Source organism: Camelus dromedarius, chromosome 8 (genome assembly GCF_036321535.1).
Source record: "Camelus dromedarius isolate mCamDro1 chromosome 8, mCamDro1.pat, whole genome shotgun sequence".
In the NCBI taxonomy this organism is placed as follows: domain Eukaryota; kingdom Metazoa; phylum Chordata; class Mammalia; order Artiodactyla; family Camelidae; genus Camelus; species Camelus dromedarius.
In genome coordinates this window covers 21,173,173-21,461,530 of record NC_087443.1, presented here as the reverse complement: position 1 = coordinate 21,461,530, position 288,358 = coordinate 21,173,173, and the positions used below count along the sequence as shown (strand labels likewise).

Sequence of the window (288,358 nt, the reverse complement as noted above, 5' to 3'; positions counted from 1 at the left end):
GAGACAACACCATGACTAAACAATTATACTTCCGACTTTTAGAAACACAGTGTTTTATTAATGATGTCTTCTTAATGCCCTTAAATTCAGACACATTCCTCTGGTCCACTGCTACAGTATGATCTCGCACATTAGAAATCAACTTAATTTTCTTAGCTCTGTGGGGGGTTTCAGATGGAGTTTTAGAATGGCCTGATTTATCTTCAGAGGTCCAACTTCTTCTAATAGAACTTTTGTCAAAGGTATTTAGTTGGGAACACAGGATTCCTGAGCCACACGACTCAATACATATCTCATTTGGTGGCGGTTTATCTTCGTAACTGAAAAGCTCTTCAGAATCTGTATTTTCTTCAAGACCTTTATCAGAGTCTATGTGAACATGGCTACTTCTTGTTTCAGGACAAACAGGGCTAAAAAGTTCAAGGGAACTGGCTTGGTCTTGTCCACTTTCATATCCTTCTGCAGAATCATCATTAGGCTGATTCAAACTATCTTCAGTTACTCTTATTTCCCCAGGTCTTGCCTCTGGTTTGATCGCCATGTTTACAGTCCCTTTAGTTACAGAATTCTGCCCTTTACGCTCCGTTTGAGCTAAAAAAGCAACCTGGCTGGAGGTCATTATACTGAGGAATTCAGTCTCAGTCGATATTTTAAGGCCTGAGACCTTCCTAACCGCTCCCTCGGGCCTCGGCTTGTCTACTGAGTCAGAGGAAGAGAGCTCCAGGCGCAGGTTTTGCAGTTCATGATGTTCTGCTGGTGCACACTTTGCTTCCGGAGCTCCTGGCTCCATGTTAGTCTGTTCAGTCCTACCGACTGCATCCAACACAGCTGCACATTTATGATCTAATTGCAGGGAATTTGGGGGAAAGTTCTGACCACATACATTTGACTGATCTTTACACTGTTCATCTGTGATTTTCTTATGTTCACTGAAGAGCATTTGATACTTTCCTTCTTCAGCTAAATGCTGAACTCTGCCCTTAAATCCACATGTTTGCTCATAAGAGTTGGTTCCATCAATCATTCCTGAGGGGTGACTCTTCTGGGATTTTATAGTTCGTGTTTCAGAAATGCACTGTATAAAGTTGTCTTTCATATGAACAGATCTGCTCATAGAGCCTGTTGGAAAATTACAAGGAGGATCTGGAGGGCCCAGAGTCTCCAGGGCCTGACGGTCTTCAAGACTTTCGTGCCTGCATTTTCCATCCTTCAGATGTAAAGGATGTTGATTATAGAAAAGCTGAATTTCTTTCCAGGGGTCAACAGTAGACATTAAGGAAGTTGGCTCCTGTGATACTGTCATTTTCAAAGGACCAGCTGGAGCACCCCAAAAAATGTGGACTTGAGATCCTCCACTCATGGTCTCTGGAAAAAAAAAAAAAAGAAGAATCTAAAATGAGCATTTGTCAGTAGATTTGTATATACTGATATTAACTTATAATATCCCCAAAGCAAATGTAACATAAACTATGGATCAAAAACATAATTAATAGAGGTGATTTATATTGGTACTCCATTTAGTTACAAAAGTGATAAATATACAAGAAATCATAAGGAGAAATCAAAATATCTGCAAAACAAAATCCTCACAAAGAGACTCTCCTTAAGGAAAATTAAACTAAGCATACTAACACAAATAAGAAAATTCTTAACATGTTCATTTCTTATAAAAACTTGCACCATTCAAATATCAAGTTAGTAAAGAAGGGGGGAAACAGGATTTGTTTAATTGTACCTTTACATCTCCTGTTTTCTTTACTCCATAGATTATGCCAGTAAGTCTAGGGTCTCATTCCTTCAACTGTGAACTCAATTCCCAAGACCGAAATAGGCTCCAACCAGAAGGAAGAGAAAATAAAAAACCAAGGTTCTTTTCAAAATGTACATGTGACTTTATTATCTAGCTTCACTCCAATCTGTTAGCACAATCAGTAATTGCTTCTGTATTTTTAATCTCTGAAATACAAATAGAAAGATTAGGAATAGTCATTTTGTAATACACAGATAAAAGAAACTCACTATAATTTAAACTTTTTCTCATTAACTGTGGCTTGATATAAGTAAATCTAAGTAAGCATCATATTTAGTGAGATAAAAATAAAGACTCATACCACTATTTACTTGATAATAATAGACTTTCAAAAAGTATTTATTAAATAGATCTGTTCCTAGAGTTTGCTGGTAACTTTTCTATAGTGTTACAGGGACAAAAAGACAGGTAAGGTTCTTGGCCTAAGGGAACCGTTAGCCTGGTTTTGAGAAAGAAAAAAGGAGAGAAAAATAGTGAACGTAAACTAATAGTTTCAAAATAATGTCATAAGTGCTATGAACTATAAACAGGAAACAGTAGTCTACTGGGGAAGAATGCTACTGTGGAAGGCAAGCACTGTGTCTGAGAGCATCTAAACAGAAGAAAGAGTACCTGTAAAAGGCAGTTATGAAGACCATGGCATGCCTAGAGTACAAGGTCCTTTGCCAACAGGTAAAAAGGTTTCAGATCATGAAAAGTCCAGGTGGAAGTACAGGAGGTATGGCCGTACATAGAAATGACAGCTATAATCCCCAATCACTCTTATCATTCCTTGAAGATTTGCTCATGGTCACCTCTTTCAAATCTAATAACCTACTCGATTATAATTCCTGTGATTTCAACATCAACATGGATGTCCCTTCCAATATCCTGGCCTCTGCATTTCTGACCTCTTCTCCTCCACTGATCTTATTTTCCTCTTTATCTTAGTTATCCATTCTCATAATTATATACCCTACCGTTGTCAATAACAGCACACTTTTCCTTAATCTCAGCTTCAAGCTTTCAGCTCTCTGACTACTTTGTTCAGTCTTAGACTTACTCCCTCTAAACGCACAACTCCAACAACTCTATGACCATGTGGGATCTATGTTGAACACACTGATCATACCACATTTTTACAGTCTCATTCTTCACTTTTCTCCTCAAACAGCAGAATTCCATGGTACATTTTTTCCCCTTTATGTCAAGTGTATTTTTGTTTTATGGCAAAGCCAAAAAGAACTTTAAAATATTCACAATTTTGATCATCTATAGTTCTCTCTTCCATCCCCAAAATTATGCACATAATTGAAGGTGGAATGGACTCCAACTCTATCCTCTTTCCTCCTTTTGCTGTTACTCCTCAGTTTTTCTGCTTCTGTTTCTTTTTTACTTTATTTTACTGTTTTACTGAAGCATAGTCAGTCAGTTTACAATTCATGGTCCATTATCATAATCATTCCCTATCATACATCTCTAATTCTGCTGCTCTCCTCTCCACGGTATTTGCCCAGCTAAACGCAAACCCTGGTTGAAGCATCACCCACTCTACACTTGTAGCCAATGAAAACTAGTCTCATTTTAAGTTCATTACCACTAACCTCAAGGTGGTACCCAGTAACCTTATATTTCTATGTCCATTCATTCTCTAAGATAGCTCTTCTCTACTTTTTCACTCTTTAAATCCCCAGCATCTCCTCCCCAATCCTCAAGTGCCACTGGTGACCGTGCTGTTTCCATTTACAAGTTCTCAGCAACTTATCTACCCACCTCTATTGTACCCAAATACTTTTGCCCACCTTCCTATTACTATGGATGAACTTCAAAGCAAGTCCGGGCTTGTAAGCAAGGCCATCTCTTCCTCACTTAGACGTCAGATCTTATACCCTCATCCTCAGCTCGGCTACAACAATTCTTCCCTTTCCTTCTACGTCGTTGATTTTTCTCTCTGAACTGGAGCATCTCCATCAACATACAAACGTGCAGTTATTTCCCTCATGCTGTTATTCCTCAGCTCCTACACTCCTCCCCTTATCGCACCATTTTTTCTGCTCCCTTCTGCAGCAAAATTCTTTGAAAGAACTGTCTATACTCCCTCTGCTCCCATCCTCTCCTAAACCCACTCCAGTCAAGCACTGGTCCAAACCAGTCCACTGAAACAGTATTACAGGGTCCCCAGTAACCTCTGCATTGGCACCAGTCAACTCCCCATTTTCAACTTACTCAGACTGTCAGCAGGATCGGACACCACCAATCACTTCCCTCTTCTTTTCATCTGGCTTTAGGGATACCACATCCTCCTGATCCTCATTCCACCTCACACGACCTCCCCGGGAGCTCCTTCTCAGTCTTCTTTGCAGCTCCTCATCTCCTGAACTTCTTGCTCAAGGGCCTGGTACTTGGATAGCTCTCTGTACTCACCCCCCAGGTGATTTTCATTCAGTCTCAGGATCTAAATACCTTCTCTACACTAATGACGACCAGGTGTATATCTCCATCACACCCTCTCCTCTGAACTCCTGACCCCTTATCCAACTTTCTACTTACTCCTCATCTCCACAAAATGTCTAATAAGCACCGGTGCAGAAAAGAGTTAACGTAGCAGGCCTGAGACTATTGTCCTTAAAAGGCCAGCCTGTAAGGTGGGCCCTTGGCTGGCATTTGTGAATTCAGATTTCAGGAGGGTTCCCACTATTCCTCAATAAAAATGGTTTGCTGTGCCTAGACTGTCTATGTAAACAACATTATGATGAACATTTCCTTTCCTTATGAGAGACTGGAATTTTTGTTATGTGTTAAGCAGAGGATAGCTATGAGACCAGGACTCCTTAGAGAAATGGCTGATGCGAGGTTTCGGGCAGGAAATGTACAAAATGAAACTGAAACAGCTCATCATACCAGAAAACAAAATTATCAAAGACTAGTAGGACTGCATCAAAAGAACTTAGGAGCCAACTTACAGAGCCTCCCACTGGTCAGAGCTGGGCAATCTGAGCATCAATAGGGGCAATTACTGTAATGGTTTGGAACACACCAAACATGTTTAAGTCCATAAGTTCATAAAGACAACTAAAATAAATTCAGTGATCACCTCAGGAGGATACTGGGTGACTAAAACAACTATCTTAAAAGTCGGTGAATAAAAGGAAGGAAAATGCATCCTGTCTTTCTTTACTAACTGGATCTCAAGATGGCCAACTGTTAAATGAGAACAAATCTTTCTTTATAGAGGTATTCTGCTAATAAATAACAAGAACCACAAGAATGCTAGAATAGCACCATTTTGCAAGTCCTAATGAATTAGTAGATTTTCTAGGCAATGATCATTAATGGCTACCAACAGCACAAGGTAGATGTTTTAAGGGAGAGCAGAGAGAATCTGTATTTTTTTAATTCTTTTTTTGGGGGGGGCAGGCAATTAAGTATGTGTTGTGTGTGTGTATGTGTGTGTGTGTGTGTGTGTATATATATATATATATATATATATATATATAATCTATACATTGAGACCAATTACAATGTATGGACCATATTTAGATCTTGATTTGAAGACACAAATGTAAAAATACTGTAAGACAACTAGAAAAATTGCAACTTTGACTGATATTTTAGAGTATTAAGGGATTACCAGGTTTTTTTTTTTTTTAGTGGGAACATGTTAATGAGGCTATGTATGAAAGAGTTATGTGCTGGTGATGCAAAATGAGTGCTTGCATATAAAATGGCGTGACACCTCAGGTTTCTTTAGAACACTAGGAGGGGAGAGGGAGTGAGGTTACAGACGAAGCAAGATGGGCAGTACGTTGATGGTGGCCCAGGCAGGTTGATGGAACACATAGGTTTACTTCTCTAATCACTCTGCTTTTGTACATGTTTAAAATATCCCATAGCACAAGTCTTTTCTGTTGTGTTTAAGAAATTTTGTTTCATACTCACAGGACAGGGGAAAGATTGAAGCAGTCTAATAATACCCAAGATTGGGGAACTCACACACAGCTCTGAGGAACAATTTGGTAAAGGTGAGAATGCACATCCCACACAACCCAATAATTCCACTTCCAAGTTTCTGCCCTAGAGAACTCTTGTACATATCTACACAAGAAAACATGAACAAGAATGATCATGGGAGACTTCATAAACAAAAAAAAAGGAGAACCTAAAAGTCAATGAAAAGGAGATAAATCATGGTGGGGGAGGGTATAGCTCAGTGGTAGAGTGCATGCCTAGCATGCATGAGGTCCTAGGTTCAATCCCCAGTACCTCCATTAAAAATAAACAAATAAACCTAATTAACCCCCCCCAAAAAAACCCAAACCAAACAAAAACAAAACCAAAGGAGATAAAAATGAAATATTCAGAGAAAGACTGCTACATGGCAGGAAAATAAATGACCAAGAGTCACATGTCAACATGGCTATATCTTACAAACATAATTTTAAATAAAAGAAGTAAATTGATGAGTATGTAACTTATGATATCAATATACTGAGCTTTAAAATATGCCTGAGAATAAACCACCAAATTCAGGATTGTGGTCACCTTCGGGAGGGAGGAGTGGGGGTGTGATAGGTAAAGTGCACGTGAAGGGCTTCAACTCTACCAAACGTGTTTTACTGTTTTAACAAGATGTGGTTACAGAGGTGTTCCTTGTACTGTTCAGAAATATTTTATAACATACAAAAAATCCTAAAAAGAAAAACATTAAGAAGATTAAGGATAATTTTTTAAGATTTCTATATTTGAAGAGTTGCATTGTGATGAATAATGAATGTCTATTATTTTCATAATAATCAAATCTTTTTTTTGGGTTATTCATAGTTTTCTTTCACAGTCTTCAAACTGAATATGATGTTCCAATCGAGATTGAACAGTAGACCTAAATCTAACACTGCAGAATAAGAGCTGAGAACAATGATGGTGGCTGTAACATATTAGCAGCTAAAACAAAGATACACTGCTATTTTCAAACAGTCCGTAACAGTGAACTATTACTGAGGAAACAAAATTATAGCAAGTTTAGGTGTCAAGTCTTGACCCATAACAAAACAAAGGGATCTAAGCATCACTAAGTACTATAATCACTTATTCCATCCTAATCCAATTCTCATAGAAAGGATAATCTGCATAGGGAATAACTGGTATATTAGATCTAACTGGTTTACTATTTTATGTTATTATTAAATTGGCCACTAGGAGACACCAAATAGCACAGCAAAATGTTCAAGTTCAAAACCAAGTGGAAAAGGCAGAAATTATATTATCCCCACAGGTAGCTAGGAACACTCAGATATACTCAAATCAAATGCATAAAATTACTATGCTAAAAAACTCTCTCTCAGATCTTTGAGTTTCTCTACATCGGTTTCTTCACTTTAGCCTCAAATCTATAAAAACAAAACAGAACAAAACAAAACACTTCCATGCAGTTTTTGTTCTCACTTCCCATTTATTCTTCAACCCATTTAAATATGGCTCTTGAGCCAATCATTTTGCTATAATGCTTTTTACTATGGAAACCAATGACCTCTCATAGCCAAATCCAAAGGTCAGTTTTCAACCCTTATCTTACGGCCATTTGAAACTGTTTACCAATTCCTCTTTCCTGAAACATTCTACTTTTTTGATTCTGTGAGACCATCAAACTAGAATTCTTTTGTGCTTAAAAAACCCCAGAAAGCTATTGATTTATTCATTTAATCAGTCACGTAACAAATAACTCAACAGTACGTGCCAGGTGTTACGCTGAGTCCTGGGAATTCACCAACAATAACAAAGAGCTGTAAGGAGCTTACAGTCTAATGGGAAAGCTACGAAGGCAGCTGTGAAACAGTGATATTGAGCTACCACAGGAATAAATGCAGTGTCCCTAGAAGGGAGAAGCCTGGGGCAACTCAACCTAAGTAGGACTGCCCATTACCTGCATATTTCATAGGCTCTTTGGACTACGGTTTGTGACAAAATTTTGAATTGGAATATAAATAATATTCAGGGGAAAAAAGGAGTACAATATAGCCCCCAAGACATCCCCCCTCAACACAGGAGCCAGTAAAGCGGCTTTAGCTGCCTTACCCAAGGGGCAGAGCTGCTATATAGGTAAACTCCCAAATGTTTAAAGAGAGTGTAAGACACTCACTGCTTCTGTGTCCTCACTTAACATCTTCTCCTAATGTCCTGCAATCTGACTTCTATTTCCTATCTCTATTAAGACAACAGTGAAGTCCAAATTGTCAAGTAAGTACCCACAGTAATTCACCACTTCAATTGTGAAACTCGTTCCTTAGCTTCTATGACACTACTCTTTCCTAACTAGTTCTACCCTCTCCGATTCTTCTCTTTTTCCTTGGGCCATCTCCTCTTTTCATTCCATAAAATGCTGCAGAATTCTATCTAATCATATTCATTTAACTACCAAATATCCAATGATGCTTTACCGATCTATATCGAACCAACTATTCTCCCTAACATAGGACTTACATTTCTAAAATCACTACATTTGACACAGACAAAGTAGGTTAAAAAAAGCAAAGTTCTTATGGAGGTTTCTCAAAAATCTAAAAATTGAACTATGATATGACCCAGCAATCCCACTTCTACATAGATGTACATTCAAAAAAATTAAAACACTAATTCGAAAAGATATGTGCACTCCAATGTTCATAGCAGCATTATTTACAATAGCCAAGATATGGACGCAATCTATGTGTCCATCAGCAGATGAATGGATAAAGAAGATGTGGTGTACACACACACACACACACACAATGGAATACAGCCATAAAAAAGAATGAAATTTTGCCATATGCAACAACATAGATGAACTTGGGTATTATACGAAGTGAAATAAATCAGACAGAGAAAGACAAATATCATGTGATACCACTTATATATGGAACCTAAAAGATACAACAAATTAGTGAATGTAACAAAAAAGAAACAGACTCAGAGATATAGAGAACAAACTAGTGGTTACCAGAGGAAAGAGAGAAGGGGGAAGGGCAAGATAAGGGTAGGGAATTAAGAGATGTAAAATACTTTATATAAAATAAATAAGCTACAAGGATACAACATAGGGAATACAGCCAATATTTTATAATAACTATAAATGGAATATAACCTTTGAAATCACTACGTTGGACAATTGAAATGTATATAATATTATACATCAACTATACCTCAGTAAAAAAAAGCAATGTTCTATTCAGCCTGTTCTTTTTTTTTTTTATTGATGTATAGTCAGTTATAATGTGTCGCTCTCTGACGCACAGCAAATGTCCCAGTCACACATATATATATTGGCTTTCACATCCTTCCCCACTAAAAGGCTACCACAAGATACAGAATGCAGCTCCCTATTGCTCTTGAAGTGAAAATCTGACTTAACGACCCTATATCCAGACTATATCACATAGTCCTTGGATTCGAGTTTGGTATGAGTTAAGGTTATGAGGCCACCAAATCTCAGAGCCCCAAGATTCAGAGCCCTACTTTCCCACCAGGCAGGGGAAGTCGCTGAAGCACAGAGGTGACGCAAAGCAGTCTTTAGAGTTCTGAGAAGATCTCCCAGGATGAGAGACATCTGAAACAAATCAAAGTTCTATAAAACACAAGGTAATTTGTATATAACAATTAATTCAGTATGCCTTCACTTATTTGTCTAAATGTAGACCCCTGTAAGTGTGGGACTCCCATTCCACCCCCAAAACACTGACTAGAAAGTATGGTCCTGTTAATTCAAAAAAAGAATAATTTTTAAAAAAATGTCTTTATATCTAAGGCTGCTGCTACTAAATCCTCTGATTTATAGGAGTTGTGAGTCTGTGAGTAGGGGGATGGGATGTGCTGAGGGCAGAGGGTCAAAATATTTATCGTAGTAAAAATACACAGACTGAAGAGTTAAGTCGTGAGCACTGATAAATTCCAACGATTCTGGGATGTGTTTGGGGTGTACTCAGAGGGTTAAAGCTCATTAAGATACCAGATGAAACCTGCAAGTACATATCCATTACTGTAGTTAATAATTACACAATTTCTCAATCTGCAGAAGGCCACTTCAGTCAGAAAGCCCAATGTAACCACAGTCCTTTATCTTTAGAGTGGTCAGAGTCTGATGAATGGGTCAAAGATTTATTAAAAAACAGGATGACCTGTATCAGCAGGTTTTGTCTTTGCAGAACACGGCAACCAAAAGTGCTTGTTACAAAACACACGTGGTTAAAAGAGAGTGCTTTCTCCATCTTATTACAAACCTAAGAACTCAGTGCTATAATGCCTTCCCATGTCTATTTTATCAAAAATATGAGCATCATAAAGTTATTCAACATCAGATGACAAAATGAAGAGAGAGCATAGGATTGTAATTAAATGCATGGGTTTTGGAGTAAGATAGATATGGGTTAAAACCCTACTCTGCAACTTACTAAAAATGTCAACTTGAAACTGTTGACGCTAGGTGATAGTTACATGGGGTTCATTTTACTATTCTTTGTATTTCTGTATATATCTAAAAACACCCATAAGAAAAAATAAATTTCTTTATATGTCCAATGAGAATTGTTTCCTTATCTGTTAATGAGAACCGCATCAGTCTCGATCTTAACAGTGTTGCTGTGAGATAAAGCCTCCGACACTCTACACATACATACTTAGTGACACAAATGAAAACCAGCCCATTGTATTCCAAGGTTCTGTTTTTAATGGGTATATTTACACAGCTGTAACCATAAAACTGAAATAATTTTGTATTCTGCTTCAATCCATATATGGCCACTCTTTTATGTTCATCTGTAACTTCCTAATCATCTTTAACGCTAGCTTAATATTTTCATGATCAATCTGATTCAGTTCATCATTACTCTCTAATTCATTAATTTGTTTCTAATTTGTCACTATTATAGCCATTGCTGCAATAAATAATTAGAGAAATTTAACATTACTTTTCGATTCTTTTCTTGGGTTAAATTCCCAAGTATGGCATTATTGGGTCAAAGATATGTACATATTATGGCTCTTAATATTTATTATCATGGTGTTTGCAAAAGAACTGGATAGTTTATAATCGGTGAGAGTTCCAGTCTTACCATAATTTTGTTAGCATCTTAAAAAGTAATTTTATTTAGTGAGGGTACAGAGCTAATTCACTGATGTCTTATTTGTATGTCCCTAGTTATTTCCAAATTCAAAAAATAGTGAATCTTAAATTACATTTGGATTAAAATCCATAATATCTGAGGAGTATGCAAGCATGTAAGTGCACACACCGACATACAAAGTGATAGAAAAATGGGTTAAGAAGAGAACCAGGTTTTATCACAGAAAAAAAAACACACGGTTAAAAAAACAAAGAAAACATTCATCCTCCTAATAAAATGAAAGAAAAATTTATAAGTTAATGAGAAAACATTTCCACCTATCAAACCAGCAAAGATGCATTAAAAAGGTACAAGGGTGCAGGGAAATAACTTACATTCATAAGAGTTTAAACAAGTAAAATCTTTCTGGAGGGCAATATGGCAAAGTACGTCCAAAGTCTTAAAATTCTGTATCCCTTTGGCCCCATAATTATACTTCTAGTTTTAACCTAAAGGGGAAAACATTGTACACACACTCACAGACTTAGCTACAAGGATCTTCACAGCAGTATCATGTAAAATGTTAGAAAAGTGAGGAAACGTGCACTGACTGAGGTCTGTTAAATAAATTATGGCACATCCTTACAAAGGCAAGCTATTTGGCCATTTAAAGTCATGAAGATATGTACTATTACAAGACATTTTTCCTTAATATACTGATATGGAAAACAAGGAGGCAATCGAAAATTATATATGGAAGGGTTTTATATTTTAAAAAACCCAGTATTCCATTTACTTTTTATGTTGAAGTTAGAGACCATTTTCTACAGTTTCTATGCATTCTCCTTAGCAACTGATACAAATGGTGCTAAAAAAGAAATAAATGGTTCTTCTATTCTTTAACTTCATTTAATCAATCCAATTTATATTAGTTCGCTGTGCTAGGAAATAACACTGAGTACTAATAACCCACTTCCTATGTATATTTATGCTGAACTCTTTCCTGTGAAGAATAACCAATAGTGACTAAATGCTAGTGTCTGAATTTCCTACTTAAAATGACAGAACTTGTCACACTTTATGTGGCTTATGAAAGGATATAAGATATATTATTTGTCCCTTAAAAACAAAAATATATATGAAGTTTAAAGCTACTACTCATTCTTGTACCTAAAACAATAGCTATGCGAGGGTATAGCTCTGTGGTAGAGTGCCTGCCTAGCATGCACAAGGTCCTGGCTTCAATCTCCAGTATCTCCACTTAGACAATAAGTAAATAAATAAACCTAATTACTCCCTCCCCTAAAAAATAAGATAAAATAATAGCTGCTAAAACAAACCTGTAAGCAGACAACTGGTTTCTTAAATTTCCTTCTATAAGCTCCGATTTCCTTTGCAATAGTTTCTCATAGTTTCAAGTGAGAGATTTGTAATCATGTTCTCATCACCACCTGAGGTGCCCTAAGATTAGTCCTGCCTGCGCTACAGTAGGGGTTTCTCCCTCCCACCCCCTATTCCAGGCACTTGTGTTCTCTCAGTAAAGTATTTCAACAGGAAGTGAATCTTAATCTAGCAGCTCTTCTGCCTTTATAAGAACAGGGTGACCAGACGTTCTTACCTGCCCAGTCCAGTCCTAGTTTAAGCATGTGATCTTGGCATTCTGTTTTGTCAGTTTCCTTTTTTAGTCTTAAAAATGTCTTTGTTTAGAGACAAATTACATAGTGATCAAGTTAAGAACCAAATAAATACATGAATAAATGTCCTATTAGCGAAGTGTGCCTCTTAATGCATTGTCAGAAACATTATAAAAATAGGGACAACTTAAGAAGTAAAGGGAAACATTCTGTTCAGTTTTCCTGCAAAAAAATTTTAAATAACAAAAAACTAATAGAAATAAGGTTAAATAGTACCTAAAAATTATAATATGCATTTAAGAATCTCATGCATTTAAGAATTAAATGAGCGAGAAAAAGAGAATTAACCTGTTTGTCAACCAACGGGAAAAAAGAATCTGGCTTCAGGTTCTAGGTCCAGTATTCCTAGAAAATGTCTCAGACAGTAAGATGTCAACTTGTCCAAGACTCACCCTTTCTAAAGAAAGTTGAAGGAGAAATCCTAAAATATCACACTTCACTCCCTCCTCCCCCAGACCATGTACTATCAAAAGGACTGAACTTTATCACGAGTAATCATGATCTCACAAGCATAGCATGGGTCCCAGGGGTCTGCCTGCCAACCCCTGTGCTTGCTCTCATCTCTGCCCACCCTCCAAAAAAAAGATGAAAAACAAAATGAAGGAAAAAAAAAAAAAGCTTTGCAACTTAAGCCCTGACATTCCTTTGTAAAAAGTCATACTCATCTCAGCAAACGGCAGCTCCCTTCTCCCAGTTCCTCAAGCCAAAATCCATGGTGTCCTCACTGCTCTTTTCTTCATACTTCCAATATGTCATCAAATCCTTTGAGCCCTACCTTTAAAATTCATTCAGAATTTCACCACTTTTCTCCACCTTCAACTGCTACTGCCCTAGATGACAGCACCATCATCTTGATTATTTGCAATAACCTGATTTCCCTTTTTATCCTCTTGCCCGTCAGAAAACAGGTTTACAGGAGCTGAAGGGACTTGCCCCAGGTCACACAGCCTGCAGGCAGTGGAGCCAAGACTGGAATGCAGGAAAGCAAACTGCAGAGTCTAAGATCTTAACCAATATAACCTTACTGCCTCTCTGGGTTTTGGTCTGTGCACAACTGTGAGCTAGAATTCAGGTAGGAACCCTGCAATTGAGTCATATGAAATATTACTCACAAAGCACTGGCTTATCTAGAGAGCTAAGAAAATAGAACTTCAAATGAGCTTCATTATCAAAGAATTCCACTTTAAGTGGAATTTAAGTTCACTGTAAACTTAATAATGAAGTGAATAATAAATGGCTTTCAAGAAGACATCTTTCTTTTAATCCTTTTCTTCATATCTGACAAATTCTCTCTCTCTAATCATCTGGCAATGGAATGATAAGCTTCCAAGAAATTAAATATTCAAATGTAAAAAGCTGTTGCTTAGCAAGTTAAAATAGAGAGTAAATGTAACAAATCACAGATGAGGGAGCTACCGACCTGACCTAAACCACTTTCTTCCTTCCACCTTTAATATCCCAAAGTCATACCTCAGCACCCAGGTCACTAGCTGTTCCCTCGGCATTCATCATTCTTCCCTAGATTCTTGTTTACTACTTTTAAAATCTGAAGTATAATTAAACATTCAACAATAGGCATAGATTTTGAGAGTTCTGTTTGATGACTATTGACAATGGTTTACACCCACATAACCATCACCCAAAACAAAACACAGAACATCTGTGTGAACCTCAGGAAGTTCTTTCATGTCCTTCCCTAAATTGCTTTCTTCCCTCTCCAGCCAACAATTACTTTCTGAGTTCTATCACTACAGAACAGCGTGTCTTCTGTTGGGCTTCATGTAAATCATACAGGATACGCTCATTGGTGTCTGGTTTCTTTCACTTCACACAATGGTCCTGCGATTCCCGGTGCTGGTGGGTGTATCAGTTGTTGGGTACTGTGAATGCACCGCAATTTGTTTATCCATTTTCCTGTATATGGGCATTTCAGTTGTTTCCAGTTTGGGGCTATGATGAATAAGACTGCTATGAACATTCTTGAATTCACGATTTTGTGGACATGTTTTCATTTCCCTTCACTACACATGTAGGAGTAGCACTGCCCTATCATAGGGTGGATAGGTGTTTAACGTAATCAGAAAATGCCAAACAGTTCTCCAAAGTAGCGGTACCATTTTGCACACCCACCGGCAATGGATGAGTTCCAACTGCATCAGGTCATGCCCAGTTTTTAGTATCTTCAGCCTTTCTCTTGTCAGCCATTGTAGAGGGTGTGAAATGGTATCTCAGTGTGAGCTGACTCTGCATTATTTCCCTGTTGACTAAGGGATGTTGAGTTCCTCTGCAAGTGCTTACGGGCCATCAGTATCCTCTTTGGGGAAGTCTGTTCTTTTCCTCATTTTGCTGCTAGGTTATTCTTCTTTTCCTCATTTTGCCATTGGGTTACTGCAGCTCTTTACATACCCTACATATAAGTCTTCTGACAGATAAATAGGCTGGAAGTATTTTTTCCCTACTCTAGATTTACCTATTCTTTTTCTTAGCGGTATCTTTTAAAGGACAGCAGTGTTAATTTAAAAGAGTTCCAATGCATCCATTTTTTTCTTTTATGTATCTTTTTTCTTTTTGGATTTTATTCAAAAATATTTGAATACTCCAAGGTCAAAAAGATAGTGTCCTTTTTTCCTTCTCTAGAAACTAAAACATTTTTAAAATATGTTCACAAATTCACTGACACTCCTCCTTCAAGAGATGAGGCTTGATTTCTCTACTCTTAAATGTGGGCTGGAGTAATGAGCAGAATATGGTGGAAGTGATGGTATGAGACTCCCAAAACTTTGTCATAAAAGGCAATGCCACTTCCTCCTTGTCCTAACTCTTTGATCACTCACTCTGGGGGAAGCCAGCTGCCATATGATGAGGGCATTCAAACAGTCCTATGGACAGGCTCATGTGGTGAAGAACTGAGCCTCTTGCCAACAGCCATGGGAAACAAGTCATCTTAGAAGAGGATTCTCCAGCCCCAGTCTAGCCTTCAGATTACTGCACTCTTGCTAACATCTTGACTACAACCTCATGAGAGGCTCTGTGTGAGAATTACCTAGCTAAATTCCTGCTGAGTTCCTGACACAGAGTAACCCTAATGTAATAAATACTTGTTGCTGTAAGCCATAAAATATTGGGGAATTTGTTATGAAGTGAGAGACAATACAGAAGTTACACAGTTTTTGCTTTTGCGTTTTAGATATGTGCTCCATTGCAAATCAGTTTCTGTGTACGGAGTGAGTTTCCATCTAGATATCAAGTTGGAGCAGTATTTGTCTTTCTCCCATTGGACTGACTTGGCACTTTGGTGGGAAAATATATGAGTCTACTTCTGAGATCTCTATTATGTATCATTGATATATACGCCTATCCTTATGCCAACACCACACTGTCTTGATTACTCGAGCCTTGTGGAAAATCCTGACATCAGGAAACAAAAGGCCTCCAACTCTGTCTTCTTCAAAATTATTTTGGCTATTCTTAGTCCTTTACATTTTGATAAGTTTATAGAATCTGCTTATCTATTTCTTCAAATAAAGCCTACTAGGAAGTTAATGAAGACTGAATTGAATCTACAGGAGAATTTCATCTTAACTATGTTGAGTCTTCCAATCCATGAATATGGGATGCCACCACTTAAAAGTTTTTAATTTTTTTAACTTACATTAGCAATGTTTTGTACCTTTCAGTGTTGAGAACCTGTGCTTAGTGAGATTTATTCATAGGCATCTGTTTTTTTCATTCTATGAGAAATAATAGGTTTTATTTCAGTTTTCAAATTGTTCATTGCTAACATAGAGAACTACAAATGATTTTTATATACTGACTTTGTTAAATCCACTTATTAAAATTATTTTCTGTAGATTCCACTGAGTTTTCCATGTACACAATCATGTCATATGTAAATAATAGTTTTGATTCTTTTTTAATTTTTATGCTTAATTATTTTCTTTTTCTTGGCTTATCATACTTTCTAGGGCCACTATTTCAATGCTGAATAAAAATAGTGAAAGAGAAATACAGACCCATATTACTATTTTAAAATTTTTAGGATCCATAGCTGAGGTTGGCAAATGTTTTCTATAACAGGTCAGAAAGTAAATATTTTAGGTTTTGCAGGCCATACAGTCTGTCATAAATACTGCAGATATAGCAGGAATGCAGCCACAGACAATATATAAACAAATGAGCATAGCTATGTTCCAGTAAAACTTTATGGTCACCGAAATTTGAATTTCCTATTATTTTCACATGTCACAAAATATGAGTCTACTTTTGAGTCTTTTTCAGTCATTTTATTACATAAAAACCATTCTCAGGTCACAAGCCACACAGGAACAAGTGATGGTCTGGATTTGGCCTATAAGCTGAAGTTTGCTGATGTCTGGTTTAGACCATTGATTTAAGACCTTCCTTCCGTCAAATATAAGAATTTAATCCAATGTTTCCCTCCAAACACTGCTTCGACTGCATTACTATTTGTATCGTTTTGACTTTGCACTATTTTTTAGCCATTGCTGTAAGATTTTCAATTTACATCCTTAACATTACACAGTCTTCAAATCTGTGGGTTTCATACCTGCAGATTCAACCAACTGTGGATCAAAAATATTCAGAAAAAAAATTCCAGAAAGTTCCAGAAAGCAAAACTTGAATTTGTCATGTAGTAGCAACAATTTACATAGCATTTACATTGTCGTAGGTATATAAGTAATCTAGAGATGATTTAAAATATACAGGAGGTTACATACAAATACTATGCTGTAGGTTACATACAAATACTATGCTGTTTTACATAAGGGATTTGGGCATCTGAGTACTTTAATGTCTATGGAAAGTCTTGGAACCACTCCCTATGGACACCAAGGGATGACTGTACCACTTATCCTAGTCTAAAAACCTTACAACAGCATTCTTCCATTTTCCTCCCCCATTCTTTGTCCTATTTTTTCATACATGTTTACTTATACTGTTGACCCTTGAACAACTCAAGGGTTAGGGGCCCCATTCTCCATGAAGTCAAAAATCCAAATATAACTTTATAGTTGAATCTCTGCATCCACAAATTCAACCAATCTTGGATTGTGTAGTATTGGAGGACATATTTATTGAACAGGAATCTGTTTATAAGTAGACCCACACAGTTCAAACCTGTGTTGTTCAAGGGTCAACTTTATAAGTCCCAAAATATGGCTGCAACTATTTTTTATTTATACAATTAGTTATCCTTTAAAGAGATTAAAAATAGGGAAAATATTTTTACTATATACTCACATAGTTGCTATTTCTGGAACTCTATGTAACATTCAACTTTCCTTCTGGCATTATTTTCCTTTTGCCTGAAGAATTTCCTTCAACATTTTTTATAGCTCAGATCTGCTGACAGTAAACTCTTTCATCTTTGTTAGTCTGAAAGAATGCTTTATTTTTTAAAGGAATTGTTACCGAGTATAGAACTCTAGGTTGGCAGCTTTTATTTTTCTTACAGTGCTTTGAAGTGACTGCTCCATTGTTTTCTGGCTTGCATAGCCTTTAATCTTAGATTTGTTTCTCTTGAAGTAATGTGATTTTTCCCTCTGGCTGCTTTTAAGAATTTCTTTTTATCATGGAGTTTCAGCAATTTAATTACTAAGTACCAGGTATGATTTTATTTATGGTTATTGTACAAAGGGCTCACTGAGATTCTTGGCTCTGAGGGCTTGTGGTTTTCATCGGATTTGGAAACTTTTTAGCTATAATTTCTCCAAATAATTTTCTGCCTATCTTGTCCCTCTTTCCTGGTACTCCAATTATATATATATTAGACAATTTGGTATTGTTCCACAGATTACTGATGTTCTGTTAATTTTGTTCCAGTCTTCTCTTCTCTTTGCATTTAATTTTAAATAGGTTTTACTGATACATCTTTAAGTTCAATTATCTTTTCTCCTGCAATGTCTAATCTGCTAATAATCCCATTCAGAGGAATCTGTTTTTCATTTTGAATATAGCAGTTTTCCCCTCTAGATGTTTAATTTGAGTCTTTTTTTCCTAGTGCTGATTTCTATCCTTATCATATTGATGTTTTCTTATGCATTCTTCAATATATAGAGAACATTTATAATAGCTGTTTTAACATCCTTGTCTGATAATTCTGTCATCAGAAATATTTGATTTAGGTCTCTTTCAATTGACTGGGTTTTCTCCTGGTTGTGTTTCATTTTCCTGTTTTATTTGTATACCTAATAACCCTATTTGATGGGGGACATTTTAATTGCTGGGTGTTGGTTTTTACTGTATTCCCTTAGAGAGTGTTTGACTTAGTTTTGGCACACAGATTAGTTACTTGCAATCAATCCAATACTTCCAGAATGTGCTTAATTTTCAGCTTTGTTGGGGTGGATTTAGAGAGGTCTTTAGTTATGGCTAGTTTAACCCCACTCCAAGGTCTCTAGCCAAAGCCCCACGTATGAAACACTCTTTCCACTACGCCTAGTAGGAACACAATCTACTTCTAGCACTCTGTGAGCTCCTGAAATTGTTTAACTTAATGATTTGCAGTGTGACTTTCCCAGCACTGTGGAGGTTTATAATTTGCATGTGCAGATGGGTATTCCACAAAAAATTCTAGAGGACCCTTCTATAGATCTCCAGAGATATCTTAATTCTACAGATTTCTGTGTAGCACCCTCTGCTCCGGTTTTCTACCCTACAAATTCTAGTTGCCTTAGCTTCTCTAATTGTTCCCGAGCTCTATTTGGGTTTCTCTACCCCATGCTACAATCTTAACTGCCTAAATGCAGTGTGCTAGAGCACCCGTAGGGCTCATGTCATTTATTTCCCCTCTGTCAAGGATCACCATCCTGTGTTGTCCAATGTCTCAAAATAGTTGTTTCATGTATTTTTATCCTGTCTTCTAGCTGTTTACAGTAGGAGGGCAATTTTCATACTCATTAATCCTGCATGAGTAGATGTGCTCTTTGTATTGCATTCCTCTTTATGGTGTTTTTTTTACAGGCTGCTCTGGAGATTAAAATATGAATCTTGATGTTATTACAGTCTACTTTCAAACAAAAGTATACTAATTCACTGTATACGAAACTTAAGACAATCTAACTCCATTTCCCTCTTTTTGCAGTCTCATGGTTTTATACCCTACTTCTATATACGCTGTAAGGCCCACAAATATTAGTATTTTTGCTTTAAATAATCAATAGTCTGTGTGAATATATTATAGGTGAAGGTACCAAATTTTTTTTCTCTATATGTATGCAGTTATTTACCTTTCTGGTGGTTTTTTTTCTTTTCTGCAGACCCAAGGTTTCATCTGGTCTCTTTTGTCTTTAGCTCATGGAACATTTTTTAGTAACTATTCACAGTCCATATCTACTAGAGATAGATTCTTTCACTTTTTAATCTGTCTTCTAAAAACATCTTTGTTTTGTCTTATTTTCATAGGCTGATTTCTGCTGGATACAGAGTTCTAGGCTGACAAGATTCTGTTCCCTTTCAGCACCTTATGGATGCCATTCCACTGCCTTCAAGCCTTCAGTTTTACTGGTGAGCATTTTAGGCATGATTCATATTGTTATTCCCCCGTGTCTTTTATTCTTCTGTTGTAAGATCTGCTCTTTAGTTTTCATCAGTTTGATTACAATGTGCTTAGGTCTGGGATTTATTTGTAGGTTTTTCTCTTGTTTTGTATTTAACCTACTGGGGGTTTGTTGAACCTCTTGAATTTGTGAGTTGACGTTTTCCCATCAATTTTAGAAGTTCTTGACCACTGTCTCTTCAAATATGTTTTCTGCCACACCTTCTCTCTTTCTGAAACCCCAGCTACATGTACGTTAGACTCATATTATCCCTCAGATCTGGGAGCTCTTTTCTACCTCTCCCTTACTCTTTATTCTCTGTTTACCAATTTGGATATGTTCCATCAACATGTATTCACACTCACTGATCCTTTCTTCTTACACGCTGGGATGCCGTAAAGCCCATGTGATGCATTCTTCAATTCTAATATTGTATTTTTCATTTCTAGAATTTCAGCTTGGTTCTTTGGTATAGTTTCCATGGTTCTACTCAAAATCCCCATATTTTCATGCATGTTGTCCAACTTTACCATTAGATCCTCTAGCATTTTTTTTTCATAGCTAACTTTAAATCCCTGTCTGATAGTTCCACCATCTGGATTTTATCTAGGTCTCCCTCTACCGATTGTTTCCTCTTTTGAAATTTGGTCACATTTTCTTGCTTTTTCTTGTGTTTTTTTATATCGTTTATTATAAGACACATATTTGGTAGAAAAATGCATTAGTAAATGAAATAAGTAATATTTTACTTCTAGAAAGAGATATAACCATGCTGTCGGGCCAGTAGAATGGGGTCTGAGTCAATCTCATCTGAAATGTAGCTGGGTCGGGGCTTTGATGCAGCTCTAGTTTGATTCAGTTCATTACTAGCTTAAAATATTTAGAGAGTGGGAATCAGGACTTTCACTTCAGCAGAGTCTGGGATCTGAACCCAAGGAGGATTCCAGAGATCTGCCTTTGCTTCACAGCTAAGCCACCACAGTTTCAAAACTGTGGGAGTACTTTACACGTGTACTGGAACTGAACAATTAAATAAACAGATGGCACATAGCATGAGCCAGGTTTCCCACTACAGGAGTAAGAGTTTACAGATAAACAGGGGGCAAGGTTAGGATGATCTATGAGGTAACGGATTCAAGTTTTAATACACCAGTATGGTCTCATGTTTAGCTTAATATAGATATAGATGGGTACATATAGATATATTTATAGACTGTATATATATACAGATTAGTATATGCATATATTTCCTAGCTCTGCCAGTTTAGAGGGTCTACAAGCAACAATACCCCAGAGGCAACAAGTACATCTAGCACCTATACCTTGGTTTTTCCATTCTGCAAGAAAAAGAACTAGGGCTCCTTGGAGAAATGGCTGATTCTAGGGCTGCAGCAGGAAATATACAAAATGAACCTGAAGCACCATGCAGAGTCAAAAAGTAAGAAAGTATTCATATACACACACACACACACACACGTGCACGCGCATTGATGGCGGTATGTCATAGAGACACAGGAGTCAATTTGAAAGAGCTCCCAATGGCCAAAACTGGAACAATTTACCAATAAAATAAAGTAGTAACTGAATTATAATGTCAAGTATAAAGTAAATATCCATGAATTCATACCAATAAAAAAGGACTGAATAAATAAGAGGGAGAAGAGACAAACCTGCACAGAATTCCAAATAATTTACATAGATATTCCATCCTTGAGGAGAGAGAGTATAATTACCCACTCCTTAAGTGTGGACTGCAAATAAAAGACTTCCTTCCAAAGAGTATAGAATGGAAAGGAAAAAAAAAAAAGAATAACTTACAGTGGAGAAACCTGACAAACATTACCTTGACCAGATGACCAAGGTCAACAGCAACATTGATAAGTCATGATGACAGTATGTACCCTTAATACGATGTGATGAGTGGTACTTAACCTCTGTGGTCTTCCTCCCCAAACCCAAAATCTGGTCTAATCATGAGAAATAAATGAGACAAATACCAATCAAGGTACATTCTACAAAATACCTAAACAATACTCCTCAAAACTGTCAAAGTCCTCCAAAATAGGTGAATTCTGAGAAATTCAGTCAAGAGGAGCCTGAAGAGACATGACAACTAAAGGTAATGTGGTGCCTGGATGGGATCCTGGAACCAAAAAAAAGGAATATTCTGTAAAGACAAAAGATACAGAATAAAGTATGGAATTCAGTTAAAAAATAATGTCTCAACCTTAAAGAAATGAAGGAGCAAGCCATGTGCCCTGGGTAGAGGACACCAGGCAGAGGAAAGGGCAAATGTAAAGACCCTGGGGCAAGAACAAGTTCAAGGTTTCAGGAAGTTGAAGGAGGCTACTGAGGCTGAAGCTGACTGATCTTGGCAGAGGGGAAGGGAGGAGGTGAGGCCAGAGAGGATAATGTAATCTGGTCATAAAGGGCCTGGTAGCCCCTGAAAAACTGACTGTTACTCTGAGATATGCAGTCACTGAGGGGTTTTGAAGGAGAGGAATGACATTATCTGACAAAAAAAAAAGGGGGGTCTCAGTATTAGCTCATTAGTTGTAACAAATATATGATACTACTGTATGTGTTAATAACAGGGGAAACTGGGTGAGGGGTGTATGGGAACTCTCTATACTATCTTCACAAGTTTTCTATAAATCTAAAACTATTTCAAAAAATAAAGTTTATCTTTGAAAAAAAAACCAAAACCAAAACCAAAACCTGGGAGCTGTCTTTCTGCTTTAAGCATGACTGCCAGGTTCTTCATTTGCTAGAAAATCGTCTTTGCTTTCCAGCCCCACACCTTGCTTTCCACAGCTCAGCTGATCTGTCAGCCCTGTTCCTTCTCCCCAGCCATCCTTTTGGAGGGCAGCTTCCCTCTGTTCCATGAAGGCCTGAAATGAATCTGAGGAGTTTCCCTTACCTCTCCTGCTGTGTCCTGTCCTTGGTGATTGAAAGCAGAGAGTGTGTATGGGGTGGGCGTCATCTCCAGCTCTCCCTGAGTCCCATAACTGAAAGCCCAGAGCAGCTCTGGTGGGTTTCCCTCGCGCTCCTGCTCTGCTCCTTCACTCTCCCTCGACCCCCTGCCTTCTAAGGGTGGTTGTGGTGCACATGGGGACGATTCACATGCCTCATGTAGGATCTGTCAGCTCTACATCCCTGGCCCAAGCATGGGGCTTGCTACCCCTGAGCACTGAGTGAAGGAAGACCTGAGGGTAAGAGCTGGAGGTGGGAGAAGACGTGCCCTTTGGTGCCAGAGGAACTTGGGCTCCTCAGGCTCCCAGCCCATCACACCAGCCCACGTGTGGCCACTAACAGTCTGTTGAAAGTCTGGCTGCTTTCTCCTTTCCCCTATTTACGAAAGATTCCTCTTCTCTGGGCTGTCCTACCCCCAGAGCAGCCATGGGTTTATTCTCTGCTATGAAGGTTTCACTACTTTCTAGAGTTTGGTTCATTTAAGATTCCTTGTGTCCGCAGCTCTCTGATGCATTTTCAAAAACTATGATTCTTATTTGGCTGCTGTTGGTTTTCAGAGTGAGAATGACAATATCCGATGACTTTGTACATCCGAAGAAGCAGAATTATTTCCTCAGATTTTGATGGCTCACTCCAACGGTAAAACTAAGGTCTCTCTTCAAATATTACCTCTTCAAAAAGGCATTCCCTGATCACCTCACCTAAAAAGTCTCACCAGACCCCAGTCTCCCGTCGTGCCTATCCTGCTTTTTTTTCTTTTTCTTTTTTTGTTTTTGTTTTCTGGGGATGGGGGGAATTAGGTTTGTTTATTTGTTTGTTTATTTAATGGAGGCACTGGGAATTGAACCCAGGACCTCATGCATGCTGGGCATGTGCTCTACCACTGAGCTATACCCTCCCCCTGCTTTATTTTTCTTGCACTGCCCACATCTGCCTGAAATGTGTTCATCTTGTTTTTCAGCTTTTTCTCTACACTGTAAGTTAGGTTTCACTAGGACAAAAACATTATTCTTCTTATTTGTCACTGTATCCTCAGTTCTAGAACAATGGTAGAAAGCAAATACGATTGCTTACAAATTATAAATTATTTTAAAATCAATTATCTAATATAAAATAATTGTTTCATTTTATAAAAGAAGAAAGTACTTTTACGGGAGAAAAGGAATCTTGAAGCTTAAAAAAAGAAGCATCCAATTGGTGCCACTCTGTCTTTAGGCAACATAATATGCTTTATTAGAATTCTTTTTTTCCCAGCTAAATCATTCTGTGTACATTTACTGCTTCCTCAGATCTTGCCATCAACCCAGGCTCTGAGCAAGAATTATGTATTCTTCATGAAAGGATAAGAGAATTAGCAATTGTTCTCAATGAAAAGAACATTATTCATTGCTTGCCAAATATCACTTATCTTTCTTCTTCTTTTTTTTTTTAATGATCAAAAAATGGTATCTGGACACCGGAAGCATAACACTAAAAATTAGATGGCAAAGAAAAATAAAACCAGTGTTTTGATGCTTAGCAATAATAGAAAGGACTGTAGAAGGGAGACATGAAGTAAGTAAAATTTAGGATGAATTCAGATACTGAGGAAGTGATATGATACACCTTGGGATTTCAAAGACATATTTTTAAAACATCTTCCTCAGATTGAACAAGGGGCATAAAGAACACATCCCATGAAGAAACTAGCCTTTAAAAGAAGCAACAAACTAAGATACTAGAGTTAGATTCTTCTCTTGCTAGGAACTTTCTGTCTAGAGATCAGTAGCAGAACTCCACAGAAAGCAGTACAGTTAAGAAACACAACTCTGCAATCAGAACTCAGCGCTAATCTGGGTTTCAGCCTTTACCAACTGTGTGACCCTGGGCAAGTGAACCTCTCCAAAACCAGCTTGTACTTCAAAGGGTTTGGGAAAGATTAACCATTCAACAAATATGTGAGTACTCATTTTTTAGGATACAGCAATGAACAAGAGTAATGAAGATAATTTATGAAAAAGACTTTAGAATACTGTCTGGTACCTATCAAGAGTACAATACAACAATTATTACCTGAAATATTAGAGGACAAGATTATATGCATATATTTAATGCAGAAATATAATTTTAAATCACAACTATAATACATTATCATGGTCAAAAATAGCTTTTTGATTACAGTTACTAATGCAACTAAGTTCATTTTGCTAGGACCACATTTATATAGTTGGTCTACCTCACCTTCTGTCATTAATCATTTCCTATCATTTCTTTCACAAAACCTTCTGTCATAATGCCATTTGGGGAGGGGGTGAGCAGAGGGAAAAGACCCAAAATACCATCCTTCTAAATAACCAGAGAAGTAAACACAAATGACACTATTTCTGTCAATACGTCACAACCATAGAATACATAGGCATTCAATGAAAAATAAAAACAGGTTTAGAGATGGAAAAAATTATTTGCAAATCATATATTGGAATAGGGTCTAATATCCAGAATATATAAAGAACTCTTACAGCTCAACAACAAAAAGACAAACAACCCAATTTTATAATGGGCAAAGGAGTTCAATAGATATTTCTCCTAAGAAGATATTCAAATGGCCAACACGCACATGAAAACATGCTTAACGTTGAGGGGTGGGTGTAGCTCAGTGGTAGAGCACATGCTTAGCATGCATGAGGTCCTGGGTTCAACCCCCAGTACCTCCGTTAAAATTTTTTAAAAAAAAAGAAAAGAAAATATGCTCAACGTCATTAGTTACTAGGGAGCTACCACTCCAAACTGCAATGAGACACTACTTCACACTCCCTAGAATGGCTATAAAAATTTTTTTAAGGAAAATGACAAGTGGTGGCAAGGCTGTGGGGAAACTGGAACTCTCGTACATTGTTGGTAGGAATATAAAATGGTGTAACTGCTGTGGAGAACAGTTTGGAAGTTCCTTAGTAAATTAAACGTAGAAGTGAAAAGTGGAAATAATCAAAAATCCATATTCGTCAACTGGTGATGGGATAAACAAAATGTAGTACATCCATACAATGGAAATTACTCAGCCACAAAAAAGAATGAAGCACTGGTCTGTGCTATACTACAGAGGAACCTCAAAAACAGGTTGAGTGAAAACATATGACTCAAAGACCACATATTGTATGATTTCATTTATATGAATACCCACAGTAGGCAAATCCACAGACACAGAAAGCAGGTTAGTGGTTGCCAGGGGCTGGGGGAGAGGAGGAAAAGGCAATGACTGCTTAATGGGTATAGGGTTTCTTTCTGGCGTGATGAAAAAGTTCTGGAATCAGATAGTGCTGATGGTGGTACAACACTGTGCGTGTACTTAATGCTACTCAACTGTACACTTTAAAATGGTTAATAATTTTATGTGTATTTTACCACAATAAGAAAAACAGATAAATAAAAGCTTAAACAAACTAAAAACATCTGGAACAAGGCTCTGGGTAAAGATGGAAGATTGAATGCACATTTAATTTCATTCCTTCTCAAAACTGTGCTAAATTGCTAATAAAGCATTTTTTAAGGCATGAACAAAAATTTAAAGGCTGGAAAGCAGCAGATGGACCAGTGATAACTATCAGCAGACCCAAGAAAGATGAACCCTAAACCAGCAATGTGGAAAGCAAAAAACCAATACGACTGAGCCCACAGAATTCTCAAAAGGCTCAGGAATTAGTAACAGATGTTACCTCTGGAAATAGGGGTAAAGGGAGCACTAAATAAGGAAGTTTAATTACAAGCCCTCAAAGAAATGGCTTCATTTCTCAATGTCTTCCTAAATTTCATGTGGTTGTGTTACTATGCCTCTTTCACCAAGGCAAAATTTTAGAGGATTATTCTCTGAAGAGGATTTCCAAATAGAGGGACACAAAGCACAGTGTAGGGAGAAACATGCAGTGCAACCAGGGGCCTCACGTAAATACATACATACACTGAATGCTGAAATCCTCTCCTTCCCTCATGCAGCCCCTAGAGAACCCACAAATAAGCTTTCACCCACCAGGCAGGAGATTTAGACATAACAACGTAAGTTATGTCCTAAACTGAAAACATCACTTCAACTATGTCACTTGAAAAGTAACAAGCAAATACCAGACGGCTAGGAGTTGAAAAAGTTGAGAGTAACTACCTCTGAGAAGGGGACAGAAAGGCAGGGACTGAAAACAAAAACAGAAAGAAACAGAGCGAGGGACTGAGAAGTACTGTTTGTCTGGACAATCCCAGACAAACCGCTTAACTCAATAAACTGTATAACTTTGAAAAACAAATGAAGTTTTAAAAAAAATATAGAAGACAAGGAAATAAAATAATTAAGGATTTCCCAAGGACATAAACCCACCTTGGCAACTAAATGTGACCTCTGGAAACTAGTAAGTCTAACCTAATTGTCCTGCAAAGTGAAACATAACAAAAAAGAATGCATTTGATGGGGGAGGGGGGGAGGAAGAGCAACAAAGAAGCAACATTGTTCTCATGCTGTCATAACCCTTGCCAAATGCATGACATCAACAGCGGAAACCCCTAGGTCTCCGTGTTCAGTTCCCCAGTCTATAAAGTGGGGATAACAGTATCCCTCTCATAGGATTGTTGTGAGGCTTCGATACAATAATGAACATTAAAGAGCAGACAGCAATGTTGGAAATAAATATTATTAACACAGTTAATACTTTACTCTTTTTTTAAACAACTGAAATTATTTTTTATTTCAAATCATTCAATTGTCACAGTGATACAGAAAGTTTACTTGAATGCTTACCTTGTATACTCAAACATCCAGGCCTCTAACTCTTTCACATATATCTCCTAAAAGGGGGGGAAGGAGATAAAGTGATTATCCAAGAGAAACAGAAAAAACAGTTAATGAAGATTGTTATAAAGATGCTAATCATACTGAAGAACCAACTGCACTTGAAAAAATACTCAGGCCACCAGGCTTTATCTTACAATTTTTAGTTGGATTATGATCAATCATTCACTCATGAAGCAAGTCAGCAATGAGAAAAGTTTGTACTAACTATACATTAACTCAGTAATGCTGAGACAAGCTTTTTCCATTTCTAAATAGGTAAAGTCTCCAAATTATGCACAGATGGTGCTCTCCAAGTTCAGTTCTACTTTGTTATAAAACCTGTGGAACACTTTTCCAAAGAAACAAAATTATGAAATAAAGTTGAGACCTTGGGCAATGAATAAGGCCAATTTAATCCATAACAACGGAAGAATCATGGAAAAAAGAAAAGAATAAATATAACCATGTTAGATGCTTTCCAGCACTTCTTTTGTGCTCTCATAGCTAGCAAAAAAATAGCTCTACTTGGGATTAAGAACTGTGTCACACTTTGTTTTATTCACTCTTATATCCTTGTAAACATAAACAGTATATAACAGAGTACCTCCCTTCTATCTATTAAATAAATAAAATATTTATTTAACAAAAGGATAATGAGAATTAAGAGTATTATTATATTGTATATATGTACACTACATTTTCCTTATCCATTCATCCATCAATGGACACCTCGGTTTTCCATGTCTTGGCTATTGCAAATAATGCTGCAATGAACATGGGGTTGCAGATATCTCTGCAAGATAGTGATTTCATTTCTTTAGAATATATTCCCAAAAGCTGAATTGCTGGATCATACAGTAAGTCCATTTTGAATTTTTTGAGGTAGGTTTTTTTATTTGCAGTTTTTCTACTATTTCTAGTTAGTACAGAAGGCTATCAACTGAAAAATCAATACAATGGCCCAAAACATGCAATAAAAAAACTTATTAGAAGACTCAATATTCAGACAAAAATCCTAATTAAAACCCAACATTTTTCTAGTTCAAATGCAACTACCTATACTTAGAGATTTCAGAAATGAAGTAGATAAAATTACCCAATGGAATAATATAAATTATTTTAGGAACAAAAATAATTACAAAAACAACTGAAAATTATTTAAAATTACAGACTTTAGCAAACAATGTATTTGATGTCCACATTGCAAAGCTGAATTTCACAGTTTAAATCCTGAGACAATTTACCTAAAAAAGAAATCCTTTAATTTTTCATTACTCAAATAAAACAACTCAATTCCTATGACACGTCCTTAAAGGAATAAAGATTAATTTATCCTAGAGAGATAGAGCTCACTTCAAGCTTTACGGAATATTTGATAATCACATTTCTTCTTCCCGACACAAAATTCAGGTGGATTGTCACCTTAAATGGAGTAAAGCATGAAAAGCACTTAAGCTCCAATCTAGTATTAGAAATAATCCACAAATATTATTTCTCTTGAATGCCCTTTCTGCTTTGAAAGTCTATTTCCCCAGTGAAAAACCAATTTACTTTACTTTTTATAATGATTTCATTTCATGTAAATTTATGAAGGCTGTATAAATATCTGTTAGAATGAATGTAGGAGTTTGAATAGTTGATAATGACTATTGAGCAAAAGAAGAGACAAGGGTTGTGTCATCAGCAAAGGGGACAAAAGCACCTCTAAATCACCTGCCGTATTAACACAACATCTTTTACACCAAAATTTTAAGTGAGGTTTTTTGTTTGTTTGTTTCATCTACACTCCCCATTACAGTCTCTTTCCCTGGAGAATTTTTTTTTTTAATTGAAGTATAGTTGATTTACAATGTTGTGTTAGTTTCAGGTATATAGCAAAGTGATTTAGTTATAGATGTGTAACTTCTTCAGAATCTTTTCCATTATAGGTTATCATATAAGTGAGGTCTTATTTTTTTTTTTTTTGTTTTATAAGTGAGGTCTTTATGTGATATTTTTGAATAATATGTTTATATCCAAAAGAATTTAATCATAATTAATTAAATCTATTTTGAATTTTGATTCAAGAATGTTTTCTGTAGCAAGAGCAATGTTCAACTTCTCTGCTTTAGTAAACTATATGATAAAATGTGGAACTTGCTAAGGGAAAGCAAAGCAGGAAACTTACTATGTCACTTTTAGACACCTGCCCTTATAGTAAATATCATCAATTCCAAGCATATTCCAAACTTTCAGGAGGTGTGGGTGAAGGAACAAAAGAGCATAAAAACTGACACACTTCCATGGTGTAGGTTTATATCTTAGTGTTTTCATTCTGAAAAGCAAACGAGGCAAATTGAGACTTCCAGCTGGCTGCCAGAAGGGCTGTCACGAGTACCAACATTCTTAGGTTAACATTTTCATAAACTCTTTTCACATTTCTTCCAAGTATCTTAAATAACATTAAACACTACATAACATGATGCAGCTGCTTTGGAATAACAGTTTGGCAGTTCCTCAAAAAGTTAAACATAGAGATACCATATAACTCAGTAATTCCATCCTAGGTAAGTAACAAGGAAAACTGAAAATATGTCCACATAAAAACTTGTACACAAATGTCCAAGTAACATCATTCCTAATAGTCAAAAAAATGAAAACAACCCAAATATCCAACTACTGATGAAAGGATGAACCAAATGTGGTATATCCTAACAACGGAATATTATTCAGCCCTGAAGAGCAATGAAGTACTGATATGTCACACCACAGACAAACTTTGAAAACATGCTAAGTGAAAGGATGCAGACACGTAAGGCAATATATCCTATGATCCTATTTATATGAACTACTCTCTTTTTAAAAATTGGAATATAATCAGTTACAATGGGTCAATTTCTGGTGTACAGTACCATGTCCCTATATGAACTACTGTTAATAGGCAAATCTATAGAGATATAAGCAGATTAGTGGCTGCCAGGGGCTGGGTGAAGTGGAAAAATTTAAGAGGGGTTTCCTTTGAGGGTGATGAAAAAGTTCTGGAACTAGATAATGGTGATGGTTGCATAACACTGAATATATTTAACATCGCTGAAACGTGTGTTATGTCAATTATATTTTAATTAATGAAAGAAACCCTACAAAACAAAAAACAAATGCTAACATCTTATCAACTTCCAAAACAAACGATGCTTATTTCAGTACACCTTTAAAAATCTTATTGTTAATTTCATAAGGATATTAGAAACATTTTCAAAATTAAACGTTTTTCTACAATGCCCAATGCCATCCTTAACTTTCTATTTGCCGGGAATTTTCATAAAACTCTTTACCACCAGCTTTGCAATGCTTAATCTGCCGGGGTCGGGACCAATTTTATATAATACCTACAAAATTCAAGTGAATTTTTAAATGGGCAGAATGTTCGATTAAATTTGGCTTACCAATATCACATGTTGAATTTTAGTACAAGAGAGGAACATATTTATTTCTGATGAATAAGATCAGCAAAAGATCAGAAACTTTTTAGATAGCAAAATTTACCTGGTTTGCTTTAGCCCTCACAAACCTATCTCTGACATTCATTTTTTAAAACGTTGACATTCAATACAAAAAGGCAACATCCAAAAAAAGGCCATGCCAAATGCAATAATAGCTCATTAATCTATTTATCTCAAATACAATAGAAAATACCATTTCTGCTGAATGTGATTCTAGGCAAGGCCAAATTCACCTACATAATAATTTGCCCAATGTTCATTCACAATCTTCCTGCTCTTTCTTAACAAGATTTGAGTTGAATAGGCTCTCAACATATATGAATTAATTACATAAATTATCAGATTAAATAACAATCTCAACTTGAAATAATTACATCTAATTGGGACCTATGCAAACCAGGCAATGGAAGTAAAGGCGTTATATATTTTACTCATTTCAGCCTCACAGTCCTTACAGAGACATTAAGTAACTGACCTAAGGTCACAAAACTAGTATATTGCAAAGCCAGGATTCAAACCAAGATCTGTCAAACACACAATCAGTCTTGCTAAAACATTCCAAGTGCAGGCTTTACAGGAATATATTTTCAGTTTAAGGCAAATACTCATTTTCTCTTGACTATGGCTTCTAAATGCTTTGGGAATAAGGAAGAAAAAGAGTGATTGAAAAGAACGTTGCTGAATAATCAAGTGAGGTGTCTAGGGAAAATGCAATGCACTGTGTGCCTACTATGTGCCACGTGCTGTGCTGGCCATTTTAAATGCATGATCGCTTAACTGTGACAACAGCCCTGGGAGGTAAATATTGGTACTACCTCCTTTTTTATGTAAGATGGAACTGAAGTTTAGAAGGTGCAAGAAGGGCCAAGGTTACAGAAGTTGCAAGGCATATAGTTGGAACTGGAAACCAAACTCAGTTCCTCAATAAATATTTACTGAGTGTTTACTACGTACCAGGGCTATATGGGGCACTTAGAATGGAATATTAGAGTTCCCCCACATACAGCTCAAACCAAACCCATCCTCTTTTTGCTTAGGGAGTAAATCATTGTAAAATTGAAAAATCCCCACAGATTTTTTTCTTTGAATAGCTTTGTTTTAAATGATTACTCATGCTTTGGTCATACACGTTAAGTACTACTCCGAAACCCAAAAAGTGGATTGTCAGAAAAACTGAACAAGCCTCCAGTAGTAAATGAGAAAACTGAAGCAATTCTGTCCTACAGGCATGATTTTGAACATATTGCTAGGTAAAGAAGACCACACTTTGGAAAATACACTTCCTTGTGTTCTGAAGGATGATTTAAACCATTAAGCATTTTGCGAAGCTTTCGAAGGTCTAGCAGATTTTAAATGACAGGAGTGAAATTTCAAAAAGAATAGGAGAAGTCAGCACCAAGGCTAGTTTAACATTAATAATAAGTGATCTAATAAATAGGTCTGTGTTTGCCCAGTCAGGTTTTGCTTATTATGTCAGTTGGAAAGCCAGAAGGAGACTGGTTTCAACTCCCTTACAACCTGTATCATGACAACATCACTTTATCAGAAATGTAGCGCTAATGTCAGCATAACACTGAGACAGTTCAAATTTAAAACTGATGTTTCTTTTCCAACCATTTTCCTTATTCATTTATGGTAGAGAACTGAGATGACTTAACTTAGGGGGGAAAAAGGTAATTAACATGTACTAAGAGCCTTCTATGTGCCAGATACCACATGCATTTTCTTATTTAATTCTCATAGCCACCTGCAAGACATTAACTTTGTCTTTTAGAGGAAGAAATAGAAGTTTTGAGAAATGAAGTACCTTTTCCCAGGTCACATAGCTAATAAAGAGGGAGAGCGCCAAGGTTCAAACTGTGATGTCAACTATTACAATGTTCCAAAGCACTAAATACCTATGTCTTCATTGATAAAGAAACTTCTGTTTAAAAAAAAATTATGGTAATATAATATTGGAGCAGAGAAAGCAGAGTAAAATAATAATTTGGATTGTAAACTGTTTTTGTGCCTCAGAAGTATTAGAGAATGATGCTGATCTTTTTAAAAAATTCCTAGGATGGTCATTGTGAAAGAGAATATAAAATGCCTTTAAGTCAAAATACTAGGCTTTCGAGTAGAAAAAATTAACAAATAAATATAATCGTTTAATATCATCAAAAGAGAACTAAGTTTAAAAAAAAAAAACTAGTTTTATTCTAAAGCAATGGTTTTTAAAAGACTGTAGGTCACTAGCATAGCCTGGCTCAAAGCAGCATTTTTCAGAGTTAACTCCACGGAAGACTAATCTCTACAAAAATATTGAAAGATAATGAGTTTCCACAGTCAAACAAGTTTACGAAATGCTGGACTTCACATTAAACCAGTTTCTTTGCTGGTTACAAATAATATAACACAGTGCCTGGAGTCCTCTGGAGCCAGACTATCTAGGTTTGAACCCCGGCTCTTCCACCTACTAGCTTGGACTAGCCATGGGACTCTGGGCATGGTATTTCACCACTCTGGGCCTCAGTTTTCTAATCTGTTCAAAAAAAAAAAAAAAAAGAGATAACTGCAGAAGACAGACTTGTGAAGATTAGAAAGATTAATAAATGTGAGGTTGAGAGAACAGAGCCTTAAAATAAGTGCTCGATAAACGTTAAATTACTAGTAGTAATATCATTTCCCTGAGTCTTTATGAAGCTGATGAAAGCTGATGTTCATTGTGAATTGCCAAGGGGCAAAGAGTTAACCTAATATGCAGTTTCCCAAACTTATATCATAGAACCCACTTTTCCACAGACCATCCATCAGGAAGACTGGCTAATGTCTTTTCAAAATAAAAAAAACAAAAAGTCTGAGAAACAATACAGAATTCCATCATTAAAATTAAATCTGTTTTAAAAAACACAAGGTAAGCACTTCACAGTTGGTGAACACACTGAGGTGCAGGGAGGGTGGCGTGTCCACAGAGGGCATGGAAGGTCCACGCCCCTTCCCCCATACCTTGCCCCCCCGCATCGCTTCCATCTGGCTCTTCCTGAGTTGTATCCTGTGAAGTAAACCAGTAATCTCTCCTTACAGATTCTTGCACATGGATTCAGTGCCTGAAACCTGCACATGGAGTGGAATGGAACATTGTTTTATTTTTCATTCTCATAGCCCCCAGGGGCTTCAAGAAATCATCTGCCTCATCAGAGTTGCCACTCAATTATCCAAGATACTGTATGGTACCATCCAGCCAGGGATCATTTGAATAAGGACCTGAATGGTTTCCATTATCAAGATATAGTCATCTATCTAAGTCTTATAGCCATCGTATAGACCTGAAGTCAATATCCAAATGATGGTGTTTTTTTTCCATTTGGTGTTTATTGTGCCCATGCGGCAAATTTACAGTCATTACCAGAAATGCCAATTATGCTACCTTTCCACTTAAAACTTTTTCTAAGCGGTATGTGTCAGGATCTTCAGAAATGCTTACACCCTTCGATCAAAGAATTAATTTCCAAGAATCAATATTATGGGAATAAATAAGAATACAAGATAAAACTTCATGTAAATACACATATTGCAACACTGTTTAATATTCTGGAACACTAGAAATACCAAAAAAAAGTAATTTTAGGGGAAGGATTAAACAGAGTGGTACATTAGTTGTATTACACTGTCATTACAAATTATATTTCAGAGATTATGAATAATGCTATGTGAAAAAGCAAGTTATACATTTTTAACAGTATAGGCATAATTTTCTAAAACAAGCCGATAAAACCCTAAGTAATCAAAATCTAAGACAAAAGCTAAATCTAGAAATACACCTAAATGTCAACCATGGTTGATTTGAGCCATAGGTGACCCTCTTTCTAAGTCTCTACATTTTCCAAGTTTCCTTTATTGAGAATGTCTTACTATTAAAATATTTTTTCTAAATCTAAAAAAAAAAGTTGAATTTTTGCCCCTAAATTTTTTTTGTACCCCCACCCCAAATCTCGCTTAATTCTTACTTGCTACCACTTGCCTCTGAGCTAAAGTTCTAATAGATGACAAAAGAAACAGTGTGAAGCAAACTGGCCTAGTGGTTAAAAAGATGGGGAAACTGTGAAATGTGATTTCTTTCAAATGTTACTTATTAGTTTGTGAGAGGCGGAGATGGTTAAACACAACAATGAAATCATATTTCCTGCTAGCTAAATTGTTCTTAGTTTATGTAAGTGTAATCATACACATCAATATTTCTCAGTGTTCTGCAAAAACACCATGCATCATGGTTCTATGACCTGAGGAATTCTGAAAGCATATTTTATGCCAAAGATTAATGTAGTGTAACCTTTGGTTTTAAGGCATTTGGGGACAAGTAAAACTCTTGGAGTATTATCTCACAATTTTATGATTTGATACATTTTCTAATTCCAAAAAATAAACACTCTGAATGTAGCATTTCAGGTTATACTTTAGAACTTAAATGTGACTTAATCATTGCTGCAGTATTACTAAATTTACATGCCTTGAAAGAGATCATGAACTATTCATAATGCTTTTCCCTCCTTTCATGACTCAGAAATTTTCAAGCTGCCCCCCAACCTGGTGTCAGCTGTGCAAAGGCCTGATGACCTAATGAATTCTCACCTCAATTTAGACTCAGGGTTATCTCTACCCACCTACCTATCCCTTAAGAGACAAGCTTGTCAAGGCCAAAAGATCAAGTGAGCACCAACAGCCTCTACCCCTGCCTTCCTCCTCCCCCAGGGCTAAGCCTTGCTGCAAAAGAAAACAGCCCCATGCTAAGGTTCTTCATGACACGCTGAGCAAAGGCCACAGGCTGCTAAACATTGCCAAATAGACCTGGAAACAGGAAGTCACCTAGCTTTGTGCATAACTCTGTACCTCAGTCTGTCAGCATAAACGCAATTTGCTGCAAAATTAATAAGAACATCTTTGAGCTCAGCTAAGACCACCATGTTCATCATCACCACGATCCTCCAAAATGTAAGACCCTCGCATCGATTCTTCTTTCCTGCTGATCTCGCTTCTGCTCTGTACTCTTTCCCCTCTTCGGCCATCACACATCCTCCAACAGCTATATCCCTGGTAACCCTTTTACTGTTCCACTGTAAACAAGGATCCTAGACCCCAACCAAATTATACAACATGCCAGCGGTCTTCTTCTTCTTCTCTATGCTAACCTCGCAGTGAACTCTCCCACTCAGCAAGTATGAAGCATGGACGCCATTCCCTGTTCACCATCACAGTTCTTTAGCCTCAAATAAAGGTACCTCTTTTGAGGTTTAGGTCTTCTGTTGCTACCTTCTCTCTCTTTGTCACCCACTGGCCTCCTGGCCACACTCACTTCAGGCTTTGGAACCTGGTTCAGAATCTTTCCATCCCTTGCTCTGCCTCCATTCTGAGCAACTCACTTGCTGTGTAGCTGACTTCTGACTCGAGCTTTACAGTTCCCTTGTGTCCTCAGCACCAGGAAACTTCTCTTTCTCTCCACTGCAGAAACCCTTTCTATAGCCCGATCTTGGACCAAGTCATAACCAGCAACTGCCCCTCCTATTTAATGCTAAATTCCAGCATCCAGTCTCAAACACTTCATATCCCAGCAGCTACTTTCTGGCTTCATTTGTTCCCCATTCGGCCTGGACTCAATGGCCCATCACTCCAAGTGCTCCCACTACTAGAATTTCCTGCCTCCTTACCCTTTCTGCCACACTGGCCAGTAAAACTCGGACCAAGATCAGTCCGATTGTTCAACTTGTCTGCTCTGATACTCAGGCTGGTGAGGCCTGGGGGGCAGGGGAGGTAGGAGTCATCACACAACCATATACACCAGAGCCTTGAATAATGCATTATTACAATTCTTCTAAGTAATCCCATTCAGTTAGCCCTCTCATTTCTCTCAATGGTCCTCTCAAAATTCTCCCTTTCTCATCAAACTCTCCTCTCCAATCACCATCACCTTCCCCTATAATCTCAGCTGATGAGGATATCCCCCTAGGTCATTAAAAAAATTCATCAAGTGTGTTGATGCCCCAGATTTCTCACCTACCAGCCAAACACTTTTCTCCATCTGCACCATCCCTTCTTCCTTTATTCCTGCTTCAGTGGAAACAAGACTCTTACTCCCACTCACACCAGCGTCTTCACTGACCCCTCTACTCCTAAAGACAATGTTCAATCAGTCTCACACACCTCCTTTTCCCAGTGGCTTCAACTTCTCCCTTCCTCCTGACTTCTTCCGTTTAGCATATAAGCATGCTTAACTTTCCCTCATCATGATGGAACATGCCGTCTACATACTATCCTGTATCTCCACAAGCTTTTTGGAAAGAACATCTGCATTTACTGCTTCCCACCTCTCACAACATTCACTCGTCAGTCCTCAGCAACCTGGCATTTATCTTTACCATGGAAACGCACTGACACTGTTCTACAGAAGATGGTCAGTCAGCCACTTGTTGATTTGTCCTTCTATTAGTTGACCCATTTGATACATCTGACACTGCTGGCCACTCTTTTCTTAAAAATTCTCAGTCTTCATTTAACAACATTTACTGAAAACCTACTTTATGATAAGGGGATAAGATGATGAACATGACAGTCTTAGACCTCAAGAAACTTAAAATCAAGTTGAGGAAGCTTCTATGATAATTCATACCCTTCTTTCCACCTCTCAGATCACCCCTTCTTTTCTCTACTAAGCCCTTAGGTGCTGATCATCCCCCAGGCCTCCCATCTTTGCTCTTCTCACATCCATCCCAGGATTACTGTATTGACATTACCTACTCACTGATGATTACAAAATTTATATCTCTTGCTGAGAAATCTACCCCAAGTTCTGGATCCATTTACTCCCTCTGAAAAGGTACTGGTACTTGGATATCTCACTATCTTGATAGTGCCCTTTGATACACAAAAGTTTTCAATGTTGATAAAGTCCAATTTAACTATTTTTTTCTTTGGCTATTTGTGCTTTGGGAGTCCTGTCTGAGAAACTGCTGCCTAATTTAAGATCATGAATATTTACACCTACACATTTTCTAAGAGTTTTATAGTTTCAGCTCTTATATTTAGGTCTTTAATCCACTGAAACCGTAATTCTCGAGAGCTAAGAATTTCAATGGCAATGTCTAAAGAGTAAAAAAAAACTTTTTAACTTCTAAAGCCATGGCTTTAAATATCACACCCCAAGGCAAGAGAACTTTCCTGGCAGAGTTTATACTGTAAACTACAGCATAGAGGAAGTGGCAGGTGGTGACGTAAATGCAATTCTCCCACCCAACTGAGAGGCCATAAAAACCTAGGGGAGGAGCACAGAGAGAAAGAGGAATTAGAAGATAGTTTAGATATTAGTTCAAAATCCCTACCTCCTGGCCTATCTGGGACTGAGTCTTGGGGTGAGGAAGGGTGAGAAAAATCTCTAGTATGTTTAGGGAAGGACTCAGAATAGAAAATAATTATGTTTCTCCTTCCCAGTTTATGGTCCAGAGAACTGCAAGCCTTTTAGCAAAACCTTGCAACCAACACTGTATGGATGTGGTAAGGGAGCAATTGCCAATGACATGCCCAGACCACATTCCTGAAAAGTTACCTCAATCCCAATCATCCCAGCATGATGTAGAAACCATTAAGGAGTTTGCTTTGGGCCCACGGGTGCAAAAGAGCCTGGGATTAAGGAGGACCCAGCAGACAAAGATCCATGGTAGCAGCAGGAACCTCAGCCTCAGATGCAATAGAGCAGACAGTGCCATTCAAGACTAAGTCAGAACAAGTTCAGTGCAGCCATTATGGAAAACAGCATGGAAATTCCTCAAAAGACTAAAATTGGACTTACCATATGATCCAGCAATCACACCCCTGAGCATATACCCAGAGAGAACCTTAACTCAAAAAGATACATGCACACCAATGTTCATAGCAGCACTATTTACAATAGCCAAGACACGGAAACAACCTAAATGTCCATCGACAGATGACTACATAAAGAAGCTGTGGTGTATTTATACAATGGAATACTACTCAACCATAAAAAAGAATAAAGTAATGCCATTTGCAGCAATATGGATGGACCTGGAGATTGTCATTCTAAGTGAAGTAAGCCAGAAAGAGAAAGAAAAATACCACATGATATCACTTATATGTGGAATCTAAAAAAAAAAAAAAAAAAAAGACAAACGAACTTATTTACAAAACAGAAACAGACTCACAGACATAGAAAACAAACTTATGGTTATGGGGGGTGGGGGGAGGGATAAATTGGGAGTTTGAGATTTGCAGATACTAACTACCATATATAAAATAGATAAATAACAAGTTTATACTGTATAGCACAGGGAACTATATTCAATACCTTGTAGTAACTTATGATGAAAAAGAATATGAAAATGAATCTATGTATGTTCATGTATGACTGAAGCATTGCGCTGTACACCAGAAATTGACACAACGTTGTAATGTACTAAAGAAAAAAAAAAGACTAAGCCAGAACAAGGTACAACTCAGGAGTGGCACAAAGATGAGACGCCCTCTCTTCAATACCAGGAAATATTACAGGGCTTCTCTACTAATACCTTCCAGACCAGAGGGAAAAAAAAGAAAGTTATGTGGAAAAACTGAGTATTTATCCATAGAACTAACTACTTACCCAAAGGTCTGATTTCATCTGGAATTAACTAGGTTAAACCAGAAGCTACTGACTTTATCTTAAATTGCAAAGGTTGTTTTCTACTACCCACTAGAGATAAGAAGCTCCAGAGACAAGGAAATTTTAGTTATAGAAAAACAATGAAAGTTACATGTTTACACATTCAAGTTTGTAGTTTACGAAATCTATGCCTGCTATACTTCCAATTAGGTGTCTCACTGCACAAAAAGTAAAATGTCAAATCCTTGCCTGCGTGATCTACCACTGCAAAATCACAACATGCTGCTCTTTACTTGGAAACCGAAATTACATTGGTTTCTGTCCATTCCTAAAATATGCCAAGGTCTTTCCTCTCTCATGGCTTTGCCACTCGCTATTTCCTTTACTCATTCCCATAGCTCTTTATATAGGTTGCTCCAACTCAACCTTTAGTTTCAATGTAAATGTTTCTTCCTTGAAGAGGCCTCTCTGACCACTTTGTAAAAAGCAGTACAGCACCCCATTACCTCCTATCCTGCACCCCTTGCAATCTAAACTCCCAAGCTCTATCCTCGTCTGTCTTGTTCTCCCCAGGGTCTGGTCAACGATAGGCACTCAATAAATAGTTCTACGTGAATGAAAGAATCAAAGTTAAATGGGAGAGACAAAATAAACTTTAAAATCTTCTAATAAATCTAAGTATTAAAGAGTTAAAAAAATTAAAAGTGGACAACCATCACATCTTAATTTGAATATCAAAGTCAAATAAAAGACCATAAGTCAGTTTCTCTTTCTGTTTTAAGAACAATGCAACTAAAGAGTTTCAGAAAGGTGGTATGTAAAACCATAGGGCGCTTTCTCCAGGCTAAAGCCATTTAAAACAGAGACAAACATCCAGCAAAGAATCAGGGCAAGTTTTTTTTTAATTAAAATAAATAAATAAAGCCCACAAGAATAAAATTTAGCATATAAAAACACCAAAGACCCAAAGAGACTGTTTGAATATAATGGAAGGTGCTTCATAGTCTTTTATGGTTAAACAGTAATGTAAGACAGCAATTCTCCCCACATGACTCTATAAATCTAATGCAACTTCGCGTAAAACACAAAAGGATCGTGTTTATGTTTCAGTTAATCATGATCAATATTAGACATACTTAAATATATAAACAGAAACATAAGTTCCAGCTCTCCAAAATGATGAGCTAGATTCAAGCCAACTCGTCCTATGAAAACTGCTAAAAGCACTAGATGAAATATAAAAAACAAATTATTAAAAGTCACTAAGAGATAACAAGATAGTAAGGAATTACCCAGTTAAAACTGTAAGAGAAAATCAGGAGTCTAGAGCAAGTTAGCATTGGAGCTGCTTTTGACCTGAGGGAAAATATAAATTTTTGTCTGACAGTATCACAGGGTATGGGAAACATAATTCAAAGCACAGAACCTACATAAAATGATGAGTTTAGTAAGATGGTAACCTGTAACCCTGAAGGGCAACACTCTCAGGGTAACAGTCATCTGAAAGTAAGCCAGGCCCTGGAGTCCTGTAACCAAGGTTTGCATTGTCTCATGGTCCTGGGAATTGCAAACCTTGGATTAAGGTGGCACTTTGCCTGACCTCAGGCAACTATAGAACAAAGCTTAAAAAAATTAAAAGTCAGAAAACACAAAAAGAATAAGTAAGATACACAGAAGATAAAGTGAGAGAGGACAGAATTGAGTAGAGACAGTATTTGAAGAGGTAACAGTTGAAAATGTTCTCAAACCTATGAAAGATGCCCATCTCTAGATTCAAAAATCACAAAGAACAAACAAACAACAGAGGATATCAGTAAGGCCAGTCATACACTGGTCTTATGAAGAGATACACCATCTGGTGAGCTGCCCCACCTGATCTCGTGCCATTTCTTCTCCTGCCTCTCCTTCCTTCCCCTTCCCCCCACCCTCTGCCATACACACACACACACGTATACACACACTCCAGCCACAGTGAATTATGATGCAGCTACCTAATGCACACCATTTTGATCAGGCTTTTTTGGTTTAAAAAAGAAAACTCAGACCACATTTAAAAGAGGGGACAGGGATATTATATACATAGATGAGAAACAAAATTAAAATTGGAAAACCTCTTTCTGATCATGTCATATCACAGGCTTCTCGCCAGCATTTAGACTGGATGTGGCTGCCCAAAAGGCATCTGCTGCCCAAAGGGACCTTCCCAAAAGGCAATCGGTCATCTGTAGCCTGAGAAACAGTAGATTAAAGACACATGACCACCTTAAAGGACTGAGGACATAGCAGTGATGGTGATTAAGATCAACAGTATATGTACAGGTAATGTGGCAAAAAGCATGTTGGTCAATATGACAGATTGGCTGCAATGACAATCAAAAATAAATATACATACATACATACATACATACATACATACATACATAACATACACCTGTACTAAAACTAATTTCTTAGTTTGATAAAAATGTATCACATAAGATGTTAATATCAGGAAAAGATGGGTGAGGGAAACTCTTTGCAGTATCTTTGTATGTCTTCTGTAAATCTAAAGTTATTTCTAAAGGAAAATTATTACAAGAAAAATTATTATCAGTAAAATTATTCAAAATAAAAAATGGAAAAACTAAAAATACCTAGTCATTTTTTCCTTTGGTAGTTTCCCCCACTACCAAAATGCAGACCATTCCAAAGGAACTTTTCATAAGCTGAAACAGCGTAAAGCGAAGAAGCAAGTTACCTTAGGAGAACTCTAGCTAATAGATGCACAAAACAGACTGAGACAAAGCACAGATATGCACAGGAACGATTCAAAGCCATGGCCACCTGATGCTGAGATGCTGACTGTGGTTCCTGAGAAGGAACTTGGTGGGGCCACTTTCGCTGCTCATGGTTGGCTCCCTTCAAAACAAACGCTGAATGCTATTTTTGCTTTTTGCCATTTTTCATTAAAGCGAAAATCCTCTTCAGATTTCTTTCAGTTATTGAAAACAGGTACTAACGTGGGTCTTTCATAAAAGTGAAGTGGCATAAAGCAAATTTTCCAAAAGTGGAGAATTACCTGTATTCATACCTTAATTATATCACAGGGTGCTTTCATGCACCTAGATAATTTTTTAAGCATTACTCTCTCATATTTCAAAAATTTCAGGTTTTATCCTGCTTTTAAAAATTCTAATTCATTTTTACTAGTTATTACTGCTTTAACTGATAATTATAGAGAAAAACGAGAACAACTTAAATATTTCATACTGAGAAACAATATGAAAAAAATTGTGATTTAGATAAGAAATAATATGAATTGATAGAAATAGGCTGGTGGCAGAGGGTATAGCTCAAGTGGCAGAGCGCATGCGTAGCATATACAAGGTCCTGGGTTCAATCCCCAGTACCTCCTCCAAAAATAAATAAGTAAATAAACATAATTACATCCCCCCTAAAAAATAAAATAACAAAAGTAAAATTTAAAAAAAAAGAAAGAAGGAGCTTAGGAGTAAAACCTAAGCTTTCTACTCCATTTAGCCTGTTTCTGAGTTCAGGCAGCCAAGAGCTGGGTCAGTGAGGAACACCTATAGTTAAAAATGCACAGGTGTCATGGACTTAGGGGAAGAATTTCTGTTATTCTCATTTGTACACTTTTTAATTTTTCTCTAAGGAAGTGTTAAAATGAATGAAAACCGTAAGAGACAAGGAACTAGAATTTCTCAAGGCATGGTTTTTTGAGTTTTTCCACTCAAACATTTTCTAATTAATTTAAAGCCAATTGTGGTTGCCTCTCTAACGTGGTTTGGTTCACTTTTTTGGTGTTTGTATTGTATTTTTTAAAAAGGCAGAAAAAAATGAAATTACAGAAGATAGTCGAAGTTTAAAATTCACCTGAATAGACTTACCAGATAATTTATTCAAAATAATTCCATTCTATATCTGATCTAGGAAAAAAACACATGAAGGTAAGGATAAACACTTGCTTTAATTTGAATCTTTCATCAAAAACTTCTCTCATTCTCGAAGTCCTGATATTTCTTCTTTCTGTATTAGTACCTTTTCACTGACACTTCATTCTTTTTTTCTTTTTTAAATAACTGAGTGGAATTTTCATTGTGGATAGCTGGCAGATATCAGTTTCTAGAATCTAAGATGTAATCCCTTTGTGCTTCATTGGTTTTAGATGGCCTGCAAGGATGCAACCATAAAGACTCTCCAGTTGACGAGGACACTGTGGAGGACAAAACTAAGTAAAGGGCACCTTTACGTATCTACCCAGGTATCTTCAAAACAGTCTTATCCCAAGCTGCGCTTCTGATAGTTACTATAACACAGAGACAACAATGAGGCTGTCATTTCCACCCTTAGGACAAAGATAAGAAAAACTTCTAATTTCAACATAAAGGCTAGATTAGTCATTTTGTTAATTTAAGCCACTTGCCTATGTGTTAACACCGATGACAGTAAGTTGCTGATGGCAGTTTCATGTGAAAATCTGTTGAAGTCATTTGAGCACCTGATATTTCATTACAATTCCCAGATTTCCCCCTGAAGTTGAGGATGGGTTTCTGCTCTGTCCTCTTGTCTGGCAATGGAGTAAACACCACAGCATGGAGTTACTGCTTACAAGCTGTCCATGGTGGAAAAAAAAAAAACAACTGTTCAAAAAAAGGAGGTATGATCTTAAAACTATCACTTTTATATAAGATCTCAAAGGGAACTAGACTCTGCAGATTTGAAACCATACGTATCCCAATTCCCAGTGTCATATTTAAGAATCTTTCACCTCCCTTATACTGTATTTTTTAAAATTCTTTTTAATGGAGGTACTGGGGATTGAACCCAGGACCTCACGCATGCTAAGCATGTGCTCTACCACCGAGCTATTCTCACCCCCCAAACTGTACTTGTATTCTAAGAAAATATATTATCATGATAAGAGAACACAGAGCAGGTCAGTTATTTTCAAGGACAAATATGGCAAACACTGTTGGCTGTCAATTGAGCAATTATTTCTTCCATCATTTTCTTCCTTGCTGGCAGAGCCTGCCTATATTTCAAAAGCTAAAAGTGCCAGAAAGTCCTCCTTCTAGCCTCCCTTACAGCAATCACATGGGCCTAGGAGAGCTAAAGCTGGCAGGCAGGCCTTTGGAAAAGGTTTTCTTTGCCAATAAAGAGATACGTACGGGAGGAAACTGCTTTTCTTTTTTACACAATACTTGGTGGTGCCTGCATGTGATCCCTGGAACTGCTGTAGCAATCTTACAACCCTGAGGAAAGAGACACCAATTTGCTGAAAATAACACTGAGAAAAGCCCCGCGTCCCTGAAGCACTGGATCACTAAGCCCCGTACCAGTAACAAATAGCCTTGCCTCCAGACTTCTTGTTGGATAATAGTTCTTTGTTTATGGCTTTAGTTTAAGCCATCTTTATCTGGGTATTGTTACTCGAGGGCCAAAGCATCCTAACTAATAGAGCTAGCAAATACCTGTTCACTCAACGCTATCCAGATCAGGAAGTTAGACTACTTAGCTGACTCTAGGCATTACCAGTGTCTCTGCTTTGTTCCCTACTGTTTCGTTCATGCTTTTCACTAAGGAGCAAACTCAATGTAATTTTCACCTCACATCTATGCTTCACAATAAAGTTTGTTTCTTCTGCAACTCAACATGACGGTCAAGGGGAAGGTACTTTTTGCTTCTCAAGTATGTTTTTCGGTTATGTCTGCTTTTAACAGCATCACAGATGTGTTACAATCTTTAGCTTGCACTTTTTTTACTATTCAAACCCTAATCCCATATTGAAGTCACAACTGATCTAAAATTTCCAGAGAGAAAAATGCTAAAGATAAAATAAGAATTTGCCTCTGGAGCGGGTCACCCACATACATCAGTAAGTGGAGGTGAGTGGTGAGCATCTTGAATGATGAATAACTGAATATACTAGCCTTCCCATCTATAAGGAACACAAAAAACTTAATTTCAACTTACAAAAAAGGAAAAAGAGACATAATGAATTATATACAGATGAGTTCAAAATCCTAGCTTATTATAGTTTATTTTTAAGAGACCTCACTTGTTTCTTACATGCTATGCTTAAAGAGACAAAGATCCTACTAAGATATTTCATGTAAACTCACAATAGGGGAAGAACCCTTAAGCAAGAGTTGATAAAACCTTTGTTGAATATTATACAGCAATGCAGCAAAATGAAAACTTAGCCAAACTAGTCAAGCAGGTAAAACTGACATGTGATTTATTAGGAGAAAACAGTTTTTTAAGAGGAAAAAGCCCACAAACCCTGAAAACTTCAGATCCTTCTCTTTGATGTAGTTTCCTTTATTGTTTTTCTGCTTATTACAAAAATATGCCCACTAAAAGGGAAAAAATCAAAATTACAAATGTTGCTGAAAATCAATTAGAAACACAAAAGCAAATACTAGAAAAAATTTTTGTGAAAATATAGCACAAAGACTCAAAAAAAAAAAATTCATGATGCACTAAAATTACCAATACTTGGGAAACAAAAAAACAGAACTGGGGATACTCATTTTCAACCAAATGGCTATTTAAGCCAAACTGCTATGATGATCAAATTGCTTTCAACCAAAGTATATGCTACCCTATATTTTCAAACCATGGTCTCACTTATCTTTAGACCTTTGCATACAGTGTTCCCTTTGTACAGGGCACTCTTCTCTCCCCAACTCATCTGGCTGATTAATGAGGTACTGATAAGTACCTGAGAACTAAAACCTATTAAAATGAGTAATATGGGAACCTGATTTAAAAAAAAAAAAAATCAAGATTTGTAGTTCCCTGTTTTAAAAGTCCTTGTTTAAACAAGTTAAATATTTGACTTGTTGTATCATTTGGTTTTATTACATCATTTTTAATATTTAGATAGGATAACAATTTATGTCAAATATGAATTAAACAGCTTTATAAGAAAATAAAATTCTGGTGACTATTAATTCTGTCTACATTCAAACTCACTACTCATAATTAAGAAGGTAAAGCAGTCCTAAAATGAAAGAGTTTTAAAACTGATATTCTATATAATAAGTTATTCACTACAGCACTGCTATAACTTCAAGATATTGGAAACAACTTACATGTCCATCAATGAGAGATGAGTAAAAATAATTATAGTACATACATACAGCAAAGTACTATGCAACAGTAAAAAAAACAAGGAACAATTAGGCAATAAAATAAAACATCCAGATTGGAAAGGAAGAAGTAAAACTATCTTTATTTGCAGATGATATGATCTTGTACATAGAAAATGCTAAGGGACACACTAATATAATTATCAAAACTAATAAATGAGTTCACTAATGTTGAAGCATAAAAGATCAATATATAATAATCAACAGTATTGCTGTACACTTGCAATGAATAATCTGAAAATGAAGTTAAGAAAATAATTCCAGTTATAACAGCATCAAAATGAATAAAATACTTGTAATAAGTGTAACAAAAGTATAAAACTTATGTTCTGAAAAGATAAAACATGGCTGAAATTTTAAAAGACCCAACAAATGAAAAGACATCTCACATTCATGAATCAGAATGTGTAATATTGTTAATATGGCCCTACTCCCCAGGTTGATCTATTAAGTCAACATAAAATCAATCAAAATTCCAGCTGGTTTCTTTGCAGAAATTGACCGCCTGATCCTAAAATTCATATGAAAATTCAAGAGACTCACAATAACCAAACAATCTTGAAAAAGAACAAAACTGGAGGACTCACACTTCTCGATTTCAAAACTTGCTACAAAGCTACAGTAACCAAGACTGTGTGGTACTAGCACGTGAACAGACATGACATATGGGTGAGTGGAAAAGAATTAAAGAGTGCAGCAATAAACGCTCACATTTAGGTCATCTGATTTCAGTAGGATGCCAAGACAATTCAATGAGGAATAAACAGTTGTCTCAAACAGTGCCGGGACAACTTGTTATCCAAAGAAGGAAATTGGACTCCTTTCTCACTCCACATACAAAAATTAACTCAAAAGGTAAACACTAAAACTATAAAACTCTTAGAAGAAAACACAGGTGTAAATCTTCATGACCTTCAACTAGACAATGGTACATGACACCAAAGCACAAGCCACAAAATAAAACATTTATAAAATGGACTTCATCAAAATTAAAAACTTACGTGCTTCAAGGAAAATCATCAAAAAAGTGAAAAGACAATCCACAGAATGGAATTAAACACTTGCAAATATTTGTATCTAAAATATATAAAGAAATCTTAACAATATAAAGACAATTCAATTTAAAAATAGGAAATATGCAAAAATACATTTATTTTTAAATATATAAACAAATGGTTAGTAAGTACATAAAAAGATGCTCAACATCATTAGCCGTCAAGGAAATCCAAATCAAAACCAAAATGAGTTACCACTTTATATAAGATAATAACAACTGTTGATGAGGATGCAAAGAAATTGGAACTCTCTCCTGGTAGGACTTAAAACGGTCCAGCTGCTATGCGAAACAGCTGGCCACCTCCTCAAAGTGTTAAACACAGTTACCATATGACCCAGAAATTCCACTCCTCGGTGTGTACCTTAGAGAACTGAAAATATCTATCCAAACAAAAACTTGCACAAGAATGTTTATAATAGCATTACTCACAATAGCCAACAAATGGAAATAACCAAATGCCCATCAAAGATGAATAGATTTTAAAAAGAGGGATGTAGCCATACAATGAATACTATTCAGACAGTAAAAGAAATGGAATATTAATACATGCTACAACATGGATGAATCTTTAAAACATATGTTAAGTGAAAGAAGCCATTCACAAAGGATCACATATTGATTACATGATTCCATGTAAATGAAAAGTACAAAATAGACAAATCTAAGGAGACATAAAGTAGAATATATCTATTACCTTATCAAATTAAATTGTTTTTTAAAACAACTATGTTGTTCCTATGTTTATATGTGCTATGTCTTCCTAAATCCTAAACTAATTCTTCTAAAATATTTTTTAAAGCACTTGAAAGCACAAAAGCATGCTATGAATCAAAGATGAAAGGTATGAATCAAAGAGGAAAGACTTGGAATTTTTTCCTTCTTTTCTTTTTTTTGGGGGTGGGGTGGGGGGTGGCAATTAGGTTTATTTATTTAGTTTTAGAGGAGGTATAGGAGATTGAACCCAGGACCTCCTCAGCACACACTCTACCATTTGAGCTACACCCTCCCCTATGACCTGGAATTTTGAAACAGCTAAGGAAAACTCATAAACCTTAAAGGCAGAAAACCAATTTGTCTTTCAAATGACCAAAATTCCCTTCAAGGTAAATTCCAGCCTCCTTTTGAAATGAAAATTATGGTCAAGAATTTAACTTTAATTCACAAAATATCTGTATATTTTATAAAGGCAATCATCAATGTAAAGCTTAAACGTGCTGGATTTTATATTACAGTAAATAATTTTAAACTAAATGCAACAAATACTTAAAATATTTCTTGGAATAACAGAAATAGCATAACTTGGAGTCAGACACAAGGTTTGAATCTTAGTCTGCTATTTACCATCTAGGTGATCATGAACAATTTACTTGGTCCCTGTGAGCCTCAGTTCCCCTTCCAGTTAAATCAGGAATTATAATACCTACTTTAGTATGAAAAGAAAGGTTTTAACTATTTACGTAGTGGGAAGATAGGGGGAATAGTGCTTGGATGATTTCACTAAATCTATCTAAACTGCTTGAATTATTTTTTTACAATCTGTAAATAATTTTAAAACACATTGAAGATTTAAAAATTTAAAAATCTACATTATGGGGTTCTTTTGGAGAAATTTTTGTAAGACATCTACACATGAGAGACTCTCAGTTAAAAATAAATTTTCTCACTCCTTCCAAAGCCTTTTCATCTTCTTGAATTCAGGTGAACAAACCGTGGAAGAAGCAAAGTTAAACATTTATTTTTCTGAAGGCTATAGTTATCAAGAAAGAGATACCCAAGGGCAATAAAACTAATTTTTAAACCACTTTCCTCAAAACATACCAAAGAATTTAATCAAAAAAGAAAAAATTTCCACGTTTACTGATTCTAATCACTTTATTCTAACACTTTCAAGTTTTTGCTGTTGTTGTTCTTACAATACAAAATAATACTAAGAAGTGAAAAGGAATTTTAGTACCTTTAATCATTTGACCAACAAGACAAATTCAGGATTCAGTCCAGAGAAATAGTTTTCACTGAAAAACACAATACAAATACAAATAATGACTATCATTCATCTAGCAAAAAAAAGGTAAGCTCCATCTTGTTTGCTTTGACAGTGCACTGAACAGACGAATGCAATTTAGTTGACGTAGTTTAATATGACTTCACAGAATATTGTTGAGAATTAAAACATTCTCTTCCATATTCTAATAGGTGAATAAAGTGAATGTGAGGAAGAAAGTCGCTTTGCAAGTGAAAAGGGTGCCATGTTAAAATCACCAAAATACACCAGGACCCCTAAAGCTAGTAATGTGGCCTTTGATAGCCTGCCTTAAAAACTGAGTCTTTAGACTTTTACAAGCATTTAACTTACAGGAGTGTATATAACTTTAGCATTTCTCATCAAGTGTCTCTAAGCACATAATTAAACTCTCATGTCCCTTAAAGTTTACAAATCCTATTCTGGACCATTAATACATATATTACTGAAAAAGAATTTCCTTCAGTTTATACTATTTCAAGAACATGTTTCTTAAATGGGGAAGCACAGTCAGGAAATTCTATAAAGATACAATGATTTACGGAACTATTTCATCTCACCCTCACTGATTGGTTGGATGGGACAAAATTAAAAACTTAAAAGTGGTAAAAGCCAATAGGTAAGGGGTTCCCCAGCTCCCAGGCTTTTCCCTTTCCAGTCTCTGCAAGCCATCTCAAAACTCCAACTCCGGACGACATGAGTTCTTAGCAGTCCCCGCGGATACAGCCCTTGGCCTAGCCTCCAACCACTGCTTCTCCTGGTGGCCCGAAGACAGCCAGGCGCAGGGGTGGCAGGACGGCCGCCCCGCCCGAGGGCGCGCGGGCGCAAAGGAGAGACACCCGTGACTCACTCGCTCCGGGCCCGCCGCCAGACCGCACCACCTTCACCCGCGTGTGGTCCCGGGACCGAGCTCTCAGCGCCCCCAAGAGGTGGCAAGCCCCCTCCCAAGGCAGGCCCCCTCCCCCGGCAAACCCCCTCCCCCAGCGAGGCGGAGGCCGCTCGCAGACCTGAAGTATCCTCGGCACACGGAAGATCCCAGCAGCATGCGAGGCCATCGCCCCGCCCCCTGCCCCGCGAGCATGCGCACCAGGCCCGCCCGCGCCTGCGCGCCCCCGAGCGACCCCGCCGGCACGCGCCGCCGCCGGGGAGGCCGGGCGAGGCCGCGGCGGAGGCGGAGGCCCGGCTCCCTGGGCGGCGCGCGCCCCCCGCCCTGCCATTCACAGGCGACGTTGGCCCGCGGCCCCCAAAGTCCGCCCTCCCCGTTAGGCAGCGAGCGCCCGAGGGGAGGGGACGGCAGAAAGGCAGGAAGCCGCGGCTTAAAAGGGCAGCCCGCGCCGGGCCCTTCCTCCCTCCGTCTGTCCCCGAGCCTGCGAGAGCGCCTCTCCTCCACGGCCTCCGCCCCGCCGCCATGTACCGCTGCCTGGGTGAAGCACTGCTGCTGTCCCGAGTCGGGCCCGCCGCCCTGGGCTCTGCGGCGGCCGACTCGGCCGCGCTGCTCGGCCGGGCCCGCGGGCAGCCCGCCACCGCCGCCGCTGCCGCTCCGCAGCCGGGGCTCGCGCCGCCCACCCGGCGACACTACAGCGACGCGGCGGCGGACCGCGAGGACGACCCCAACTTCTTCAAGATGGTGGAGGGCTTCTTCGATCGCGGCGCCAGCATCGTGGAGGACAAGCTGGTGGAGGATCTCAGGACCCGGGAGAGCGAGGAGCAGAAGCGGAACCGGGTGCGTGGCATCCTGCGGATCATCAAGCCCTGCAACCATGTGCTGAGCCTGTCCTTCCCCATCCGGCGCGACGACGGCTCCTGGGAGGTCATCGAGGGCTACCGGGCCCAGCACAGCCAGCACCGCACGCCCTGCAAGGGAGGTGAGCGCCCGCCCGAGCCCCCGCGGCCCTGCCCCGCCCAGGCCGGCCTCCTGCCTCCCGGGGCCACGGCTCAGCCCAGCAGGGCTGGCACTGTCTCCCGCCCACGCTTTCCACCCCTGGCCTCAGTCTCAGATGTGTCAGGCGCGGGTGAATCGTGATTTTTCCACCCATGTCACCACCATGTAGTTGGTCGCATCTCCTTCCCCCATGAGCCATCTCCCCGGCTTTTGCATGTTGATGCTGTATGCAGAAGAGGCACTGCACCGCTCTTTTGATCCTAGCGTATGTCACAAACAGGGTGGGTCCTGACGAAGAGCCTTTGTAGAAAAGGAAATGACCGGCTCATCTGATTGTGCCTCTGCAAGATTTTGTGGGCTTGTGTGACTCAGGAGAATGCAAACCATGAAATTTTTGTCACTCTTTCTACAGCAGTGGCAGATGATACAGGAACATACAAAGTGAACTGCCTTCTAGGTTTGAAATTTAGACAGTGTTACTAACCAAATGAATTTGTTCATTTATACGTTGATATTTAAATTATTTTTCTACCCTGACAGTTTCAGTTTTGCACACACGTGAAAAAGGTTAATACGTGAACAATGTAACCTCACAAACACCGGGCGTCGTGACATTAAATCTAAAGGGTGTAGACAGCAGGACCGCCCGCCAGCCAATGGAATGAAATAGCTCTGGGGGTGTGTACTGGTCCTGGCTAGGACCAGATTTGAGCTTGAGGAAAAGTGTTTGAAGAAAGGAGTTAAGTAGGTTAAAATTCGATAGTCACCAAGTTATCCTGTAGTTTAAATTTTTGAATGTCTGTAGATTTGGCTTCTTCTGCAGTCATATGGCTTTCTTTGAGCAAATAAAAGCTTTTTTTCCTTTTTTTTTTTAACCCAGTAAACCGCACAATACATCTTTAAAGGTGTTTAAAAGTGACATAGAAAAGCTACTTTTTTCCTATTAAAATTATGTCGAATAAAGGACAAGGGAAGGTAAAAGTCTTGCTGGAGGTTGCTTGGCTAATGAGCACTGAGAATATTGGGCTAGACCCTTTGTCTCAATAAATTTGGTCCAGTGTTCTATTATATTAGCTGATTTCTAAGAATGATTTTTAGAAATCTCTCTACCAGAAAAATTTGAGCTCTGCTGGTATTCCTAATCCAGGAACAAAGGTTGTTTCAAACTGCTTAATAATTTACTTCTACTACTTGCTAAATTTGCATTGACCCCACCCACCACTAGGATTAACCTTCAAAGCTTTATTACCCTTTAGCTCTCAGTTTCCTCTTTTAACACCGACTTTTGAACCACTTTGAGCTCTACTTTCCCTTTCCAGCTGCAATATTACATAAAACATCACCTTCCCTCTTCCTACCCACTCCCTTGTTCTCTAAACCAAGAATACAAGTTCAGGCTCCCAAGAAAAGCAAACAAAGATGTTAGGAGAAGTGGCAAAGTTAGCAAATACTAAATTGCAATGTTTCTTTGAAATGGACATCAAGTTGGCAGTATTTTCCAGTTGCTTAAAATATATGCAACTAAACCAGTATATTTGTTTTTCTGCAGGGTCTGATTTCCTTGAAGTCCTTTATATTCTGTTTATATGCCAAGCCCTCTCCTATCTTTATGAGTCACAACTCCACAGACGCACAAAAGTTTGCCATAGTTTGTGAGTCCTCTTCCTCTTCCTCTTGTTGGCACAGCAGTTTTATACCAAAATATTAATAAACCTAGCAACAAATTGCATCAGCCAAAGCACTGTTATTGTAGCACTTGCTCTTACTAGAACGTAAGATACAATTCTCTGTTCTATTCATCCCATTTACAAGAAGGCATGCTGTTGAAAGCATTATTAATTCCCAGCATATAAACAGAAACTGAATTGCAACTAATAGTAGCAAGCATTGCAAGATAATTTAACATGAAAGAAAATCAGCCTCTGTAAAGTGGTAAATTTATTATCTTAAGGAATTTGAAAGACTATAGAGAGAACAGGATTGGGAAGGATTATATAGCTATGAAAGCTTTCCAGGATATTTGAGTGCTTAAGGTAATAAACAGGATACTGATAGATGATGAACAAAGTTGGGGTACTCTAGACATCCATGCTTTGATTTCATGACACTCTGGGATCTTCCTACCCATTTATCAACCCCTTGTCTGATTGCAGAATGTATACTCCATGAAGGACTTGTTTTCAGTGGGTTTTTCTTCTAATTAAACAGTATAAGAAAGTTGTTCTTGGTTTCACTCTGGTTTTAGTAATACTGCGTATATTAGGTGATTGAGATTTTTTAAATGCTTTGGATAATCCTCACTAACATGAGTCCTTCCCTCCTGTGCATACTTTAGCACCCTTCCCTCCCTGTCCTGACCTGACTCAACTGCCTTCTCTACAAGCTGTTCCCTGGGGAAAAAAACAAAACACCTTATCTGCTCCCCTTCATCCTTTCCCCAACCCTCAGCTTTCTGGTCTTTCCTCAGGAGCGACCTTATACCTGAGTTTTCCAAAATAAAGTTCGCAGGTTGAAGTAAAACAGCAGTCTAACTTAAAATCTCTGTAAGGGGAACAGGTGGTTTTAAGACCTGAGGGTGGCCGATGTGTACTTTGTACCAAGTAAATATTTAATAATAAACAGTTTATCTGCTTCTCTTTTCCAACATACCATATTTAACTGAAGCCGTAGGCTTCCATCTATTAAGGATTTGCAAAAGAGTGTGCTCCAGCCTCTGAAGGGAAGTTTTAAGAGAGGCTTTAAAATTATTTTCAGCAAAGATGAACTTTGTGGAAATTTGTGCTTTGAGAAGATTTTTTCAGACATTGTAAGTAATTGTTCCTGTTAACTTTCCCAGAATAAAATCTCTGTGTTTTATTGGCCAGGGTTCTACCTGTGATTAATCTTTTTAGAAGGAAATTTATTATTTAAAAGTCAATTTGGGGGAAAAGTAGAGAGATTGATGGTTCCAATTCATTGATGTGGGAGTCAATTTACTTTCCCTTCCAGCCTGTCCTCCCTTCCCCCACCCCCACCTCCAGTCTTCAGGTTAAAACTTACTGAGTCCAAACTCAGTGACAGATTCTTCCTCTTATCTTAGAACTTTCTCAGATTATCATTTAAATAAAGTTGATGGAATCCTCAGATGCATTGACCTAAAGCTTTTATTTAACTACAGATATCAGGACCATTGTTAACCCATTGACTTGTTTTTTAAGAGCCAAAATGCAAAAAAGAAACCGTAGGAGGTAGATGGTCTTTGTTGTCATCTTTGGGTGGCAGGATGCCTGGGTGGGGGCAGGGGAGGCAGCTAAGGATTGGAGTCAGTGCAATACTGAAATCCTCCTGGGCCTCTGGGATCTGATTCTGTGGTAGATGGTAGTGCCTTGGGGAAAACTGTAGAAAGTACTGATACAGTTGGGGCATCCTTTACTTTCACTGGAAAAAAAATACTTCTGACGTATTTGCCGAATTTGACAACCATCAAAACATAGGTGACTTTGAATAAATTCACACTTTCTATTTTTAAAGTGTGAGTTGTATCTGCATCTGCTACCACAAGGTAAATGTAGCCTTTGTATTTAAATTTAAGATTCGACTCCATCTGAAAGTTCAGTTAAAAGACAGATAATTTCTTCTACTCTAGCCTTTAGCCCTGAGGTGGTGGTGGTGGTGGTGGTTTCGCACTTTTTAGTTTAATGTGAATTGTGTTGCCATTATAAAGGCCTTTTTGTTTTTAAGAAGCCAAATGCCTCTACCCCCTTCCCTTCTCCAAATATACTAGGGAATGAAGAGCTAGGATAATGATGGAGACCTAGACGTCAGATTATTGTTCAGTCTTCCCATCACTTTGTGTGAATCCATCTAGATAGTTTGCTTTGGCAGTAAAAACCCATACGCAGGAAGACTAAACACTTGCTGCTCACTCATTATGCAGAGTACACTTTGCAGGAATTGGGGCGTCAAAAATTGGAGGACAAGCACCAGTGTGTATCAAACTCCAGTAAAACTGACAGTGTTTAATAAGAAATGAACGTTTCTTATTAAAACTTTTTGACTTACAGTGGGAAGAAATTGTATTTAGCACTGTTGGCAATAACTTAGATTGCTTGGGAAAATTGTTTCTTTTTGTTTCAATTATGTTAAAGATACTCAGGGTTCTGCCAGGAACCAATAAAGACTGAAATATTAACTTTGGGATGTTGAAAAATTACTGGGCTCTGGACATGACACTCCTTTGTTTTCTATTTTGCATAATAATTAGGTTTTTATAATACAAATAATAAAGGAAAAGTCCTCTAATATCACTTTAATGAAGCACATTGATTCATAAATGGCCTATAACTGCTCTACCCAGCAATCCCTTGTTAAAATATATACGTATGACTCGGGTATTCAAATAATAATGAAAGTTGTAAGTATGACTCGAATACTCAAATAATAATGAAAGTTGTAGAGTGAAAAATGAAGCAGCTCTACCCCAAGTCCTTCCCTACAAGGTAACCATGAACAGTGTTAGGTCCAAAGCTGTTACCGAAAACTAACCCAGCTATCCAGATGAATCAGTGTTCCCCTTTTCCAGAGGCAGAAATTAATGCAGATTGTTCTCTATCCAGACTGAAGTGTTAATGTATGAATTACGACTGGTAAAGGCAGGAAGGGTTTTATGAAGGGCAAGAAGACAACCTGGGAGAGGGCTGCTCATGGCACCTTTAGGTACCTTTCACAATGGCAGCTGTACCTAGGAGAGTATGCCTTCGCAAAGGTCAACTGGCAAAGCAGGGGAGAGCAGTAATAGATAACATTTATTGAGCTCTATGTGTACACCAAACATTTCCAAGAGCTTTTCCTGCATCACTCCTTTGATTTCCTTAGAACAACCTCATGAAATGCACTGTTGATCCAGATTTTCAAATGCAGATCCTAAGGCTGAAGAGTAAGCCCCCCCTCCCCCCGGCAGGATTACACAACAGTGTGTAGCAGGGTTGGGTTCAGGCTCCAGCCATCTGATCCAGCTCCCCATTTCTTAGTCATTATTGTCTGGATTCATTTGTGTAAAAAGTTACAAGTTGTATCTTGGGGTAAGTACTGATTGAGAACCATGTTATGCCCTCAACACAATGATTCCTAAAACTTTGGATCATTTGAGATTTGTTAAAAGCTATGAAAAGACCTACCTCCTTCCTAGAAAAGAAATGCATTCATCAGTGATGTCTTTACCAGTCCATTTGTTATAATTATTTAGGCAGCAAAAGAACATTTTAAAAGGGAGTTTTCCATTGAAAGAGGTTTGAAGAGCTTTGGTGTTTAAGCAGTTTAGTGTGTCAGCCAGAACAACTCATTTCTCTGCCAGAGTGTTATTACATATATCTTTGAGGGTCTTCAGTGCAACAGTTTTTAACTGGCTTTCTTCTAGGTGCCTTTTCATAAGAACTAAAAAGTCTTTGTCATGAATTGCTATTATTTCTCTTGATTGTTCTTGGAGAATTTCTGTCAGACCTTCAAGTTTTTCTGAATTGCTCCTTGGCTAGAGGGAAACTGAAAGATAGCACAAATGAAAATTTAAAAGATTGATTTTCCTTTCCTGGAACCAGTCAATAAGTGACACAGTTGAAAGCACACTGGACAATGTGTTGCTGCAATAGGAGTTCAAAGAAGATGCCAGGGAAAGGCAGTGTTGATCTGAAAGTAGGGAAGCCTGGAGAAGGGTTAGAAAGGGGAAAGGTCATTTCAGATAAAGAGAAGTAGGGAGGGTGGCTTCAGCCCAGGCAGGAGGCAGGACTCTGTGGTAGGGTCATGGGGACAGCCTGTGTGTTTGTAAATAGTGGAAAGTAAGGCTTTATGGCATAATAAATATTTATTTGGTCTCTGTCCGCAGTTCCTAGTACAGAGCTCCTAAAATCTGTATAATTTCCTGAGTGATAGGGGTGCTGGGAGCAACCGTTGTTCTGCTATTAGGCCTTTGAACCCAGTTGCTGACACAGAGCTCCTGAAACTCTTGTCATTTACTGAGTTATGGGGGATGGTAGGAGCGTCCTACACAGAGTTCCTAAATCCCTTGGAATTTCCTGGGTGGTAAGATCACCTTTTGTTTTAATGAGGCATCTCTTGATGGGCTCCTGGATGGCTTCACGATCCTTCAACAGGTAGGATGTGTGGAATGAGGATGAGTCAAAGATAACTCAGATTTTGAGCCTGAGACACTGGTAGAAAAACTGATGGTATAAGGGACAGAAAAGTGTTATTAGGAAAGACGATTAGAAAGGTAATCTGGGGTAAAATGATCCTTAGGAAAAATGAAAATACAGGCATATATTTTTCTCAGTCTTACCCTTGGAAAGTAGCCTGTCCCTACCATGTCTGTCCCTACCATGTCTCCAATAGCCTGTCCCTACCATGTCTCCAATAGCCCTATAATTTTCCTCTCAAGATCCTTCTCACATGCCACCTAGACTTGTAAGTAATTTCTATGAAACTGGGTATCTAAAATTTTGCGTCTTTACCCCTTTGAAACATTTATTGTTGTCTTTTACTGAATGTTATCAACTTTATATTCACCAGTTTTACTAGCATTATTTCCAAGACCTGTTAGGTTGAAGATCTAAGTTTACTGTTAGTCATTGTTAGAATAAGGAATCTATAAAAAAAATTAACAGAATCCCCCTTTTAATGCATATTCTTTCTTCTCTCCATTGGGCAGTAGGCTATATACTTAAACACAAAACAAAGCTATACGTTCTGTAGGTGTGTATGTACATAAATGAAGGGAAATGACTTGAAAGGCTATATATATATAAAAGTTGCTAAGGATGGTCACCCCTAAGGACTGGGGTCACAAGTGGTAATCAGAAGACTTCGGTTTTTCCTATATTTGAATTTTGATGAAAACATATGCATGGGAGTTAACATAATTTTGAAATTTTAGTGGAAAGAAGAAATACCTTCGATTTCATTTTTTTTCCCAACATTAGCTAAACGTTTGCTTTCCAGAAAGCTTAAGGTTGTCTTCTCAAAACCCTTAAAATAAATATTTTGATAATGGGTGAAAACTATTTGCTCCTTGCCTTCTTACACAGAACAGTACATGGATACTATCAAAAGCTATTAAAGTGTATGATTTTCCTGAGCTCCTGTACTAAATGCTTCTTCCCTGTGCTGAAGGCATTTTTAGAGTTCTGGGTCCATTTTGCCTTTCTGGAGATTCTATTTTTGTGGTAGGACTCTTGGTTATTAAGTAATAGTTTCTGGAAAGAGATAATACAGTTGGAAATTGAATTTCTAGTGAATAAGTCAAATCTTAGTAAAAGATCCACGTTCAGGTAAGTTTTAAAACCATTTGAATTTTCACAGATGTGTTTAGTTAATGATTCATCATAAAAAACAATGGTGACTTAGTCACTAAGGAGCTTTTTTGTATGTTTTTGGTTTTGAGTCAGCTAGCAAAAGGAAGAAAAATTCAGGCTACTCAGTTGTGGTTTTCACTGCATCTTTTCAAAGTAATTAGCTGGTGTGTTTTCTTCATCACCATAGTAACTTAGCCAGTTTTTCTTTTTAATTTTTTTCTCCTAGAAAAACTTTAGTGTACACCAATGTTAGGCTCTGAGGATAGCAAGGAAAGTTTTGGAGAATTAAGAGGGAATGCTTTCTGCTGTGTGTAGTTTGCAGATATCTGCATTTTATTAATGTTCTTTTGAAACATCTGGATACCAGTTAACTCAATGACTATAAAGCTAATTCCTCTTGAGAATCAAAGGTATGATGTCAAAGTTCTATCACAACCCTTCCTCCAACTTTACCAAGTTTGATAAACAATAAACATTGTCATGGGTGGTGCTTTTTTAGTTTCCTCTGATGAACTGAAAGCACAGATTACTCTGAGATACAGTCCTTCATTTAAACCCTGTTTCTAATGACATCAGTCCTGTGGTCCACATCTGTGGACCATCACCCACTTCCCTTTTTAGTGTAGCCAGCCATGGACTCCTGCTTTCCATTGAAAGCATCTACATCCGTGATTACGTGTCCTTCAAATACCCAATTGATCTCTTCCCAAACGCTAGTAATGCTGGGGCCAACATAGGCTATGTATTTCTATAATTAACTTTCTGTGATAGAACTTCCGTTCCTTCCAGTTTCTATCCCTCTGCCCCTATCCAGTCGCCCTTGATCTTGCTTACCTTTAGCCTTCTCTGCTGTGGGAAAGGTGGAAAGACTTGGTTTTATAAAAGTGAGAATATTCACACTGCAAATAAGACCCTTCTTGTCTTAGTTTGATTTAAAATGTTTTAAGTTTTTCTGGTTTTCTTGTCTGTATGTATCTTTTTGGCTTTATTGGATGACTTTGTCTTCAAATTCACTATTCTTGAAATAGAGTAGGCATTCAAAAATGCTAGGTTTTCCCCTTCTTTCAGAACTTTGAAGTACATGTCGCATCATTTTGCCCTTCATGTACACCAATTGTGCTAATATCTCCTAATCCACTGAATTTACAAATTCGGTGGAGAGGATCATCTTTTTTGCGGTCATTCTTAGCGTTTGTTAAAATGGTTAAGAATTTTAAGGTAACAATGTGTTTTTATTAGTTGTCTTTGGTTTTCAGTCTCAAAGGAGGAAGAGTAACTAGCTTTCCTTTGGGTGTGGGTAATTCCTGTATTACTGGAGTTTACTTATTATCTCATATTTAGTGCAGAGTATTTTATTTACAGGTATTTGTTTTATTTATTCCCCTGTTAACAGTTTAGTAACTATACCAGTATATCTGCCAATTTCTAGAAGTAAAATTATTTATGCATCGCTAATTTCTTAGGAAGTTAAAATGAGAGCGTTACGTCTTCTTTAGCCCAAGCACCTCCTGCTTTCATTTCTGGGTCCCTCTCTGTCCCCACCCATATCTACTCCAAGGTTTATTCCCCAACTCATCTGCTACTCTCCTTATAGTGCTCCCTGCCTCAGTTCATTAGAAGTCTTCCTTGATTCATAGCCTGCAGAAAATGCCTGTAGAGTGAGAGGTAATTTATGTAACTACTTCTTTTCAGTGTCCTGGACTCTCTAAAGGGGTGTGGTTTGGAAAGAAAATTTCACTTTACAAATAGGAATTCCTGAGTTCCCTCCAGTGGAAACATGTTTTTTGTTACAGTCACAGTTTCTGACTCATCAGTTTAGGATGTCTGCAATAAAATAGTCTTGTTTACATCGTTTTGTGGGAGGGGCCTGGTTTTTAATTAGCATTTATATCTAGAATGGTAGGATTGCTGTCTGATTTCAAGCTGTTTTTCCTTTCCCACTGAATGCATTAGTTATTAACACTGGCTAAGGGAAAGTAACTTTTCCCCCACTTAAGAAAGCAAGGAAAATTAGGATAACTTATTAACTACTTCCAGAGACTCTAAAAGAACAATAAAGAAAGCCCTTTTAAAGGTGATAGGAGGAATACTGATTCTTGAGAGTGCACTATTTTACCACCCCTATGAATTTATCTTTGAGTAATCAAATCAAAGTTCAGTGAGCTGCTTGCTTAAAATCCTATACATTTAGAATTTTTAAAATGAATTTCTTTGTTTTTTGCCACTACTTTGTCATACTATAGTAGCAATGATAGTTAAGATTTGAAAAATTGTCCACATGCAGACACTACGCCACCTGCCTCGCACACATTGTCCCAAGCAATCTTGGCATGAAGCCTAAGAGTACTGTTAACACCTACCCAGGTGAGCAAGTGCACATGTCCACAGCAGTTTCTGTTGGGCTGGATTCACTGGGTTAGGAGGTGCTGGACACTGCACCCCACCCAGATCCCTGGCCTAGCATAGTTTTCACTAAATAGTAAGCTTAAGTAATTCCTATTTATTCAGTAATAAGTAATAACTTGTTTAAACACATTTTAGTATTTAAACAATTTTTTAACTTAACCAAGGAAATGAAAGACCTGTACTCTGAAAACTTAAGACATTGTTGAAAGAAAGTGAAGATGCAAAGAAATGGAAAGATAATCCTGTGTTCACAAGTTGGAAGAATTCATAATATTAGATGTCCATACTGCCCAAAGCAATCAGTAAATTTAAAGCAATCCTTATCAAAATACCCATGACAGTTTTTCACAGAACTAGAACAAATAATCCTAAAATTAATCTGGAACCACAAAAGACCCTGAATAGCCAAAGCAATCTTGAGAAAAAAGAACAAAGCTGCAGGTATCGTGCCCCCGGACTTCAGACTGTACTGCAAAGCTACAGTAATCAAAACACACAGTCCCACCACAAAAACAGACATAGATCAGTGGACCAGAATAGAGAGCCCAGAAGTGAACCCATGCACTTACGGTCAGTTAATCGATGACAAAGGAGGCAAGACTATACAGTTGGGAAAAGTCAGTAAATGGTTCATGGGACAACTAGACAGCTACATGTAAGAGAATGAAATGAGAACATTTTCTCACGCTATGCAGTTGCAGCCACTATGGAAAACAGTATGGAGGTTTCTCAAAAAAGTAAAAATAGAACTTACTGTATAATCTAGGAATTCTACTCCTGAGTATCTATCTGAAGAAAACAAAAATAACTAATTCAAAATGATACATTCACCCTAGTGTTTAGAGCAGCATTATTTACAGTAGCCAAGATTGTGGAAGCACTTGTGTCTATCAACAGATCAATGGATAAAGATATGATACGTATATATATACATTACAGACAATGGAATGCTACTCAGCCATAAAATAGAATGAAATTTTGCCATTTGCAACAACATGGATGGGCCTGGAGAGCATTAGTGCTTAGTGAAATAAATCAGACAGCGACAAATATTGTACGTTATCATTTATATGTGGAATCTGAAAAATAAGCAACTGAATATAACCAAACAGAAACATACAGATCTAGAGAACACCACTAATGGTTACCCGGGGGAAAGGCAAGATTGGAGTAGGGGATTAAGTACAAACTACTATGTGTAAAATAAATAAATTACAAGGATATATTGTACAGTACAGAAAACATAACCAGTATTTTGTAATAACTATAAATGGAGTATAATCTGAAAATATTGAATCGCTATGTTGTATACGTAAAACTAACATGATATTGTAAATCAACTATACTTCAATTAAAAATGTTTTAATGAAAAAGCAATTTTTGTTTTAAAGAAACAAATATTTGTTCTTAATATTACTCACAAATTTGAGGGTTTTTTTCCTGGATACTTTCTAGGACCTGATACTTCTGCTTTTTACTACTTTTTAGTTCTTTCACAATATGCACAGACACTTGCTTAGAACTTGTGTGTATGTCAGTTTTAAGTGGCCATGGCTTTTGTCTTTCTACCTTAAGTTTTAGGAGTCAAGAAACAGTCATATATTCATTCAACGTGTATTTGAGTATTGAGCCATTTTCTGTGTGAGACACCAGGAATTACAGCAGTAAACAAAAAAATCTGTCCTCGTGGTGCTAACTTGCCAGGTGCGGACACAAGGCAGTGAACAAGTATGATACAAAGTCAATGTCAACGCATTAAATAAGGTAGAAGGGGCTGGAGAGTGGGGATGAGGAAGAGGTACTATTTTAAGTGGGATAGTCAGGAAGGGCCTCTCAGAATGAGGAAAGTTTTTAATAAAGACCTGAACAAAATGGGGAAGCAAGCTGTATAGCAATAGAGCTACTAGATCTGCTATATGCAAAAAAAAAAAAGTCAATTCTCATCTAAAATTTTAGCAACGAGTAAATTTATTCCACAGATAATCGGAGAACCCACTATATGCAAGATACAGATTGTTCTAATAGCTCACTTTTCTAAAATACAATTATTTTATTTTTCCAGTAGGTCAAAGAAATATGTTCAGTTTCAGAATTTGTTCTTTATGATCATACATAGAGAAAATGTTCTTAAAACATGTCATTTATCTTTAGACAGGTGTTTTCTGAAGCACAAGAAGCCAGTTTTAAAATGGATAGGGGTGTTTTCTCTAACTGCCAGTCCATGAAATTACTGTAGATTTCTACCGAAAAACTTGTATTCCCAGAATTCTTCTTTAAGAGATGTCCCTGGGCCCCCATCACTTGTGACTCTCCGTGGAATTGCATGCAACTTCATCCAGGTGTCCTTCATCACACAAACTCAGTGTCAGAGGGCCCCAAGCAGCATGGAATCATCAACCTCAAAAGACCTTCTTCTCTGGGGTTGAGAAGCAGTGAACTAAGGATGCAAGGTGGTTTAACCCTATAAAATTTGGAAGGGTGATTGACCAAGATCCCCAAAACCAAAATGGTGGGTGTACTCACTTCCTGTGTCCCCTTTGCTGAACACCTACTTACCTGTAAGTACAGGGGTGGGCATTAAGACTCAGAGTTGTCTGTCTGCTTGGCCCCCTCCCATTCTTGTAGAAAGAGTGAAGGGAATTACCTCATTTCCAGGAAGGAGAGATGACGTTGTCAGCTTCTCAGCTCTCGGTTAAAAGAGGCTGGCAGGGGGGTGAAGGGAGTTACAGGGTAAGCATCTCTTTGTGTGCATCTGTGAGAAGCCAAAACCTCTGTTTAGACATCTGATACTTAAGTTGAAGCTGTCGAATTTGCTAATGAGCCATTTGCCTTTATTTGTATGCTATCAGAATGCAAAGTTTAACTCCCCGCTACCAAATCACCTCAACCAAAAAGTAAAAAAATCAAACTTTCAGTGAGTTAGTTGCCTTCTTGAAAGTGTAAACATTCATTTGAAGGTAGTCTTTGTCTTGTGAAATCATGGTTACTGTTGTTTCCCTCTAGGTTGTAAGTCCCTGAAGGACAGGGCTATCCCATCCCTAAATTCCCAGAAATCGTGCCTGATGCTACTCATACCAGAAAGCAAAAACTGAACTTCCACACCAATCGTTTTCTCTTAAATATCAAAATATTTCAAATCAAGTGCAGTGCTCATTCTGTCACTCTTTCTGGGTGGCTAATTAGCAGCTTTTCCTATTGGTTTTTTAATCATAAACTACTTCAAGTGTTCTTGAAAATAACCAGTAAAAAGTCTGGACATGCTAGAAGGATGGGCTAAATACATTCCCCTCCCCCCTCTTTCTTTTTTAAACCCTCAGGTATCCGTTACAGCACTGATGTGAGCGTAGACGAAGTAAAAGCTTTGGCTTCTCTGATGACATATAAATGTGCAGTGGTTGGTAAGTGATCTCCTTTGTTGTTACCTAATAAAAACTCCTTGGGGAAATAATGTTTGCATACAAGGTTACTTTTAAGATGTTAGAGATATATACTTTATTAGAACTGGGTTTTTTTTTTTTGTTTTTTTTTTTGCATTGCACAATTTAAGGCTTACGTCACTTTTCAATTCATCCTAATTAAGATTTAGTCTTTTTTTAAAATGGGGAATTTTTTATAGGAACTAATTGGATTTTCCTTAATTCTTTTATCCTTTATATGGAGTAACAACTTTCTGCCTTCTCTTTCAGATGTGCCGTTTGGGGGTGCCAAAGCTGGTGTTAAGATCAACCCTAAGAACTATACCGTAAGTATCAAAGTGACATCTGTACACGTGGTATAGGTAGCAGTCACTGGGCTTCTGTGTATCCCCTCTACCAGTGAGATTAATGGTTATTGTTGCTTTTAAAAGGAATAGAAAAATAAGTAAATAATTGTTGAGTGTTTAGCTGTATAAAAGATCAGCTGCTTACATCAATGTACTTTCTCATTTTCTTCATTTTCTTGATTAAAAGGTGATTAGTATACCTTTATATTCTTAGGTATTTATAGTCATGTTTATTATATATAACTATAATATAAGTATATTCTATACATAAATGAATATCATGTATTATGTACTGTATGTAAATATGTATATCTGTGATCTGAGTTTTTTTGGGTTTTTTTGTTTGTTTTTGGCAGGTAATTGGGTTTATTTATTTATTTATTTTTAGAGGCAGCACTGGGGATTGAACCCAGGACCTTGTGTATGCTAAGCATGCACTCTACCACTTGAGCTATACCCTCCCGCCTTGTGATCTGAGATTTTTATGTTGGGATCTCAAGGTTGACATATCTTAACTAATTTGGTAGAAATTTTATTGTTTTATCCTATCCGTTCCAAGTTAACCTAAGCTGGTGTTACTCTTCTAATTAACATCTATATTAAGTTAGTTATGTAAATTAATATCTATGTAAACATAATCTGCCATTTAAATGAAAATATATCATGGGGATTACTCATAGGGTCCTATATTAATGCAGGGAGAACAGCTTTGGTCCACAGTTCTGTCTGTTGCTTAGTCTAATTTTTGATCTCAGAAATTTAAAATTTCATTTAAAATGGAAATGCCCGCTTTATGAGTTGTTCTGGAGATATGTGGAAGTGTCCTATAAATAGGAAATAGGACGCAACTGTTAGTTATCGCCACTAGTGGTTTTTCTATCAAATTTTTTCATTATTGTCTTTGATTTCATTTCTTCCCTTTGCAGGATAATGAATTGGAAAAAATCACTAGGAGGTTCACCATGGAGCTGGCAAAGAAGGGCTTTATTGGTATGTATTGCCATGTAGGTTTCTGCATAGAGTGGGAACATCTAAAAAGTAATTGTCTTAATTTAAACTCCTGCTTCTGTCTATACATGCGTGGATAGACTTGCCCTATTATTTAGAGCAACGGGGTTCTATGTTAGGTGTGGTGGGCACACCTAAGCCTGTATATGATGTATATAATCTCCAATAGAAAAGTTAGGTTCTCAGTATGCAGTGTGGACCCCAGGAGAGATCACTTCCATCTCTTCTCCTTGTACAGACATAATGAAAGGTTTTTGATCAGGGTAACAACATTGAACAATCCCTATTGTGCCATCCAAAAAGATTTTAGGGAGTAAATAATACCTGCATTATAAGTAATTTTTAATATGCAAAAAGCAGTTTTATAGTAGTAATCTTGTTGTTCTGAAAGCAGTGAGAAACGTGATGCCTTTTGGAATTGGAGGCCTAAATAAGCAGGCCTCTTCCTTCAAAGCAGTGGGCACAGGCGGGAGGCTCACTCTGCCATCCGTCCCTGGCTGGTTTTGAGGATTCCTGGGGCTCCTAATGTTTGTTTCTAGGAGCTTTTGCCAATCAGACTAAATTATGAGGTTGCTGGTCTTCATTTGCTGGATGTTTATGTATCATACTATTGTCTGTGTCACGTTCTTTTGTGAACAATGTGAATATTTTCTGTGATATAAGTATTATTTAATCTTTAATTTTTAAGCAAATTAAGTCTTTCTATTTCTTATTCTAGGATTCTGATTTAATAAAATAAACAAAATTATTTAATAGCATTTTCCATTTTAACATAGTTTAACTAAAGAAGATTAAATTAAATAGCAAAGAAAGTTTACTTTTTCTGTTTTCCTGCCCCTGTGGTTTTCTTCCCACTGTTGACAAGTTCTTGTGAACTTAAAATATCCTTGTTTTGAAATGTGTCCCTTTTAAGTAACACTAGAACTTTGCTAGAGTTGTCTTGTCTTTCATAATTTAAAAGGCATTTGGATTCTTGGCATGTGTCTTCCTTGGCACTACTGTGAGCTTTACTTACAGTCATTTTACAGGGGAAGCACTAGGACGTAATGAGTTAACTCCCTCCTTCAGAGAAATATCGACTAATTCTGAAAGCCTTCATAGTGTATTATATCATAGCTTAGCTTAAACTTTTAGCTTGAATCTCAAACTTACAAGTCTTGAGTGGTTTCAGACTTTATTTAGTTGTATTTATCACCCATATCTGGAGTACATCCAGCTTTATTTTCACTATATTGACAAGTACCTTATAATTCCAAAGGTTAAAAAGTGATTCATTGAAACACTGAGAGCTTAAATACTAGCGTTTGACTTTGCTTATGTGCAAAAACTTTACTAAGCCACTGTGCAACTAAACTGACATCTGGGCTCAGAAAGCTTTGTCACATAAGAGGGAGGCAGTCAGCATTCTTTCTCTCTCTAGGGCACAGAACTAATCTGAGCAAACCCCTGGAATTGATGTCATTTTTCAGTTATTTTCTGACTTATCTTTCCACAGGGAGTTTCAGATTGTGAGTTAGACCAGAGTCTGAGTCCTGGCCCTGTCACATTGTGTGAGTTTAGGATCAGCGTTTTGATTTCTACAGAAGTCAGCTGGGATTTCGGAAGGGATTGCTTTGAATCTAGACCAATTTGTGAAGTATCGCCACCTTAACCATACTGTCTTCCAGTCCATGAACACTGAAAAATCTTTCCATTGTTGAGGTCTTCTTTAATTTGTTTAATGATGCTTACAAGTCTCACACTACTTTTGTTAAGTTTATTCATAAGTATTTTATTCTTTTTGATGCTTTTCTAAGAGATACTGGTCTGCAGTATTTTTTGCTTGTGAGGCCTTTGATAACGGGATAATAATACTGGCCTCCGAATGAGTTGAAGTAGGAAGTGGTCTTTCCTTTTTTTTTCCCCCCCTGGAAAAGTTTGTGAAAGGGTATTAATTCTGGTCTGTGAGTTTAGATGTCATCTCTGTAAAGTTCCCTTGCAATAACCTGATGTCTTCATCCTTTTCATCTCTCTGTACTTCTGTGCACCAAAATTAACCTTTCACTCCTACCCCTGTGCTCATGTTCTGTTAAAGCAGTTGCTTTTTTTAGCCAATTTTTCATCTTTTATGGGATTGAGTGATGGCATTTTAACTTTCCTAAGGGTAGTTACCTGTTTTCAAAAGGATGGACTTTCAGACCTGTGCTCTGTAGGGTATTTGAGGATTTATCTGTAATTCAGGAATTACTTGTAGTCATTATACATTTTTGGTTTACAGACTATGTCCCTCAAACTTGCCATTTACCAACATACCTTCTGCAAATGGAATTGTTGTTATTTGAGGCCATAAGATTATTTAACACTTGGTATTGCTGAAAACCAGCATAATCCTTTTGTAGATGCCTCTGAAAGGATTCGGGAGCAATTTGTCATTTACACTTTAGGAGAGAAATACTGATTAAACAGATTTATACTGACCTCCGGTTGAGGTATGTCTCTGTAAAGGAATGGAAGTTGTGAGCAAGTGGGAACAGTAGAGTAGAGCCCTATGTCAGAGAACAAGGCTAGAATGTGGCATGAACTGTTCCATGCAGGGGACTTGTATGGGGCCAGGGTAGGCTGGGGGGACTTGAGATTTGTAAGATGCCTAAGGAAAAGATTGCCCGGGCATAGAAGAGTGACAGATTGGGTGGGGAACTGTGGGTGGCAGGAATGTAGAAAGCAAATCTTGACCATTTCAGAGTTGTCTTAACACCAGTCCTATTTCCATTACATCACAACTTGTACAAAGAAGTGCATTATCTAGGGGCTAGGCCCCTTAACTGTAGGAGAATATTAAAATGGAACTTAGTCTGCTGATTGAAGAGTAATAATTATAGAAAATACAGTTCTTAGAAAGACCTTTATTTGGGAGACAATGGTTTAAACATTTTAAAGTTGTTTTTCTTTTTACAAAGGTTATAAGTTTATTTTACATTTGAAGTGATATAAAGTTATAAACAAGGCTGAAACCCCAACATAGATGAAAAAGTTGGTCCATCTCTGTAAACCTGCATACATATATATATACACTAGAAATACATGTACAGATGTTATGCATAGATATATAAATAGAGGGAAAGAATTTTATGAGAATGGGAACATATTATACATGGTATAAGAAACCTCCTTTGTTTCCACATATATGTGTTGTTGATGATTCCAAGCCATTCACGTGGATGTACATCATCCTTTTTAATGGCTGCATAGTATTTCTTTGTGTAGATATACCGTATTTTATTTAACTGACCTGCTAGATAATTAGGTTGTTTCTTATTCTTACTATTTTGATGAATCTATTTCAATGTATTCCAGCCTTTACAGATTTGAGCGGGTACCATTTAACACGTTTACATCTGAACCTCACTGTGGACCTCAGTATTAGTGCTACCATTGGTACTTATTGCTGCCTTTGGGCTAACTTCTTGTAATCCTCAAACTTTGCAATTTGCTAATTCTGAGGAACTGAGGTCAAGAGAGGCTAAAGTGATTTTGCCTTTGCTTGCACATTCAGATATTGAGTGGCTTCTCTGTTGTGCATAGCTAACTTCCAAACATAGCAAGTAAACACCAGTGGGAAAAATGACCATGTAACACTGTGTGTGTGTGTACATTTTGTAGTGAAGTACTTAATGATGAGTATTTCTATGACTTCAATTCGTTACCTAGTTGAAATCCAAAGTTTTCTAGCCATGGGAGCTTTGTTATTATAGAGAATTGCAAGGATCTATGTGTTTGAGATGCCTTTATCTTAAAAACTGGTGCATTGCCCTTCCCCTGTGCCCCCAGGTCCCGGCATTGATGTGCCTGCCCCAGACATGAGCACAGGAGAACGAGAGATGTCCTGGATTGCTGACACCTATGCCAGCACCATAGGGCACTATGTGAGTACCCACCAGAAGCCCTGAAGGCTTCATTTGCTATCTACCAGAAGTAACAGTTAAATTGATTCTGCATATAAAAAGAGAATTCACTGGGTTTTTCTTCTCTCCTTTAATCATATTTTGATTTATGTATTATTTTACTGCTATCTGTTTGTTTGTTCTTAAATCGTGAATGTAGGGAACTTTAACTTTACTTACATGCAACCCCATCCTGAACGCCGGGATGTGACCCTCAAAGACAGATCACCTGCCAGGGCAGGATACATTGCAAGACAGTAGAAGGGAAATAAAGAAGCATTCCGTTCTGACTTTTCCCTCAAAGAGCGTTCACTTAAGCAGATAAGGTATGGAGGTCGTGTGATACCTGAGCGGAGTTTCTGAAGGAAGGCTTCCCACAAGAGGCATTTGGGTCAGAGCCGGACCTTGAAAATGGATAGAATTTTAACATGGAGATTCGGGGGATGGGAGGAGAAACTGTAGGGCTCAGATTGTCTAAACATAAGGCACATTTAGAAAGGTAACAGAAGCGGGAAGACATGAACTAGTAGAGAAATACTCAAGTCCTAGAGTTTCTGTTTTACTTGCTAGTCCGAGGGGAGCCTTTGATGCTGACCCTTCCTTAGGCTGCAGTGTTAGGCTGGAGCACAGAGATGGCCTCCATGCCTGTCTTCACAGCCCGGGAGCCGTAGTGCTGGGGAGAAGCACTGGCGCATGACAGAGCAGGACTCAGCAGGACTGGATTGCATGCGTGGGACCAAGGGAAAGGACAAGGTTGAATGGCAGAGAACCAGGAGGACTTGAGTCTGGGGGACTGAGCAGTAGTGCCACTAATACAGAACACTGGAACAAACATTTAAGGACTGGGAAGAGAAAGGGAGTTGAAAAAGCATTTTAAAAATATATATGGAGTACTTACTATATGAAGGCTAAGTGCAAGCAAGAGTTAATACAATTGAGATAAATGTTCCCCAGAACTGGGTTCATCTCCTGGTGGGTGTCCAAAAGGCAAAAAAACACAACCAGCCCAAAGATCAGGAGAAGAAAGGATGTATTATCACTTGCAAGTAAGGAAAACACCTTGAATCTTTCCCAAGGCAGTGTCTCCCCAGAGAGCAAAACTGGGGAAGTTTAAGCTAAGGGTACATGCATATTCATGAAGGGGCTTGGGCAGTCCACAGAGTCCAAGCTTTAGTTGATTGAAGTCTTGAGGGTCAGAAAAGGTCAAGATCATCATCTGTTAGACTCCATTTGATCTGGTGGTTGGACACTTCAGGCTTATCTTTACCATTGAAATAGAACTTTAGTCTTTACAACTGATTTATTATCTTTGCTGTTGTTAATCCTCTTAGCTGATAACAGTCATTTGTTTCTGCACTCTTTTGTTCCCTTAAGATCATTTATCACTGAGACCTGTTCAAGGGCAAGCATTCTGGCCAGGCTTAGATCACAAAATGAATTAGGCCAAAAATGGCTTCTCTTATGTCTAGAAAGCCATGCCTGGTTCTCTTTCTCCAGAGACCCTCTCTACCCTATCTGCTTACATAAAGCCTTGAAGGAAGAGTTTGGAAGGTATGAAAAAGAATAGCAGGGGCCTGACCACATCTGTAGGGTAGGATCAGAAAAGCCTCCTTGAGATGTAACCTTCCGGTTTGTGTTCAGAAAGATGAGCAGACAAGGACTGGGGGAGCGCTGCTGGGCAAGAGGCCGAAGGAGACACCTGAGTGTAAAGGTCCTGACATGCAAAAGAGGTATCGACCGGAAACACACACAATCTAAACACCGAGAATTATGTGTCATTTGGTGGACTTTCTGAGCCCGAGAGAGAGCCTCTCAGAAAAATCTGAGGGACTGCTCTGAAGAGGTAGGGGAGGTGTCAAGATTTATAGGGGTTTTCATAACAAAGACCAAGTAGTCAGAACATTATAAGATTACTGTTAATTAAAGACAAGATTATCTCAAGTTAATGAATTTAGCACTTTTCTATGTGTGGGAAGATGCAAGAGTCTGGGCTTATTGAAATCCTGCCTTTGATACGCACCTTAGCTGTCTAGGGCCTGCACCCTGTTCTTTCTCATCCTAAGTCCCCTCAGGGCCACCATTGTGGGTGGCTACAGTGGCTGAGGGCTTGGCATCCTGGACTCACTGTGGGGGAGCAGCCGTAGCGGCTTGATGGCAGCGACATCCTTTGTTTACTGATGTGGCAAGCATTCACAGGTGAACCAGAGAGGCTGAGGGAAGACTCTGGTGGCCAGAGTAGAGAGCAAAAGGATGGGGTGTGTGAGAGGCCAGCAGAGGAGGGTGGGACCAGATTATCGCCCTGTAAGTGACAGCAAGGACTTTGGTCTTTGTAGTGAAAAAACAGAAGGAAGGCAGTGAGGTGCTAATGAAAGCAGGTGTGTGTCAGGACCAAGTGTGCATTTTAAGCGTCACTGTGTGTGTGGCGGAGGATGGGATTGAGCCCGAAAGAGAGGTAGGTAGTACCGGCCTGCCATAGAGCTGGAGAGGAGTGGACAGACTGGAGAGAGATTCAAGGGGCAGAAGCAGTCAGTTACAAAAGAACAAGCACCGAGAGCTCCAGGTTGTGGGTGCTGGTGGGGATTCTGAGAAGAGGCCAATTCAACAAGTAGATTTTCTGTGGAAGAGTGAGGTTGGAGCCAGACCGACCGCAAGGGAGTGTTGAGAGGTAAGTGGAGCATGAGAAATAGCCTTCACTTAAGACAAATGCCCCTGGAGAGAAGGCAGCTTGAAAGGTGCCTGTTGTCCAAAGAGAAAGGTTTTTGTTGTTGTTTGGCATGTCGATTGGCTGTGGGCCACAGATCTCTCTTTTAAGGGCCCTAGTGGAAAGACTGGCCTTAGAAGAGGAGGAATATTATTTCCTCTGAGAGGAAGAAAGGGGGCGACAGCATTCAGTGGAGGAATTTAGACTTGCCTCATTTCCTGAGGTAGTGTGTCTGTGGTTGGGAGCCTGGGCACACAGCCTAGATTCAAGCACTGACTCCCTCACACACCAGCTCTGTGACCTGTGGCAAGTGCCTTAAGTTCTCTGTGCCTCGGTTTCCTCAGATGTAAAATCACAATAATAGTACGTGGTTCATGAGACAGTTGAGGACTAAATGAATAATAGTATAACGCAGCCCTTAGTAAGCACGCACAAAAATATTTATAAATACTACATCAGGTAAATTCCACAAATCCCCTGAAATAAAACAGGAACAGTACAAAAAATTTTGGTTTTGACTGCCATTCCCAAAAAAGGTTGCTTTTCAAGTCACCTTTTTATGTTAAAAGAGCTCTGGGTGTGGTCTGTTTTGGAGCAAGGTGCTGATTGGTGCAAAACAGGAGGCAGGATGCTGTTACACGTAGTAGCTCATTCCCAAGAAAGTTTTGTGAGGTGCTGCCAGCTCAGCCTTGGACTATACTGGTAAAAGACTTCCCTTCTTAAGATGGGAAACCCAAAGTCAAGGCCTAAGGTAAGAAGCCACAGTTTGTGTTAAATATGTCCGGGCGAGAACCTGAACACTCAGGTCCTTTCGTCTGTCCTGGCCCAGAAGTGTGGGCGCAGGGTCCTCCGCCGGCTTCCAGGACAGTTAGGATGCGGGGGAGCTCGCACCAGCCGGCGCCGCGCCGGACCTCAGCCAGATCACTGACAGCTCCAGCGTTTGCGTTCTCACTGTTCCAAAGCATTTGGCATGAGGTCTGCAGTTCTGTATTCATAAGTGTTAACTATTCATGAAGGAAAACTGTGGGAAAACCCCTAATTCCATAAATCACTTTACTAGACTGTCTTGTTTTGTTTTGCTTTTATTATTTTTGTTGGTAATTGTACAACTAATTCAATTCTAAGTCCTCTCCATAAAAATGTTCAAACAGCACAGATACAGACCAGGTCACTTTTTAACTTTTCCAGCTAGAATACACATGGGGGTGGCAGGTGGAGGGAATGGCATGAAGTAAGGCACTTTATCTTGTTTCATGTGGGTAGCAAATTGCCCGAGCAAATGTATTAAATCACCCCTACTTCGGCCACTAACTTAAAACGTATTATTCACTACTTACACGTAGCACGGGCCTCTGTGTCCCACCCACGTATACCCGCCCGATTTTTTTTTTTTTTTTTTGACTCAAATGATACCACACTAACTAGAAAAAATTGAATTCCTGGGTTAATGGGTATTTTTATTTTGCTAGGTATTCCAAATTGCCCTGCAAACCTTAGTTATTTTCTTGTCTTTTTTTTTTTAATTAATTTCTTGAATACTTTTGTTAATCCACTCTTTTAGGTGAACTGGAGTATGAGCTTATAAAGTTCTTTTTAAAGAGTAGCATTGTATTGAATTTCTAGATTCGTTTGGTGGGGAAATATTTTTACAATGTTGAGTCCACCCATCCAAGAACACCTGACTGCCTCTTCCTGTCTTTGTGTTTTGGTGACATGCTCAAGTCTTGTGGTAAATTTTAAGACACTTACAGGTGGCACGTACGTATACTATGACTTCATAGGGCTTAAACATTTATTGATGGAATAATAGTTTTAAGCTGAACTATCTCTACTTTTGCAATAATACTGTTTGTACATACTTGTACATAAATTCCTAAAAACCCTGTTTCTCCCATCACAAATTACAGTCTACTTTATTACGTATTTTCTGGGGACAGAAATCTGAGGAACGTGAGGCTTATCCCTATTAATGGAAGTGTACCTTAAACACACAGTCCTGATGAGCCTATTAGTTAAATGGGAATGTGTTTCGACTTATTATGTTGGTTCATCACAGAAACTGACCTTGACATTTATCTTTTAAGTTTTGACTTCTTTCTTACAGGATATTAATGCCCACGCCTGTGTTACCGGTAAGCCCATCAGTCAGGGTGGAATCCACGGACGGATCTCTGCTACTGGTCGGGGAGTTTTCCACGGGATAGAAAACTTCATCAATGAAGCTTCTTATATGAGTATTTTAGGAATGACACCAGGGTTTGGAGATAAGTCATTTGTTGTTCAGGTAAAAATGTTTGCTTTCTGAAAGAACAACTGATATACACATAGAAAGTTTTTCAAGGTTTTTAGATTTGCGGTTTTTAAAATTTGATTCCTTTGAATCTCCTAAGTTTTAGAATGGATGTTTGAAAAGTATTAATACATCCTTTATCTTTTGTACCTTGGTGTGATTCATGTGACTAAACCAAGTATCAGTCAGATAGACATGAAACTCACCAGCTTCTTTTATTCAGTATTTAAATTGAAATTATATCCAGAAGAGGACAGGTCTTATTAATGTGTATATAGAAGGGTTTGCACAATGACCCAAATTTCAACTTTCAGGAAGAATTTACTTGGTATTTAATTAATTTACTTAGGGGAATCTTAAGTTAAGGTGAATGCTACTTTAAAATAAAACTCACTCCTCCTCATTAGTGACTTACCTTTTCATGACCATGGGACATCTGTCGGGTCATCAGGGACTGAGGTAATGTGGTTGACGCCACTGCCATTTCTCTGTAAGTCAGCAAGGCTGCATCTAACTGAACTTCTTCAGGACTCATTATTACAGATTACAAAGGATTGGTTTCTACATTCTTAAACATAGAAATTTATTGCTGAAGAGAGACCATTGTTTCTTTTGCCAAAAGGATTTTGAGAATTACTTCTAAACTAAAAGAATGTGTATTGGCCAGAATATGACTGTTAACCGTCTGCTGGGACTTCGGTTTTTGTTTCACGCATAATTGTTCTTCACAGGGATTTGGTAACGTGGGCTTGCACTCTATGAGATACTTACATCGTTTCGGTGCTAAATGCGTTGGTGTTGGTGAATCTGATGGGAGCATATATAATCCAGATGGTATTGACCCAAAAGAACTAGAAGACTTCAAATTGGTATGTTCATCTAATATCTGAATGGTTTGACCACCTGAATATTGTAAAGTTGAAATAAGTCTTAACTGAAGTCTATTTCCTGTGCTTATTTTTTTAAATGTAACTCAAAGAGCTCTTAATAAATGAGTCTTCATATCATAGGCAGTAAACGTAAACATTTAAACTCTGGTGCAGTCACTAATTCTGATTTTCAATCAATTATAGCAACATGGAACAATCCTGGGCTTCCCCAAGGCAAAGATCTATGAAGGGAGCATCTTGGAGGCCGACTGCGACATATTGATCCCTGCTGCCAGCGAGAAGCAGCTGACCAAGTCCAATGCACCCAAAGTCAAAGCCAAGGTGAGAGCCTGATGGGTTCAGCCTTACCAATGTGGAATGTCGTTGAGGGTCATAGGAAAGCTCTAATTGAGTTTCTTCTTTCTTTCTTTTTTTAACAGCTTTATTGGGATGTAATTCACATACCATGTAATTCCCCAAGGGTACAATTTACAGAGGGATGATTGTTCTTTCCCACAGCCCCCTTCCCATATACTCACATCTCTTGAACTCAGTTGGAGGGGATTTGATGGTGTTACTGGCATTTCTCTATGTTCCTGACTCTTGCAGATCATTGCTGAAGGTGCCAACGGACCAACAACTCCAGAAGCTGATAAAATTTTCCTGGAGAGGAACATTATGGTTATTCCAGTAAGTCATCTGTGTTTGCCAAGTTTTGTATGTGCTTGGAATCATAATTATCTTTTGCAAAGAACTGAGGGGAGAGGAGGATTGTTAGTTTCCCAAGCCTTAGTGAAGTTTTTAATTTTGCTTTTAAGAAAATATAAGTAGAAGCGGGGCTATATATAATAAGCCTGTCAATTCACTTGGACCTGGCCATTTTCTTCCAGTTTCAGGCTCTTGGGTATATATTTACCCTTCTTAAAACCCCAATCATATAAATGTATAATGTGCTAGAAATACTACTCAAACTCTTATTTTCTGTGATTCCTAACCTTATGCATTTGGAATGTCTTTTTCTGCTTTACTCAGAAAGCTAACATGAGTAGCATGTGCTTAGGCTCAGTGGATAAGCATGGAGTCTATACCAAAAGGTCACTGGAAATTGGAAGTTAGTGTGGAATTGGGATGCATTGTGAAGAAGCCCTTTTGCCGAAAACACTTAAGAAATTCAATTTAACTGAAATAGGCTGTCTGTCCTTACTTAGTGGGAAAGGGAATGCTAATCTTCCGGTGAGATACCCTTGGACAATCCAATCCAGTGGGTAGTGGGCAAGCAATTTTTTCTGAGAACCTTTTGGTGGAGAAAAGGCTGTAACCAAAATTGATCGAGTACTTGCTGATTAATAAAACAAAAAAAACCTTTTTTCTCTAATTGAGAAAACTTCAGATGGATTGGAAAGGTGACTTGTTAAATTTCAATGTAAAATTTCTGATACTAAGATATATTTCAGAAGCCTAAAGCTTGGTCTTCTATGATATTAAAACTGAACTCTTATGTTCATTGTAAGCTTTTATTAAAACTATCGTCTCCTCATTTCTTTGGTTGTCTTCCTGTCACATGTTTGTGGATAGGATCTCTACTTAAACGCTGGAGGAGTGACAGTGTCGTACTTTGAGTGGCTGAAGAATCTGAATCATGTCAGCTATGGCCGTTTGACCTTCAAATATGAAAGGGATTCTAACTACCACTTGCTCAGTAAGTTCTGGTTATCTTGTTCTCTAGAAATCTTTTGGGTCATCTAAAAGGTTGGGGAAAGCTTACATTTACTAAGAGAACAAATTTCCTTTTGTAATCAGATAACTTAATCTCAGAACAGAAAACTGTGTTGCTCTGTCTCATGAGCCTTAGACCAAAATTACACAATTTGTTTGTTAGATATTAAGTATATTAAGTCTCTCGAACATATTTCCGTTCAGATGTTTATTCTGTGATGTAATGTTCCCGGAACACAGGAGAAGTTAGTACTATAAAGAGGATTGTTTTAAACCAGGACTTCCTGTTGATACTCATCCATTTCTATCTCAGGTTGCTCCTAGTAAAGGCCTATTTAGTGTCAAGAATTTTTTTGAGTCTTCTGATGAGAATACTGTTTTTCATTGACTAGATTAGGTTCTCCCGAGTTAACATCAGAATTTTCATCAAGCTGAAATAAGACCAAGCCCTCCAGCTGGGCTTTGCTGAGCCCACTGAGAATCTGGGTGAAGCGTTCCCACTACTTCCGTTCCTTTTTCCCTTGGCATTTTCTTTTTAAAAGAGCCAAGGCAAAACCTTGGTGATGGGTGTTATGGAAACAGAGCAGTGACCTAAATTCACATTTATATAGGAATTTGGCAAAGTGCTTTATTCCTTTTTAACTGAGTTTTAAATGGTTAACCCTTTTATGTCATTCATGTTAAAACTCTGATAGTCTTCGGTTGTGGAGATAGTTTGGGACGACTTTGGGTTCTACTTTTTTTTTCTACTAGCAATATTTTCTCTACATCTCTTGGCTTTTTATAGTGTCTGTTCAAGAGAGTTTGGAAAGAAAATTCGGAAAGCATGGTGGAACTATTCCCATTGTACCCACAGCAGAGTTCCAAGACAGGATATCGGTGAGTGTGCAGACAGACACCGCCTGCCCTCTTTAGATTCAGGCAGAGTGGGTTCATTGGAATCAAGGGATGCTGATCCACACGACAGTCATTATATGACTCGTGTGTGCTTTGTACCTTCCTCTTTCGTTCTAAAAATGGAGTAAGATTCTTAGTTTAAAGTAAATGGCTAATGATTCTGCTTTTGATACATTCGCCATACAGATGACTCAACAAATGATTCTAACACATTTGTGAAGATTTATTACGTATTTTAAGCTTTAGAAAAATAGAAAGAATTGAAAAGTAAACATTCGATTGAACTATATAAAAATTGAAATTGCTATGTGGACACGAATAAGAGTAAAAGAAAAATTAGAAAAGGGCGGGGTGGGGATATGGCTCAGTGGTAGAGCGTGTGCTTGGCATGCAAGAGGTCCTGGGTTCAATCCCCAGTACCTCCAAAGAAAATTAAAATAAATAGAAAAGATAATTTATGTGAATTAGGTTAGCAGGTATATTAATACTGCATACACATCACAAAGAGAACGTCTTTACCAGTAAATGGCAGAAGATATGAAAAAGAAAAGTCACAGGAAATAGGCCTTAAAAAATGTTTAACCTCGCTGTTAAAGAAATACAAATTAAAATATCTTTGTGTTAAACCAGCGGAAACAATTAATGGATCTTACACTCACCGTGTCTGTGGTGAAGCAGTTGTACCATTATTCTGATGACATGCATACTGGTGCAGCTCTTTGGAAAATATGAGAGTTATTAACTTGTTCCTGCCCTTTGACACCATAATAGCGTCCCCTCTGGGAATTTGTCCTGAGAAAACAATTCTAAAGGAGAGGACTGACTCCATGCATGATGATGTCATTGGAGCTGTCTGCAGTCTACTTTTTAAAATTGGGTTTGATTTAACAGTCCAATATGTGTGTGGTGGGTGTTGGGGAGATGAAATGGCTGTTGTATATATATGAAATATTATGAAATATTCAGTCATAGAAAGCGACTTAAAACTATATTGCAACATGAAAAAAGGTTAAGGGTTTTGTTTTGAAGGCGAAAAGATGCTTTTGCCACTCTGGGTACTGACTGTTCCCCTAAAAGAACCTTGTTCTTTCCCAGATCCATGTGTCTCTTGGTTCTGTCCCTCTGTCTGGAGTGCCCTGATCCACTCCCTGCTTACGTATCACCGCATCTCTGTGACTTTCCCTGAAAGTCCCCTCTGCGTGCCAGCATTCCATGTATCCTTCCATGGCAAATAACTCGGAGCGCTTTGAAAGGACCTGCTACTGCTGCAGCTCGAAGATGGGCTTCTTGCTCCTCCCTGTGGCCGCCTCATGTCCCACACGTGCCTGCCACATAGCAGTCACTCAGCGGGAGTGAGGAGGACAGCCAGTCAGTTAGGAGGACAGAGCCATGATGACTTTCCTTTTTAAAAAATCTTTGCCCAGGGTATTCATCTCCCAATTTTCAGATACTTTCTGTGCTGCTAAAATTACACTTTAGTGCTAATTTTACACTTTCTCACTCTTTCTGACTTATTGCAGGAGTTTTGTGTTCGTGTCAGCTGAAAAACCCGGTTTTGGAGGGGGGGGTTGTTTGTTTGTTTGTTTTCCTGGCTCCTTCCCTCTAGTTACCCCCTCCCTAAACATGCTCTGGCCCTGCCAGGACCTACATCATTGTCCCTCATCACCCCTGTCTTCACTTAAATTCCACATACCATCATTACAGCCAGTCCCTGGTCTTGTTTTGCTTCACCACACCCCCATGTCAGCACTTGAACCCTGGTGAGCTCTGGCTCTCTGGCCGCTCCGTGACTATCCCCCGATAGCAGAAGGCCCGGCAAATTCTGACCACTAACCTCAAGTAGGCCCTCTGCTGCCCAGCAGTTACTGCTCTCCCCGTTCCATTCATTTTCTCATCCTCCTGATTTATTATATCATACTGTCTTCCTTCCCCTGCACTCCCGTTCATGGCCTGGTATCTATTCATGAGAAAGCTGAAGCAGTCAGGGAACTTCCATGTCCGCCCGGCTCCTTGTCTCTGTACCCTGTCTTGTGTCTTCTCTTGTCATAGAGCAGCTCTTTGTGCTTCCATCTAAGCCCACATCTTGTTCTGGGCAGCAGATGGCCGGTTTTCAGTATCTAAAATGCACTGCTTAAGCAAATCTTTCTCTCTCTGCTATATCAGTCAATTTTCCCTCTATTCAGTCATTCCTATCAATGTACCCAATGCTGTCTTAAAAATATATTTTTTTTAAGTAATAATATATATATAAATCTTAATCCTACTTTCCCTTCCAGGTCCTGCCATTTTTATTTCCCTTACAGCAAACCTCTTTAAAAGTTGTATATACTCTGCCTCCAATTCTTCTTCCATATTCAAACCTACTATTCTGCCCACCACTCCACCAGTACTCTTCTTATCAAGGTGACCAATGACATGAGCATCACCAAACCCAGTGGTCACCTTTCAGCCCTCATCTTACTTCACCCGTCAGCAGCTGTTGTCACCAGTGATTTCTCCTCCTTGAAATATTTCTTTTCTTAGCTTCCAGGGCACTACATCCTCCTGGTTTCCTTCCTGCTTTGCTAGCCATTCCTTCCTGGGAAGTCCTCAGTCTGAAGTGCTTCTCTGTCTGAATTCAAAATTGTATCTCACTCAGCCTCATGGTTTTTAACTGCATGTGCTATCACCTCTTACTAGAATATAAATTCCCTGAGAACAGAATTTTCATTATTTTGTTTTCTGCTGTGTCCCCAGTGCCTAGAAGAGTGCCAGGTACTCAGTAAATGGTGAATGAATGAGTGAGTGAAAAGAAATAGCAATTTTCCACCTGTAAAGCAAGGGTTGTTTTCCTCTTCCCAACTTGGTAGAACAAAACAAAGTTTAACTCAAATGTTTCTTAACTGATACAAATATTACAGAAATATACCTTCTTAAGTGAATAAAGCATTAATTGGATAAAGTTCAGGATGGATAACTTTGGTTGATGAGCCCCATTAAGTTTTTATCTGGCATATCAAGATGTGTTTGAATAGCTATATATGTCATATTGGTAGTGGTGGTGATAGTTAATTGTCTTAATTTTAGAAAGCATTCCTAAAACCAAATTAGAGGAACCCACTGAAACAAAGTGATTCATAGAAATAGTTGGCATAGGAAAGAGAGGAGCTGATTTGATGGTCAAAGGCCCTGGGTTATAGCTCGGCTCTAAAGACAGCTACCTATGACCTTGGCCAAGTTCTCTGATCATCAGTTTCCTCATCAGTAGAATTAGGGGGTGATTGAAGAAAAGCTAAGGTCCGTCCCGCTTTCAGAGTTGCTGAATAGACTGGCAGGATTCTACCCACAGCTGCTGTGGGAGGTAGCTGGGTTCCATTCTGTACATTCATCTAGGGGAGAGGGGGTGGCTGCACCGTGACCCGGGCAGGGTGACGTGTGCTGTGATGCATTTCCATACCAGAGGCGTGACCAGTGCCTCGTGTTTCTTAGTCCATACTTTGCTGTTTTTCCATGATCATAATTTCATGGGTATTCGTCTGCTGTCAGCTAGAACGAAAACCAAATTGTGGTTTAAACACAGCTACTTAATCTCTCACTCCCTCGTCTTCAGAGACAGCCCACACTCTGTCTGTGGAGCGCGTATCTACTTTTACTTTAACCAGCACCCAACCGTCATACCTTGTGGCCTTTCTCTCGCCTTCTGAAACAGCCTACACTCTATGTTGTATGTATCTCTCTGAATAAATCTATCTTTACTCCAAAAAAAAAAAAAGAAAACCACAACTACTTAAATAGATCTCAAGGTACTATATACAAAAATTAAGTATCTCTTTACTGAAAGACAAAGCAATTCTATCTGACTGTGTACTGACTCAAAATGTTTTGTGCTCTTACGGGTGAAGCATATCTTCATATGGTTTATGTTAAATTCATGTTCTTTTTCCTAACAGGGCGCCTCTGAGAAAGACATCGTGCACTCTGGCTTAGCTTACACTATGGAGCGATCTGCCAGGGTGGGTATACAGGTGCTGTTTGCCCTTCTTCCTGCCAGTTACACAAAGTACAGCTCAGCTGTCATGTCAGCTGCCAGATTGTGTGTGCAGTGACAGAAAATAGCAGCCTGTTTATGTGCTCCTCGTTTATGTCTAGCAGAACGTGTGCTTTTCCAGTCTTGGGATGATGGGCATTGTTTTTAGGGTCTGGAAGATGTTTTCCAGACTTTGGGTGATAAATACTAATGCCAAGTTAGGAGCGAGTGGTGTCTGGCAGTTAGCTTAGTCAGCCAAACTGGATTTCCGCTCAGGGCACCAGTCTGTTACCTTACTATAGAATTTGGTGTAAGTGAAAGAGGTTTTGACCACTTGATCCTTATTTCAAAGCCTTAAACCCAGGTTGAATCCAGCTTTCTTAATTTCTTCTCAAGTTCAGACTTTATCCACATGGTGTTAAGTTGAAATAGCAGGAGCAGATATCAATGGTGGTGTTTGTTGTTAACTTTTTTTATTGAGATGTAATTAACTTACCATAAATGCATACTTTTAAAAGATAAAGTTTAGCAGCTTTTGTCCACAAGGCTGTGTATGTAGCCATCACCGCTAGTTCCAGGACATTTTCTTCACCTCATTCTAAATTATCACGGTGTGTATCATATGAACTTGCTCTGGATGTCAGGGTGTCTGAAGGGCACAAGACAGCTCACACTTTAAATTCTAAAGAGCAACTTCTTAGTGTCGCCTAAACAGTAGTTTGTTTTAAATTCAAGAGTCAGTCCCTCCTGCCTAGAGCTTGTTCTGCTGCCTGAGTGGTTCCTCGTTGGCTCCCCACGTCCTGCCCTGAAATGGTGCCGGGTAACTTGTACCAGGCCAGGATGTGCCTTGGGTGTTCGTGGCCTGGCTGCTGGCATCGGAATGATCTTCACTGCATTTTCTCCTTCATTTCAGCAAATCATGCGCACGGCCATGAAGTATAACCTGGGATTGGACCTGAGGACGGCTGCCTATGTCAACGCCATTGAGAAAGTCTTCAGGGTGTACAATGAAGCTGGTGTGACCTTCACATAGATGGGCCGCGACTGACTTCTTCACTGCCCTCTTCACCTCTTCATCTGCAGACCTACCACAAGTTTACATGTAACCGCAGAAATCTCTCTCTCTCTCATGACTTAGTAGATAATGGACACTATACTCAACAAGTCAATCCAAATCAGCCCCTTTAGAAGAAGAAGCTTAAGGTTAGGGGATCATGTGCAAGCCTGGTAAGTGTGCCAGTAGAAATCAGCGATCCCAGAGAGTCATTTGGGCATTCTGCCTTTAATAACAAGTCCCATCCATCTGGCTGTGCTGCCTTGCTCCGTGGCCGCTCCCCAGCAGTCAGCTGTGGCCCTGAGAAAGCTCCTGTTGTCCACGAGCAGTCAGCTGCTTGCCGCTTCAGCTCTGGACAAGTCTATAAAGTGCTTTTACACATTTATACGGCATTTTCAGAAAGTGGCATGGTCCTAAAGTGAGTTACTGGTATTTTACATCAGCAAAATAACTCAATTTTACAGGTTGCAAACAAAACTAAAAGCTGTTTCTCTTTATGCATTTTATTCTTTTAGAATAAAATAAGTACATGCTGCTGTAATAAAATTGCCTTTAATCACTTAACAAGCCTAACCTTGACTCAAGCAGTGAATGCCTGTAAACATAAATGAAAAAAACTAGTATTTTTATAACATAAAACAGTATCATTTGTAGCTTATCAATCGCATATTGTCATCCAGCAAAAAATGAAAAGCCTGGTGGAGAATTAAGTTATCTTCATACCTGCAAATGATGGAGGCTGTTTTTTGTTAAGACCATCGGAATTTACTTAACAATGATGACATATAGTCCAAAGAGTGCAGTAACCTCCTTATCATGTTAATTAATTGTTCTTCTCTCTTGAAGATCTATTGTGTTGACTAATTGAACAATAATTCAAGTAGTGTCCCAGAAAACAACTGCTTGGGCTCCCTCTGTGGAGTCTGGCTGGCGGCTCTGAGCGTTGCCAATGGCCCCGACTGTGTCCTCTTGGAGGCCCCGTATTCTGCACATGGCTTCCTTCCCAGTGGGCTGGAAACAACCTGGGCTTGTGTTTTGTTTGGAAGTTACTTGGCCAGGGCCTTTTGAACGGTAGTGTCCCAATGAAGTACTAGATATTATTTATGTAAGAATGAGCTTTTTTTTTTTTTTAACAATATCCTTTCAGAAATTTCTAACTACTTTGTAACTGCATGACTTAACCTGGTGATAAAAGAAGTTATTAAAAGTCTACCTTTTCCAAAGCTTGCGTTTCTTTTCTGTGTTTTATATTTGATAGTATCTCTCTTAATAGATGATAAAACTACAATTGGGTTTCTGAAATTTGTGGAACAACCAACTGTATAACATTTCTTCCCACTATATTGTGAGCTGCCCAAATTTTATTCTTGAATTCTTTTGTATTTCATTCTAATAAACACTATCAGTGACTGTTCTTGAGGAAGAGGGTCTAGTGCTTAAAGCTGAAAACTGATGTAATTTATATACCTTTTTATATATATAAGTGCCTTTTTTCTTAATGAAGGAAGGTTTTGTTGATTGCAAGTTTCATTTTTTAATAATAGAGGCACAGAATGTAACAGTTTAAGACAGAATACTAACCATAATCAACAGAACTAGACTCTAGACCTGATTCCACCAGCTTACATGGCTGCCACCTCTGGGACATAACTTTGCAAGCGTTTTGTCCTGATTCTGCCTCCCCATGGTTCTGAGCATCAGGTCCAAGAGTGACTAAACAAGCCTGTGGCACCGTGGCCGTGGCAAGCCCTTCCCACACACAGCGATGTCTCCTTGCACTCTAGGAGGAGCACTAGGTGGGAGAGGTGGCGGGATAGGAAAATAAGTTCCAGAATATTTAGAATAGTGCCTGGTGGTGCAGTAGATTCAGGTCATGTGAAAGGGACAGTAGGTCTTAGTGGTGGCCTCTGGCTGACATATTGGGGTATTTATAGTGTTTTAAAGGCATGGATGGATGGGTGTTACTGGTTATTGGTAACAATGTTGGAAACTTGTACTAATTATGCTCGCTATACAAAGACAACACAATAGTAGTGTCAGCTTTGGTTCCTGGAGGCTGAGTTAGACAATTCTGGTCAGTTACTCTTGGCTTCACTGAAATGTTCTAATTTACTTATAATTCTTTTTAAAATTTTACATACAAATCTCTAAAGTTAATTGCTTCTGAAATAGCCATAAATGGCTTATGGAGCACTCAAAGAATACTTAACTCTTGCTTCATGAACCCCTACATCAGAATGTGTTCTAGTTACCCTGATAGATGAAGTTTAGGGAAGCTTGAGAAGTAAAAGCTTGATTTTTTTTTTCTCTCTTTTTTAAGCTGCGCTTCTGGCAACTCACTTGCTAGGACTGATGATTTACTGTTTTCTTTAGAAATCCTGCATATTAACTCACAAATTCCCTATTCCCTAAACATCCCTGGCAGGCTTTCTTAACCCTGCTGTGATACATAAGGCAGTCAAAGCACAGCACATGAAGACAATTACATCTGTGAACCTTGTACAGAAACCTCCACAAAAGTTTTTGTTTGTTTTTGTTTTTTGCCTTGTAATATGAGTGTTAATGATATTTTAACTTTTTTTCTCAACTTACTGGCTTTGTTGGTTTTTTTTTTTAATCAAAGCTTACACATAGCTTAGACAGGATTTCTCAGCCTCAACACTGTTGAAATTTTGGGCCACATAACCCTTTGTTTAGAGAACAGTCCTGTGCATTGTGGGATGTTTAGCAACATCCTTGGTCTCTACCCATTAGATGTCAGTAGCATCCTGCAGTTGTGACAGTCAATGCATTCACATTGCTAAAAGTCCTATGAGGGGCAAAATCACACCGTATTGAGAATTACTGGGGTAGAGAGCCAAATAGTTTACAGGGCTTACTGTGAACAATAAATAGTTTGTGCCCTCCAATTCATAGCACCCACTTCATCGTTTTCTAACCCCCCAGAGGGAGTTTTAGATGTTTCATTTTCCAATAATTTAAAATTTTTCATTTTGATTGTATCCAAATCCTTTATCCATTTTAAATTGGGTTATTTGTCTTTTTGTTGAGTTTTATGAGTTCTTCATATATCCTGGATATGTAACCCTTATCAGACATGTGATTCGCAAGTATTTTCTCTCATTCTGTTGGTTTGTCATTTCATTGTCTTGATGGTGTCCTTTGATACAAGTTTTTAGTTTTGATAGAGTCCACTTTTTTTTTCTTGGTTTTCTAAACCTTTTATGAGGCTAGTATTACCCTTATACCAAAGCTAGCCAGACATCGCAAGAAAGGAAAATTATACACCAATATCCCTTATTAACATAGGCACAAAAATATTAACAAACCAAATCCAACAGCTCATAAGTGTCATAGATCATAAACAAGTAGGATTTATCCCAGAAATGCAAGGGTAGTTCAACATAAGAAAATTGATTAATCTAATACACCCCAATAACTGAACAAAGTGGAAAAGAACCACATAATCATCTCAATGGCTGTGGAAAGCACTTGACAAAATTTAAGACTTTCTACACATATAGGGCATTTATGAAAAAATTCACAGCTAACATACTCATTGGTGAAAAATAAAAGCTTCCCCTCAAGAGAAACAAGACAAGGATTCTTGCTTTCACTGTTATTCAAGATAGTGGAAGTCCTAGCCAGAGCAATTAGGCAAGAAAAAGAAAAGCCACCTGAACTGGAAAGGAATAAGAGAAACTATCTGCAGATAACATGATTCTCTACATAGAAAATCCCACAGAATACACACACACACACACACACACACACACACACACACACACACCCTACTAGAATAAGTGAATCAAGCAAAGTTGCAGAGTACAAAACCGACACAAAAATCAGTTGTTTTTCTATGCATCAGCAAGAAGCAATCTGTAAAGGAAATTAAGCAAACAATTCCACTTACAATAGCATCCAAAAGAATAAAATATCTAGGAATAAATTTAGCCAAGGAGGTGAAAGTCTTACATAACCTAGGAAACAAAAAACTACAAAACATTGTTTAAAAGAAATTAAAGAAAACCTTAATAAATAGAAGGACATTCCATGTTCATAGATTGGAAAACTTAATTTTATAAGATGACATTACTTCTCAAAACAATCTACAGATTCAAAATGCCAATGGCCTGTTTTGTAAAAATAGAAAATCTAATCCTAAAATTAATATGAAACTTAAGTGGCTTTAAATAACCAAAACAATATTGAAAAAAAAAGAAAAAGACTTGGAGGACACACGCTTCCAATTTCAAAACGTAATACAAAGCTAGAGTAAACACTGGTTCTGACATACAAACACTTGGACCAATGGAATAGAATGGAGAGTCCAGAAACATCTGTGGTCAATTGATTTCTAACATTGGTTCCGATACCAATTGTATTAGTTTCCTAGGGCTGCCTTAACAAAGTACCACAAATTGGATGGCTTCAAACAACAGAAATTTACTGTCTCACAGTTCTGGAGGCTACGAATAGAGCATCAACAGGGCTGTGCTCCCTCTGAAACCTGTAGTAGAGAATTTGCCTTTTCCTAGCTGCTGGTGTACGGCCTTGACATCCGCGGCAATCCCGCTGCATCACTCCAATTTCTGCTTCTGTCATCACATGGCCATGATCCCTCTGTGAATCTGTGTCTTCCTATAGGGCACGCCAGTAATTTTGGATTAAGGATGTACCCTACTCCAGTATGACCTCATCTTAACTAGTTACATCTGCAATGACTCTGTTTCCAAATAAGGTCACATTCTCGGGTACTGGGGTTTGGGATTTCAACATATCCTTTGAGGAGGGTACACAATTCAATACACCATTCAGTGAGAAAAGAATAGTCTACAACGAAAGACACAGGGACAACTGGATATCCACATGCAAAGGTATGAAGTTTGACCTCTTCCTCACTCCGTATATAAAAATTAACTCAAAATGGATCAAAGACCTAAATACAAGAGATAAAACTATTAGAAGAAAACATTTGTAAGTCTTCACAGCCTTGGATTTGGTAACAAATTCCTATTTTTTAATTTCAGTTGTATTTTAAACTCTACAATGCACTGGAGGTGCTCCTAGTCGTGACAAATAGACAGCCAGGCAGTGGAGTCTTCCTAGGAACCACCAGTCAAGTCAAATAATGACAGCTTTCTGTGAATGAGGCTTTGAAACAACACCAACCCTGTTCTGCTCTTTCCAGTAGCTTCCAGGCTGTTGGTTTTCACTCTGATTGTGGGTTGTTGGTTTTCAAAGCTGCAGTTCAGCTGTTGGGAGTCAGGGGGAAGTGAGAAGAGAATAGAGCAAGTTGAAAACATCACAAAGCTGACTGTTCTTAACAAGATCTTGTTTGTTTTTAATTTGTTTTATGTAAATGCTCCTGGATTGCTATAAACCTTCAGTTAATTTCCAGAGTTTCAGAAAAAGTTGACTCTAACTGTATTTTTGCCAGTTTTCTCATTACTTTTACAGAGGAGAGAGTTTTTGGAGGTCTTTGCTCCACTGTTTTCTCTGATACCATTCTTGATTGCTTCCTTATAACACGGTTAGAGTCTATCTGAGGTCAGTGTCATAACCCTCATTTCACAGCACACAGTAAGAAGAAAATGAGAGCTGGATGTACTTATTCTAGGAAAGCACACTGCAAGGTGAAGTGAAGGCAACGTGGGCAGTGCTTCTCCAACTTCCTGTGGGGAAGGTCCAGTTTTTTGGTTTTCTGTTTGTTTGTTTCTTAATCTCATTCATCATGATATGTGGTGAGGCTCCAAGTGACTCATTGCCTTGCAACTTGTCGTACAAGTTCAACAAACTGGGCTGGTCTCTACCCTGTTGGACAAGAATTCTCCACTGTTCACACTCCTGGAGGTCCAGGTGACGTCCAATTTCTAGAAGAGTTTCTAAGCACTCTCCATTTCTTTACTTATCTTGTCGCCAAGTGGTAACAAAGTTTGAAGCAAATTTTTAGTAGCACTTAACTAGGAAACAATCCTCAATAAACTAGTATGTGACATTTACAGCCACATTTAAAAATATATCTGTATTGGTTTTCTCTTAAATTCAAGCATCACGGAACGATGTAATATAGAAAATGAGGATTCCTCATACTCCCACAGGCACACAGAGCTGAGCCCTGTTGATGTTTGCTCTATATATACTACAAATTGTTTTCTATTCTTACACAATTATGTGTTTGCTTTGTACAAATGAACTTATTCTACATACATATTTTACAAATTATTGAGTTACTTGGACATGTTCCCATATAAGTACATTTTCCTCATTCTTAACAACCATGGAGTATTCCATTTCATATAAATGCAAGAATTGTTAACCAGTCCTTATTGATGGCCCTCTAGGCACAAGTCCCAATTTTCACGCTAAGGCATTGTAATCCACTAGAAGACATAAGTGTCAGCTCTGTATTGTGTGTCAAGCCTGACAAGCAGAGCAAAACTTACCATCCAAGTGATTTCATATTATCATTTTAGGATGTTTCCAAGCTCTTGCTATTACAAACATGCCAGGATGAATCTGTGTGCTCGCCTTTTGGACATCTGTATGTCCCTGGAGAATGAAGTCTGGGAGGAGGAACTGCCATCCAGAGAGGGTGTTCTGGCTGACACTGCCACCCACAATCCACTTTCTTTTGAGTTTGAGATTGGGGGGAATTGAAAAGTCATCAGAAACCAAACCAAGATAAAAGTGACAAATGTTCCAGGCCAGGATGTTGGACATTCCTTGGCTGTTCAGAGACTTGTGAAGCCAGCTCTGAAAGAATGCCAGAAATATGGTGAGCAACTCACTCATTCGATTAAAACACCTTTTCTTCTCATTTCTGCCAAGAACAAGTAACCTCCAGCAAGATAAATAAGCAATGCTACCTCTTTACAAATCATTTCCTTTTATTTAATGGGGGGAGGGGGGTTAATTAGGTTTGTTTACTTATTTCTCTGTTTTTCAATAGAGAATTTGTTGTACTGGGGATTGAACCCAGGACCTTGTGCATGCTAAGCATTCATTCTACCACTGAGCTATTCCCACCCCCCCCCTTATTTTTTAAAATCCAAAATGTTAAGCTAAATGTTATTTAAATATATGTTTAAGTTTTATGGTACTGACTCACTCGTGGCAGGAAGGAGGGGAAGCCAGGCGTCCTTACCCCGTACCACCCTTTAGGTCTAACACAGATCTCCAACAGCCAGTAGAGAGAGGGCTCAGTTTCTCCTTGACCTGATTCTGTTACTGCCCAGCAGAAGCGCTGCTTTGAAGCCTGTTTCAGACATGAAGCAGCTCATGTCTGCCAGCTAACCTCTCCATCACATTGGTCTGTGACCTTCCCTGAGTCCTGTAAGAGCATTTCAAGGAAAACCCAAAGAACACGTAAGCTGAATTATGGTCCTCCCTTGGGGTGTCCTGGAAGCACTATGGTTTCAGAAAGCCATGTATAGTTTCTGGGGAAATAATCTTTCAAGAAAAGTAGCACAGACACTAACGATTCACAAAGCTCCTTGCTGACATGAGAAATCGTGATATGAGAACAGCACATCTGATTCATCACAGGGACCTATCTGACCCCCAGAGGGTGCCGAGGTGCTGGCCCCTGGTCCCTGAAGAGGGGACACACAGGACACAGACAGTGTTTCCATTCAGATAGGAATAAATCCAGGGCTCGGTGTACACATTTCACAGCTTTTTATTGAGATTCAGGGAGTCTGCCGATGGCGGGCGTGCTCACTGTCCCAGTTTGCCCAGGCCTTCAGCTGCGTGGGTGACAGCATTTGTGACTGTGTTGGTCACCGTCTCAGTGACCTCCTTTACCACTTTGTCCCCTGTCTCCTGGGCCTTCTTTAAGGCTTCAGCAATGGCTGTCAGGAAGAAAGAATGTCCAGGTGAACAAAGGAAACATTTCAAGCCGCTTGCCGGGCTGCTGTCACCTGGAGTGGCCCATGGGATGTGGCAGTCTTACTGGGTCGTGCCCCAGAGGAAGCCCATGGGACAGAGGGCAACCCAGCTCCCAGAGAGATGCATTCAAATTTGGTTTTGTTTCGCCAAACAACTTGCATTTCTTCAACTGTTCATGAGACAGAGCATCTGCTCATGGGTGTTTGTCTATTCATACCTCATTCTTCTGTGAAATACCTGTTGGTATTTTTTTTTTTTTATCATTTTTGTCTTGGGTCATTGTTTCTATTACAAATATTTTCTTCTTAGTTTGTGGTTTTTCTTTTGGTTTAGCTTGTAGTATTTTTTTTCCACTCTGGAAAATGTTGAAGTTTTATTGTCAGATGTACCTAATATTTCCTTTATGGCTGTTGGATTTTCCGTCGTAGTTAAAAAGATCCTCCCTTCTCTGAGATTATGCCAAAATCTATGTTCTCTTCTCTCAAGTTAATAATTTCCTGTATTTATCTTTAAGATCTAATCCATCTGGAATTGATTTTGTTGTAAGGAATGAAGTGTGCGTGTGCTTTTACTGTCGTGATCTTCACAGCACGCACAGACGTATAAACATTGATGTAAATACGTATGTGTATAAATATATTTTATGTCTTAAATGTTTTGTCCCAGCACACTGCCACATGGTCTTTTGTGACATCATCCTCTTAACATTCACAGAGAGGAATGGATCCAGATGGATCTTGCTTTAGCAAAGTACAGTCTGTGACCTCAGATGAGTGCAGATAATTATACAGCGATTGAAAGGAAGTAACATCTGGGTCAGGGTTGGACCTGGTTGGGCAAGATTACTGCCAGCACCTAGCTTCCCACCTTCCCTCCCCATCTCCCTCCCTGTCCTGACCTTGGCCGTACCTACCTTTCTCTCCAGCCTCCTTGGCGTGCTCCACCACCTCCTTCACTACCCCCTCCACGGCGTGGACTGAAAAGATGAGAACAGCCCAGAATGAGGGCACACACAGCACAAGCCACTGCTCCTCGCTGCACGGCCCACACAGCCCTGGATGTCCTGGGAGGGGGCCTGGAACATAGGCCCTCCTGACCACTGGGACCCTGGAGCCAAGGCAAGGCCTGTTTCCCAGGTCACCACGCCTCTCAGGTGAGCTGCTGTCCTGCCTGTGGCCGGATGGAGGCTGCAGCAAAAGGACCTGAATCTCGAAGCTTCCTCCAGCAACACCAAGGTCCCCAAAGCAATTCCTCCATTAAGGTAAGAGGGAACTCTCTCTGCCCTCCTAGGATGGTCACACTCTAGGACTGGAAGATTTTGGAGTCAGAAGAACTAACAGGTTCTGATTCTGACTCTCAGAATCAACCCCACTGCTTGATCCCTGGTCTGCAGAATGGAAACACCACCACACTCAGAGAGCTGGTGAAAGAGGAAAGAGAGGGGCCGTCCCCAGCGGCTGCAGAGCTAGCAAATGAAATACACACGTGTCTGCAGCCATTTAGAAAGAGAACAGCAAACTCAAGCTGTTTCTCACACAATGTTCAACAAATGGGGCCTAAATTAGCCTCTCTGCATCCAGCGGCTGACAGCTGCCTACAAAAAAGGGGTTTCTGAACGGAGGGTATAGGGGAGGGTTTGCTCAGTGGTTAGAGCACCTGCTTAGCATGCACGAGGTCAGAACTAACTAAACCTAATTACCTCCCCCCGCCAAACAGAAACAAGAAAATTACCTCCTCCACCAACAAAACAAAAACAATTTGGAAGAAATTGAAAACGTCCTTTGTGTAAACCCTGAGGGCTCTCTATGAATAAAATCAGACTCAGCGGTTTCTTAAGGAAGACATTTTTGAAGTTTTAAAGTTACAGTAAAAATAAAAATCCATATTCTTTTTTCTGTGTAGGATATACTCAGAATAGGCTGTTTGAATACAGAAGGGCCTTCCTGGTTTCCAGAGGGAAAGATTCAGGCCACCAGCTGCTCACCCAGCACCCCAGCTCCCTGCCTGCTTCCAGGGGCCTCTCTGAGCTGCCTCCCTCCGGCCCTCAGCCACAGGCCCAGGAATGGGCCAAGCCCGGGTGGCAGAGCTGGTCTGACAGGGAGGGTTGTTTAGGGCAGTGGGACCCCTCAGGGCTCCTCCTGGAACTGCCCTCCTCACCTTCCATAGCCCCCCACCTCCATCCTGTCCCTGTGGGGCTGATGGGCCAGGGTTCCCCATGGAGCCAAGGCCTGCCCCAATCCTGCTGGGATGAGCTTCGCACGGACCCCTGGAGTCTGTCCCCATCCCCTAGTGGGAGGAGCAGCCCAGATGGAAATGAGCCTCGGGGTCCTTACCGGCTTCCTCGGTGGCCTTCTCAGTGCGGTGGGCCAGGCCCTCGGCAGCAAGTTTCCCCAGTCCTCCCAGCATTGTGTGGCGACAGGTGGTGATGAAGACGGATGCTGGCGCCTGGACCAATGTGCTTTTATAGATGTCTCTGATGCCTGGCTGGGCTCTGGGGCACGGGCCTCGCCCCGACGATGACTCAGCGCAGGCGGCAGGAGGAAGAGGCTGGGTGGGGCCACCCCAGCTCTGTGGCTGGGACAGTGCCCCTCTGGCAGCATGAGACCCCCTACACCCTGTATCCTGGGACCTTGTGAGGGGCAGGGACTGGGAGCAGGGCTGAGGCTAGACAGAGTGATGGATTCTAGAACATGCCCCTCTCCCAAGGTAGGAGGCCTGAGTGCCCTGTGGGATGAGAGGCATTTGGGGACCGCATCTCTGCCAGCCCCGTGGGCTTCGAGCTCCCCACAGTGTGGGCACTGGTGGGTACCCAGACAAGGCCTAGGACATCCAGCCCGCTGTCCAGGGTCCCTAGAGTAGCCTAATCGGGGTTTAGGGTTTTGTGGGCCTGGGGATCTGGGTAGTCCCTCAGGCCAAGAACACAAGCGGAGTGGGGGCAGCTGCCTTCCCCATTCCCTAGGACCTCAGCTCAGCTCTGCAGAGTGGCTTTGCAGCCGCCATTGGACAGGTTGGGGGTGGGTCAAGGCCAGGCCTGGCCCAAGGCAGAGGAGGATGCAACACTGACCAGAAGTCTAGTCATCTCTGGCTGGCAGTCACCAGGTTCTCATTCAGCGGAGCACCTGAGTAGCCCAGCACTGGGGTAGCCAGCACGTGAGGGAGCCTAGCCTTACATGCACACTGGGCCTGGCCTCTCGGGGGGGCCCTGTGAAGTCAGCTGTGCGCACCCAGGAGGCCCTAGAGGAGTAGATGGAGGACCCACCACCACCTGGGGAGGTGCTTCTGGCAAGAGCTCCCAGCAAGCACCTCTGCCAACCCCTGATGCATCACATGCTTGGGGAGCCGGGCTGCCTCCCTTCTTACTCAGGCTGGATAGAGATGCCTCAGGCCACGTGTCACATGCTGCTTCCCTTAGTCACTGGCCCAACCTGACCCTCAGTTTCCTCATCTATAAAATGGGGACAGCCAAGCCTTCCTGGCCTTGTCAGTAATAGTTGGTGGGATCATACATACAAACTCTTGGTAAACTTCCGCTCCTACCCCCTCATCACTGATGTGCTAGGGAGGGGCTGCTTGGCAGTGAGCCCTGATCAACCAGTGGGTGAAGCAAAGAGTGGCAGGGCCTGAGGCTGCCTTGGAGTAAGAGGGCTTGGGGATGTGACCCCCACTGGCCAGGAAGCAAGGAGGATGGGGCTCCCAAGATCCTGTTCACATGGTCCAGGCCTAAGACAGGAGTCTGAGGCCACTCTCCCCATGCAGGCTCCTTCATCCCTCAGAGGGGCCCAGCATGGTGTGGCAGGGCCTAATTAGGGTTTATCTGGCCACAAGCCCTCACAACCTGGGCCCTGCAGGGCTGAGGCCCTCCCACATTCCTGAGTGGTGTTGGGAAGCCCTGGGTAGTGGCCAGCCCCTCTGGGGTGGGCAGTGGATGCTGCGGGCAGTAGGAACTCTGGGTCACAAGGCCACAGCCCCGCACGTGCCATTGGCAGGAGTAGATGAGCTCTTAAATAAGGAAAAGAATACAGAGCGGGGTTGGGAATCGCTCAGTGGTAGAGCGCATGCTTAGTATGCACGAGGTCCTGGGTTCAATTAAAAAAGAAAAGAAAAAGCTCAGTAATACTACTCTTGCAAGTTTTATAAATATGTATGTATGACTCAGAAGGGGCCGTGAAACTGAGGGGGCCTGGAGCGTAAGCAGGTCCAGATAACTCTGTCCACTCCTCCCTTGTTACAGCCAAACACCAGAGAGTACTGCTCAAGGTGTCAGGACAGTGCCACCAAGGGTAGGGGGACTTCCAGGACATGGCTGATGGGAATGGGCTGAGAGACCCACAGAGACGTTCCCTGGACCATCAAAGCCCCTTCCCTGTTTCCCCTGAGGTTGCGTGTGTCCCTTACACTCCCAGGGGTCCTTTGTGCCAGTTCCCCTGACGGGATGGCACCAGTCCTGAGACGGCTTCCTGACCCCACGACCCCACCCCACCAGTGCCCACCCACCCTGGGGTACTCTTCACCGTCCCCCTCTGCTCAGGAGCTCACCAGCCCCTTGACAGGCTCGTGTCAGAGCTCGCAGGGCTCTGGCCCCAGCGTTGCCCGGAGCCCCGGCCACTACAGTGTTACTTCTCCCTCGCTGTCAGGCTGCTGTGGTCCTCAGTGCACCCCCTGCCACTGGGATCTTGCTCCCCACTAATGCACTCCCCTGTGTGAGCATCCAGACTCCAGTGACAACACACCGTGGCCCCAGATCTCCTAGCACAGCTGGGTTCAGACACAGATCCCAAATGCCCAGCAGGGAGAAGACAAGAGGCCTGGAGAGGCCAGGCTGGTCAGGGCTGGACTTGGGCCCCAGACCTCGGTGCTCTGGCCCAGGTCCAGCCCCACGGGCCTTCCCAATCCAGCTCCGACCAGATCTTTGTTCTCTCAGCTCAGCTCAGCCCAGCCCATCCATGGCTCCCTGAGGGTCACCTTTCCAGCCCAAGAAGCTAGGACAGCCCAAGACCCTCCTGACCAGGCCTGGATGCCAGTCTGAGGGGCTGGGCTTGGGCCACTCCTGCCTGGATGAGGTTGAGATGACTCAGGGGGGAACCACCCCATCTTGGAAGAAGCCTGACCCATGCTGGGCCCTGAACACAAGCACCCATGTCAGCCTGTCCTGAGTCAGAAGGTCAAGTCCAGTACTTGGGGCGGGAGAATCGAGGCTTGACAGGAACCAACTAAATCCCCAAGTGGAATTTGCTCAACAACCCCATTTGGCAAAGGACCAGCTGGCTACATCATCAAGTCAAGGAGAGCCAATTTTTCAAGTAGCAATTTGCCAACTGAGCAATTAACAGTTCTGAAAAAAATTTTATTTTAAGTACTTAAATACTTAGGGCTGTCTTATGTCAAAGCATGAATATTTCTCATATGATTTTTTTTCTTGTTTTAATTGAAGTATAATCGATTTATAATGTGTTAATTTCTGGTGTGCAGCATAGTGATTCAGCTATGTATATATATATTCCTTTTCATATTCTTTTTCATTATAAGTTATTACAAGATATTGAATGTTGTTTCCTGTGCTCTGCAATAGGACCTTGTTGTTTATCCATTTTATATATATAGTAGTTAGTATCTGCAAATCCTGAACTCTCAATTTATCCCCTCACCCCACCCTTCCCGCACCGCCTCCCCTACCAGTAACCGTAAGTTTGTATCATGTGATTTGAACTGCAAATATCATGAATGTCAAGAGTTTTATGATTGTCATCCTGCCTCTTGCTTTCCCCTTCTGCTTCACGGGTCTGAGCTCCCAGGATATACCGAGCCCATATATCTTACACACACGGACCTCTCCCAGCCACAGGGGAGCCAAGACTAGTCTCCTAGAGACTTGACCACCAAAGGAAGACTTCCCTAGCATGTCAACACTCATACATTCATGGAAGAAATCAGAGGGCACATCAAAGAGGTACAGGAGGAAAGGGACAGTTCACAAGACTTGAGGAAACCAATAGAAGATGGTGAGGCCCCCAGGGACCAGGAATAGTGGGAGTTGTTAGGCTCAGAGAGGGACCATACAGACCCCGATGGGAGCTGCGGCTGTAGGAAAGAGTCATCAGGCAGAAGCAGCAGCTGTCAGCAGAGGAACACGGTGCTGCCAAACCACGCCCAGCGAGAAGGGAGCAGGAGGAACAAATTCCTCTCCTCTTCTTCTCCACCTCCTACCGATATACCCAGTTGGCTGAACCCAATCATGTCCTGAGGGTGAGGGAGCCTGGGTGATGCAGTTCAAGAGGGCAGGTTCTCAGGGTGAGGGCAGGGAGGAGAAGGTAGAGAGTGGATGTGGATTCTCTGTAAACAGAGAATACCAGCCCTGCCTGCCAGACTTCCAGGACTGGGAGTAACATGGTGGCAGCTTAATTCTAAACAGTTCCATTTCTTCTTCTTGAAACTCTATGAGGCAACAAAGATAGAGAAAGGAGAAGAAACAGGATTTTTCTTCTGTTTTCTCACCAGCTCACACATCAGATTTAACTTCGGAGAAACCAGGAGACTGGGAAACGACACAAATCCAGAAGCAGTCAAGACCAGCAGAATAGCCAGCAAGTGCGGAAGAACAGGGGATGGGGGCAGGGGGCCGTCCTGGGGGGTCTCAGATATTGCCAGCAACACTCCCTCCCAGGAGGAGAGGCCCCCCTGAGCGAGAACTCCTTGGGCCAGAACTAAGACCGGAAGAGGTAAAGAAAGGAGAAACCTGCCCAAGGAAGCCTAGAGGGGTACCACCTTCTAAGAGAGAAGGGAGCCCTTGGGAAGGCAAGGACCGAACCCGGGGGCTGCCACTGGGGAAAGGCTGCCTGTAGACTCTTCCTGAAGCCAGATGGGCTCTGAGAGGCTGAGCAGGTCACGGCTGCATAGGTGAGCTCAACACTTTAGTGAAAGGGGGCAGGCTTCTGAGCAAAGGAGCCTGGGTAACCTCAACCCCATCTTCTCTCCGTAGGAAGTTCCCAGTGATTTCTAGAATATTCCGCTTCAGATTTGAACCTTGGATTCCTGAGAGCCTCTAGTACGTCATGAATACAAGGGTTTTATGATTGACAAGGGTAGATTTGGCTCTTCCAACTCAATGTTAATTGAGCTGCAAAAATAGTACATCTCCCATATCTTCTTCCCTCAGCTTCCCCGGATGGTCACATCTTACGTAACCACAGCACAATGATCAGAACCAGGGGTCAGTGTTAGCACATTTCACTGAGGACATTTAAATAATTTAACTAAATAAATGAAAATTATTTAATTAAATAAGTTTAAATATGTTAATATTATTAAAATTATTTAACTAAGTTAACAAATGATCATATTAGCTAAGTTAAACACCATAATGGAATTTCACCAGGGAGGGACCAAACAGACCCTGATGGGAGCTGCCTATTTCTATTTTAGTAGAAAATAATGTGTTTTTTTTCTATCCCAGAATTCTGTCAGGATCACACGCTCATTTAGCTGTTAGTTCTTGGTCTCCTGCAGTTTTGTAGGACTTCAATAACATTTCCTCAGTTTTCCTTTGTTTCTCACGAACTTGAAACTTTTAACCAGTACGGATCAATTATTTTGTCAAACGTTTCTCATTTGAGAAAAAATATGGATTTGCCTGATGTTTCCTTATGAATAGACTGATGTTATACATTTTTGGCAAGAGTATCGCCTTCCCAGCACATAATCTCACAGGGTTCTTGACATCAATATGTTTTATTACCAATGAGGTTAAACTTGACCATTTGGTTAAGGTAATTTCTGCCAGGCTTTCCCACTGCAATATTACTCTTTCCCTTGTAGTTAATAAACATCTTGGGAGACATACTCTGTTTCTTTTCAAACTTTAAAAAAAATTTAATTGTGGTAAAATACACATCACAAAATTTACCATCTTAACTTTTTTTGAGGGGAGTAGGTAATTAGGCATCTTAACTATTTTTAATGTACAGTTCAGTCGTGTTCAGTATATATTCACATTATTGTGCAACCAATCTCTAGAAATTTTCATCTTGCAAGACTGAAACTACACCTATTCAACAACAACTCCTCATTTCTCTCCGTCCCTCTAGCTCCTGGCCACCACCCTTCTCCTTTCTGTTTCTATGAATCTGACTACTCTAGTGATGTCATATAAGTGAAATCTTACACTATTTGTCTTTTTGTAACTGGCTTATTGTCCTCTAGCCTAATGTTCTCAAGGCTTGTCCATGTTGTAAAGCACAAGTCAAAATGTCCTTCCTTTTAAAGGCTGAACAATATCCCATTGTGTGCATACACCACATTTTGTTTATCCATTCATCCATCCATGGACATTTGGGTTGATTCTACCTGATGGCTATTGTGAATAGTGCTACTTAAACATGGATTCAAATATTTTAAAGACCCTGCTTTCAATTCTTTTGGATAAATACTCAGAAGTGGTATTGCTGGATTACATGGTAATTCTATTTTTAATTTTTTGGAGGAACTGCCATACTGTTTTCTGTCATGGCTGCATCATCTCACATTCCCACCAACAGTGCACAAGGGTTCAAATTTCTTCACATCCACACCAACATTTGTTATTTTCTGGTTTTTTGAAAGAAGCCATTCTAATGTTAGTGGATAAGATGATATTATGGTTTTGATTTGCATTTTTCTGATTAGTGGTGGTGAGCCTCTTTTTATATACATATCAGCCATTTAGATATTATTTTTGGAGAAACACACATTATTTATTGGATTATTTCCTAACTGCTGAGTTGTAGGAGTTCTTTATATATTCTGGATATTAACCCTTTATCAGATATATGAATTACAAATATTTTCCTCCCATTCCATAGGTTGCCTTTTCACTCTGTTGATTGTGTCCTTTGATGCACAAAAATTTTACATTTTAAGGCAGTCCAATTTATCTAGTTTTTATTGTTGTTACCTCTTCCTTTGGTGTCATATCCAATAAATTACTGCCAAATCCAATGTTACCAAGCTTCCACCCTATGTTTTCTTATAAAAGTTTTATGGTTTTAGGTCTTATATTTATACAAGATTTATTTTGAGTTAATTTTATATAAAGTATAAGATAAAGGTCCAATTTCATTATTTTACATGTGAATATCCAGTTTTCCCAGCACCATTTGTTGAAAAGACTGTCTTTCTCCCATTGAATGATCTCTTCACCCTTGTCAAAAATCATTTGACTTCTCCTCAAACATTTTCACACTAATTTTAGCATCCATCAGTGAATCTTATCTGCAGTAATTACTTCTGTGGTGTTTACCTAAAGGTGATTCACTATTTCCCTCTTTCCTTCTATTTTAAATAATTGGAATTCTGCTGAAAGAGTTGCCCCTTCTCCACATTTATTCATATCAGTATGGATTCATTAATAGAATATTTATCTTATTCCGTGAGTTTTAATCCAATACTATTATTTATTTTGTTGTTCATTGGTGCAGCTTTGGCCACTAGAAACAACATCAGGTTGGCTCCCGTATTCTTTCAATAAGCCCCCATCTTTACTATTTATTTACTTATGTATTTGTTTGTTTGTTTGTTTTAGCATTTCCTTATTTTCTGTCACTACAAGACATTCCAGGCTGATCTTGACTTTTCCTTGCCCCAGTCATATGATCAGCTACTTCTCCTTGGAGCCCCGGTTCCTTTATAGGAGAGTAGTATTTAGAAATCAAGATCTGGGTGAAAGTCGTACTCATTACAAAAGAAAATAAGACGCTTAATAAAGCATTAGTAGTTACGAAGGAAGACAGTAAAACAGAAATACCAGAATTCAGGATTGAGATGGCAGACAGTAGGAGTAGGCAGGACAGGAAACCTTGGGATTAAAAGAAAAGAAAAAAGATAAAATGAACCATTGCAGAAATGAAGACTAAATGAGAAGGAGCCACGGTAGGCATCTATGGGAATAGAAATGAAAAACAACAACAAAAAAAGTCATATTAAAGACACATACAATGTTTGGGAGACAATTCCCAAAGAAGAAAGCCAAGCAATGGAACAGAGCAAATATTTAAAAATACAATTAAGAAATGTTCCTGAAGTATAATAAATCTAGAATCAATATTGAAAGAGCATACCAGGGAAAACTGAACCAGAACAATCATCACGGAGAGGAACTCCAGAAATATCATTGTACTTTAAAGATAAAGAACGCCAACCAGCCATAAAGACCAAGTCACGTATTTGGAATTCCACCGAATTAGAAATCAGGCTTCTAAGGACGTGTCAACCTTCTGTGCCAGAAGGCAGTGAAGTTTTATTTAGAATACACGCTATTAATTTCAAACCCAGTTGAAAGTGTAGTTATAAAGGCTACATACAGACCAACATTACCAGACTTTTAAGAACTCAGAATATGGTTCACGTGAACCCTTCCTTCCTTTTTTTTTTTTTTTTTTTGAGCCCTTCTTTTTAAATTTTTATTTTAGCTTTTTTAAAAACAGAAAATGCCATACACAAAAATAGAACACCATGAACCCTCATGGACACATTGAAATAACCCAAGGGGCGGAACTATAACAATTCTCAACTCAGATCCCAGATGTCTTCTCAGTTCATCTGAAAATACCTCCTTCTTCAGGAAACTTCTAGAGGACTAACTCCAACCAGCCCAGAGATAGCAGAAAATATTTCAGCAGAAGGAATGGCAGAGAGCTTCTAATATCTTCAGCTGCAGATCTAAGACAAAACAAAGGTGTGAAGGAATGGAATGCAAATGCTATGTGTTTTCGTAAAGTAGAAATGAGAACTAACAGCAACCAAATTAAAAAAAGGATAAAGAGAGATAAAGTGGAAAGTAGAAAACTCTGCCCTTTCTCATCTGCAATTGGATGGGAATCAGTACTGAGAAGTTGAGGGGAACCAAAATGTGATGTTAGTGACTTTGTGTTTGGCTAGTTGGGGACTGAGATTTGTAGAATTAGGAATGATTTGGGGAATTGCCAATGGAAGAATTAATCTTTGGAGACTTGACCAAATCCAACAGGTGCAGTGGCCACAGCCTTCTTCCCCTCAGCCCATTAGGGCTCAACTAGCTTCATGAACCTCGTGGAGACGGGCCTGGACTCCTAGAGACTCCCAGGGCTCCCCAGCACCATGCCCACCTTGTCCCAGACATGGGGCCAAAGACAAGTCCAACCTGGCCCTGCCCCCCAGGGCTCAGTGTTGAGGGGGATAGAAGCACGCAGAAACAGGCATTTGCCTGGTGCGTGGGAGGACCAGCTGCACGGAGGCAGGGGGTTGTGGAAGAGGCTACACTGAAGAGATGGCACCACGGTGAGACAGGAAGGGCACAGCCATTCAAGGAATAAAAGCATTCACACCAGAATGGCTAAAGATTCAGCCCCCAGTAGGCCTTGAGGCTCAAGATGGTGGGAGATTTGACTTCTAGTAGACCTTGAGCTTCATTATACGCCTATTGTAATATATTAACATGGTGAACAACATGCCCGCAGGTGCCATGACAGTCCCAAGGCTAGCCACAGAAGAGTGGGAAATGGCCAACTTCCTGGGAATCCCAGCCCCTTCCCCAGGCTAGTTAGACTGGTCCTTCCACTTATTAGCATATGAAGCCACTGAGCCCATAAAAACTGGCAACACAGCACTTCGTGGCCTTTCCCTCTCTCTCCCTCTTCAGAGATGGCCCACACTCTGTCTATGGCGTGTGTACCTACCTTTACTCTAATCTGAGCACCCAACCCCCATACCTCGTGGCCTTTCTCTTGCCTTTTGATGTATCTCTAAATAAATCTACCTTTACTCAACTGTGGCTCGCTCTTGAATTCTTTCCTGCGTGAAGCCAAGGACCCATATTTGGTGGGGCATGTCCCAAGGATTTAACCGAAGCCCGGGACACAGCCCTCCTCACACCCCATATCCGTTTTCCTGCATCAGTGGTGAACCTGACAATGTCTCAACTCTGCTATCTGTAGAACCAAAGCACAGGCAATCTTGCATTCATACAGCAGGTGTTGCCAGAGCACCATTCTAGGCACTGGGTGTGAGCTAAGCAGTTAGAATGGACTTAATTGCAGCCTCGTGGACAACCATCACAAAGAAGCACAGGAAAGTGACTCCTTAATATACAGCAGTGGAAAAGGAGCACAGAGGGTGTGAGAACATATCAGCAGTGGCTGGACCCATTCTGTGTATTGGGAGCTGATCAGGGAAGGTGAGATCTTAAGGATCTCACCTTAAGAGCAGGAGCCACCTAGACCAGACAGTTTATGGGGCAGGATGGAGAGCATTCCAGACAGAAAACACATGCAAGGACTGAGGTGAGCAGAAGGATGATGTCAAGGGAAATGGAAAAAAGTTAATGTGGTTGAGGCAGAGAGGGAGGGCGCTTTGCTGGAGGAGGCTGGGGAGGTGGGTGAGGCCAGCAAACGCAGGACCTTAGCATCTACGTAACATGAGGATTTAAATTTTGGTTTGCAACAGAATCCTAATTTGCGTGGTTCAGACAATGAGGAAACTGACACTGTCACCTAGCCTGTGGCAGCCAGAGGACTGATTAAGTAGGGACTGAATAAAGTAACCTGAGACCCAGGTTCTCTCTGTACTTCTGCTCTGCCCTAACCAGCACGTTGGCTTTTCCTTAGGCTTGTTCCTCCTGTGGTTACACGTGACGGCCAGAGTTCTCAGCATTTCCAGCCACAAAAATGTCCACTGGAAGATGAGAAACTGCTTCTTTCTTTGCCTTTCTTTTGAGTGGAAAAAACTTTCCTAGAAGGCTCCTGGCCCTCAGACCTGACTCCTCCTGTCCTTGGCCTGAGCTGGTTCACAGACCCATCCCTCAGGCCAACACTCACAAGGAGAACAGGATGAAGAGCGATTGTTGGGCCAACTGGGATTTCTCCTGAGTCATGCAGAGGAAGGATGCAAAAGATGTGAGGGCTCTGTGGGTCCCGCCCTGCCCACCCCTCCCCCACACCATGGGGCCCCAGGCGGTCTCTCTGGATGGACCCTGGCGTCCTCTCCTGAGAGCAGGGGCTCCCGGGGATGCTGGAAGTGCCTCCAGATTACCCGAGGTGTCTCCTCAAGGACCTTCCCTTAGACCAGGAGGAGCAGCCTTGGCCCATTTTGCAGACTGGTGAGGCCTTCTTTTGGGGACTGTCAGCAACAGGAACCAAGCAGGACACTGGGCTTTGCCCTGGGGTGAGGGTGGGAGCTGCTGAGGGTGAAGGAGGAGACTTGTCGCTCATTTGGGAGGAATCTCAGATTGGAGAAGGGCAAGGTCACCTAGGCAGAGCCACCCACAGAGAGACCTGGGCTTGGAGGTGTGAAGGAGAGGTGATTGGGAGGAGGTGTACACGACGACACTGCCCCCTGCTGGCAGTTCGTGAAAAGCCTCTGGAAAAGCCGGCCTTAAGTCAGCGTGGGAAGGAAAGACGATGCTGTTTTCTCTCAGTCTCCCCAGGACTGGGGAGTGCCGTGTAGCCAGTATTCGTGAGTTGAAAAACCATGGCTCGTGCTCGTCCAGAAAACACCGGAGGGACAGAGGGACTAGCGTGTGCCAAGACGTGGAGGTGGGGAAAGGGAAAGGGGAGTCACCAAACGCGATGTGGCAGGGGGTTTGGATGAAGAGGGCCGCCAGCACCCGGCGCCAGGGCTGGGCCTCTTCCTGTGGCAACTGTGAGTCACCCATCAGAAGGGCGTACCCAGGGCTGGTGTCGCGTGCAGGGACACGTGGACACGTGCTGGGGGCGGGAGGGAATTAAATGAACTCTAGACCATCTGGGGGACCTGCCCGACGAAATTGCCGGCCTTTGTCCTGGGCCAGAAGGTACCGGTGCGTCCGGAAGGGAAAGGGTGCTCCAGGGAGTGGTCCCGCGCGAGCACGCACATTCCTGCTCCCAGCGTTTCATTCCCACGTGCACTGCCCCGTGTACCGAAGACCTTACCCCCAGGGGGCGTATCATGGGCGGGGCTCCTGGGGATGCGCCAAACAGAAGTCAACTGGGCGGGGCCCAGGTGTTAGGGGCGTGTCCTCGCCCTCCCTTCTCGCCTCGTGATTCACCGCAGGGTGCGGCCGCCGCGCAAACACCCGGCGGGCGGGCGAGGTTGGTCACCAGGGCCAGAAGCCGTTCACCTGCGTTCCTTGTCTTCCCCGAAGTCCTCGCGGGTGCCTGGCCCGGGGGATGCCCAGTGCTCCCAGTCCCCCGGCTTAGCTTCACTGGGAAAAGTTCCCGAGTTCCCCGCGGTTAGAACCCTTCGCCACCCCACCTCCCCCGCCCGGAGCTGAGCTCCTAGAGGATCTGGGGACTGAGTATCCCCTTCCTAGGAGGGGCCGGGTTCCTGGAGCTGGGGAGCGATTTTGGAATCGGGGGCGGGGAAATGGAGCGGGGAGGAGCACGTGCCTAGATGGGGGTTGAACTTTGGATAACGGAGAGTCTAGGTACGCGGCTGAGGGTTCTTGGACTGTACAGGTTTCTGAGTCTGGAATGCCAGGACTCTAGATGTTGCGGCTGAGTTTATGGGTATTAGGGCTCTGCTCTAGGCGACGGAGGGCTGGGCCCACTCTAGGGGGAGGCATGAAGTGGACACGGGGTAGGAATATGTGCTTTAATAAGGCAATTGGCCAGGGGTCTGTTAGAGCTCATGGCCTGGAAGGGAGTAACCCGTGTCTCCCTTCTATCATTTCAGGAGACCGATTTTTTTCCCAAAACCCGAGAAAGTCTCAGAGGCTTGGTTTGCCGTCTTGTCGATGGTTTCCTGGGTAGACTTGGCCACCTGGTCCATGGCTGGGAAAGGAAAGGATAAGGCAGATGAAGGCAGAGGGTCGGGGGGTATGGGGGAGGGGGGGCAGGGAACCACAGCCATGCGGGGTTAACCGGGCTTGGGTCTCCCTCCCCAAGAAGCAATGTGGGTAGAGCAGTTGCAGAGGAGAGGGTGTGTCTGGGCAAGGGCTGGGTGGAGTGGGAGTGTGCTGGGGCTGCCCACCCTCCTGCCCACCAGCCCTATCAGACCTTTCTGCCCTGCCTCTGTGGCCTGATCCACCACTTGCTGAGCCGCTGCTCCAGCCGCAGTCACTGGAACAAAGAGATGTACCCTTTAGCCCCTGTTGAGATAATAGCAACTACGAGGGCCCCACTGTTGACAACCCCCATCTGTTCTCGCAAGTGGTCTATCCTACAGGCCTGGGGATGGATGCCATTGAAGTAAAACCTTTTGGCCAAGGCCTCCCAGCCAGTGAGGGGCATGAGTCCTTTCCGTGACTCCAGGGTGTTCTTGTTTATTTATAACTTTGGGCTCTTCCCCTCTGGCCTGCTTCCCTTGCCTTCTCCAGGATTGCTGAGAAAATATCCAACAGAGGAAGGAAGGCAGGGCAGGGCCAGGCTGGAGCTGGCATCTGGGCTGTGGCTACTGGTGGGCATGGCCCAGAAAGAACCCTGCTCCTTTTAACAAATTCTCTCCCAGAAGCTTGGCCCCAATGCCTGAATTCCTGCCTTTGGAGCACTGGGACTTCTACTTTGCAAGGCCCTCTCACTACCTCCTTGCTTCTGTGCTTCTCCCCAGAGGGCACACAAGCAATGATGCCAGTGCCTCCGTGGGCAGGCAGCTTAAGGCATTAGGAAACAAAGTGCAGAAAATAGGTGAAACTTCCAAGGGCAGGCCATCTCCTCTGCACCAGAGTTTGTGCCTGTGGAAACAACGTTCCCATGGGATCAGGTGGGTCACGCCTGCTGGGTAGACAGACAGGTGGCTCTGGCCTCCAGAGATCTGACTCATCCTTGTGCTGAACTGGAACGGACCTGCTTTATCCAGACCCCAGGGGCCAGGGTTCCAGGGGGTCAGGCAGGCCCTGGGGTCTGCTGCCCACAGAGGTCCCTGGGGTCATTGTCTGGCATGGCCAGAGAAGAAGCCTTTACACCCAGCTTTCAGATGGGGAAAGTGAGGTCCAGAAGGAAGGGTACTGTAGACAGAGGCTTCTTGGTAGAATTTTAGCCTCAAAGGAGCAAATAGGGGCTTTCCCTAGGGTACTGATGAAGGAGGGGTTGGTTTGGATGTTGTCTGTTGAGTGGGATGTGTGTAAGACAGATTGGGAACTGGAGTCCCAAGGGAGGCTAAGCTGTGACTGGAAGAGCCTCAGCGGGTGGGCCCAAGATCTCCTCACACCTCCTTCTCCTCAGTCCCTTCCCACCACCAGTCCTGTAAGCTTGGTCTGAGGGGGAAAGAGCTGGAGATGGAGAAATTAAGACTGGGGACCTGCCCTGCAGGGCTGAGGGTGGGAAGGTTCTCTGGGTGAGGACTTAAAAGGAAATGAGTATTTGGGAAGTGGGGGAGGGTGGATCAAAAAAGTATCTGGGAAGTGGGGAGGGTGGATCAAAGCAATGCCCGGAGGAGGTCTGGAGGGGCTTCAACCATTCCATCCTGGTTCTGTGCGCCTCTGGGACCCTGACAGGCAGAGATCGATCTCAGGGTGGCAGAGCGCACTCTCTGGGGACCTTCACCCTCTCCTAAGGACCCGGGCGGGGCCTCTAAGGATTGGGGTGGGGCTGCTCCCCGCCTTCCCAGCCTCCTCAGATTGGCTCTGGCAATGCCCAAAGCGCAGTCCCGGGCTTCTCAGGCACCGCTGTTCTCCCCTCTCCCTCAAGGCATCATTCCCCGCGCTAACCAGGGTGGGCGTCCTGCCAAGTCCCTGCATCACAGGGGAGGGCCCTTCTAAGCCGAAGCCACCTGCGAACTTACGTGCTGCGCAGACACCGCCCCCACCCCGCACTTCTGCTCCTACGCGTCTAGCCGGGTGCCCCAGTATGTGCCCCAGGTCGCCTGCTGTCCTCACCCGCTTCCTGGGTGGCTCCCTCCACCTGCTGCTTCAGGTCCTTCAAGCCCTTGCTGGCCATGGCTGCGGGGGGCGGTCTGCGAGGTGGTCAAGAGTAACAGCAGCGACGTTGGATCCTGCTCACAGCCGCGGCAACCCAAGCGCCGGCTCTGGTTTTTAAGGCGCCCCAGGGCCGGCCCGCCCCGCAAGGGAGGGGGAATGGAGGGGGCGCGGGGCGGTTCCCAGCACACGGACTCGGGGGAGTGACCGGGCCCTGCTCCAGGCCCCGCCAGCCCGAGAGCACGTCCTAGCCGAAGGCGGGCCGCGGTGGGAAGGCGGTGGTCCCACCCAGGGTCTGAAGAGAGGCTGGATCCGGGGTACAGAGAGCTGTTCGGGGCAGAGGGAGGCTCACCAAACTCCCTCCACCCTGTCTGCCAAATCCTGCTTCCCTGACCCCGAGGATCCCTAAGCCTGCGAGCCTGGGGTCGGTACCAGGTCGGGGTCTCAAAGCTGGAGTTTCGTTAATAATAGCAGCTGCCTTTTATTCAGCGTTTACCTTGTGCCTGGCGCTGCCCTAACACTTATAGCCCCTAGTGTAACTTTTACAACAACCTCTTGAAATGAGTCTTATTAGCAGTTTATATGAAGAAACTGAGGCACAGAGGGTGAGTTAGGTCTCACCCAAATTCACATGGCAGGGACTCAAATCCGTGTCGGCTGTCCGTAAACCTTAGGGCCCTGATCAACACCAAGCACGTGGTCCCCACACACTCAGCCTGGACACGCGGACTGGCCATCTGCCCAGCCGCCACTGGGACCGGGCTAGGGGGAGCTCAGTGGGGAGAAGGTCGAGTAAATCCTTCCCCGCTTCCGTAGAAGGCGAGTCACTGGCGTGCGTGCGTGCGGCCATGGCTGGGGACCTGCAGCCCGAAGTGAAGGGGGAGTAACGGAGAGGGCGGTCGGTGTGTACGCGGCGCAGGCAAGGAAATCGTTGTGGGTCACCAAAGCCCGATTACTAGGGCAGGAAGCACCCCAGACCACACAGCGAAGAAGGGAGCGGCCAATCCCTAGGCCACTCAGGTCACCTCTCCAGGGATCCAGGGGCGCTGGGATGGGGGCTAGAGACCTGTGAGTCAGCAGGGCAGCCAGGAATCTCGGGGACAGCAAAATGACACATCCTCCTGGCACTCAAGGGTGCAGGTCGGGCCCTCGCCCCACCCAGTGCTCTCCCACTCCGGGGTTCGCCTTGGGAGCCTGGAGGCCACCCGCTCTGCGTCTCGGTGTAGGGCTCCATTCTCTAAAGCCGCTCTCGGATTCATCCTCTTTGGACCTGCCTCTGCACCTCTGTCTGAGTCTCCCCTGTCCTGGAGCTCTGGGAAGCCCCTACCTACCCAGGTCCACTCCGTTGGCCCACGCCCTGCCTCTAACGGGGGGCGGGGTAAAGAGGGAGAGAGGCAGGCGGGATAAGCCGGGGAGGGTCAGTCCCTAGTGTGGGGTATCTGGAAACACACACACACACACACACACACACACACACACACACACACACGCGCGCGGAACCGGAACAAGAGGAAGGGGGCAGGCGAGGGACACCAAACGCACACTGACAAAGCAGCTGGCCCGTCCCGCCCCACCCCGCCCCACCCCTCCCAGCCGAGAACCTGGTCCAGCCCGAGCTCTAAGTCGCTGCGGGGTCGCCCGACTGCTGCCTCTGGGACTCGGGGGAGCCCCACCCAGCCCCTGCCCTAGGCCTTCCAGCCTTCCTGAAAAACCACCTGTAGCACCAGTCCCTTTGGCCAGGAAGGCCATTTACACTGTTTCAAGTTAGCTCACTGCTGAGATGCTGATGCTTTGGCACCAGGCCCAGTGGGCAAGAAAGCAGATGGGGAGGCAGCAGCCTCTGTGGGAGGGACAGTGCGGCCCCAGCAGGTCATAATAGAGACAGCTGAGTGGCTCTAAAGCAGCAGGCACTGGAGTCAGACCTCTAGAGTTTGGATACCCCTTAGGGCAAGTTCCTTAATCTGTCTGAGCTTCAATGTCTAAAGGATTTTCATCAAACCTCAATCCTTGATGGTGGGATGCACAATAACAGAATCTCCCAATTTGTTATTGTGAGGATTAAATGGGCTGATGCATTCTCAACACTCAGCTGAGGGGCCTTGGGGGTGGGGGGCTTAATCTTGCTAATTCTTATTCATCCTTCCAGTTTCATCAAAAATATCACAATATCTGGAGAGCCTTCCCTAACGATCACAGATTAGATTAAGCATTCCAGTTTGGGCCTCCCAGCATTCCATCCTTCCCTAACATGATATACTTTAGTGTTACTGCTTTTCAAATTGTCTCGCTTCCCTCTGTAGGGGAGCATAATTTGCCACTCCAAAATGTCTCGTTGGTATATGCAGGTTATTTCAAGTTGAAAACAATCAAGGTCTGAAAGACACAGGAAGAAATAGTGACCTTCACCCTTATCTGCCTAAAGAATTTAGATGGACAGCCTATTACATACAGGAATAGAGCTATCACCATAGATAACTGTAGTAGGAACTAGGTGTGTAGACAGAAAAGAACCTTGAAAATTCTGTTTAAATTCCTCTCTGTGTCCCATTGTCTGTATATAGTCGAGTGAACATTTATTTACCAACCATTTGCTTTTCCATTTCCATGTCAATTGCTTTCCTCCCCTTAGAAGTCCCAAACCCGTAGTCCCAGCATCCTCTTTTGTTTTTAACTTAAGATGATACTTAAGGTGAAGGTTTCAGCCACTGTGATGAGTCACTCAGTTTTCCTGGGTCTCTCGCATGTATACACGTTATTAAACTTTGGTTTTCTCCTGTCAGTCTGTCTTGTGTCAATTTAATTTTCTGACCAGCCAGAAAAACCTAGAGGGGTAAACAGAAATTTATTCTTCCCCGACACTTCCAAGATTCTGAGCAATCTGTGAGGAAAGACCATATCTAGTTTGCTTAGTTTGGTTCCTAAGAGTCAAGCACCTTGCCTGATACATAGTAGATGACTGAAAAATTCGTTGTAGCAATGTTGGAAAAGGTCACCAAGAGGATGTAACTATTGGTCACTGGACCTGGGCCATCAGAGGCTCCTCACCCCCTCCCCATCCTTGGAATGTATGCCCTGCCTATAATTCCCATTCTAGCAGCCATTTCAAGGATGTAGCCTTGAGAGAGTAAGGTGTTGTTGAGACCATCTGGACTGAACATATGACTGACTCCAGTTACAGCCTCTATAAACTTTTAAGATTCTGATGGTCCAGGGCAGAGATCTACTCATCTTACAGTTGCCCAAGACAAGCCTTGTATGTAAGTTCTCTTGCTTATAAAAACTGCCACCTACCAAAAAAAAAAAAAAAAAAAAAAAAAAAAAAACCAAAGAAAAGAGGGGCAGATTGCCCAAGTCTTCTCAGATAAGGAGAGGGAAGAGGGGAGAGCAGTTACTCCTCTAGGGAAGTCAGGAGCACGTGATGGGGGCTTAAAGGCAAAGAGCTTTGCTGGTGCCCATGGGGTGGGGATGAGGCTTCCTGGACAGGACAGACCTTGCTGTGTGACCACAGAATCAGGCCCTGAGTATGTGTCAGGGGTAGGGGTAGGGAGCAAGCAGCAGGGACACTGTCAGGTTCCTTCAGCTGAGGAGAGGGCACTGGGATCCTGGTGATGCGCTGTCCCCAGGGCCCTGGTCACCTGAGTGGGCCTAGCTCCTCCTCACTTTCTGTCAGGCACACCCAGGCCCCAGGTGGCCTCTTCCTAGGGCATGCGTTGGCACGTGCAGGCGCTGGTGAGCAGTGTCTGAGCCTGGGAGCAGGAACACCCCAACCGCTCCGAGCCTCTTCTAGACCCTTCACTTCTCCCATGGTAGGGTTGGGTGGGGCTGAGGACCAGCAGCTCCCTGTTCCTTTCTGCCTCCTCAGCCGTGGATGCCCATGGCCAGCAGGCTGGGGTACAACCCTGCTCAGCCATGCTTAACTGGGTTTCCAGCCCTTACGGCTGCCCTTGACCTCTGCTCCTCACCACGGAGGCAGGATGGGAAGGCGGTGTGGACCTGATCGTGTCTGCAGGCAGTGTGGACTCAGGCTCTGGAGCCAACACCCAGGGCTGGAGGCCTGGGGGCAAGCCACTTAGATGTTCTGAGCCCAACCTGGGTGTCAAAGGAGAGGGAACCCTGCTCTCTGCTTAGCTGTCTCTGAACAAGACTCCAGAGTGTGATGTCAGTAGCCCTTCCTGTAAGAACCACCGGGGTTTCAAAACAACCCGGGGATGGTGGCACTTGCCATTGATCCCCCTGAAGCCCAGGCAGTCCGTGTGGACCTAGCAGAGCAAGGGAGTCAATTCTGGAGCTGGGCCCCCTGGCCCCGCTGCCTCCTGCCCAGTCCCCAGCTTCCTAGCTCTGTGCCCCTGGGCAAGTTATTTAACCTCTCAGTTTCTCAGTTCATTCTCGGTGAAACTGGGGCATACGGACTATTTGTTCTGAGGATTAAACGAGGCAGAGCACGGCGTACAGCATCTGACACCTGGGAGGAGCTCAACAAGAATTTGCTTTCTCTCTTTTTCTCTCAGGGCGGAGGCTTCCTCTCCTGCATCTCAGCTGTTGTGTTTTCTAATGATGCTTGACAGGCCTCTTTGGTGAAGGAAAGGAAAGCCCAGCCCAGCCCCAGCCTGGCGGGGAACACAAGGCTGGGTGGGGCCAACTGGGAGGAGCCCTGGGGTCAAGGCCTTCTCTGCCGAGGAATGAACAAAGGGTCCTCGCTATGGGTTTAGACTTCACATCTTTAAAAGTTACCGTCTGCTCCAGGGAGGGGTGTTAGGTGTCCCCGTTCCCTTGAAAGGACCCTGGAGCCAAAAACACACGTGGCTGGAAGGCCCAAGAGGTCCGTCCTCACCCCCTGCTGTCAGTGGAGTCCACCCTGGAGATGAGCCAAAGCTCAAAACCTGGGGTGTCCAGGTCTCATGCTCTAGCAGACAGCGTGTCCTGGAAGGTGTCTGCAGGAGCCAAAAGCAGGGCCGCCACCTCCATGTTACAAGGCGATGGCTGGACTGGGCACATAGCTCAGTGGTAGAGCGCATGCTCAAGCCCCAGTATCTCTGTTAAATCAGTCAGTTAATCAATTAATTTAAAACACAATGATGGTGATGAGGAGAAGTCCCTGAAGGCAGCGCTTGCTCTCAGCAGGTTTCAGAAATGCCCAGGATGTCCCCGTAGCTTACCTGGCCCAGCTCTTCTTCCAGATCCTTCACTCCACCCATGGTGGGGTTGGAGGTCTGGGGACCAGCAGCTCACTATTCCTTTCTGCCTCCTCAGCAGTGGATGCCCATGGCCAGCAGGCTGGGATACACCCCAGGTCTGCTGGGTTCCCAGGAGGGCCCAGGGGCCTCTTCATGAATGAGGCAGCACAGAGTGGAGGCATGGGCAGGTATGTAGTGGGGACTTGAGTTTTATTTGGAATCATTAAAAAAAAAATTCACAGCAGCATCAGTGGGGTCAGAAGGACCGGGAGGCAGGGGGCGGCAAAGGAGGGAAGTGAAGGCGGTCGTGGCAGCACGGGAGGACCAGCCTGTGGGCAGCCGGGCAAGGGTGTGGGGACCATGGGTGGCCCCGCAGGTCACACTCCAGGGCAAGGCACTCCTTGTGCTGGGAAGGGATGGTGTCCAAGGCAAAGGGGATGGGTTCCTCAGGGCCTCCGCAGCTCACTTGTGGCCCTCTAATCTCACCCACTCTTGGCCTTGGAGAGAGAGTGACTTTCACACACAGCTCTGGGCCCCCACCCCTCAGTGGCCACCCTGGGTGGGGTGGGGACAGGGATCATCTGAGGGGGTCATCCATGAGGGGACCTCACACTCAGGCTCAGGAGGCTGCAGGTCAGGAGACTCCCCTGAGGACTCTGAGGCCTTGGGAGGGAAGCAGGCTTGCCCAGGGACCCCTGTGTAACCTCAGGAGCCCAGCTCCTACCTCCTTGGCCACTTCCTCTTCCACTTTGGCTGTCTCACCCTCCGGTGAGGGGGCAGGTTGCTCCAGGTCCTCCTGTGGGAAAGCAAAGGGGATGTGGGACCGGGTGGAGGGCACAGAGCCCCCAGCTGCCCTGCAACCAGGGTCTCGTCACCCTGGCCTCAAAGAGGAGTAGAGGTCCTCATCACCTTGCTGTATGTGTCTGCTGGAGGTGAGGGAGGTGGGGTCAGACTGCCCATGGAGGTGATAGAGCCTTGTGAAAGAATCACAGTGGGGGCCCTGTCTGATGGAGCCAAGGCCTTCTGGCGGTACCCAGTACCCTTGATCTCAGCTTCACCCCCAAAAGCTGATACTGACAGTCCCTGGTTGGGCCTCCTCCATAATGAAGCCCAGTGAGGTGGGATGAGGTAGGCAGTGGCCCCTGAAACCCTAGGCCTGACCCCACCCTAGGTGTAACCTCAGCAGGATAAGGGTATGTGATCATGTGATTCAGCCTGAATCACAAACCCTTACCCTACTGAGACCCCAAACAGCCCTAGGAGGAGGGGCATGTTATCACTGTTCACATGGGGACCCTGTGAGTAGAGAGGACAGCTATCTATCTCAAGGCCTCAGAGCTCAAAGCAGTGGGGCTGGAAGGGATCAGGTCTGGCTTGCTCCAGGCCCACCCATATCCCCAGTAGCATGAGTGCCTCCCTCTTTCCTTCTCCCTGCCTCCTGAATGGGTGTGGGCTAGTCTGGTCTGGTTGGGAGCAGCAGGGACTATACAATCCTCTCCCACTTCTCATCTCCTTCTACCTGCCTCTACTCAGCCAGACACTTGCCTGAGATTGTGGCCTGCCTCGGGGTGGTCAAGTGACAGCTGGTAGGTGGGGCCAGACTGGATGATCAGTTAGGACCCCAGTCTCAGCACCTGCCTCTGGAGGGTCCTACCACCTGTGTGCTACCACAGGGCTATCCCACCTCTTGATGGACTGGGGAGGCCAGAGTTGGATGAGGCTCTCCAGGCAAAGGGCAGGTGGCCACCTGCCTAGTCCTGTTGCCCCAAGGTGGGTGCATAAGGCCAGTGGCATGAGCGGTCAGACAGACAGGCAATGCTGCATCCTTCTACCGTTCACTGGAGGGTGAGTCATGACAGGTTTTTGGGTGTCACCAGGAAATGTCTCTCCCGGTAGCTCCAAGGGCCCACCGGCCCTCCTCCAAAGTCAGAGAGGAGTGCCCAGGCTTCCACTCAGAGGCCCAGGGGCAGCCTGGCCCCATCCCAGGGCCTGTTCCAATGGGCAGGGGGTGGGGGTGAGGGAGGGAGGGGCCTGGCACCTCCTGCGGCACATATGGGTCCTGCCCAGGGACACTGATGATGATGATAGAGTCACCATGCTCTCCATGAGCGAGGCATAGCCGCTTCATGCAGGCCATTTCCCTGCATCATCACACAGCCCAGTGAGATGGGTACCCAACCCCTCTCCCATTTTACAGCTGAGACAATGGAGGCCTGGAGAGGCTGAGTAGCTTCCCAAGGTCATACAGTTGGAAGAGGAAGAGCTGGGAAATAGGACCTGGAGAACGTATGCTGTTCCCAGAGCCAGGGGCAGGGTGACCCCCTGCTCTCCCATCCACCCACTCCCTGGAGCTGGGATTCTTAGTGATGGGTGCCTGGGATTCTACTGCCGGGAGGGGGCTGTGCCAGGCAGAGGAGCTCTCTAAAGGACAGCCTTACACAGAGCTGGTGACAGCACTGTCTCTAAGAGGAGCACCTCCTGTCCCCAATATGAACGCGCTCCCACCACGACCCCACGTTCACACAGTTTCTCTCTCAGAGCACAGGCTCGGAACCTGGGCTGCCCTGGGCATTGCAGGCTCACTGGGACTAGCCGTGGGACCCTGGGCACATTACTTGATCTTTCTGTGCCTCACTGCCACACCCTGTCTCGTGGGATTTTGTGCTGATTAAATGAGTTAGCAAGTGTAAAATGCTTCAATCAGAGCGTCTCTGCGGTGGGTGCAAGGACAGTTCTCCCAGCCGGCCTCCGCCTCCTGGGCGTGCCCCCCGCCCCCTCCCCGTTCCTGTGCGCTCTGCGGCCCGGCACACACACGTGCACACTCTCAGCAGGCGCAGGCACGCACTCACGCATGCTCACAAAGGCAGAGGCGGAGGGCGTGGTCAGAACCCTCACGGTTTTCCCGTCACCAGGGGGCGCTGCTTCCCCGCTCCTCGGAGGAGGAGGTGGCAGCCCTCCCCACCTCTCCACCCCCCTCCTCCGCCAGGCTCGGTGGGGAGGCTGGACACTGGGTGGGCGGTGACTCGGCAGCTCTGGCCTGCTCTCCACTGGCCGTGAGAGGCTGCCTGTCACCACGTAGGGCCCACTGGACCCCGATTTCACTTGTAAATTGTGATATCTCCTAAATGCTGAGCACCATCAAGAGGGCGTGGTTTTGAGCCTCACTTTCCAGTTGGGCCTCACGCTGCCTGCCTCGTAGGCGTGTTTGTGAGGATTCCAGAAGTTAATAGATGTGACAATACCAAGCACGGACCAGGACCCCTAAGTCTCCGTGTTCCTGTATGTCAGCGGGGTGAGACTGCCTCCTCCCCAGCTGGTCTCCCTGGGAGCCAGGGGAAAGGATGGCACTGGTTTGAGGGCCAGGGCTGGGGACAAGGTCTCACCTTGCGCACCACTCCGGCGGTGACTGCGATGTTCTCCGCCTCCTCCACGGTCTTGTTGGCCACGATGTTGACGCTGGAGACCACGGCCTCGCTCACGGCATTGGCCTGCTCCTTGGTCTTCTCAGCCACTGTGGGAGGAAACTGGTTGGCTTTGGCCCTGACCCCTCCCCCACCCCAGGGCCTGGCCTGCCCACCAGGCCAGAGCAGCTCCTGTCCCAGGGCACTCAAAACCCTAGTTCTACCGGAGACCCTAGGCTGCCCCCTTTTTGAATCCAGGGGAGCTCTGATGATGATAGGGGTGGCCCACCCTGGGTCTAGCCTCAGATTCTGGAGAGGTCTGGGTCCATGTACAGCTGAAGAGGAGGGAGAGGCTTGGGCTTGGGCCTTCAGTACCAGGGTGCAGAAGTCCCCGGACATCCCAGCCTCCATGTACCCTGGTTCTGGGCTCCTCACCTGAGGTCACACTCTGCACGACACCCTCCTTGGTCTTGGCTCCTGCGGAGGAAATGGAGATGTCAACCCAGGCCCACCCCTCCTGGTGCTGGGAGGGGAGTGGTCAGGGCAAACACACTGCAGAACAGCTGGACAAGCTGCAGGGTAGCAGCGGGTAAGGCTGGTGTCTGGGCCCAGCCATCCCTTCAAAGGCCACTTCCTGCTGTGTCTGGAGGAGGGGACAGATGGGAAGTGGACAGGACAGGATGGGGAGACGAGAGAGACAGGCCTAAGGTAGGGTCCGACCTCGTGCGGGTGTGGCCTAGGCCTCTGAAGCAGCACACGATGGGGCCAGCAAGAGCTGAGTCATCAGCTTGGCCTCTCCTTCAGAGGGAGCTGATGGGGGGGTGGAGCTAGACAGGACCCTGAGGGTCTGTCTCCTCTGCCCAGACCACCCCCTTCCCTCTGACCAGGGTGGGGACCTGTGGCCTGGCTGTCGAGCACCTGCTTGCTCTGCCCCCAGGGCTCCAGGCTCAGTGTGGCTTCTTATCTGTCAAGGGGCCCGTGGGTGATGGCGGGGCGGGGGCGCTGGGGTGTGCATTGGTGTGTGCACAAACAGGTGTGTCTGAGAGCTGAGTGACCCTCTTTGCTGTCCTGCCCCAGAGACCCCAGGGGCCCCCTAGGAGGCCCAAACAGTAAAAGAGTGGAGGTGCTCCAGGGCAGGGAGACCCTGACTTTACAGCCAGGTCCTCATCCCTCCCAAAATGCCTTCCTGGGGCCCAGGTAGCTGGGCGGCCACCGAGCTGCCCTGCCCTGCCCGGCCCTGCCACGCCCAAACTCACCCACATACATGACACCCTCCTTGGTCTTCTCAGCCGCCTCTGTCACCCCCTGCTTGGTCTTCTCCACGGCGCCCACCACACCCTCCTTGGCGATGGAGAAGCCCTTCTTGAAGACGTCCATGGTGGTGGGCAGGGACAGGAGCCTGACTCCCCAGGCGAACTGTGACTGGAGCTGGCTGGAGTGCTGCCGCAGCCGCTGTCCCGGCTGCTGCCTCTTATTGACGCCAATGAAATATTGATGATGCAGCGCGGCTGATGGGAGCCCAGCCAGCCCAGGGGTGGGGGCGGGGAGGGAGAGAGGGGAAGAGGGAGGGAGTGGGGCTGCCGCTACCTTCTCCCAGGGTCCCCCGAGCCCCTGCTGGCTCAGTCCTCCCCTCCTGCCCCCTACCCACCCAGATGGGGACGTAGAGGGCTGAATATATCCTTATCCATCACTGCCCTTCATTCATTTGCTGCCCTGCATGCCCACAGGGGTGGCCCTGACTGGATGCTCCTGGGCCTGCAGCTGCTGTCTGTGTACCTCTGGGGCAGAGAGAGGTCAGAGAGGGGAGGTGACTTTGCTACCAGTATCCCAGGTAGGGCAGGGGTCAGAGCCAAACAGACCTGTCAGGCAAGAGTGGCCAACCTCCCAGACGGGCCTGGGCTGCCCGGCTACTCACTAGCACCGTGGACGCCCCCATCCCGGGGCTCGGGCAAGGTCAGGTGGGGGAGCTGGGGCAGATACACCAAAGGGCTCCCCTGTGCCCTGGCCCTGGCTACAGACTGTGTTACTCTAGGACAGCTCCTTTCTCCCTCTGGGTCTCCGCCCACCTGCTGGCTCCCACAGCCCAGGGGTGAGAGATGCTGAGTTAGACAAGAAGTACCCCCCACTTCCGGGCCACCAGCATGGATGGGCAGCAGGTTCCCTGAGACTCATCCAACCGCTTCCTGCCGCCCCACTCAACACCCGTGCACAGCTCCTGACTCCCATGGGTACATGTTTGGTGGGGCCACCTCCCCCCGGGTCTCCCACATCCCCAGTGTCCCTGACCCAAGTCCTCTCAGGGCACAGAAACTGGCCTGCGTTGTTGGCTGCCTCTGCGGGAGCCAGGCAGGGGGTGAGGGGGGCCGGACAAGACTCACCGGGTGGGCCGGCCCAGGCCACTTCCTCTCTTTGTTGTCCTCGTGCTTTTTTTTCCTTCTGAGACTTAACTTGAAGACAACGTCACCAGCAGCGGCAGTTTCTGGAGTCACCCACAAAGGCTGAGTCTGCCCTAAGCCAAGATGATTCTGACGCTGCTGCTGGGCCTCGGGGGGCCCCTGGGCTGGGGGCTGCTGGGGGCCTGGGCCCAGGTCCCGGGTACCAGGTTCTCTGATCCACACAGCCCCAGGCCACCTGGGGTCTGGAGGGCAGAGGCTGAGGACACCGGCAGGGACCCCATCAGGCGGTAAGGAGGGCCTGGGCCTTGGGGAGGAAGTGGTACAGGATCTGAGTCCCAGCTCAGCCAAAGCAGGGGCTCCCTGGACCTCAATTTTTCATGTGTGAAATGGGCTCACATTGTCTATTTGCTGGGCCAGCTGTGAGGCTGAATGAAGTGCTAGGTTCCAGGCTCCCCTTTAAGAGGCCACCCCCAGCCAGCCTGGACTAGGCACCCTAGGGCGCAGCCTAAGGACCACAGGAAGTTTCCTGCCTGGCCCATGGCAGGGGATGGCCCTGGGGGCTAAGGGGCGAGTACTCTTTGCCATCAACCACCAGCATAGAGTGCTGAGGGCCCGTGGTTCCAGAAGTTTCCAGCTGGCCTGGGAGTGGCTCCTGTTCTTTGAAGTAAGTCAGTTCTGAAAGCTGAGCCCAGGTGAGGCTGGCCTGGCCTAAGCCATAAAAAGACAGATGCTCCTGGGGACTGGATTTGGATCTGAGTGCCCAAGGGGCTGATGTGGGTCCTCAGCCTGGCCCTAAGAGCCAAGCAGTGAGCAGCCAGGGTGCCCTGCTCTATTTCCAGAACAAAAAGGAGGTCGTGGCATCCAGTGAGCTCTGCTTCAGGGCAACCTCTGGAGATGGGCAGAATGGTCTTCTGACTGGACCAGGACACCATTTTCCAGTCTTTTTATTTATCCAGGGCCAGGGATTGATCCTCTTGCTGATAAGGTGCTGGAATCGTGGGCCCTTCCCCATGGTAGCCTGTAGTCGGAGCAGCAGGTGCCACTTACTGGGCCCATCTTTACTGGGCTAGGCATCTTGCCAAGTGTTATCTCAGTTAATCCTCCCAACAGCCCTGGCTGAGCCTGAGGCTCAGAGAGGTGAAGCAGCTGGCCCAAGGTCACACAGCTAAGGAGATCTGGAACCAGGATCTGAGTCTGATTCCAGAGGTCATACTCTGGTCCCTGGAACAGTCAGAGGCAGCCCAGGTCCAGGGGTGCTTATTTCCCCCTCCACCCACTTGCCCCAACCTCCACAAACAAATAAGACTTGGTGGAGGGCTTCTGAATGGATTTGGAGGGTGATAGGGGCCAACTTATACCCACCCAGAGCCTCCCATCTGGCTGGCTGAGATTCCCCATCATGTTGGCCTGGGCCGAATCTGCCTGGGACAGTGCTCATCCAGCTCTGACACTTCAAGGTGAATGTGTTTGTTGGACACTTTCCCGAAAGTGGATTTGACTGGGGAGAGGTAGGAGGGTGAGAGTAGCTTGTGGGCACTGCCTGTTGGTGATGGAGGGGTGGGCCATGCGAGAGGAGAGGGGAGAAGTTGGACCTGGAGCGCTTCCCTTCCTGCCCCATCGCTAATTTGGCTCAGAGCCAGGAGGTGCAGGTGGCTCTTGGTGGGGGACACCAGCTACCCAGCTCTGATTTCAGGACCAAGGACCCAGCCTTCCCTCCCCAAAGCCATTAGCTCCAGGCTGTCTCTGGGCAACCTGGCCCCAGAGGGTGGGAAGGAGGTAGGAAGTGCTTCTCTTTCTCTGCCACCTCCTGGCTCTGGGGAGGGACTGTGTTCCCTTAGCCCCAAGGAGGCCTGCTGGTCTCCTGCCCACAACACAGAAACTGCAGTCCCCATAGGTCAAGCCCAGGTTGTCCAGGCCTCCGGAGGGGCTGGTGAGAAAGGAAGGAAGCTCTGCGCGGCTTCCTTGTGCTGATTGCTTCCCGCGATCCTGCAAAGGAGAGAGGCGGAAACCCAGCCCCAGCCCCGCTCCTGCTACAGGGGAAGGGGACGTGAACCAGGCCCTCCACACTCAGCCTGGTGGGCCCACTGCCCTTGGCTGCCGGAGCTAGGCCCCTGCCCTGCATTTGCCCCTCACGCCTGTGTCTGGGGCCACAGGGCCAGAGGAGGTCCCGGACACAGACCCAGATGAGGCCCTTTGCAAGGAGAAGCTTGAGCAAACAGCTTGGTGCCGGATGTCAGGGCCCAGGATGGAGGAGGGACATGGTTGGATGCTTCCTAGGTCCCCTGGGACCCTGAGTGGCTCTTTCTGTGCTCCCTGGCTTTGGTGGGGGTGAGGAGAGCAGGAGCTTATGATGTGGGCTCCTCAGATGCAGGACTGCTTCCCAGGCAGGACTAAGCCAGCTGTGGGGACTGAGTCAAGACCTATGCAAAGTGCCCCATCTCCGCATTGTTGTGACAGTGCTGTGAGGTCACCACTGTTCTCCCCGCTTTACTTGTTATGAGGTTCAGAGGGGTGGGGTCGCCAGCCAGGGCCACACAGCTTCTAAGTGACAGGTCAGAGGTAAGGCCCATGTCGCTGGGCAGCAAATACCAGATGTCCTCTGTTCTGTCTCCGCCAAGACAGATGGGAATGTAGGAGATGGCTGTCCAGCAGCCCAGCTGGCCCCGGCCGCCAGCATCAGCCTCTTCACAAGGAGTGTTTGCAGGTTTTGCAGCTGGGAGCTTGTGGCCCAGAGGAGTCACGCATGTTGCTGGAGGTCACACAGGAGCATGTTGCTGGCTGCCAGTCTCTGGGCCACCGTTGTACCTCCTGCACCTGTTTCTGTTCTCCAGGGCACGGGGCTCTGGGCACTAACAGGGAACAGCCCCACTGGCCTGAGATAAACGCTCAGGGAATCCTGACTCTGGGCTGGACACCGAGTAGGCCTCGGGCTCCTCTGCCAAGGCCCCTCTGTGGCTCAGAGACCAAGGCAAAATTCTCCCCTGGAGTCGTCACATTCACAGCTGCATTCAGGGCCTCAGAAAACAAGGGTTCTGAGAACACAACCTCCTTCCCCAGGAAGACTGAAGGGGCACTCAGAGGTGGGTTTTACTGGCTGGTTAAGAGGCACTTAAGTGTCCCAGTGGGCTGCGGTTGCAGCACATTTATAATTCAGGAGGCCCCGGCTAACAGCCCTTTCCCTGCTAGAGGCTTTCGCTGCCTTCCTCGAGCCACCCCCCCCCCCCCAATCCCCAACAGCCCGCCAGGGCTCCAGGGAGGGGCTGGGGGTGGGAATCTTCTCCATATTTCCAGGACTGGAGGAAGGGCCTTGCTCAAGGTCACCCTGACTCTCTCCTGCCTGGGGTGGGGCATCAGGCCGGGGCCATGTCGGAGGCCCAGGACAGACCCAAACCAGGCTGGAGGACTCCCACACTTGTTTCTAGGCTGGCACCTGCCTCTCAGTAGGCCACTGGGAGATGAGGGTGCCAAGAGGGCCCAGGCCTGAGGCCAGGAGTCGATGAGAACAATGGGGTGCTTCAGAGAGCTGGACTGGGGGCTCAGTGGACCAGCAAGAAACTGCCAAGAGCTGTAGGAAACCAAAGCATAGGTCAGGAATGTTCCCAGGGCTTCTGGGCCAACAGCCTGTACTGTGCCAAGGGGATGGGGCTGCCAAGGGAGGGGACCGTGGGCAGGGAGAATAGCGGCTGCTGGAGCCTGAGGTTTGGGCAGGTCAGGAGAGAAAGTTCCTGGGCAGGAAGGGTGGGTAACACCGCTTTTGGTTCTGGGAAGCCGAGGTGGAAAGTCCCGGTTCACTCCCTGGCACAGTGACCCCGTGAACCGGGGGCGCAGGACTTCTGGACCCTCTACTGTAGTTTAGAGGGTGTGCGAGGAGCAGAACTTTGTTCGGAGCAAGTGTCTCTCAGCCTTGCACTCTTGACATTTGGGACCGGCCAGTTCTTTGTAGTGGGGGTGGGGCTGTCCTGTGCATCTAGGGTGTTTCGCATCATCCTTGGCCTCCACCCACTAGATGCCAGTAGCATCCCCACCCCCTGAGGTGTGTCACCCACAAATGTCTCCAAAAGCATTGCCAAATACACCTGTGGGGAATCCCCTCTTCCCCCAACCTGCGCCCCATTGAGAACAACTGGTTTAGAGAAATATTTCTCCCTAAGCCTGAGCACGGGGCCCACGGCAGGGTCGGGGGCCACAGTTTCTGGTCCTTGAAACAGTCTGTACAGGCGGCCACCTCGCCCCAGCCTGACCTGTGGGCCCAGCACTGTCACAGCCCAGTGTGTCAGGGATGTGCACATCCTTTGCTTCCGTCCCAATTTTCAACTGCCCCTTTTATCAGTTGCTAGTCCCTTGGGGATGCTCGGGGCCCCTTCCTGGTCTTGACAGATCTTGTGCCGGCGTCCCACTGATTTCATTATTTGGCATTAGAGTCGGTCATGAAAGGTAGACAAGAATCTTTTCCCTCATTGTATTCCAAAATATTCGTACCTATTCACCTGCGTATTGTCTTCCAGATGGAAATTATTTTATTTACTTTTAAGGTTTTGTTTTCTTTTAATTAGTTATACACACCTGTAAGCAAGGCTCAGGAAACTCCAGATGGTGGGACAAATCTGGTCCCCTGACCTGTTTTCTAAATAAAGTTTTATTGGAACACAGCCACGTCCATTTATTTACATCCTGTCAGTGCCTGCTTTTGTGGTACGATGGCCGAATTGAGTAAATTGAGTAGATGGGAACAGAGTCTGTTTGTCCTGGAAAGCCTAAAAACCAGGGCCCAGTACTCAGAAGGGCCCTGCACTTGGTTTAATCTCTGTTGTTGCCCAAATTTTCATTTTGCACTGGACCCCACAAATTACATCTTTGGTCTTGTATAAAATATTTACTATCTGTTTACTATCAGAAAAACTTTGACGACCCCCTAGGTTACAGTCAAACAGTTTTCCACAAGGTTTGTTGAGACAAGAAGCCCCAGCCCGCTGTGGTCCCCAGCAGCAATGACCGTCAACTGTTCAGGTGATTCTTGGGGCATTTACCTCCGTATCTCTAAGTAACACGCTTATATTGCCACTTCTTGGGAAGTAGCATTATCTAGGATTCTGATCTCTTTCCTACTCCATACCCCAACCCAAGCACACATGCATAGGAATGCATGTGCACACACATGGGGGCACACACGTACACACGCACACACACACGCACTTTCCAGTCATCAGTATCCCCTACTGTCATTTTGAATAGTTATGTTCATATGACTTACGTATGCTCCTTAGAATGGAGATGAAAAAACTATTCATCTTTCTCCCTCCTTGCACACTTTTGGTTTTCCCTGAAATAAACAATCATCTTAATTTTTTTTTTCTCTTTTGCTTAGGTTTCTGTCTCTCTGTTACTATTCAGTTCCAAGCTGTGGGTAGTTGTCCCCATCTGCTTTCCACTGTCGTTGCCATCAGGTATTTGACCACGTGTGTCCTCTTGGAGACCCCTCTCTCAGAGCCCCAAGCCAGGGTCTAGGCTGGACCGTTGCCCACTCAGCCCCTGCCTCTCATTGTCCCGCGGTCTCTGTTCACCTTGTTTCCGGGCTGGAACTTCTATTTTCTGACGCCGTGCTTTCTTCATTTTTGGTGTTCTCCCTTGCTTTGGCAAAGCGCTCCTGGCAGAATGATCCTCAGTCCCGGGCTGTGCCTAGAGTGACCCAGAGGGCTTCAAAGTGCTGGTGCCCAGGCCCCAACCCCAGAGACTCTCCTTTAACCGGCCAGGGGTGGGGCTTTCAGGCGCCCGTGTTTAAGATGCCACAGGACTGCTTTTGATGTGAAGATTTGATGGTAGGATTGCAAACTACAGCCCTAATAGCTCCCCATGAGGGTCCCGGGGAGGGAAAGGCTTTGAAATCTTGCTTGTTGAACATTTCTTTATTCTGTGCTCCTTAAATTAATAGTTCGGTTGGGTATAGGATTCTAAACCGGGAATAATTTCCCTTCAGTATTTTGAAGGCAATTCTCCACTGTGTTTTAGTGTCCAGCATTGCTGTTGAGAGGTTCAAGGCTATTCTAATTACTGGTGTTGGGGGGTGGGGTGGGGGTGGGGTGAGGGGGCGGGGCTTGGTTTTTCTCTCTGGAAAGTGCAGAATCATTTTCATTCCCTGAGTTCCAAAATTTCACAATGATACTCTTTGATGTGCGTTTATTTTCATCATGTTGTGGGCCCTTTGAATTTGAAATTCCATGTCCTTCACTTCTGGAATATTCATTTGATCGTTTTTATTGATGCCTCTCCCCTGCCCACCCTCCCCCTCTCTTTCTGGAACTCCTATTGTTTGGATGTTGGAGTCCCAACACTGGTCCTCTGTTTTTCTGGTCTTTTCTGTCCTATTTTCCATCTCTCTGTTTGCTTTTCTCTTAGGGAAAACTTCTTTAACTTTACCCTCTAACTTTTCTATTAAGTTTCTTCTGGAATTCTACCGTAATAGTCTTAATTTTCAGGGGCTCTGTTCTGCTCTCTCTCAGTGTTCTTCCCCCATTTCTAAAGTAGCTTCCTGTTCTTATCTCTTGGATGCAGTAAGTTCTTTAATCAATCTGGGAATATTGATGCAAATTGGGGGGAAGTTCTTTTCTCCCCGCACGGTCTCACTTTTCTCCAAGTTGATTTTCTTCCATTTGCTTGTTTTGACCTCCTGCTTTTGCAGGAGATTTTACTCAGGGGTCATCCTTAGCTGTCTGCCCACTTAAGAATAGACAGGGCGGGAGGCTGATTGGAAGCCGGGTGGCTGGGTGAGGCTGTGATCTGTTTAGCTACCAGATGCTCTGCTGGACTAGCTTGTTGGGGGAACCCCTGGCATTAGTGTCTTTAGGTCTTTCCTCTTGAGTGGGGTCATTTCCCTGACAGGCTTTTCCAGGCTGCTGCTGAAAGGATAAAGTCTGGCTGCCAGGCTTCTGGGAGCCAAGTGGGAAAGTAGGGCGTGTGGTCTCAGCAATCAAAATAAATATGGTCCCTCAGTCCCCTTCAGTCTTTCCCCTGCCATCCTCAACTGCACCCTTGTGTGATGGAGCCTGATGGGCTTGGGGCAAAGATCAGTTCCAGAGAATTAAATCTGAGCCCCGACAGCCACTCGATCACCAAGGGCCCTTAACGTTGCCTCCGAATATCTCACAAATATGGTCATTTCTCTCCACATCCACCCCCGATCCAGTCCAAGCTGCCAGCATCTCCCACCGAGACCCCTGACACCACCACCTACGTCTTGACCCCTCCCATCCTTTCTGCACCCAGGGACCAGGGTAGCTCTTTCGTGTCACTTCCCTACTTAAACCCCTCCATGACTCCCCATGCCTTCAGACAGACTCCTGTGTTCAGCCGGCACTCAAGGCCTCCTGGCTTCTTACCCCGTCACCTCTCCTCGACAGCCCTCTCCCCAGCCCCACCCTCTGCACCTCAGTGGGGCCACATGCCTCTGTCACAGCTCCTGGTGCCTTACTTCACTCTCCATGTAAGACACAGCCCAGTCATCATCTCCTCCTGAAAGTCTCCCCACATCTCACACTGGTCACACCGTCTGAGATCACCTACTGTCCCTCGGGACCCTGAAGAGAAGGTCCGCTCCTCCATATCGGCACTGAGCTGGAGCCCAGCACCTGCTCCCACAAGGTGCTATGTTGAGCTGAGCCGTGGTGGTCATTATCACTCTGCTCCGAGAGCTGCCTGTTGGGGGAAAGGCCCTCTGACCCCTTCTCCTGAGTCCATCAATTCTGCCACCACGCCCGTGAGCTGGGGCTCTGTCAGCAGTGAGCACCTCCCAGGTGATCAGGATGCCAAGTGCGACCCCAAGCCACTCGGTAGGACCTCAGTGTGGCCCAGTCTGCCTTCCCCTACAACTGTGTAAAAGTCCATTTCCATAATGGCCATAATGGGGCACGGCCAGGGAGCAGGTGCCTTCCCTGCAGCTGGGCCTCCGGTGAGGAACCGTGTGGGCTGCAATGGGACAGGCTGCCAGGGCGCCAGAAGGGGCAGAGCAGCCGTGCTCACTGGACACCTGGAAGGAGCCAGGCCCCTGGCTCTCATCTGCCCATCTGGAGGAGGGTGTCACAATCTCCATCGGACAGGTGGGAAACGAAAACTCCCTGAGTGCCCTGCTCAAGGTCACACAGCCAGAAAGTGTGGAGGATTTGAACTGGGGACTCTGCAGCCCCAGCAGCACTGCACTGCCTCCCTGGTACCAGGAGAAACAGGGAGAGCCCTTCCTGGCTCTGGGGGGTGACTCTGCTCTGTGGCTCTGGGGAGCTCCTCAGCCTCTCTGTGCTGACCTGGAAGTGGCGGGTACTTCTGGGAAGGGAAGGCAGTGGAGCAGAGGCTCTTGCAGGCAGAGTATGTGGAGCTTTTGCTCTGGAGCAGAGGGATGAATAATGCAGAGCACTCCTTTCGCAGGTTAATGGATTCCAGGATCCCGGGATTGGGTGGGTCAGAGAGGCAGGGAGTGGGGCCGCTCTGCACTGGCCCGTTGACCTCTAGGGGGACTTAAGGGGGGCCCAGGTGTGGCTCAGCCACTCTCTCCTCTGCTTGTTTCTTTCCAGCAACTGGTGTCCTTACCAGAAGTCCAGGCTGGTCACCTTCATAGCTGCTTGCAAAACAGAGAAATTCATCGTCCACTCACAGCAGCCTTGTCCACAGGAGGCTCCAGACTGCCAGAAAGTCAAAGTCATGTGAGTGGGGGTATAGCAGGGTGGCCCATTCGTCCCCGCCCTGTGCTGGCTCACCCTGGAGTCGCTGAGCCCACCCTCTTCCCCCAGGTACCGTGTGGCCCACAAGCCAGTGTACCAGGTCAAGCAGAAGGTACTGGCCTCAGTGGCCTGGAGGTGCTGCCCGGGCTTCACGGGACCCGACTGCCAGCACCACGGTAGGATTCCCTGTGGTCCTCCTCCCCCTTCCCCTCTGATCCTAGAAGTCATGCAGCTCCTTTGACCTCTGGGGTCAACATCTGATGCTTCTTCTCTGCAGATCCCACGGCAGTCCCCGAGCCCGAAGATGTGGCTGAGAGCCTCCAGGAGCTTTGGGATGGGCCAGTCAGCTTTGAAGCTGGTATGCCGCTTTCCTGGAAGGCGCAGGAGGGACGGGCAGGCAGAAGACACCCTCGTGCCCAGGCCCTTTCTCCTCTGATAGGGCAGTGCTATTCCAGGAAACCTTTGTTTCCAGATTCAGTGGGGGTCCCTCTGTGGCCCTGTCTCACCCCAGCCCCACACCCAGGTGGCCAAGTTCACAGGGTCCTCGGCTACCTGCCTGCTGGCTCAGCACACGCCCCTCTTCTCCTTGACCCCATTTTCTGGAAAGGACAGCTTCATTGGGCACCCTCCTTGCCCCTTGAACTGCATAAGCTCCCACCCACCCCTCGCCCCTAACCAGGGCCAGGAGGTCATGCTGTCCCTGCTCTCAAGTCAGCACACAGAACCACCAAGAGACATCATCTTTGAGGCCTTTCAAGGGCGGGCCACGGTTGGGCTAAGCAAATGAGTTTCATTGCGTGGCTTAACTCCTATCTATTGACAAGGATTGCCTAGAAAGACATCGGGAGGCCATGTCTCTGTGGCTGAGGAGGAAAGTGTGCCACGATGGATTAGTCATGTCTGTCATGGGTGTAGGGGGCGGGGTTAGGGCTCACTTGCCAACATTTGCCCTTCTGGAAGTAAAGGCTTCTAAGCTCCTGCTTAGAGGCCACCAGGACACATCTCCCTGCTTTCAACCCCCAAATCTCCCCTCTGGACCTCATGTTGTGCCCAGGCCTGGGGAGTGAGACCTCGACACTAATCTCTCCCGTGTATTCAGGCCACCCTGCTGCAGAGGTCAGCAACATGGTGGAGGAGCAGGAACACCGGCTGGGAGATCTCCAGAACGACATTCACCAGGTGGCGGATAGCCTCCCAGGCTTGTGGAAGGCTCTGGCAAGTAACCTCACAGCGGCAACGACTGAGGCAAATCAGACAGAGCTGGGTGAGTGGCAGGTTCCTGGGGCCGAGGAAGAGCCTGGTTCTGTCCAAGGGGATGAGTAGGAGGGGAGGCAGGAAGGCCTTCAAATCTCAGTGGCCTCCCACCACATTTGCCACCAGGGTTGGGATGTCTGCTCCCCAGGGCTTGTGTAAGTGCGTGCGTCTGTTGCAGAGTTCCCTGGCAGATCCTTGGAGCAAGTGCTGCTGCCTCACGTGAACACCTTCCTACAAGTACATTTCAGCCCCATGTGGAGAAGCTTCAACCAAAGCCTGCACAGCCTCTCACAGGCCATAAGAAACTTATCTCTTGATGTGGAGGCCAACCGACAGGCCATCAGGAGGGTCCAGGAGAGTGCTGTGGCCAGAGCTGACTTCCAGGATCTTGGTGCTAAATTTGAGACCAAGGTGCAGGAGAATGCCCAGAGAGTGGGCCAGCTGCGGCAGGATGTGGAGGACCGTCTGCAAGCCCAGCATCTTTCCCTGCACCACTCCCTCTCGGAGGTCCAGGCTGATGTGGATGCCAGGTTGAAGAAGCTCCTTAAGGCTCAGGAGTCCCTGGGGGCCAATGGCAGCCTGGTCCTGGCAGCAGCAGGGGCAGCAGCACGGCCAGAGCCAGAGAGCCTGCAGGCCAGGCTGGGCCAGCTGCAGAGGAACCTCTCTGCGCTGCACGTGGTCACCGCCCGCAGAGAAGAGGAGCTACAGAGCACCCTGGCCGACATGAAGGCCACCCTGGCCCAGCACGTGGAGGAGATTAGGGAGCTGTATTCGGAATCTGATGAGACCTTCGATGAGATCACCAAGGTGCAGCGGCAGGTGGAGGAACTGCAGGTGAACCACACGGCGCTGCGCGAGCTGCGGGTGATCCTAATTGAGAAGTCGCTGATCATGGAGGAGAACAAGGAGGAGATGGAGCGGCAGCTCCTGGAGCTCAACCTCACTCTCCAGCACCTGCAGGGCGGCCACGCGGACCTCATCAAGTACGTCAAGGACTGCAACTGCCAGAAGCTCTACTTTGACCTGGACATCATCCGAGAGGGCCAGCGGGACACCACGCGTGCCCTGGAGGAGACCCAGGTGAGCCTGGACGAGCGGCGCCAGCGGGACGGCTCCTCCCTGCAGGCCCTGAGCGGCAGGGTGGCCGCTCTGGACCAGGCGGTGGAAGCACAGCGGGCGGAGGGCGAGCGCGCGCGGGCCGACGCGGCGCGGCTCCGGAGCCAGTTGCGCGCGCTGGGCGGCGAGGTGAGCGCGCTGCGGGCCGCCGAGGGCGAGATCCGCAGTGAGGTCGGGAAGCTGCACAGCTCCTTCTCGGCCCTGCTGGAGGACGCGCTGCGGCACGAGGCCGTGCTGGCCGCCCTCTTCGGGGAGGAGGTGATGGAGGAGATGACCGAGGAGGCGCCCGGTCCGCTGCCCCTGCGCTACGAGCAGATCCGCGCCGGCCTGCTGGACGCCGCCAGCGGGCTGCAGGAGCAGGCGCTCGCCTGGGACACGCTGGCCGCCCGGGTGGCCGCCCTGGAGCAGGCTTCGGGGGCCGGCGGGCAAGGCGAGCGGCTGGAGCCCAGTCGGGACGCATGGCCAGGGGAGGTCGTCGGGACGGACCCGGAGGGGCTGGCACAGGAGCTCCAGCGCCTAAGCGCCGACGTCGAGCGCGTGGGCCAATGCTGCGAGGCCTCCGGGGCCTCCTCCCTCAACAGCTCCCTCGAGGGCCTCCGCGGGGCGCTCTCCACCGCTGAGCGTGGCTTGGAGCAGCACGAGCGCCTCTTCCACAGCCTCTTTGGAAACTTCCAAGGACTCGTGGACGCCAACGTCAGCCTGGACCTGGGGAAGCTGCAGGCCATGCTGAGCAGGAAAGGGAAGAAGCAACAGAAAGATCTAGAAGCTCGCAGGAGGAGGGACGGAAAGCCAGTGGAACCTTTGGAGGATGCGCATGTTAATGTCAAAGGGCCGGCGCTGTGGGAGGCAGGTGAGTTTCCGGGCCGCAGAAGGCCAGGAGGAGTCTTGGAGGACAGGGTTGTCTGCCAGCACCTCTTCTGCCTCAGAGGGGGTGTGGATGAAAGAGAACAGGATGACCATCAATCACCACTACTCAGGGCCGGCTTTGCCCTTGACCTACCTTCCATTCAGGCGTAGAGGCCTTTTAAGCTACCTGGAGTATTTCTTAGGAGGTAGAATTCACAAGACCCAACCATCAGTGAGCAGGCAGAGCCCTACTGAGCACACGTCTGTAGCTCATATATACACCCCTGCCTGCCTGCCGCCCTAACAGTGAAGCAGGGAGTGGGGGCTGCCTCTCTTTCCTCCATAGCACACCCCAAATCCCTCTGTTTCAGCTCTTCCCCACCACCCCCTGAAATTCACCCCACTATGTGTCTTCAGCTTTCCCCTATAGGTAAGTGAGTGTGTGAACAGGTGCTGGGACACCCCTATCCCATCTGCTGTGGACAGCATCCCACAAGAGGTGAATACAGGGGAAGGCTTGGGCCCAGAAAGGAGGTCATTCTGCTAACACAGAGGACCCACCCTGAGCCAGGTCCCCCATGGTGCCTTTCCTGGGCTTTGCCATGTTGAATCATCACAACCGCTCAGTGATATGTTATCACTGTCCCTTGCCTGAAACTAAAACTTGGTCAGGAAAGCATCCTGCTCACACAGCTAGGAAGCAATTTAGAGGAACCCTTATCCCAGTCTGGTTGTCTCTAGGGTGCTGGCTCTTCCCTGTGAAAGGCTCTTGACTGGGCCCTGCAAAGCCCTGGTCTTGGGAGGCTGGCTCTGAGACCGTCTTCCTGGGAGCAGTGAAGGCCAGGAGTCGTCCAGGAGGACGTACTTGCCTGTTTCTTCCTCTGTGAAGTGGGGGGACCACAACTTGCCTCAAAGGACAGTTAGGAAGATTAACAGATACATTTACCAAAAACAGCACAGGCTTGATACTTAGTAGAAACCAATGTTTTCCAGTTTCCCTGGCATTTTCAGGGCTGAGGCTGTATCCTCCCACACTCTTACATCTTTTTCCCTGTTGTGAGGGTGCAAGGCTTCAAGAGCCTAATAATTTAGGTATCTGAGTTTACCACTGCAATATTTTATTTAAAAATATTTTTGTCTTAGAATTAAAAATAAAAATTTGCCCTTATTTGTCTTATGGGAAGGCTATAGGGTTTGATTCTGTGCCTTGCTGGGAAGCCCACTCTCAGTCTGCCTGCTAGCAAATGAGTGTTCACACAACCCTTCCATCTTCTGAGGAGCACGCTTGGCGGCTGGCTGCCGGCGGCCTCCCTCTAAAGCCAGACTCCAAGCCTCGGGCAGGCTGGCGTGAGCGAGTGTCGCTGGCAGAGGGCGCGCTAGACTGGCCTTCCTTCGGCGGGGCGAGCGCGCCGCCTCCTGGGTGCTGGGGGGAACTGCAGAGCCAGCAGCGGGCCTCTGACGTAACAGTCTTAGATGGCAAAGCTATTCTGAACTCTAATTCTCAGGACTTCTTCCAGAGCTAGAGAACAGCAAAAATTTTGTCATTTACAAGGATGATGCTGAACCCGGAGCCAAGGAGCGGGGGCTGTAGTTCTGGGATTTGAGTCACTAACTGCTGTGCAAATTGCTTCTTTAGGTCTTGGTTTCATCCTGTGAGAAACAGGGAGCAAGGTCTCAATGGGGCGCGGATGGGGGGATGGGGGGAGGGAGAGCACGCAAGAGAGACCCAGCAACTTTCCTTTTCTGGGCCTGTTTCCCTCTCTGTAATCCCAGGGTTCTTTGCAACACTTTGAAAACATTAACATGACCAGCTTGAAAAGACTTCTCTTCCCTGGTCCCACCTGCTTTTCTCTTTCTCCAGGTTCCTGTGCTAAACATGGCGCGGGAGCCACCCTTCATTGCTTAATTACCTCAGCAGGCTTAGCATGATTACTTTGAGGATAGGTAATGCTTTCTTTCCCCTGGGTATCTCAAGATCCCTAGCAAGTGGCAGGAGTCTGGGAGTCAGACACCTGGGTTTGAGACCCGTCCCAGCCTGCCAGCAACAAGCCATATAGCCTTGGACACTAGTTAAGCACTCAAGACTCAAGTTTCCTCAATCACAGTACTTACCTCTCAAGGAGGTTGGACGGAAGAAGGATCAAACAAGAAAGTGCTTTGTTAAAATGTACACCAGTAAAGACAACAGATTTGTGTTTCCCTTGCTCTTTTTTTTCCTTCAATTTTTTTAAATTTATTTTTTAGGGACTAGGAAGGTAGGTTTATTTTTACTTACTTATTTATTTATTTTTAATGGAAGGGATCGAACCTCATGTCCCTGTCTCTTAACTATCGAAATACTGAGAGCTGGCCAGTCAGTTCCCACTCACTGAAACACATTGCTATTCGGAATCTCTAGGTTATCTAGAAATAGTGACCTATTTGTAGTGTTAAGAAGGTGAGGAAGGCAGGTCTCAGGGTATAATTTTGCATCCAAGGCAGGGAAGGGCTGAGTCACTGACACTTCCCTCTTGCGTTCCAGGCTCCCCAGTGGCCTTCTACGCCAGCTTTTCCGAAGGGACGGCCACCCTGCAGGCGGTGAAGTTCAACACTACTTACATCAACATTGGCAGCAGCTACTTCCCTGAACACGGCTACTTCCGAGCCCCCGAGCGTGGGGTCTATCTGTTTGCAGTGAGCGTTGAGTTCGGCCCAGGGCCAGGCACCGGGCAGCTGGTGTTTGGAGGTCACCATCGGACCCCTGTCCACACCACCGAGGAGCGGAGGGGTGGCAGCATGGCCACTACCTTTGCCATGGCCGAGCTGCAGAGGGGTGAGAGGGTGTGGTTTGAGCTAACGCAGGGATCGGTAATGAAGAGAAGCCCCCCAGGCACTGCGTTCGGGGGCTTCCTGATGTTCAAGACCTGAGCACCGGGCGCAGACCAGACGTCGTGGACTCGCCCAGCTCTCCTTGGCCAGGGGCTCTCAGGCCAGGGTTGGTCTGGAGACCATCCAGTTGGAAGCCTTCTGCAAAGACAGTGTGGTATGTGTGGCCTCCCTCTTGACACACTGGGTTTGGCTGTTTCTTAGCAATGGGAAGGACTGGAATGCTTCTCTCTGGGCAGGACCTGGTCCAGGGAAGTGTGAAATGAACTTGGCTCGGCAGGCCTTCTGAGGCAGCGTGGCTTGGACCCAAGCTCCTGGCCCAAACCCTGTGTTCTGTAGCTTCTTTGGTGTCTTGCTCCTCCTGTGGTTGAAAATTTCCGTTCAACACTTTCTCCCATTGCCTCTTCTCCCTCGTCTTATGCTAGAAAAATCATTCTTTCCCGGAAGGAGTATGTTTCAATGGAGGTGACGTTTGGGACAATATTGGAAACCATTCCCCTCCCATGGCAGGGCGGTAGGAGAAGCCCAACCCGTTTGGTGTCTGTTGGTCAAAAAGGGAGACAAAGACCTGGTTGCGTTAACCAAGGGAAACAAAATTAGCATCTTTTCCTTAGTTTCAGTCCTTCCTTGAATTTATCGTAACTTTAAATTCACTTCTTTTTCTCCTCGCCTCACAGAGGGTAAAGGCCGAGACATGCCCAGCATGAACTAAACTGTGTATACCCTTCACCTTTTTTGCTTCTTCCAGTAGCTTATGACACCCTAGTTCTTCTCGGCATTTCTAACCAGGAACGGAGCTGAGGGAGGGAAGGAAGACTGTAAAAATCCCCCTCGACAGTGATCAACTTTGAAATAAAGCGATGCCCTTCAGACCTTTGCCTGGTTCACTTGTGGCGAGCAAAAGGATTTGGTAAAGTAGGTAGAAAGACGGGACAAAATGAGTGATTTGGGCGTGTGACTTTGATTATTCCAGGCCATATTTGACTTTGCAATTTCAGTTAATTCCACAGAAAGTACTCACAGGCCTTCACAGTAGCCAATGGCATTAATAACATTGGAACAGACAGTACAGCTCAGGGCTACAGTTTTTCCACAATATCAATAAATGATTTTCAAAAACAAACAAAAAAATCACAGATCCTAGAGCAAACTGGCTTGAGAAAGCAGTCGTCTAGATGACTGGAAATGTTTTAATTTTGGGAGTAGGTAGTCAATATTTGTTGAATATGGTCTTCTCCCTAAGCAAATCAGATTGGTCTGGGTATTGAAAAAGGACGGAGTTGGTTATCAGGGTTAACAAAGTTCCCAGCCCTTCTGATTGTTTTAAAGGGTTCATTAATTCCAATAATTGCCCCTTGGAATTTACCACTAAACATGGTGTGCTCAATGCGCTAACATATCAGTGTTAAAAGGAACAGTGTGCCAGGCCACTCTGCCACTGACGGTTTGACCGCAGGGTAAATCACAACCTCTCTTGAACTTCTCCGTCTATAGTACCAGGTGGTTAGTCTAACAGCTCCAAGTAGTCTTACTTTTATTACCTTGACCTCAGGTTCAACTCCTGCCTACCTGCCCTTCCCTCTGGCCAGGGCCTCCCACCTAGCACAGCCTAGTGACCAAGACCAGTCCTGACCCAAGGCGTGATGTACGTGGGCCACCCCTGACCAAAGGCTAGACAGCCAGTACCGGGTCACCCTGGCTGCTTGAACGACCATGCTGTTTCTTCTCTCTCCTCAATCCTGCTCTTACTGGTCAGGCTGTGCTGATGACTAAGTGGAAATATTAGGGTAATACAGGCTTATTAATTAAGATTTTCATTTGGAATTTATTGCACATAATAAGCAGAGTGAATTGACTTCCTCTGTAAGGGGCATGTCTGCCAGCCCTCATGCGGCCGGTGCTCTTCAATAGGAAGGTTATTAATGAAAGTGCTAACTGGTAAGCTCTGGCAGCAGCACGGATGAGTCATTCCGGAAGTTTCTGGGGTTAGAACTGGAAAAACAATGATTCTTTTAAATTGGGTGCTTTCCATGCAAATTTCACAAAACCTTAATTATCAAGTTTAAGTGCAAATTTTCAGTTTAAACACTTCTATAATACGGACCCCAGATTAGCAAGAATTCTAAAGTTCATTTGATAGATTTCTTATCTCCACTAATATCTCTGGGTGGAGACTGAGTGTCCCTCAATTAGACCCCACCCCTACCCCCAGTTACCCAGGCCAGTGTGTAAACACTTGTAGCACCCAGAACAAGACAATGGCCTGAGCACAGAGTGTTATCTCTAAACCTGACGGAAAAAAAATACACAAAAGTAAAGCAATAAAAAAACATCATTAAACAACAAGAAAGGGTACCATAAGCAGATCAGGAAATTTCAGTAATTCCTGAAAAATAGGAAGTAGAGGGGAGCAAGTACAAAATGAATTAGCAGGAGGAAATCATAACCCCAAACATTTGAGAGATGGGAGTGATTTCAGGGGAGCCCCAAACTCAGCCGCTGATACACTTGAGGGAGCCGTGGAGGAGGGGCAGTCAAGGCAGCGGGCGGTCAGCCCCAGCCGTCCCTCGCCTGTGCCCAGCAGCGGGCAGCAGTGGCCTCTGTCTCGAGCTAGAGCACTGCTGGTCAGGCCTGAGCTCCCACTCGCAGGGCAGCTACTGACTCTTGGAGGCAAGTCCCCCCCACGCCCAGAAGACACGTATAACCTGATCGCAATCAAGACCCCCCAGGAGTGGATCCAGAGATGTGTCTCCACAAACCACAACACAATGTCAGAAACAACTGTGACCTTTACTTCTATTTCAGAAACACTGTGAAGAGGATAGATGGTCTATTAAAAAATTGTTTCTCAACACTCTCCTCTCCTCTCACACTCTGAAGCTCCTCTGGTCTCCCCTGATGTTTATCTTGAAAACATCAAAGACTCTTCCCCTAGCTCTAGCCTGAGTGCCATTCCTCCATCCTCCTGCATCTAGAAAACTCCCCGGAACCAGGCCCAACAGTGACAAAACTCTTGGGCAGGGAAGGTAAACAAACAGTGGGGAAAGCCTGAACCGTCTTGAGTAGGCGAGAAGAGAGGAAAGGATTACTTCTTACTTTTGCTCTAACAGCTAGGCCCATCCTCCCTGATAAAGCCAAGAAGATGAGGAACACAGACCTGAGGTGAGCAGGGGTTCACACAGATAATCAGTTGCCAAACATTTGCAGAAAGAGGTTCTGAAACTCAACAAACTGAAAATTTGGGGATATACGATCTCTGGAAACAGTACAGGAAACTGGGAATTTACGTTGATGATTTGCCACCCAGATCCTGGTTTCTAAATACTGCCCTCCCCTAAAAGGAACCAAAGCACCTTGGGGAGATGGCTGACTCCGTGGCCGGGGCAAGGAAAGTTTCAGACGAGCTTTGAACCTCTTAATGTGCCCCAAAGCAAGACACACTCAAAAATGACACACGTGTGTCAAAAGGACTCAGGCGCCAGCTTGATGAACTCCCAGTAGCCAAGTCTGGGTCAGTTTCAGCACCACAACAAATACTGACCTAGTAGATGATAGCTTACTGAATAAAATAAGAATCCACCAGTCCATAGTGATAATAAAAAATAAACAAGAAAGGGAGCATTCTTCCTTACAGCAGAATGCCAATTAATAATGGAGATGTAATACTGGTATTAGAAAATCGTCCCTTTGTAACCACTGATAACCTCACAGTAGAGGAACTAGGTGAGGACCACCTTCAACAAGTGATCGACAGTCACATCATCAGAGAGAGGACACGCTGGAGCCACGGCCCCTGATGGGATGCCTCGAGAAGGACCCAGACATCAGGTCCGCAAAATCTGTGGCCTTTACTCTAGAAAATGTCAGTATTGCAAAAGACAAAAGCTGGAGGACTGTTCCAGATTAAAGGAGAGTAAGGAGACTTGACAACAGTGCAAGGTCCCAGGCAGACTCTGGACCAAGAAAATGTGCTCAAGGACTTTATTGGAACAACTAGCAAAACTTGAATAAAGTCTGCAGATTATGGTGTAAATGTTAACTTTCCTGATTTTGGTAATTGTGCATAATTGGTTATGTAACAGAATATCCCTGAAGTATTCAGGGATAAAGAGGCGTGAGCTCTGTAGCTTTGAACTCTTAAGTAGTTCAGAAAAAAGGATGTGTAGTTTTGTGTGTACACACACAGAACAACAGAGCAATTGTGACAAAATGTAAGAGGTTATGAATCTGGGTGAAAGGTACGTTGCATTCTTTATATTATTTTTGCAACTTGGGGGGAAGCTCTTAATGTTTTGAAAATACAAATAACGTTAAAATAAAATTTGTTGAAATAAAAATACTCAGGAGATGGGCTGAAAAGCAGAAGTCAGGGTGAAACAAACATAAGAGACTGCTTAGAAATGTGCAGGAAACATCCAGGGGACCTAGTATTTGTATAAGAGAAGTCCTAGAAAGAGAGTGAAAAAAGGGAAGGGAGTAAAGAAGTAATGGAAGAAAAGCTCCCAGATCTAAGGAAAGATGAAAAGGACCCAGTTAGGACTAAGTAACAGATGAATGTATCTAGACATGGTAAGTTTAAACTTCAAAACATCAGAAACAAATTCTATGCTTCTTTTAAAAAAAATTTTTTTTGGGGGTAATTAGGTTAATTTATTTACTACTTTTGGTGGAGGTACTGGGGATTGAACCTGGGACCTCATGCATGCTAGGCACGCACTCTATCTCTGAGCTATACCGTCCCCCCAAATTCTACACTTCTTGAATGAAAAAATAAGTTAAACCAGAAAGGAGTGACTTAGACATGTATTGGACTTTTTACTGGCCACAGGGCGCTGGAAGAGCAGGCAGCGGTACCTTCAGAGTTGGATTCAATCGCCACCCAAACTGCTAGCCAAGTATGAAGGCAGAATCAAATGGTGACAATTGCTTTTAGTGTTCCATTGAAATGCCTCCCCTTAGTGTTGGTCTTTTTTTGCCACAGCCTTTCAATTCTTTGTTTCTTCAACACTCATTTGGACTTCTGTAACACAGGAGAGTAACAGAGAACAGGGCAACAGATGTTTCATCAAACTGATTTTAAAGTTGCTTTCAAAAATGGCTCCCCCTTAAAAAAAAAAAATAAAAAAACCCAAACTCTTTTTAATTCCTCTAGCTTAGAAATACTTTCAATGCAAAAATTTCACACTGACTTTTAAACAGCAGTAACATTTTAGATTCCCTGTATAGAATGTGGGATCTGGGTAGTGAGGTGGGTATAGGGGCCTCCGGAATCACCCTGAATTTCATTCTGAGCACACGTGGAGCACTGAGAGGGAAAGTAACCGGACAAAGACCAAGAAGATGAAGTTCAGAGGAGAAACAGGCAGGCCACGCATATTGCATCTAAAAGAGAGTAACAACTCCTACCTCAAAAGATAATTATGCACTAACCTTTCAGCCCTGGTCTCTGCTTCTGTCTGAAATATTCCTTCACGCACCTCTGCACTTCAACTTCGTTTCTCCTCCCGATTCTCAGTTTCAGGGTGACCTGCCCATTTGCTCTTACCCTGAGCTCAAGGGTATAACTCCCGGTGATTTGTAACAGTGCCACTGCCATTAGGTAGCCTCTGCCTGTGCTCCCGGCTAGCCGTCCGCAGTGGACCACGTCCACTTAGTCAAGGCTGCACTGCTCCAAGGCTGCAACAAGGCTTTCTTGTAGGAATATGCATCTGACTTAAGCATGCAGTGCCAGAAACGGTCCACGCACTAGCAACAGGCACATCAGTATTTCTCTGAGTGAGTGAAGACTTGATGACTGAATCAGCATCTGCTTGAAATTACCAACAAGGATCAGACTATTCCGGAAGAACATTTAACGTCTACTCTAGAAACCTTGGAGTCACTCTTTCAACTAATCAGTGAGAGCAACATTATGCAAGGGAGGAAAAATGGATATATTTATCCAGTTTGGGGGCCAGTCTTCTATAGATGGAAAAAGAGCCAGGGAGCACCTGAAAGGCCCAGGAAATTCGATTTTCTTCTTTATCAAGCTGTGTCAGAGTGCGTGCTATTGTCTCAAGAAACCACCGTATACTGACACTAAATGAGGATCCCGGTAAGGAATTTGTAATAGGCTATCTTCAAACATGCATTTTTTTCCCCCTGCTGGGGGGGTGGGGGCAGTTGGGGGAGACCTCACTAGTCCCAAATCTTTCATGAGGATTTAACACATTTAACTAGGAAAAGGCATCACGAGGCACACTTGAGTGACTTTACACTCAGCTGAAAGCAGCTCTGAGAGGTGGTGAGCGAGTGCAGGAGGGAAGACGGTACAGCCGCAGGAGGAGGGCTTCCTTAACTTCCCTGAAGTTTAAGCTTAAAAAAAAAAGCATTTGCTGCAGCAAGAACACCTTAAGGCCGGATAAATGGATTCCGTCACTTTAACTAAAAGAAGCTAGTTACACGCAAGAACCTGGCACCCTGTTAGCAGAAAAGAGGAGGAACCTGGGAGAAGCTACCTGGCCAGGCAGTGGCAGTGAGTGAGATGAGCGTCTCTTACACCGCTGCTAGGCGTGGAAGTGAGCAGCCCTTCTGGGCAGCAGCGTGGCCATTATTTATCAAGAACCTCAGATTTCTTTTTTTCACCTTAAAGAATCTTTTAAAAGTCCATATTCATTGGTTCCATTTTTAGGAATATAATTTAAGAAACTAAATATATTAAAATTTATGTACAAGGATGTTCAATACATTGGTTGTATTTCCCAAAACAATGGGAATAACCCAAATATTCAACAGGAAATTACAAAAATAAATTGTCCCATCAACTTAGTGGAATGCTATGTAGTCAATTTTTTTAAAAGTTACGTTGTCAGTGGATATATACCGACATACTATGATCTTAACATTGTAAAAAAATATGCAGCAGCAAAAAAGATCAAAAAGAAAATTCAAATGTTAACAGTGGTAACACCTGGCAATAGGATTTTAACTGATTTTGCTTACTTCTTTATTCTTTCCTGTTTTACATGTTTTTTCTTTTTTCTTTTTCAAAGGAAAAAAAACCCTTCACTATAACAGGTTTTTACCTTCTCTATACAAAGGGAAGAGTGTGTGGTCACCTACCCGCCCTGTGTCCCATAGTGGGTTTCTGGTAGCTGAAAGGCACGTCTCAGGGACACCTGTATGTATACTAACTTACCCGTTATAAAAATCTCACCAGACACGTGACTTCTGATACACAGTATAGTTCAAGTATCACAAAACACATCACTAAAGTATACTAAAATAAGGTTATTTACTTAAAAATGATACATTGGATGTAATCTATAGAACAAAGCAATTAATGGTAAACTTAATAAGGCACCTTTTAAACCAGATGCTGTACAAAATACATTTAGTGTGTTACATATCAAAGATGAGTCTATATTTTTGGTGTTTTACAATTGCATAATAAAACTGCCTGTTTTTAACCCTTCTTTCAATGTCTATGTACAACTTTCCTAATTAAGCTATAATGATACTTTGATTTTATACAATATATACTACATTTTAGTTTTTAAATGGGCAAGGACAACAGTCACTAAAAGGGCTTAAATAATTCCATTGAAAGCATGGTACAGAGCACAAGCTAAAATTACAATAATATATCTAATCCTTCGCAAAAGCAGTATTCACATACTTTCCTTATGGGACGATCATTACACGTAGCTTCATGTGCTGCTACCCTAGATTTAATTTGGCTTTTATGAACACGTCAGCTCTCTGCAGTTTTCACTGTGACTCTCATAACAGCACCGCGGCAAGAAGATGAACTGCTATATTGCTATTTTAACATCTGACCCACACAAAGAATAAATATTACCACTTTTAAACAGTACAAGAGCTGCAACAATCTTTTCTTAAAAAAAAAAGAATTCATATTTCTGCAGTTGAAATTATTTTAGATATTTAGAAACATTTCAAAACATGTATGACAAGAAACATAGGTTAAGTTAATTTATAAAATCTTGCCTAAATTATTCAACATCAAATTTGATCTTGGGCCAACTTACAGATGCATGATTCTTTAAACATTGTATTGCATTTTGTTCTAAACAGAAACAAAGCACCTGGGGGAAGAAAGGTAATGAGTATTTTTTAGAGTGAATAAATAAAAAATCTGGTACATTCTAGGAAAATATAATTTTCAAAAACTATAGGTCACTTTCTAAGTTTAAAAACAGCTCTGAACACTGGAAAGGCAACAAAAATTTTGACTGAAATATCTTTTGTGAAAACATTTCCAGAAATTAGCCTCAAATTATGTATTTCAGAAACTTGTCTAGTAAGAAAGTACAGGAAAGGCTTAGAAATGACACACTGAAGCCAATCCCAGTGTGCCTTTAATTCTGGAGATGTTTACCAGGATAAAAGAGAATTCAGAAGAAGAATCTCCTTTGAGGGAGGATTAACTTTTGTTATATTCAAGTAGCTTTGGTTTTTAAGTTTTAGTTATTTAAAGGGATGACAGACAGAAGCCACACGTTTTTAAGATGCTAAGTTGTAAGTGGGACCAAATGGCTTCTAGAGTTTTACAAATTATCTATGGTCCAGTGTAATACTTCCTCTTCCTCTTTAAACATTTCACTTAGTGGATGAACCTAGAAATTTTAGAGTAAGAGTAACAGAAGGAGAGAAAAAAATTGGTTTCATGCAACTTCTTTTAGACTTTAGGATTTTGAAATGGCATCATTTGCTTTTTAAATAACATGTTATACATATAACATGTCTATGTTGTATTAGAAAATACGTTTATTTAACAAGTTTCTAAAGTGAGTTCTTGGTGTTACTTTTCATAGATCAATTTAATTTAAAAAATCATTATAATGGTCTTGTATTTATATATTATCTGTAATTTTTTTGCTTCCACATAATATTTCAACATTTCTCAGAACAGTTTTGCCTTTCCTTACATTTTTCCTTTTTAAGGTAACAAATTATTTTAAAGATTTATAGTTTACCAAATGAAAAATCAAGGTTAACCTCAGACTAAGTAGATCAGAGCACATAAGTATTCTTAAATCACATGGCAATTTAAATTAAAATATCTTTATTTCTCAGTATAGAGATGGGGAAAACATGCTCAAAGAGCAATTGCGATTTATAGAGTACTATTAATATATAAATTTACTTGTCTTGATGAATACTACAAACTTTGTGAGATGAAACTTATTAAACTTAGTCAAAACTGTTAAAGCAAGTTTCAGCTTTATGAAATTTGATGTACAGACAAATATGAGTTTCATCCTTAAATGTCAGTCAGATTTTTGATAATGGATGGATACATGCTCTGATTCCTACTCTTTGAAGTTTTTTTTTTACTATGCTGTCATATAATCACATTTATTTTATGTTATATTCAAAGAAAACTCTCACTTTATGCACCCATGAGTTGTTTGTTCAGGCTAAGACATTAATATTTAAAACGCATTACGAAGCATAGTAAGTTTAAGCAGATCAGAATTACTTCTTGGAAAAACAAGGCATCCATGAAACGTGGAGCACTGTGCCGAGTAAGAGCTGTGTGTACAGATGTAAGTACTGACCAGACAGTGAACTTCTTCGCCTGACTCTTCACTGTCTTCACAAACTTACGGAACAGGAATCATAAAACCAAAAATGTCAAATGATTTAAGTGTCTAAACAGTTGTTGATAAATTTATATTAACTCTGAAATAGAAATTTCTAATTGGAGGATCCTTTCTTAAAGGAAAACTGAGATGATGGTGTCTTAAAGTGTATACCTGAAGTTAAAGTCCTAGGTTTGATATACTACTTTGAATTAATTCTGAAAATTTACATGTAGTTCTATTTTACAACATTTTTTTCTCATGATCTTTTAATTTTTTTTCCCCTAAGGATGAGATGTGAGGTACACATGAGCTGGTTTCTACAGTATGAATGTATATACATATATAAAATATGGTTGTAAAGGAGCAGGTGTTTTGCAAGTAAAGCATATTACACACAAAATATAAATAACTTCCCTTTTAAAAGTTACTGAGAATAAAGAATACAGAACATGGTGACAGGCACTTACATTGCTATCAAATGCAGGAATTAGTATTCACTTCAAAAAGAAGCGTTTTCTTTAGAAGGGTCATGGCATTGGAAGTTCCAACTTTGGATGCTTTTCATGACAAAAATAATCATCACACCCTTCAAAAAAGTTTGTGGTGGGAGGAAAACAGTCCAAATTTACGTACACTTTAAACTTCTTTTGGCCTTTATATCGAACTTTAATGTTAAAAAATAAAGTTGGTGGAGAAGCTAGGTCACTTGCAAGGTAAATGGCTTTTACGTGATTGGCGAATCTTGGTCAGATAATGCATTTTTTAAAGCACAAAACCAACAGCCACCAACAGCTTCCTGTGCATTCATAAATTACTTTCTTCTAATTTCAAATGGCAGCAGAGGAATCCTGGTATGCATGTGTACGTACACACACACACACACACACACACACACACACACACACACACTCTCACACACACACACACCCCCCGTTAGCAAGGCATGACAAACTATCATAAACTAAGCAGTATCCCAAACAGGTCATAATCCATAGGCTGTTTACAAAGGCAGAATACAAACAGATTAAATTTCCTCAGGTAGAAGGCAAAAGTGTGTATTTCTCCATCTCTGCTGAATTCATTTATCTTCTTAAGGCTTTCACAGAAAGCACCATTTTATGAACAGGTAATTCAGTACCCAGAGTTTGACTGGAGACTTACTAATCAGGACTGAAGTCTCGATGCAGTTCATAAAAACCCAATAAAAAAAAAAAGGCATCAAAAACCACATTTAAAATAAAGCTGTCCATACATAAAGAATGAAGTGTTTAGAAGTTCCCAGCTTGTATTCTACAGAGTACTGAAAGGTTGAATATTAGCAGCCTGTGAAGGTGTAGTGAGGAAGGAATCTGAGAACCAGGTTAACATCCTTATTCTACTCTAGTTTCACCCGTTCCTTGGGTGAAAACAGTTCCTGCAGTCTGAATTTCTCCTCATGATTATGTATCTCTCAAATCTTTACATCCTGGGATTCAACCATCTTGGCGAGCGTCTTCTTGATTCTCAGAGCTGTAAGTCTGGAGGCTGGATTGTGGGCCCAGCATTCTGACATTAGCTTCAAAACTGCTCGTAGACACTGAAAAGTAAAGAGAACGTAGTGAACGGGGACATATCTTTGGCGACATTCAGCAATCACTTTCTCAGGGGACTGAATTCCACTTACTTCATCACTGTTCCATCGATTAGACACAATTGGCCGCAAACGTTTGACACACACAACCTCACGCATGTCTTCATACGATGGATCATTGGGGACCATGTTATAATATGGCAGCTGGTACTCCTCTACTATCCCTGCAGTAAGTGAGAAAACACAGTGGGCACAGAAACGGTGGCTGGACAAAGTAATCCATTCAACACCTCCTACTGAACTAGGGAACTACAACTGATTCTTACATCAAGAAGAAAAAATTATAGACTTGATGATTCACTTTTAATGGCAAATATATGTTCTTTTTCTAATGTCTAATTATTTCCTCTACTCCCACCATACCTGTCCACACTGGACATACCGATAGTTCTTAAAATAAGCAAGGGGAACCACTCACCCTAAATTTTTTAATCTAATTATTTATGTACACAATTGTTTCTACTAGTCAACAAAGTTTCTATTTTTGGTTTGCTCTGTGGTAGAAAGACAACATGATATGCAAAAAAGAGCTAACATAACAGACCTGAGATTGCTATCCTTAAAAGGCCTGCTTGCAAGGCTGGCATTTGGCTGGTGTCTGGGAACCCGCCTGGTAAACAGATCCCTACACTCTTTTAAAACTTTCCCTAAATGATAAGGGCGGCCAATGTACCTAGACTTCCGTGCAAACAATATGGTTTATGCTGAACACCTGTTTTCTTTCTAGGAGTTTGGAATTTTGATACATGCTAGGCAGAGTTGCCTCATGATCAGCGTCCAAAAAAATCTTTGGATACTAAACCTCTGATGAACTTCCCTAGATGACAAAATTTCGTACTTATCACAATTCACTGCTGGAGGAATTAAGCATATCCCGTGCAACTTCACTGGGAGAGGACTTCTGGAAGCTTGTGCCCGATTTCCTTTGAACTTTCTGTCTCATGTGCCTTTTCCCTTGGTTGATTTTGATTTGTATCCTTCACTGTAATACAGCTTAGCTGTGAGGACAACTATATGCTGAGCCCTTCTAATGGAACTGCAGAACTGGGCAGTGGACTTGGGGATCCCTGACGTACATGACGTCTAAAGTATATAACTGGAGCTGTTATTTTTTTGAATGATGAGGACACAAACATAACCAGAAACATGCTACCTAAACGCCTACCTCCCGTGATACAACGACGGGCCATTTCCCAAATGATCAGGCCAAAGCTGTAGATGTCAGCCATTATGTAGGGCTGAAAATGGTTCTTGTTCAGGCTTTCATCCAGCACTTCTGGGGCCATGTAGCGTTTGGTGCCCACCCTAGTATTCAGAGGTACATCGACTTCATTTGTGTCACTGAAACAGAAGACAGATACTGTTCAGGGTGAGGGCCAAGAACAAAATCGTTTTATCTTCTATTTTAGTTGCATTTTGTAGAAGTCAGGGTTTGTCTGTCTGTCTGTCTGTCTGTCTGTCTCTCTTTCTAAATATATAACTAAATGAATTAAAAATCTAACTATCTAATATGTCCACATTCCCATATCAAAACTCTTTGGGGCCAGATATATTTTGAAATTCAGTATCTTTCAGATTAAAAAAAATTAACATACTCTTTAAATATATACTCCATATTATATAACATCCCCAACAGGGTCTGGAGCAGTACTCTTAATCAAAATCGTTACTATGTCTGCAATAAAAACTAAGCATGAATAGACATGGATAAATAAAGACAGTAAATACCTCGTATCAGTTCAGATCAAATGGCATCTTTTTTAGGCACAAAACGGAATATAAATATATGCTATATATACACAATATATTATACTGACTATAAAAGAAGTGGTAGATAATTATATCCCAAAGTAAGCAAATGTAGATCTATATAAACTGAAATAGAAGCAAATAAGCTGAGAGGAATCATTTGCTTTTATCATTCTCATGTGATCCTTTGTGACTCAGGATTACATTTTTTTCTTTCTGGGTCCAACCAACTTAGTTCTATTTTAAGTAATGCTTATATAATCATACTGACAATTAGTAATACATGTTAATTGTTTTTTCCATTTATGGAGTAATATTAGAGTTGGAAGACATGAATGATTTGTTTTTAGGCTCCCAGTTCTAGCAAGTTCTGGAAACTACTCTGAAGCAGAGATTAATATAATGTATTGTATATTTTCTTAAGTAGCACCTGATGAATATTTGGGCCAATAAACACTCCACTGATAAAAAACACAGTATTAGGACACTGTAATAATGAGGAGAGATTAAAATTTTTTATGTTTGGTTTATTACAGACTAGTACTTTTATTTTATGGCCTGAAATGAATTCTGGAATGTGAGATGGCTGCTGTATTCCAGAGTTACAATATTAAAACAATTTAAATGGCTTCGTAAAAAATCTTATATTCTCATTGTTCAAAAATACTGACAATACCCAGTAATGGGGGAGAAACGGCATACTTATGCCTTGTTTATGGGAGTGTAAACTGGCGCACGCTTTCTAAGGGGATAACATGCAATACACCATAATTTAATATGCACATATTCTTTGTCTAGCTAGCCCCTTCTCTAGGACTCCATCATGAAGAAATACTTGTACAAGTACTCAGGGATATTATATATGGATAAAATAAAATATTCATTAAAGCATTTTTTAAATAATGGAGATAAACTGGAGGCAACTTTAAAGCCCATCAGTTGGGTCATAGACGGAATAAATATAGTACATCTATAAAATGTCAAACTTTGCACAACACTGTTAAAAAGAATGAAGTAGATCTATATAAGCTGAAATAGAAGGATGTGTAAGACAATAAAAAGTAGGAAATCAAGAATTATGCAGAGTAGAATGTAATTTTTATAAAAAACAAAAAACACAACAACAAAACACTAAGATAAACCCCCCCCACACTATTTATTTGTATTACTACAGAAGCACAAATACATGTTTGGAATTCCACTGTCCTCAATACAAACAGGTAAATATCTTTAGGATATTAAAATAATTTCAAAATAACAGGCAAAGAACCACTCACCTGTTGAATTTAACAGCAAGGCCCAGGTCAGCAATACAGCAACTTCCATTTTTCTTGATGAGGATGTTTTTGCTCTTTAGGTCTCGATGAGCAATTGCAGGCTTTCCTTGAGTGCCATAAATTTCTGTGTGCAGATGGCACAGACCACAGGCAGCCGAATAAGCCAGCTTGAGCAGGGCTCTGGTGTCTAGTGTAGCACATTTCAGGAAATCGTAGAGAGATCCGTTTTCATGGTAATCAGTAATCAAATAGAGCTGAGTCCAGGAGCCTGTACCTTTAATATCTGCTGCTATAAAACCTGCTCAATTAATGAGTTAAAAAAATTAGTTACCAGAGGTGGTTAGGAAGAATAATGAATGCTCATTCAGGACACTGAGAATAATTTAGGTATCATGTACAGATAATAAAAATTTATCTGACAAAACCTCTTGGAAATGTTACAAAAATTTTTATTTCTGCCATTTACACATATAACTCTACACTTCTGTAATTAATTTAAAATAATGATAATCATAAAAACGATAATAATATGACTAAATAAAGATCACGTATCATGCAATCACCTGGGGGAATGTTATTAACCTACATGAATCTCTAAGCATGAAGAACTTACAGAGAAGGGATGTGGAAAAGGCTCTCCATTTCAAACTGAGGAGCGGACACATTAAAACAATAAAGTTAAACATATTCAACCAAGAGTTTGCTTCTAACTAAGCCAACTCCCATCTGCCCATCAACGCCTCATCACATCAGCCTTTTCAGTCTGCCTCACTGACAGGTAGGTTCCCAAACCTGCCTCCTTTCCTTCTCCCTTCACCTCCCTCCCCTCAGAAAAAGGTCAGTGAGAGCTTGGCTGAGTAATGTCCACACCCCAACCGCACTTCATGTCCACCTGGCACCTACAAATGTGACCTTATTTGGAAATAGGGTCTTTGTAGATACAGTCAATTTCAGATGCGAGCACTCTAGATTAGAGTAGGCCCTGATTCAATGACTGGTATCCTTACAGGAAGAAGGAAACCTGGACACAGACACATAGGAAAGAAGGCCATGTGACTACAAAGACAGAGATGGGAGTGTTATCTCCAAGCCAAGGAATGCCAAAGAGAGCTGGCAGTCACCAGAAGCTAGGGAGGAAGAGGCAAGGAAGGGGCCTCCCCTAGAGCCTTCAGAGAACATGGCCCTGCTGACACCTTAATTTTAAACTTCTGCCTCCATAACTCTGAGAGAATTACGTTGCTACTGTTTTAAGCTACCGGTTTGTGGTCATCATTATCATAGCCCTAGGGAACTAATACAATTAGTATAGGAAACTATACTCTTCGCAATGTGTTATACACTCTCTAAATTAAAGGGCAGGGAAATAGTAGCTGAAAAGAAGGGGAAGACAGATAAGTTTTGCACCCTACTGATCAGATCATATCTAGGTTATTTTGCTACTGTGCAAAAGGGGATCGGGGGAGAGACCTACTAAGCACAAAATATAAATGAAACTACATCTTATGGGGGAGGGGATGATTTAGCTTGCAGTAGGCAAAAGGTACATATAATTCAAGTTACCCTAGAATATCGCTTAAATTACCTCTAAAAGACTCGAGTTTTGTTACTCTCTGAGTTAAGTCCACTAAACTACGTTACTTCCAAGTGGAAACGCACTGCTGTTTCCTCAGTTGGGTAGTAAATACAGACATACCTATACAGTAAATACAGACACGCCACAAGTCTACGAGCCGTTTTTCAAACAGCATCTGCTCACTTCATGTCTCTGTGTCACGTTTTAGCAATTCTCACAATACTTCAAATTTTTTCATTATTATTATATTTGTTACAGTGATCTGTGATCAGTGATCTCTGATGTTACTATTGTAACTGGCTTGCCAGTTTTTAGCAATAATATATTTTTAAATTAAGGTGTGCAAATTTTTTTTTAGGTACAATGCTAATGTACACTTAATAGATGACAGTACAGCATAACATAACTTTTATATTTAGTGGGAAACCAAATATTTGTGTAACTTGCTGTACTGGGATACGTGCTTTATTACTGTGGTCTGGATCCCAACCCCGAAACATCTCCGAGGTCTGCTTGTAAAGTGGTTGGTTGCCATTCAGGACTGGGTCGTATTTAAACTGTGTATTCCACTGGGTTTCCTTTAGCCAAGTGCACATTCACGTATGTTTTCAAAGCCCACGTGCAAGGCTTCCATCTGCATCCCACTAACCCTGTCGGAATATGGCACTGATCAAAGTCAAACATGTACCCACCGAGTATGTTTTCATGGCGCATTAGCACGGTTTGATAGATCTCCGTTTCTCGAAACCAGCTAGCTTCTTCAGTGGTAAAAAACACTTTGACTGCCACTTTCTCACCACGCCATTTACCCATCCACACTTCTCCGTATCGGCCTTTACCAACTTGCCGAACCATCTGAATCTGTTTGGCAATAGTTCGCTGAACCTTTATAGAAAAAAGTAAAATGAAAAGAATGTATTAAGATTGAGAAAGTGGTCTAATAGGCCATCCCATCAAAAAGGATGATATATACAACCAGCCAACTCCACTATTAAAATGTAAACAGTTAGCCTTCTGTATCCCTGAGTTCTGCATCCTCAGATACAGAGGGCTGACTGTAAGGGACTTGAGCATCTGTAGATTTTCTTATCTCCAGGGGGTCCTGGAACTAATCTCCCCAGGTAGATTCTGAGGGAGGAGTATAATGTATTCAAAAGAAGATGACTGGAAAAACTGGACAGCTGCATGTAAATCAATGAAGTTAGAACATCCCTCAGGGACACCATACACAAAAATAAACTCAAAATGGCTTAAAGACTTAAATATAAGACATGACACTATAAACCGCCTAGAAGAAAACACAGGCAAAACATTTCTGACATAAATCTTAGCAATGTTCTCCTAGGACAGTCTACTCAGGCAAAAGAAACACAAGCAAAAATAAACAAATGGGACCTAATTAAACATATAAGCTTTTGCACAGCAAAGGAAACCATAAGCAAAATAAAACAACAACCTATTGAAAAAGTATTTGCAGAAGATGAAACATGTACAATGTATTCTAAAACTACAAAGTAACAGGTTAGTCAACGTGAGAGACTATTTGCAAAAATGGTCAAGTCTCCTCCCAGTACACATACCCTTAGGTAGACTTCCCCACAGACTCTGGGCTTGGCTACATGACTAGCTTTGGGCAACAGAACAATAGCAAATGTAATGCAAGTGAAGACTTGTAAAGTCTGTGCACTGGGGCCTGCCCTTTTTTCTCCCTTTCTTCTGTGCTGGGGAACCTTGTAACTAGTAAGCGATATCATATGAGCTGCTAGCCATGTACATAAACTATACCATCTAGCTCTAGCTGAGCAACTCCAGAAAAAGAAATGCCCAGAAGACCCACAGGATCATGACAAATAATAAATGTTTGTTGCTTCAAGCCACTAAGCTTTGGGGTGGTTTATCATGTAGCAAAATCTAAATGATAGTTAAAAATCTTCAACTCAGTCTGTAAAACCCTACATGATCTGGCCCCTGCCAACTCTCCAGCCTGCTCACTGACTCTAATCACCCATCCTCACTCCTTGTTTACCGTATTTCAATTTTTAGAACTCATTCAAGTTCATTCCTGTCTCGGTCTTTTTTGCATGTGCAGCTCCCTTTATCTAAGAGTCTTGTTTCTTTGTTAAACACCTTCATAGCACACTTATTCTTCTCAGTTGCTGCACTTAACGCCATTATAATTTTATTACTACTTATATACATATTTGTTTGCATTCCACCCCCCACTACTCACATAATACAGATACTTATTTAGGACAATACCTGAAGTACAGTTAAGTGCTTTCATTAATATGTGTTGAAATGAAGATGCATGTAAATTGCTATCTTTCATTTTCAGAAGCATAAGCAGCCACTCTAAATTAAAAACAACACTAGGATCCAGGCTGGAAATGTAGTTAAAATGGGCTAGATTTTATGCATATTTAAATTGATTTACTTGATGTATATTTACCACTTATTATAAAATCCTTTTCTGATTTTTTTTAGAAAGTCAGGATTATTAAGGTCCAATTTACATATAATATTCACTCTTTTGAGAACTGCATTTTGACAAATGTGTAGTCATGTAATCACCAACACAACAATTAAGATAGAGAACACTTATTTCTATCACCTAAAATAGCTCCATTTGTCTCCTTAAATTCAACCCCTCCCTACCCACCTTTAGTCCTTGGCATCACTGACCTCTCTTCTGTTCCTACAGTTTTGAGTATCACACAAATGGAAACATACAATACACCGTCTCTGTGGCTATGCTAGCCTCTTCCACTCAGCATAAAATGCTCTCAAACCATCTGTGCTGCTGCTGCATGTGTCAGTAGTTCATTCCCTTTTACTGACAAGCAGGACTCTCTATGAATGCACCACAATTTGTTTATCCATTTACCAACTAATGGACTTTTGGGTTGTTTACAATTTATGTTTATTATGAATAAAGCTGCTATGAACATTCATATTCAGATCTTTGTATGGACATGTCTGCACATATACATACTAAGCAGAAGGACTGCTTCACTGTATAAAAAGTATATGCTTAACTTTTCAGTCTACTGTTAACCTGTTTCCCAATGTCCAATGTATGAGATTTCCAGCTGATCTACATTCTTTCCCACACTTAACATACTAGTGAATGTGTAACAGCATCTCATGAGTTTAATTTGCATTTCCTTGATGATGATGATGAGCATCTTTTCAAGTGCTTATTTGCCATTCTTATATCTCCTGACAAAATGTCTGCTCAAGTCTTTTGTCCGTTAAAAAAACTGGGTGTCTGTCTCATTACTGACTTGTAAAAAAAATCCTTTATATATTCTGCAACACAAATTCTTTATCAGATCTTTTTTGCCAGTTTATGACTTTTTTTTTCATTTTCTTAACAGCATTTCCTGAATAGAAAAAGTTTTAAATTTTGAAAAAGACCAATTACCATCTTTTAAAATGACTTGACTTTTGTGTCCTAAGAAGTCTTTGCTCAACCCAAGGTCACAATAATCTTCTAAAACATTTTCTTTTAAAGGTTTTATACTTCAACTTTCACACTTAGGTCTATGACGCATTTCAAGGTAATTCTGTACACGGAGTGAGGTAAGGGTCAATATCTACTTTTTCGGCACCATTTCTTGAACACACTGTCTTTTCCCCACTCAATTACTCTGGCATTTAAAACAATTGATCATGGGTGTGTGTGTCCATTTCTAGACTCCATTTTGTTCCACTGATGTATGTATTTATCCTTATGCCAGGACCACACAGTGTTGACTACTGTAACTTCACAGTAGGTTCAGAAATCAGGTAGTGAATCCTCTTTATTCTCCTTTTTCAAGATAGTTTTGGCTCTTCTAGATTCCTTGTATTTCCAAATAATCATTAGAATAATGAGCTCATCAATTTCTAAAAAAGTTTGCTGATTTTGATTTGGCTATAACCAAAACTATAAATCCATTTGGGATAACTAAAATATTAATACTGAGTCTTCTGATTCACAAGCAGGATATACATCTCCATTAATTAAGGGTTTTGTTAATTTCTTTTGGCAATTTTTTTAAGTGCACTGGCCTTACATAAATTTTGTTAAGCTTATTCCAAAATATTTCATGTTTCTGATGCTATTTTAAATGATACTGCTTTAAATATTTTAATCCCTAATCGTCTGTGGCCAGTGTACATAAATTCAATGACTTTTATACAATAACTTTATATTCTACAGCCCTGATAAACTTACTAGTTGTTGTAGCTTTGTGTTACCATCCTTGAGATTTTCTATGTAGACAATCTTGTCGTCCACATATGAAGACAATTTTACTTTTACTTTTCCAGTTCAACTACAGAATTACTTGATTCAATGAATTTTAAAATTAGAGATCAATGTATTTACTTTAGACAAATTCAACTAAACTATTAAAATCTGTCTGGATATCTGGTGCTTGTTATAAGGGTCCCCTTGACCCCTAAGTCTGAATATTTTGATACATATAACCCTCTTAGAATTATTTACAACTCCTTTTATAATTATTTTTATGAATTACGTTTTGGTAATATTGTATTATACTGAAGGAAGTATCCTCTCTATGACGATCTGTGGGAGAAAGTTCCCTCTGATTTCAGAATCTGAAATGGTTATACTGTCCCCAGTCAGTTTAACCTTACAGACGCAAGCAGTTTCATACCTGACTCGTCTTCAGGGCAGCTGTTAAAACTGGGGAGCTGGCTCTAGCACTTACACAGCACTTCACGGTCACATTTTCTCTCCTAACCTTGCTTGTGGCTCTACCTTAACTGCCTATTCTATTTTTCTTATTTTGTATTTCTTATTTTAACTAATTTCATCTTGCGTTACTGCAACCATCTTTCTAAATAAAAAGAAAAAAAATGTATCAAGTAATGTCCCCTGATCTGTATCATGCGGTTTACCATCACTTGAGGACACGTTCTGTATCAATCAACCATTCACGGTGATATGACATTTTAGCTTACCAATAAGGGTAGTCCAGATCCACTACCAGAACTTTGTGACTGGTCAATAAGGTCTTTTAATGACTCTCCAACTGGAATAAATGCTTCATCCTGTTCTAAATCGCGATTATAACGACGTCTGCTTGAGATACTCTTGCAATAATGTCTTTTAAAAAAGCAGAAAATAATCTACATTAGAATTCTGAAACTGCAAAATTCTAAGGTAAGAAAGATCTTGAGGTTATCGACACTATCATCCCTCCTTCAAATGGGATCATATCCAAATTAGTCTTATCATAGGGTAATGTATCATCTGGTAAAATAACGTCCAGAGATGGAGTTTATGAGGTAGAGTGCTATATACTATCCTAAAATGGAAAGACATCTACGTTATGTTGGCAGCTGAAAAAAAAAAAAAGATTAAAAAACAGCATGGATAGTGTGATCCTAGCTATAAAAATTTTTAATTGCATGTGTCTATACTTGTCTAAAAGGATCAGAAAGGTTATACAGAAAGTTGTACATAACAGTAATTGCTGGGGATATAGGAATATCAACTTTCTATTTTATATACATTTTTTCATTTGAATTTATAAGTATGTAGTTTTGTATTAAAATGAACAATATATTTCCATTTATAAAAAGCAAAAAATTAGTTTATGGAAAAGAAACTCAAAAAGTCCTCTTAATTTATTCTGATATTCTTGAAGGCTTCTCTTCTTAAAATTTCAAATTACGAAAATATTTCAAACATACAAGTAGATTAATTTAAATGGCACCCATGTATAAACCGTTTAAATTTAATAAATATTAACATTATGCTATATTTTAGATTTTAATTAACACTAAAAATATTTGAAGCTGCAGTCATTTCCCTGATAATTTCACTTCCCTCCTTTACTCTTAGGAGACAAGCACTATCCTAAAGGTGGTTACAGCCTTCCTGTCTATGTATTTATACTTTCACCATAAATGTCTTTATTCATAAATAATATCGTTTCCCTGGATATAAATTTATATAAATGGCATATGTTGTATTATTACTTTACACCTTGCTTTAAAAAAAAACTCCTTATGTTTTACATACTTACCTGCGTTAATACGTTGAAAAAACAACAGCTCATTTTTACTGATGTTGAGTGTGTCAGGTATTGTTCTGTGACCTACTTCATCTTTATAAAACTCCTAAAAGGTAAATACTATTGTTTCTATTTTACAAAAGAGGAAACCCTGGCCCACAGGCTCATCATTTGTCCCCAGTCAGATGGCTGGCTAAGTGGTGAAGCTGTGACCAAACCCACAGGCTGAGGTCTGGAATCCCTGTTCTCGGCCACTGCTATCCTGTCAAGGAAATGATTTAAATGGTCCCTCGTGTTCCTGTTACGGATTTGCTACAACTTACTCTGACAGCCATATTTTAGTTATTTCCAAAAGTTTGTTAATACAGTGTTGTAAAAAACATTTCTATGCCTCTCTTGTGCACATATATAAGAATTTCTTGAACATATACATACTTTCAATGTTCATTTATCATCAAAATTACTCACCAAAGTGGAATAATTTGTACTTCTACCAAAAGTGTAATATCACAATTTACATTTCCCTACATTCTAATCCATAATTGGAACTGTCATATTTTTAGACTTTTGCCAACTTATGGGTATGAAATAGTGACTTGTTTTCAATTTTTTTCCTATTTACTAGGAATTGTATTTTTTCACCATTTTTTTTTCCTATGAACTGCTTATTCATACTTTTTGCACACTATTTAACTGGGGTGTTTCACCTTTTTTCTTATTGATTCACAATACTTCTTTATATAATGTGGATACTAAATCTTTGATAATTATGTTACAGAAGTCTTCCCTCAGTCTGTCACTGTTATACTCTATTTATGGTGTTTTATGCCAGCTTTTAATCAATCTTTTTTCCCTTTTGACATATACTTCTGTGTCTTGTTTAAGGCAAACCTTCCCAACTCTAATGTTATAAACACATTTTAAACGTTTTAAAATTTGATTCTCTCATTTAGTCCTTTAATCCATTTGGAATTTATATAATGAATGGTAATTAGAGAATATATCAAATTAGATTTGTTTTTACATAGATAGTCCAATATACTTAACCATTTTTGTAATTTTATTTTTAAAACTTTATAGGGGTAATTGACTCAAATGGTTTAAATCCAAAAGGCACAAAAGGGTATACAGTGAAAAATCTTCCTCCTGCCCCTATCCCTTAGTGATCCAGTTCATTTCCCTAGAAGGAACTTGGAACTGGAGTTGTTTCTGGTTTCTGGGATAATCTTCTGGAGACCATTAATATATACTCAAACAAAACATACACTCATTGGTGTTCATCTCCCCTGCCCTTTTACCTCCCAGAAATGGTAGTAAACCATACATTGTGTTCTGCATCTTGCTTTTTCACTTAGCAATATACATCTGGGGGATTACTCCACAGCAGTACGTAAGAGCCTCCTTTTCCTTTAATGGTTATACAGTATTCCATTGCATGGTGTTAGCCATTCCTTTACTGGTAGCATTTAGATTGTTTCTGGTCTTATTTCATACAAGGCTGAAATAAAAACATTTTCTGGCACATTTATAGAACAAATTACTAGACGTTAGAACTGAACTTGGAATTCTGAACTGGAAAGTTATACCAGTCAGTTACAATCCCTCCACCACTTTATGAGCGCCCATTTTCCCCACCACTTTCATCCACACCCTGGTGCCCTAACACCATTAGGACTTCGTTTTTAATTTCACCAAGTTCTATATTCATCTATTTTTAGGTTATATAGTTCTTCAGGCTTAGTAACACAACAGCGGCTCTCATTTCATCTCTCCTCTTCTCACCCATTTTGTACATCTTAGAATGAAATATTCTCCACTTTTCTAAGCTGATTTGTTCAATGTTTACCTTATTACTTCTAAATAACGTGCTTATATTGACATTTTCAGTTTTTCAGTCTTAGGCTTTAACTACTGATTTCACACTGTGGAAGATGAGGAATTAACTCATCATTTAACATCCCTGCCCCTTCCCCAAACAGAAATACTTCCATCTTCACATCCTCCCAGTATAGCTACAGCATACTATTTGCTTACATCAATATTCACTGTTTGCATTTTTATGACTATGTAAACTATCCACACATGGATCTCACTGTTTCTTGCAAATCCTCTCACCTGCAGGTCACAGGCAGATCCATTACTTCTGGGAAAAGAGTAGAAGCAGATCCCTCTGCCTCTGGGGGGTGAGTAGGCAACACTTCCCTTACCCCCATCAGGCAAGACCCACTAATGCCGAGGAAGGGATGAAACTGAGAAAACCTCAATTTTAAGATCTAACAACGCAAATGCCTACCTAAGGTCAACAGACATCCCGTCCCCCCACTTCCCACTTCCCACTCATCGTGAGTAACATGAAACAGCAACCTCTGGGGCAGAGCAAAAGCACGGAGACACTCTGCTGTGGGGCAGGCACGCAGTGAAAGCTTGAGGTTAGCAGAAGCAGAGAAAAGCCCTTCCGCACCCAAACCCCACTCTAAGCACACTGTAACTTCAGTCCTTCACACCAAATGAATTTGAAACCTGTAATGCTCTGAAGACACAGACCAAACCCTAAACAGAGCCCAAGCCCAATTTAACTCCTGACTGACCCACTCCCCCACACTATCAGCCTAAGAGAAGAGGCACGCCCATTTTCAGGTGAGTATATATATTTTTTATCCTAGTCTGTTATTCTAAATATGATGTAAAGCATTCAATCAAAAGTTATGAGGCATGTGAAAAGGCAAGGAAAAATAATCTACTGTCACGAGGCAAGGCAATCACTGGAACCTGCCTCAGAGAAGTCTCCTGTGTTGGAACTGTCAGACAGGTACTTTGAAAAATGTAAAACAATGTCAGAGACAAAGAATTCCTTTGACAGGCCCAAGTACACTGGACACAGCTGAGGGAAAAAGACTAGTAAACTTGAAAATAGGTGAGTATTACAACTAAAAAAGAAAGAGAAAGAAGAAAGAGAAAAATACAGTGAAGAATATAAGAGCTGTGAAACAGTAACAAATAACCTAAAATACGTGAATTAGAGTCTCAAAAGGAGAAGAGAGATAAACAGAAAATTTCTGAACAAACGGTAGACAATAATTTTGCAAAAATAGTGAAAAACATCAAAATACAGATTCAGTAGGCTCAGTGAACCCATCCCATGGGAGTAAGTACCCCATCTTTTCTAGAAACACACATATCCTAAATGTATTATAGTCAAATTGTTTAAAACCAAAGATAAAGGGGGAAAATCTTAAAAAAAAAAAAAAACTTTAATTTTTTTTGTTATTTTGGGGTGGGGTGGGGTGGTAATTGGATTTATTATTTTAGTTTTAGTAGAGGTACTGGGGACTGAACCATGCTAAGTATGTACTCTACAACTTGAGCTATAACCTCCCTCTAAGGGAAAATCTTACAGGAAGCCATGAAAAAAAAACTACATACAGCATATCAAGATAAGAACTATGAAAGAAATCATGTAAGTCAGAAAACAGTGAAGTGACATCTCTGAGGAAAAGATGTCAACCTAGAATTCTACATCCAGTGAAAACGCCCTTGGAAAATGAAGGCAAAAGAGTTTTCAAACAAGCTGAGAGGAAGGACGGCTAGTGGACGTACACTGCAAGGAATTAAGTTACAGGAAGTTCTTCAGGCAGGAGGATTACATCAAATAAAAACCTGGACCTAAACAAATAAATGAAGAGTGCTGATTCATGACTTAAAAAAATGAATATAAAAGATTTTTTTTCTTTTTAATCATCTTAAAGCTGACTGGCAGCTCCTTTCTTTGAGTGTACAATGTTTATTATTTTTATTAAATGAGACATTACTTTGTAATATTTTTTGCTATAATTACTTTAATTTAAAAAATCATCCATTTTTAATGTTTAACTGCTGTGGGACCAAGAGTCCTCTAATGGTAGGCAGAATGATGGGCTGATTATAAAGCCAGAAATGAACTTTATATCTGATAAATTAATCTGTGATACTGCTTCCCAAGCAGACATTCTGGGCCAAGGGGAGGTTGGTGAACATCAACAAAATTCAGTGGGGATCCATGCATCAAGCATGGGGGACACACTGATTCACCATGTTTATCCTTAATAATTAAACAGAAAAGTGGTAATTTATCAGCTGGTCATCATCAGTATTAATGGACAGGTAATCTCTGCTTATCATTGAGATTTCTGCCCATTGGGAAAAACAAACTTTAGGCAAATGATTATAAATAAACAAATGATAGCAAACAAACAAAAAATGTACAGTAAAAGTAATACATGTTTTGGTGGTGGATCATGAGATCTAACCAGGTTTTTAAGGGTCAAAGAAATTACTTACAAAAGAGGATAGAAATTCCACATCAGAGGAAAGTACAAGGAACTGGCAGAACAGTACAGAAATAACAGCTCATCCAGAATGAAGGGAGGTAATGATTAGAGATGAGGTTTTAGAGAAGGTATTAATTTTGAGGGTCACGTTATCATGAATGTCAATTAGATTCAAGAAGAATAAATTTGCAAATTTATCTAGACTGGAAGAAAACATCAGAAAAAAAGTGAAACAAAATATTAACGAGATACATAAAAGAGACTAACCTTAATATGTGGAAAAATATACCCCTCTGTAACATTAATCTTACCTCTTTATGGCCTGCTATAGATAGCAATTTGTGTTTTGTTAAAGTTGAGCTAAATGTGAATGAATACCCTATATTACTAACCTTGTAAATCTGATCAATGATGGGTCTTCAAGGACAGGATGGTTTTACTGGGCAATTCTACAAAACATGCAAAGAATTTATACTGATCCTTCTTAAACTCTTCCAAAAGACTGAAGAGGAAGGAACATTCCCAAACTCATTCTACGAAGCCACCATCATCCTGATACCAAAACCAGACAAGGACACTACCAAAAAGAAAATTATAAGCCAATATTGTTGATGAACACAGATGTAAAAATTCTCAACAAAATATTAGCAAACAGAATCCAACAACACATAAAAAAGATCATACACCATGATCAAGCTGGATTCATCCCAGGGACACAAGGATGGTTCAACATATGCAAATCAATCAATGTGATACACTGCATCAACAACGAAAGGAGAAAAATCACATGATCATCTCAACAGATGCAGAAAAAACATCTGATAAAATTCAATACCCATTTATGATAAAAACTCTCTACCCAAGTGGGCATAGAGGGAACATATCTCAACACAATAAAAGCTATTTATGACAAACCCACAGCTAACATAATACTCAATCGTGAAAAGTTGAAAGCCTTCCCTCTAAAATCTGGAAGAAGACAAGGATGCCCACCCTCACCATTTCTATTCAACATAGTATCGGAAGTCCTAGCCATAGCAATTAGACAAGATGAAGAAATAAAAGGGATTCAAATTGGAGGAGAAAAGGTAAAACTATCATGTCATGTGGATGACATGATACTATATACAGAAAACCCTAAAAGCTCCACACAGAAACTACTAGAGCTGATAAAAGAATTCAGCAAGGTAGCAGGAAACAACACTTCCAGCCTTCCGTTAGAGAGAGATGATGGAAAGTCACGTGATTACTCAGAATAGGAGTAGGGATCCCAACATCTGTGGTACTTGGCTTCCAAAGTGGCCCACAAAGTTTCTCACCTCCTGGTATGCCTGTCCTTGTTTAATTCCCTTCTATAAAGCACTAGGGCTGAACTGTGTGACCAACAGAATATGGCAGAAGTGATGGTGTGACTTCTGAGTCTAGATCATAAACAGCATTGCAGCTTCCACCTTGGTCTCCTGGATCACTCACTCTGGGGGTAAACCCAGGCTTCATGCTGGGAGAACACTCAAGCAGCTCTGTGGAGAGGCTCACATCAGAAGAACTAAGTTCTCCTGCCAACATGCGAGCCTCAGAAGTGAGCTGTCTTAGAAGGGGGTCTACCAGCTACAGTCAAACGTTCAGGTATAAGTACGTATAGCCTCTGCTGACATCTGACTGCATGTCATGAAAGATCCTGAGCCACCCAGTCAAGTCACCCCTGAATTCCTGGCCCATAGAAACAGTGAGAGATAATAATGGCTGTTTCAAGCCACTAAGTTTGGAAGTGATTTCTTAATGCAGTATTGCATAACTAATATAGCATCTGACTTTCTAAAAATACTTTCAAGCAATCCTCCTGGCTTTACAGTCACCCTCAACTTTACTTCCAGAGGTAACTGGTACTGTTAATTCTTGAGCTTCTCAGGAAATTTTATAGTACAAATTGGGTGATTTTTGTCTTAATTTCTAGCCTTGGGATTCAGATTTTTTAGGTCTGCAAAGTCCCTACTCATTCATAAACTTTATAGATTCTAAAGCTTTTTTTCTTATCTTGTCTCCTTGTCCTAGTTGGACAAAAAAGTTAAAAACTCTTTAATGCTGTTTTAGTAGCGGCAACAAAAAGTAAATTAATATGCTTAATCTGCCTCTGTATCTAAAAGATCTATGATCAAATATTTGAAGCTTTGCCAGTATGGCAGGTGAAAAACAATCTCAGTATGATTTTAATCCATATTTTTCACATTATGAGTAGTCTTAAGTCATCTTTCAATTTTTCTCTTAAGAGCCATATATATTTCTTTTTAGAGAAACCATGTATTCATCTTTTTTTGCCCATTTTCCCACTGAATTGACATTTTTCTTTCTGATTTATAGAAGCTCTTTATATTTGAGAAATCAGCTCTTTTGTAATATAAGCTGCTGATATTTTTCACTGTTAGTCTGTCTTCTGATCATTTATGGTGGCTTCTGCCACATAGTAAAGTTTCATTTTATGTAGTTAATACTAGCAGTCTTTTTTTAAATTTTAAGGTGTGGAGTTTTTTTTGTTTTTGTTTTTTGCTTGTTAAGTTTTGTGTCAGACTCAGAAAGGTCTTCCTGACTCTGGGATTATTTGTAAAAATTCTTCCAAGGTTTGTTCTAGTATTTTAATCATTTCATTTTATACCTATCTAGCTCCAAACTGGCTAAAATTTATTTCAGTGTAGGGAATGGATTCAACTTCATTTTTTTTTCCATAAAGCTATCCACTCCCAAATCCATTTACTGCGTAAGTCTACTTTCCCTCAGTGATCTGAAATGTCACCTTTATCACATACTAACTTTCTTCATACACTTGGGTTTACTTATGGGTCTAGTAACCTGTTCTGCTCATCTCTCTGTTTATTCATATGCCAGGACGATGTTTTATTATTGAAGTTTATGCCCTCCTCTGACAGCTCTTCTCTTCTAGCAACTGTCTTCTGAAATCATGACTAAATGCAAAAATTCTGAACCACCAAATAACTAAAGAATAACAAGATATATAGTTGATTTCTTGGGACAGGTTTTAAACATTTAAATATAAGAAGGTTCAATATTCTATAAATAAGAAAATCGTAAGTACTCATGAACATAACAAGAAGTATCACGTTGTGTCCAATTGACTGATTGGTAGTAAGGTCTTCTTTTCCCTTAAGAAAACTGTAATTTAGTTAATTACAGGAGATACAATCAGAGAATACAAGTTAATAGTTTCTGCATTACATTCAGTGGTCACTGGTTTCTGCCCACTGGCTTTAAGAACAGCTGTTTATATCTAATATTCAACAAAATATTTTGCATCAAAATAATTATCTTACTTGTAACAAAAGCAGCTGGAGAAGATGATCATAGCAATTATGCAGACAGCCATAGAAACGAGCAAAGCCAGCCATCGAATGCTGCCATCAAAAAATGGACCTGACAATGGAAATAGTAAAGTGAACACATTACCTTTCTATCACATCATAAGAGGAAAAAATAAGTTTGTAGTGTTAAAGTCTAGAAAGCTTGCTTACTGTTAAAACCAGAGGAAATATTTCACTGAGAACCATGATCGCACTTTTCTCGGCTAACCTACCTATAACAACAGGGGGCAGTGTAGGCTGCAAATACTGGTTACATAAGTTGGTCCGACAACATTCTATTGTCCGGCGTAGCTGGGCTTTTGGTGAATCCTAGAGGAAGAGTAATGATAAAATTAGAAATGATTTGATATACTAAACTGATAATTAATTTTTAAAATATTCATAAAATATAATCTCTAATTCAGTGAGTGAAAATGACCTACAAATTATATGTGTGAAAAAAATTATTGAAAAATTTGAATCTGTGGTGAAACAATGAAGACTCCAAAATATTTTTTCTCAAGGAGAATGTATGTATGTGGTTGGTATGTTAGATCACTATACTATAACTTAACGACAGATAAGCAAAAGTTTATTAAGTATTTTTTATCAAAACTTTGGCATATCTTAAAGTACTACTATTCATCTGTTTTTAGTAAAAAAGTAATTAAAGTCATGAGATCTTTTCCTAAAAAATATGGGTATTGCATTTTATTAAAAAGATAAAGTAGTGGGATAAATATGATCTCATAGTAGTACCAAGACTTAGATGAATGAGATTTAAGATCAGACTAAAAAGTCGAGGCTACCCTAGGCCAAAGAAATGACAAGTTAGAAAAAGGTAGTCAAGTAGGCGGAAGACACTGTTGAGTCTACATATAACTCTGCTGAAACTAATGAACCCAATAAGGAAGCAAGTCAAAGCGTATGTGGTGAGGGTAAGGGCAAAATATAGAAACAATATTCCTGAGAGTTTTAGAGACCAGCAACCAGGTATGTGTCCCTAACAGACCAGAAAATGAGCACAGGGAAAGACTGCAGTCATGGGAACTGACATCAACAATTATAGGTGAAGTTTTATTTGATTAAAAGTATAGTATTTGAGAAATTCTTAACTTGAATGCTGACATTTCAGCACTGCCTGGGAGAAGTGCCATTCTAGACCAAATTAGTAATGGAAAGAAATTGTCATTATAAAAGTAGGAAGAATATAAGCAGAATTCGACCACGTTATTCTTAAATATCAGAAAGGAGAAACCTGGGTATAATCAGGTATTACTTAAAAAGGTGACTATGAAAGTCCATAAGGGAATCAATATGGGATTCTATATGGGATTTGAGATCCTGTAAGAGAAGATAGGTCAAGAGTATTTAGAAACCTCCAAAAGCAGAAGTTTACATTTTAATTGAATTTTAAACTTTTTAACAGTTTCTATCTTTAAATAATCATAAAAAGAAAAAGAGAGACATCTGAGGAGTTACACAGGTGATTCTGAAAAAAATGACAGATCCAGAGAAAACTTACATGAAGGATGGAATGAAGAGTATGTAATTCAAGATGAATGAAAGAAGTATGAAGCATCCAAAAATAGTTCTAGGAAGGCTAAAGTTCAAAATGAGCTTAGCCTTGTAGAGGAAATATAAAGAAAAATCAAGAAAGGGTCTTTGGCAGTGCTAGAAGACCACCAAGCCATACATGCAGTATTGCTGACAAAACACCAGGTGATGGAGGACAAGGAAAACGTACACTTCCTTAACTCCCGTTTTGTTTCGGTCTTCTCTAGCAAGGATGGTAACAGGAATGAAGGCAAGGCAGATCAAACACCAGTACGTGAGACTGATATCCCAGAAGTATCCTACAATGTTTCTGTGTCCTGTCTGAGTTCATAACAGGAAGATGAGAGCACCTTGGAGAGGGCTGAAAGACAGGTACGATTCTAAGATTTTACAAATAAGGAGTGCTGGAAACTAGACAGCTAAACGTTATGTTACCTTTAAAGGGGAAAGAAAGACTGCCAACAACAGATTGGGGGCAGCACAGTATTATGAAATAGCAAGGGCTTTGGAATCAAATAGCTTAAATCCTAGCTTTGCCATTTATTAACTCTGTGACCCTGAGCAATGAACTTACTTCTCTCTGGGCTTTAGTTTCCCTCTGCTGTAAAATGAAGGATAAAAAGTATCTGCCTTATAAAAGGGAAACTAGGAGAAAATGAGGAAAAATATATGAGGCACCCAGCATATTGAATCAAAATGGCAAATGTTCAATAAATCAATTCTTCTTCCTCTAGTGAACGTGACACGGATCCCAGTCAAGATTCTAGAATAAGCCAAAAATGCTTGCAGCCTCCTGGAAGACTCAACGTGGCTTCACCGAGAATAAGTAACTTGAGAGAGTCACCTCCCATCTTTCTTACGTAGGTTAACTATACATCTGGGTAGGCAGAAGTTAGGTGTGTCTAGATTATGGAGCTGGGTGACACAACCTCTCCCGTTTCTGCACTCCCCACTCTCATGTTCCGCCCAAGTCCATTTGCGTCTCTGGATTTATGTGGGCAATAAAAGTCCCTGTGGGGAAAAAATTCACTTGGCATTCATGAAACAGGAGATTCTAACTTAAACTTATCTAGTCAGCGTGAATGGTGGGGGGGTTGCAGGGAGCAGGTGCATGAGGAAGGAACTGAAACCAAATTACAAGGAATGGCAGTGCGGCTTCTGAGAAATAATTCATCCTACAGGAAGAAACACAATAAGCTAGATTTAACAAGAGAGCCTGGACGGTGGGAGGGAATATCAAGGTCTAGGAGAAGCATGGTGATTATCACTTGAAACTATTTTGATCCAAACCTGGCAGTATGTGGAAGCACTGGAGGAAAAGGCTTAAGACAGTCGTACAAGACCTGTTCTGCTCAGGTTAGGTGCCCGGCAAGTGAAGGGTGATATGGAGCAAGACATACAGAAAATGAGAAAAGTGGTGGTCAGCGTTTTCTGCCTGTGTAACCCTTAAATGAATTCTGAAAAACAATGTATCCCCTCATGTATTTTAAGGCTGACACCTAAACTTTTTCATCATCAATAGCTGCAAAGAATGTACTGATAATTTGTTTTACTGCACATGATATTTTAAAATAAAATGGTTACATCACACTTAAATCTATTCAGCAGGATCTAAATAGCACAGAAATTCGATATCCATTATCATTATTTCAAAAAAAATGAACAAATGCTTCTTTAACAATTGAAATTTTTATAGCGTTCCTTTTTCTCCTTGAGCTCCTAATCCCTTTCCACATCTTCCACAATAATTATGCCCTAATGTACTATATCTTGATATGTAATTCTCCATATCAGAAATAAACACATATAAATGCATTCTGTTTCCTGTGATAGTATGTCTTAAGTCTTAAAAAATTATTCTGGTTTGATTTATCATCACAATTATTACCAGTAAAAAATTAATCAAAATAATATACAATAACTTTTATTAAAATACTAACATAAAATGAAAGTTTTATTGGAGAGGTCTGAGATGGATGGACTTTTCAAGGACTTCATAAATTCATGGACAATTACTGCTAGAATGAGAAAGTCTGGCATTAACTTTAAAGACCTTCCAATCATATGCTATAACTTCTATAGTGATCCTATTATGAAAAATTATTGTCGATATGGTCGAAAGTAAAAAAAATGAAAACTACCAGATATGCAAATATATTTGATAGCCCCATGTTCCCCACACTGATACTTAGATTTTGAACTATAACACTGTTTGGAAACTTGAGGATTTACACTCCGGGCCACTGATCTGGAAACTGTGAGAAGGGTGATTGTGAAAAGGAAGAAAGTAAAAGAGAAACTGCTTGAGAAGCTCTGGTCTCAGGAAGATCAATATTAAGCAACTGGACCTATGAAAGTTCTGGACCTGCAAACTGATTCCCTTAAAACTATCCATGTGCCTTTGGGATCCCTGTGTAAAGTAGGCTGTGTACACCCAGAGATATGTGTGTCCCACTTTAAAGCCTCCTCAGTTACATCGTCAATATAGTAAAAGCTAACATTTACGTCAGCCCTTACTACGTGCCAGTATGCTAAATTAAACTCTTTGCATATAGGCTATCTCATTTGATCCTTACAAGAACTCCTTTCCTGATGAGAAAAACAACTTAAGAAAATAAAGCTCCTTGACCAAAGTTTCACAACTAGTAAAAGGCAGCATGTACATCTAAACACAGACTGTCAAGCTTAACAGCTAAATTATATTGGTAAGTTCATTTGGGACATACCTAGTTGAGGGGGCCTGCAAGACACTGGTTACTACTGCCAAGCTCAGTGCTATAACCACTGATAGCTCTTCAGTATTTTTAAGTGATTACAAAATGCACTGTATGTGCGGTTGATAAATATGCAAATAGCATGGAACTGGAAAAAACAAATTAGCATCCCCCAAATCGTGACAAGTTAGAGTGGGAGACTAATTTTAGTAGGATAAAATCTAACATAGACAAGTATGTGACAACTGTGTAACAAAACTCATTTCATTCCCATCTACTTATTCCTGTCAAGAAACCAACAGCACCAATAAAGGATGGAAACGATGTCGCTGAGCAGCAGCATGAGTGAAAGATCTGGGGATTTCTGCTGACAGGAAGCTCGGTATGTTTCGAGAAAACAGTGTGACAAACATCTAAACAAGATCTGGCTGTATTTGGAAAAAGGGAAAGGAGTTACTTATTCTTTGCCTTTTTTCTTTTTGGCCAGCCCACAGTCAATTCTGCATATTACACTGAGAAACTGAAGAGTAACTCTAAAGCTGATCATTCAAGGAAGAGCTGAAGTCCTTCTGAACTATCATTTTCATTGGGCAAAGACTAGAAGATATGGATAGAAAAGCAGGACAAAAAAAAAATTTCTTCACGTAGTAAAGGGCCATTATATTTAAGAAGAATTAGGCTTGTTCTCTATGGTCCAAAGACGCAGGAAGGAAGAGAGATCTGCATCACTTGAAGGAGAAGCTTTCTAAGGATACGGTCAGTTCATTACTACAGATGAAACAGGTGGGCTTCGGAGGTAATGAGCCCGACACTATGGGTGCAGCATACAGAAAACAGATGGGATGTAACGGTGTGTACTGGGGGGTTGGGTGGGGGGCAGAACCCAAACATTAGCTGAGAGGTTGAAACATATAACCTTTAGGGTATCTACCAACCCTGAGAATTTTTTACTAATTTGAATAATTTTCAAAAATAGCTGAGACATAAATTTGTGAACGAACAGTTATCTCTGGAGCTGTTTTCAAAAACACTGGAAGGATCCTCTGGGGCAAAATTACTACACAGGATTTTGAAGGGATTAGGTTTATTAGTCAAAGCCATCAGGATGTTCATAAACTATTACTAATCCACTGATTCTTTTGTTGCTGCAGTTAAAGTTCCTCCACCAAGATCTCCTTACAAGGACTGAATGTCTCTAAGTTGTTTCAGAGAGATACAAAGGTTATGGCCCATCATCTTCAAGTCTTTTCAGTCAGTTTTATAATCTACAAATACATGTGACAGTATCATTTTTAACAGGCCTGACAATTTCAAAACAGAACGATTTAAAACTTTTTAAAAAGTAATCTGTAACTTCAATTGGCACAGTCATATTACTTGAAGGAAGAGCTAGGCTCCAATGCATTTGCTTACCAGAATACACAACAGTGTGCAGACCAGGCACACTTCTCCTTGGGGGACCGATGCTTTTCCTGTGGCCCCTCCCTTCTTTATTTCATAGGCCCTAAGTTGGATCTTACCTTGCACTGAAAGTCAGATCCTTCATATTTCATACACCCTGAAGCTAATGTGGTTTCTCCCTGGTCATCTTCTTCAATGATGGCGAAGCAATGCCCATTAGTTCTAAAAGAAAACACACACACAGACACAAAAAACAACTTCACATTAGAAAGTACTAATAAAATCTCAGCTTGAATGTGAGCAGGTGCTGATGGCTTTTAGTTCTGAATTAGAACTGCATTCACATGTAATTTATTGCCAAAACCATATGGGTTTTAAAGCAAATGAAAGTTGTCATGTCTGAACTAAGACCTGAAGGTCCAATAAGAACCTATGTCAAGCAGAAAAGGATTTCTATTAAACAAGTCCCCCAAATATAAAATACTATGTAATTTCTCTTTGCTAATCATAGTCATGTGATCACAGAAAGATGATTTGTAAAATTATATAAAGTGAATAATCTTTTTTTTTAAAGTTTTTTTGGGGGGTAATTAGGTTTATTGTTTTCAGAGGTGGTACTGGGGATTGAATGCAGGACATTGTGCATGCTAAGCATGTGCTCTACAACTTGAGCTATACCTTCCCTCTGTAAAGTAAATAATCTTAATGTTTAAAAATATATTTAAAAATAACTTTGTCTCTTCTCACCCATAAGACTTTCAGTATTCCCATACTGCACACAATAATAAATAAACAGACTCAAGGACAAAGAAAAGTATATTTGAGAAACTAGACTGAGGTCCTGAGAGGCACTTTTTAAAAAATATGATTAAATTTTATTCCATAAAATTGGAATACAGAAAGAAAAAAACAATATTCTTTATTGTCATGATATGTTGTTACCAATATGCATACTATCCAAACACAACTAATTAACATTTTCATCAATTTCTTCCCAGGCTCTGTGTGTGATGTATATGTTTGATTATGTGTTTCTCAATAGTCTAATCAAATTATCTAAATTTCTACAATCTTTATTTTTCCATCAAGTACCTAGTATCTTTCTATGTTCACATTCAATGTATAATCATCTCTGACTACTTTTAATTTTTTAAAATGTATATTTATTATTTATTTTTAAATTGAAGTACAGTCAATTACAATTTGTCAATTTCTGGTGTACAGCACAATGTCCCAGTCATGCATATACATACATATATTTGTTTTCACATATTTTTTTTCATTAAAGGTTATTACGAGATATTGAACATAGTTCCCTGTGCTATACAGAAGAAACTTTTTAAAAATCTGTTTTTCTAGTGGCTAACATTTGTAAATCTCAAAGTCCCAAATACAGCCCCTCTCCCACTACTTCTCCAGTAACCATAAGATTGTTTACTATGTATGCAAGTCTGTTTCTGTTTTGTAGGTGAGTTCATAGTGTCTTTGTTTTTAGATTCCACATATAAGTGATATATGGTATTTGTCTTTCTCTTTCTGGCTTACTTCACTTAGAATGACAATCTCTAGGGCCATCCATGTTGCTGCAAATGGCATTATTTTATTCTTTGTTATGGCTGACTAGTATTCCATTGTATAATTATACCACAGCTTCTTTATCTAGTCACTGATAGATACGACCAACTCCGTTTCCCTGATCTGCTGCTATTTCAGGAGAAGCCCAGCCAATCACAAGTAACAACTTCTGCCTTTTGCCTGTAAAACCCTCCAGGGACCTGAGTGAGAACTACTGGCAGGAAAGTTCATCCATCAGGCCCCTCTCTTTTCAGACACGCCCCTTTAAAAAACTCCACCAATCAGCATTTACCCTTCAGCTCCCCTCATTTGCGTAAGAATCCATCAATCAGCTCCTACTTCCAGGCATAAAATAACCAAGTCTCTATCGAGAGAGCGGCCTCCAGTCTCACTGGAGACACCCTCTGCAGATTTCTCGAAAGAAACCTGACTCTGATGTTGAGCTGTCTCTCTGGTCCTTCCTTCTCTCTGATTCTAAGTCATCTGTTGATGGACATTTAGGTTGTTTCCATGTCTTGGCTATTGTATATAGTGCTGCTATGAACATTGGGGTGCATGTATCTTTCCACTTTAAAGTTCCCACCCAGAAGTGGAATTGCTGATCACATGGTAGGTCTATTTTCAGTGTTTTGAGGAATCTCCATACTGTTCTCCATAATGGCTGCACCAAGCTACATCCCTACCAGCAGCAGGAGGGTTCCCTTTTCTCCACACCCTCTCCAGCATTTATTTGTTCATGGACTTTTGAATGATGGCCATTCCAACTGGTGTGAGTTGATCTCATTGTAGTTTTGATTTGCACTTCTCTGATAATTAGTGATATTGAGCATCTTTTCATGTGCCTATGGGCCATCTGTATGTCTTCATCGGAGAATTGCTTGTTTAGGTCTTCAGCCCATTTTTTGATTGAATTGTTTGTTTTTCTGTTATTAAGTTGTATGAGCTGTTTATATATTCGGGAAATTAAGCCTTTGTCTGACTACTTTTTAAATGTTGGTATTTCCCAAGATTCTGTTTTTGACTCTATTTCTCTGCTTTCTATAATCTCCCACATCTTTCTCAAAAGAAGAGCCAACACCTAAACACTTACAAGTCACAAATCTGTATTTTTTCCTTCAGACTCACAAATATAACTATTAATCATTCAAGTGTTCATTAATTAATGAATTAATTAATTGATAATGAGTTTAATCTATTAAGATCTTAGTATGCGCTGGATGGTGTTCTGAGTACTAGGAATTTAATCAGGACAATGGTGGATGCAATGGAAGATGGTGAGAACCAAAGCAGGGACTGGAAAGGCATGAAAAGTCTACATTTTAAAGGTTCTAAAATGATACACGTAGGCCTTAGGACATTTATTCCCAATCTACATTAGGTACCCCTATTAACATAGCTTTGTGGCACTCTTGCTTGTAACAGTCATCAGAGGTGCAGTTAATCTGTTATTGGAATGATTATTTTGTTTGGTATCTGTATTAGTTTTCAATTGCAGTTGTGACAAATTACCATACACTTAGGCTTAAAACAACTCAGAATTCCTATCTTATAGTTCTGTAGAAGTCCAACGTGAACCTCACTGAACTAAGATCAAGCTGCTGACAAGATGCCTTCCTTTCTGCCTGCATTTCCTTGCCTTTTCCTCTTCTAGAGCTGCCTGCTTTCCTTGGCCCATGGTTTCTTTCCTCAATCTTCAAAGCCACAACACAGGCCAAGTCCTTCTCACATTGCCAAGAGAGGTACTTTTTATTGAATATGATAGGGGAAAAAAGGGAAGAATTTCTGAATAGCTGAATTTTCAAGAAATTTACATAAATGTATTTGTATTTAATGAAATTTCATCATTTTGGTATTAGGATGCTGGAATCTTCCCCTATTATATTCATTAAAGCTTTAATGGATCGGAAAAAACTTCTAAAAGCTTTTTTGTGTTCCTACTTACTGTTCATATCAGTAAGTTAAAGACTTGCAGAATTATTCATTTTCTGTAATGAGACCATATTAAGTGTGGGGTGAAATTCTGTTAAACTTGTTAATTCGGTTTTACTCTGGGTTACTAAGCCACTAACAAATAGCCCACATATATCAGGCATGCACCTCAGATAAGTCTGCCGAAAAATCACTTGGTGACAATGTCGGGAACCCTCCCCTACAACAGATCACCCAGTCTGTCACAATACCAGCAGAGGATAAACAATAAATCTAAGACATGACGAACCATCATATAATTTCAGTATTTTACATGTATACTTTTTTTGCTTTGTATCTGGTCACAATCAAAGAGCATAAAATTACTAGGAAAGTACAAACAAGTTGTTTATTACATCTTTGTAACAGGGAGACAATTAATTTGACTGAAGAGACTGAGTTACTCAGATTTTTTGGGAAGTCAACTCTTTAATGTCCTCAAAGAATATGGCATAGAATTACAAGATCATATGTAAATGTGTTAAATAGTTAACATAAAACTGAGCAGAAAAATTAAAGTAGTTATATGAATCAGATTTGGATTGGGGAGTTCACTTATAAGAAAATAACATAAAATTAAATATCACGATATCATTTTTAATATTTGTAAAATATTTCAACCAATTTAGAATTACAAGGTTTTAGGTAAATTTTCATTTTTTTTTTGGTAATGTCTAAGTTTTCTACAATGAGCATCAATAGCTTTATGATAAAAAATTATTAAACAAGTGCAAAATGTTAAGACAAATGATTCCTTTCACCTCTTTTAAAAAGCTGTATTACAAAGTTACTCTAAGAAAATAACCATCAATCACTTAATAGTAATAAGGGTTCCTATATAAAGAACAAGAAGCTTTTGGTTTTAGAAAGATACCATACAAAGTTAAAGGAAAAATAAAACTTAGGCAATGTAAACAATTCTTAAAATAGCACTAAATGCAACCCTACTCTTATAACTTTAAGAAGGACTGCATGAAACACTTACATGCATGTGTTATTAACAGCATCGTCCGGGCAGTGGCCTGAGCAGTAGCACTTTAAAAAAGGCAAGGTATCCTCTGGTGCTAAGGTTACTCCATTTTCTGACTTTTTCTGGTCGGAGTCTGACTTCATCCCAGTACCATGGAGCATACTGTCTAGATTCTGCCCTGTATTCAAATGGGAAAAGTGTAAATAAACCATTTCTGAAAAGCTAATTGTTTCATTCCAATTTTCAGTGAGGAGAAATTTCTAAGCTTTCTTATCACAATAATTGCAGCAAAGATGTTTTTTAATTAAAAATAAATTTCATTCACAATTAATATTTATTAACAACCTAAAATGCATAGAAAAACTATCCCAAGTATTGTGGGTTATATGCAGACGACTATGTCACAATTTAGCGCTAGTGAAAGACAAACAAGAGTGGTACACGGTAGGATGTGGTCAGAACTTCTAAGAAAGGAACAAAATGGAAAGCAATTTCAGGAAATGCTGAGACTGTTTCCAATCATTGAAAAATAGACAAATTATGGTTCTTTTTTTAGATTCTTTAGTTCAAAACTTGTGACTGGCTTTAAAAAAAGTAAGTCTTTAATTTGTACCTCTATGTGGAAGTGAAGTTACTAAGCATCTTGCTCTGGATTTTAATTACTTAAGTAAGGGAACTGTGAGAGCACAGGGACTAATCATATTATCTGGTGCCTTTTATCTCAAGGTCATTGGTTCAAATCCAGACTATTCTGCCAGAGACTGAAGGTTACTGTAGGGCAGTGGTCAGCGTATGGAAACAACTGTGTTCTCGCACTGGAGTCCAGCAGCCTCGAATGACAGATGCTGTCATACCTGGTGCTGATTCTTTCAAGCTGAAAACAGAACAGAACTAAAACAATGTCTCAGTAATTCCTTCCTCCCTCTGAATCAGGTGAAATCAGCTAGGCTATTCCTTGTAGGGTTGCTCTCCAGGGAATAAAATATAGAGCCAAACAGGTATAAAATATTAAAAGACTTGTGTATGTATTTCATTATAAATGTTAAATGGTTCAAGGCACAATGTCAACTTAAAATTTACCTGTACTGGTGAGATGAACTACTGAAAAAAGAAAAATAACACATATACACACATTGAATGTACTGTTAAATAAGTTTTACTGATTCCATGCCTTAAATTTTAATAATCTTCACTTAATCCTCTAAATTGCTACAAAACTTAAAGACTTCCTCTATGTTAAGAACATCAATCGTTAAAAAAAAAGAGGAGGGGAGGTTTAGGAAGGGAAGAAATCCACTGGGATAGAAATGAGGAGATCTGGACTCTGGTCTACTATGTCCCTCCACTGTCTGGCTAGCTGGATGGTCATGAACAAGCCATGTCACTTCTCAAAGCCTCATTTACTCAATGAGACTGTAGGACTAGAGCACATCTGAAGTCTCTTAAACAGCTTTAAAATCCTATTACAGTAACAGAAAGAAGCATCAATTTAACTATGGAGAATAAATGGCAAATAATACAGGCACACAATTGGTTTTTTCAAAAATCTAATGATACCTAGAAAAAGCAGTACAGTGTGCCAGAAATAACACTGAGAAGTCAGGGGTTCAATTTCCGAGTATCTCCACTGGTAAGTTACACTCTGAACCTCAGTTCTCTCTCTATAAAAAATGGTGATAATAAAAAAAAAGAAAAAATGGTGATAACAACTCCTGCTCAAGTCAAGAGGTTATATATAGATCAAATTAATATATAACAAAGGGCTTAAATATAAAAGTGTACAAATGAAGATATTACGAATAACAAGGACCACACTAAAAGATAACAAATACCTGGAAAATTCAAGGTTATATGATGTTAATACACATAACTTTCTAGAATACTGTTTGAATTCAGCAGATAAAAATATTTTAATTATAATAATTTACATCTGGGGTTTATATTATCTCAAATATTTAATTAACAAAACACTAATTAGAAGCCAACTATGTGCAAGGCAAGTTATGAATGCCGAAAACTTATCGGTCCTTGAGAAACTTGAAAGGAGGCAAAGGTGTGTGTGTGGAGGGTATAAGCACACGAAAAAACCCAGTTCAATATAATACAAAGATGTTATGTAAGCAAAGGAAGGAGCCAATAACACACACTCTCATCCTACGGTGTCAGAAGCAAAGAAACCTGAGCTACACTATAAGGTTGTAACATTTCACTAAGTAGAGGCGTGACTACAAAGAAAAACAGCAACAGCCTCTCTGCACTCTTCTCCCTAGGTGACAGCACCTATTTCCACAGTTTAAATCAATCCCTTTGTTGATAGTTCCTAGATTTATCCCTTCACCCTTGACTTGCTTAAGTATCTCAAAATTCACTCATCTAAAATAGAATGTGTGATTTTTCTCCTTAAACCTGGTCCTCCCAAGGTCTTTGGCTCAATCTCCAAGATATACCTCACCTTTTTTTTCATTTTGGTCCAACTGCACTGCTACTACTTGGATCCATCATATTATGTCACTTCCAAGATAAGAATCTCCACACCAATCTGCCTACTTCTGTAATTTTGGCCGCTCCAATCTATTTCCCACACAGCAGCCAGAGTAAACCTAAACCTGATCCTGTCACTGCCTGGCTTAAAACTGATTAGTAACCTCATATACACTCAGAATAAAATCCAACCTTCTTCACTAGGCCTATGGAGGCCCAGCAGGATTTGGACCCTGTGTACCACTCCATCATCAACTCACAGCACCTCCTTTGTATCATGCCCACACATACTGGCCTTGTGTCAGTTCCTAGAATGCGACAATCTCTTTCTACCCACAAGTCCTGTGTTTACAAAGCATGAAATAAGAAGACCTGGGGTGGGCTGGAGCTTCAGGTTGTATATTTCAAAAGAAAAGCTCAAAAAATATTTAACAGCCTACATGCTCAAGTGTAACAAAGTAGAAAACAAAATATATAAAAATATAAAGACATACAGCTGAAAGACACATGTGACTACACATCCATATAGAATACAGGCACATTCACACCATGCTCCTTTGTCACTGATGACAATCTTTGGCATCAATGATTTTATATTATTAGATTTTTTTATTCCTGGCTAAATAATTTTTCCTACTTTCCCAATAATCTCTTGGCTTCCTTTGTATAAAGCAGAGGAAATCCCTCCCCATCCTCCCGCCAAGACAGAATGTCTAAATAGGGATCAGAAAGCAAAACGTAGGAGAGCTGCAGAGACCAATGGGATGTCAATGTCTTGCATCTACAAGGTTACCAGTAAAAGTAGTTTTCCTTAATCCACGTGCTATGGAGCAATGACCACTGAAGGCTGTTTCCAAGTCTTCCTTCCTCTGAATGGGAGTTTTACAATACTTAGCCGATTTTTTCTTCATCACTGAATATTGGGAATGTTGGGCACCAATAATTTCTCTTTTAGCCATACACTACTGGACCATGAAGAGGCACACCTGGACCTGACAGAGAAGGCCACATACTATGCAGAGGTCCCGGATTACCAGCTGACTGCTCTAAGTGGACAGCACTTGAGGTTATATATCCCTTTGAGGAGGAACTGAAAGCTTCATAACATGAACACTTTTAGTATATGCATGTAAGAAAGGGTATGTATGATGTTAGGTAAAAACTGTGGTGCCTGGCAACAGATACTGTTAGTTCTTTTCCCCTTTATCTTGCTAGAAATACACACACATATATACAGTTTTTTTTTAAGTTTAAGTGTTTGCCCCTCCCCCCTGTATTCAGGGAAGTACAGCCTTACCCCTAGAAACATTTTTTAAAATCTAATTTCTGTCTAATCCGACAATTTTAGTTCCATTCCCTTCCCCCACCACTGCTTACATAAGAGCATACAATAAATTCTGGCCAATAAGATTAGATGAAAGTCTAGAGGTAGGTAGGGGAGATGCATGAGGAAAGATCTCTTGGCCAATTAAAAAGACACACAAGAGACATTCATCTCTCTTCTTGTACTGAATATTGTCAACTTTAAGTTATTATCTGCATGTGATGTCTGGCCCCTCAGCAGCCACACTGTGGCTGTTGAAGTGAACTAACCTATACTAAACTGACGTGTGGAAGACAGCACAGTTGAAAAAGAAAAATATCTTGTTGTGTGATATTACATTTTCTTTACTATTTAAGCTATCTTGAAGTGGGTTTGGTTACTTATAGCTGAAAGCATCCTAATTAACAGAAGAAATAAATTCTGTTCCAGATCTTTTTCGTTCCCCAGTGGCTATCAATCCTCCGTCCCCATCTTCCTAGCTATCTAAACTCTAATTTTGTCTGGGGGGACAATGTGTATAATCCTAGGCAATGGATTTAGATTAATCTAAACTGACTGTGACAATGTTGTCTTCCAGTTTTCTATTAGCCCTGGAAACTGTCTCAGTTTACACCCTCCCTTCCAAAAAAGATAAAATCTGCTGGTGGGAGGTGGGTTTAGTTTCTGGGGACACTTCTGCTTTCCTATATTAGGTCTAGTTGAGGCCAGTGCTGACCTTTCCCAATTTTTCCTTCCTCCAATGCAGATAATAGCAGCCATTTTGGAACCATGAGGGAAAAACCAAGAAAGTTACAGAGATACCAACCTTTGCACTACTCAACTACTGAATGAACAACAGCAAATATCCACCATTATGTCAGAAGATAAATCTGTTTTTTAAAGTCACTGCTTATTGAGTAATCAGTTACATAAAGCTAAAATCAATTTCTAAAATTTATGACCAAGTCGAAAACAAGAACTAAATATCTATCAGACGTTAACATCAGATGACTTACTCTGTTCCAACTCTGTAATAACGTTATCACAATGTAAAGCACTTAAATCTCTGTCATAACATTTGCTGCTAAAAGGATTCTTATTTGTATCTAGGGTAAGTGCTATTATCTCTATATTATAACAAGGAAACCAAAGTACAGAAAAATGTACTTTCTCAAAATACAATTCAAAATAAAGCTGGAGCTAAAGTCAAAGGTTATTTATGCTTAACACCAATCTGGCAATCCTTAGTGATCTCTAAGAAACAACATTTTTTCTCCATTGGTTTAAGTTCTTTTCTTTAAGAGCAAATATTTTTATCTTATCATTTGAAGGCAGCTATCAAACTAATCTTCTTTGAAAGAAAATGTAACAAATTTTACTCTTTATCAGAGAAATATAATTCTTACTAAGATTTTCCATACTTATGCCTGATAACTACCAATTCATTTCATCTAACAAAAAGTTTATTATGTAACAACGTGAATCAGGATGGGGAACGAGAATTTTGTTTCATATTGCCTCTGTGTGATCCATATAGATTTTTTAAAAAAAATTTAATATCAAATAGTGATTACCTGCGAGTGAGGTAGCAAATACAAATGTTACTATCAATTTAACTCATCTTCAAAACTAGGACAGCTTTGGTTGTTGCTGATCAGCAAGTCATGTAACAACGATGTTAAAGATGCTTTATTAAATAATGTGATGGCTTCATATAAAAAAGGAGCTTTTGCAAGAGGGCTCTATATTCCGAGCACAGTACCAATAAGGGTACTAAACCTAAGACAAAATACAAAGAAGCTACGAATTTCATTATGTCCACTCTTTAAAATGAAAATGTCAAAAGATTTCTGCTGTTAGTCATATTTCTTGTTAGTAGGTATTAATCATCACTGTGAACAAAATATTATGAAGAATCTGTGAAGTCATAAACTTAAGAGAATGAAGATGTTCAGTAAGTTCCATCTAAAATCCTTTTGCCAAATAACACTACCTCTTCAGTTTAAAATATTGTCCTAACTACACCATACAGGAAAAAGTTCACGTGCAAATATATAGCCCATCTGATCCTAAGAGTCATCACAGTAACTTCCCATTTAGGAGTTCTAAGCTGTGAATGCACAACAGAATCATGGTATTGGCCTTAAATAAAACTTTGTGAGTACTCCAAAGAAACTGTAATATTCAGCACACAGAAATTCCATTTATGTTTCTAAACTCTTTAAATGACAATAAAATATTTTTTAAAAACTATTGATATTTACTCCTTAGTGTATTTTAAAGGAGAGACGAATTTTAAAACTAAGTCCTGAGTACCTATTATACTGTGTCTTAGGTCAGGTACTATATTTTATACTTTATCTTATTTAATCCTCACAAGTCTGATGCTGTGTATCATAATGCTTATGTTATAGATAACAGTAGATTCAGAGAGGCTGAGATTTTTACATAGACTTGAAAATCTTTCTGTGATAGTCAAGTTCAGAAATTACTTGGCATGTGTTTGTTCTCTGTTTCTAAACTTAAAAGCCATGCGGGCCTACTGGGCCTACTGTTTAAAACAGGGTATGAGTTGAAGGAGCAATCCTAAGAATGAATGCTTTTATATATAGAGAAACAAATTACTAAAAAAGTAAGATTGCTTAATGAATACTGATTTACCTTGAACATGAGAAATGATGAACAGATAGGCTCCCAATAATTTGATGTAAATATATAGCTGAGTCATTGTTCAATGGTAATGTTTTCTGTACACCGTCACCTTAATTACTGGTCTTGTTATGCCACTAATTGAAAAGACTTTTATTCAATGAAGATTTTTCTTGTAAAAGGTCTCAACACTTGGCAATGACTCCAACTTCCACTGCTTTCTCCTGACTCCTGAAAGATAAAAATATTTTTTAAAGTAACGAATATAACTGAATTCCAGGAAGTTTTCAAAAACTAAGAGAGGAAAACAAATGCCCAAACACACCTTTGAACAATGAAATACATTTTTAAAGATTAAAGCTATCTTTATTTTTTAAAAAAGGCACTGTAGTTCAAAAGCTTGAATAATTTAGTAATAGATTGCCACCTCTCCTGACCTTAGACTAAACATATATAAAACAAGATAAGAACACTAACAAATTCAATAGTCTTCTGACTGCTCTAAAATAATTAAGTTATTTTATTACTATTAATAAAACTTCTAAATATATTAGGAATAAATCAGGAATAACTGAATTTAAAATACTAATTAATCATTAATAATCTTTCAAATCCTAGTAGATGTGATAAAATACCTTGAATCTAATAGATACTCCATAAATAGAAGAGAAAGTCTACTTAGAAAAACATATTTAAAGATGCAGTACACTTTATAATTAAAGAAAAAAGCAATAGAAATGTATCATAAATAAAATTATTTCCCTAGAATATTACAAATCTGTGTTAGGACAAAATTGAGCTTTTAATATGGATGACATGAAACATAACCTCTCCAATTAAGGTTTGGCAATTATACAACAGTTAAGCAGGTAACAGAAAAAGAAGGCTAGTTCATATAAAGATGATTCTGTTTCCCCCCCATCCTATTGATTCAGGCAATTTGATTTCATTGACTTCAGCCTGGACTATTCCTGAATGAGAAAGATTTTATTCACTTACAACACAATTACCCTGGCATGATTTCTACCATAAATAACCCAAGTTTTCTATTTTATCTACCTAAATATTTTTCACTTTAATTAGCTCTCCAAAGGCACGTGCAGTATTGAGGAAATGAGGTTTACAGTGAGATATCTTTTATACTGTGCATTTCATATATGGCTTGGTTCTAAAATCTGCATTTTTTCACTTCTGTACTATAAAATTAAATTGCTTTCCATCTACATGATGCTGAGAGAGTAAGATGTAAAGTCTAAACTAACTACAGAATAACATTCATAATGTGACTTCACAGCATTTCTTGAGAAAACTCACTTCTTGAAACTGGGATTGCGGTTCTAGGGATACTTGTTCCAATTTCAAATTCAAAAGAAGTTCCCAGTATATTTCCAACCCTGACCTCTCTCCTTATTTCTATTTGCCTGCTAAATATCTCTACTCAGATTACATTCCACCTGTCCAAATCAAACTCATTAATTTTCCTTCTCACTCCGCTGGCCCTGCCTCCCCATCCTCGGTTTGCTATCACAGAGGAAGGTGGTGCCATCTCTCCAGTCACCATGCCCAAAACCCTGGCATCATTTCTGCCTCTCTTCCCAGCTCTCACTCCCTCTCCATGCTTTCACTCATTTATTCATTCACTCCCTTATCACCAACAGTATTTTCTGAGTACATATTACACATCAGTGCAGGGGGCTAGAAATAAAAATATGAGTATGACAGATTCTGCTTCTAGGACCTCATAGTCTTGTGACTGCTATGGCTGGTTCCATCTTTCCGTGTCACTGCTTCCTCACCACTTTATTTAAAGCTAATAATATGTGGTCTTGCCTCATTAGAGATACAACCAAGGCATCCGCAGAGCAGTCGATGGACCCTAAGCATGGGCTACACTCACAGTCCCTTTCAGAAGAAAGCAATTAGGTGTGATTCCTCCCACACAAACACCTGCAGCTCTGCTACTCTCAGCACAAGTGCAAGTCCTGCATTTGCCTTAAATGAAGTAACCTAACCTCTTTGGATGAGTTTCCTCATCTGTAAAACTGGAATTATATTAACTCAGAATTATTTTGAGAACCAAATGAGATAATAGCTAATACATATCCATCTCTATGTAGCAGTACCATTACAAACGGTTTGAATATATTAATATTAAATTATCGAATCATTACAACCACCTTATAAGACAGGCACAATTATTATTTTAATTTACAGATGAGGAAACCAAGGCAAGTGGAATTTAAGGAATTTATCAAAGATTGCACAGCTAGTAAGCAGCAGGGCCATAATTCTAATTAAGGGGATCTGATTCCAGAGTCTGTGTTAGCTGCTGCCCCATACTGCCTTGCTGGATGTTTCATGTACACTGTAAAATGTAAACTATACATTATATAAAGTAGTTAGAAAAGCTTGATACAGAGTAGGAGCTCAGTGAGAGTTTCCTCCTCTCATACACGTTTATAACCTGGCACAGGAAGTAGCAGGTGCTATCCACGACAATCCCACCTGTAAGACATTTTTATAAACTAAAAAAACTGCAACAATTTGTATGGAGAAAAGCTATCAGCCAAGAGAAGGCTAAAGGTAAAATGGCTTCAAGTGCTTCATTTGTAATCTAACAACGGAAATACCTAATCTTTAAAAGAAAAAATGTTAGGTTTTAGCTATAAGCTCAATACGCATCAGTGCTATGACAACTGCTAAGACCGAAGGCACTCCTATGACGCACTGATAGAAGCACACTGCTAGAATCAAAGAGGGAAACCATCTTACTTTAGCCCACCTGATCAGGCCTCTTAAATACTTTAGAGAAGAATGATAAGAATGCAAAGGACAGAGAAGATACAACTGAAAGAACAGGGGGTCTTTGCTCACAGAGTAGCAGAGGAACAGAGTGTGAATGTACCTTTGTCAAGGACATGACAGGCATGATAAAAATGAGACTAGATTAATTAAATGATTCATCAGATTCCTTCCAACTCTGAAGTCCAGTGTCAACAGTGTTCTTGCCACTGAAACTAATTTATTTCCCAAATATTAAGTGCCTGTTTATATGCATAATTCTGTATTAGATGCTGAGAACACTGAGAGAGCAAACAGACTCAGCCTTCATGGAGTTCATAATTAAACAAGACAATTAAGATATTCAGACATGGAACAAGACAATACAAATGATATACAATCACAACTTGTGCTAAGTGCAAAGAAAGAAAAGTGCCAGGTCCTGGAAGGACAAGGGGAGTGACTTAATCTAATCTAGATACAGACAGAGGTCAAGGGATGCAATGCTGAAAAGTGATATTTAAGTTGTGATCTGAAGAATAAAAAAGTTATTTAGCCAGGTAAAGAAATACGCAGCAGGGTGGGGTGGGGGTGGAGGACAGCCCGTGCAAAGATCTTGAGGCAGAGAAGAGCAAAAAAGAACAATGTTTCTTTCTGAAATGTTAAGAATAAGGGGTAAAGTGGTGAAAGATGAGGTTGAAGAGACAGAAAAGTCAAGGATCAGGTTAGGCAAGGTCATATAAAGGATTTGGGATTTAAATGTAAGTGAGATGGAAAGGCAATTATCTGGTTTCTACGTAACGAACTGGAAGGGACAAAGGCAGAAGCAAACAGACCACTAAGAAGCATACTATGGTAGTTTAGGAGAGGGACAATGGTGGTTAAAATTAGAGTGGTGGTGGTACAGAGGATGGATTCAAAACATACTTCACAAACAGACTCAACAGGCCTTGGTACTGTGTTAGACGGCCAGGGGGAGTGGGGAGAGTGAGTAATCAGAGAAGATCCCTACATTTCTGGCATGAGCAATTACCAAAAAGGGGACAAGTGGATTTTGAAAGGAATGAGGAGAGGAGATCAAGGGTTCGGTTCAATTTTAGACATTTGAAATGACTCAAAGGGAATGTCTAATTGGCACTCAGTTCTGAAACTTAAAGGAAACATCTGGGACTGAAGATATGAACCTAAGTCAACAGCATAGAGATTTTTAAAGCTGTGGTTCTATATGAAATGACCTAAGAATAAAGAAGAGAAGAGGGCCCCAGAACACCAACATTCATTTAAAAATTGGATTAATAAAAGCATTAACGTCATGTATCTTCATTTGGCATTCACTGATAACTGTACCTGATGGTCCAGGATCCATCATGTACAATATTAATGTAGTATATATTATCACAGCTGGAATATAAACTACTATTCACATATGATAGTTTTTCACAGTTTAAAAAAGCCACTAATCTACCAAAAGATCACTGTGGTGATCTAAATTTATCCACACTTGATAAAAAAGTTGTGGGTGTGTGTGTGTGTGTGTGTGTGTATGCATGCATGTATGTGCGCGCACACACACCCCCCCCGGAATAGTACTTAATCATAAAAAAGAATAAAATAATGCCATTTGCAGCAACATAGATGGACCTGGGGATTGTCATACTAAGTGAAGTAAGCCAGAAAGAGAAAGAAAAATACCATATGATATCACTTACATGTGGAATCTAAAAAAATTACACCAGTGAACTTGTTTATAAAACAGAGACTCAGTGACATAGAAAACAAACTTATGGTTACCAGGGGGGAAAGGAGGGGGTGGAGGGATAAATTGAGAATTTGGGATTTGCAGACACTAACTACTACATATAAAATAGATAAACAACAAGGTTCTACTATACAGCACAGGGAACTATATTCAATATTTTATAATACTGAAATACACTGAAATATATTCAATAATGAATATGAATATGAAATGAAAAATATGAAAAGGAATATATATATAACTGAAACACTATGCTGTACATCAGAAATTAACACATTATAAACTGACAATACTTCAAAAAAAAGTCAAAACCAAGATTAAAACAAAACAGAGTAAAATAAAATATGTCCACAAATGCCGACACTGTCTTTAAAAGGTAGAACCTAATTCCCTCCCTTGAATTCCCACTGGACTTAATGACCCACTTCTAACAAAATAAGACAGAGACACAAGAGTTTGTCTTCTGAGACTAGATCATAAAAGGCACTTCTTCCCTGCTCTCTCCTGAAACACTCACTCTGAGGGAAGCTAGCTGTTATGTCGTAAGGATACTCAAGCAGCCTTACAGAGGCCCATGCGGCAAAGAGTCAAGGCCTCCTGCCAACAGTCATGGGAGTGAGCCACCTTGGACATGGATCCATCGGTGCCAGGGAAGCTTTCAGGTAACTGTAGCTTCACAGACAACCTAACCACAATTTATGAGACCCTAAACTAGAACCATCTAAGCCCCTGCAGGATTTCTGAAGGTCAAAAAATTTATGAGACGATAAACAGCTGTTTTAAGCTGCTGTTTTGAGGGTAATTTGTTGGGCAGCAATAGATAGCATGCATAGCTGTAACAGAGTCTATGACAAATTTGCTGAACTAGTAAAAGCTTAATCACTGTTTAAGTTATTGTACAATCAAAGGACAGAACTCTGGAAAGCACAGTCAAATCAAGAGTATAACAGTAAAAAAGTATAAATAGTCACAATGTCCAAAGAACTAACTGGATAATATAACTAACATCTCTCCTTCAAAGGAGTAGCCAAAATTATGTTCTTTGTTTCTAAATTATCTCAACAAGTAAGGCTCACTTTTTGTGGGGGAAAAACTGCCCTTAGTTCTACATTATACACTGTTACATTTGCCCTTTTAAATTATGGATTCCATAAAGATGACATCACTTTTGTGTTTTAGGTAAAGGCACTTTTCACATAATATCCTGGAGAATTTAAGAAAGTAAATTCTGATGTCAGTATATCGGTTTCAAAAATCAGCTCCAGTATGTATTTGCTACATAATTTGGGGTAAGTTTGTCAAGCTATCCAGGTCTCAGTTTCCTTAGCCGCAAAATGGGGACACTATTACTAACCCAAAGGAGTTAGGGCCTTGCATCTCAGTATTAAACATTCAATAAATAATAGATGTCAGTTGTGATTTTTGTTATCAATCAAGTAGAAATACTGATGACCTTCCCATTATTTGTCCCAGCATATTAACTGTTTCTATAATCATGATATAGCAAAAATAGTTACCTTATTTTGCAACCATTCCTGAAACTGAGGATTTTATAATATAACTCTAACATCTGAAAATAAAATATTTTTAATTCCTAGAGTTCATTAGAATTTTTATATTAAAATTATCTCATCTTGCAATGTTAAGAATATAAGGAAATGAAGACATTTGAAATGCTGCATGATCAAAAATTTTAAATGATGTTGGTGTTTAAAACCTGTTGTTAAATAGTTAGTCCAAACAGGCGTCTAAATAAATTTACTTTCCTTTGGTATATATGCAGATTGGTGGTGTCTTCTTTAGGAAAACAGCACTAAGACAAAATTACTCAATAAAATATAAATAATCTATTTTTAAATAAAAAATCTTAAAGCTTCACAAACAGCAAGAATGCTAAACCAATAGTTCAATCACGATTAAAAAAAAAAAAACAGGAAAAGGCTGAAGTCAGCTGAAAAAACAGACTAAAGTCATTCCTTCCTCTTCCCGTTAAGCCCCCCACCCTTAATTTTTACTTTCTAGTAGTGAGGTTTGGGAATTTTCAACATGCTGGCTAACTGCCAATTCCATAAAGTAGTAAGGAGAAAACTCTCCCTTCCAGGGGTCCCTCCCCCCAGGCAGCTCCAGGCGCCTGGTCTGACAAGCTTTCTGAGAAGGACTAGACTCACTGCAGACTTTCTGGCTCCACAGCCATTGTTTGCATGGCTGCTTTGCTCCTGATCCAGAGCTTGGATTAGCATAAGAATATTGTCTTTTCCCTTAACAAGCAACTCATCCATCTCTTTCCCATTTCTACCCTCCACCTCCATCAGTCCCTAAGCTAATATATATACACACACACAAATGGAGCAACACTACTCTGGTTATTTTTATATCAGTGTAAAAAACAATCTTACCCAAATCTAAACATAAACCCTTAAGAAAATAACATGCTTAAATAAATAGTTCTCTGAGTGTATCTGTGGTAATACACAGGAATCTCACCAAAAAGCCTGCCTTGGAGTCCATGCTGTGAGAACTTGTGATGGGTGAGACAGTCACAATGATGTCTTTTGGAAAGTCTGAAGAAGGAACAAAGAGAACCAACCATCTAGCAAAATTCTGACCTACACTGGGAATGGGGAAGTTCCACTTTATAAAGACATTTCTTAACCATCATGTCTTCATCACTCTGAGATCACTACTTTCATCATCACCCCTGAAATTACCTTCTGACTAGACTTTCCCTTTCCCCAATGCTCAATTATTTATTCAAAGCAAATTTAGCACATTTAAGCTCTGTATTTCTGCTCAATTGTCCCCTCTTTATTCCAAACCTTTCAGTTTTCTTCTGTGCCAAGAAAAGTTCTTTCCAACACAAGCAAAATTCTTCCAGGAACAGAGGCAAGACAAACGAGTATGGCATTAATACAGCTGATGCACTTACATGTTTATATCCCTCACTAGGGGACTCAATATTAGATGATAAATGCTTCTTGGTTTATGAACTATTTTAAAAAACAGGAGCTAATCTACTTTCAAAACACCATTCAATTTCGTAGACAAATTCACCAACCTAGTTTCTCCTAAGCTTTTCTGTTTGTTTAATCATATTAAACCAAAAACCTCACAAATAATTAAAATTAGATTATGCTATACATCCATCTTTGGCATATCAGTGCCCAGAACAGATTTTTAATGCCAGCAGTTAACTGAGGGGCTCTGGGTGTTATTCTTCTGTCTCTCCTCTGGAATAAGAACAAATGACCAAAACACTGGTGAAGTGAAATCAGCAGTTGCAGAAACACCCGGGAGGGAACAGAATTTGTTCACTCAAATAGGTATAGTATGAATAATGGGTGGTAAACAATACTGTCTGTGTTTCTGCACAGTATTTTTATAGAGATAAAATCAGTATAATGTGGTAGTGAGTAGTTCAGGGTCTAGCATAAGACAGATCTATGTCTTTTGTGCAGATTAAATGAGATAAACTCATAATATTTAATGGCAACTTTACATCACCATCTTTGTAATTTGCAAGTTAGTTTTACAGGCATGACACCATATGTATATGACCCTTACAGTAAGTAAAATTATTCCTACTTCTACAGAGAAAAGACAGGTTCAGGGAGCTAAAGTGGCTTGCTGAATTCTTATAGCTGGTAACTTGAAGGACAAACTAAAACTCCAGTTTCCAGCTTCCTTCCTTACTCCCAGAACCAGCCTCATGGCCCCCATTCAGACCCAGCGGTAGGTACACCTCAGGGTCTGAATGCCAGCACCTCAAGACCCTAGAGCAGGCCCTTCGGAGCCAGCAATAGCTGGGCATGAGCTCCTTCCACAAAAGGCTGGGTCAGGGCTCCACAGGGGCACATTTTCTCCAAAATTCCAGGTTCTGAAATCTCGACCTCTTAGGGGTGATACCTGCTTCCCACAGTTACTATTTCTGTTTAACATCCTTGTGTTCCTTTAGCTTTTTCAATCCTCTAATACATGTGGTCAATTCCCTACACCAAATTCTTTCTGTTAAAATAACCAGTATGGTTTCAGTTTTCCTGAAGGGGCCCTGATTGATACAGATACTTTCAGAAAACAGATGTCAGAGAGTAACTGATTGACTATATAGACACATGCCACACATATATTTTTATACATGTTTACTTCACCAAAGAGGAACCAACAACATATGTCTAACATTTCCCAAGTGCTTATAAAGTGTGTTTTAAAATATACTCAGAGTATTCTAAGACATTCTGACTTTAGGAATAAACTCTTCTAGACTCAGTAAGTTGCACTTTTATCACCACAAATGATTTTAACCTATCAAAGTTAGAAATTTGTTCAAGATTGATTGGTCTTTCAATTCTAACCTAGATGACCTAAGTCAAAATGCTTGAAACAGTAACAAAGCTTGGCTATCAAAACAGATCTCTCTTTTCTTTTAGCAGTACTACATAGAGTTAATCAAAAATTTGTAGTGTTAACTCAGTAATCCTTGTGGCCAAAAAATTAATTCAAATGCTAAATCAATTTTTAAGGGGAAAATGTTTAACTTCTAGAACTAGAGGGAAAAAAGCAGAACTTCAAAACAACAACAACAACAAAATCTATACTTCACTCAGGAAACCAAATCAAAATGTATCTGAATTTATGCCCTCATATGAAACATCCTTTCAAAAAGAGTCACAAGTTTCTGCAAGCTTCTATCTCCCTGAGAAGATGTGGAACTCTAAAAGTCATGCGAGTGACTTTTTTGGCTAGAACAATGACTGGGGTATGACAGGACATACAGTGACCATGGATCAAAATGGAAAATGTAATGCAATGTGCAAGGACAATCCCTCAAAACAAAGAAGTATCTCAACCAAATGACAACAGGTCTCTTCCTGTTGAGAAATACCTGCTCTTGACTAGAATGACCTGTCAGACTCCTTTACTATCTGAAGGCTCTTTCGAGGTTCCAGATGTTCAAAAAGCAATAGTATTATTTTCTCTAAGGAGAAAAGTTATCTTAATCAAACTAGTGTCTGACTGTAACTTTACTTTTACTTTACTTTTTTTTCTTCTCATTTGAAACTTTACAAAGTGGAATCATTTTCTTGCTGTGTTAACCACAGTGCTTGTGTAATGCAAAAGTAATTTTTAAAAAAAATCAACCATTTTCCTCCACTTTTTTCCCTACTTACAATTTTTAAAAATTCAGTGTATCCATGTTTCCCTGAAGCCCCAGGAGAAGAGGCCCTGTCCTAGGCCAAGCCAATAAGCATATGCCCTCTCCTGTGCCACAGTGAAAAGGTCCAGGACGAGCTGCTCTAACACAGTCTAAGGACTTCAGCTGGGTCTGCAGAGACAAAGTCACTCTTTCAGATTGAATATAAGTAAGAAATTAGCAGCCCAAATCACTGGCATCTACGCTGGAACCAGAAGGGGAACCAGAAGCAGAGCTGGGAGCCTAAAAGAAGCCAGCCTCTTGGAGCTAGCAATGAGTTCCTCAAATAACCTTGCCTGAAGTCTGAATTACTTAGGGGCTTTTCAGTTAGCAGTCGTCAATAAATTCCCTTTAGTTTTTAGGTCAGAGAGAGTCCGTTTTTCTGTTATAATCACAGATATTCTAGCTGACTGAAAGATTAAAGGAAAGTGAGTGTTCTGGGTTAGATTAGCATAAAACTAGTACTTCTGAGTAAAATCGCTTATCTTAGAAAAGATACTTGATAACACACATGCAAAAAAACCCCCACAGACTGGTACAAGATAGAATTACTTTTAAGATATCTCAAATAATATTAAAATTTACTTAAATCACATAATCAGCAGCTTTATAATTTATCACTCCTGTCTTCCTCCTCTTGGGCCCACAGCTAGCAGGCTCTCTGCTTCTAGTTTTCCAGGCCTACAATCTTGGAGTCATACTTGGCAACTCCCTCCTTCCTTCTCATTCTCTATATCCTATGGGTCAGCAAATCCTGTTGGTTCTTCCTTCAAAATATATCCAGAATCTCTGTGCTTCTCACCACATCCACTGTTATTTCTCTGGACCAAGCCACTAACACCTTCTGCCTAGATTATTGAAATAGTCTCACAGAACTGGACTCTGCTTCTATCCTTATCCACTTGTAATAAAGAAGAACAAGTCTAACTTCAAATTGGATGTTTCTTTTACTTTAACCTTTGTATTTTACTGCTTTTACTACAAGTTAAAAATGTTGTCTTTAGCCTGAAATATACAGGATAGCCCATTCTCAAGGTTCTGATCTTTATAGGTATAATACTTTTCCATTCACATAGAGATAAAAAGTTGCAGAATAGAGAATAACATTTGTCTTGTTGGAGGTTTATAGGAACATTGTGACCAGACCTATGGGACAGCTTCAGGAACAAAGGATTCTGGCACCAGGGAGTTTGCACCAACCAAACACCCATCCTCCCTTTTTAGTATAAAAGAAGCTTGAATTCTAACTCGAGTAAGATGGTTCTTCGAGACACTAGCCTGCCATCTTCTTGGTCTGCTGGCTTTCTGAATAAAGTTGCTATTCCTTGCCCCAGTAACTTGTCTTTTGATTTACTGACCTGCCATGTGTTGAGCAGTACGAGGCTGGCCTCGGTTATACACCTACAAAATATTCTCAACACACCAGCCAAAGTAGTGATAAAAAGCATATTAGGTCACGTCACTCCCTTTTCAAAATGCTCCAATGGTTCCCCAATTCACTCAGAGGAAAAGCTTAGGTCTACAACGGCCAACAAGACTCCACCTCCTCCACTTACTCCAGCAGCACGGACCTCCTGGTTCCTCAGACATGTCAGGGATGGCCCTGTTGCAGGACCTGTGCCATTTGCAGGTCCCTCTGCCTCTAACAGTCCTCCCCAAGACATCTGTATGACTTCCCAGCTGACCTCTTCCAAGTGCTTACTCAACATGCCTTCTTATTTACAGTGTTTCCGCTCATTCTATTTAAAACCGTAATCCCATCCACATCCCTGGCACTCCGAGCCTCCATCCCCGGTATTTTTTTTCTCTTTAGCACTTGTCACTGTAATTTAATATATAATTTACTATTTGTTTTGTTTATTGCCTGCCACCTGCTCCACTCCATATGGGCAGGGGTATAAGTCCACTTTTTCACTCCGTATTTCTAGCACCTAGAACAGTGCTTGGCACACAGTTGGTACTAAATAAATATTTGCTGAGGGAATGAGTGAATACAGCAGGAGGAATTAAAACGTTATGCCAATTCCTTTTACTTTCATATACAAATGAGACTTTCCCATAAGGGCTTCGCTATGGACAAACTATTCCATTTCCTTATCTCAACACAACTGAAATGACACAAAAACCACACCACTTCCCTTTGCTCACTTCGAGCCCTGACTTGTGTCAAGATCCAGTAAAAAAAAATTTTCCACTGTTTTCACTGCATATACTCAAGTTTGAGATATAAATTAAAAGCTCTTAAGAAAGGCTTGTATAAGTAAACATTACTTCCCAAGATCTAAAATATTGCTTAAGGCAAACAATGGTTTGGGTTATACCCTAACAGTACCACACAGTTACAGCAAGTTAAATAATTGTGGAAATAACCACAGACAAAAAGAAAATACAGCCCCTTTTTTGGTACAAACAATGTGGTCTGACAAAGGGAACTTCAAAGCGCTATCTAAACTCAAGTGCAATCATTCAGTAAGTAGACAAAGTAAAGGTTCAAAGGTAATATTTATATGTAAATTGTAAGTCACCAAAGGCCCTGAATAAAGCCAGAGGGTGTTAAAATCAGATTGCTAACAATTCTTCCCTGACAAGCGTGAACCATAAACTATAGGAAACTAAATCTTGCAAACCGTAAGTCCAAGAAAGGACACTCAAAATTACAAATTCGTGAATGTGAACACACTTGGAAATCCAGGAAGAGCATTCCTCTTTGTGGATGAAACATCTCCACTTTCTTTACTCTGTGTCAGAACATCTCTTAGGTTAAAATGTGATGGTTTAGAGTGTTTTCATGAAGAAGTTCTATGGCATGGGACATATTTGCCATTACTGTGCCCTTTTTTTCCTTTTAGTATCTTTCTTTCAGCTCTGAGATACCTAGTTTAAATACTTAACAACTTATATTTTTATTAAAAAAGGAATTGTAAGTAACACAGTCTTAGAGTCAGGAGAACTAGGATTCAGCTGAAATTCTGCCTAATTGGCTAGTTCATCTTGGCCAACTCACTTCCCTTTCTGGACTTAGTTTCCTTATCTATAAAATAAATAACACCATAAAGACTTCTACCGCTTACATCCTGTGAGTCTATGAACTACACTTACTGAATACAGTGCTTCAAAGACTTCCCCTAAGAATTATCTAGGTGCTGCATAAAGCAGGGCAAATACCACTGAATCTCCACCCTTTCCCTCTGAGGGAACCACTATTGTGAATGTGGTATTTAACGCTCAGGTCTTGGGATATGTGGTCTATATCCCAAACATTATATAGCATTGCTTTGCTTACTGTTAATATTTCTGAAAGACAGGTTTCCAGAAGTGGGACTCTGGGTCTAATGGCAGTTTTGGTAGACATTTTAGTAACCCCCTCCAGGACTGCACCATTCTGCACTTTTAAATGTACAACACTGATATAAGGGTAATTTTTAAATACTGCTGAAGGATACAGAATAAACTTTAATACATGGAAAGATATACTGCATTATGTATAGAAAACCTAAATACCATGTATGTCAATTCTTTCTTAGTTAATTACAAATTTAATTATATTCTCTATCGTATTACAGTTTCCTCCTATTTTATGTCTGCTAAGAGTTTTCAATGTAAATGGGGATGAATTTCTTAAAGTGCTTTTCCTTCATTTATTGATATGATCACAGTGGTTTTCCTCCTTCAATGTGTTAATGGATAAATTAGTTAGTAATAATCCATATTAAGAGCTCTCTCAAAGAGTAAACTATCTATGATAGTTTTAAAATATGTCCACAACTCCTTTCATATTCGTCTTTTCAAGAGGTGGCACCTAATTACTTTGAGTGTGAGTTGAGTGACTCCCTCCTAACAAACAGAATAAAGTGAAAGTGACAAAGTATGACTTCTGAGACCAAGTCTTAAAAGGCAATGCAGCTTTCTCCTTGCTCTCTTTCTTGTATCATTTACTCTGGGGAAAGCCAGCTGTCATGGTGTGAGGGAGGACACTCAAGGAACCTTTGCAGAGGCCTATGCAGTGAGGACCAGAGGCTTCCTGCCAATCGCCATGAGAATGTGCAATCCTGGAAGTGGATTGTCCCCCAGTCAAGCTTTCAGATGAACACAGCCCCGATGATGTAACTACATTTTCATGAAATATCCTGAACCAAAAGCGCCCAGTAAACTGCTCCTGAATTCCTGTAAGTTAATTTAAGTTTTCCTTCTTTCAAGTCCCTAAGTTTTGGGATGAACTGTTGAAGAGCAATGATAATTAACACACAATCCTTGGATTTCTGGGATAAATTCAGTTTTGTCATTATCAAATAATAAATATTTTTGTCTGGTCTCTGTGCCTCGTTCCTGGGTAACAGGAGTGTCTGAGTTATTCATAAGCCTCATGGATCCTACTTGAGTTTATGATAATGGATGATTCAGGATGGGAGCTTGTCACCAAAAGACCAGTGATGTGATTAGAGGGTCGGGGCTTTGGGCCAGTCCAACCTCCAGGGAGTATGGATAGGGCCAAAGACTGAGTTCAACCACATGGCCAATTTTTCAATCACGCCTACACACTGAAACTCCAATGAGACCTGCACACCATGGCTCCAATCAGCTTCCTGGTTGGAAAATATACCAATGCACTGCCAGGACGACACAGATTCCAGGGGGAGTTGGCATGGAAGCCCCACATTTGGAAACTCCCTGACCTCGCACTGTGTCCCTTTCATTTGGCTGGTCCCAATAATATTCTTTATAATAAAACTAACACCATGAGTATATCATTTTCTTGAGTTCTGTGAGTCATATTCATGAACTGTGGAGTTTGGGGGGGTGTCTTGGGAATCCTCCTGGATTTGCAGCCAGTTAGTCACAAGTGTGAGTGGCCTGGGGACCCTCAAACTCATGACTGGTGTCTCAAGTGAGCGCAGTCTTGTTGGGAACTGTGACCTTAAAAATGTGGACTCTGTTGCTAACACTGGGTAGGTAGTGTCAGAACTGCACTGCAGTACTAGAGACGCTATCATGTTTAAAAACATCACTGGATTTGTTCTGCTAATACTTTGTTAGGTTTCACATCTACGTTCATAAGTAAGACTGGCCTACAATTTTTTTCTCATATTATCCATGTCTGTTTTTGGTATCAAGGTTATACTATCCACATATAATAAGCTGAGGAACTTTCCTTATTTTGTTGTTCTCTTAAACAGTCTGTGTAAATCTGGACATATCTACCACTTAAACAGTTTGACAGAACTCACCTTTAAAATCATCTAAGCCAAGGGCTTATCTGTGAGTGTATGGGAGGAGGCAGATTTTTTTACCACAAATTAAATTTCTCTAATAATTGTAGAAATATCCAGGCTTTCTGTTTAGCTTAGCCAGAATCAACTTTATTAATATTTTTAAATTGTCATTTTATTTAAATTGTAAAATGTATTGGCATAAAGTTATTCAAGGTATTCTCTTATTTTTAAAAATTTCTTCTGTATCTGAAGTTATCTCCTCCTTTACATTCCCAAAACTATTTGTGCTTTCTGGGTTTTCCTTGATCAGTCATCCAAATGGTTTGTCTATTTTATCAGCCTTTCCAAGAAACAACTTTTGGCTGTGTTAATCCTCTCCACTCTATCTTTAAAAACAACAACAACAACAAAAAACTTTTCTCCATTAATTTCAAACCCCAATTCTATTACTTATTAGCTAGAAGCATAGATAAGCTTCTTTCTGTGCCTCAGTCTTTTCACCTTTAAAGTGGGAGTGATAACAGTACCTATCTCACAGGGTTGTTGTAAAGATTAAATGAGATAATCCTTGCAAAGCACATAGAACAGTGCTTGGCACATATAACAAGTACTCTGCAAGTGTTAGCTTTTATATTTATCATCTATTTTACTTCATTTGAATTTATTCTCTTGTTCTCTTCCTAATTTAAATAGGTACTTAGCTTATTAATATTTTCAATCTTTTAACATGAGTACGTAAGGCTTCATGTGTCACACAAGTTTAATATGTCTTAATTTTCTTTATGTTTAGTTCTAAGTGTTTTCTGATTTGCATTATCATTTTATTTTTGACCTGTGGAATTTACAGAAGTGGGTTTTTAAATTTCCAAGGGTTTGTTTGTAAATACTGTTTGTTATTCAGTTTTAACTTGTGTATTTGTTGACAAAAAATATGGTGGATATGATCATTTGAAATGTGTAATAACTTACTGTACAGCCTAGTAAATGACCACTTTTAATAAAATGCTAACTTCTAAAACCAAACCTAACTTCTGAAACCAAATGATCTTGTCATGCTCTCTGCTTAAAAATCTATAAACATTTTCATTTCTTAGGATGGAATTAGCAAGACCTAAGAACAACTGTTATGATCTGGCCTCTGCCAGGCTGTCTAACACCATCCTCCCACTCCTCATACCCTTAAAATGCTCCAACTATGCTGAAATCACTGCAGCCTCTATCTTTACAGGCATCCCTTTTAGACTCCCATCCCTTATAAATCCTTTTGCTCTTCCCTTTATTTTTCACCAGGTTAATCACAATTCATTTCTCAGACTTGATCTATGAGTAATTGCTGTAAGCGGAGATTACTTGACCCCTTGACCCCTACACATCAGGCTGAGTGAGGTGGCCCATCTCTGTGCTTCTGTTATACCCAGAACGTGCACAATGCTGCTTCACAGCTCCTGACTAACATTCATTTAAAACCCATTTATTAACTACTTGGTATGTGCTTCATGCAGATTATACAACAGTAAATGAAACAGGCATGACCCCTCCTTTTATGATGCTTAGTCAGGTGATTCTTTGACTTGACTTGCGGCACTGGTAATCTCCATTTTCTAGCACATTACTAAACAAAGCGATAAATGTTCAATAAGTGAATGAAAGGAATAAAAAATAATATCTTAAAGGAAACATAACTGGGGAATTAAACCAACTACAAAATCACACAGTAAGCTCTAATAGTTTTTTATCAGTACACTAGCATCTCCAAACCTTACAGTTATAGCCAGTTACTACTAACCCAACAATCCAAGTACTAGGTCAAGAACTTCGCTCCCATCATCACCACCCCTCTGGTGACATCTAGATGTCAGAGAAAAGAAATTTAGATCGAAGTCATGAAACAGTGACTCTTAGTATATTCAAAAGTCCTCTTCCCCAAATATTTCTGGCTTATTCCTTATTTTGAATTACCTTAGCTCTAAGTTTATTAGCTTTTTTTGCATCATACTGGTTTTTTTATACTATGAAATAAGACAACTAATATGTTATACACACTCGACATGTATTATTTAATCCCCACACTAACTTTATGAAGCAAATATTGGCATGCATGATTTTATAAAAGTAAGTCTGAAAAATCAAGGTGCAGTGTAGGATTTTTAAAGATATTAAATACCAAGATTAACTCAAGAGGGAACAGAACACATAAATAGATCAATAACCTTACTATAACATGGAGGTCAGTGAGATGCAAATGGGCTGGAGGGGAGAGTGGTGAGGAGGGCAACAGGGTGAGGGGAGTGAAGAGGGACTTGGGCTTTGGTGCATACTGTTCGAAACTGTATGTAATAGGAAATTATTCATTTCTAGATTATATAATTTTTCTTAATTAAAAAAATTGTTCTGAAAAGAGACAATGAGACATCCTCCAGCCCCTATCCCACAAAGGATGGATGGGAAGGAAGTAGGGAGGGAGGAAAGAAAGAAAGAAAGGAAGAAAAGATAGGAAGCAGATAAGCTCAAAAGATAAACTGGAATTTCTATCCAAGACACCTAGATTAGAGATCGATTACCTTACACACAGTTGAAAACGTAAGATAGTAGAGCAGGAGAGCAGTGTTAGGATGGAGGATAAAGGTAGGAATTGATACGTCACTACTGAATACGGAAAGATGCTACTGGAAGTCCCATGACGTGCTCTTCCCACAGCATCATATACAGCTGCAATCACAAACTGCCACCTGAATCCAAATGCATCCAAACTGGAGAATGATCAAACAAGTAAGCCAGGAGAATATCCACCAAATTACATTTAAGAAAAGAATAATGGTATCTCAGTTTTAAGGAGGCAGTCTGAATAGAAGAGAATGGGAATAAACTTTCCCTGGCTCCCTTTCAGGAGTACCACAATAACCAAGAGCCTGAGGGCAAGGCCTGTAGGATGTTTCTGAGACCCTGAGTTCTAGGTTCCTCTACAGAAGACAGCAGGTGTGGAAATAAATTTTCAGTGGGGTCCAAGGACAGACCAGTAGTAAAGATACAGCTCATCTTTCCTTCAAGCCTAAAGCTGTAACTGCTTTGCTGCAATGCAGGGCCTCAAAAGGCTGCTAGATCTAACAGATCTAACAGATCTAAGCAGCTCAAGAAGCAACTCTTACTTGCTCCACTGCTAAAGGACCTTGCAATTGGGAGTGCCTGGAAGCACTGGACTCCTCCCAGAGCTTCAAGAAATAGGTAAAAATTTGTTGGTTCCTTTGTCACAAGTCCACAGGATAGAAACAACTCTGCCTTACACAACTATCAGTTTGCCAGTGAACAACAAATGCATACCGTCAGAACTAAATGAGTGCTTAGGGAATCCAAAGCCCCTAGGAATGGGCATGAAAAGTACAATTCATTTAAAGGAAATTCAGCAACTGAGGGAAGGCTAAGCTGAAAATCAGAATAGGTGGCCACTAGTGAAGCAGAACTAATAGAAGAGATCGGGCGACAGTGAAACCTAGATGGTGTCAGTCATACCAATGAAGGAGAAACTCATGGACGTCAAAGTAGAGGAGCTGCCAAACTGGATAACGATGCAGGATTTCACCCCAAAGGTAATGTTAGAGCACTTCAAAGAGGTTACAACCAGTATGACAACAAGTATGTCAATGTAAAGAGGGTTTCTACAGTGCTGGCAGCTGACATGCTTTTCAACTACTGCTTTTCTTACAAAGAGCTCAAACATGAACAGCTTTTCAAGAACCACTGATGAGGGCCCCGTGTGAAGGGTGCACTCTGCAGCCCTTACCATGACCATCTTTGCCCTGCGCTCCTATTTGAGGAACTCAATCTTTGCTGAATCCTTTCACATCCTCATTGAGAATTAATGCCCAATGAAAGATGACTGGTACATTTTTACAAATTTTAAAATGTTAGAGAAGAGACTAGGTGACTCAGAAGGCTGCCTGTTTTTCATTAGGACCTAGAGGAGGTGCTCAGCAGATGACCTCCAGTGCACGCAGCCCTGATGCTCAGACTAAAGGAATCAGAGAGATCTGTGCTAAACAGATACCACGTCGATTCTCCGGCAAGTTCCAACAGGAGAGCTGTAGCAGTCCTCTGGATTTTCTGAAGCAAGGCCATGTCTTCTACAACACTGTATGAAAAGCGTAGCTCTTGGTGTGACACTGGGCCCTAGCAGAGTTCCCAAGCACGAAGCATCAGGGTTTAGTGACCAGAGCTCCCATCGGGATCCACCAAGTCACAAGGTTAGGCGCAGCAGCAATCCACTGTATGATGTAACAGGACCTGGGCGGGCCCAGAGGGCACTAGTGAACTACAGGAGGCAGCCCAGAACTTCATGTCATCTACCTCTGACATATTGGTATCTTTACTTCTGCTCAAACCACTGACTTTATGGTAGGTTTCTGGTGACCAATGACAAAAAGAAAAACCTGGGACCTGGTTAACAGACACAAATCAAAAATGGACAACTACTGCTCTACCAGCCTATCTGGATGGCCCTGAAAGACAATGAGGAGGCAGAACTTCTCTTGGTGGGTTTGATGAAGAGAAAAGTTGGCAAAAGGAGAAAAAACATGGACTTCCTGGGAGTGACAAATGGTATGGCTGATTGGTTAGGGGAATAGAAGGAGCAAAACTAGAAAGTAAGAGAAGGAATCTGGAGAAGAGGATGATGGTTGTACAGGAGTCAGGACAAAGTGCCAAGCTTTTATGCCCACCACAAAGCACCGGCAAAGGCGGTGCATTTAACTACATCCTAACTACAGACGGAACGACCTGTCGGTGGACATCAGTCAGCCTCTGCTTTTGGCCACCTCAATGCTTAACCAACAGGGCTGTAAATGGAGGAGCCTACAGACGGAAAGGAAGGCTTTACACAGGCCCAACAGCATCCTTCTTATGAAGGTGACCTAATTACTGCCACTCTGGAATGCCAACTGACACACGTGGGTGCAGAGCTGACACTTCTCCAGATATGGGTTTGCTTTCCCCGCCCACAGTATACCCCACAGACAGCAGCACTATCCCACAGATTACAGAATCAATTACGGCCTCAGGACCAGCTGCAGTGGAAGGGACTACACCTTGCTCCCCTCACCATCCTGTTTTAGAGATTTCTTTTAGTGTTTACAACCAGCCACCACTATGAAGGGTCAGTGACAGAGTGGACTTGACAAAACACGAGGTAATCTGAGTAATAACAGGGGTGGCAGACACTTGTGGTGCTCTGCAACGCATCCCCTCCGCCTGCCTGTCCTCATTAGAGCTACAGCGGACAGATCTGTGCACTGTCCAACAGCACCTGACACCACGTGTGAGCCAAGACACTGCTCTGCTGTGCTCCTCAGGGTCTCCTCCAAACCTGCAGAAGACTGCTCAGCAGTATGGAGACACAACCACACAAGTGCTGGAGTCACAGCTCTAGAAGCAACCCTCAATTAACAGTAGATGAAAGTCAGTGGATGGTGTCCCAAGCTCCTGTCCTCTGGTGGGACAATGCTGAGGTGCATTCAGAGGGTCCCCAAGGAAATCGAACCCCAGCTGCCCATAGTGATAACTAGGTCATTAACACACTTTATGTAACTTTACTCTCTTCTCTGTCTCACTTTTCACATTCTCTCACTTCTCCTTCTTTGGACCACCTCCCAAATAAACTACCCATGCCGTAAGTCCCTTTCCCAGGCTCTACTTTCCAAGAAACTCAAACGATGAAGTGGTGCAGTTAGGACTCAAACTGAAGCAACATGCCTCCACTGTCTCTGCCTTTAACAAGAGTGTGTTGCCTCTAAGTAGAAGAATGTGGTACAGTACACTCTGGATACTAAACGTAAGTGGGAAACAATGAACACACATATACACAGCAACATGGAGAGAGACCTTTCTGGTGTTGAAGAAAATAGTGGGGAAAAAAGGGCAGAATATCTGTAGCAAAACCTAACTAGGTCAATTAAACACATACACACCAAACACCACCACTGTATGTTTTGGAAGGATGCATTCATTCAAAGACATACAGCAAACAAATTAGAGTGGTTTCCTTTGGCAGGAAGAGAGGAAAATGAGAGTGGAGATCAAGAATAAAGACAAAATAAAATAAATCAATTCAGGGGTCTTATGAAGAACAAAGTTAGTAATTTTACTGCCATAAATTGAAGGCATGATTAGCTCAAGTTTCTGAACCACAGTTCAAAACAGACAGAAAATAAAGGTGAAAGTAGCTCACTACGTTAGCTATTACTTGACATGAATAGGAGGTTATCAAAATAAATACATAAATAGGAAAAAAATTTAAAAACTCATCTCTGTGCCACCTAAAATCATTCTGAAAACTACCGGCAGTACATATGCCACACTTTGGGAAACACTACCGTGACTATTCTAAGAATAACAAAATAATAGAAGAGATCTTTTAAAAAAAAATTATATACATACATATGTATACACACATACATACATATGATAGCACAAGTATGAATTAAGTTGAGAGCTTAACCAGATTTCTGCTCAAGAGAGGAAACAACCTGAAAATAGTTCAAGGTGGGTAAGTATAGCTCAGTGGCAGAGCGCATGCTTAGCGTGCACGAGGTCTTGGGTTCAATCCCCAGTACCTCCATTAAAAAAAAAGCTCAATCATAGAGCCTTTTCTTAACGTGATGCTTTCCTTCTGCAATTGTATCATGTTTTCCAGTTTTACACAACGTATAATTACAAAACAAATAGTGACTATATTTTCAATACACAGTGTCACAATTCTAAATATTGCAAAGTCCCAAATCAGCCATTAAATAAGAGTTTAAAAGAATTTTAATAAAAGCATCAAAACTAGTTAGCTTTGTATCATGAGGTAATACTACCTTGCTTTAAGGTATTTCTCTAAGGACACTATCATATTAATGCTTATTTATTAATGTGGAACCATCAAATTCTACTTAATGCCTTCACAGGTCCCTGTTCATTTAGCAATAATTCTATTAAAGAAGGTACCATCTTTCAGTAAAAGTGTCAGAACTATACCTGTGGAAATACTTTAAACATTCTTAAATTTTACTAAATCTTACATAGCATTTAAAACTGTAACAAAAGAGATAAATATGAGAATAATATTTATTTTTCTAAAAACAACTTTTCTAAAAGAGGCAGTACTTTGCTTTTCTTCCCCTTTCAGTATGCTAAGGGCTTGAAAAAAATACAGAAATGTCTGTTGTGTGTAAATAAAGAGATCAACAATACAGTAGAACATCAATTTTCATGTTTCTTTAAACTTAGAAAACTTAGATTCAACTGGATTTAAAGGATTACTTATGTTTGCTATTAGCGATGTCCAACATTATCCCTGCTACCCAGATAAAAACCGTGGGCATCATCATCTCTTTTCAACATCTAGTCACAAATCAGTGTCCATTCTTGCTTCACAATACCTACTCCAGTTAGTCTTTCTTCTCTATTTCCACTATCACCACCCTGATTGAATTCTAATTACCTTATTATGCCTAACTACTCCTCCAGCCTTGCAAGCTCCCTGACTCCTCACTCCATTTCTGCTTGTTCACATATCACTGCTAGAGTAATTTCCCTAAAATATGTCATACTTTCTATCCTCTCTACCTCTACTGCACTCCTATATATTCATTTTCTATCAATCAGCTTTTCCATAAATATCTTTTAACTCTTTTTACCTATCCAAAATCTACTTGTCTTTCAAAGCCTAGCTCAAGTAACCCTCCTATGTTCTACCTGTACTTCTCAGAGCTATAGAACCCTGACTAGGAGCAGTAATTTATTCCTTTGGCATTTATCACTTTTCCTGGCAAAGCTGGTTATCACTATTCATATTACTTATGTACATACCTTACTGATACAAATATAAACAGAGATTGGGGACCATGTTCTTTATATTCTGACTCCTCCTTTGTGACTCGCTGTTACATAGTTTAACAGGGACCAAAAAAAGTAATATCCTGGAGAACAAAAGTAAGTGTTCTGGGGCCTTAAACTAAGAAGGAACTTATTCTTAAAATCAAAGGAATATAGATCAGAAAGGACCTCAGGGATGAACTGGCACTTGAGATGGGTTTTTCAAAGCTGACAGGCCTTCCACAAGACAGAAAAAGAGGGAAAAATACACGAGAAAAAAAAATATCATGAATAGAGGGGAGAGAAACACAGGACAACTTCAAATCATCAGCTGAAGAGTGCCGTACACGTAGGGGTACAGAAGAAGAAAACTGAACATTTGCCAAATGATCAGTGCTTAAAGATTTTCACAATGTCAAGTAAGCTGATCTCTACCATAACCAAGAGCCTCATTATTTGTTGCCTGAAACAATTAAGAGTATCCTAACTGTCTCTCTGCTTTTGGTTATCTCCGCCTTCCAAACTGTCATTCATATCACTGCCAAATTAATTGTAATAAAACATAATTAAGATCCAAAATACCTCTGTTAAAATTTTTCAGTGACTGCCAACCACTCACAAAATAAAGTCAAAACTCACCATAGCATTGATCACAAACAAGCTCTCTTCCAGCCTTGTCCCTCAAACCCTCTCTCATATCCTGAATTCAAATCATACAAAATGATTGCTTCTGTCTTTTGTACACTCTCTACATTTGAAGCTTCCCCTGCTTACACTGGGCTCTGTGCATGAAATTCTCTTGCTTCCCAAATTACACTCAGCAATCTTCTACTCATCCTTTAAGACTCTACTCAAATATCATTTCCTATGTGAAGCCTTCCTGACAATTCTCTCCTCTAACAATGTTGGCGGAGCCTTTCTACATGATACCAATACACCTTTCCAATCTCACATAGCACTTTTCAAACCGCACTCAAATTAACTTCGTATATTCACTTCTGAACAGATTATTCTTTGAGAGTAAAGCAAAGAACTCGTTTCAACTCAATGTTATATGTTCTCAGTGCCTAACAGTGCCTGGGATAGGGTAGGTGTTTAGTAAGTATTTAAAGGAAGAAGAAATGGATGGATGCAGGCAAAGGTGTCACTCACTTAAAGCTACACTGTTGAGAGACTTTACTATTAGAGGAGTTTGAATTTGTCCTTACTTTCATAGGCTAACAAAGAGTTACCAATAGTAGATGCAGAATTATCTTTTAGAAAATTTAAGCTGGTAGCAACATGTAGAGGGAAAAGAGAGAGAGGAGAGGCACAAAGTCAGGAGAGCCTTGCAATACTGCAGGTGAAATGTAATATAAGGACCTAAACTTGGATGGTGATGAGGGGATTAGAAAGGAGAAGATGAAAACATTCCTGATACATTACAGAGGTAAGACTGATAGGACCTGATCTCCGACTAAGAGTAGGAAGGGAAAGATGAGGAATCAGATTAGAAACTGAGACTTTGAGTGCGGGTGAAAAGAGGCCCAGTAACAGAAGTGGGAACACTTGAGTGTGAGGCAAGGAGTTGAAAATATGCGTCAAAGCTTAGAAAAGTATCACAACTGAGATGAGGTTGAGCGAGATCATTTTTTAGAGGTAATTGCTGAAATCAAGTAATTAGGAAAAACATAAAGAAAAAAACAGAAGAATTTCAAAGATAAAACCTTAGAAAAGGTCAGTATTTATGAATAGGAGGACAATTATCCAATTTATTTTCAATTGGAAAAAAAAGAATAGGAGGAGAAAGAAAAAAAAATTGAAGGAGTAATTAAAGAATTAGAACCAGAACAGCATAGGGTCATAGAAGCCAACAGCATTTCAAGAAGGGAAAAACAGCAACTTCTACAGTGATCAACGAGTACGACACCTAACACAACACAGTTGGAAAGTCTGAATGTTTCTCAAAAGAGCAAACAACAGCACTCTGGCAGGGAGACAAGGACGATGAATGAATGCTATAAGGAAGCAGAAGCAATAAGCAAAACCTACTATTTAAAGAGGAAAAAGTACAGACTGCTTCATAAAAGTACATGTTCCATTTATTTTTTTAAAAAATATAGATCCCTGAAGGATTAAATCTTTTACCTGATAATCTAAATGATAATCTAAATGGATAACTCTAAATGGATTTGAAAATAATCAACTTGACTTCTCTGTACATACTGTCTCAGAATGGCTTCTTCTCCCACTTCTTTCAATAAATTCTATCTCCAAATATCTATTATTCTAATATAACAATTTTATCTGAAATTCTAACATGAAAGTTTCAGAATAATGTAAACGTTATTTTTAACACAATCTTCCATTCTAACCTCTGTTTTGTCATCATTAGAGGGAAAAATAATTACATACATCATTTAATGCTTATCTTCTGCAATTACAGTGAAGATAAATTAGTAATAAATAAATGTTTTTTACTCCTGAAGAGTTTCAACATTCGTAAGGAGAGGAAAATATGTTAGAACAACTTACAAACTCATACAGAGGGTGATTAAAGATGAAGAAATTAAAGTTGCAGTGGTAACACAGAAAAAACATTTTCAATTGTTGAGAAATGAAAATTTTCATATTATTCCAATTATTTTCTTAAAAGTCTTTTTCTTACCTCAGAGATGAGGCTAAATAAAACTGTACTTCCAATTTTCTCCAAACAGCTTTGACCTATGCTTCCATCTCATGAATTCCAAGACAGTATTAAACTGATGCATATTTTCATAAATCTGTTGAGGAAAAAAGGTACATATTTAAGAATAAAAGAACTTTTATTTGTCAGAATAACAGATGTAGAAGGAATACTAAAAGTGCATCATGTGTAAGACTGTACCTTTTCAATGTTAAGTCAATGAAAAGTTCTACAGTACTTCAGACTTACCACTTCCCCATTTTCCCAACCTCTGCCCAAAGAAGCTTCACATTCTGAGTATTTTCAACTTTACAAACTACTAGTTCTGTGGAAAAAATTGTATTAGCCTAAGCTTCTGGGAAAAAAAAATTGTATCTCAGATTGAAAACCAGGAACAGCTAGAGGAAGCACTAACACAGCTCTACAGGACTCAGGTCTCCACTTGGGCAACAATGTATTTGACCACCAAGCTAGTATTTCACATTTTATCACAAAGGCTCAGTAAGCAGTTTTAATTTCAGCCGAACTTCTACCTAGAGTACTACGAATTGTGAGGGTCAAGAATTAATTGCACTGCTTGGTCTAAGTCCATGAGATAGGTTTCAACTATATTACTACTGCCATTAGTACTCTACTGCCTTAATAAGAGACAATTGTATAAATCTAAAAGATGGAAACCATTAAAATTTTAATTTATTTAAAGACAGGTGTGCTGTTTACTTAGAGATCAAAAAAATAATTACAGGGGAGGAGGATGTAGCTCAGTGGTAGAGTGCATGCTTAGCATGCACAAGGTCCTAGGTTCAATCCCCAGTATCTCCATTAAAATTAATAAATATTTTTTAAAAAAAATTAAAAAAATTACATTGAATGTATCTTTTAACTGAAACTTCAAATAGCAAAGTATTCTGTTCACAGTTTAAAAGGCAAAATTTTAAGCTGTATGAACATTACTCATGTCCCACTGCAAGGTCAAAAATGCCTTTGTCTTCAAGTCCATTTAGAAGTATGATTTGTGTTACACTGAGGTTTAGCAGTCTTGGCAATAATGACTAAATTCATGTAAACTGGGGCAACCTGAAACGGTCTGGCATATCAGATAGCCTTTCTTAAAGACAAGAGTCTCCACTCAGCAGACAGGCTGCCATAGGACCATGCTAAATCTTTCATGGTCCAACTAAAGACAGACTGACCCTGAAGCAATTAGTAATGCTTTGTCTGCATTTAGGAGCCTTTAACAACACTCTTCTCAATGCACTAGTCACCTACAACTTCACCAGATCCCTGACATTTTTCAGGGTACTCATATGACTATAAAATTCTTAGACCACCACTCAGAGAAATGAGGGAGGGCAGTAATGGAGATCTGGTGTTCAGGGTTTTGTTTGTGTTCTTTCCCCACTCTGAGACATCACAGTCTGAAAAATTTTTACCTTATACTAATCAAAAAATAAATGCATTATGTTTCCACTTTGGAAAGAGCATCAAGATTTTCCTCCAAAGCCATTCTTTGCCAATAACTCCATTCTTCCCTACGGGTACATAGAAGAAAGGAGGCAATCACTACATTAAACAAAGCTCAGATAAACCTATTCTCATAATATGTTTTAAATAGTCCATCAAAGTGACTATGTTTAAAAATATATGGCCTGATTCAAATTCTAACCAGATATTTCCAGTGGATCAAATAATAAATAAAATCAACATATAAACCACTTACCAATCATTGTTCATTATAGCACTATTTATTACAACACTGCTTCCTTGGTGCAGGAAAAAAAAAAGATACAAGCTTTAGGCTAAATCTAGTTAATAAAAAATAAAAATACATAATCAAAAGAAAATTCAAATTATACCATCTTCAAAGCCCAAGACTCTGAATCATCTATCTTCCCTCAACACTCTCACATGTACAAATACATGACAAACCATAAACTTCAGAAAACCTTTTCTAAAGACTCAATTTAAGACCCGGTAATGGAAACCTTTGACTTCATTAGTAAGAGGAAAATAAAAGACAAGCAAAGGATAGGACTGCTTCACAGTACAGGTCTGCAAATCACTTTTTACACACTAGAAATTGTACAAATCAAGTAAAGCTTTCTCTAACCTTTGCGACTGCAGGTCTTTATGCAGGGATCTATACACATGTACAGGCGCAGAAATAGGATTTACACAGGCAAAAATGCCTGCAACAACTTTAATCACTTAACTTACAAGGTAATTTGCCAAAGATTTTCAACACTATGAACTACATGTAACAATGACAAGGGATCCAGTCAAAACCGAACACTAAACAATTACAAGTTATAATACGTTCACTAAAGATTTTGCACTTGAAATTTTCAAGCTTCTTAGTTCTAGAAAACATATTAAGGAAAAGATAATTCTTTTAAAAACATATTAGAGCTTCTTAATGACTCAAGATAAATGAAAATCAAGTCTTCCTGGATATATTCTAGTACTTTGAAATTCAGAGCTAGACAACTGAGCTAACACTAGAATTTACTCAAAGTTAATGAGGATTTGCAAACATACGAAATATTCATTTTAATCCCATATTGCCTTTACAAAATATCTTGGTTTTTTTCTGCCCTCAAAATGTACACATCCCTCTTGGTTTTCAAAATTATTGAAGTGGTTAAATCTTAAAACACTAGGGTATTTTAAGATCACTAACCATACAGAACCCATCAGTGACAAGTATCAATTGTGGATATTATAGTTAACTTTCAGGTGTAAGAACGGTATCCATTAACTCCTATATATTAGTAAGATTCTCAGGAAAGAATAGCATAAATATGCTTTTTATAAATATACTCAGTCTAAGACAAAATTTAAGGTTGCTTTTGAATTTGCATCAGATGTCAAAAAGTAGTGGATTTCTTAGTATTCTCAAAATCAGCAATATTGATTGTACACTTCTCCCTCCACCGCTCCAAACCCCTCTTCATCTTCATTCTCCTCTCCTAGCACTCACAAAAAGCACCCCACATATACTGTACAAATACTGCTGTAAACATCAGAGCTGCAATTATATAACCATTTAAAAAAATTGCAAATGGCAAAGTAATATTTTATAAAACATTTCAGTTGGTGTCTTAAAATAAGCTATTACTATTAAAACCTTCAGCACATTAACTAAAAACTGAAACATTTATGCTTCAGAAAAACACAGTGCAGTTTTAGCTGTAAGTATAACTCAAATGAACACCATTCAGGTTAGTTCATCACACATTTCTATAATAAAGCATGTAAACCACTTAATACAGAAAGGGACGGTCAACTTATAAACAGGTTATATTCTAAATGTTCCAAAAGTTCATTTATAAATTGAATACAAGCTTAATTTTGAAACTCAAGATACCTTTTTTCACAAAACCAAAAAGATAAACAGTGTCATTAAATTCAAAATACAAAAGAATTTTAGTGTACAGTTTGTACAATTTTATCATAGCATTCTTCGGCTTTAGCGTATTTCCATAACAAACTAAGTTTCTTATTCATTGCTCTATCCTAGGATCTAGCACAGTTGATGACACAGAGTAGGATTTTAACAAATACTGGCTGATCTGAAGTACTGAATAACAACAACTCAGATGATATGAAACTCAGTTGCCTAGGAAGCTTTACCTATCTGATCTACAGCAGAGACCCAAAAGGGAAGCGGAAAAAGCTTCTTCCAAAAGAGACGACAGAAGGATGCTTAACACCAGAGTTAGAAAGCTCTAAGCCAACTGTGGCAATTTCCATTCCCCCTGCCAGTGAGTGGTTTAGCAATAAGCATTAATCTGATGCAATTCTGGCCAATAAGACAAGAGAGAGAGTTTCTGGTAAAAGTTTTCCTGGGCTGATGAAAACAAAAACAACAACAACAAAAAACAACCCCCCCTACACAGAAACTTTTGAGTTTGAATTGTCAAGCAGAACTATGGCAGCCATCTTAGGACCATGAAGAAGGGCACAGCCTAAGCGGACAACCCAACAGAAAAAGAATGACATTAAAAGATGGAAAAAATCTGGGTCCTTGGTGATGTTATGCTTAAGTGAAATAGCCCTAGAATCATTTTATTAACTTGGATCTTTTTATTATAAGTATATTAAATCCTTCTATTGTTTATGCAATTTTCAGTTACCAAAAGTAACCCAGTGGATTCAGCCATTTAGGAATAGATACACTATTTCAATGAATTCAACTCTTACCTATACAACAGTAACTCTCCTAAATTTATATCTCCATCTAGATCCTTTTAAACTAGATATATATTTCCAAACTATTAAACAGCTATATTAAATATTTATTCCAGTGACACATCAAGAGAACAAAATATAATAGCCATCATCTATCAGCACAAAAATTGTTTATCACCCATATTCACTTTTCTGGCTAATGGCAGCACCATCTACCTAAATGTCAAAGGCGAAGATCTTTGGATCACTAGTCCCACCTCCCTCTGCTTCACTTATTATATTTAGGCAGTTATTAAATGCTGCCTGCTCTAACTGATATATCTATCTCCCTCATCTCTATACTCATCTAGTGCAATCTCTCATCTTTCATGGAACTCACCTCCATTCTTAACTCTTTCACTGTAGTCATGTTTCTAAAACACAACTGTGCTTCATGAAAAGACTTATAAACATCACAAGCCATTAGGAAGTACAAATTAAAGTTACACTGAGATACCACTACATTTCCACTAGAATGGCCATCACCAAAAAGACAGTCAACACCAAGTGTTGGTAAAGACATGGACACTGGTAAAGACATTGTGTGAAACTCCCAGACAATGCTGTAAAATCAATGTCGCCACTTTGGAGAACAGTTTGGCAATTTCTTAAAAAGTTAAATATGAAAACAAACTTACCATAAGATGCAAAATTTCCTCTACAGAAGAGAAATGAAAATATGTGTCTATACAAAGACTTATAAACCAAATGTTCTCAGCAGCATTGTTCTTAATGGCCAAGAACTGGAAACAATCCAAATGTCCATCAGGTGGTGAATGGATAAACAAAACGGGGCATAATCAAACAATGGAAATATTACCAGGTAATAAACAGGAACAAAATACTGATACATATTACAACATGAATGCACCTCAAAAACATGCTAAATAAAAGACGCCAGATGCAAAATACTACATATTGTATGATTCGATGCATATGAAACACTCAAAAAAGGCAAATTTAGAGATAGAGAAAGCAAAGCAGTGGTTGCTTAGGGCAAGTGGTGGAAGTGGAAAATTTGGGGCGGTGATGAAAGCGTTCTGAAATATTCATAGCACAACTCTGAAAATTTACTAAAAATGATAAAAATGTAAGTGTGCTTTAAAATTTTTTAGCAATTTCCAGTTATGCACAAAATGAAGTCCAAATTCTTTAAGAAGACATTCATAGGCTGCTATAATCTGCTATCAACTATTTAACCTACTTTATCTTCTGCTACAATCCTGACAAAAAGCTTCTTGTTGGCCATATTAAACTATTGCTGCTCATAAACATGCCAGGTTATTTAATGCTTCTACCTTTCTTCAAACTTGCTTTTCTAACTCAAAAATCAAAATGTTCTTATCTTTATCTTTTGCCAAGTGAACTTCCATTTGTCCTCACAAAGATCCATCTCAAATAACTCCTCTTTTGTTGAATCTTCCCCACTCCCTATGTAAGCTGCTTGTTCCACAGGAGTCTGGTAATAACACATTATAGTGTTTTCATACTAAATTTCAGTTATCTGTTTGTAGATTTATCTTCTTTATTACAGTAACTCCTGAGTACAGAAACAGCATTTTACTAATGCTTGTGTCCCCTGCGTTTTAAGCACAATCCAGTGATTAGCACATAGGAGGTAATCTACATATTTTTTTAACTGAAATACAGCCAACTGCAACGTGTCAATCTCTGGTGTACAGCACAATGTCCCAGTCATGCATATACATACATATATTTATTTTTAAAATTTTTCCATTAAAGGTTATTACAAGGTATTGAACATAGTTCCCTGTGCTATACAAAAAAAATTTTAGTCTATTTTTATATATAGTGGCTAACATGTTTTTGAATAAGTGACTGATGAAGAGTGACACAGGGAAGAGAAAAACCCAAAAGTAGGTAAAATGAGCTCTGCACCACAGACCCTTGTGTAAGGATGATTACTGTCAATGTTATATAAGAAAGAACAATAGGAAGTCACCCAATGTCAACTAAATGTTTTCCAGCGTAGGACCAATTAAACAGCCACAATGAACACTACACAGTCATTAAAGAGAGAAAGAGAGAGAGAGAGAGAGAGAGAGAGAGGGAGAGAGAGAGAGAGAGAGGGAGAGAGAGAGAGAGAGAGAGAGACATCTTATTTACTTGTACTGACGTAGAAAGATATCCCAAATATTCTTAGGTTTAAAAAAACAAGTCACTTCTCCATTGTTAAAAAGGAAACTATACCCACATGTGTACAATAAGTGTGAGGAAGGTGAGGGCCTGACAGGTTACACACCAACTATTCTAAGTGTAGACAAAAAAGTAGAAACAACCTAAATGGGTATCAATTGATGAACAGAGAAATAAAAGCTGGCATATCCAGCCAATGGAATATTATTCAGTCATAGAAATAAATGAAGCCATAAAAAGAACCAATTCAGATAACAACATGGAAAAACCTTGAAAATATTACTCTAAGTGAAAGAAGCCAGACACAAAAGGCAACGTATTATATGATTCCATTTATATGAAATATCCAATTCCAAAGAGACAGAAGGTAAATTAATGGATGTCTGGGATTGAGGGTAGAGGGTGGGGCTGGAGAAAAACATCAAAACGATGATCCATAAAAGAAAACAAATGGACAAACTGGACTTCATCAAAATTAAAAATGTTTGCCCTGCAAAAGATCCTGTTAAGAACATGAAGACACAAGGCACAGACTGGGGAGATATATTTGCAATCTGTATATATGACAAAGGACTCATCTAGAATATGTAAAGAAATCTCAAAACTCAACCTTTTAAAAACTTCACTTAGAAAACGGGCAGAGAATATGAAGAGATATTTCACTGAAGGAGGTATCTGGATAGCAGATAAGCATACGAAAAGGCATGGTGAACAGCACTAGTCATGAGGGAAATGCAAATTAAGACTATGCTGAGATATGACTACACACCTGCTGGAACAGCTGAAACAAAACACAGTGACAAAAGAGCAAGTGCTGACAGGAATGCGAATTTTCACATTTCACACACTGCTGCTGAGATGGAAAATGGCACAGCCACTTTGAAAAATGGCTTGTAAGTTTTTTAAAAAAAACTTATGTGTAACCAACTGCACTCCTGGGCACATACCTGTCCCAAAGAAATGAACATGAATGTTCACAGCAATCTCATTTTTAACAGCCGAAAGCTGGGGAAAAAAATAGAATATCCTTCAAAAGGTGAATGGTTAAACAAACTATGGTACATTCATACCAAAGGATCCTACTCAGCAATAAAAAAATTAACTATTGATTCATACAACTTGGATGGACTCAAAGGGTTAGGCCAAGTGAAAAAAGGTCACACACTATGATTCCATTTATAAAACACTCTCAAAATGAAAAAATCATACAGATGGAAAAGAGATTAATGACTGCCGCAGAGGGCAAGTGTGTGGATAGCTTAAGGAAGATCTTTGACCTATACATACAAAACGCCCCAGTATCAGTCTCTGAAAGATACTGTACTACATGTAGTATGAAGTAACTACTGAGGGAGGGTGAAGGGTACAAGGACCTCATCTTACAATTTTTGCAATTTCCTATGAATCTACAATTATTTCAAAATTTAATATTTAAAAAACCCTATTTCCTGAAAATGTTTTCATTTCTGCTTTACATTAGGTGTTGAATAGCAAAATAATTGCTCAAGCCTATTCAAGGTACATTATTTCTCTCGAATCAGCTAAGAAACTTCAATTCTGCAGTGGTTTCTGGTACCCTGTGGGAGTGAAGAGTCCCTATAATAGAGGTCTAAAGAAACCAGCAATTCCTAGACCAAAGTCTGGATCTTCAGTCCCCTCAACATCCCTGACCCTCTGGCTCCGGGAAGCAGTGGTTACCCCTAGGTGAGTGCTGATTTGTTTTAGGGCTAGCAAATGTAGCAAGATTGATGCAACCACTTGCAGCAGAGCCAACCTCCAAATAATCATCTCCTTCTATGTTCTTTTTTAATTTATTCTTCTGATAATGAAGCGTGAAAACCTAATTTTCTCTATACTTTATTAACATAATATTCACAATAGAAGACCTTTAAATTACTGGATACATCTCTCCCTTTCCAAGCAAATCCAATTCAGTCGGTAGAGAATTATATATCACCAGGTTTTTTCCTGTAGAATTTTGAGAAATTATCAATAGATCATTTGCTTTATTAGCTGATAGGTAAACACACCATGAAGCAAGTTCCTTTGAATAGACTGATTACATATAAACAATAAAATTTCTACTATTAGGAATCATCAGGAATTGATTCTAGATTGCTAAGGGCTCATCAATTCTTCTAAAATGTGCATTGTTGCACCTTCTCAAATGAAGTATAAAGATTTATTTAGAATTAACACTATAAACACCAATTACAGAGTTACAATATAGTGAAATCATCACTATTAATACCTAGTGCTGCTGGCTCCAGTTCTAAATGGTCCCCGAAGAATGCTGTGTTTATTTATTTACTTGATTGTTTGCTTATTTGTTTTAGCTTGCATTCCTATTTTTTCTTTCTTGTTAAGTTTTCTTCCTCTTGCTAACAGCTACCTGGAATGCATGTTGGCTAATATGCCACTTTTCATTTACATCATCCCTGGGAACCAGAAACCTAGCTTAATGTAGCTCTGTTTCAAAGACTATAAAAATAAAAAGACTGCATGCGACAGCCTGAGACCGAGGGTAGAAAAACTAAACACATCTTCTTTATGACCAAGTAATTTTTATGCTGTGAAATTATAACAATTTTAAAAAGACCACTTCAAAGAAAAGGGGAAGATGAGACACCTGAGTGAGTCAACTCAAGAAAAAACAAAAGATGGGTGGAACCAGTTAAAACTGTAAACACATCTCAAATGCATACTCGACATTTCTAACAAGATGCTAAACTCAAAATAACATGAAACAGAACTCATTATTTTGTTTTTCCATCTTCTCACAAACCTGTTCCTTTTGAATTCCTTATCTGGCTTAACGTACAACTGTTTACAAGAACAGTTTTTTACACACGTATATACGATTCCATTCACATAAAACTCAAAACTGGAAACACTAGAAAAATGTATACTAAAGGAAATATACTAAAGTCGGAAAACTTAAGGAAAAGTGACAGAATAACACCAAATTTAGGATGACGGTTTCTTCTGTGGAGGGAGTCCTGAGGCCTGGAAAGGTTCCAAGATGCCATTACATTTCTTGAGATAGGAGGTTGGGACAGATATATTCACTTATTATCAAAACTCTTTAAAATGTACATCTACTATATGTACCCTTTATACAGGATAGAGTTTAGAATAAAAATTTTATCTTAATCTGAAGTAAGTATGGTTAAATGTTAGTATTTTTAAAGTCTGGGTGTTAGGTACACAGATGTCTATTATACCACTTCCTGTATTTTTGGAATCTATCTTAATTAAAAAAAATTAAGACCAAAGCACTACAAAATTGTATTTTGAAATTTAAGGACATGGCATCACAAGTCTTTAGAAGCAATAAATCCAAACAAATACTAAGCTATTATAAAATGAAAAAAAGAATAGAGAAAAAAATTATTTACCTCCTGATATTATGCTATGGAAAATATCCAACACTATCTATATAGTATTCATTTCAAAAAAATTTCTTGTATTTCAAAAAAGTTTTAACTTTAGTTATGAAATACAAAAATACAAATAGCAAATGTGGGGTATCCTATTTTTAAAAAAAACAGATGACAATAAAAGACCACAAGGGTGAGGATGAGGTGGTGGTGGAAAACGGTGGCTGACGGCAGCTTACTTTCAAATGGCTCAAGAAAAAAGGTGTGTTTGTGTTTAAAAGCAGAGAGAGCAGGTGAGGCAAAATGTTAGCAAGTGAATGGTGAATAAAGCTGAAATGGGTATTTACCATCTGTTTAAATTTCATATCAATTTAAAAGTTTTTAAAGTAAAAAATACTGGGGGAAAATATGTACTTAATTGGTTATAATTTTACACATAGGTTTTAGTAAACAAAGTCAGTATGACAGAGATTATTAAAATAAAATATTGACAGATCTACAAGGAATCCCAGAAGTCTTTCCTTCATCAGCAAATTTTAAAACTTTTTTCCAATAAATTATAAATTGTAAGTTGTTCAACAGGATGAAAAATTTAGCTTTAAACAGGTCAAAGACTACCTGTGCTTCAGAAACAGGGTGTCATAATCAATTTAAGGGCATATGGGCTTTCAAAAAAAACTGTTTAGTAAGTCAACTCTACTATAATTCACAAAGACTTTATTTGATACTGCTGAAATACATACAGCAATACCAATACATTAAACAACCTATTTAGCAAACAGAGGACTGTCCTAAAATTTCTTTCTCAGAACAGATTTATTTTCTATTTATTAGGGTTTTTTTTTTTTTGTTATTTTTGGGGGGGTAATTGGGTTTTCATTTATTTACTTACTTTCAATGGAGGTACTGGGGACTGAACCCAAACCTTGGGTTTGCTAGGCACATGCTCTACCACTGAGCTCTACCCTCCCCCGCTCAGAACAGATCTATTTTTGAATGATGCATACCTGTATTTCTCAGGACTGCTAAGGCAGGACAGTAAGGATAGAATGAATTCCTTCAAAACATAGGTAGTTTCCTGAAAAACTAATTACACACCATGAAAGCGGATAACCATCCTATCACCTGAGGAAGTACGCACCAGAATCTGATCCCATTAACCTGTTGTACAATGTCTGGCTTGATTATTATTTATTAAAAACTTAAAACTACCTTCATTAAATATCCAATTGTCATTCATCCAAACATGTACACCAGTGAAACTAAATAAAGGACATTTTAGAAATTGCAGAAAATAAAATTTTCAATTAAAAGCACCCATATAAAATGTATTACTTGTACAGGAATATGCAAACTAATCACTTCAGACAGGAGTGGGAAATGGACTGCAGATATTTCGTCCAAAGGCCAGGTGTGGGACAGTGTTGCTACATGTTCGTAGGCTGGTAAACACATAGGGAAGAAGTTTAAGCTGGGAAGCCTGCATTTAAGTTCTCATCTCTATGTGTTGAGAGGCAGGAAGTTAATTACTGAACAGCACTATCTTTTAAATCAGTGAGTCACATGCCTAAGGGAGGAGCTTGTAAGCAGGATGAGCAACCACCGAGGAAATCAAGTAAGATTTCAAAAAGAAGCAACAACAGGTTTTGAAGAGTTTCATACAGACAATTAGAAGCAACTATCCCAGTAAAATGCACATAATTCAAGAGCTTGACTATGGACTACCCACCTTCTTGCAAAAAATACCTGTACTTTAGGGACTAAGCTTGGGGGCTACATACGTTTGAATTTCAGAGAAGAGCTCTATTATCAATAGGCAAGTAAGACTGAAAGAGAAGAATAAAGATTACTTGATAACACTTCTGAGGGCACTATATTAAATTTTAAAACATTTAAGACAGTCTCCTGCCAACAAGCAACATTTAATCAACTTGAGGAGTCAAGCCATTATATATAAAGCTTAAACAATAGCACCAGATGACTATACAAATACTGTCAGTGCCACCATATATAATGATTAACTGAGATTAAAAAAGACTTAATTCACAGGTGGAGAGATCCCTGTGGGCTGAATTTAAATTGGCCCTTCTGAAAACAGGCAGGGTTTGATAGTATACAAGGAAAGAGAGGGGTATGAGCTCCGATGGGAGTCTGAACAGGAAGGCCAGGGTGTAGGGGGCCAGGGGTGTACACTGTACCTGGCCACTGTCCCACCTGGGGCCCACATTCTAGAGTGGTAGAGCATGATAATCAACGCATGGTCTGAACCAAATGATAAATACACAGCTACGCTGAAGCCCATGTCCACAGCAGGCAACGACAGTCATTTTAGTTCTCCTTACAATCAGGCACCAAAGATTTCACAGTCCTTCTTTAATACAGAACCCCCAACAGCCAAGATGCCAAGATGTCTGAAGTCTACCTACCATTCTTTTAAGGAGAGGATAAAGAGAAGAACACAGAGCTAAGTGTATCGGCTCTGTAGCCAGACTGAGTACCGAGGCTACAATCCTGGCTCTACCACTTACCTGTTATAATACTTTGACCAAGTTGTTTAACCTGCTCAGTACCCAATCTGTAAAATAGGGAAAATAACTGCATGTATCTGAAGGGTGAGGACCAAAGGAGTTCACGTAGGCATATCACTTAGAACAGTGCCAGGCAAATATAAGTACTTTCTAAGTATAAGCTTCTATTATTGTTTTCTATCAATAGGAAATCAATTCTATTCTCAGAGAGAAATTAGAGTTTTATATGAGGGCTAATAATATAAAATGTATGAAAATGTCCCTAGGTACAGAAACATTCTGAATCACTGATAAGAACACCACTCAGTACTTAACAATACCTAATAGCATCAAACAGTTGTTAGTTGATTTAAGGACAAAAGTATAGCAACAAAGATACCATTCTCTGTACTTACTGAACATCTACTATGTGCCAGTTACTGTACTAAATTCTATACATTTATTATCTTGTTTAATCTTTAAAATAAACTTTTGAGGCAGGTACCTCTTCTAATTCCATATTACAGATGAGAAAACAAGTGGTTGAGTAACCTGCCCAAAGTTACACAGCTAAATATATATGGTAAAGCTACGATTTAACCCAGGTCAGACTCCAGAGATCACACTTTAATCCTAAACTACACCTTCTTTTTCCAAATCCTGGACCAACTGGGTATGATGTAACAACCAGATAAATATAAAATACTATTTTAAAGTAAAACTATAGAGGGGTGATAGCTGAAGGGTATGAAGGTTTCATTTTTTTATTTTTTATTGAAGTATAATTGCTATACAGTATTATATAAGTTACAGGTGTACAATATAGTGATTCACAATTTTTAAGTGATGGTTTCATTTTGAAGTGATGAAAATGTTCTAAAATTGACTATGGTGATGGTTGCACATGTCTGTGATTATTGCACATGTACAGACTGAAGTGTACCCTTTAAATGGATGAATTATATCTCAATAAAGCTGTTTTAAAATATTCTTACCAAAAAATAATAAAATTAGGCTAGATGGTAATTAGGGTTGTATCCACACACAAATTAGAGATTAAGAGAGGTTTTACTTTATTTAGGATAGAAAAATTATTTTCAGAATTATTTTCAGAACAGGAAAATTTATAATCAATAAGAAAAAATTAAATATATACACCTATACTTAAACTAGACCTAAATAATGAAATGTTGTTCAAGAAGTATCTGTAGGTAACCATGACGTAACTGTGACCCCCTTCTAAACAAGTCAAACATTTTGACAAGAGTGGGAAAACACACATTCATCACACAGGTACTCACTTTAAGCAAGGGGAGCAGTACAAAATGTAGGCAATAACATGAAGGTTTTGAAAAATGTAATGAAAACTACAGGTCTCTTATACAACCATGGGGTGTAAATGAGTACAACTTCTCTAAAGGGCGATTTAACAATATGCATTATATACCCACTAGCCCAGCAATTTTAGTAAGAGATTTTTTTTATTTCACTAATAAAAACTACCCCTAAAATCATGCGTTTAGCTATATAAATGGTCCTATGACATTCTTAATGATAGCAAAAGGAATAAAACAGAAATAATCTAAATAAACTATAGCAAATTCACATACTAGTGTCATCATAGCTAAGTTCATAAAGTGCCAAGAATTATTTTTTATGTATTATCTCATTTATTACTTATAGCGACCCTAGGAATTAGATACGAATGCTATCTCCATTTTATACATGAGGAAAATGAAAGAAACCCAAAGTAGCAAGTTGCTCAAGGCCACACAGCTAGTGAGTATTTGGAGCCAGGATTTCAACCTGTGCAGTTTCAACACTGTCGATTTGTGTGACTACTATACGGTACTGCAGAAGAGTAAGTACTTGGAAACACAATCACAGTGTATTAAAACAGAAAAAAAATCAGGTATCAAAACAACAGGTACAATATGAGCCTTCTTTTGTTTGATGAACTAAAAAAAAAAAAAAGATGGAACAGATACAGCCCCAGATTTAACAGTCAGTATCTCTAAGAGATGGTATTACAATGGATAATCATCTTCTTTACATTTTTCTGTATTTTCCACATTTTGTATTGCAAGGTAGATTTTTAAAGTGGGGTTCTTAAAAAAAAAAAAGTAAAAAGAGTGCCAATTTCAAATACTGCAGAAAACACAAGTAATAAAAAAACAAGGAAGAAGCTGTTAAATTTTGCTAAATGGGTTGCTGGTGAATTCAAGTTAATGGCAGAGGCAAAATGGCTACGACAAGTAAGAAGTATGTAAAAAAAAAGTGTCAGAAGCTATTCTGGTATAGATTACCATTTCGAGAAGTTCAGAGATGAAAAGAAGAATGGTATATAGCCTCGAGGTAATAACAATGGAAAATTTTGCTGGTTTGTTTTTAATTTCAAGGAAATTTGATCAGCTTTGTAATCTAACTGGAAATAGTCTGTTAAGGATGGTTGTTAAGATAGACAAGGGGCAGGAGGTCTCAAAAGACAAAGATGCGTAGCCTTAGAAAAAGGGAAACTTCTTGTAAAACAGGAACAGAAAGGCTCACAAAAAGGGATCTTTAAGGTGAGAAGAAATTTACGAACTTATATTTGGTACCTGCAAATTTCTCTAAGAAATAGAATGAAGTCATCTTCAATAACTGAAAGGGTGGGGATTAGGCACAGGGAGAGAGGTATGGAGTAGTGGGGAAAAATGCTGGAAAGCAAATGGATTTACCAATTTGCCAGAACTAGCAGAAACCATTTAGCTAACTATCACATGGCCATAAAAGAAAGTACTGGAGGAAGGTAGAAAACTCTTCTTCATGGTTAATGCACATTAAACTACCACTCAAAAACAGGAGAATCTATGGTACATCTAAGCCAATTACTCTACTAGTAACCTCTAGGATAACAATCACTGTAACAATCTACGAAGTTGATGTTACAAAGTGCCATCACCTTTAGGAGATGACAGGCATTATCAAAGGGAGCACCAGAGTTCAAGCATAAACTTCTAATTTGATAATAAGAAGGTCATTTTGTAGGAAAAACCAAATTGCAAAAATCTGAAACCTTGTATAATTGAAAAATTTTCCCAAGACAGGTAAATTGTTATGAAACATGTTATCTTTAATAGGCACACAGGCCTTTCTAAAGCAGCTTCAAAAAAAAAAAAAAAAAAAAGTAGCAATCAAGCTCTTCATTTTACACATGAGTATGGAATAAAAGGAAATCTATGAGGTAGGGACGCTTCCTTTCCATACAATGTACGGAAGAGAACGAACAAAAAGAACCAAAATAGCCCTGACTTCTTGGAAATGATAATCTAGTTTTCTAAGCCTGTGTCTTAATGAGGTTAAGCAATATATTTCTTTGGAGCCACATTTAGTAGGTGGTAGAGACAGGATTCAAATCCAGATATGTTAGATCACAAGAACACGCTCCTGCACTCAAGTATGACTCCAGCGTAAATAAACCACTGCTCAACAAAGGGGAAAAAATAACTTCTACATTTATCTACACTTTTCCATAATAACGCCTATTTTAAGAGGAATTTTGAATACTGTATCATTTTGCTTATACTATTGCCCTTATTATAGGCACACGTTTCCTTCCATCAACTTGCAAATTTTAAAACAAAAGAAAACGGAACTAGCTAAAAGTAGTAAGATCTTCTCACCTGCTCCCTTAAATTATTAATCAAAGAACTATTCATGCTTCAGCACACTTCCTAAAATATTGAGGGGAAGGAGGGAGGGGAGTATTAGAGATGAGCCTCATAACAAAGAGTATGTGCTAACCTTTTCCTTTAATTTTTATTACCATTATCTGCATTATCTTAATATGCAAACAACTCACTGGTACTATTATTATTCTCTTTCCCCTAAAGAGTTGCTTTTCTATTAGAAATTTCCAGTAAATATCTGGTGATCCTTGGGTGCTGTTCATGTAAGAGTGAAGCACAGGAACTGTGAATGGACAATGCTGTGGAGGGGCTTATAAACTAGCAGTCTTCACAGTAGGGTAACTGGGCAATCACCTGCCTGTGCAGATACAGAGAACCTCAAATGTCAGATTGTTGCTCTATTCCCTGGAATCATTCAATAAATTAGAAGAGTCCTCCAGGCTCCTAGATGGAGTGTACATCTCTGGTCACCAGTGCTCTGCAAACAAGTGGGAAAAGTAATAAGGGACAGAAAGTAAAGGCACATCTCCTGATCAGCAAGTAGACCTTTGCTTAACCCTCATTTACAGTGTATTCCTCTTCTAATTTCTCTCCAAATCTGGGGTTTCACTGGTTTAGCTTCTCTAGACAATCAAACATCCAACTTCTGCCAGGATTACTGAATTTGTCTGGGTAGGGTCCAGCACTGTCCAAGATAAATACAATGCCATAAATGTGACCACATGTGTAATTTAAAACTTTCTTAGTGCCCTCATGAAAAAAAGTAAAGGGAAAAAGCTGAAATTAATTTTAATACATTTTATTTAACCCACTGGATCCAAAATGTCATTTCAACATAATAAATAAAAAAATTATTAAGAATATATTTTCTTTTTTTCATACTTAAACACCCAAATCTGGTAAATACTTTATACTTAAAGCACATCTCAATTAGGACTAGCCACATGTTAAATGCTCAGTAGCTACATGTGCCTAGTGGCTACCATATCAGAACAGCACAGCCTAAGTTATGCTGTAGAAACAAAAATGGCTCAACACAACAAAAGTCTACTTCCGTCTCATGTAAAATGTCCAACATAGCGGGCAGAATCTGTTTCATAGTCATCCAAGGACCCAGGCTGACCACCTTGTTCCTGTATCAAATGAAACACATGACTAGGTACTTCCCAGATAAAGAAAAAGACCACAGACTCTTCATGGACTTTTCACTATGTCAACCCAGAAGTAGCACACACTTCCACTCAAAGTTCCCTGGCCAGAATCAGTCACATGATGCCACCTAACCTCAAGGAAACAAACGAATCAGATGTTCCCATGTGCCTGGATTGAAAGGAGAACTGGATGTGAACAAGCACTAAGAAGTCATTACCACAGGAGGGCACTTGGCTGTGTGGACAAGCGTGAGACAGAAGATGATCTAAGCCCTAGATTCCAGGATATAACTGTTTCCTATACAGACTTCAAAATCTGTTTTTAGCCTGAATTCTTATCCCTATGTTAGATAAAACTGATACCTGCAATCCTGGGACCTTGACAGGAACGAAAACTCTTTTGCTTATTAACATGTATCTCTACAAGCCAAACAGCAAAGAAGTACTCACTGGAAAGAATGGTAGGCTTGTTCGAAAATACAAGTAAAATTGGGGAGGGAGGGAGAATTGATCAATCCAAGTGCAGATGACAGCAAAGAGCTTACACTGTATAAGGTTTGAAGTTGATGCAGTAGTCAAGACTCTCTGAACTTGGAAAATGACAAATCAGGTCTCCCTTCTAGGACAGAGTCTCGTAATGAGAAAAAAAATGCTGAGATTGAACACAAAATTGAACAGGAAAAGTACAACAGAAACAACAGAAAGAGAAGACTCACATAAAAGTAAGGGACAGTAGTACAACCAGGAGATCTCAGAAGGCAATCAGCCAAATCTTAAAACATAATCAAAACAATTCTGTCAAGTTAAAAATGCTATTCTGAGTCGTCCTATATTTCCTTCTAAAAATTTAGAAAAACTTCTTTGAAAATGACCCACAGAAAAGTTTACAGAATCAAATCTCATACTAGTTATTGGAAGGTTAAAACAGAACAGAGAGCAAAATGACACCCCTACAGACAACTAAAGCAAGCCAAAACAGCGGAAACACAAAACCGATAAAAATGAAAACCTACTAAAAAGCTTAAAGTATTCAGAAAATCAAATAAGGCATGAAAATACAACATCAGAATTGGAGAAACTCAGAAATATAAAATATGACTCAAAAAAGAATTCAAATTAAAAATTTCATTTTAGAAATAAAGACTAAAAACAAAGGAACACAAGAATGAATAAACACAAAGGGTAATGCTTTAAAAAAAATAGAAAGTGAAAAGGAATCTAACCCTAAGGAAAAAAAAAAGAAATAAAATAAAAGGATTCTAGGAAAAGTGACAAAAATTGTTCTAATTTTTTTACATAATAGTAATCACTGAAGAAAATCCCCCAAAAGGGAACTAAATACTAAAAACTATACTAAAATACTAAAAAGTAATTCAAGAAAATTTTCTAAAATCTTTTTTTTTTTGGTAGGGGGAGGTAATTAGGTTTATTTATTTATTCTTAGAGGAAGTACTGGGGATTGAACTTAGGACCTCATGCATGCTAAGCATACGCTCTACCATTTGAGCTATACCCTCCCCCAACCAAAATAAAATTTGAAACTATATGTTTAAGGCATGCAATGCATACTCGAGAATACTCACACAAAATAATCAACACTAAGACCCATTAGAGTAAAATTACACAACATTTAAAAGAAAAAAAATATTATTTGAGCAGCTAGGTCAAAATGTTAAGTAACTTACAGGAAAAGAAAACTACATTTTCAACATAATTTTTTTTTCCAAAGGCAGTAATTTATATCAGAGAAAACATTAAAATACTCAGGGAAAGAAAACAAGAGCTAAGAATTTTATAGCCAGTCTAATTTGCACATGTAAACAATACACATTATCATCATGCAAGCACCCAGAGAATACTGTTCTTAACGAATCTTTCTACAGAAATCTAGAGAATGAGCTTCAAGGAACCAGCATGATTAGAGAAATACTGACATGGGACTAGAGGTGAGAACTGTTACTCACAGATTAAATGAGGATGAAAAGGAAAAAAGTATAGTATATACAGATGGCCAAAAAGTACATGAAAAGATGCTCAACGATGCTAATCAGTAGAGAAATACAAATCGAAACTACAGTGAGGTATCGCCTCACACCAGTCAGAATGGCCATCATTCAAAAGTCCATGAATGATAGCTGGTCAGGGTGTGGAGAAAAGGGAACCCTCCTCCACTGCTGGTGGGAATATAAACCGGTGTAGTCACTATGGAAAACAGTATGGAGTTCCCTTAAAAAACTAAAAACAGAACTACCATATGATCCAGCAGTCCCACTCCTGGGCATATATCCAGAAAAGACAAAAACTCTAATTTGAAAAGATACATGCACTCCCATGTTTACAGCAACACTATTTACAATAGTCAAGATATGGAACCTGATCAAGAGGGGACAGCTCAGTGGTAGAGTACCTACCTAGCATGTACAAGGTCCTGGGTTCAATCCCCAGTACCTCCTCTAAAAATAAATAAATAAATCTAATTACCTAACCCCCTAAAAAAAATTTTAAAAGATATTGAACCTGACCATATCAACCATATCTCAAGTGTCCATCAACAGATAAATAGATAAAGAAGATGTGGTATTTATATAATGGAAAACTACTCAACCATTAAAAAGAACAAATTCTGCCATTTGCAACATGGATGGACTTGGAGAGCATTATGCTAAGTGAAGTAAGTCAGACGAAGAAAAATACTGTATGTTATCACTTATATATGGAATCTAAAAAAATACAACATGTAATCTGAAAAAAAAAAAATACAACAAACTACCAAAAAAGAAGCAGACTCACAGATATGAAGTAGTGGATACCAGTGTGTGTGGGGGGGCAATATAGGGATGGGGGAGAGGGAGATAAAAACTACTGGGTGTAAGGTAGACTCAAAGATGTATTGTACAACACAGGGAATTTGCTCAATATTTTTGAATAATGTAAATGGAAAGGTACTTTTAAGATTGTATAGAAAAATTTTTTAAAAAACCATAAAGGTTGTAATAAAATTACATGAGTTGTTGTAACCCACTGAATAAAACAGAAGTCCTTTAGTCCATAATGATGATAGCTAGATAAATAGAACAAATAAAGACATAAGACAGTAAGAAGGGTTCTTATAGCATAATGCAGAATGATAAATGCAGAACAAGTGATAAAACTGGAAAATTACCATACTTCAACTACAGATAGCAAAGACCAGTTAACTCTAGGGAGGAGTGGGGAATTTTTACAGGGAATAAGAAATTTGCATAGTCTTCAAGTATCTTCCCACAGTTTACTTATTAGTTGTAAATAACATTTACAGTTATTACAGAATATTGGCTATATTCCCTGTGTTGTACAATACATCCTTGAGTGTACCTTAAACTCAATAGTTTGTACCTCCCACCCCTCCCTATACAGTGGAGAAACTGGACATCACTTTGACCAGATGACCAAAACCAGTATTACCAATGACAAGTAGGACAGACATATCATGCTTCTGAATGTGATAGCCTGAGAAAGGACACATCATCATATATGTAGAATTCTGGCCAGAGATGCATCACCTAAATCTAATAATGAGAAAATGTCAAATAACCCCAAACTGAGGAATACTGTATAAAATAACTGGCCTCTGGGCTTCAAAAATGTTACTGTCATGAAAGACAAAGGACAGCTAAACAACTGATCCAGATTAAAGAGACGTGACAACTAAATACAATATGTAATACCAGACCGAATCCTCCACTAGAGGGAAAAAGAAGTCTAAAAAGGACTTAGTTGAGATAACTGACAAAAGTAGAATACAGACTGATGATTAAAGTACTGTATCAATGTTAAGTTTCCTGAATTTGACAAACTAAGTGTGATTACATATAAGAATATCCTTGTTTTTGGAAAACAAACTGAAATAATAAGGGTAAAAGGATATAATACATACAACTTTACTCTTTCAAAGAATTCATCTAAAATAAACTATGTATGTGTAGATAGGTAAAGGAAGGAGGGAGAGAACCAGAGAACAATGCAAATGTGGGAAAATGTTAAAAACTGATGAATCTAGGTAAAGAGTATATAGGAGTTTTACAATGCTGCTCTTGCATCTATTCTAAGTATGAAATAATTTCAAGATAAAAAGTAAAAATAAAAACATCAATGAATTAAGTTCATGTATTGTAGTCCTAACCCCCAGTACCTTAGAATGTGACCTGTTTTGGAGATACTGTCTTTACAGAGGTCATCATGTTAAAATGAGATCTTCAGACTAGGCCCTAAAATCTAGTATTACTGATGTCCTTATAAAAGGGGGAAATTTGTATACACACATGCGAAGAGAGATAGGGAGAAGATGGCCGACTACAATCCAAGGAATACTTGAGGCTACAAGAAGTTAGGGAACAGGTCCTTCCCTAACGCCTTCAGAGGAAGCATGGCTCAGGCGACAACTTAATTTTGGATGTTTAGCCTCCAGAGATGGGAGAAAATAATTTTCTACTACTCAAAGCAGAAATAAACAAAAGAATTAAACAAACAAAAAAGCTACAGAATATTATGCTAAAATAAAATAAATTTTTTATAGATATCTGAGGTATACTTTCACCAAATAAAGATGTTTTAAAAACACAAATATCTGAATTATTCACTACCGTTTACCAAGTAAAGATTAATGAAATCATCAAATACCAATCCTGCACTGTAAAGAAAACTATAAAAAATTAATCAAACTCAAAGCTTTTAATATAAACTAAACCCCAACTGAAAATGAATACACTAAAACTGACTGAACAAAGTTATCATTATTTAAAGATATATTTTTTAAATCTCCCATTAGAGTCAACTGAAAAATTATTAAAACTAAGAGTTAAACATGTGACTAGTTTAAATATAAAACAATAAGTTGTTCATGTATTTTAAAGTTTACAAAATATAATGGCAAAATAATCTCACAACAGCATCTAAAAACACACAAAAGTCTACTGAAAGTCAAATAAGACTAATAAAAGAAAGGTATACCATTTTATGAGTTATAAAACTATTGCCTTGTTTTGCAGTGCAGAAGGAATTTCTAAATCTGATATCAAAATTTGAACACTAGAAAGAAAATGGCTGATGTAAATTGTTATTAAAGATAACACTGAATATAACTTTTTCTGTTTTATGTAGCAATCTTAGTAAGCCTATAACATTATTACATTATTATTATTATGCTTTCAGAGCTGTGTCTAGGGCAATAAGATGAGAATATGTTATTCTACCCATCTGACTTCATTCTAAAGACAACAACTTTCTATTTTGATTTGACAATTGGTTTTCCTGTAATGGTTAGGAAGTTACTGAGTAACAGCAAGTACTTAGCTCCCTTTTTTTCACATTTCTGTGATCGCTATCTTTAATTGGAATGCGGAAAAAAAACTAAAATTTGGGTAAATTCCTGTAAGCTGGTATCAAGTTATTAAAGTGATTGTAAGTTTTTTCAATTGACTGAAGTTAATATTCTAGGTGAAGGAATAAGAAGTACCCAACAGGATTTTTTTTCCTCCCTCAAGCTAGTACCACTGGATCTGAGCGCTACTTGTACCTTGATTTATGTTATAAGCAAATGTTTGTTCTGCAGGGGAAAAATGCTTACTTAAATGTGATATTTCATGTCAAATTCCTAGATTCGTCTCCCTTTTTTTACATCATAGTCATTCAAGCATTTGCAGCTGCAGTATAGAGGCAAGAAGAATTCATAATGTAGTTCAGATTCTTTAACATGATTATTTTTACTTTCCAAATCTTTTTTGTCCTTTCATAAAATCAGCCCAAAATGCAGGATAAAAAGTATAAAACCTGAGTTGTGATACTGAATTTACAAGGGACTTAAGGGCTTAAATGTAAAGGCTTAAACCAGCAAGAGTCCATTCCTCAGCCCTGATTTAGCATGTTCCTCAGCCACCATCTGGACTTAGCTCAAAGATCTGGAAGGCAGTAGTCTTATTACAGCAGATAAGAGTTTCAGGCAGAGGAATCACTTTTGTCAAATACCACTGAGCAGCTGTCCACGAGGACAGAAAATCTGGCACGTGGATGCCATCAATGACATTGACACGAATGGTTTTTGAGATGTTAATCGTCGTAAGCATGTAAAGTAATGATAAGAGCAGGTTAAAGGGTAAAGGGAAGGTGAGGGAGAGGAGGTACTACAGTAGAAACTTTGATGCATGTGGCTACTGAGCAAGAAAGAGGCTAGAAAATGACTGTTTATCTTACTAAGTCTATACTAGAGATTATTTGCTGATGAAAATAAACCAATGAAGAGGCAAAGACTAAAGAAAAGAGAAGAAATAGTCAAAATTCTCACAGAAACCAAAAACAAATACAGTAACTAGGTGCTATTTATCTCTGTGCTTCTATCAACCTCAATAAATAATTTAGCATTTTTGTAGAAACTGCCCGGTAAATTTCTTGGTCATTATTTTTAATAGTTAAGCAGTATTTCGATAGATTCATATTTGCAAATTACTGGTGCTCAAAACACTATTTTCTTTGTTCTCTAAACACTTAACATATGTAACAACGTATGTAAGAGATTTTATGCCCAGGAAATTTCCCTTAATACATGTATGAGTTTCTTCCCTCACAACAGCATCATTAATTTATTCTAGTCTCATTTTTTAAAAAAAATCCCTGTTGATGTTTGAGTTCATGTTCTAGTAAAAGTTTTTCATTATACTCTTTTCCACATATATTAATCATAGTTCTTGCTATGATTGCTTCTTAAGTCCTAAACTGTGGCCTTTGACAGATACATGTAGAAATGTTCTTTTATTTTCACAAAGAATTAGAAGCTTTCCAATTTTTCTTAAAATACAAACAGCTCTATTTTAGGTTTCTCTTTTTTCAAAAAAGCACTGTCACTTTAGGACTGCGGAGACAACAGGGAGTATCAGAGATCAGCACACCCTCTACTTGGCTCCACTGACTGTTGCAATTGGAGAATGCAGGTCCTATGCTGCTATTTTCCAGTTCTGCAAAACGAGCCAGAGAGCTGAAATTTCTTTTTATGAAATCTCCCAATTTTTAATTGTTTGCAACAAATTGAAAAAAAAAATACAGTGTAAGCCAAATATAATATACCTGCAGGCCAAATCCAGCTGACAGGCCATGAGTTTACAACTTTTAGGTTAAAGAACCATAGTGGATTTGCTTAGTTTTCTTTCTTATTTTTCTTGTTTTTAGGTAATTCTTCCCTCCAAGCAGGGATATCACAAGTTTTTGTATAATATACGTATTCAGAGATTCAAAGCCAAGTTACATGACCTGCCACCATCACTAAGTACCATTAAATATCTGTCTTTTTTAAAGTAATATACCGTATTTGCATTTTGATATGGGATGGGAAAGAAATTAGTCTTTAAATTTACAACTGTTCTTGAGAGGGCCAGTTTTCTAACATCTACATGATAATTAACATTTATAATACCTACTAACTGCACATTACTAAGCATTCACACTTGGGTATTTCATTACTATTTTCAAGACAAGTAAAATTGAAGACAGCTCTGGTTCTTGGTTAATATATTTCTTTCTAGGGCCTCTAAAAAGACTAAAAGTTTTATGAAAACCATAGGGTATTTTTTTTCCTTTTAATTAATTAAAGAGGACTGAAAAAAGAGCACTGACTGCTGCCACAAACAAGTTACTGAGCATGTGCGCCGGGCCCTGTAACACAATGAACCAAATTAAGATTTCATCCTCACATAGAGCTTACAGTTTCTAAGAATGGAAATAGACCTTAAAGAAGTGTTTATACAAATTATAATTTAATTACAATCATAAGTGCCAAAAAAGAAATTTAAAAGAGAATGCTGTGATAGCTTTGACAAAAGTGTATAAAAAAAGACATTACTGGGCAAAATCTCAATATAATAAGGGCAGAGAAAAGACAAACTGCTTTGTTACAGTGAAGTGGCTTCATTAAAAATATCAGTCTGAAGGTTTACCTTAAAACACTACTAGTACATAATTCTACTTATATTTTATATATCCTAGTGTAAGTCTCTATGTTTCAGTCTTCACTTTGATGTTTTAAAGCCATTCATCTCCCTACAAGACACACATACATAACCTCAGTATTTTAAAAAGTAAAAACCCTTATCAGGATTTAACTCCAAGACCCAAGGAGCATTTAAATAATTAAAGTACATTATGTAGTTATAAAAATAAAGACAAAACCAGTAACATTTATCAAATAATGTGAATAAAATGATTAAAATGCTACTTTTATTGATAACATGTAAAAAATATTAATTTTTAAAGTATGGATATTATGATAAATTGGTCAACTACTTGATTTTTGGAAAGATATAATAACATGGATTAGGAAGCTACAAAAGCAAAGCAGTAAAATGGGTCTTAGTTCTCTAGTAAAAAACTGGCACCGTAGGAATAGATATAAAAGTTTTAAAAATATGCTTGAGAAAACATGTCCCAAATGTCTCAACTCTCACTAGGAATTAATGATTTTTATAGCAAAATAATAAATAGCAAATGTACAGTGTTCAAATACATAAAAGATTTAAAACTCAAAAATATCTCACGAGATTTATCTCCATTTTCTGAGGTCTACCTAAATCGAATTTTAAATATATAAACACATAAATATTTTAACTTAATGATTTAAAAACAACATCCTACAGCAGCACACTCTCTTCTCACAAGTCACTTTCAAACATCTCCCCTGCTTTATGCAGTCATAGATTCTTTTTTTTTTTTTTTTAACAATATAGGGAACTACACGTCAATCATTTTGGAACAAGGTACATTCTTGAACACAGGGAAGTTTAGATGAAAAGCCCACAATGGTGCCCGACACACCATACAACTTGAAGAAGGAAAGATTCACAAATCCCAACAGACTCGGCTCCTCTTGCTATTTCCAAAAACCATCTAAAAGGAAGAGTGAACCAAAATATCAGTCATCTAGCACCCCGTATTTAGTAAGAATCTAATATGTTTAAGGTTCCTAATATGTGTGATAGGAGCCAAAGAGAGAAAAGACGTGACTAAAACTTCCCTCAAATGTAGACTAATACCTACCTTACCAGGTTATTTTTAAGATCCACAATAATGGCACAGCATATCATAGAAACACAAATGGTAGCTAGTACAAATAGCTTAAATCAAATTAGAGATGGAAAACAAACACTTAGGAAGAAAAATAACAGTATATAAACTGGATTAAAAGCCCTATAGAAGCACAGAAAAATAAGAAATGATCAAGAGCACAGACGAAATAAGGCTTCACGGAGAACGTCAGACTTAGGCAGAGCCTATGGAAAAGGCTTAGATCTATTAGCTAAGTAGTGGGAGGGAGGGCATTAACAGAGAAGCAAAGATAAGACTAGAGAATTAGGGCCACAGCATAGAAAGCCAATCCAACATCGTATTATCAAGCAAAAATATGTAAAGAAATTAGAACTAAATCATGAGCTAAAGAGAACAAAACCTGTATGACTTGGACAAAACGGAACAAGTCCCAAAGCCCAACTACAAATTTTTATCAGCTACATCTTTCCTCCTTTGGAAAAAGACAATAGTCTTGTTTAGAAAATAAGACACCTACTCTCAAAATACTAAAGAGACTGATATAAATGGGACTATATGTTGATAATATAATCTGATTACTGGATTATAGTGATTTTCTTAAGAGTATTAAGCAGATTTATGAACATTATACTTAAAATTACCTAAATATGAGGGGAAAAATCAGTAATTTTTAATGAACTGATAATGTTTAACACAGGTATGATTAGTTTGCAAATAATGTTTGTTTCTTAAACCCTCAGTAATGGGATGTTAGATATAAACGTACATTTATAAAATATATTCAAATTTTAATAACCAAATTTAAAAAATAATTCCTTAAAGGTTAAAAAAAAAGTTTATGTACATTCTAACTAAAATTTTTTCAGTTTAGAAAAAATTACAACATAAACTAGTCAAATTCACATTCAGAATATGGCATTGGGAATTTTATGACAGTTTTTATGCAAAACATCTTTTTAAAGTTTTCATTTATCTAAGAGCAACAAGGAAACAGGACAAAAGAAATACTGTAACTGCTTTAGGGACTTTTCCGCATCACTTTTCTGAAACACAAGAACAGTCCAATTCATGCCATTTTATGCCAGGAAAATTATTTTTTTCTCAAAATAAAATCTAAAACACTCTCTAAATTTAACTCAGTATTAATCTGACTTAAATTTATGTTTAACTGCAATTCTAAAATATAACTTGTAGGCCTCTCAAAGAAAATACCATTTTTTTAATGCCCTTGAATATACAAAGAAGTAACCTTTAGGTTTACTTGGAAGCTAAACTATATAAAAGTAAAGACTTTAAAAGAAAAAACTAAGGAGTGATGTTTACAAGTATTAAGCTAAAATGGTTCTCTTTTGGAGGCTCTGTCAGGACAATGTCTAAGTCTCTGGCTCCCTAAGTGGGGGCAGGATTGAAGATTCTGTGGCAAATGCATATTCTAGCCTCGCCACTGCGGCTCCAAACTTGAAGTGCAGTGGTAGGCTCTGGAACAAAGAATGTGTAACTTGATCTCTTTTCCTTCTCTCCTCCTTCACAGCAACATTTAGAAAGTAATTTAACCTCTCAAAATGGCATCTTTGTGCTGCTTAGGGGAAAAGCATCTATTCATTATTACAATGTAAGGGAAAAAATAAGGAATCAAATCACTTTTAAAAAATGGTTTTTGCATAATATATAGTGATATTTTTGTGTCAGACATTGAGTACGTAGATAAGCCAATTATAAATGAAGACTTTAGTTTTGTTACTTGAATGTCTACCACCCAAGAATAACAAACGCAGCTCAGGTTTTAAGAACAATTAGTCTTACCAATACAAGGCGGACTTAGTATTTATTTTGCTTTGGTAACAAAGACAGTAATTAGCTCCATAGAAGTTCTGAAGAGAAAATAATTAAAAGTTACTAGAAATAATCTAGATAAAGTTGAATCTGAAATCTTGGTGACAAAAATCATGCAAGTTATGCACTTTTAATTCTCATATTACCTTTTCATTTATCCTAATTTAAGTCAAGTCTGAAAATATGGGAAAGAACAAAAAAAACTTAGAAAAATTGTTACCCACATATCAAAGAATGTATTAAACATTCTCACCATTGACAAAAATTTTAAGATATTCTAAAATTAGTACCACCAAAATTTTATATAATTTGTAAACATTTCAAAGCACTTATACATTCATGACATAATTTGAGCCTTACAACGACTTTGAGAGTTAGGAAGTCACAAATTTGCTTAGTTGAGACGGTCACAAAAAAGTTGGTAGAGGTCTCTTGACTCCAATCTGTACTATTATTTCTATTTCAACAAATACTAGCAAACATTATTAGCCCCCTTTTACCAGAGAGGAAACAGGTTCAGAAGCAAATAACTCCCCTAAGGTCACAATGCTGATATACAGCAGGTCCAACTTCAAAGTCTTATTACTTAACCACTACTATACTCCTGATGTTTATCAAAATAAATAGATAAAATTAACAGTTTAATGTTATACCACTGACTAAAAACCAACTGTGGTAGCAGAAAAATGGTCCCCTCGAAGACACCCACATTCTAATCCCTGGAACCCGTGAATGTTACTTTGCATAGCAAAAGGGTCTCTGCAGACTGATTAAAGGTAAAAGCTTGAGATGGGGAGGTTATCCTATTGGGCTCAATTTAATCACATGAATTCCTAAAAGCAGAGAACCATTCCCAGCTGTGGTTAGAGAGAGAAAGAGATGACAAAGGGTCAAAGAGATGACACCTCGTGAGCCCTGAAGATAAGGAAGGAGGCTATGAGCCAAGGATTTTCGTTGGCCTCTAGGAGCTGGAAAAGGCAAAGAACCAGATTCTCCCCTGCAGTCTCCAGGAAGGAAAACAGTCCTGTGGTGAGATCTGTGTTGACCTACAAAGTGTAAGATAATAAATTTGTGCTATTTAAACCAGTGAGTTTGTGATAATTTATTAGAGCAGCAATAGAAAACTAATAAACCAGTTGTACTATACAATTAACATACAGACTGAATGTCCGTTCAAAATTTATGTTAAATCCTAATACCCGATGTGATGGGATTTGGATGTAGAGCCTTTGGGAGGTAATTAGGTCATAAGGGTGGATCCCTCATAAAGGGAAATGGAGCCCTTATAAAATAGAACCCATAGAGTTCCTTTGCTCCTCCTGCCATATGAGGATATACAAAAAAGATGACCATTTATGACCCAGGGAGTGGACTCTCATGAGACACCGAATGTGCCAGCACCTTAATCTTGGACTTCTCAGCCTCTAAACTGTGACAAATGTCTGTTGTTTATAAGCCATCCAGTGTATGGTATTTTGTAACAGTAGCCTGAATGGACTAAGATAATTTTGTATTTTAAATTAACTGAATACTATCTTATAATACTAAAAGATATTCTATCAGTGAGCAAATATGTTATCAGAAATCCTGCCCCTTGGAACCTTCTACACTGCTGGTGGGAATGCAGTCTAGTGCAGCCACTGTGGAAAACAGTATGGAGATTCCTCAAAAGACTAGGAATAGACTTACCATATGACCCAGGAATCCCGCTCCTGGGCATATATCCAGAAGGAAACCTACTTCAAAAAGACACCTGTACCCCAATATTCATAGCAGCACTATTTACAATAGCCAAGACATGGAAACAGCCTAAATGTCCACAACAGGTGACTGGATAAAGAAGTGGTATATTTATACAATGGAATACTATTCAGCCATAAAAATGACAACATAATGCCATTTGCAGTAACGTGAATGTCCCTGGAGAACGTCATTCTAAGTGAAGTAAGCCAGAAAGAGAAAGAAAAATACCATATCGCTCATATGTGGAATCTAAAAAAAAAAAAAAAAAAAGAACATAAATACAAAAGAGAAACAGACTCATAGACATAGAATACAAACTTGTGGTTGCCAAGGGGGAGTGGGGCCGGAAGGGACAGACTGGGAGTTCAAAATTTGTAGATACTGACAGGCATATGCATAATAGATAAACAAGATTATACTGTATAGCACAGGGAAATATATACAAGATCTTGTGGTAACTCACAGCAAAAGAGAATGCGATAATGAATATATGTATGTGCATGTATAACTGAAAAATTATGCTCTACACTGGAGATTGACACAACATTGTAAACTGACTATAACTCATTTTAAAAAAATGTTAAAAAAAAAAAAAAAAGAAATCCTGCCCCTTGTATAGATAAAATAAAAACACAGGTACTCATCACTGTGCAACCTGATATGATTTGGTTGCCAGTGACATTCTGGCCCAATGCTATCTATAACTCTTCTTTCTCCTTTCCTAGCAAGTCAAATGTAAACACTAAACTCTGAAATCTCAAAACACAGATCCAAGTAACTTTTTTTGCCTTGTCCACATCAGCATGTGTAGGTAAATACAAAAGTCAAGAGGATGATCAAAAGGCATTGAGTAATCGGGGAAAAGACTGCAGAGATGACCAAAAAAGAATGGGATCAATAATAATACAGTGGCAGAAGAGTTTTCAGAAAGGAACAAGGTAGTATGCTCTTGAAGAGTGCAGAGTACTGAATACAGTTCAAATAATACCTGTCAAGGAACTATACTAAATACAGTAATAAATAAGTTACTCTTTGACTTAGGTGATTTTATTAGCCCACTGTACAGATGGGAAACTAAGCACAGAATATTATATAACTTAGCAAAGTCACACTGCTAATAAGTGATAAAGGCAGGATTCAAATGCAGGTAAGTGGGACTTCAGAGCTGGTGCACTTAACCAGTAAATTAGTCGCTCCCTAGAGCATAAGCCTCTCATTCAACCCCTTTATGCAAAACAGGAATACTTTCTACCTCCAAGATTTGGGGAAGATTAAAGAGATAACACGTATAAAGCACACTGAAAAGCTCCTGGTATGTAGTAATTGTTCAATAAACGTTAGTGACTAGTAGTAAGTACCAGGTGCTATGCTAAACATTTTCCTTACCTGATTCCATTTAATCTTCACAACAGCCCAGAAAGCTGTATCTTTGTTTCTGGTTAAGGGGGAACTACTTAGAGAGGTTAAGATTATATAACCAATAAGCAACAGCGACAATTTGAACTAGGGACTTACATACAGAATCTAAGCGTTTGATCAGTGCCCTTCAACTACTGGTCAATAGTTTTTTGGCTTGTGTATCTTCAAATACAACTGTAAAAAAACTACATAATCCCTCATACATTTTTTAGCTGACACCTAGAAGTCTTTCACAAGTTAGATAACTGCAAAGAATGTGATTTCTGGCATATTGTAAATACCAACATTTTTCATAAATCTGTTCAACAGAATTCAGACACCACTGTGATCTGACACCTACCACGATCCATTTGAAAATAAAAACTTCACAGCTTTTTTTTCTCCTTGAACTCATCTCATCTTATTCCATCTGCCCTGCATGTAATAATATTTATGCATTAAAGTCTATGATTAATCACTCATATTATCAATTAATCATGAAGTTTGAATGGAAATTTTTTTTTAAATTTCTCCTTTGACATGGAAACAGCCTAAATAAGCCTCTAAGTGTTTAAAAAAATTATTTGGGGTTCAAGTATCATCACTACTAGCATATACAATTGATTTAAACAACAAACATTACAGATTTGATAGTAATTAACAACATTAAAAGTTAAAATTTTACTAGAAATGTATCTGTAGGTTATTGGGGTATGGCTCAGTGGTTGAGTATGTGCTTATTAGCATGCACAAGGTTCTAGGTCCAATCCCCAGGACCTCCATTAACCGCCCCCCAAATGAATTGGATGCCTTTTTTTAAATTAGTTCATTTGCCTGTTTGAATAATTATTGCTAAAATGAAATGATTCAGTGTACTCTTGCTTTTCTGTTTTTCATTTTTATTTTTTTTAAAGAAAGCACTGTGAGAATTTTTGTTCATATCAATAGGTGAATGGGAATGGAAGGAATTTTTTCAGTAGGGCCAAATAATCTCTTTGGAGTCCCACAATTTTAAAAATTCCGTCTGAGTTATTTATTGGAAAATCCCATAGTGATTTACCATCAAAAATATTTTTAATGAGTTAGCAGCTAACAAATTATTTTTGAATATTGGAATTGAAAATCCTTCAGATTTGTTCAAGCAAAAAACTGGAAATCATTAAAATATTTGTTCCCCCCAAATTGGAGCTACTTACTTTTGCAATACTAACAGCAACGTTTGGAAACTTCTACCTTCGGGGTCCCTGAAGTTTTATGTAGTTTTCGGAGATATAATTCACGTATCATAAAATTCACCTTTTTAAAGTGTACAATTCAGTGGTTAAAAGCATAGTCACAAAGTTGTTCAAGCATCACCACTATCTAACTCTAGAACATTCCATCACCCTAAAAAAGAACCTTGTAACCATCAGCAATCACACTCAACTCCCCTGCCTCCACCTAGTCCACTAAGGTACTTATCTTCTCTATGAATTTGTCTATTCTGGACATTTCATATAAACAGAGTCATATAATATGAGGTCCTTTATAACAGGCTTCTTTCACTCAGCATCATGTTTTCAAAGTTAATCCATGTTGTACCATGAGTCAGCATTTCATTTCTTTTTAAGGATGAATATTCCACTGTATAGATAAACCATATTCTATCTATCAGTTAATGGACATTTGGGTTGTTTCCCCTTCTTGGCTATTATGAATAATGCTGCTATGAACTTTCATGTGTAATTTTTTATATTAACATGTTTTTAATTCTCTTGGGTATATACCCAGGAGTGGAATTACTGTATCATATAGTAACCCTAAGTTTTTGAGGCACTACTAATCTATTTTCCAAAGCACCTGCATCATTTTCCATTTCACAAGCAGTATATAAGGGTTCCCATTTCTCTACATTCTTACCAATTTATTATCTGCCTTTTTACTACAGCTTTCCTAGTCGGCGTGAAGTGGTATTCCACTGTGGTTGTGATCTGCATTTCTCTGATGAGTTATTATCCTAAGCATCTATTTATTTTTCATCTATCTTACTCGCCACTTACACATCTTCTTTGGAGAAAAGTCCATTCAAATCCTTTGCCCATTTTTAAATTCAAGTTTTTGTTGTTAGTTATGTGTTCTTTACGTATTCTGGGCATGAGTAACTTACCAGACATCTGATTTGCATATGAATCTCCCATTCTGTGGGTTGTCTTTTCACTCTCTTGATAGTCCTCTGATATACACAGGTTTTTAATTTTGATGAAGTCCAATTTATCTATTTTTTTCCTTTGATATCGTATCTAAGAAATCACTGCCTAATCCAAAGCTGCAAAAAATTTACACCTATGTTTTCTTCTAAGAGTTTCATACTTTTAGCTCTTACATTTAGGTTGTTGGTTTATTTTGAGTTATTCTGTCTATGGTATGAGGTAGGGGGTCCAACTTCATTCTTTTGCAATTAGATATCCAGCTGCCCCAAGCACCACTGTTTTGGTGTCTTGGAATTGTCTTGAAATCTTTTTCTTCCCTGAGATATTTCCACTGTAGGGCAAATGCATCATGGTAAAAAGAAGGAACAAGAGAAGAGTTAATGCCATTCTTTTGTAAAATGGAAAAGGGGAATGGTGGGAAAAAGATTCACCAGGTTGTTTTTAGGAAAGAGCACATGGGGAAGTTTAGTCTGGAAATTAATGTACTTAAAACTATCCCTGTGGTTGGGTACCTCCAGAAGGTTATGTTTCCACTCTAGGCCCAAGACCAATGTTTAAATACAGCTCTATACTACTGCCTCCTAACTCCAAAGGGAAAAGTATCATTTATGAACAATTTTTTATATTTCAATTGTATGAATAATAAAATGAGATGGGGCTCAGGAAAAAGTGATAAGAGAAAGCCTAAAAGTTTTTTACCCTACACCACTCAGCCAAATAATAGTAAGGTTCATTTCTATTCCTCACTTTACATGAAACATATCTGGCTCAATATATGAATTAACAGAATAAAGTTCATTTTTAAATTTAATTTTACTAATGCAAGAATAATAATAACAAAAAAGAACTAAGAAATTCTGCCTTGAGTCCACTAGTTTACTCACCTTATGCCTAGGCTCCACTGAAACAAACCCTAACTAGATCAAGGATATAGTATAGGCCATTACTGAATAGAAATTTTAAGGTCAAACCCTTAGCTCCATGGTACACCACTATGTTTAGTAAAATTCTTCTCCTTTGAGATTGATTCAATTTCTGATACTGGCAAAACAGATGTGCTATTTATTTTCTCTTATCACGTAACTCTGCCAGTGTGATAGGTGTGCAGTATAACCTTGGGGATATTTCATTTCCCATGCCTTTAATTGGGATGAAACACAGACGGCATTTTTGCACGTGGTAATTTATTATATATTTCTGCCCATGTAAACTAACTCTTCACTGCCTTTTACTCCTAATCTAAGTACTTAACCAACAAATCTGTATTTTTTTATTCTGGATGAAAAGTTTTGATTTGTTTGCTTATATATTAACACTTGCCTTCCATTTAAAAAAAATGTATTGGTTTTTACTGTGTAAAAGTGAATTATTTTTCAAACTAAATCCTAAGTATCCAAAAATTAATCTGTGACCCCCTTTCTCTACTGGTGTGTTGTTCCTGGACTATTATTATATACTAAATACAAAATGTGACTCTGTTTCTGTACTCTTGTTCAATTTGTTTAATTATTCCATTTTTTTCAACCCAGTATCAGTTATTCTACTTCACATGGTTGTGTTCTGATTTGAGATAACACACATTTTTAAGAGTGTAAAATCCACAATGCAAACATTAGACAGTATTTTCATTTGTAATTTTTAACCCTGATATTATTCACAAAGGGATAAAGATGACATTTTAATCGAGTAAAAACTGATTATTTAATGAAGAGTATTGAGAAACTGACTAGTCATCTGGCTTTAAAAGAAAACTGAGCCCTACCTCACTCCTTAGACAAAAAATAAATTGTAGATTGATATTCAAAGTAGAAGAAAATAGTTTTGGTTTTGTTTTAATATTATTCTCAAACAAGGGGAGGCCATTCTAAGCATAACACATTAAGTTACTGAGGAAAAAAAAGGTAAGTTCCATAGGAAAAGTTTTATTTCAGTTGCCTATTACACATACAAGAGGAGTATAAATCTGCATTTCTGAGTCAGACTGGAGATTAAAAGTTGGGCACCAACAACACAGAGATGATTACAAAGCCTTGAAATCAGAAAAGCTCAACAAGGGAATGAGTATGGCTAAAAAGGAGGTGCAGGGACTGAGCCCTGGATGTACTCCATGACAAAAAGAGACTGAGACAGAAACTAAGGAGAGTATGCAGTCCTGGAAGCCAAGGGAAGAAAGTGTTTCCAGGAGAAGAGAATAAGTGACCACCTGTGTCAAATACTGTTACCAGGTCAAATAATTCAAGGATGAGAAAGGAAAAATCATGGGTAACCTTCACAAGAGCAGCTTAGGCGGGGTGCTAGGAAGGAAAGCCTAATTAGAGCAGGCAGACTCCTAAGATCTCCTTTTGGGATGAGAAAAACTAGAAGCAAAGTATAGACAATTCTTTTGGAAAAAAGTGGGGGAGGGAAATGAAGCAACAATTAGAGGGGAAAAATGGAGTCAAGAGACTCCACTGTTGTTGTTAAGATGAGAGCATGCTAGTGAGTTGACAAGAATGATCCTGCATCATGTTAGACAGAAGGGATGGAATTAGAACACAGTGGAAGCTGTAGCCCTTCCTAGAAGCATGGTCAGTTATTCCATAATAATAGAAGGAAGTCAGAATACATGGAGCACAGATGAAGACAGATGGATAGATGCAGCAGCAGGAGCTTTATGGAGTTTTCTTCTATAACATCTATTTTCTCAGCAAGATGAAAAGCAAAGCTGTGCACTGAGAGTAAAGAATACAGAAGGTGGTGTCAGAGGTTTGAAGAGGAGGAGGTTTAAATGATCACCTAGGTTAAGTTAGGTCAGGAAAGTAAACACATTAGGAACTACTGCTGAATAACATTATGGGCTCATCTGACCTTGGTGATCATTAACTGTAAGTAAGACCAACAGCAAAGTTAATTCTAATTTGAAAAGACACATGCACTCCAATGTTCAGAGCACCATTACTTACAAAAGAAATTGTGTGTGTGTGTGTGTGTGTGTGTGTGTGTGTGTGTGTGTGTGTACAATGGAATATTACTCAGCCATTAAAAAGAATGACCTACAACAAAGAATCTGAAAAAGAATATACATAACTTAATCACTTTGCTATACACCTGAAAGTAATGAACATTGTAAATTAACTATACTTCAATTAAAAAAAGTTAAAAAAATTTTTCTCAGTTAAAAAAAATTCTGCCATTTGCAATAACATGTATGGCCCCATAGTATTATGCTTACTGAAATAAGTGAGCTAGAGAAAGACAAATACTGTATGCTATTACTTATATATGAAATCTAAAAAATAAAATGAATGAATATAACAAAACAGAAACTAAATCACAGATATGGAAAAAACAAACTAGTGGTTATCACTGGGGAGAGGAGAAGGGAGAAAAGAAGTAAGATAGGAGTAGGAGATTAAAAGGTACAAACTACTATGCATAAAATAAGTAAGTTACAAGGATATGCTACACAACATAAGGAATATAGCAATATTTTATAGTAATTTTAAATGGAGTATAATCTATAAAAATATTGAATCACTATGCTGTACACCTGAAACTAATATAAAAATGTAAATCAACTATACATCAACAAAAAACAATCTCCCAACAAAGAAAAGCCCAGAAAGATGGTCTCAGTAGAGAATTTTACTAAATGTTTGAAGAATTAACACCAATCCTCAGAGTCTTCCAAAAAACTGAAAAGGAAGAACACTTCCAAACTCATTTTATGAGCCCAGCATTACCCTGATACCAAAGCCAGAAAAAGATACTACTGGAAAAGGAAACTATAGACCAATATCCCTGATGAACACAGATGCAAAAATCCTCAATAAAATATTGGCAAGTTGAATTCAAGCACATTTAAAGCATAACATACCATGACCAAGTGGAATTTATCCCTGTAATGCAACAATTGCTCAACCTAAGGAAATCAACATACACGACACATCAAATTAACACAACACAGAACGGGTGCAGAAAAAGCACTTGACAGAAGTCAACAAATTGTCATGATAAAAACATTCAAAGTAAGAACAGAAGGAAATTAATTCAACATAATAAAGGCCATACAGATGATTCTTGAACAATGTGGGGTTTGAACTGCACAGGTCCACTTAAAAAGAGATTTTTTTTTCAACATATATATATATACTACAGTATTATATAATCCTCAGATGCAGAACTGTGGATATAGAACCATGGACTTAACATTGTTAAAATGTCCATACTGCCCAAAGCAATCTACAGATTCAATGCAATCCTTAAGAAAATCCTAATGGAACTTTTAGCATATATACCAAAAACCACCTTAAAATTTATATGGAAACCTCAAAGGATCCTGAATAGCCAAAATGATCTTGAGAAAGAAGAACAAAGCTGGAGGCCTCACACTTTCTGATTTCAAAATATATTACAAAGCTACAGTAATCAACAAGTATGGTACTGTTGGCTGACAGGGTTAAAATCCAGGATAATGGTCAGAGGTCATGAAAGAACTGCCCAGGGAAGAGTTCCCAAAATTTTTACTTGCATCTGTGGAATAAATGGATCTTTTTTAGATGACTTCAGAAAGGGCAACACTCATTTGCAGGTATAAATTCTGGTACGTGTTTAAAAAAAAAAGTCACACTTCATCTATCTATGTATATATTGATATATACTACTTAGGATATATATACCACTTACCAATTAATACTAATTATGAATGGGTAAAATACACAATGTGTGTGAAAAATATATATATATCACTAGCATAAAGACAGACATGTAGACCCATGCAACATAATAGATACCCCAGAAATAAATGTTTGCATATATGGTCAAATGATCTGCAGCAAGGGTCCCAAGACTGCAAAACGGGAAAGGACACTCTCCTTAACAAATGGTGCTGGGAAAACTGGATATCTACATGCAACAGAATGAAAATGGGTCCTTATCTTACACCATATACAAAAAGTAACTCAAAATGGGGTAAGCACTTAAACGTAACACCTGAAAGTATAAAACTCCTAGAAGAAAATTCAGGGGGAAAGCTTCATGACATTGCAATGAACAATGATTTCCTGAGTATAACATCAAAAGCACAAGCAACAAAAACAAAAATAGACAAAATGGGACTACGTCAAAACTTAAAAACTTCTGTGCAGCAAAGGAAGCAATCAACAGAGTGAAAAGGCAACCTATGGGATGGAAGAAAATATCTGCAAACCATGTACTGGAAAAGTTGTCAATATCCAGAATATACAAAGAAGTCCCACAACTCAGTAACAAGAAAATAAATAACCTGATTTAAAAATGGGCAAAAGTCCTAACTAGACATTTCTCCAAAGAAGATACACAAATGGCCAACAAGCATATAAAAGATGCTCAACATCACTAACCATCAGTGAAATTCAAATCAAAACCACAATCAGATATCACCTAATACCCATTAGAATGGCCGCTATCAAAAGAAGGAAAGAAAGAAACAAACAAACAAATAAACAAACAAGTATTACAAGGATGTGGAGCAATCTTGTACAACCTTGTACACTGTTGGTGGAATCGTGTGGCCGCTATGGAAAACAGTATGGAAGGTCCTCAAAAAATTAAAAATAAAACTACCATATGATCTAGCTAAATCACTCCTGGGTAAAAATTCAAAAGAATTGAAAACAGGATCTTAAAGAGATATTTGCACACCTGTGTTCATTAAAGGATTATTCACAATAGCCAAGAAGTGGATGCAAACTAAATGTCTATCAACAGATGAGTGAGTGCGTAAAGAAAATATGGCATATAAACACAATGGAATATTATCAAACCTTTAAAAATAAGGAAATTCTCTCATATACTACAAACATGCATGAACCTTGAGATCATTATGCTAAGCAAAATAAGCCAATCAGAAAAAGACAAACACTATGTGATTTCACCTAGATGTGTTCTCTAAAGTTACCTAACTCATAGAGGCAAAAGGAATCGTAGTTGCCAGGGGCTAGGGTGAGGGAGAAACAGGAAGTTGTTGTTAACTGGGTAAGGCTTCAGTCAAGTAAGATGAAAAACTTGTAGAGATCTCTTATATAACAATGTGTACATAACGAGCAATACTGTACTGTACACTTAAAAATAGTTAAGGGGGTAAATTTCCGTTATAAGTATTTTACAACAATAACAAAAAAAAAGTGCACAGTAGGCATAGTTGGATTTATCCATCACTGCAGTTCCTCAACTAAGCAACGAAGCAAGTAACAGCAAGTGTGTACAACTGAACAATTATGCCTAACCATTGAATTTAAAATGAATAAGAAGGCATGGGACTTAAGGGGGTTGTGTTGAGAAAAAGTAAAAAGGTAATAGGGTCCATGGGTTGTAGGTCCCAGTGAGGTAAAAGGATGGTTGATACGAGAAGACATGAGTTGGAAAGATGAGAATTGATAATCAGGGGGGAGGGTATAGCTCAAGTGGTAGAGCACATGCTTCCCAGTACCTGTACCGCCATTAAAAATAAACAAACCTAATCACCTCTCCCCCTGTCAAAAAAAAATTTTTTTAAGTGATAATCAAAGTAGGGTACTTGAAATTGAAGTTATGGAAGTGGGTACAGTTACTATAATTACAAGTACATTATTATTATATATATAACAGATCCGAGCTATAAGCACAGGTGGCTGAAGCAGAATGGAGAACACTGGAAGAGGTCAAAAAACCAAGAGGCCAGGAAGGTAGTGGAAGAGTCACCCACCTAGATGTTGAGATCATCAAGAATTAGAATAAAGTAGTATTGGAGATAGTGAGCTACATAAGGTATTTTCACGGAATAAGGTGAAATAACAGGGGACGAAACCAAGGTTCAATGGAAAACTGCTAGGAGCAGTAGTAGTAGGTGGTGGTATCTGATCAGGAGACTCAAAACCATGTCTTTTGTTTGATGTTAAGTAAGGTTGGAGGGACAGTGTAGAAGTAGCAAAGAGGGGCAGAGTGGATAATCCATCTCCAGGCCCAAAGGACAGGTGGTCTGTAAGAGAAAATTCCACCACTCGAGTGGCTGCAAAAGAATCAGTGTCCTCCAGTATGAATCAAGTTTCAGGTACAAGGGTTCTTAATCAGAGCCATGACCTCACAAAATTCAGGAGGTCCATGAACTCAGATGGGAAAAAATTACATCTTTATCTTCATTAACTCCAACTGAAATTTAAATATAATTATTTAATTATGATAGGCAAAACACACAGTAATATTAGCAGTACCTGTAACTTCGTACCCAGAAGAAATCAGATATTCTCAACAAATTACACTGTTACAGATAATTCAGAGTATTATTTAAACTCATCATTATTTAAAAATGAGGGCAGTTGTTAAAACTCACTACTGGGTTATCTAATGAGTTAATAAAAGAAAATACATATTAATATATCTAAAATTAATTACTTTAACAGCAGAATTTCAGTATAATTGGTTTCCTTTGTAATCCAATGTATTTTATTTTACACACTTAAAAACATTAGTCTGAGAAGGGGGACAGAACTGTCCCAAAAACTTAAGAATATTTGAGAGTAAGAAGGTGAATAGAAAGATTAGAAAAAGGTGCAGTGAAAAGGCTTCAGGCGTTGGAGAGCAGAGGGAGGAAAGGGTCTGCCAAGGAGATTATACAGAGCCTTATAGAGAATAAAGGTTAATGTGAGATCAAAAAGAATGAGCGAGATACAGAAAAAGTCCAGTGAAAAAGGCAAGCTGCAACATAAAATGCATGATACCACTTGTATAAAACACAAGAAATGGAAATATATTTTTGTAAATGGAGAGAAAATTTTAAAAGGATAAGACAAAACAGCAACAGTGGTTACCAATGAGAACTAAAGTGAGAAGGGGGCAAAGCTACAAGAGAAAGTAAAGAGGAAAGTTCATTTTCCTCTCCTGGATTGTCTGAATTGTTTACTATGAGCATGTATTACACTTTTTAATAAACTAGTTGTTTTTAGGGAAATCCCTTTATTATTTTCCTTAGTAGATTCGCTCGTATTCTTGCAGGACACTAGCAGGAGGCTGGGCCTCCAAGATCTCCAGGGAACTCAGTGAAATATTCTTTGAGGGAATGCTGTCCAAAAACGGTATTTTTTTTTAAATAGCAGGGTGAGATGGGCATCACTGGGAACAGTTTTAGACAGCTATTTGGGGTTATCATGAAACAATCACCCCTTGTGTTAGCCTTTCAAACATCTGACTTTTGTGCTGAGCAAGCAGGAAGTTGAAGCTTCACCTTCTGGAGCTCTCTTGCCATGATTCAAAGCATGTCTGGGGCAGGTAAGTGCCAAGCAGGCTGGGATTAATAGGCACTTCTTACCAAATGAAGCAAACACTGTTAGCACTTCTCAAGTTGAACAGCTACTGCTGGTATACAGGGAACCTACTGATTTTTTTGCTCACCGTATATACAGCTATCTTGCTGAATTCATTTATTAGTTTTTCAAGTTTGCCTTGATTTTTCTAGATTATATGCTCTGCAAAGGGTATACATGAAGAGTACAAGTTTTGACTTTCCTTGTCAAATATTTACAGGCATACCTTCATTTTATTGCACATTTTATTGCATACCGGGTTTTTTTTTTTTTTTGAACAAATTAAACGTTTGTGGCAATCGTGTGTCAGGCAAGTCTATCGGTACCAGTTTTCCAACAGCATCTGCCCATTACATGTCTTTGTCACGTTTTGGTAATTCCTGCAATATTCCAAATCTCTTCATTATTATATTTGTTGTGGTGATCTGTGATCAGTGATCTCTGATGTTACTACTGTAACTGTTTTGGGGCACCCATAAACAGTGCCCACAGAAGACAGCAAACTTAATAAATGTTGTTGTGTCCTGACTGCTCCACCAACCAGCTGTTCCCTCTTCCTCTCTCCCTTTCTTTGGGCCTCCTGAGACACAACAATACTGAAACTAGGCCAACTAAAAACCCTACAGGGTTAGGGGTGGTGGGGGTACAGTTCAGTGGCAGAATGCGTGCTTAGCATGCACGAGGTCCTGGGTTCAATTTTCAGTACTTCCATTGAAAAAAATAATAAAAAAAAGAATAAATAAATAAATCCAATTACTTCCCCCCAACCAAAAAAAACAAAAAAAAAAACAAAAAAAAAACCCAAAACCTACAATGGCCTCTAAGTGTTCAAATGAAAGAAAGGGTCACACATCTCTCACTTTAAATTAAATGCAAGAAATAATTAAGCTTAGTGAGGAAGGCTTATCAAAAGCCAAGGCAGGCCAAAAGCCAGGCTTCTTGCACCAGTTAGCCAAGTCATGAATACAAAGGAAAAGTTGTTGAAGGAAATTAAAAGTGCTACTCCAGAAAATACACAAATATAAGAAAACAAAACAGCCTTATTGCTGATATGGAGGTTTTAGTGGTCTGGATAGATCAAACCAATCACAACATTCCCTTAAGGCAAAGCTTACCGCAGAGGAAGGCCCTAACTCTTCAATTCCCTGAAGGCTGAGAAAGGTCAGGAAGCTGCAGAAGGAAAGTTTAAACGCAGCAGAGGCTGGTTTATGAGGTTTAAGGAAAGACGCCTCCTCCATTACATCAAAGCACAAGGTGAAGCAGCAAATGCTGCTGTAGAAGCTGCAGCAAGTTATCCAGCAGACCTAGCTCAGATCACTAATGAAGGTGGCCACATTAAGCAACAGATTTTCGATGCAGATGAAATAGCCTTGCATTGGAAGAAGATGCCATTTAGGACTTTCATAGCTAGAGAGAAGTCCACGCATGGCTTCAAAGCTTCAACGCACAGGCTGACTCTCTTGTTAAAGGCTAATGCAGTTGGTGACTTTAAATTGAAGCTAATGCTCATTTACCATTCCCAAAATCCAAGGGTCCTTAAGAATTATGCTAAATCTACTCTGCCTATGCTCTAAAAATGGAACAAGAAAGTCTGGATGACAGCACATCTGTTCACAACATGGTTTACTGAATATTTTAAGCCCACTGCTGAGAACTATAGCTCAGAAAAAGATTCTTTTCAAAAGATCACTGCTCATTAACAATGCACCTAGCTACCCAAGAGCTCTAATGGAGATATACAATAAGATTAATGTTTTCATGCCTACTAACAAATCATTCATTCTGCAGCCCTTGGATCAAGGAGTCATTTCAACTTTCAAGCCTTATTATTTAAGAAATCTATTTCATAAGGCTATAGCTGCCATACACAGTGATTCCTCTCACGGTTCCAAACTAAACTGAAAACCTTCTATAAAGTATACACTATTCTAGATGCTATTAAGAATATTCATGATTCATGGGAAGAGGTCAAAATATCAACATTAACTGAAGTTTGGAAGAAGCTGCCTCATGGATGACTTTGAGGTTTCAAGACTTCAATGGAGGAAGTAACTGCAGATGTGGTGAAAACAGCAAGAAAACTAGAATTAGAAGTAGTGCCTGAAGATGGGAATGAATTGCTGCAATCTCAGGATAAAACTTTCACGGATGAGGAGTTGCTTTTTATAGATAAACAAAGAAAGTGGTTTCCTGAAATGGAATCTACTTTTGGTGATGACGCTGTAAAGACTGTTGAAATAACAAAGGATTTAGAATATCACATAAATTCAGCTGATAAAGAAGGGACAGGGTGTGAGAGGATTGACTCTAACTTTGAAAGTTCTGTTGAGTATAATGCTATCAAACAGCACTGCCTGCTACAGAGAAATTGTTTGTGAAAGGAAAAGTTAATCAGTGCAGCAAACTTCAATACTGTCTTAAGAAGTGGCTACGGCTACCCTATCCTTTAGCAATCACCACCCTAATCAGTTAGCAGCCATCAACATAGAAGCAAGACCCTCCACTAGCAAAAAGATTACGACTCACTGAAGGCTCTGATAATGGTCAGCATTTTTTAGCGATGAAGTATTTTAAAAGATATGTACATTTTTTTAGACAATGCTATTGCCCACTTGATAGACCATAGTGTAGTATCAACATAATTTTTACATGCACTGGGAAACCAAAAATTGTGACTCCCTTTATTGCAATATTTGCTTTATTGTGGTGGTCTGGAAGAAAACCCGAATCATCTCCCAGGTATGCCTGTATACCTTTTTTATGCAAAATTCCATTGGCTGGGGCTGCCAGTTAAATATTTAACAATAGTTTTTAAAATGAGCTCTTAGGATTCCTTAAAAAACTAAAAACAGACTTACCATATGATCCAGCAATTCCACTCCTGGGCATATCTGGAGGGAACTCTAATTTGAAAAGATACATGCACCCCCCAATGTTCATAACAGCACTATTTACAAGAGCCAAGACATGGAATCAACCTAAATGTCTATTGACAGATGACTGGATAAAGAAGATGTGGTATATTTATATAATGGAATACTACTCAGCCATAAAAAAGAATGAAATAATGCCATCTGCAGCAACATGGTTGGACCTGGAGACTGTTATTCTAAGTGAAGTAAGCCAGAAAGAGAAAGAAAAATACCACATGATATCACTTACATGCGGAATCTAAAAAAACGACATGAATTTATTTACAAAACAGAAACAGACTCAGACATAGAGAATAAGCTTATGATTACAGGTTGGGGGGGTTGGAGGGATAAATTGGGAGTTCAGATTTGCGGATACTACTGTATATAAAATAGATAACAAGGTCCTACTGTACAGCACAGGAAACTATATTCAATACCTTGTAATAGCCTATAATGAAAAGAATATGAAAAAGAATATATGTATGTATAACTGAACCACTATGCTTCACACCAGAAAGTAATACATTGTAAACTGATTATACTTCAATTTAAAAAAAAAAAAACAAACACAGCTCTTAGGATTGTTCTTCTTTTCATGAAAAATATTTTACCAGTTGGGTTTACTATATGCTTTAGCTAGTTTTACCTCTTATAAGGTTGAGAAAGTTTCTTTTCTTTCCTAAATCTAGTCTATCAGAAATGGTTACTGAATTTTATCTAGTAGCTTTTTGTCATCAATTAAAATGATTATACTGTTTTCGTTCTTTGATTTACTAACAGTATAAATGACGCTAATAGATATCCTAAGGTTAAATCATCTTTGAATCCTTGGGCTAGCTTGACCCTATAGTTTTAATATACTTTTGGGTAAGTTTGCTAATATTTTACTTCCAATCTTAGGTGATAAATGAGACTAGCCTATCATTTTCTTTTCTTGTGCTATCCTTTTTGTTAGCAGAGTTATGCTAGTTTCAAAGAGTATCTTCTCTTTTGTATTTTTTCTTTCCTCTGGGAAGAATGTGTAACATAGGAATTATCAACTACTTTAAATTTTGTAAAACATCTGGCCTTTTAAAAGGTGTATCTTTCACAACTTCTTCTATTTCTTCATCAGCTACTGAATTACCAAGTTCTTCCATTCCTTCAATTTCAGTAATTTAAATTTTCCTAAGAAAAAATCTATTTCATCTAATTGCTAGGATGTGTGGCATAAAGTTATACATAATATTTTTCTATAAGGCTTTCATCTCAATACTGAGATGTCCCTAGCTTTTTAATGTTTGCTTCCAGCTTGTTTTCTTCTTAATCAGATTTGCCCAGTCTGCCAGCTTTTAATTTTACTCAAGTTGTTTTGTTTTTCATTAACTTACAATTTTATATTTACTAATTCCATCATTCTACTTTATTTGGCTTTACTTTGTTGCTTTAAACCAACGTGAATTGAATACCTTGTTCATTCAGTTTTAATCTTTTTTATTTACTAATATTTAATTGTTACGAATTTCCCATAAAGTTTCACATTGGCTACACTGATACTACGGTGTGCTCTCACAGTAATTTACTTCCACATTGTGACTTTAGTTATGACTGTCTCTTTAAGCTATTTAAAAGCTATGTCTCTTCCCCTACCTACCAAAAGGAGATAGGTGTTTTTATTTTAGACTTATGTTTTTGTTTATTCTGTATGTTTTTGTTCTCTGGGGGAGCTGAGGCATTCTACTGTTGTTTATTTATCTTGCACTGTGGTCAGAAAATATAAAAATAATCTATTTGTCTTTTGCTTTCTGAAAAACTACTGATCTTTGTGGCACAAAACATGCCCACTTCTTGTGAAAATTTCACGTGTTGGGAAAGCATATATATTCTCAAGAAATCTATGCACAGGAACTACAATCAGTCTTCTTTAAGGATCTAGAATTGAGAAATGGAAAGCCACTGAATACCAACAGTTATTCCTTCTCCCCAAAGCTACACAATACCTTACTTTTGAAATGCATCTGATTCATTCTTCTCTCTATAGATCAATTTCTGATTCTTTAGCTACTTGAATCCCACCACTCCTGATTGGGAGCAAAGCCCCTGGTGTTTAATGGCCTGAGCGTTCCAGTTGTCAATGGCCCAAAAGCAAATTCTGAGGCAAAACAATCCAATTGGCCCCACCTGGATCAGAGGTCCATCCTCACTCTACTCGACTATGGCCAGGAAAAACAAAGTCATGGTTGCAGACTTTTTAAAGCTCACCCACAGCCAAGTCTCCACTTCTGGGAACATGGAAGAACTACACTTCTCTATCCCCTTGCAGTTAGGTAAGGGCAAATGACTAGTTCCTATTACTGAAGTTATGTAACTGCTGGTTACAAGATTCCCCACAATGTTCTCTCCCTTTCTATAGCAATCAAGAAAGCCATGTTCCAGAAGAACAGCTACAAGACAGTGGAACCTCTGCCAGGCTTTCTCTCAATGGCTTATTTGACCCAAGCTGAACATGGAACAAGAAATAAACTTTTCACTCTGTCAAGCCACTGAAATTTTCTTTTCACTAATGACATATAATTTAGCCCATCTTGTTAACCAACACCTCCCAGACCTGCAGGGAGGGCAAATTCTCTGATATATTCTCTATTTATAATAAAATTAACATCTCTAATACAAATGAAATTTGAGGGAGAGGGTCTTTTCTGTAGTCTCCAAATTTTTCTAAAAATAGTATATACTGTCTTCACAATCAGAGAAAAATACTCCTTAAAGAGCTATTGAAAGTTTCAATGGGATAAGTACTTTGGAACTAGAAGCTTAACCATTACCTAGCCAAGTCCTGACCACTCCCATTCTACAGAACAGAGAACCAGGAGTGAAAGCATGTCCTAAATAAGGCTTCCAACAGGCAATACCGGACTAAGGAAAATTTACTCAGGCCTCTGGATTGTTTCAGTCAATCAAGACAACACATTTTAAGATTTATTCCCTTAAAAATATACTTTCCATGATTTTTTCATGGGTCTATTTCCCCACTTTATTCTAACTTTTCCCTCTAATTTTTACATATTGCACCATACTCTCAACCTAAAATAAGCTTAGGCCCCCTATTGGCCACTCTCCTAGTACTCTAAACTTCCCTTTCCTAGCACCAATACCACATTGTCATGACATAACAGGGTGGGTTTGTATTTTTCCAATGCTGGTCTCCCCTACTAGAGCATAAGCTCCCTGAAAGCAGAACTCAGGGCTATTTTTATTCACTATTATATAACCAAGTCTGGACAGTCTCTGGTCTGTAACAGGTGCTGATTACATACTTACCAAGTTGAATTATACTTTCCAAGTCTTAAAGACTTAGAAATAATTACCAAGACTAAATTGGTCATCTCAGAACTCTTGTCTCTGCTTTCTCGGAAAGCCTGTTTCTTTCTCCTTAGAAAAGTTAAGAGTTCTATGCAAGGGTCAAGAAAACGGGAGGTTTTCATAAAGGATACTGAAGCTTCCTAGAAACCAAGTAAATTAGGAATCAAGCTTTGGGGGGAGAGAGAGTTCAAATGTACTAATAGGAAAACAAAGTACACCCATTTTGGTTAATCATACCTTTCCTCTTGTCTTATTGAAAAGGGAATTAAATGTAAAACATAAAACTAAAACTTCCCCACCCTCCATCCAGTCAAACTCGAGAAAGAGGAAATCCCAATCATTTTAATTTCTTGAGATGGACACTTAAATCATTTAGTTTTAACATTTCTATTTTTCTAATACATATTTTTAAAGCGATAACATTTCCTCTAAGTATAGAATTAACTATATCCCAAATGTTGATATGACATGTATTTTCATTATGTTTTAACTATTTTATTCAGGTATGACTAACATATAAAAAGTTGTACATGTTTAATGTATACAACTAGATGAGTTTGATAAGTACACAGCTGTGAAACTATCACCATAATCTATGTCATAAATATATCTATCACCTTCAAAAGTTTCCTTCTGCCATTATTATTATTATTATTAGTGATAAGAACACTTAAAAGTTTGCTACAAGGGTAGAGTATTTTCATTATTCTTGAATCCAAAGTAATTTCTAATTCCTTGTAACTTATTCGATCCATGGGTTATTTAGAAGTGCACTGCTTCATTTCAAAGGTTTTCTCATTATCTTTTGTTACTGATTTCTAACTTAATTCTACTACGGTCAGAGGACACTGCAAACAATTTCAATCCTTTGATATTTGTTGAGGCTTGCTTTAATGACACAGCAAGTGGGTCTTACTCTATCCTTATTGGGTGTAATGTACTCTATATATTAATCAGGTTAGGTTTTTGTTATTTTGTCTGACTTCCTATATCCTTACTAATTTTCTGTCTACTAGTTTGATCAGCAGTCACTGTGATTAGGGTCCCTGATGTAAAACTTTAGGTAACTTACACAGTGCTTATAATGGGTCAGATATGATTCTAAGATATAAGATAAATATATAAACTTACAACCACTCCATGATGTAGGGACCATTATTCCCATTTTACAGATGAGGAAACAGACAGAGATGTTAATCAATTTGCCAAAACTGCTGATTGCCCAGCTAGGAAGAAGTAGAGTTGGGATTTAAGCCCAGAGTCCATGCTCTTAACCACTATATATTTATAATATCATCTTAGGATAAAATGTTTTTCCTCAAGTAGAAAAAATATTACTGAAACAGTGCCCCCCCGAAATAATTAAGAACTATTTTTTCTTAGAAATGCTTAAGATGTGAATTTTAAAAGGACATAAATACTGCATCAGCATCAAATTATGCAAAAAATATAAATAGAAAAAAGAAGACTGAAAAGACTTACACTAAATGTTAACAATGGTTATTCTGAGATGTTGGAGATGTTTTTCCTTTTTGTTCTACTTTTCAATGTCTTCTAAATCCTGAATATGTGTCACCCTTACAGTAGGTAAAAACTACTACAGTGGCATGGTATAACCACTGACTTAATAGACAGTGCTGTGTCTTAATTTTCGAGTTAAGAGATAAAAAATGTTAGCAAATGAAAATCACAGTAGATAATGGATATTTAAAAGCGCTTTGTAAACTATAAAGCTATACAAATGTTAGTAATCATAAGCATCCCACAACTAAATAAAATAAAAGGTTTTTCATGTCTTTCCCTTTTTAAATTTCAATTGCTTTAAAATGCCTGATTATTTTAAAATTTAAATATTTTGCCTAAACAAATTCTTAAGAATTGATTTTTAAAGGGCAGAACATTTAAAGTGCCACATACCCCTGAATACTAAAAAAAAAGGGAAGCAACCAACAAATTTACAACAGCATCACACTCTCTTAGAATCACTGAAAAATCCCATGATCTGTTATTTAATAAAATGTTGATTCAGTGCTGAAGGTATAAATAGGAAATCCAAATTTAACCCCAAAAAGTGATGTTATTTTTGGAAAAGAATTTTCATAACTCCTTAAAAAAGGGAACAATTCATTTAAAGAATTAAAGACACATTTAACACTAAAAATGTACATATCGTAATTAGTGATAAGAATATAAGCTCAGTCTATTTAGGATATGTTTTCCTTTTAAAGTTTCTTTTGCTATTTCTGCAACAGAACCTAGGAATAAAGAATGCACAGCTGCCTAGCAGATGTATAATTTCAGTGTTTAGATTCCATTCTCCCTAGCTTCATTCTGCTAGGGGTTTTGGATTTTCTATTTCCATATGGTTTTTGACCTCCCTCAGTTTAGGTTCTGCCTCCCCACATCTTATTCTATTTTAGTCCATTATTACAGAAAAACACTTCAAATCTGAAACATCTTAGCTTTTTTTTTTAAGCCTAAAACCTGCACAGCTGAAAAAGGAAGAGAGAATATGCAGGAAAAAAGATGAAGAGATAATTAGAACAAGAGAGCCACATTCCCAAAACTTCCTACTTCTAGTTAGATAACTCCCCTCCCTGTCCCCTTAATTCTAAGTGTCTTATATTTCAGGTTCAGACATTCAAGTTTAATGTAGGAACAGAATTTCAGCTTTATTCAACTGATTTCCTCAACTTCTTAAGTCATGGCAGAAGCATTAAGTTTTTTTTAAATTTACACTGTGTATACCAAAATGTTTACAGATGTTATCTTTTAGTATGAATCTGAGGGAGTTTTATTTTTTCCTCAGGGCTTTTCTGTGTTTTAAATTTGTTCAGTGAGCACTACTTTTGTGATGAGGCAAAAAAGGCTTTTGCTTTGTTTTAAAGAAAAACCTGCAAGAAATGGATTATTTTTAAATGTCTATATGCCATAACCAATGTGTTTGAAGTAATTTTTATGGAACAACATAAACAATTTAATAATATTCCAGAGGACACTCTCAGCACCATCATCAGGTGAAAAACAGGTTTCATTTCTCAACCTATCTGACTCCAAAAACTACCCGTTAGATGAGCTTGTTCACTTCTATTTCAATTGATGCTGCAGTTTTTTTTTTAATCTTTTCTTCTTCCTGTTCTCTCATATGGTAGATTTTAAATGTATTCTAAGAAACAATACGAATAACATAATTATGTTTTACAAATATCTTTCCAATTTCAATTACTTTGGGGAGTATTCAATTAGCCATGGGGGAGGGTATAGCTCAAGTGGTAGAGCACATGCTTAGCGTGCACAAGGTCCTGGGTTCAATCTCCAGTACCTTCATTAAAAATAATAATAATAATAATAAATAAATAAATAGACCTAATGAAATCCCCCGAAAAATAAAATAAAATAAAAAATAAATTTAAAAAAATTTAAAAAGAGTAACAGCCACAGTAAAGCTGTAAAAAAAAAAAGTTCGTATAATTATCAACAATTAAACTTACATGTCTTGGAAATGAGATATATAATAGAGCACTAATTTTAAGAAAATATTCACAAGAGTTCTGAATGCTTAAAAAGCACTGGATTCTACTGACCTTTTAATATTCTTTTCTCTACAATACAAACATTAGTCAAGTCAAAGAATACCAATCAAAAATTTATGAATAGTTTCTACCAAATTTTAAATTTTAAAAAAAGCAGGGGTTCATTGTTAAGAGTTAATCAAATTTAACCCATCAAATATATATATATTTAGACCTTGAGGGGAGATAATGTTTTACGAGGTACCTAAGGCAGCACTACAGCAAACTCAGGCAAACTTATCTACTCTTTGTGGAGAACAGGGAATAAAAACAGGACAAAATAGTCAAACACGTATGTGTCTGTGTGTAGTACACATCCTCATTTTAAAATTATACTACTCCATTTGAGAATGAAATAATCCTGTGGTTAAGAACACAGACTCTAAAGTCAGACTACCTGGGTTTGAATCCCAGTTCTGCCACTTACTACTAGCTATTCACACCTTGACGAATTATTTAACTTCTGCGCCTCAGTTTCCTCATGTGTAAAAGGGAACAGATAACAATACCTACATCATGCAATATTTGTAAGGATTAAATTGATTAATATGTATAAAATACTTTAAAATAGGGCCAGGTACACAGTTTATCTAATCCATCTCAATCTTATATTTTACTGCTCCATACTCTTTAAATGGAAATCCATTGATCTTTTCCAGATGAATGGCTAAAAATTAACTTAAAACTTTATAAGCTCAAAATATCATACACTAAGTAAACTATATTAAACTAGTGCTTTTTGTTGAGTCCTTTTTATTTTATTGAATGTTCCCAAGGTTTGATAAACTCCAAGTCCATAAAAACTAAGGAATAAACTATTTTAATTAATGTTCCAATTTAAAAGGTTGTCCTATACAGTTTATAAATTTGAAATAGTTAGAATTAAATGAGGCATGCCTAATGCTAAATTATACTGAGCAGAATTAGAATGTACTTAGAAACAAAACCGTTAAGAAGATCAAACAGTCGTATATATACTTTAATAGCTTTGTGGAGAGAAGAGAATGGGGTCTGGTGTCAGAGGGGCTTTAGTTAGGAACTTAAGCTGATACTTATGTAATTTTAATAAAGGGTCTGAAACTGGTAAAAACATTAAAAAAGGTTTCATTTTTCTCTAGTTTCTAACCCAGACTATGGTAGGTCCAATCTCCCTTTCTGACCCCTTAATGACATCTGGAATAATTCCTTTAGCTTTCCAGTAGCTTTCAATTATTAAAAAGTCCAGTCCAATTTACTGATACTTAAATCTTTAATCTTCAGTCTTTCAATCACCTCCTTCCTCTCCAAATTTAGGCTTGGCCCATGGTCCAAGAAAGTTCAACAGGGGCAGGGATGCAGTCTGATCTATTGGGGGTGGGGGTGAGGGAGAACAGAATAAACTGTCTCAACATCTGAGGACTATAAAAATAGTGCTCTGTGGTGTTGCCACTTCCCTGGCTAATACAAACTATATCGTCTGTATCACAGGTAGCCAAATGATGGCCTTTCTTCTGGGGACAAACTGGAGCTTTCTGGTAACTGAGAGGTGAGGGGCTCTAACCCAGTGTACATTCCCCTACCTAAAGATCTGCTTCAGCTCAACCTCTTGTAACTTTTGCTCCCTCCTGTCAAGATGACTACAGCCTGGTTACATTCTTCATGATCACCTGAACTAAGAGAAATTCAAAACAAATGCAGGCTGGTCCACTGCCACCCTCTCTGTCCACATTGTGATTTCTCCCCAGTTTCCTTTAGCCCTTGCTCAAATAGGCAAAGATAAACCAATCAGGTGCATAGTGACTACCATCTACATAATGAGGTGGCCCACTGCACTTTCTGCTGGTATTCCTAACCTTCAGGACTAGTTCTCTTAGACCTCCCCAAACTAAGCTTCTAAAGGAAGGTGACCCCAAGGGAGGAAGAAGGAAGCAAAACTACAACGCTCCCCACAGGCAAACCAGCCACTGCAGTGACCACTGTGGCACAATTCTCCTCCCCTTCATTTTCTATGGGTTTCTGTTACATCTTAACAAGCCCTGGAAAGGATTCAGGGCAGCAAGTGCTTAGGCTTTTGTACATTGTAGAGTCCTTGACTTCACTTTATACTTAACTCTGGGGTCCTGGTCCCCATTCTGAGATAACTAAGAAAGTCTGATTCTACTTACTTTTACTTATTTGACCTTGGTGGGACAACTAACCTTCATTAGCCTCAGATTCTTGATGTACAAAACAGCAAAAGCAACAAAACCTCCTATGTCAATTTGCTAGTACTGTTTGCACACAGAATTACTTTGCAAATTCAAATGTCAGTATTAATAACGTGGACAAAAATAGCACATACTTTCAGAGGGTACTGGGATTTAATTTTCAAAGACCCTATATATGGAACCATTCAAATTTGCTTTTGAAGATAAAACTAACCTCAACTTCTCACACACAAATATTCATCATCACTAACATTTATTAAGCATCACTATGTGACAAGACTGGTGCTCAGTGCTTAACCGCACTCATTCATTTAGTCTTTACAGTAACCCCACAAGAGGACTATTGTTATCCTCATTTTACACAGCAGGAAATAAGGCTTAGGAAGATTAACTACTTTGGTCAAGGTCAAAAACCTAGTAAACAGAAAGTAGTAAGGTACAGACTACAAGATTCTTTCATTCTTTTAATAAATTAAGGACCTTCTTTGTACAAAGATTTTATTTAACCTTAACTGAATGACTTTTCTTGTTGTTTCTTCTCAATGATGTGACCAGCGGAACCTGTCACATACCATCTTTTATGCAAACTGATAAGATGCTAAGAAAGAACAAGAAACAGTGAATAACTTAAGAACAAAGGCTTTAGTCAACACAATTAGAGTAATTATGCCACTTGATTAACAAATAATAATAATATTATTGTAGGAAAATATTCAGGGAGAGGGGTGTGTCTCTCTAATAGTTTATTCTACTTCATTCAACAAATGTTTAGTTTTGGATAACACATTGTGAAAAATGTAGTTTTAAGAAATTTGACTTATGCTTTTTATACTTTAAATACTTAACTATTTTTAGAGAACCTTCACTTGCTTATTATCCTTTGCTCTAATAGCCAGAAAAAAATCAATCTGGTCGTTGCCTGGGAGTAAAAAATTTTCCTCTATCCTCTTAGGTTCAGGATTTGGAGGCCTGCAAATTAAACTGACAACAGACTGGCAAGAGAAAAGACAGACTTTTATTCACTTACCACAGTTTACAGAAAAATGTGACTCAAGAAGGCAGTTGAAATTTGAGGCTTATATGCCATCTTGATAGGAGAAAGGGAGGGGAAGAAGGACATTTATAAGAAAACAAATGACTTTGAGAAAATATAAGTGGTGGACCATTAGGTGAATACACAGGAGATAGGATCTTTCTGTGTGACAATGTCAGTTTAGGTGTGATGCCCGCTTTCCCTCTCTTCTCCTCTCTAGTGATTAAGAGTCAATCTTCTCTGCTTTTGAAACTCTGGGAAGCGGATTTACAACAACTGAGTTCTGAGAGGCTCTGCTTTTAGGCAGATAAAGGGGTTCAGAAAAAAAGTCTTTTATCAAATGTCTTCAGCTCAAAATAATTTTTATGCCACAGTAGTTTATTCTGGACCCCTTCCCCATCAACACATACATATATTTGAACACTTACTTTGTACACAGCACTGAACTAGTACTGTCGGCAAAACAAAACATTTTAGGACAAAATTCGACAACTAAGGAGCTTATAAAATAAATTAAGAGTATAAGACAACTTAAACTTCTTATTTTTTGTTCTTAACGCTTTTACAACAGCAAACTAGTTTTTATAAACAAAAATAAAAAACAAATGACAAATAAAAAAGCAAATGCAACATGTCAGGGTTAATATCCATACCCCAAGAGTTCCTACATATGAGTAAGAAAAAAATAAACAGATTAGAAACATGAACAAAGAACAGAGAAATGCAAAGTGCCAAAAAACATATAAAATTGCTCAACCTTACTCATAATCAAAGAAACACAGATTAAAACTATAATAATATTTCTTCAGCTGGCAAACTGGCAAAGATTAAAACAGACTGATGTTACTGTCCTGGTGAGAGGAGGGGGGAACATGGGAAAACGCTAATGATTGGAACATGAACTGTTACGAAGATTCTGCAGAGCAGTTTGGCACTGTATCAAATCTCCGTGGCTTCTCTTACAGTAGGTGTATTTCTAAGAATTCATCCTATAAAATAAAAATAGTCTCACAGGATATGTACAGCACCACAGCACTGTTTGTAATGCAAAACAAACAAACAAATTGGAAGCAATCTAAATATTCATCAAGAGGCAACTGATAAACACGGTATACTCAATACTACTCTACTACTAAAAAAGAATGAGGAAATTGGCATGTACTGAATGTACTGACTTAAAGAGTCCTGCTATATATTCAGTGAAAACAGAAAGTTAAAGAAAATGATGCAGAGTATGACCGCATTTTTTGGAAAACAGGGAGAAGGAAAGAGGAAGAAACGAAGACAATGGCAAAGAAAGATTATACTTCTCTCTGCATTACTTTTAACAGTGGTAATCTGTTGGGGGTGGGGCGGATTATAGAAGACTCACTTTCTACTTCACATCTGTATTATTTGAAGTTTTAACCACAAGTTATGTGTAACTTCTGTAAACACAAAAAACAAAGGAGGGTTCTAATGGTAACATATAGTTAGGGAAATGACATTGGAGCTTCACTAGATTAAAAGCTGAAAAGGCTTACAGTAAAGAAATCTAATATATTAATAGATGGTATGAGAAACATCAAAATACTGCCTTCAGATAATGTAGAAGATCTAACTTTTAGCCTTGGACCACTGAGGAAGGCTTCACAGAAGAGACAGGATATACACTAGATTTTGAAGTATTGTGATGAGCAACGAATAGAGGCAAGGAAAGGTAGCACTGTAAATATAGTGCATACTTTTAAATTTTTTAGTAGCCAAATTAAAGAAGCAAAAAGAATAAAAAAAAAAACTATTTAACCCAACATATTTAAAACAGTATCATATCAATATGTAATTAATACTTCCAAAATACAAGATATTTTACATTCTTTTTCAGTACTATTTTCAAAATCTGGTGCACATTCAGACTAGCCATATTTCAAATATTTAACAATCACATATGATTTAGGCTACCATAGTAGACAGCAATGTTCCTAAGGATTCTGAACCCAAACCCAGAACTGAATATTTAGGTGACACAGGCTAATAGGAAGTGAATAAAGCAGAAAAGGCAGACTGGGCCAGAGCAGAAGGCCAATCTGAATGAGATAATTTAAATGTTATATTGTAAGCAAATAAGAAACCAGAGAAAAATGTTTAACAAGTAGAGATGATGACTAAAGCACTATTTCAGGAAGATTAACTTTTCTTCTTTACTCAGATACACACATATAAATTCAAAAAGCAGGTTTTTTCCTCAACATTTTCATTATATGAAAGATTACTGAAATGGAGACAATAAAAATTACCTGTCATCAAGTAACTGTATTTTGTTGATTTGGTATATATGTAAGATACTTCTGGGTAGTTACTGTTGAAATATTTATTTCATGACATTTTTAAATGATTTTTTTTGAAAAATATGTAAGTTTTAAGAACTTCACCAAAATTTAACAGCCTTTACCTTGCCCGACACTTCCCATCAGGGGCTCCTGTTAGCCAAAAATCTAAAATAGACTTATTCAATGCAAATGTAAGACATTCAAGATCTTATATTCCTTATACAAATATTTCAACTTCAAGTAAGAAAACTATCTACAAATTTCAATATACACAAAACAGTACCACAATCCTGCAAGCCTCCTCCAGTTTTAAAATTGAAAACCTGTAACATTTCAGATAATTTACCTAAAAGCTAAAGGAAAAAAAAAAGCTCAAAAGAGGAGATAAGAAAGCAGGGCATGCAAGAACACCACTAGTCATAAGCCATTCCCTTCATTACTTAAAGTGGTTGCCAAGGCAAGAAGAGTGACTTTTCAGCCAAAAGTCAGAAATCCAGTGATGTCATCAAGACCAAAAGCATTATAAGACCTGCAATTTCAGCAACTAACATTAAAGTCATGGAATTTTTTTCTTTAAGCAAAAAATGGTCTTGAAGTTCACTACGTCCTTTCACTTTTTAAGATAAGAGAACTGAGATCCAGATAGGTTTAGCGTAGCACACAAGACTGCACGGTAAACTTAGTGGCAACACCACTACTAGATGTTAGTTTATTTTTAAAAATCAGAAAAAACTTAAAAGTGTTTTGCTGCTTCTTTATAATTTTTCATTTTTCCAAATACACCCACAAAAGGTGTATTACTTTCATAGTTTTTTTTAAAAAGCAAAAAACATTTGCTGTAAAAACTACTGAATACTTCCAGGAACATTCTCCCTCCCCTTTCTGGTCCAGCATCTCACTCTATAGGTCACTTTCTCAGGAAAGCCTTCCAAAGCACCTGCACTCTAAACAGACCAGGTCTCCTTATTACATACTCTTATAAGCTGCCTGTACGTCCCTTTTGTATATCTTAACATAATTATAATTAGATAATTGTTGGTGAGATTATTTAATGTCTATCTTCTCTACCTCGGTCTTAAATTGGTGTTTCTCAGGGCTGTCCTAGGATATGCAGTCCATAACATAAACATGAAATTATACATCTAATTGTTGTATTTGTGTATTTTTCTTCAGATACTTAAAAAAAAAAAAAAAAAGGCTTTGAAAGGTTAAGAACCAAAAATAGTGGATTTATGTTGTTTACCTGCCCAGAGCCATCCTTTCTTTGGGGAAACAACCATTTGCTGATCTCACATGGCTCCAAGAAGGCTACCAGTCCCAGACTGCTCCAGTGGGCATGTAAGCCAGGTCTGGCCAATGATGGTACCCCAGACTCTATGTAGATCCAATAAGAATCTCTCCGTGAGACAGAATACATGCACCTGGGAAAGAGATCATTTTCCCTCTCTTGAATCCACAGCAATAAGGCCCATATAAGGCTGGAGATGCCAGTGGTCCTCCTCTGCTAGATGAAAGTACCAGCCTGAAAAATGGGGCCAAAAAAACAGATAGCAGAGAAGACACACTCCCAATTACATCATCTGAACATTTAGATCCAGCCATGCCTATTTCTAGTCTTTTCAAAAATGTGAGGGGTGGGGAACCTTTTTTCCTCTTTAAGCTAATTTGGGTTGGGTTTGTCACTTCCTAGCAAAAGTCACTTGAGAGAGTCATCCAACTCCCGCTGCTGGAATATACAACTTACATGTTAATCACTCCCAAATGTCTACTTCCAGCCCAAACCTCTGTCAAACTCCAGACCCATGTATGCAATTGCCAAGTAGAAATCTCTGTTTGGTTGTTTTCAGAGGAATCTCAAACCCCATGTGATCAAAACTAATTATCTTCCTCCACCAACCCAGCTCTCCCTCCACATTTTTCATCTTAGTCAACAACACACATCTATCTACCCTAACAGGTTTTCAAGCTAGAAACCTGGGAATCATTCTTGACAATCCCATTCTGTCTCTCTCCCATAGCTAATTAGCAAGTCCTGTCCATTCTGAGCCCTAATTACCTGCCACCATTCTAGTCTGAGCCAGGATGGAACAGCCTCCCTACAAGTTTCAGTGTCTCCAGTCTTCTTTTCTTCACACTGATTCTCCACTATGTTAACTCATCTCACTAAACTGCAAACCTGATTATTTTATCCCCACACTTGACATACCCCCATCCTCCTTAAGTGAACAGCCAATTATACAGGTAGACCAACAGCCAAGCTTCACTGTCTCAGATGTTATTAGTGGTACAACAAACATATACAGTAAGAAAACAAGGTTCATCAGAAACATGAAAGTATAGAAGTAAGAATAACAACATCCACAACATCAGAGGAGCTCAGATTCACCTGTTTTTAATAAAAGATACCCAAGAATATCTTTTCTTATTGATTCAGTGTATGCTGTTACATCTATTTAATCGCCCCTATGAACTTGGTTTAGGGACCCACTGAGTCCACTATGAGATTCTACTAATCATCTGATTGGCTTAAGACCCTACTCTAATTAGTGCTTTCTTCAAAAAACATTACTGGGGATCTCTGAACACATCATTCATTTTCTATTTTTTTTAGCCTTTAAAATATTGGCTATAAAAATTGACAAATATTACGACTATGATTTAATAAGTTATCCAAACATTCACAATTATTTTTGTACTTTCCTAAAAACTAAGTATATGATGATTGTTAATGATAATATATAAATACTACTGTCTTTTAAAATAACTCACAAAATTGGATATCACAACCCTCCCACAATTCCCCCTTACAGAATCTGTGCTATTTTGTGAAAATTACCAGCTCTTAGAAAACCTGTGAGTTCAGAAAATGAGCAAAAGAAATTAAGGGGGAAAAGTTGGGGGTCAAAGTACCCCACATCAGACTGGCATATCTAGCTGTGAGAGACATCATCCAAAAAATACATATTTCTCTACAGTGCCTGAAATTTTACCATCCTCTTCTCCTAAAAAATAATTTTTCATAGGAACAGTAGAGCTTTAAGTCACTCCCACCACGTAAGTGTGGCTTAAATTCTTCTCAACATCTACACTAAAGGAATGGGAGTTTTGATAAGTGAGAGAAACCTTATTTATGAATTCTAAAGCACATATACTTTTCATATTTTAGCATCCCTGAAATTAGGGTACATCTTACAATCAATCAATGGCTTCTTAAGGTTAACCAGAAACATTTACTTTAAAAGTGGTCTATAAAATTGTGGTGCATCTTAGGTTGATATAATTCAATGTAACTCAACATTTAATCTTATAAATGTTAAAGAGTTGGACTGACCTGGTCAATATGGACCTTGAGGTTTTAAAAAGGCATCTGAAAAGCACAAACATTAATAAAAGGTAGAAAAGGGAAGAAGGAAAGCAAAGACTTTCTAGATCAAAATTTAGCCTGAGAGTAAACCCCTTTTCCTTTCTCTCCATGGCCGCCTACTCCTACAATCCAAAAGTCAGATCAGTACTACTATAACTGATGTCCCGTCTCTGCTAGGCTAGACCATGTATTATTTTAATATACAACAAAGCCAGTTACAGACACATTCTATTTATATAAAAATCACCTTAAAAGACCAAGTGACTCACAGAACTGCACCTTTAACACGTGTGCATATTACTGTATATAAATTAAATTTCAATAAAGTTTTTTTTTTAAGACAAATAAGTGTCAAAAGGTAAAAACTTCCAGTTACAAGATAAGTAAATACTAGGGATGTAATGTACAACGTGATAAATATAATTAACACTGCTGTGTTATATACGAAAGCTGGTAAGACAGTGAAACCTAGGAGTACTCATCACAAGAAAAAAATTGCTTTTCTATTTCTTTAATTTTGTATCTATATGAGATGACATGTTCACTCAAGTTGCGATAATCATTTCATGATGTATTTAAGTCAAATCATTATGCTATACAACTTATATCTTAATAAAATAGGGAAAAAGGTTGAAAATTTTCAAATATACAAATATATACATGGGATATAATACTGTGTACAAGTATATCAAGTCAAAGAAATTTAAAGAAAAAAGAACTGCGTGAAAATCAAATAACACTAGATTTGAAAGCTCAATAAATAAATTTCTGGAGAAAAACATTAAACACAAAAATTCACATAACAAGTAGATAACTACACAGAGCAACAGCTATTAAATAAACTGAAATGGTACTCAGATTCCTCTCTAGGGGGAAAAAAAAAAAATCTAAGCCTGAACGCTCTTATAGGTGAGGTCTGCCAAACTCTCAAGTAAAAGATAATCCCAAGTCTACACTGCTCCTGAAAAGAGAAAAAGAAAAACGGCCCAACTCATTTTAAAAATCTGTTATAACGTTTACACCAACATGTATTAAGAACTGTACCAGAGTTAGCGGGAACAGAGAGGAGACTGACAATACCATGAAAGTAGAACCAACAGACGCTGGCTACAGACAAGATGCGATGGAATGGGGAAAGGTGTGGGTTTGGCACAACATCAACAGAAATCAGGTATACAGGGAAACAAGTCTGGGAAGAAGAAAGAGTTCACTCTGAACCTGAATAATCAGGTATAGATGTGCATAAAACAATTGGAAAAACAGGGATGCAAGCGCAGAAGAGAAAAAAAGAATATTATTTGACAGAAGAGAATTATTCAGACAGAAGGGTCTGAAACAATAATGTCAAAGGACCAGAGAAATACAGAAAAATAATCTGAGAAGTGAAACTTGGAGAACACTTACATTAATTGGGAAGAAGGAAGACCAGAAAGGGGGCAAAGAACAACAAAATAGTATAATGTCACAGAAGCCCTCTTTTCATCTAGTTAATTTATACTCGCCCTTCAGAATTGTCACAGGGTTCCAAAGTAACATTTTTAATACCTTCTGAGATTCTCCCAGCACACACAAGCACCACGTCAGGTCCCCATTTTAAGCTCTTATAATACTCCACACTTTAATTATACAATCATATTTAATTATAGAATTCATTCTTCAACATATGTCTCCCTCAGTAGACTTTAAACTCTATGAGGGCACAGGCCATACCTGTTGTTGCCTACCACTGCCTTGTGGGTTATGTTAGAACATAGTAAGTATTCACTAAAATGAAATGGTTAGGTGAATGATAGCCAAGGAAAGGCATTTCAAGAATGAGAGGTCGATGTTAAACGCTACAAAAAGCTCCAGCTGACTTAGAAAGGGGGCTTAAATGCATTTATTAGGTTATAGGTGACCTTTGTGAAGACAAAATCCAGATAACAAGGGGTTAAGAAGTGAACAGATGTCATGAAGTAAAGGCAGGAAAAGTAAACTACTCTTGGCAATGTCTAGAGATGGGATTACAAAGGATGAATTTTAATTTACTTCAATTTTGCTCTATTTTTCTTTAAGAAACATGTATTACTTTTATACGGACAAAACTTTTTAAATCTTAATATGATCTGAAAAGGAAAGGCAGCAAAAAGACAGCCTGAGGGAGTAGTGGACTCAAGGGAAGGTTTTTTGCGAACTGAAGAAGTCTTAAGCACATCTGTACTTTTAAGAATCCTAAGACAAAAGTGTAACTCATACACTCTACTAAAGAAAGAAGAGAAAAATGAAATAAAAAAGTGTTAACTAGTAAGAAGGACAAAAAATATTTTTCCACTGAGATGGAAGGAAAGAAGCAGGAAGACAGAAGGAATCTAGTAAATTCTGGAAGAAGCTCCCACTGGATATCTCAATCTTCAGTAAAGGGTGTAAGTGAAGAAAGGAGAAAAAGTTTGAAATGAATTCTATGGAGAAGGGGTGTGGGGGGGGAACAGGAGTGGAATACTGATTCCATTAAAAGTGCATTCTAAATTTCAACTGGCCTTTTGTAAACTTCACACCATTTCTAGCCCAGAACTGCCTGTATTTTAGCTTTAATTTTAAATATCTAAATAAAATTCTAGTTTACAAACTTTTTATTTCAGTAAGTGAAAACAGTGGTAAACATTAAGTTACATTCTACTTTAATTCAGAGTTGAACTCCTCTCATAAATAAATACAGTAAAGGAGTTGTTTTCAGCTCAAGCAACAAAATCAACTCAAGCGATCATTTCAAGTATGAGTAACTAAAAAGTGCTCCTAAACCTAAAAGTGTTCGCAGAGAAAGGCTTTTTGTTGTTGTTGTTGTTTAACTCTTCGTATGCCCTCACTTTAACAGACCCTAAAACAACAGAGAAAATCCTGGGTTCAAATCCCGGCTGAGACAAGTTATTTAACCTCTCTGCGTCTCTTTTTCCTCGTCTTAAAAAATGAGGAATACAATAACCAGGATTATCCTAAGGATTAAATGACGTAACACAGGTGAACGTGCCAAGTTCGTACTATGTACTCAGAACAGTTTGCTAACCATTTAAAAGAGAAAACCTGCAGCACTTTGACCAAATTAAAACATCCGAGAGCCTGAAAGTCGCAAAACGCCAGACCCTAACACACAGCACATTATTTTTCTTCCCTGACGCAAGCTATTTTTTTTTCTTGCCAAACCTTTCCACTAGGAGTCTGGAAAGCAAGAAAGCAAGAGGGAAAAAAAAGCAAGAAAAAAAAAAAAAAAAGGAGGGGGGGTTACACTCAATCCAGCAGAAAGTTTTCAGAAACTGAAGTGCAGAATCACAACAGACATGGCAGCAGAGGCGGCGCAGGACAACAGGTGAACCTCCGAGAAACCTGGCACCTTCCTGCGGGCAAGTTTTGCGGGAGGGCTGGCACTTCCTCTCGGTTCTACCGCCCCACGAAACAGACATTCGTTTCCTTTTTTTTTTTTTTTTGGAGAAGCGTAATAGACAAGTCGCGAATATCACCCTTGCAGCTCCCAGGCGAGGGAGGTGAGCGCCTTTCCCATTTAAGGATTCAAGAAGCGTCCTCGGAGGCGGCTTTCGCCCACACCGCCTCCCCAAACTCGGCCTGAAACCCGGGGGTGGGGAACAAAGAGGGCCCCGGCGGCAGGGACGTCGCGGGGGGCAGCCAGGGATCGACGTCGGGCGGCCGGGGGGCCCGGGTCTCCCGCAAGGCCGGGACCCAGGCGGCGGGGCCCAGTCGGCCGCGGCCTGACACAGCCCGGGCGGCAGGGACCCTGCGGGGCTGCCGGGCCTGGCGGTCCACGGGCTCGGGCCTCCCGCGCGCACCCGGCTCCCCCAGAAACTTCGCCCCGAGCCCGCGCCGGCCTCCCCGCCGCGGCCGGCCCCTGACGACGCGCACACGCACTCTCCGGACGAGCCAACTCACCCGGACCCCGGGGAACTCATCCTCCAGCCCTCGGCGCGGAGCGGGGTGGGCGCGGCGAGCCGCCGGGGCGCGGCGGGGGCCCGGCTCGGCCTCCGCCCTGGGCGTGCAGCGGCCCCAGCCCGGTCGCCCCTCGCGCGGCCGTTCGATCCTCGTCTCCCGCGGACCGACGCGCCGGAGCCCGAGCCTTCCTACCCGCCCTCCCCGCCCTCCTCGCCCTCCTCCCTCCTCCTTCGCCGAGCGCCAGCAGGCGGATTCCAATCTCGGCAGCCGCCGCCGCCGCAGCCGACACTCGCACGGAGGGGGGTGGCGGCGCGGGCGCGGGTCCTGGGGGGAGGGGCGGGCCTCCGCGAGACTCTGCGCAGCGCGCGCGCACTGGGAGGGCTCCCGCCCCGCCCGGGAGCCGAAAGGAGCCGAGAGCGTGGCGGAAGCACCCGAAGGGTCCGCGGGGCTCGGCGCCCTGCTGCCGGCGAGGAGGGCCGGCAGCCGGCAAGGGGGCGCCGGGCTGCTGAGGGGGTGGAGGCGGGGGCTTCTCCTCCGCGCGGCCCCGCCGTCCCCTCCTCACCGAGCCGCCCCACCGCCGCCGTGGCGGGGCCAGCTCGTCTCCGGAGGCCGCGTCGAGGAGACGCGGGGCCGCACACGACCGAGCGCGGAGGAGCGGCGGGGACACCGCAGCCGTGTGCTGCTCGCGGGCCGGGCCCCCACGGACTGCCTGTTCTCCTGGGTTCCTTCGCGTGGACCCCTCCTCCGACAAACTCATACTGCGCGCGAGCGCAGCTCGGCGCGCGCGAAATAAGCCTGATCGCTCGGAATTCACACACCACGGCTGGGAACTGCCTGGTCGTGGTAGTAGTGGTTGCGACAAAGAAAAGAAAAATGTAGCCACACTGCATCCATTATTCACCCACCGCTCCCCGGCTTCTCTTTCTGGGCTCTTTGCCAAGGTGCCAAGGCACAGGTAGGGAGGTGGAGGTGGAGCCCCGTCCGGGCTCCGAGTGAGCTGCAGGGGAAAAAAGCATTTCCGCGTCGGTCCAGGAGCTCCTAGGCCAGGCCCTCCCGGGGGCCCTGTGATCTGCGAGCCTGTGAATTCCAAAGGCAAAGATGAGGAGCGGCGTTAGCCCAACAGGACTGAAGTCAGCGGACTATAAATACTGCTCCTTTCTCTACCTTTGGCTCACTCTGGTGACCTCGATTACCCTCCGGAGTCTCATTCCCTCCATTTGGAAGATGTAGATAATTGTCACTCCCTCTTTCCTTCCATTTCTCCTCGTTCTTTGGAAAATGCTGTTAAAAGTATTTAATGTCCTGTATGTGGAGACAGTATAGGCCTCTTTTTATCAACCAAATGTGACCTTGATCTCTTTGGTAAGTCTTCCAACGAATGTTTGGTGTTAAATTAAGTCTCTTTACAAAAGATACTCTTTTTAAAGTTCTCTTTATAAAATCGCTGTTTAAACTGTGAGTAAAAGAGAGAGGCAAGGAAAAGAATGTGCCTGGCACTGATGCTTGTTTTTACACACATTCTCCCTTGAGAGAAGTTTAGATTCCAGAGTATTTCCTTATATTATTGTTTAAATGGCTAAATTCCCTTACATTCTCGTTTAAAGATTATTTTGTTCATCTTTTATTCTGTCCCCTTTTCTCCCCCTTTGCCCTTAATGCCTCACAAACCCTCTGTAATTCCAAATTATTTTCCAATTCTGTTTATTCTTTGTCTTCTTGAACTCTAGCTGTCTCAGGTTTGAAAGTCATGGATTATAGTATCCTGCTGGGCAGGATGAATGTACGGTACATAGTTCCCCTGCATCACCTAAAATCTGTCACTCAAGTTTTCTACATGTAACACTGCTTCAATTGTAGGGGAAAGGGTAGAACTTTGGCTGGAGGAGATTCAGACTGATTGGCCAAAGAACTCATTGATGCATGCTGAGCAATGTGTCATGGCAGATAAAACCATGACAATGTGTTAATATACTCTCTAGAGCCTAGTTCAATTTTCAGGCATATGAATCAGTCTATAAAATAGATACTCTCAGGTTGGAACTTTTAGTGCATCAAGTTTCCCAAACGTACAAACTGGTGTTGTCTAGGTTGTGTTGTATACCACTATAGAAATGAGAGCAAATAAGAAGAATCAAATTTTAAGTCATGATATCTGTGCTTCTCTACAAAAGGATCTCGTATTCAAGTCTTTGGGAATTTTACTTGACATCCTTTTGCTCTTCATGGATAAGGCCCAACTTAGCGCCCAGGCTTAGATCCTTAACCATTATCACGGCAGACAACCTACCTACCAACAAGTGAGCAGAGCATGGTTATTTTCTCTGGCTCCCGGCATGTGTATGCATGCTAGCCTGTTTCTCCGGTTTGCCTGCCCACTAAATGAACAAGAGCAGCCAGGAAGCCCAAGGAAACATCTGGACACGTATGGTCTGGCCCCCAAACTCAAAGGCAACACCTCAGGGTCTCAATTTAACATTCTCTAATGTGATGGTTTTCCTTTAAGTAGGTTAACAGAATGGGCTGGAAATGGGACTTTTGGCTCTGCACAATTTGGTTGAGGTATAGATCGCAAGCGTGATCACTGCATGCCCAAACCACATGGTATTAATTTGGAATGGGAAATCACCCTTCTGCCACTCTCAGATCCTCAAGGACACCTTCCCTGAGCACCTGTCTTAAATTAGCACTCCAACAAAGCCAGTTTTCATTTTCTTTATGCCACTTTTTACTGTATGAAATTTCCTTGATCATTTAGTTATTTGTTTACGATCTGAGTTTCTCTGACCCACTAGAATGTAAATGCCATGTGAGCAAAGACCTTGTCAATCTTGTTCTCAGCTGTTTCCTCAGAGCCTCCTTCCTGGCACAGAACAAGTGCTCAATATTTGTTAAATGAATGAGCGAGATAAGGATAGAATTTCCTCTTAAGCATTTCTGAATCTTGCCATCAAGACCCAGTTTTAGAGGGTGACTTGGACTATGTTGAAAGGGTGAAGCCGGTGGGGGAGGTCAGAGAAACTATGGGTTATACCATCTTCAGTGAAATGGAGAGTTCTGCTTTCAGGGAAGGCGTTAACTCAGTAGATTAATCCAAGTTAATCCATTCAAAGTCATTTTCCTCTTGTAAAGACTTTATGAGGCAAAGGCAGCACTAAATCATTGTAGATACAAAGATAAATGAGTCTAGTAAGGAGGGACTGGTGAAGGGACGTCCTTGGCAGAGTGATACTTTAGGACAGAAGTGTTGTGAAGAGCAGAGGAAACATCTACATTTTTCAGCATGGACATGACTACATCATTTTATTGGTTAATAGTACCCTGTCATGGTTTAGAAGGACCAAGCCGAAACAGAAATTGTGTTTAAGAGTAAAAAAAGATGGTTATATGTAAATGTAATTCAGTGCACAAAATAAAGAAAAGTTTAAAAAATGAAATTTGTTCTTTTCTTTGTAATAATATACTATTTTTTACTTCCCCTTCTAGTTTTCCTTGTAAATGACTTGCTCCTTTTCCCATTTCCATTTTCATTTCTCTTTGTTTCAAAGCACTTGTTTACTATGATTAAAAGATGGTGTAATGTACAAAATAGATAAACAACAGGGTCCTACTGTGTAGCACACGGAACTCTATTCAGTAGCTTGTAATAACCTATAATGAAAAAGAATATATATGTATATATAACTGAATCACTTCGCTGTACACCAGGAACTAACACAACATTGTAAGTCAACTTTACTTCAATTAAAAAAAATGGTTTAATGAGGCTTTTGCTGCAAAGCAGTCACCACTTGGTCCTGCCTTGTCTGTGATCTCTGTAGTCCTCTCCCTACTGTCAGCACACCCTTTACCATCGAGCCCAGACCTTTCCTGGCCCTGTGGCAGGAAGAATTCTCAGCACCCCAGTCCCGAGCCCAGGAGCCAGCCTCCTGCTGCCTTTGCTACTTACTTGGGGAGCCCTAACGTTGGCCCCCTTCTAAGAACTAACTCACAGCCCTTTTCTTGCTCTTGAAGCCCTGGCCTTTCAACCTGCATGGAACTTAATTTTCTCTGCCTGTGGTCTGGACTGTGCTCTCTGGAGTCGGCCCCAGCCTTACAACACACACTCTGCTGTGCGCTAACAGATACCCCTGCTGGTGATGCTTGTTTGCCTTCAGCTTTGCTCCTCGATTCTCTGCGTCCGTATTCTAGGCATCTATCAGGCCTCCTTTCCTCCATTACCTCAAGTTGGACATCCTGATGGCTGCTGCTCTCCTGGACAACACACCTATTGTTTGCTCACTGCTCTCTGGCTGTCGGGTACTGCCTACGGGCTGGAGCTCCTCCCACCAACACCTGGAGCTGGGGCCTCCCCATCTCAGCTCCCCTCAGCCCGTGGTCAATCTGTTCTTCCCCAACCTGCAGCGATTCACTGCCCTTACAACCCTGCCTTTCTCTGTCCCGAGAGCAGTGGCGTTATGATCTATTACACTTTTTTTTTTGGTAGGGGGAGGTAATTAGGCTTATTTCTTTATTCTTAGAGGAGGCGCTGGGGATTGAACCCAGGACCTCATGCATGCTAAGCATGCACTCTACCACTTGAGCTATGTGCTTTATTTTTTAAAATAAATTTTACTTTTTTAATGGCGATACCCCACATTGAACCCAGGACTTCATGCACGCTAAGCACACGTTTTACCACTGAGATCTACTCCCACCCGCCATTACACTTCATTTTTTGACCAAATATAAATAAAGATAGATACAAAGAAAGAATACACACATATATTTATATACATATATATTTGGGTTTATGTTTTTATCTGATTAAAAAATGAAATATACTAGGCGCATGTATGTGTGTGTATATATAATGTGTGTATATATATACATTTATATTATACATATATACATGTGTGCACCCACATCTGGTTCTACTTACTACTCCTAAGCACTGATTCTAGTCAAGAATTCCTGTGCTCGCTTCGGCAGCACATACACTAAAATTGGAACAACACAGAAGATTAGCACTGTCCTTGCACAAAGATGACACACAAATTTGTGAAGCGTTCCATATTTTTAAAAATCAACTATACTTCAATTTAAGAAAAAATTAGAAACCAAAAGAAATTTTTTTTCACTATTTCCAAAAAAAAAAAAAATATATATATATATATATAGGAATTCCTTTGGCACATGGTAATCCAAAAATCCCAGCATCTGGAGCTGAGTATGATGACCTTGTGAAGGACCAGTCAAAGAAAGATAAAGTGTCATGATAAAGATTCAAACTGAGATAACTGGAGAGATACCATCCTGGATCAGGAATGCTGTGTCGTTAACCGCTATACGGTATTTACTGTATGTGGTCTACACGGTTATTCAGATGTACTCTTAGGTGTGATGTGCTATCCCCAGCGTGACCAGGCATGCTGGCTTATCCACCATATATGTTGGGGTCCCTATCCCTGTGCTGAACACAAAGTCCCACAGGACAGGAACTGCCTTCTTGTCACTCCATTGTGCCCCTAGGATCTAGCATACCGCCTGGAACACCAGTAGGTGTTCAGTAAATACTGAATCAATGAATGACTAAGTGTGCGGGCCAGTATAGTAGACTCCTGTCCCGTAAAAGCTTAAAATCCAGTAAAAATAAGATGTGTATATAATTCCTTCATTTGATATTTGTTCCTGAGTCAGGATTTATTGCCCTTAAGTTAATTGATAATTCATTTTGTTCTCTATTGATTGTTGGCCCTTGCTCGTTTCTTCTATTTTTATCAACCAAGGCAGCATTGGTTTTTTTTTGGCTTGGGGGGTTTTGTTTTCAGTATTTTTGAGAATTAATGTGAAAACACTTATCCTGTTGGAATGGGAGTCTAATAAATGACACAGAACCATCATTGACTTTAAATTTTACCAACTCTTTTCAACAAATAATGCTTGCATTCTGGAGTTCGATTTGCTCTTTAAAACAACTTCCTCAGTTCTTTCACAGGGAAACATAATCATATATTCAAGCAGTAACCAGTAACTATCAGTGTTTCTTTTAAAATGTAGATTTTACATTTAGTTTGCTATCCATCTTAAAGCCTGTCTTCCCCACCGTGTACCTGAATTACACTTGCTGTCCTCCAGAGTGGTCATTCCCTTTTTCAACTCATCTTGCTCAGTTTTTCCAGATTTCACTTAATACAATTTATTTTTATTTATTTATTTTGGGGAGAGGTAATGAGGTTTATTTTTCTTAACGGAGGTACTGGGGATTGAAACCAGGACCTCATGCATGCTGAGCATATGCTCTACCACTTAGCTATATCCTATCCCCCCAGATTTCATTTAATAAAACATCACTCTCATTGAAATCTGGGAACCACTGTTGTGTGGCAACATTGTGTGAGACTGTTCTTGCCACTTCCTGCAGAAAGGGCCACATTCATTCTCCTTTTAATGCCATTCTCCTGCCTGCAGTGCCCAAGTACCACCTCTTGCCGGAAGTCATCTTTGACTGCTCCATCCTAAACTCCTTAGGCTTTTCTCTCAATAGCCTAACTCACTTATTTTTTTTTTTTTTTTGAAGTCGTTCCTATGTCTTTCTCCAAGATAAGATTTCATACCTTTATTCACTTACACATGAATAGGGGCTTTCTAGCCTCCCAGCCTGGGGAAGGACAGTTTAGAGGGTATCAAAATACATGGGATATCAAAATAGCAGCCCCAGGCTGGGGTCTACCACTGTAATCTTCAAAATCCTTGCCCCTTTGTTTTCAGGGTCCGACTGGAGGTGGAGGGGTGGTCACAAACTTCTCAATGCATCTGCTGTAATGCTCTCTCTCTCAAGGTCAAAGAGGGCAGCACCCTTCCTCCTTCCTTTCTACCCTCCCCTCTCTGGTTGTTACCAGAGTTGCTGTCGTCACTGTGCTGAACACCGGAGTGGCTACATTGCAGAACTCCAAGGAGTGCCATTCACATCCCGCTCTGTGTGAAAGATGTTCCCCAGAGATGTGCGGTACACAGCCTGCGCCTGGCCCTACTGAACACCATGGAAGTGCCACCCCAATTGCAGGCAGGGAGCCTAGTCCCTGGCTTGTTAAAAGAACCAGCTTTTTTATTGTTTAACATTATATACTATATATCTACATATCACGTTACAGATTACATATATATAGATATAGCATTATATTTTATTATATAACATTATGTGCCTTTCAGGGCATTTGGGGGAAGTGAAAGTGGCAAGATGCATATTTGTCAAAATTAAGTCAATTGGAATCCCATAGAAGATGTGTAATTAATCAACATTTTCATTTATTTGATCAATGTGAATGTTCTTCTTAATAACAAATTATTCTGTTGTTATATTTACAACAATGCATCATACTAATCAAATTTTATATATACACCACATATTATCAAAACTGAGATAGCATTGATTATAAGCATTGTTACTTTATGTACAACTAGGAAAGAAAAACACTGCCAGTGAAACTCTGACACATCATTTGATTGTAAGACATTCTAATTTCAGAGGTAATAAAATGCCAAAAAATGTGCATCTAAGAATTGATGAAATACAGTGTGTTTTAATGCATCTAAAAGGCAAAGCAACACCATCCAGTTTCAATAGTTTAAAATGTTGAGTTTCTGGGGTTTTGACATGTAGTTTTATTTGTCTGTGATGCCTAGACCTCAAATAGCCACACTCTGAACGTTAACCACAAGAGCAGAGGCAGTACAGTTCAACTGCCTATAAACACGTAAAACAAAAGTGAGTAACTTATGATTCAGTCACATAAAGTTTGGAAGAAATACAAGCATCAAGTCATGTGCTGGGGTTATATTACAAATGAAAAATTAACTTCTTGACGGCTGGTTATACCGAAAATGTGTGATGACAGGAAGAATAGACATGTTTTCATCTTTGGAAAAGTCAGACTAAACAGAAAAATCTCCACAGTGCGGTAGAATGACTCTACATTTATCCCGGAAGCTGAACAATAGTGCTTGTTACTTACGGGGCCATCAGGAAAAGCCAGCTGTGGATTTCTTTCTAGTACAATTAATTGCTTCCGCTGTATATAAAATTGAAAGAATTGGGTGCTTTAGTGCGGAAAAAGGATATCCTGCTACACTGCTCCTATTTCCTCACAAAAGCTATTATTGAGCCTTTTGCCATTAATTCACTTGCATTGGATTATCCTGTGATAAAAGACCAAGTGGCTTTTCATTTTTATAGTCTCTTATCTCCTATTTATTTGGCACCTCTCTGGAGATACCTGCTCTTCTCCCGAGACTGGTTAATTGCTAGGATGTCAGAAGGTAGCTAATGACTGACTTCCTTCTTCAAGACTAATTGAGGGCCCATCTCTGTCCTTTTTCTTGGACTGGCCTTTCTCATTGCTGAGAAATATTCTGAGTTCTGTTGTTATTTGAAATGTTAGATGCAGCATTTTCAATGCCGGCTTTCAATCTCTGTCTGCTGTTCATTTTGAGACTAGCAAGTGACTCTTTTATAAATCCTCTGTGTAAGGGGGAGGGTATAGCTCAAGTGGTAGAGTGCAAGCTTAGCATGGATGAGGTCCTGGATTCAATCCCCAGTACTTCCTCTAAAAATTAATAGAAGAAAAAAAAAATCCTCTGTGTAGACTTGCACTATCTAATACAGTAGCCGCTTGCCACGTATGGCTGTATAAATTTTAAATTAATTAAGATGAAATTAAATTTTAAAATTCAGTTTCTCAGTTTAGGCCTATTAAGTGCTCAGTAACCACATAAAGTTAGCGGCTACCATGTTGGAAAAGGGCAGATATAGAACATTTGCATTTTCACAGAAAATTCTCTTGGACTATGACCCGCTCTGCTCAGGCCTCGTGAACAGTATCTGAGCCCATCTCCTGAACTCATGGTTTTGTTCCCTCCATTCAAATCAAATGGTAGAAAGGCTATTTTCAGGATCATTTCTATACTTTATTACTTGAGAAGGTTCTCTAAACATGTAGAGCACCAGAAATGAGGGTTGCTGTTCAACAGGTATAACATTAGTTATGTAAGAAGTATTCTTGCCACAATAAAATAAGTAAAAAAAAAAAAAAGAAAAAAAAACATATGTATTGGTAGAAAATTGAACACAATGCTGATAGTGTTTGTGGTCGTCTCCAGGTAGTGGGACTATCATTATTTGTCCTTTTTTTTTTTTTCCTTTTCTTTTTTTAATTGAAGTATATTCAATTTACAATGTTGTGGCATTGCTTTTTTCTTCTTCCTATTTATATGTGTTTTTCAGATTCTATTCAATAGGCACATATTCTTTTCTTAATAGTAAAAATTACATTTAAGATACTTACGCCCATTCGTTTCTTTAATCGCCAGTTTTGAACTAAGGTGGTTTATCCAGCCCACTCCCCTAAGAGAGGAAGTAGTCATTTGGAGCAACTGTTTCTTTAAAAATTACTCTCAGCCAGCAGCTCTTAGTTGAGAGATCCGTATTCCCTTCTATCCTAGCATGAAAAGCATGAGAGAACCTGCATTTGGGATGCCCAAGAACCCTGCTAAAGAATCACAGAACATCCTTTTGGAAGAGATGGCTCGTGATCACTAGCAATCCCCTCACCCAGGCATTTGTCGGGCATTTTGCCAGGATCCAAGCATTTCTAGACTCTATAGTTCAGGGTCTCGGAATCAAATCCCAACAGGTTAAGAAGGCTTGTGGAGCTCAAGAGGGCTCTAGTCTTACCATTGAAAAGAGGACCATAAAAAAGAAATCCTTGTTTCCTAAAAGTTCAGGCATGATCATACAGGTTTAATTAGGAGCAGCAAGCTGTTTACAGCAAATTATAAACTGTATAAAGCAGACCTCAGTGGACACTCCCAAAGGACGGCCCATGAACTCTTCTCCAAGTCTGGATTCAGCAGATCTGGCGTGGTGAGGTAGGCTGCTGCAATGCCAGGAGTAGCCCAGAAGTGGGGTTTCCAGAACTTTCCATGACCAAGGCAAAGGGTCAAGAGCTCCTAGAATGCCTCTGTTTTCCTTTCCTTTTGTCCTTGAAACTTGAAGCCAATCCACTGTTTTCTTGACTGCTACCGCACCCACCCAGGAAAGAGACACTTCAGAAACAGGCAGAGCAGCACCATATGGTGGGAAGAACATCAACTTTGGAGTCAGAATGCTGGCTGAACTTTCTAATTTTTGACCCTACGCAGAGTTTGTCAACCTCTTTGAATCCCAGTTTCTTCAGCTATAAAATGCGGATAAATAACATCAGTCTAATGAGGCAGATTCGAGAATTAACTGAGAGTGTTTGGAAAACAGTTGGCATAGAGTCAATACCCAATTAATTTTACTTACCTTTCCTCTTCCTGCTAGAAAGTGATTGGTCCATCCGTGTTTATATTGATGGGGAAAGAAAACAAACTGTAAAACTCTTAATGAGCCTTAACTTCAAATACAGCCCAGTGCAGTTCAGTAATTAGTACATGAGTTCTGCTTCTGTGCGGCTGGGCTCCAGTTCTTCGTTCCAGCCTCAGCTCAGGAATTTCCTTCTCCAGAAAGCCCTCCCTGCCCACTCCCAAGCTGAGTTAGTGTCCCTCCTAAGTAGTTCTGTGGCACCTTGAGCTTGTTTCTGTCCTATCATTTACCTTGCATTCCACTTCTCAAACCAGGATACCTAGCATTGGGCGTGGAGTACAGGATGTTGTAAGTCATCTTCTCCAGAGCATCAGTTTTATCTAATAACTAGTAAAACAGAGGGTGTATATATATATATATATATATACACTAAAATATTAGATTATATAAGAAATTTCACAATTGCAGAAGGTTCCTAGAGGACATATGTTCATTGTCTTTTGATTTTGCTTTCAGATCTGCTTTACAGAGAAGAAATGTTTGGAGAAACATGTATTGCCATATGATAGCAAAATTATGCAGTAACTTTTCTGTTTATTCCAACAGACTGTGAGCTCTGTTAGGGGCTGTGTATTATTCACTTCTTTTTTAAATTTTTGTGCAGAGGAGGTAATTAAGTTTGTTTATTTATTTAACCCAGGACCTCGTGCATGCTAAGCACACACTCTACCTCTGAGCTATATATTTGCTTCTGAATTCACAATAAGTAGCTACTTAGCATGAAGCTCAAAGTAGAGGCTCCATGAATACTTGTGGAGCTGAATTTAACTCTCTGTCTTCTCCCAGTACTTCGGAGAGAATATAGGATTTCCATCAAGGAGAGGAACTTTGAAGCTGTTTAACTGATGGGACTTCACACTGAGTGCCTGCTGGAGAGAACACAATCCTAGTTGTATTTTTGGAAAAGGTATTTAACCAACCTGACCTTTGGCTTCCCAACCTGGTAGGGTTGTGAAGACTCAGTAGGATTCACAAAGTGCCAAAAACAATGCACTTGGCACATAGAAGGTGCGTGGGAAAAAAACTTACGTTTCTCTAAAGTCACATTCTCGTTATTAATCTACAAGCTAAGGGATGACTCTGGTCATTTCGATCATTCCAAGCAACTCAAAAGGGACCTGGTTTCCATGGCTCAGGTCTGAGCCGCTGCCTGGGGCATCTTCTGCAACGTCCTGGTCCTTCCTCCTAAACCTCCAGCCTAATATTACCATGCCATCTCTTGGTTACCTTCACATTAAACCCGGAATTATAAGATACAGATAATTCAACTAGAAGGTGGAGAAAGGTAACCACCTGTTAGAAGTGCGAGCTAGAGACTCGGGGCCCATTTCAAGCCTTGCCTCACTCAGTCACCTCATTTACTCCCTCAATTCTGAGACAGGTCTTGATCCTTGATCTGGACAAATGTCGCCAATTTCCTAACATAGAGCATGAGCCAGGTAATTCGGTTTATTTATTTACTTATTTTTTTTTAAATGGAGGTACTGGGGATTGAATCCAGGACCTCATGCATGCTAAGCACACATTCTACTACTTGAGCTATACCCTCCCCCCCTTGAAATGCACTCTTTATATCTATTTTTATTCATCAGTAGACTTTGAACTAGAGATAACTAAGGGGATAGTTAACTTGCAAACAGAAACGTGGTCTGTAAGAATTTACTTAATAAAATGTTTTGGTTTTTTAATAGAATTTGAAAGAATTCTCAGTTTCTGGTTAAGCAATAACAATGATGGCATCCTTTTGTCATTTTGGTTCTAAATCTCTCCAGTCTAATGGCTAATTGTAGACAGAAAAAAAAACCCAAAAAACAAAAAAGCATAATCCAACGCATAGTCTACTGTGGAAAAACATTCCGTTTTTCACAGTTTGGTGAACACATTAAATGCGCTCCAAATTATCATTCCTCCTGCTTCTTGTGTGAACAGGTGAGAAAGACATACATAAACAATCAATTGTTAATGTCATTTATTAAATAATGTGGAAATGCAAGCGTGTGTGAAAATACTGTGGAGGGCATGCTGACCACAGAGTGGCCAGGATGATGTCATGTTATGAGAAGGTAGGTCCACAACAGGTTAAGAGGCTAGAGAAGTCAGTGGGGCTTGGGATGTGGGGGTCTTGTGTGCAGGTTAGTTCGGGCTCTACCGAGGGATAACAGAAAGCCATTTGTAAGTGTTAAGCAGAACCATTATACAGTCAGATTTATATTTGAATAGATCTCTTTAGCTGCAGGGTGGGGGATGGGTTGGGGGTAGGTAGGGAGCAAAATGGAGACAACAAGGTGATTTAGGAACCTGGTGAGTTACCTGAGAGGAGAGATGTTTGAAGGCAGAAAGGAGTCCTGAGGATACAGAGGGAAAAACAGATTCAAGACAGATTCAGGAAATTAAGTTGGTAACCAATAGTTGTCAGAAAGAACAGTTGTGGGAGAAGCAGACACTTTGGGTGACTCCCAAATTTCTAGTTTCAGTGACTGGGTGGTGCCTGCAGCTCACCGAAGGAGGAATGCAAGAGGAGAAGCAGGTTGGGTGGTGAGGGGACAGCTCCGGAATTCCCACATAGAAGAGGTGTAGGGCGAGGGTAGTGCTCAGTGGTAGAGTGTGCACTTAGCATGCACGAGGTCCTGGTTTCAATCCCCAGTACCTCTATTAAAAAATAAATACACAAAAGTGAATAAACCTAATTACCTCTCCCCCCTCCCCAAATGGAAAATAAATAAATAATTTAAATAAATTAAAAATTAAAATTAAAAGAGGTGTAGGGCAGCAGGACTGTGAGATTTGTCTTGAAACCATATTTACCATAATAAGCACTCTATATGTATTTTCAGATGGAATAACGTGGATAAGATGAATGGTAGACTATAGGGGCTTAAAGCTACCCCCACCATCCTGAATTCATTCCAAATTCAGCACTGGGCACTATATTAGTCAAGAGACTTTTGGTTGCAAGTGACAGGAACCCAATTTAAACAAGCTCAAGGATCAAGGGGAAATTTATCAAATCAAGGAAGAGATAAGCATAGAGCCGCAGGAATGACTAGTCCCAAGAGCCCTCATGTTGGCAGAACACTCTCTCCCTCTCATTTCTGATCTTTGACTTCTCAGTGCCCATTGGCTTCATTCTCTCATGTCACAGACAGACTTTCTCCACACAGAAGAGAACAAAGGGTCTTTGGACTCACATCCTTCCAGCTCAAACATCAGTGATAGACAAGAATATCTCTCCAAGCTCCAGTTTTAGCATAATCTCAGGGAAAGGTGCTGATCGGTCTGAGTTGGTTCATCAACCCACCTCTTGAACCAATCACTGTGTCTAAAGGAGCAGGGTCTGTACCAGAAGAAAGGTACAGAGAAGATGAACATCCCTATGGCCATTCCTCCAACCTGTGAAACAGGCAGACGTTGTGATGGCTGCAGGACATCCAGGTGAGGCAGTGGAGCAAAATCTGCATATGTGAGCCTGAGGCTCAGAGGAGAGCACTGCATTGAAGACCTGGATGTCTAAAGGCTCAGAAAAGTGGATGATTGCCTTCACGAAATTAATGGCAGGATTTATTCCACAAGCTCAGTAAATAGATGATCTTGTGATCATTATTACTCAGATAACCTTTAAAACGTATTTTATCAAGTTTCATTAGAATCAGTGAAATTCATAGTCCAAAAAAAGTCTTGTTTTTAAAAGAAAGCAAATCTCAGAACAGTATGTGTAGTATGAGTCCAGTGAAGTAAAACACAAAGTATGCGTGCGATTTGAGTGGGTGTTTATACGAGGATAGGTCTGTGTTTCACAGATTTCAGAAAACACTGTGCCGTATCCACACGGAACTGTTGCCCAGACTTTAGCCAACTGTATACAACCTTTTGCCATGCTCATTAAGAACTGCTTGATGAACAGCTTGGAAATTTCTTTTCAAATGAGAAGTCTTAGCGGAAAAAGAAAATTTATTCTATCAAAATGAGATCCTTGTATTTCATGAGTCCTGTGTATTTCATCTCTATGCAGCTGGCAGGCATTTGAAGGCATTATCCCACATGTCTCATCATAGCCAACAAGGCCCTCTGTGCTCTCTGTCTCCTCTCCTGCTGCTCTCTCCTGACCTTTGCTCTCAAGCCCCAAGCCTTCATTGTGCCAAAACTGGTCCCTTACATCCTTCATGTGTATTTCTCCCTCTCCCTCAGACTTTGGTGTGGTTCGTTTCTCAGCCCAAATGTCACTTGTTGAGCAAGGTTTTCACTGGCCATCCAACCAAAAATAGCTCACTTCAGCCCCCAACATATCACTCTGTTTTACTGTCCCATAGCACTGTCTCAAATGATATTGGTCATGTATGACTTGTTTATTGCTTGTCTCTTCCCCTTAGAGTGTAAGATCTATGAAAGCAGGAACCTTGTCTGTACTGTCATTCTCCATCCCTATAACAGAGTCCAACTACTCAGTGAGTGTTTGTGGGATGAAAAGTGGGAAGGGATAATGAGGAGTTTGAGATTTGTAGATACTAACTACTACTACTATAAAATAGATAAACAACTATACACCACAGGGTAACCTATAATGAAAAAGAATATGAAAATAAATATATGTATGTATATATATGACTGAAACATTATGCTGTACACCAGAAATTGACACAACATTGTAAAATGACTATACTTCAATTTTAAAATGTTGTATTTCTGGACTATTTATTATTCAGTGCTAAAAAGAAATGAGCTATAAAGCCATGGAAAGATATGGAGGGAAATGAAATGTGTATTGTTAAGTGAAAGAAGCCAATATGAAGAAACTATATACTGTATGATTCCTACTACATGACATTTCGGAAAAGGCAAAACTATGAAGACAGTAAAAAGATCGGTGGTTGTCAGGGTTAAGGGGGAGGAAGGGATGAGTTAGTGGAGCACAGGGAAGTCTTAGGCAACTTTGTATGAAAGTATAATGGTGGATATAAATCATAACACATTTGGTCAAATCCACAGAATGTGCAACACCAAGAGTGAGCCCTAATACGAACTACTAACTCTGAGTGATAAGGATGTGTTGATGTAGATTCACTGATTATACCAAAGGTACCACTCTGGTGGGGGATGTTGATAAAATGGAGTCATAAGTGGTAGAAAAGGGTATATGGGAAATCTGTATATCTCCTGCTCAACTTTGCTGTGAACCAAAAACTGCCGTGAAAATAAAATCTATTAAAAAAAAAGATAGACTGCCCAAGTTGTCAATGGTTTAAGTGTGTGAGTAGAACCCTAAGAAATTATTTGACATTAGTGTTGTCCTGGGAAAACTAGCGCTCAAGAAAAGTCTAAACCGAAACTTTAGGTGTTTTTTTCCAAATTGGAGTTCCCAACCCCGTGCTCAAATAAGTTAGACAGGTTTTTGTGTTGAGGGATTGAGTCCTCAAACAGCTCACATGTGTGTGCTGTGGCTCTCTAGGGTAAACAGCATGTGCAACTATTTCCTAACATTTGATCCAGAACCCGTCTTCACATGTCTTTATCACTGGTGAGCCTAGGTCCAGCTGAATGCCTGTATCACCCTACAGAGCTGCTTTAAATAGTCAAAATATTTCTCCTCAGAACTAACCCAACATAATTTAGTTACTTATCTGTTTGGCTGATTCCAAACCACTAGACTCTTATGTTCCACGAGAACAGTGCTTTTTGTCTGTTTTATTCATTATCATGTTCCCTGTGTCCAGAGGCGTGCCTGACACACATTAGGGGCTTAATAAATACTTGTTGAAAGAATGAATGAATGAGCAAAGGAATAAACATCTTTTATTATGTAAGTTTCAGGTGTATAGCAGTATAATTCAACATCTGGATACACTACACAGTGATTACCACAAGCCTAGCTGCCACCTGTCACCATACAATTGACCCCCTTCACTCCTTTTGAAAACCCAACCTCCAACCCCCTTCCCCTCTGGTAACCACTGATCTGTTCTCTGTATCTATGAGATTTTTTTTTAAAGGACTTTATTCTAGCTATATTACTTCTACATTATTTGAATTTTTTTTTTTAATGGAGGTACCAGGGATTGAACCCAGGACCTCTGTGCATACTAAGCACATGCTCTACCACTGAGCTATATCCACCCTCTTCTATGGATTTATTTTTGTTTTATTTTGTTTGTTCATTTATTTTGTTTTTTTATATTCCATATATAAGTGAAACCATACAGTATTTGTCTTTCTCTGTCTGACATATTTCATATAGCATAATACCTTCAAATTTTCTTCTTTCTTAAGTTTTGGGTTATTTGGGATCTTTTGTGTTTCCATACAAATTTTAGAATCATTTTTCTGATTCTGTGAAATATGCCATTGGAATTTTGATAAGGATTGCACTGAATCTGTAGGTTGCTTTAGTAGTAACATACATATATTAAATGTATGTTAACTTTTTTTTAAGGGGGGAGGTAATTAGGTTTATTTATTTATTTATTTTTAATGGAGGCACTGGGAATTGAACCCACGACCTTGTGCACGCTAGGCATGTGCTCTACCACTAAGCCATACCCTCCCTCCTAAATGTACATTAACATTTTAGTAACATTAATTATTCTAATCTATGAACCCAAAATATCTTTCCATTTATTTGCACCTTCAGTTTCTTTCATCAGTGTCTTACAGTTTTCCAAGTATAGGTCTTTTACCTCCTCATTTAGATTTAGTCTTAAGTATTTTATTCTCTTTGATGTTATGGTAAACAGGGTTGTTTTCTTAATTTAGCCTTTTGCTGATTCATTGTTAATGTATAGAAATGCAACAGATTTCTGTATATTAATTTTGTATCCTGCAACTTTACCAAATTCATTGATAAGCTCTAGTTTTTTGGTATTGTCTTTAGGATTTTCTATGTATTTTATCATATCATCTGCAAAAAGTGATAGTTTTACTTTTTCCTTTCCAATTTGGATTCCCTTTCTTTTTCTTTTCCTTTTTTTTTTTTTTTTTGTCTGATTGCTGTGTCTAGAACTTCCAATACTATGTTGAATAAAATTAGTGAGAATGGGCCTCTTGTTTTGTTCCTGATCTTAGAGAAGAATCAGCTTTTCACTGATGTTAGCTATGGGTTTATCATATATGACCTTTATTATGTTGTGGTACGTTCCCTTTATACTCACTTTGTTGAGAATTTTTGTCATAAATGGATGTTGAATTTTGTCAAATGCTTTTTCTACATCTATTGAGATGACCATATGATTTTTAGCCTTCATTTTGTTAATAGATGTATCACATTGATTGATTTGTAGATGTGGAACCATACTTGCATCCCTGGAATTAATCCTGCTTGATTGTGGTATGTGATCCTTTCAATGTGTGGCTGGATTTGATTTGTTAATATTTTGTTGAGGGTTTTTACATCTCTGTTCATCAAGGATACTAGCCTATAATTTTCTTTTTCTGTGGTGTCCTTGTCTGGTTTTGGTATCAGGATAACGCTGGCTTTGTAAAGTGTTGAACAAGCAATTTTTATTCTGTCTGCAAGTCCTCAGTGAAGAGGGCAGAAATTTTGGTGCCAGGTAATTGTAACAAATTCTGACTAACATGGCACATATTTTCTGGGATATTTGTGTAATATTTATTCTTGTTGCTGATTTTCC

General features: G+C 39.9%; 7 protein-coding genes, 2 non-coding genes and 1 pseudogene across 19 annotated transcripts in view; 5 read left to right on the top strand and 5 right to left on the bottom strand.

Annotated features, from left to right (window-relative positions):
• The window catches only part of SHLD2 (shieldin complex subunit 2), a 77,077-nt gene extending 25,797 nt beyond the window's left edge, over positions 1–51,280 (bottom strand). For 5 of the 11 annotated variants that reach the window (XR_010381906.1, XR_010381905.1, XR_010381907.1 and 2 more), the window contains exons 1-5: positions 51,222–51,280; positions 50,149–50,206; positions 27,846–27,892; positions 1,736–1,956; positions 1–1,365 (exon numbers count right to left, since the gene is read on the bottom strand). The exon at positions 1–1,365 is cut by the window's left edge and continues 174 nt beyond it. Coding sequence is in view for 8 of the 11 variants with exons in the window: in XM_031461006.2 (XP_031316866.1) it covers positions 1–1,360 (1,360 nt within the window). In the remaining 3 variants the exon portion in view is untranslated. Of the gene's footprint in view, positions 1,366–1,735; positions 1,957–4,015; positions 5,330–27,845; positions 27,893–43,870; positions 43,910–50,148; positions 50,207–50,774; positions 51,036–51,064; positions 51,088–51,221 lie in introns of those variants that run through there. The other 6 variants (XM_031461007.2, XM_031461008.2, XM_064487970.1 and 3 more) reach the window with 6 other exon arrangements.
• Positions 51,281–51,412: 132 nt separating this feature from the next.
• GLUD1 (glutamate dehydrogenase 1) lies at positions 51,413–85,271 on the top strand. The gene is made up of 13 exons (XM_010993365.3): positions 51,413–52,079; positions 65,142–65,222; positions 65,511–65,566; positions 66,514–66,577; positions 70,403–70,497; positions 75,321–75,500; positions 76,238–76,375; positions 76,580–76,717; positions 76,985–77,065; positions 77,951–78,074; positions 78,879–78,970; positions 82,918–82,980; positions 83,908–85,271. The coding sequence occupies exons 1-13, from the start codon at positions 51,623–51,625 to the stop codon at positions 84,025–84,027; spliced, it is 1,689 nt and encodes a 562-aa protein (XP_010991667.3). The 5' UTR covers positions 51,413–51,622; the 3' UTR covers positions 84,028–85,271.
• On the top strand, positions 79,342–79,413 carry TRNAA-GGC (transfer RNA alanine (anticodon GGC)). The gene has a single exon. It is a non-coding gene; the product is annotated as a tRNA-Ala (tRNA).
• Positions 85,272–91,727: 6,456 nt separating the features above from the next.
• FAM25A (family with sequence similarity 25 member A) lies at positions 91,728–94,408 on the bottom strand. The gene is made up of 3 exons (XM_031461014.2): positions 94,272–94,408; positions 92,852–92,914; positions 91,728–91,901 (listed from the first exon to the last, which is right to left on the bottom strand). Exons 1-3 carry the CDS (start codon positions 94,342–94,344, stop codon positions 91,768–91,770), a joined length of 270 nt encoding a protein of 89 aa, XP_031316874.1. The 5' UTR covers positions 94,345–94,408; the 3' UTR covers positions 91,728–91,767.
• Positions 94,409–106,498: 12,090 nt separating this feature from the next.
• ADIRF (adipogenesis regulatory factor) lies at positions 106,499–108,893 on the bottom strand. The gene is made up of 3 exons (XM_010993364.3): positions 108,734–108,893; positions 106,917–106,979; positions 106,499–106,691 (listed from the first exon to the last, which is right to left on the bottom strand). The coding sequence occupies exons 1-3, from the start codon at positions 108,792–108,794 to the stop codon at positions 106,585–106,587; spliced, it is 231 nt and encodes a 76-aa protein (XP_010991666.1). The 5' UTR covers positions 108,795–108,893; the 3' UTR covers positions 106,499–106,584.
• A 5,254-nt stretch (positions 108,894–114,147) lies between these two features.
• On the bottom strand, positions 114,148–118,840 carry SNCG (synuclein gamma). The gene is made up of 5 exons (XM_010993363.3): positions 118,604–118,840; positions 117,783–117,824; positions 117,330–117,457; positions 114,671–114,742; positions 114,148–114,443 (listed from the first exon to the last, which is right to left on the bottom strand). Exons 1-5 carry the CDS (start codon positions 118,722–118,724, stop codon positions 114,429–114,431), a joined length of 378 nt encoding a protein of 125 aa, XP_010991665.1. The 5' UTR covers positions 118,725–118,840; the 3' UTR covers positions 114,148–114,428.
• A 955-nt stretch (positions 118,841–119,795) lies between these two features.
• Positions 119,796–135,399, top strand: MMRN2 (multimerin 2). Its single transcript, XM_010993362.3, has 7 exons — positions 119,796–120,030; positions 128,302–128,430; positions 128,518–128,624; positions 128,726–128,806; positions 129,548–129,712; positions 129,881–131,668; positions 134,186–135,399. The coding sequence occupies exons 1-7, from the start codon at positions 119,867–119,869 to the stop codon at positions 134,569–134,571; spliced, it is 2,820 nt and encodes a 939-aa protein (XP_010991664.3). The 5' UTR covers positions 119,796–119,866; the 3' UTR covers positions 134,572–135,399.
• Positions 135,400–141,778: 6,379 nt separating this feature from the next.
• Positions 141,779–270,549, bottom strand: BMPR1A (bone morphogenetic protein receptor type 1A). The gene is made up of 13 exons (XM_064487967.1): positions 270,359–270,549; positions 206,086–206,200; positions 180,665–180,883; positions 174,235–174,397; positions 169,826–169,928; positions 164,268–164,364; positions 164,008–164,107; positions 155,320–155,464; positions 151,041–151,233; positions 148,776–149,073; positions 146,915–147,090; positions 145,783–145,913; positions 141,779–145,695 (listed from the first exon to the last, which is right to left on the bottom strand). The coding sequence occupies exons 3-13, from the start codon at positions 180,729–180,731 to the stop codon at positions 145,570–145,572; spliced, it is 1,599 nt and encodes a 532-aa protein (XP_064344037.1). The 5' UTR covers positions 180,732–180,883; positions 206,086–206,200; positions 270,359–270,549; the 3' UTR covers positions 141,779–145,569.
• Positions 199,072–199,329, top strand: LOC105100367 (ATP synthase subunit f, mitochondrial-like; annotated as a pseudogene).
• Positions 270,550–275,310: 4,761 nt separating the features above from the next.
• LOC116156173 (U6 spliceosomal RNA) lies at positions 275,311–275,415 on the top strand. The gene has a single exon (XR_004140018.1). It is a non-coding gene; the product is annotated as a U6 spliceosomal RNA (small nuclear RNA).
• Positions 275,416–288,358: the final 12,943 nt, after the last annotated feature.

Coding starts and splice junctions, on each gene's coding strand:
- GLUD1 (XM_010993365.3), top strand. CDS start 51,623: ATGTACCGCTGCCTGGGTGAAGCACTGCTGCTGTCCCGAGTCGGGCCC. Junction 76,376..76,579: donor AACTAGAAGACTTCAAATTG/GTATGTTCATCT, acceptor AATCAATTATAG/CAACATGGAACAATCCTGGG. Junction 78,971..82,917: donor AGTTCCAAGACAGGATATCG/GTGAGTGTGCAG, acceptor TTTTCCTAACAG/GGCGCCTCTGAGAAAGACAT.
- MMRN2 (XM_010993362.3), top strand. CDS start 119,867: ATGATTCTGACGCTGCTGCTGGGCCTCGGGGGGCCCCTGGGCTGGGGG. Junction 129,713..129,880: donor GGCAAATCAGACAGAGCTGG/GTGAGTGGCAGG, acceptor CGTCTGTTGCAG/AGTTCCCTGGCAGATCCTTG. Junction 131,669..134,185: donor GCCGGCGCTGTGGGAGGCAG/GTGAGTTTCCGG, acceptor CTTGCGTTCCAG/GCTCCCCAGTGGCCTTCTAC.
- ADIRF (XM_010993364.3), bottom strand. CDS start 108,794: ATGGCCAGCAAGGGCTTGAAGGACCTGAAGCAGCAGGTGGAGGGAGCC. Junction 106,980..108,733: donor GGGAGCCACCCAGGAAGCGG/GTGAGGACAGCA, acceptor TCTTTGTTCCAG/TGACTGCGGCTGGAGCAGCG. Junction 106,692..106,916: donor CACAGAGGCAGGGCAGAAAG/GTCTGATAGGGC, acceptor TTCCTTTCCCAG/CCATGGACCAGGTGGCCAAG.
- SNCG (XM_010993363.3), bottom strand. CDS start 118,724: ATGGACGTCTTCAAGAAGGGCTTCTCCATCGCCAAGGAGGGTGTGGTG. Junction 117,825..118,603: donor GGAGGGTGTCATGTATGTGG/GTGAGTTTGGGC, acceptor TTTCCTCCGCAG/GAGCCAAGACCAAGGAGGGT. Junction 114,743..117,329: donor CCGCCGGAGTGGTGCGCAAG/GTGAGACCTTGT, acceptor GCTTTCCCACAG/GAGGACCTGGAGCAACCTGC.
- BMPR1A (XM_064487967.1), bottom strand. CDS start 180,731: ATGACTCAGCTATATATTTACATCAAATTATTGGGAGCCTATCTGTTC. Junction 174,398..180,664: donor CATCATTTCTCATGTTCAAG/GTAAATCAGTAT, acceptor ATTTGAATACAG/GGCAGAATCTAGACAGTATG. Junction 169,929..174,234: donor GCTGTTAATAACACATGCAT/GTAAGTGTTTCA, acceptor GTTTTCTTTTAG/AACTAATGGGCATTGCTTCG.
- FAM25A (XM_031461014.2), bottom strand. CDS start 94,344: ATGCTGGGAGGACTGGGGAAACTTGCTGCCGAGGGCCTGGCCCACCGC. Junction 92,915..94,271: donor GAAGGCCACCGAGGAAGCCG/GTAAGGACCCCG, acceptor TCATCTTTTCAG/TCCACGCCGTGGAGGGGGTA. Junction 91,902..92,851: donor CAAGGAGGCTGGAGAGAAAG/GTAGGTACGGCC, acceptor TCTTCCTGACAG/CCATTGCTGAAGCCTTAAAG.